This window comes from Amia ocellicauda, chromosome 7 (genome assembly GCF_036373705.1).
Source record: "Amia ocellicauda isolate fAmiCal2 chromosome 7, fAmiCal2.hap1, whole genome shotgun sequence".
NCBI classification, from domain to species: domain Eukaryota; kingdom Metazoa; phylum Chordata; class Actinopteri; order Amiiformes; family Amiidae; genus Amia; species Amia ocellicauda.
This window is the reverse complement of record NC_089856.1, coordinates 47,308,449-47,555,410: the sequence shown is the minus strand read 5'-3', so window position 1 is coordinate 47,555,410 and position 246,962 is coordinate 47,308,449. Positions and strand designations below refer to the sequence as shown.

The window sequence follows — 246,962 nt, the reverse complement described above, 5'->3', positions numbered from 1 at the left end:
GTTCAGCTGAATCACATTCACTGACAGGGACCCCCCCAGCAGCAGCCCCCCAGCTCAGGCAGGAAGCGTGCGATACGCCAAGGCCAGACCTCACTGCCAGACGGCACCGCGAGGGACGGCACCGCACCGCACTGCACCGTGTGGGCTCTGTGTGTTGAGGTGAATTGCAGAGTAAGGTGTTTGTATTGCACTGCGCTGTATTGTCTGGTGTATTGCATTGCACTGAACTGTGATGTGTGCTGCATTTTACTGGACTGCATATCGCATGTGCAATGTATCATATTGTACTGTGCCATGTTGGGTGTGTGTGTGTGTGTGTGTGTGCAATGCAATCTGACTGCAATGATAGCTCAGCCCCACTGCAAAAAAAAAGAGAGAGAGAGAGAGAGAGATGATGGTGGGGGGGTGGGGGGGTGGGGGGGGAGTCTGAATAAAATCTGACCTTGGCATAGACTCGCCAGGGGATTTCAATAAACGGAGAGAAACGTACGAAAGAAAGAAGTAAAAAAAGGAAAAGAATAAAAAAAGCTTTTGAAAATGTCAGCCTGAGGTGCAGAGAGAGAGAGAGAGAGAGAGAGAGAGAGAGAGATGGGGAGGGAGAGAGGAGAGGAGAGGAGGGGGGGCAGGGATAGAGAGAGAGAGAGATGTGAATTAGATCTGTCTTTTCCTATCAAAAAATAATAATTTAAAAAAATATTCATGATGAGGTTGAGAATGTGAGGCGGGGGTGAGGGACACAGACACACACACACACACACTGATGTAGTTAATGGAGCCGCTGTTTTAACAATGTAACCACTGACGCTCATAATTTATTTACAGTTGGATGATGGGTAGGTTGTACCCTGAGCTGGGGGGTGAGGTGCGCTGTGTGGCAGAGACGGACGATACAGTTGACCCAGCCCAGCCCAGGCCAGCCCAGCCCGCTACACTGCAGTACAGCACAGCACCCCACAGCGCGCACACACACACACACACGCGCACACACACACACGAGAAGCCCCCCAACTGCGCTGCCCGGCCCCCGTGTCAGAAACCAGGGTCTCACGTGCTCGGCGATCGATCCTCAGATCTGAAAACGCGCCCCTCCACCGCCGAGACGATCGATGGGGGCAGTAATGACAGCCTAGGGAGAGCCCCCCCACCCCCCACTCACACTCAATACAGCAATCATAGGGAAGTGGACGGACCCCACGGCAACACCTCATTATTGACCGCTGCGGAGCCGGACACGTTGGGAGGCCAATACAGTGCAATCAGCCAATTAGAAGGGGCTGCGATAGAGAGGAGGGAGGGAAGGGTCCGGCTTGGAGGCGGCAGGTCTTGCCCACTCAGTTCAGCGGTATGGCTACACTTAACCCCTTTTGAAAGGCTTCTGGGGTGATTCAGGGCTACGCCACATGTGTGTCCCAGATTAGGGTGGGAGAGGTGGAGGGAGAGGGAGAGGAAGGGAGAGATGTGGAGTGGGAGGGCTCCTGGATGGAGGGATCAGGGATGGGAGAGAGAGTGAAGGGTTGGGTAGCTGATGGAGAAAATCCTCTTAATTCGCTGCCCACTGAGGAAACTGAATCTCATCTGAGGGAGTGAAGGAGAGCAAGAAGAGCAAGAGAGAGAGAAACAGCAGGAGTGGAATGAAGAGAGGGACAGAGAGAGAGAGGGGGAAGACAGGGAGTGGGAGAGAGAGTAAGGGAGAGAGACTTAGGGTATGAGGGAGACCAGAAGAAAGAGAGAGAGAGGGAGACAGATGGAGCTTCCTTCGGGCCCAGCTGACGGGCGCAGCCTGCGGTGATACTATAGCTCCCTACCTCAGCCGCGCTGATGCAGCCACACCAAAGCGCCACAGAGCCGGGAGCAGCCAGCAGCAGGCAGACAGCCACCGATTCGGCACCACGGCCGCCAACACACAGCTGCTGCCTGATTCAGTCCTATCTGTTTCCACTGGAAGCTTAATTAATAATGTTAACGACTGCAGGGTTTTGTTTTTTAATTAGCGGAGGGGAAGTGTAGAACAGGTGACGGCAATTTCCTTTTACAAGCCAATCTGTACAAAGAACACATAGATACACACAGGCAGGGAGAGATACACACACACACACACACACACACACACACACACACACACATGCAAGCAGGGAGATACACACACACACACACACACACATACACACACACACACACACATGCAGGCAGGGAGATACACACACACACACACACACACACAAACACACACACACACTCAGTCACAGTGCTGTGTGTTGGAGGAGGTGAGCCCCCAGGCAGCCTCAGATCAATAGCTCATTAGACAACCCTCACTCTCACACTGGCACCAAGCCCAGACCCACTACTGCTGCCTTCCCTCTCTCTCCTTCTCTCCCTGCCTCTCTCCTTCACTCTCTCCCTCCCTCCTTCTCTCTTCTCTCTCTCCTTTGCCCTTCAGCAGCTCCCTCCTGTCCATATCTCTCTCCATCCCACCTTCCTCTCCGCGTCTCCCCACCTTTTCCGGACGACTCTTTTTGAGCCCTCTCTCCGTGTGGCCCTGCAGCCGCCCCCTCCTGTCAATCTCCTCTCTCTCCCTTGCTTTTCCCCTACCCCTGATATCTGAGATGTGCAGCCTGTCTAATGTTGAATGATCCCAGAGACCAGACAGCTTGGGATGGTGGGGGCTTTGCTCCAGACTCTCGCCACTCTCTGTGCAAAGTAGTGTCTCCTGTTCCCTGTTCTGAATGTGAATGTTTCCCTTAGTGGCTCCCAGGGCCTCATGTCACTGCAGGGTCTGTAGAAAAGCTCCCGGTCCTGGGGGGTCTGGTAGTTTTTGTTCCAACTGGAGATCCCAATTACTTAATTAATGTAATTATTGACTCAGGTAGGCTTATCTAAAACTTTCATATTTTATTTTTATAGCCGATATCTACAATTTGTTGATGACTCAAAACACTGAACTCACAGAACATTTCTGAGTCTGGAAGATAAGAGTTCAATTCATCCAGGTAATTGTTTAATTAGACCAATTAAGGAGACAAGCTGGGCTGGATACCCCTGCTCTATATTGACATGTATTGAGTACCTGAAGCCAGTCTCTCAGGCACAAAACTAACACAATATCAGGAACACTCCTCTCTCTCAAACACACACACAATGTCTGCGTACTGACCATCTGTCTTTTTCTCTCTTCTACCATTTATCCTTCTCTCCATCTTTCTCTCAATCTCTCTCTCTCTCTCTCTCTCTCTCTCTCTCTCTCTCTCTCTCTCACTCAATTCAATTCAAATTTGCTTCATTGGCATGACATGGACTGTTTTGCCAAAGCTTAGACATGTCTCTCTCTCCCTCCCTCTCTCTGTCTGCCCAAGATGGAAGGTTTAAAAAAGATAATAAGTAAATAAGTTAAAATTGAGGCCAAAACAAAAGAAAAGGTAGCATCAAAAGGTGAGAGAGAGAGAGAGAGAGAAGGGAAGGGGGGAGAAAGAGTCAGTACAGAGACAGACATCCAAGGAAAGAGGGAAGAAGGCAGAGAGAAACAAAAAGAGAGGGTTGATACAGAGCGATGGAGATGCAAGAGCAGAGGTAGGTTGAGAGGGAGAGAGAGAGTCATAGCAGAATGAGACAGAGAGAGAGACACACAGAAAGAGAGATGGGGGAGAGAGAGAGAGAGAGAGAGAGAGAGAGAGGGGGATGGGAGATGAGATGAAATTAATTTGTAAGCCTCCTGTAGCTTCCAGAGGCCCAGTGCTGTACAGAGCGCTCTGACTAATGGAGCGTCAAACCCCCCCACCCCCTCTCTCCTCCAGGACCTCCGCAGCCGGAAAAACACACTCGTCACATTCATACACCCCCACTGTGTAGTAACACACCCACTGTGTCGGCACACACCTGACCCTCGGACTACAGTGAGAATCCAACGCCTCCCTGCACACTACACAGCCCATGCTGCCTTGACCCCTGACCCCCGTCGCTGCGGTGCCGTGCCCCTGTGTTGGCGCAGACTAAGCCACAGGTGAACAAACCCACAGGATGGAAACCCCCGGACTTGGCGCTCGAGACAGGAGCGACAGGGGACAGGGACGGGGGGGAAACAATAACACGCAGAGATTGACATGTCAGTATTAATATTTAAGCTGCTGTGAGTGTGCTCTCCACCGGGCAGACACGGGGTCTTTAATTATTCATCGAGCACCGATAAACCCGGCCTGAGCGACTCGCCTCGTCTTATTGCACAATTAATCAGCCTCCGCCGCGGGCGCCGGGACGCTCCGGCTCAGGACCGACCGAGCATCCCCCGGTGCTTTGTGTCCCCTCTGACCCCCCAGCCCCGTTCACCTGCTCGGGGGGCTCCTGATCGGCTGAGGAGGCAGTGAGGGGTCTCTCCTGGGGTCAGCTGGGGACCCAGTTTTTCCCCCATCAACACTGTGTGTTGACTGCCTTCCTGCAGTATCTCTCTGAAAATCGACACAATGAATACTTTGCCTGGAAGTACAGTCAGGAATTCATAGACAATTTTTTTTTAATTGGACCTATAATTGATGTTCTGTACAGCAACCATACATACTGGGTCCCCACAGTCTAGGCTCTATACTATACTGTAAGGTACTACACTACACTACATTATACTCTAGTCACACAGCACTGGCTCCATTCTGATCCCTATACTACACTACACTACAGTCCCACAGCTGTCCGATCAGAAACAGCAGGAGACTGGACGGGCATAAACGCAATGCTGACGTCCTGGCGCTCCACAGCCGGCCGCGCTGCCCGGACTCGACGCGTGAAGAGCTCAGAGCCAGAAAGGCGGGGGGGCGGCCTGTCACGGCTCAGACACGGGGGGCCGCAGCCGGCAGACCCGGCCAGGTGAGCGGCGACGGCACCGACGGGCACAGTGGGCGGGCTGCGGAGGTGACGGTCTCAACCTGACAGCTCTCTCTCTCTCCGTGTCGTTCAATCTCTCTATCTCTCCATCTCTCTCTCTCTCTCTCTCTCTCTATGTTTTTCCTCAGACAGGATCTATTAGTCACAGTGTAGGGGGCAGGGGTGGGGGGGCTCCACAGGTTCTCAAGGCCACCTGTCTCTCACAGAGTGAAGGAAGAAAAGAGATGGTAAGAGAGTGAGGGAAGGAGAGAGATGGTAAGAGAGAGAGAGAGAAAGAGGGAGGGAGGGAGAGATGTTGAGAGAGAGGGAAGGAAGAAGGTAGAGAGGTGTTGAGAGAGAGACGGAGTGAAGGAGGGAGAGAGAGATGGTGAGAGAACGAGATGGAGTGAAGGAGGGAGATGTTTTGTGAGAGAGAGGGAGAGGAGATGAGAGGAAGAGAGAAGGAGAGGAGAAGACAGACTGTCAGGGGAAAAGTACAAAGTCCCTGCAGGCCAGTTTATCAGGGTAAACTTGCACAAGGGACCCTCGGCCCGTCTGTCAGTCAGGCCAAGAGTCGGGCCGATCCGTCCAGCACACGGGTCAGTACCGGGCTCAGACCAGCGTGTCTGACACGGCACCGTGATCACGGACAGCACTCTCCCAGGTCTGGAGCCGGGGGTTGGCAGTAAATACATTATTCAAACAGCTGGCTCTGTTCCAGACGGCAAAATATTCAAAAAAGCGATAAAAAAACAGGCCAGGGGGGCAGTGTGTAGAGTAATATATATATATATATACACAGTATATGAATCTGTGCTATATTTGGAAACAGTCCAGTTTATAAGGGTAAGAACAGACTCTCTCTCTCACTCTCTCTCTCTCTCTCTCTCTCTCTCTCTCTCTCTCTCTCTTCATTCCTCTGAGAGATGTTGGGGAGTGGGTAGAGGAATGGAGTAATTAAAGGAGGGATGCTGTGGAGAGAGAGAGATGCACAGTTTCTCTGCACACCTGTCTCTGACAGAGATGGAAAAACAGAGAGGGAGAGAAAGAACGGCGGGGGGGCAGAGGAGAATTTTATAGCAGGAGAAAGGAAGAGAGGGAGAGGGAGGAGGGTGGGAGAGCAGGAGGAAGGGAAAAGAATGAGAAAGAGAAGGAGAAGAGGCAGTAGTGGGGGGAGTCACCTTGAATGCAAAAACAAAACAAAAAAATGAGATATGAAGACCGAGATACAGAGATAAAGGGAAGAGGAGAGATGGGCAGATCAGAGAAAGAGAGAGAGAAGTGGGAAAGTCAAGAGGCAAAAAAAGGGAAAGAAAGAAAGAAAATGAGTCACCTTGAACTGTGGACAACAGGAAAGAAGAATGGAGGGATTGGGGAAGAGAGAGGGACCCAGATTGAGGCCATATGGAGTGGAGTCACCTTGAGGAGGGAGAGGGGGAGGGAGGAGGGGGGAAGGATGGGGGGACAGAAGGGGAGAGAGAGAGAGAGAGAGAGAGAGAGAGAGAGAGAAAGAAGAGTCACAGGGGAGATGATGGGACGAGAGGGGAAGTGAGCGAGGAAGTAATTGTCACTAACAACAAACACCAAACGCCAGCCCTGCCATCCGGGCTGCCGAGGAAAGCACTGGGCCGCCTCAAGGACACCCCCCCATGCTGTGTGAGAGAGAGAGAGAGAGAGAGAGAGAGAGAGAGAGAGAGAGAGAGAGAGAGAGAGCTGGCGTCTCCACAGTCCTCCACTCCTCACAGCACAGACTCACACACCTGGCAGGACCCAGACAGGAGACGAGACGGCGAGAGGGGGGCGCGCTGTGCACAACACAGCCGTGCCTTCAGTCACGCGTTCGTTACTTATTCATTCGACCGATCGATCCATCATCCTCCCGATCCGTCCATCCTTCGCAGTCTATGTATTATTCACTGACAGGGCGGCACCGAGTCGGGTTTCAGGGCTCCTCTTGCAAACTCATCACATTCCAGTTTTATAATGAGATCACCACACAGAACGATAGTAATAACAACAACAACGGCAACAATAAGAATAAAAGTGACATCAACATTAAGCTCCAACGAACACAGGAGCGCACTGCAGTGTCCTGGTGGATCACCGGGCCGGTGTCAGGGCGGCATGGCACCGCGTGTGAGGTGCCGTGTCCTGGCAGGGGGACCCGGCGTGGGTTTTTTATTTCATGTGTGTTTTAGTTTCCTCTCTCTCTTTCATTCTTCTGCACACCCCCCCACTCAGGATCGTCCGGACGTGCCCTCGGCGGTGACCCCCCGGGTCGGACCGGCACAGGAGAGAGGCAGACAACGCACCCGTCTGTGCCGTTAGGATGTTCCTGCACTTCTGAAGAGCGACGAGAGGAGAGCGAACACCTGACTCCATCCCTCTCTCATCGCACGCAGACGTGAGCTGTAGGGTCAATGATATACAACTGTGCAGCTCTGACCCGCATACTACCCAGATACCCCCCCTCCTTTTCACCTACACCCTCCATCCCTCTCTCCCCTTCCCTCTGTCTCTCACCCTCTAGCCACACTCCATTTCTCTGTAAATCAAAGCAGACGGGTTCAGGAGTCAGCGCGGCTCCTCTCTGGCTTCACGACGTGGCTGAAATCACAAATCAGTCAGAGTGGGGGGTGGTGGGGTAGGGAATCAGAAAGGGTTAAGAAGAAAATGAAGGAACGTGAAGAAGGGGTTATAGTCTGTTGAGTACAGTCACAGGAAGGAAGGGGGGGACAGAGAGAGAGAGAGAGAGAGAGAATGTGACTGTTTTTTTCTGCCCTCATTGACTGTCCTGCGCAGTGTGACATTGCTGTAACGATTGGATTTCTGACATTTCATTAATCCTGCCCCCCGTCGCCAAGGCGTGCGGTCACGTGACGTCAGCCCAGGAACCGTACCATGAAAACACTGTACTTCCTGTCTGAGCGGCGTCTGAACTGGGCCGCCACACACGGACCCTCCCTGGGCAGGGTGCCTGGGCCGGAGCTCTGATGATGACGTCACGGTTAAATGTACTACCCACACACAACCCTAACTGCCAACCCCCACTCCCCCTCCGCGCACGCACGCACGCACGCACGCACGCACACGCACACGCACACACACGCACGCACACACGCGCACGCACACATGCGCACACAGTAGGCTGTCCCTCTTGGTTCTGTAATGATGGCCCGGGGCAGTTCTGTCACCCCGGGATGTGTCTGGGATCAGCGTGACATCGACACACACCAGGCAGGCCTGTACACAGTTGCGCATACACACACGCGCATACACACACGCACACAGTGTCTGGCCTCCACCCCTCCAATGCATACGCGTTAATTATACATTTTTACATGTATGCATTCTATTACATATTCTACGTGTTGTTTTTCCCCGCCTCCGGGCGTCCGCCCAGCGTCTCTGATCTGATCTGCTTTCTGATCTCTTCTTCTCGCAGTGTATGCACCCCCCCACCATTGCCATTTCAGCACCTGGGCTCTTTCCTCCCCGTTTTTCCCAGCTTCACCAACTACTTGTTGATTTATACAAATTCTGAGACAGAACCGCAGGCGTGGGCTCTGGACCCATCTGTACAGGCAGCAGAACCACCCTGTGTGCCACACGTATACTCGACACCCTAACTGTCCTACACCCTATACAGACTCGGTGTCTACATCCCCAGCGCAGTCGCTGTGTCTCTCAAGCATCGGTCCAAATCGGCTCTGTGGCAGCGCCAGGCAGCACAGAGCACCAGGGCCTCGCTATGGCACCACCACCCTCTCTGCAGCGCCAGTGCACAGTGGCACGGCGGGCTGCCTGGTGCGGTGCGGCGCTATTGAGCTGCAGCAGGACTCCCGGCCCACAGTATTGGATTAGGTGTTCGTTTCCCTGTGATTTAATTTGCTCTGTGTTTACAAGCCTCCGCGGTGCGCAGTAATCGGCCATAATCGCATTTCGACAGATCTGCCCGGCTCGATCGGATTCCTCTCCTCCCGTTCATTCATTCAATTTCTTTACTTATTTTTTCTTACTTTCTCTCTTTTCCGTTTCCCCCCCTCTAATTCATGGTGATGTGTCTGAGGCCGTGTATCGGATATTAATAATCCAGCAGGGCAAGGAGGCGCACAGAGAGAGAGAGAGAGAGAGACGGCTTGGCTATTCCCTCAGTGAGCAGAGTAGAGTAGAGTAGAGCAGAGTAGAGGACAGTAGATCACAATTACAAATGTTTGAATTGTTTTGAATGGCCAGTTTTGTTTTCCTTCATGGCACTCCACCTAGTGTTGCTCAACTCACCCAGCTCAGCACCGCGGCCGCCCCCTGCCTGACATGGGTGTCATGCAGACAACACACGCGTGTCCCCAACTAACGGGCCCCGCGAGCTATCTGCAGCCCTTCACACCACGCGTCTCCAACACGGACAGCAGGCAGGGAGACTGAGGCCAGACCTGCACACCGCACACAGACGACACTGCGCTCAGGGGCCGGACCGACACACCGCACATGGACAACACCGCGACACGAACTGGAACTCAGGCCTCGAGAATAGAGGTGCACACAGATAGAGACATGAATAAATAATGAAGAGATCAAATGCTTTTTTTCTCATTCTCTCTCTCTCAATATGTTATAGACACACACACACACACACACACACTTTCAGAAGCAGCACTAACGAGCCCAGCCCTGCAGTGGAATCAGCTGGCCTGTTACACACAGCGCGGGACATTCAGAAGCCGCCCCCCCGCCCCATGCCCTGCCGATCGCTCTGCCCTTTCATAGCCCCTAGGGAGGCCGGCAGCCACCTGCGGTGGGGGGTAATTGTTATGGCTGTGGAGGTGGCCGGCCGGCCTGCCAAGGGCACCGGGGGGATGTTAATTATTAATATGCTGGCCTTTACTGGCCTGTAGAGCGGGGGCCACCAGCCCTGTCCCTGGGGAGCCCCCACTCGCTCTAAACACCTCGACACACAGAGGCTCATTAAGCCCCACAATCGACTCACAAAACAAAACACAAAACCCAGATGGTTCAGACACCTGTGGAAGACGCTGGTAGCTGTGGGTGGTTCAGAGTCTGGACCCCAGGAACGGCTTCTCTGGAAGTCTGAGACAGGAACTGACAGCCAGTCTGTCCCGGCCAAAGATGGTCTCCACCATCTCACCACTGCAGGGGTGAGATGCAGTCTCCCACACCCTGCCCAAATCTGTCCATTCGTTCTAAGAAACTGGACTGTTTCTGATGGAGGACTTTGCTAACTGCCTGGGCAGGAAGGAAACATCCCTCTCGTTGTTGTTAATGTGTCAACCCATGAAGAGAGAGAGAGAGAGAGAGAGAGAGAGAGAGAGAGAGACAAAAGGTGGAAAGAGAAGGACCAGGGTGACAGTGACACCTTGTGGACACACAGTCTCACTGCAGTACCAGGAATACTTTGCACTAGAATTAAATTGACAATACGGTTTGGTGTTGGGGAAGATTTACCCTTAAACCTACCCGGCTCTTGCTGTGGTTCAGACTTATTAATGTATTGTCTATTTGAAACCTTTGAGATGGAAATAATGTATATAATTTATAATCCCAACTTATTCCGTGTCACACTGCGTCTGTTACAGTAGAGGCAACACAGAATACACACTGCGATCAGCTGACAAGACTGACACATTTAAAAAAAGGTTCATAATATTAAACCTAAATGCTCGTAACGCTAATTGCCTCATCCATTAATTAACACAACCAACAAATGGCCATCACTCGATTAGGCCCATGAGAGGCCCGTTAAAGCCACTCAAGGCTGCTAACTGGTGTCCACAGGGCGGTGCAGCGCCAGGCCCCTGGCTTTATGAGCCGGAAGCTCGTTAACAGCCAGTAAACGTGTAGCGATCGGTGGCCTAATTGATCAGGTGATAGTCGGCCCAGGTCATTAACACACAGGTCATTAACACACATGCAGGATGTGAGCGCGTCCCTCTGGTCCAGCACAGGCTGCGTCCACATGCTGGTGCTGGTGCCCAAACTGAACCAACACATATTTTAGTCTTCAATCCATATATTTGTTAAATATATTGCATGAGGTTAATTTCTACAACATATTTACAAATAAAATACAAAAAAGGATTTCAGATCCCAAACATTTTAAGCAAAAGGTGGGACATTTTTGGTCTAGGAACACTATAAGGATCATATATAATCTACCACATATTACTACGTTTATTACAGAAGTGACCACGGGTCAGTGACGTCACATCCTAGTGATGTAATCGGTAGTGATGGCATAAATGGGGCATTTAAGGGATCGAAACAAACGATTGATTCGGAAAACATTCGAAACGTGGAAACATCGACCCACAGTGACATCTGGTGGCCAGATGGTGCACAATACAGTGGCAGGCAGACTAGAGCGGATCGAAACAACTGCATCGATGAAACTGCGGGAGGAATAAGGGGGTCGATACACCAGACAGTGTTACAAACCAGCACGTCAGATACCGAGCAATCACAAATGATTGGCCAAAAAGCATTTTTGCACTTCTGTTTTTTCAATCAAAGCAAATGTGAAATAGCCTATTAGTAATTAATTTCCTGTGAAACTAACTTCATATATATATATGAGAAACATGTGCATCATTGCACAAAGAACAGAATGCCTGTGGATTTGTTTTTAAAAAAATGATTGGACGCCATTGTATTGTGTTGGCTGTTACATCTAATTTTAATCGGTTTGATTTGAAATGTACGCATTTGTCAGTGTGTTGGAAGATGACTTGGTTTTCTTCAACAAGTTCAAAGTGATCCCAAACCACAGACCCAGGTCTTTTTGTGCGCTTCCTCCCCTCTGTGAAACAACCCTCAAATACATTAGCTATGACAAAACATTATTAGACTATCTCCTTTGTAGTGATCATTCGGCTCCACAATGCAGATAATACGCAGATTTGATCAGCCCGGCACTCGGGCGGCGCTGCTGCTCAGCCCGCAGGTTCGCGTCCGATGGGGCGGCAGTAAGAGTCGCACGCATGCGCGGCCGCTGTATTACCGTGAGCCGCTGCCACCCTGCGCCAGCGCCGTCTGCCCGTGTGTCTGTATGTTGCTACCCATCAGGGGCTTTTTCACTCTGTTTGCTCCCTCTGTACATCCACTCCGCCAAAGTCAAACCTCAAACCTATGTCCATGTCTATGGTATGAATAAATGCTCAAACCATCACGGGAGTGTCTTGACTCAAAGCAGGACATTAGAACAAATCACAGTGTTGTCGACACACTATTATCAATCCAATCCAATAATTGAGTGAAGCATGAATGGAGGACCTCATTTCTACTCAGCTGTGTGTAGATGAACTCCATCCTCGCTGCTTCATTGTGGCACATGTCACACACACGTCCGCTGAGCTCCTTCAGTCATTTGGGTTGCATTGATATTCGCTCTTCACTTGCACTGTTTCTTAAGTATGTACAATAATCCACACTAGCGATTACAGCCATGTTTGCTAAAGTGGGGTTTTGCCAGTGTCTCTCCCGGCCAATGTGATAATGAAAGCGAACAGGTTCGGGAATGGCAGATCAATGCTTACTGGTTCAATTTGACTCCCTTCTTGCTTTTCTGAAAGCAATATTTGAACATCCACTCTGATTGGTCAGTATGCGTCCCGCCTCCTCTGGCCTGCGTGCAATACGATCAATGAATGTGGCGGATGATCGCCTGCGTATCTTGGAAAATGAAAATGAAAAAGAAAAAAAAATCTCTATATATTATGCTCATCGTGAACAATTTTGTAAGAAAGTGATTAAAATAAAAGCCAATTTTATGGCTTTACCTACGAGGCTCATTGCCTCCTTTGACCAGCCGCCATTCACTGGATCCCACCGCCATTTGAGCCCAAACATACAGCACTGAAACGTGCACAGTGACATGTTTAATATCATGTGCATATTAATGTCACCTGCAGAGCACTTTCATTCAGCTGCTCAGATAACACAGCGCCAGACTGATGGAGATCACAGCCTTCAGCAAGAGGCAAATGGAGGGGCATCGTATTCAGAGCATGTGATGTGCCAGTTTATGTTTAGGTAAGAAACGCACACACACATACACACATACATACATACATACATGCACACATACACACTATATACATATATATATATATATATATATGCACAGTCACCTACAAAATTACTGGCGCCATTGCTAAAGATGCGAATAAAGGCTGTATGAAATAAACACATGTAATATGTAGAAAGCGATTGTCCACAACTTTTATTAAAAGCACGCTTTGTTTATAATTAAATTCCGAGGCCATGTAGCGGCACCGCTCAGTCTATGGGTCAGTCAGTGTGACGTCAGATGTGTCGCAGTGACTGTCAGACCAGCCCACCTGCTCACTGATTGGGTCAGGAAGAGCCGTCACTCAAACCTGCTGGACCAATGGTGAGCCAGGATTCACGCCTCCCTGTAAATCCCGCCCTCACGACAAAACAGCGCCAAAACTCGTAACGAAAATAAATAAATCGAAAGCAAAGAAACTGGCGGCAAAAGCAAACATTGCAGCATCGCAAGCAAAGACAGGGACTGCAGGCGAGGTTTGCTCTCGATTTAACATTATTTGCTTTCTAGGTTTTTTTTTTTTTTGCTTTAGATATAATCTTTTTTGTTTACAATTCTATACATTTTGCTTTCGATTGTTTTATTTTTGATCTCAACATCAACATTTTTTTTTTGTTTACAATATTTTTTATTTTGAAATCTTTACTTATGGTGCTAATTTGAGCCCATACACCCAGATGTCTCCTACGCCGAAACACAACACATTTGAAACGTTTCGAAACAGTATGACGTAATGAAGCCTCATTCAGCGAAGTCACGTGACTCTCATTGTGATACAGACTCTGGAGTAATGTGTGGAGGGTGAGCAGTGCCAAAATTAAGATGAACATGAAGATTATTATGAAGATGAACAATAACATGATTATTAACATGAAGATCCAGACTGTCCGCTTTTACAATGATGCCATAGAAAGTGTTCGGAGGTCAGACATGTCTACGCAGAGCAATGGTGCCCCCCCCCCCGCTCCACAGGAGAAAATAATTGCCCATTGTAGGCGCTTTCGGCAGTGGACAGGGGTCAGCATGGGCACCCTGACTGGTCTGCGGCTACGCAGCCTCATACGCAGCAAACTGCGATGCACTGTGTGTTCTGACATTTCTCATTATTAGACATTTATAAGTAGCTTTGTGTGAAGAAAAATACTAATATAGTAGAGATTTTCTTTTTCTTTTATTTTACTTTGTTCTCCCTAAGTCCTCTGATTTCCTTTTCATTCTTTACATATTCAGAATTTCTCAGTTAAAAAGGTATACTAGAAAGGCCCCCATCAAGGTAATCTCAAGTTCAAGATCATCTCAAGGTCAATTCCCCCACAGTCCTGTCTTGTCCCATATTACTATGGACAAACATTGGGACATCCTCTTTGTTGTTCAGACACGCTATTCACACAGGGTTCAGTATGCATTGTTGTCTCTCTAGACAGACAATGCCCGTCAGAGAAGTGTTCTTTTCACCTGATGAAGTGGATCTGAAAGAAAGATACATGGAGGAAATTAAATGTAAGAATTAAGCAAAAAGGACTTACAGGCAAAAAACAAACAATAAAATGCTTTGTCTGACAATAACCATAACAGCACAAAAACAACCCTTTTCAGCATTTTGAAAGGGTTCTCTGTCGCTTCATGGTGCCAACTGTGCCAACTCTGAGGAACACTTCTCACTTTGTGTTTGGCAAATTCCTCACAAGGCATTGAGAAATGAAATGATACGTTCCCAGTGCAAATTCCCCTTAAGGCGGTGTTGTACAGGAACACCAGTGCATCTTAGATACTAATCCATGTCAACCTCCTGTCATGCCATCCATAGCCAATTGTGTTCCCCTGTTTAGATATCATTATAATTCAGATGCATTCTGTGATTGTGCTTTTTCCATATATAAACACCAAGGATCACCAAGACAATCAGCAGATTAGTCTCCACGGAAGACACTTTTACAGTTTCTCAATTGTGTACAATCATTTTTCAAAAAGGGTGACATGAGTATCTACAGCATAAAAGCAATGATCAAATCCCTAAATCTTTGATACTTTGATAGCACATCCTTGACATTGTTTTGCAAAACTGTAAATACAAATTTAATCAATGAATACAAAATGCACTCAAAAGTGTTTTGTGGCCAATCAGTGTTGGTCAATCAGCACTATATAATGGGAGTGGGCTATTGGGACCCTCTTTTGAGGCAGACACAATGGAAGCTGGGAGAGGGAGAGGAAGGGTATGCTTGAGAGGAGGAAGAGGTGGACGAGGCCGTCAGAGAGGAACAAGACCAGGAGCCATATGTGATGAGATTTGAGCAACAATATTTGACCATGTCATAAACCATGGACTGACCATGGCTGAAGCTGGTCAACGTGTTCAGCCAAATCTGTCCAGACCGACTGTGAGCTCAATCGTCCGAATCGACAAGAGGGACATACAGTAAATAAACCTCTACATGAAACTATTCTATTGGCTCCAATGTACAAAGCAAATTTCCTTACAGTATGTACAGTACTGTAAATCAAGATGTTTGATTATCTGGTCTTGCTGGACAACAATCTGTTCTAGTGCTGTAAATACCGAGAACGTTTGTCTGCTGGTCTAGAATTCAGAGAAGAGCACGTAGAGGCCGCCGTCAGCAACTCTTCTCAGACGAACAAGAAACTGCAACAGTGGACGTGGTTCGGGAGAACAATGCCATTTGCATTTGGAAGATCAAGCAAAAGATGATCAAAGATTTGCCAACATACCTACAGTCAGCATAGTAATGATGTAAGACACGATACATTTTGAGGGGGTGGAAAGTAGCGGGTGAGACAGGGTAGTCCTGGGATAAGTGGCAGCACTCGTTCTGGATGATTGTGTCAATGAAGCCTTATAAAATGTGCGGCACTTGTAGTGGTAAAGATTGCGGCTCAGAGAGGCAGTCCCTGTTGCAGCCCTCTGTGCAGTTGGTTTTCCTCCTGCGACTGAATTGATTCAATGATGTATGAAAGTGACTGCACCTCTTCACCCAGTGCTATCTTTATGTGATCAATGTTCTACTTTGTGCTTATTGGTGTGAAATGTTGGTTTAGGACAGGCGTGTGCAATCTTTCCCGGTCAACCAGATACTGTTTTTATTATTGGTAGCTTGTTTTTAAATAAACGGTGGCTGGCGTTTGATATCCTTTCTTGTTTTTATTGCAAGAATCGAGGCGTACCAGCCATTGTTACATTTTAATGATCTATTTCAGGATTTCATTTTGCAGTCTCTTTGTGGAGCTGGTGCAACTCAATGCTTAAACCTTTTTTTTTTTACTCTTTAACGCGTTACTTAAGACATGCGGGGTTTAGCGCTTGGATTAAGTTAATTTACACTTATTTGAGATTTATGCACTGGGTGTTGTATTTGCGATTTATCTTGTCACACATTTGTTTGCTTTGTGTATTTTCTTTTCTTTTATACTTAATTGCCTTATCGAGGTGTGCGCAGAGCTCCAGTGATACTGCCTTCAAGACCAGTAACCTCCACTTGAGTATAGATAAACTCTGTTAGGTAGCAAAGAAGATCCTGTCTTTCATTATATTTGATGTGGTAATAAACTGTAATACTGCACTGCTGTCTCTTGTTCCTTCATTAAATTGAAGGGGACCTAAAAGTTGATTCCGTTTTGTCTTTACTACCTTGGGCAGGGGTTACAGTAGGTTAGCTGGCTAAATTTCAGGATAACTTGGCATAAACTCAGGATTTTCCGTTCAACCAGCTATGTTACCAGCGCAGCATCTCAGACCTGCTCCGTGGCAGGTCCACTTGAAGTTAGCTGGACAGGAGTCTGAATGTATTTAATCTGCACAATGACATGACAGCAGACACGCCCCAGCAATGACAGTGCCCTTCCTAGCAGATCCACTAGTGATCCAGAGCTTTTCAGCGAGGAAGAATTCATAGAGATTAAAGATTCTTTAAATCACATGGAAAATAATTTACTTGAGTGTTACGGGCTCGGTCGGCAAGGAATGATTTATCTTGAACATCTTTATCTTTATCTGTGTGGCTGCCCTACACTGCCAGTGGTGTGCGGAAAATTTGAGCAAATCTGCAGTGTGCAACACTGTCCTCAAATGTATATATATTATTGTACACACACACATAACCCTTTATTCACATAATTTACTCGAATTATACCCCTTTTGAGTTTTTGACAATAAGTGTTGATGAATAAACATTGACAGGGGAATATTTTCTGGACCATACCCCTCCCAGTCGACCAAGTACTGCAGGCGTCCTCTGGGGGGGAAGAAGAAGAAGAAGAAGAAATAGAATCGGGGCGTACAGGTTTTAACAAAGAAACATGAAATGATGGCACTATCTTGTAGTGAGAAGGTAACTGGAGACGATAGGTAACTGGATTGATTTGGCGGAGAACAGGAAAGGGACCGATAAAGCGAGGGCTCAATTTCTTGGATGGGAGTTTAAGTTTAATATCTTTAGTAGATAGCCAAACCAACTGTCCTGGGTGGTATTGCGGGGCGGGTTGTCGATGTCGATCTGCCAAGGTCTTTTGATGGCGGATAGCTCTTTGGAGACGGACGTGTGTAGCATTCCATACATCTGCACTGCGACGGAACCAATCATTGACTGCTGGGATGTCGGTAGACTCCTCATTCCAAGGAAACAGAGGCGGTTGGTATCCTAAGACACACTGAAAGGGGGTGAGGCCTGTGGAAGAACTGGTCAGGGAGTTCTGGGCGTACTCAGCCCATGGCAAAAAACGACTCCAATCATCTTGGGAGGTGCTACAGTATGAACGAAGAAAACGTATAACCTCTTGATTAAGACGTTCTGTTTGACCATTAGATTGTGGATGGTAACCGGAGGTGAGACTGACCTTAATATTTAGAGCCTTGAAGAAAGCAGACCAGACGGGGGAGGTGAATTGAGGGCCTCGGTCGGAAACAATGTCTTCAGGAATCACATAAATGCGGAACACGTGATGGAAAAGAAGTTCTGCAGTTTCAAGTGCGGTGGAAAGCTTCTGTAAAGGTATAAGCTGACATGATTTAGAAAAACGATCTATTGCTACAAAAATGGTAGTATAACCCTGAGAGCTGGGAAGATCAATAACAAAATCAATAGAAATATGAGACCAGGGACGTTGTGGAATTGGAAGAGGCTCCAGGAGACCAGAGAGGGGATGTCGTGAAGATTTAGACTGGGCACAGATGGAGCATGCATTAACAAACTGGGTAGTATCTAGGTACATAGATCTTATTGGAAGGACATGTAGAAGGGGCAGGATTAGAGGAAAGTTCCCTTTGAAGTTCATCCAAGAAATTCCATTTGATTGGAGCGACAATACAAGTTGAGGGTAGAATTGGATCATCAGATAGGGGTTCATGAACCGAGTCAAACTGACGAGATAGAGTGTCCAACTTGGTGTTTTTAGATCCTGGGCAATAAGTCATGGTGAATTGAAAATGGGTAAAAAAATAATACCCAGCTCGCTTGACGGGGGTTGAGACGTTTTGCTGCTCGAATGTATTCCAAATTTCTATGATCCGTGAGTACCAGAAATGGATGTTTGGATCCTTCCAGCCAATGCCTCCACTCCTCAAAAGCTAACTTTACTGCCAAGAGTTCCCTGTTACCGATGTCATAATTCCTCTCCGCAGGTGATAATTTCCTTGAGAAGAACGCACAGGGATGGAGCTTTGGTGGTTGATTGTGTCTTTGAGAGAGCACTGCCCTGACGCCGTTTTTAGAAGCATCTACTTCTACCACAAAAGGGAGATTAGGGTCTGGGTGCTTGAGGACTGGAGCAGTGGTAAACAGGGACTTGAGTTTCTTAAAGGCGACTTCAGCAGAATCCGTCCATAATAAACGACGAGCAGAGCCCTTTAATAAAGAAGTTAAAGGAGATGCGACTGAACTGAAGTTTCGGATGAAGCGACGATAAAAGTTAGCGAAGCCCAAGAAATGCTGCAACTCCTTAATTGTTTGAGGCTGAGGCCACTCAGTTACTGCTCTCACTTTCTCAGGATCCATGTGAACTCCACTGGTATCTTTGATGTATCCCAAAAAGGCCACTCGCTGTCGATGAAATTCACATTTCTCAGCTTTGACATAGAGTCCATTTTGCAACAGACATTGCAGCACCTGTCGAACCTGGGAGATATGTTCTGAGAGAGTAGAGGAGTAAACCAGAATGTCATCAATGTAGGCAATCACAAAGCGATGAAGATAAGGACGTAACACCTCATTCACGAAAGCTTGAAAAACTGAAGGTGCATTGACCAGACCAAAGGGCATGAACTAAATATTCATAGTGTCCAGTGTTAGTAATAAATGCCGTCTTCCACTCATCACCTTTTCGTATTCGGATTAGATTGTAAGCACTACGCAGATCAAGTTTAGTGAAGTATCGAGCTCCTCTTACCTGTTCCAAGGCAGCAGGAACTAAAGGTAAAGGATATCTATACTTGACTGTAATTGCATTAAGTCCCCTATAATCAATACAGGGTCTTAAACCACCGTCCTTCTTTGCCACGAAGAAGAAGCTTGCCGCAGCAGGTGAAGTTCATGGCCGGATTATGCCTTGTGCTAAAGCCTCCTTGATGTACTCCTCCATGGCCTGCGACTCTGGAAGAGAGCGAGAGGAAAGATTCAGAAGAGTAGAAGCAGGGAGAAGATCAATAGCGCAATCCCAAGGACGATGTGGAGGCAGAGAGGAGGCTCGGGATTTGCTAAATACAGCAGCCAGATCCTTGTATTCTGATGGAAACTCGGGCGGGGTTGATAGAAACGGACTCTCGATGTGGGTGGCTCTGCAAGGTGTAACAGGGCTAGGCTTGAAAGAAGATCTGGTGGATAACTGGGATGTAGCAGACAAAGACCGTTTGCCTCGGGATCTTATAAGGTTGTCGAGTCTGATGGCAAGTTGTATTAACTGTTCCAGATCAAGCCACGATGAAAAAGAGTAATTAATGAAGGCTCACCCCATCCACTGATCTCAGCCAAGGTCCGGAACTCCAAAGCATATTCAGCGGCAGAAGAGGTACCCTGACGGAGAGAGAACAGTTGTTCACCAGTGTCCTTCCCGGCTGTTGGATGATGTAACACCTGCTTGAAATGTTCAAGAAAAGCTGGGAGAGATCGTGTTACTTTGCCCATACAGCTGATGCCCACCAAAGTGCCTTTCCGGTAAGTAATGTAATGATAAAGGCGATCTTAGCGTCATCAGAAGGGAAGGAAGTTGGTAAATGGGCAAAATAAAGGGAGCACTGTAATACAAAACCCTCGCAGCGGTCTGGTGAGCCGTCATATTTGTCTGGGATGGCCAAATGTACAGGTCTGTCTGGAACTGGAGAAGCTGACGAGCCTGGGGTTGCTTCTGGTGTTGTCTGTCTTGTGGACTCGAGAGATAAAGCAGGTAATTTCCTCATTAGCTGTTCCAGTGTGGAGTTGATCTGACATAGCATTTCGTCGTGTTCTCCCAACAATGCCCCCTGAGCCATCAAAGCTGCAGCAACATCAGGTAAAGCCGCTGGATCCATGTTAATGGTGAAGTCTTCTGTAACGTCCTCAAGGACCAAAGGAAAGGATCCAAGTGCAGGCTTAGAGTTGAAGCAGATAATCCAATAAGGGCAAATGATAGAGAGTAAACAGGGACAGTCCAGGTCAATCGATCAAGCGAACAGGCTAGTGAGGAGATCCAAAAAGGGGTAAACGAGAGAGGGAAGCAAGAGGTCAATATACACGGTAAGGCAATCAAGAAACAATGCTCAGAATTGATCCAGGAGAGAATGCAAGACTTCACAATTATGCTGGGAAACAGAGGGGTTTATATACTATGTAGGGGAGAGGGTTTGAACTAGGTGAAGGAGTGATTAGCCAATGGTAAAAGAGGAAGACAGAACAGGTGCACCTGGAATTAAAGAATGTGGAGAAACTGGTTGTGCTGGATAGAGGAAAGGAGAAGCACTAGATTAGTATTCGGGAGAGGGAGACCTCTGGTGGTGAACTAAGGTAGGAGCAGGGGAGACCGCGACACTATCTACTACTATATGCTTTGAAACCTTGATATTCAAGTGTAGACGTGACAACTAAATATCCAAGTTCACACTCACAGACAGCTTCTTATCAACAAGTCATTTTCTTTTACCTTCCTCATCTTTAAGGAACTATAATTCAAATCTGCTTTAAGCAACATCAAACACAGTACACAACTTCCAACAGCCTAGAAATAATATAGATGGCTAAGTGATTAATTGGTTATTTATTTCAATACAGTATATTGTTGGCCAGCACAGAGCTCTATGTAACATGTGCATAAGTCTGGGATACATTATATTATATTAGGGGTCATTGACATTGATGCAATTAAAAAACAATAAACTTAAGCATTTAACTTATTTCCTATTATTTTTCAGGTTTCGTCTCTGGCTTTTGCAGATGCAGCAGCATTTGATTTATTTATTATACAAGTTATTTACAACCTCATACCCTTCCATACTAAATCCTAGTTTCAGCACCACTGTACGTCCTTTTATATCCAAACTGGAAAACACACTTATCCAGTTATCTGGCTTAAGTTAACGAGCTAATTAAATCCGAGATAAGTGTTGGAAGAACTGCAAATCCTGCATATCAGTTAGTGCTCAATCTGGGATAAGTCAATGTAGCCTAACTTTGTTAAACCATGTATGAAGAACGGACCCCACGGTTGGAGACCACTGCTGTAGAGGGTATCATGGTTTCCTGTAACAAAGTACAAGTGAAGTCCATTAACTGGTCTGGATCTATAATAATGGGAACCTGGCTGTCGGAAAGCCCTGTTTGGCAGACTGTGAGCACATTCACACTGAGATGGTTATCAATTACAACCCCCATTGCGCTTTGTCTCCTTCATCCTTTCATTTCCCCTGATTGGTTTTCAGATCCACAATATCAGGTAAATTAATACGCTGCCTAAAATGAAAGCATTTCTTTTAGGTCTTATTTTTTACACATCAGGGAATTTCTCATTGTATTCTCAGTTGGAAACCACCTGTGCATCACAATCGCCATTTGGGGCCTTTTATTCCCCTTATTCTTAGATCCTTCTGTACTCTTTGAAACTGTGCCCGCTTGTCCTAATTATAAACTATGTGTAACTATTACCACCTAATAATAATAATAATAATAATACTGATAATAAAAGCAGCATCTGCTTTCAGTGAGGAGTCAGAATTTCTTTTTAATTCAAACTTATCTGTCATATTTGCACCTGAGAGTTCAGTTTCCAAGTTTTAATAATAACAGTAAATATTATGATTACTATTTTGCTGCATTTATAACCATTCGATTGGCATTGGGTGACCAGAACACAAACAACGTTTCTGTCGTGGTCATGGCATGCTTATTGAGACAGTTTTGGGAACCACAAAGTTCTTTTCTGATAAATGAGACTGGTCAACTATGCAACTGTTGCTCCCAGACTGGGGTCCCACTCTGGGGGCTCAGAGATAGCTCAGGAGAGTCGACAGAAAAACTTTCCCAAGACGCCACCCAGTGTGTTGATGCTCAACTCACGGTGCCAATTCCCTGCCCCAACTCGGGTTGCCAGCAGTTTGCCTTTCACCATGTGATCGTTGAAATCATCATTATCGTTTCTGCACCGTGGATTGGCTGTTGCATTTTGATGGCAGGATTTTGTGAAGGGTGTGTGTCTTCTTCACCAATACAACTGCAATTAATATAATTGATTTCCTCATTTTACACAGAGGAACGGGCACACAGCTCATAGTTCAGAGTGATTAAGTCACATCTGACTTATTCATACCTCTGAATATTGTTTTCATGGTAAAGGCTAATTGACAGCTGTGAGAAATATATGCAGTTGTGTGATAGTGGGCTCCGTCGTTTTCTTTATAAGATGTTGCCAGAGACCGGCGTCCTGATTCTGCTGTCCCTTGCCAGTAAGTATTTCTATTCAGTTTAATATTTGAAGAAATGTTCTTGACAATGACAACTTATTATTAGAACACAGGTGTCGCTTTTAAAAGCCTTTTCCAGGTTTTCAGTAATTTTGATTAAGATGAGGACAAAGTCTTTAACTGGGATTAGTTCTATGAGTTATGTACTGTCCTGCTGCTGTGTATGACAAAGTCTACAGAAGGCAACAATGGCCAAATGTAAGAAGTCAAAATATAATGTTACATCAGAGAAAATTAATCCTTCATTCACCTGTGTTTAATGCTGAAGATTATTGTTTGTGAATGCTCTCTCTGTAGGAATATCATTGGTTGGTCATATTTGCGAATGCTGTTGAATTTGCAATGTCCAGATGCACATGCATTGAAAAATAAAAATAATCCTCCCATTCTGTTTGCAGGTCTTCTTATGGGCACAGCAGGAAACAGTAAGTAACTCAAACCTTTTCTTGTTGCATTATACAGGTAGTTGGATAATATTGAATATCCTACTGTAACTAGTTGCCAGTTAGTCAACATCATATTAAGAGACTCTCAGTCTGGAAAAACTTTTTAGCTGTGCTCCTAACATGAAAGTTATGAAAATGCATAAATTGAAGATTATTCCAAATTTCAATATTTGTTACAATACCACAGGCTGAAAGCACGGTACAGTACAAACAAGCATTTGACCGGTCTGTCTTATTTTCATTAACAGGAATTAATTTTCTTTATATATTATTTTAATTTGCTACTTGTCCGATTGGCAGTAGGAATGGATTGCAGTATGAGCAGAATATGAATATGTCTAAAATTATAAACAAAAAATAGATGTATAAATGTGAGGCGCAATGGGATGGGGTAGTAGAGCAGTCATCAGGTGTGAGGCCGGGACACATTTTAGGATCTAGGAAAGCAGTGAGCATGAAAACAACTGTGAGGCACCACAATGAGAAAAAGCTGCCCTGTTCTGATCATAAAAAAACATATGGGGCCCGATATTCAAACTTGGCCAAAAAAGGAGAGATTCAAACATGGCGCAGAGCTTTGCACAACTTTGGAATATAGCATTGTTTTCCTGTTTGTGTCTCACAATCCCGCCTGCACCACTCCACAGCGATCCCCACTGTTTGAACACAGTTTTGCGCAGTTATTGGATGAATGCGCTGCACTAATATTGTGCAAAAACTGGTATATTGAGTCTAATTAAGGCTTTCTCGCAATTCAAATTTGATTGCACTATGCGCATGTTTAATGTCAGCCCGGAATACATTTGCATTTCATGTTTCCAATTACAGAGTCATTACCATATTTAATAAGCCACGTCATTAAAGGAACAGGAATCTGCAGGTGGATGAATGAAGGCAGTGCTGGACAGAGGCGAGTGCCATGCTTCACGTTCTCTTATTTGTACAGACACACTCACACACATACACACACGCACAAACACACACACACACACACACACAATCTGACGCACACGCACACACTCACACACACGCACACACACACACACTCACACACACACACACACACACACACTCACACACACACACACACACACACACTCACACACACACACACACACACACTGACACACACACACACACACACACTCACACACACACACACACACACACACACTGACGCACACACACACACACACACACACTGACACACACACACACACACACACTCACACACACACACACACACACACACACTGACGCACACACACACACACACACACACACACACTGACGCACACACACACACACACACACACACACTGACGCACACACACACACACACACACACACACACACACACTGACGCACACACACACACACACACACACACACACACACACACACTGACACACACACACACACACACACTCACACACACACACACACACACACACACTGACACACACACACACACTGACACACACACACACACACACACACACACACTGACGCACACACACACACACACACACACACACACACACACACACTGACGCACACACACACACACACACACACACATATATCATTAGTAATCACATCTGGTATCAGTCCACCCTGCAGTGTACTCGAGTCTGGACACATCCTGAACGCACATCTCTAGGTAATACAGTACTGCACACACTGCCAGTGTCCTGAAAGGGAAAACAATGAGGCTCATACGTGCAGTACTGCAGTTCAAACACAATAATCTTATTATGTACATTACTGCTGCTGTGTGTCCAGAACAGGTGTGTAGCTTCCGTATCCTTTTTGATTCAACATAAGTAAGCTTGTTTTTATCTTTTGAAAATACAGTGCACAAAGGGGGTGGTTTGTTTATTTACTTAACTTAAGTGTTGTTATTAAATTCAGTGCATAGTTGGATATCCTATTATTATTAATATTATTATTATGATTATTAAGTTATTTTACATTTAGTTTGGCTGAATTTGATTAATGATCCACTCAAATTGGATATCAATGAGCTTATTTTCCTTGCATTGACATACATTTGCTAGGAGTTAACGTTCCCTGAACCGTGTTTTCGAAGTGCAATTCTAATGAAGAGAAGCTGTGTAAAAGCCTTATTAATCATCTTATAATTGTTCGTTCTCGTTTAATTTCAGGAAAAAAAAAATATATATATATATATATATACTCCTATATATATATATATATATATATATATACTGTTCCAAAAAATTAAGGGAACACTTAAATCACACATCAGATCTCGATGAACGAAATATATTAAAGATCAAAATCTTTACTGTACATTGTGAAATTTGTTGAGAACAAAATTACGTAACAACGGTCAATGGAAACCCATTTTGAGCCTTGCATAAAATTAAAGGGTGAACGGTGCAGAATGGATTGCACCGCGCAAAACGGTCGTAGGAGTAACCTTACAAATATGTAGCCCATGTTCTTTAATCAGTCTTAGACGGTTAAAGTAACCAATAAAGAGAGACTCCATCCAGACCAATAGCAAGAGAAAAAACAAGCATGTTCCGTCATCTAAAAGCCTGTATTCTCCTTCATCCCCCTGTCAGATGGCACTCTTATCAGACTGGTGAACGGGTACAACAACTGCTCCGGCACGGTGGAGGTCTATTACAACGGACAGTGGGGGACGGTGTGCGACGACGACTGGGAGTTGGATGATGCACAAGTGGTGTGCCGGGAGCTGGGCTGTGGGGTCGCCCTGTCAGCTACGACCCATGCCCAGTTTGGACAGGGCTCGGGCAATATCGCTCTCGATGACGTGGCCTGTGTCGGGACAGAAACGTCTCTCCTGAACTGCCCCGCAAACCTGGGGAGCAACAACTGCGATCACTCGGAAGATGCCGGCGTCGTCTGCTCAGGTACAGCGAGGCTCTTCATTTCGCCCACAGTGTTTTCGTAAGTATAGAGATATCAAGGAAGTTACAAGAACTGCTTGGGAAACACGCTGTCAAATGGAAAGCAGATATTTTGCATTTCCAGAATTAACAACCTAGGCCTAAATGTAACTTGAAGAACCTGAAGACAGGTATTTTAGTTGTTGACTGTATGCAACCCTAATTCCAATATAAGGCCTAAGTTAAAAAACTTGGTGGCTTTTACATGGGTTTAGAAACAAAAATAATAGATTGATGTATTTTTTCAGACATATTGCTCTGTGATGAACCCAGCCAGCAGTCCAGATCATTGTTTTTTTCCCCTTCCCCCAGAGGGACCGAATGTTAGGCTGGTCAGTGGGAACAACAACTGCTCTGGCCGAGTGGAAGTCTCTTACAACGGTCAGTGGGGGACGGTGTGCGACGACGGCTGGGACACAAGGGACGCCCAGGTGGTCTGTAGAGAGCTGGGCTGCGGCGACGCTTTGTCCGCTCCCATGAAAGCCACGTTCGGGGGAGGGACCGGCCCAATTCAGTTAAATGACGTCCACTGCACCGGGAACGAGATGTCCCTACTGAACTGCCTGGCCAGCAGACGGACAGTTCGCAACTGCGGCCACAACGAAGACGCCAGCGCCATCTGTTCAGGTACAGGGCTGCCCGGCTACCCAGGGTTACCCAGCTCCCAACTGTCCAGCTACCCTTGTGTGAGACGTTCCTTATCTGGAAAAGTTATCACTTGTAGTCTTGAAACCTGATGCTTTTCTGAAGTGCCCGAAAGCAGTGTCTGCATGGTCCTAAAGCCTACAAGACAGTTATTCTGCTTATCGATGGATTAAGTTCTATGATGCTGTCAATATTGGGGGAGATGCATCCCCTATATCTATGGAGCTTGTCCCCCCCCCGTCCCTGCCTAAACCTGTGCCTGTGTAGTGTATACAAATAATCGGAAATAGTTGGGCAGATAGAACAGCATAATAACTTGAAGGCACCCTTTCAACCTCCTCCAGGTTTGCAAAAAGGACTAATCATCCCCTTCATCACCCCCAGACATACCCTCTTACTACAGGGAAAGATTCAGATCTATCTGGTCATTTATTTAATAAGAGGTGTGATACTGTCTTAGGCAGAAGCTGGGAACTTATTGAGAAGCCATAGATCATATCTTCAGGCTGTGACTTTATTTGTCCCACCTTTCATCCCAAGTAACCTGTTCTGCAGCAGTCTGATCCAATTCAGAATCGTACACTAGTAATGAGGTAAAACACAGACACGTTCCACGTTTCCCAAACCTTAATTTTGATCTTCCTAAGTTAAACATTCTACATTCACCTTTTAAAGCTGTTACTAAAAAATATTCCATTTTAATGCAGTTGCCCGAGCCACCACTTGCAGAATGCCTCTCTATCTCGTCTTCCTCTGCAGCTGGGGCCACGGTCAGGCTGGTCAATGGGCCGAACAGGTGCGCTGGGAGAGTGGAGGTTCGCTACAATGACGGTTGGGGAACGGTGTGCAATGACTACTGGGACATCATTGACGCCCACGTGGTGTGCAAGGAGCTGGGCTGTGGCTTCGCCCTGTTCGCCCCAGGGTGGGCGGCCTACGGTGAAGGCAGTGGCTCCATTGCCCTGGATGACGTGGCCTGCACTGGCTCAGAGACGTCCCTGCTGAACTGTGGGAACACGGGCCTGGGGCAACACAACTGCGTGCATTTTGAAGACGCCAGCGTGGTGTGTTCAGGTAGGTTTCTGTTTATTGGGGGTAACACGTTAGTAACGTTACGCGCTACTGTAATAATATTACTTGTCTTAATAACGAGTTAATATAATGTGTTAAGAGTTTTAATTATAGTAATAATATTACACTTACTTTACACATTAAAAAAAACGAGAGATTTCTCACTACATTCAACTACATTATGTGATGCTTAAATCGGAAGCAAGTAGCAATACATTCCACCATTCTTATTTAATCATGTGAGCCATATCTAAAACACACAAACCGTCCGCACAGCATAATGTCTGTGCAGCGGCACCACTCGGACTGTTTGCTAATTAAAACAACAGAATCCCATGCCGTGCGCGCATGCGTGCTTGTGTTCGTGCTATTGTCGTCAGACGCACAGAGCTCATCTGTAGGGTGGGCATACTACCACATTACACATACTACATACCAACATTTAAACATTACTGAAGTGCGCTAGAATGCGGGTCCGAATACAGCCGCACTCCTTCTCCGGGGAAGCCACGCCCACACGATTCAAAACACTGGCATTGGTCAGGAGTAACTGTCAATCATTTTGTATGCAGCCAATCATGTTTTTAACAGCCAATCACTTGCAGAAGACACGTGTCAGTCTTTTGATGCGGACAATCGCCTTGCAAGGCGGGATTCAAAAACTTTTCATTCAAGGTTCATGTAGTTTAATACAGAGAACAGTGACCATAAGCCTTTCTACTTTTTTATTTCCTGATATGGGTTAGAGATGTCACTTTTTATTTCTGCGTTGATATATAATGAAAGTTTATCTCTATTAAAGGAAATGATTAAGTGCTGTTAGTTTTGCGAATGGTTATAATGAAGCTAGTACATTTAAATATGTATTTGATTTTACAGTGTTGTCGAGGCACAGCGATCTCTACTGAGCTTCCACTCCATTTGTATTTTCTGTTTTAATTGCTGTGCAGTTTACAGCAGACTACCCGGCATATTACTTTGTTTTCTACTATTGCCGAGCCTTTGTAATGACTTTGCCGATTAATAAAAAGTGTGTGGAAGTAAGATAATACCGTCCAGCCATTCGCAGTTTTCTACACTACAGACCCGAGAACTAAGGTCACCCACGGTTTAAGTTGATTTGTTTAATTGGCACACATTTAAAACACACATTACCAGAATATGGAGATTAGTCACATTGTTTTGCAAAAGGAAGGAATGCAGCGGGTAATATAACAAATAATATAATACGCTACATTATGAATGAACTAATATGTAATACTAATATTACTACTTTTTTCTCAAAAAAACGAATAACCAGTAATATATTACGTTTTCAGTAACGACCCCAACACTGCTTGGTGGTAGATCTGGGCAACTAAGCACACAGAGCACAATGAGAAAAGGATTGTGACGGAATTGAATTGGGGGAAAGAATAGCCACTGCTGATAACTGGGGTGGACTTTACCTTTTTTTTGGTATTGTTTAAAAGTAATAGACAGAAAAAAATAATCAGATTGATGCAAGTGATGGTTAATTGAACACCAAACCTACTGAACGTACACAACTAGTTAAATGATGCTAAACAGCTATCCAATGATCCCATACTGTTGTTTTCATATTATTATAATTTCTGTCTCTTACAGAATCGTCCACCACTACAGAAGTCTACAGTAAGTGCACAATAGTTGGGTGACATAAAAGACAAAATGTTTCTGTTATGCCATTAACATCAGTGTAAGCATAACCCTGTGCAAAGCTGTCAGTGGGATGAATGGCAAACGTCTGCTTAAATATATGATGAGGCATTAGTAGCATTATTCTTGCTAATGTGGAACAGTATTAAAAAAGAGGATATACGATCAATAATTAAAGGCGTAGTACTGTAGTACTATATATTAGATAAGGATAAAGGGAATCGACTATCGCATGTATCTTATGTTTCTGAAGATGTTTCGTACTGTAAAGTTGTGAAAGAGTGAATAATATGGAATAATAACAATACAAATAATCCGTTCTATAGCCCCAATTCAATATAATATAAAATTGAATTAAGTATTATTCGCATATAAAACAGTATGCAACTAATTGAATGTAGTGTAATTATAATTAGTAGTAGAAGTGGAATATGCTTAGTATTTAATACAGTATTATAAGAGGAAAGCATACAGTAAATATTTTAAAGCATGGTAACATCACAGAAAACATGCTATATTATAGGGAATGAACTGAGGTAAGTTATTTTTCTGACCAAGTTGTGAGGAGTGAATAATTTGGAATAATAACAATACAAGTAATCCGTATTAAAGCACAGTATACACATAGTTAATGTAGTATGATTACTTTTAGTAGTAGATATAATTATTAGTATTATACAGTATTATTTGCGGAAATTAAATAATATATGATATTCGCAGCGCAATGCAAAGGCCAGATCAACTCGGCACTGCGAGAGAACAGCGGAGACAGGAGGCGGGGACTGACAATCGCACTCCTCTCATCCCCGCACTCCTCTCATCCCTCTCATCCCCGCACTCCTCTCATCCCTCTCATCCCCGCACTCCTCTCATCCCTCTCATCCCCGCACTCCTCTCATCCCCGCACTCCTCTCATCCCTCACAGCCCCGCACTCCTCTCATCCCTCACAGCCCCGCACTCCTCTCATCCCCGCACTCCTCTCATCCCTCTCATCCCCGCACTCCTTTCATCCCTCACAGCCCCGCACTCCTCTCATCCCTCACAGCCCCGCACTCCTCTCATCCCCGCACTCCTCTCATCCCTCTCATCCCCGCACTCCTCTCATCCCCGCACTCCTCTCATCCCTCACAGCCCCGCACTGCTCTCATCCCTCACAGCCCCGCACTCCTCTCATCCCCGCACTCCTCTCATCCCTCTCATCCCCGCACTCCTCTCATCCCCGCACTCCTCTCATCCCCACACTCCTCTCATCCCCGCACTCCTCTCATCCCTCACAGCCCCGCACCCCTCTCATCCCCGCACTCCTCTCATCCCCGCACTCCTCTCATCCCTCTCATCCCCACACTCCTCTCATCCCTCACAGCCCCGCACTCCTCTCATCCCCGCACTCCTTTCATCCCTCACAGCCCCGCACTCCTCTCATCCCCGCACTCCTCTCATCCCCGCACTCCTCTCATCCCTCTCATCCCCGCACTCCTCTCATCCCCGCACTCCTCTCATCCCTCACAGCCCCGCACCCCTCTCATCCCCGCACTCCTCTCATCCCTCACAGCCCCGCACCCCTCTCATCCCCGCACTCCTCTCATCCCTCTCATCCCCACACTCCTCTCATCCCTCACAGCCCCGCACTCCTCTCATCCCCGCACTCCTCTCATCCCTCTCATCCCCGCACTCCTCTCATCCCCGCACTCCTCTCATCCCCACACTCCTCTCATCCCCGCACTCCTCTCATCCCTCGCAGCCCCGCACCCCTCTCATCCCCGCACTCCTCTCATCCCCGCACTCCTCTCATCCCTCTCATCCCCACACTCCTCTCATCCCTCACAGCCCCGCACTCCTCTCATCCCCACACTCCTCTCATCCCCGCACTCCTCTCATCCCTCACAGCCCCGCACCCCTCTCATCCCCGCACTCCTCTCATCCCCGCACTCCTCTCATCCCTCTCATCCCCACACTCCTCTCATCCCTCACAGCCCCGCACTCCTCTCATCCCCGCACTCCTTTCATCCCTCACAGCCCCGCACTCCTCTCATCCCCGCACTCCTCTCATCCCCGCACTCCTCTCATCCCTCTCATCCCCGCACTCCTCTCATCCCCGCACTCCTCTCATCCCTCACAGCCCCGCACCCCTCTCATCCCCGCACTCCTCTCATCCCTCACAGCCCCGCACCCCTCTCATCCCCGCACTCCTCTCATCCCTCTCATCCCCACACTCCTCTCATCCCTCACAGCCCCGCACTCCTCTCATCCCCGCACTCCTCTCATCCCTCTCATCCCCGCACTCCTCTCATCCCCGCACTCCTCTCATCCCCACACTCCTCTCATCCCCGCACTCCTCTCATCCCTCACAGCCCCGCACCCCTCTCATCCCCGCACTCCTCTCATCCCCGCACTCCTCTCATCCCTCTCATCCCCACACTCCTCTCATCCCTCACAGCCCCGCACTCCTCTCATCCCCGCACTCCTCTCATCCCCACACTCCTCTCATCCCCGCACTCCTCTCATCCCTCACAGCCCCGCACCCCTCTCATCCCCGCACTCCTCTCATCCCCGCACTCCTCTCATCCCTCTCATCCCCACACTCCTCTCATCCCTCACAGCCCCGCACTCCTCTCATCCCCGCACTCCTTTCATCCCTCACAGCCCCGCACTCCTCTCATCCCCGCACTCCTCTCATCCCCGCACTCCTCTCATCCCTCTCATCCCCGCACTCCTCTCATCCCCGCACTCCTCTCATCCCTCACAGCCCCGCACCCCTCTCATCCCCGCACTCCTCTCATCCCTCACAGCCCCGCACCCCTCTCATCCCCGCACTCCTCTCATCCCTCTCATCCCCACACTCCTCTCATCCCTCACAGCCCCGCACTCCTCTCATCCCCGCACTCCTCTCATCCCTCTCATCCCCGCACTCCTCTCATCCCCGCACTCCTCTCATCCCCACACTCCTCTCATCCCCGCACTCCTCTCATCCCTCACAGCCCCGCACCCCTCTCATCCCCGCACTCCTCTCATCCCCGCACTCCTCTCATCCCTCTCATCCCCACACTCCTCTCATCCCTCACAGCCCCGCACTCCTCTCATCCCCACACTCCTCTCATCCCCGCACTCCTCTCATCCCTCACAGCCCCGCACCCCTCTCATCCCCGCACTCCTCTCATCCCCGCACTCCTCTCATCCCTCTCATCCCCACACTCCTCTCATCCCTCACAGCCCCGCACTCCTCTCATCCCCGCACTCCTTTCATCCCTCACAGCCCCGCACTCCTCTCATCCCCGCACTCCTCTCATCCCCGCACTCCTCTCATCCCTCTCATCCCCGCACTCCTCTCATCCCCGCACTCCTCTCATCCCTCACAGCCCCGCACCCCTCTCATCCCCGCACTCCTCTCATCCCTCACAGCCCCGCACCCCTCTCATCCCCGCACTCCTCTCATCCCTCTCATCCCCACACTCCTCTCATCCCTCACAGCCCCGCACTCCTCTCATCCCCGCACTCCTCTCATCCCTCTCATCCCCGCACTCCTCTCATCCCCGCACTCCTCTCATCCCCACACTCCTCTCATCCCTCACAGCCCCGCACCCCTCTCATCCCCGCACTCCTCTCATCCCCGCACTCCTCTCATCCCTCTCATCCCCACACTCCTCTCATCCCTCACAGCCCCGCACTCCTCTCATCCCCGCACTCCTTTCATCCCTCACAGCCCCGCACTCCTCTCATCCCCGCACTCCTCTCATCCCTCTCATCCCCGCACTCCTCTCATCCCCGCACTCCTCTCATCCCTCTCATCCCCGCACTCCTCTCATCCCCGCACTCCTCTCATCCCTCACAGCCCCGCACCCCTCTCATCCCCGCACTCCTCTCATCCCTCTCATCCCCGCACTCCTCTCATCCCTCTCATCCCCGCACTCCTCTCATCCCCGCACTCCTCTCATCCCTCACAGCCCCGCACCCCTCTCATCCCCGCACTCCTCTCATCCCTCTCATCCCCGCACTCCTCTCATCCCTCACAGCCCCGCACTCCTCTCATCCCCGCACTCCTCTCATCCCTCTCATCCCCGCACTCCTCTCATCCCCGCACTCCTCTCATCCCTCACAGCCCCGCACCCCTCTCATCCCCGCACTCCTCTCATCCCTCTCATCCCCACACTCCTCTCATCCCTCACAGCCCCGCACTCCTCTCATCCCCGCACTCCTTTCATCCCTCACAGCCCCGCACTCCTCTCATCCCCGCACTCCTCTCATCCCTCTCATCCCCGCACTCCTCTCATCCCCGCACTCCTCTCATCCCTCACAGCCCCGCACTCCTCTCATCCCCGCACTCCTCTCATCCCTCTCATCCCCGCCCTCCTCTCATCCCTCACAGCCCCGCACTCCTCTCATCCCTCACAGCCCGGCACTCCTCTCATCCCCGCACTCCTCTCATCCCTCTCATCCCCGCACTCCTCTCATCCCTCACAGCCCCGCACTCCTCTCATCCCCGCACTCCTCTCATCCCTCTCATCCCCGCACTCCTCTCATCCCTCACAGCCCCGCACTCCTCTCATCCCTCACAGCCCGGCACTCCTCTCATCCCCACACTCCTCTCATCCCTCTCATCCCCGCACTCCTCTCATCCCTCACAGCCCCGCACTCCTCTCATCCCCGCACTCCTCTCATCCCTCTCATCCCCGCACTCCTCTCATCCCTCACAGCCCCGCACTCCTCTCATCCCCGCACTCCTCTCATCCCTCTCATCCCCGCACTCCTCTCATCCCCGCACTCCTCTCATCCCTCACAGCCCCGCACTCCTCTCATCCCCGCACTCCTCTCATCCCTCTCATCCCCACACTCCTCTCATCCCTCACAGCCCCGCACTCCTCTCATCCCCGCACTCCTTTCATCCCTCACAGCCCCGCACTCCTCTCATCCCCGCACTCCTCTCATCTCTCACAGCCCCGCACTCCTCTCATCCCCGCACTCCTCTCATCCCTCTCATCCCCGCACTCCTCTCATCCCTCACAGCCCCGCACTCCTCTCATCCCACACAGCCCCGTTTGATCCAATTCCAAAAATATAGTTGTTTCGATACTTGCAATCATATGAAAACACCGCCAGCCCCCCAAATTTGGGATCTGTGGATATTCCTAAAACATTCGGAGCTGTAGCCCCCCTGAAACCTGAAGTCAACCGAGACCCCTGTTTATTGATAATTTTATAATATTATATATATGAACTAATAAAAGCTAAATAAATAATCAAGACCTGTACCCTGAATAAACGTAGTCAGCACTTTTCACACAGCTTTTGCTTTGTGTGTGTGACTCCCCCCAGCCGGTCCCAGAGTCCGCCTGGCCGAGGGGAACTCCAGCTGCTCGGGCAGGGTGGAGGTGTACTACGCCGGCCAGTGGGGCACGGTGTGCGACGACAGCTGGAATATCCTCGACGGGGACGTGGTGTGCGGAGAGGTGGGCTGCGGCCGGGCCCTGGCGGCGCCGGGCTGGGCCGAGTTCGGGATGGGTATCGGCCTCATCCTGCTCGACAATGTGCAGTGCCTTGGCACCGAGGCCTCGCTGTTCGACTGCCCGGCCACACAGCTGGGCTGGCACAACTGCCACCACATCGAAGACGCCAGTGTGGTGTGTTCAGGTACACAGGGGCGAACTGGGCACGCCGTGGCCGTGCTACTGTCTCTTGTGTTAAGCATTGTGGGGGAAACTCTGGTAGCATTTGTGCAATGTGAGCACAAAAAGGTATATTGAGGGATTCTGTGGACTGACGGTTGGGCACCTCTGATTTGTACATTGATTTATATAATATCACCCATTTCTCCAAACAGTCTATCCCTCGCCAGTCTCTTCCCAAATGTGTATCTGAATAATTTTCAATTAAATAGAGCAAATTCAAGTCACCATGTGCTCATACAGCCCATTATAAATTCACACAATGTGCATTTGTTTTTAATAGTTTCACTTAATTTAACAAGCATGAAAACACAAGACAGATCAGCTACTATAGGTCAGTTACAGCAGATCCTGGACCAAAGAGAGAAGGGGGTTGATTGTTCAATTTAACTAAATATCTATTGTTTCACTGTAAAGATAATAGCGTCTAATCCTGACGTGTGTGATTTATAGGTGAAAGGTGTCTCTTACCATATAAAAGGTGTCATCCTGTGCAGTTTGGGCAATGGGGTTATGGGATGACATCTCTTATACAATAAGAGACCCACTTCACCAGACCTATTGACTTGGACACATCGCCCCTACGCGCCTCTCTTCTCCACAGGCAGAGCGAATGTCCGGCTGGTGGGCGGCAGCGACAGGTGCAATGGCAGAGTGGAGGTGTTCCACGCCGGGCTGTGGGGCACGGTCTGTGACCACGGCTGGGACCTGAACGCGGTGCGGGTGGTGTGCAGGGAGCTGGGCTGCGGCCGCGCTATCACACAACTCGGAGAGGCCACCTACGGGCAAGGCTCGGGCCGCATCTGGCTGGACGACGTGGCCTGCAGCGGCTCGGAGAGCACCCTGCTGGACTGCAGCCACAGAGCCTTCGGGGAACATAACTGCCAGCACAGTAACGATGCCGCAGCCGTGTGTTCAGGTATGCAGAGGTTTTTGTATTTTCATATTTTTAAAATATGAAAATATAGAGCTGAGTCCTTAAGGGGCGCAACCTAGCAGGGTTATTCCTTTATTTAAATCTTCAGCAGCATTAGACCTCAGGACACACTGTACACTGATTTTAGACCTATTGTGTGGTATTGAGCTAACCCACGAAGCTACAACAGTGTCTTTTGGCGTAGCAGTAGTGCGTGGGGTCTTGTGCTCCCAGGAAGATGAGCGGCACCATATCATTACAGTGTGTATCTTACAACACAACATTGTATAGAAGCGTTTGTATGACTTTGTAGATCACCTTGGATAAAGACTTCAAATACATTTTATAATTACAATGCGATACGTAGCCATATGTCTGGTAATCTCATCATTCTTAGGTCCAGGATGTTGTGACTGTAACACAGTGGTTTCTATTGCTTAACAATAATGAGCTACTTTTCACCAACTAAACTACACCTCTTATGTTTACATTGTAGGTGAACGCCTGGTGCTGTGAGATGATGGATGCCAAATTGCCCATTTCTTTCATCTGTTCATTTACTTTCTGTATGATTGTTTGCTTTTTGTCGCTGATAGAAACTGATTTTCTGTACTGATGGGGTGTCATTTCCAGCCTTAGTTAATGATTTCATTCATTTTACTGGAACTACAAAAAATAACACTTTAGACCAGGGGTCTCCAGCCCTGGACCTGGAGACCCCCAATCCACTTAATCTTATAGGTCACCCTAAATCACCAATTTCTAAGTAAAATGTATATTAAATATTGTTTGAAAGGGTAATTCCTCCTGCCAGCTTCCCACAGTGATGAGACTTATTCACAATTCACGTCATTTTAACAGTTTATACCAGTGAGGAAGTAAATATAGAAATAAATAAGTAAGCAAAGAAGTAGCTAGAGATATAGATTGTAAGATTTATATATAGAGAGATAATCTTAACAAAAATACCCAAAACAACATTTTGTAAGAGGACTGAGATCATTGCTGAAATAGACTGTAAGGTTATTAACTATTATAACTAACTAATCTAAATCTACACTTCTTAACATCAGTCATCTTTCCCAGGTCTCTGCAGAACGCATTTCATGAGTGTCATTTAATCAATGTTAGCAGGTCAATTAGTGCTGAGAGTCCAGACTGGCTCTGTAATCCAGTACACGCTGTAATCCGATGTCCTGGGTCCTCTGAAGGGCATCATGTACAACACTGATGAATAACACTTTACTTCAAAAAGCTGCAATAAAACTACGACTCTGAAGCATTAAGACAGTGTTTTGAAGTTGTTATTTCTGATTAATATACTTTTGCATCTATGAGAACAGGCTCTGTTGATGAATAAGAATAAAAAAGTGGAGAAGTCAGAAGTATAGTGGAAATATTTCATGACGCTACCATTTCACACAGTAGAGGGCGACAGACAAATACAATGAGACACGTTTTTCCTTATTCCGACACAATTAACCAGATAAATGGCAATCTATTTTTAAAATCATTATGTAAATAGTCTAATGAAATGAAAGGATGTTGATCTGATAAGATGCAGCCAAAATGTTGCAATGGACAAATTGTTTTAATTTATTACAGTTATTGTTTTATTTGGAAGTACTTTCAATTGGCTTGGGACTTTAAACTGGAGTTTTAGTTTTTTTCTGGTATCAAATATCATAAGAAATAATAATTGCTGAATAAAGTCCTGTTATCTGGTGACCCCCACACATACAACCCACAGCAGTCAAGTCCTCTGAAAACGAGACCGGGTTGATACGCAAGTTATTACAATACTTTACTAATACGAATTCGGATTAGCGATGAGGTTGATCTGCATGAATTACAGAAATAGGTTTATTAAACATATAAATAGACAACATGTATTTGCAAAAATAGGATAGATACAAGCAAGGGTGGAGAATATTAAAAGTGAGAGTGAGAGGAGAGCTACCCAATACTCGAGTTTTGACTGGAGGCACAAAACATGTAAAATAACAAACAAGTATTATGATTACGGTCCCCGTTCCTACAGTTTAGATCTCATACACAACTAGGGTGTATGTAACTGTGATTTAACTAATTCTTGACTAGTACACAAAACATACTACCTGTGTGGTTTACGGAGAGTCAGTTATGCAGACGTTTGATAGCGGGGAGGGCTGGCAGACTGCTTCGACTGGAGGATGGTTGCAAAGCTCTCAGGTCTTTGGTGGAGAAGTTCTGGTTCTGGTTGAGTTGAGTCTTCCTGGATTTTGTCTCCTTGGTTTCTTCTCCCAGGTTGTGCCACTCCCATTTGCTAGTTTTAACTTTCTGTTTTTATACACTTGAGACAAAGAGATTCTAACCTCTTTCCTTCTGAACTGCTGATTGGTCAGGTTTGAGGTAATAAAATTGAGATTCGAATGGAAGCAGTCTTTCATTCCTCTCCCTTGATCCCTACAGAATGTGTATTGGGGGTGTGATGGCTTTAAGGAATGTGAAAAATTGTTCAAATGTTATCTAGAGTTTCTAACTATATCTTGTCACATTTTAGTTCAATTTTCAAGTCCCTCAAAACATGACCTTGCAGTTGATGCCAAACCAGTGTAGCGTAAGGTACACTTATAAATTTCAATTAAAGAAGTGAATTTATAGTATCACCTTATCACGAATCCTGGAATCTTGTAGAACTCAATTTCTGTAATAATTGGACGCAGACACCAATTCCAAAGATATAAATTGTCAAATTTATTCAAAAACAAAGACTAAATGTAGCACTACACTAATTATACAAAAGGGAAAAACTAATTAAAATTCAACTCTAGATCAACAAATCAAAGACAAATCACTTCCGTGACCAAATCAAAGACCATGGGATCGCATATGATATCAAACAAATCGTTAAACAAAAAAGGTTATAAACACATTGACTACAATACCGGTTAGTAAGACGAAGGTGAGTCTGTCATTAGTATTGTTAGTCAGACATTAAATAACTACGCAGGTTAGTATTTATGTCAGGTAACTTCTCGTTATATATATATATCAGTCTCATTTACGTTTTGGGTGCTGAGAAAGATCCTATCATTACTTGTTACCACAATTTCCCTTAACTGATTATTATTCAATGATTAAGGATAGGCAGGGCCACCTATAATCTAATGTCTATTAACTTGTGTCAATTTCAGACTAAACAGTTAAACAGGAATGAGAAGATATTTCTCGGCGTTGACAGATTTTATTTCTAAAATTATCAACAAAACAGTTTAATGCAACACACATTTATATTTAAGAAAACTAAATGATATTACACATTCTAGAGTTATGAATCACAGATTAACATTTCTAATTGATTTCTCAAATGTCATGAATCACAAACTCCAAACTGTTAAATTTATCTGAACTTCGTCGCAGAGAGGCCTCTCTGGCTTCGGGCTCAGATAACAGCACACGGCACGAGGTCCGTGTGGTTGGGAACAAAGGCAGTCCGGTTCGGCTTTGTCCAAGAACTTCCACTCAGTCGATGCACCTGGAAGTTGGGGTTTCGCGACAGTAGAGTCTTTTCCAAACAGATTTTCCACTGGTTTGAAGACTCCAAGGTTGTGCACAAAATCTTCTTGGCAAGCAGGGTTTCCACTGTAGTTACTTGAAGACAAAGTCTTTGAGGAAAGCAGGCCCTGTTTGTTCCAAGGGTCAAGTTTCTTAAGACTCAAATAGCTATTTAAATGACTGACACTTTCGTATTCAGTCGACTTAGTCAATTGTCCAGCTGTAAAACTCCACTGATCAGGTGGGCACAGGCGGGCAGCGCAGTCTGTAAAGTTCTTTATTTAATAAAGTCCTTTAAAAGAATTCTTTATACGGCTCAATCTCCTTCTCCCAGTTTAACTCTTCTGTTGCCGGCAAAGACTTGGTTGGTTTCTGGTTCCGGTTCTGGCAACAGAGCTACAGGTTGAGCTGTGGCAGCGAGTTACTGGTTCAGGTGAGAGAGAGAGAGAGACTGACTGTCCGCTGTTCCTTATAGTCTGTCAGATCAATAGGTGATTGGTTCCTGAGTTCTTGAGATTGGATTTCGGTTTCAGCCCCCAGTGTCCTATTGGAGGGGGGCTTGATTTATTGCTGATGTCAATCCATGCCATCTTTTGGAAATGCCGGTTGGCCCGGGTTCGTAGCTCTATGTCGGGATTTCGGCTCTCGTCCACTTCAAAGAGTTTTTATCACCTACAGGCCCCTTTCTCCAGACATCTCATAGCAGAATTCCAAACTATTTGGCCTCTTCTTGGTGCCATCCTCCCCAAAACTGTCACTTTGATGCAAACCAGTTCCAAGCTGATGAGCTAAGGGAATCTGATAACCTCTCCCCCCCAAAGTTTTCTTTAGATCAGTGCTTCAGCTCAGAGCCCAAATGCTCTTATCCAAATACACCCAACATAACGCTACATACCCCCTTTCTTGAATGGGACTGAGGTCAACTAGGACGTTATCCCCTTCAAGACAAAATAAGACGTTAAGCATTTATCTCAAAGTTATGTAACAGAATTCAACAGTGGACTTCACCATTCATGACCCCGAGAAATCAAAGAAAACAAACTAATAGTTCATTATTTATGCAGAATGTATTCCAATCAAATTGACAATCCTATACTAGCACATATACAGGTTACATATTATAACACAAGTACATTAAAACAAAAAAACAAAAAACAATTGGTATTAGTATTACTCAGTATATTGAGTGTGGTTACTGACGGTAACCAATAGGGGGAAGTTGATCAACAGAGGGAGGTGACTGGGAATTCAAGGGTTATTCAGGCACCTGACCTCCACTATCACCATCACCAATGCCTATAGTGGGCAGGGACCTAGGGTTGAATGGTTGGCTTACATGGTAAGCCGATACTCCCTTGAGGTTATGCACTCTGTTGTTCGATACACGCAGACGTTTGGCTAGTATCCATATCACACTTCCTGTTATGATCCAGCCACTCAGGAGCAACGTTATGAGTACCATATCCCCAGCCCCCCAGCCGTGAGACAGCCTGTGCTTTCTCTCACGTGACTCTAGGAGGGTGGTCTGCAAACTGGTTTGGTCTATTGCAAACTCTATGATTTTAGTGCCCTCCATTTTTACCTTTTCGCTAAGAACGCTGTCCAATTTACAATTGTGTCCCCGGAAGGTGTCTACAATTTCAAATTCAGTTTCATATCGCTCAGAGTCTAACTGGTACCGAGCTAAATCATCGAAGTGAGTGATGCCCCCTTTAGGGACATGCACAAAAATGGTCTCATTGGGAAGTACCTTGGTGGCTGTATCATGTCTGTCATTCAATTCCACCTGCTTTGGTGGATGCAATTACAATGCTTTAAACACATGCCCAGGGAAAAAGAAAGGTATAAATGGGTCTGTAATTGACACATATGTCATGAGTTAGACACTTAAGATGCATTGGATATTTGGAAGATTAACTTTGTTTCATAATATATAAGTTAGTTATAGTAGTTTAGTAATAGTTCCATAAATGATTGATGAAAAGATTCCAAAGTGCTGATTACATTCTTATTGTACTAATTATACATCTATAGTCAGCTTGATGCATTAAAGTGAAATGTTTTAAAATGATTACATTTATTCATTCTTGAGATTTATGATAGGAGCCAAAAATGTATTTGGTATTAATTTGAACATCTTTCCCTTAGTTGTTTTCCAAGTTCTAGGCATTTGGATGACAAATCATAGAGTTGATAGCACTCACATCTTGGTTTCAATACAGAATAAAGTTATTCTAAGATATGTCCTTAGCATGCCACATTCTGCGTGAAAGTAATGATGCTTCACATAACAATAAACTGAAAAGAGGAATGATGTTCACTCTTTGTGAAGTAATCATTTAGTTTTTGTTGTGACATAAACCTAAGAGTAGCACACATTTTCTATGCCACAGGCGATCGGTCCATCGATCGAGAACCCCAGGTAAAAGGACACTTTTTCCTTGCTGTAGCCACTTCTTATCCCACCGAGGTATGCAGCACGCACAGGGATCTTTAGGTCTTCAAACTGAATGTAAACCTTTCCCTGCTCTGTGGTGCCACTGACACGCACCAAAAGATCTTGGATAGGCTTTTCTTTCCACAACGCGCCGCTCTTCCAGAGCGAGTTTAAGTTTTTAACGGGACCGATGCACTCCTCAATTTTGGCTTTGTGGATGATTCGATTCAATCCTGACCCTTTCCCGAGATAGAAGTGAGCAACCGTGTTCTTTGCAAAAAGCATGTGTGAGAATTGCTTGTTGAAGGATTTTCCTAAAGAGGCCACGTAAGTGCAGATATTTCTCCAGTTGTCGTCCTGCTTGTAGTTTTGGCCTGGCCAAAATAGAAGCAGAGCCAGGTAGTATGGCTCCGGGTGGGGGTACTGTGTCCCAGTTTCCTGCAGTACACTGTGTAGAAGGTCTGACAACTTTTTGTACAGTGTGTCTTTTTCATCCCATTTTGGTATTTTACATCTGAGGATAATGTTTGCCAAGATGTAGTTTGTCTGGTCTCGCACTGTTTTAGAGCTCGATTGCTTGTTGATAAATGCATACGTTTCAGTAATCTTCTGCATCATTTCTTCACTCTTTTCATCGATGCAGTGGAGAAGACTTGAGAATCGGTCTGCTTTCTGCCGCTCTAAAAACATTCTCTTTTCCTCAATGTCCTGTTGCAGACTGAGCTGAGGTTTACTGATCCTCTCGCTTCGTCTCTCAGTGTCAGAGGTGCAGAAAAGATGGCAGTACTTTTTGAAGTGTTCAGAAATTCTATGTTTGCTTCTGCTTTCCATTTCTTTTTCAACATTCCTGTCCTTCAGATACACATAGTAATTTTCAAAGAAATCAAAAACTTGCTTGACTTGAGGTTTTAAATTAACAATGTAGCCTTCAAATCTGCTGAGCACTTCAGCGAACTTGTCATTGGCTCTGTTCCGAGTTGTTCGAATGCTGCTGACTGGCATGTTGCCTTTGAGAAATTTCAACATGTAGATTTGACTCATAGCATCATCGCTGGCACAAAAAAATGGAACTTCAGAGAGAATATCGTAGACTGTCATGGCAACGTCCATTTCACCAACGTACCCTGAAACATTATAAGAAGTAGGTTTCTTCTTATGGAAAAAACGATAGTCTTCAGAGTCTGATACATCACTTTCCTTTGCCAGGTTTTGAGCTTCCTTAAAAACCTTTGTTGCTTTCTGTGCCAACTCAAGGTATGTTTGCAAATCCTCTGGAGTAAGTGTTTTGTTAGTGGTCTGTGCAAGTTCAGTTTTATGCCTCAGTTCACTTTTGAATACTTGCCCTATCGTGTCAAGAGTATAGGAATTCTCTTTCATACTTCTGGCAATGTTTGCCCATTTTAATGCAGACTCAAAATCCTTTTGGTTGAGGTACATGTGTCTAGCTATTGCTTGAGGAATCGTGTAGCTTTTATCAAACCTGTCCACTGCTTTCATCAAAACCTCAGTAACCTGGAGTATTCCCTCATCGTCTTCAGCTTTTATTTCCTCTATTAAAGGAGAAAACAGGGTGTCCTTGCCATCACCCTCTTTCCTGCGCTGTCTTGTGATGAGCATGCTGTGGATATTTTGCATGAGAGTGTCTTTCCCCATGCCAGTTTTGAAAAACAAATCGTAGTGAAGAAAGTTTGTTATGATTTCCCTTTTTTTGACATTGTATTTCTTTGTTAGCTCTTGGAGACAATGAATAGCAAACCTATGATGAATAAACCTCACAGCCTGATACGTGCCACACTCCTCCACTTGAAAACGAATGAACAAAGTGGAATAAGGAGCCATCTCTCCTTCAAGCTTTTCCTCCCTCCGTAATGCACTTTTGATTCCCAAAAATTCTTCACAAAGGGACACAGATATTGAGGAGTTATTCACGTACGAATTGAGCAAAGCTAAGAATGAAACTAGCTGTGCCTGTTTGCTGTCGGTATCCATATCCTTAAGAGTATTGCTGACCACCTTTTCAATGTATTCTTCACTGAAGTTTTCCTTCATAATCATAAAAGCATAGAAAGTATCAGGTTTGTCATGTTTTTTTTGAAGTTCTTTCAGTTTTACCTTGAAGAACTGCTGCTCTTTAGGTGACAGCAAGTTGGTGATGAAAATGCTATCATTTACACTATTTTTGTAGCTTTGCTTGGGATCTTGAGATCTTACACAGTTTAAGAGAATCACCAAAGGGCTTTCTTGTTGAATTGATATCTCATCAATTGCTTTCCTGATGCATTTCTGCAAATCTTGAGCATTCTCTGTTCCTTCCAAGTCATCTACTAAAATGAGCAGAGGTGTATAGCTGGATTGCTCACTCTTTCCGCACATCAACAGGTGTCTGACCTGGCTAGCTACTTCTGTGTATGGGACTGTGTTGTTTTTTAAGACGGCACATCTGAATTGTTTTCTCAGTTTCCACAGTACATGCATTGCTAAAGTGGATCCTCCACATCCTGGGTGATGAAACAGATTCTGTATCACACACATGCTTGTGTGAGATTTGGCCTGAGCCGTTATATTAGATTTCAGAGTGTCAAACTGTTCCCTTTTGATGAAAGGCAAAGATTGTGGTAGCTCCGAAAAATAGAAGTTCCACCACATCACTCTTCCTCCCCTGTAGAAATCCTCCTCAATTTCTATTCGAAACATCTTAAACTCCTCTTCGTTCTTTTCAATGTCTGTGTCTTCGCATTCATTTTCACACAGGACTGTGAATGCGGTCATCAGGTCTTCGTCCTTCTTTTCCAAAATAACTGAGCTTGAGCCGGAGGAAGGCAGGAATCGACTAGACGTTTGGTTTAATGATCGGAGTTTCATTATTGTTCCATTGACTTCACTGAGGCTTAACTCATAGATGCACCATTTAGTGATATCAATTTGGCACCTGGTCAATACAAAGCTTTTCCACTGTGTGAATGTGTTTTCAGACTCACAGATACACACAATATTTTGTGCTCCGCCTAAATTTTTATAGAGTGTAAAGAATGTCTCAAAAACAGGGTCAATCATGGACTCAACGGCAGACAGTAACAGGAACACCACTAGATATGTTCCCTTTTCAATTACTTCTGGGCTACATAAAAACAAAATGGCATTCTGGACTTCTTCAGCTCTTTTTATCAACCAGTCTGCAGGGTTCAGGGGCTTGTCGGCCTCGTTTTCCAGATCCCCTCTCCCATTACAGAATAGCCAGCTTGGCTGTTTGTACAGGTTTAGCTTTGCGATTCTTGCAGACTCCGGCTCATTGCTGAGGAGATCTGCTGGGGAATGGAGGTTTGCAACTCTGGCCTGTCTGTAATGTCTGCAGACCCCATCCACCTCAGAGTCGGGGTCAAATTCCAGGACCGTGAATATTTTCAACTCACTTAAGAATTGCAGGTGCTCTAATTGTTCTGGGTGACTCTTGTTAATTACAAAGATGTACTGGTCGTAGTTGTTTAGTGTGCCTCTGCCATGCGTTATTAACTGCTTAAGTTTCTCTCCCTGATTGCTTGTCATTTTAAATTTTGATCGTATGTTTTCCGCAGATTTCCGTTGCGAGTCTAATTTTTTGATGTTGTCACTAAACTTTTTCAGTTCAATTTTCATTTCCTTGGGATTTTGGTTTCCCATTATATTTTTGCTGCTAGCCCCGTCTCTTACAAATAGATAGGTCTCCTTACTTTTCCTCCATTTGTTGTTTTCACACAGCATCATATTGATATTGTACTCCTTTCCCTCACACACAGCATGACTTGGAACTACATCCACTTCTATGACACATCTGTTGGATAAAGTGGCATTAGATAAAACATCTACAAAGCGGGGCTGTCTGATACACATCTTTGCATCTTCTAGATTCTCTCCAAAGTAGCTCTGTCTACCTTGATTCAAATTATCAATGAATTTGCTTTGGTCCGCTACCTCAATTCCAACTATTTCTCCATGTTGATATTTAGGCTTATCACCAACACCAAAATGAATGGTTCCATTTGTGCGGGAATTCATGCATGCAGCTGCAAACCGGAAGACCTCATTTGTGAACTTCTTGAAAATATCCCCATCATGTGCGTTTTCTGTGTTTCCTAGCAGCTTGTACTCGTGAACTGGGTCAGTGAGATTGCCTGGGCCCGTCTCTGGGGGAAGAACTGCATGTTGTGTGTATCTGTGTGATGCAGATTTGTCAAAGGGATAATATGAACATGTACTACACGGGCGAGAATAATCTGGGCTCGTATTGGTCTGCGCCGGAGTCTGCTTTTGCACATGTGATTTCTCATTTTTAACATGCTGATGTTCATTTTTAGGAACTTTCAGTTTGAGTCTTCCGGCGCTTTCTTTACCTGCATCTTCCTCTGATTTTATTCCTGCATTTGTTCCATCACTTCCTTTTGGTTTCTTGCGTTCTGGACAGTTTTCTTTCACAGTTGCTAAACCAGTTCCAGCTTCTGATGCATCCAGGGTCTCTCTTGAACCAGAAGCAAGTAACGATTGTGGTGGAGCTGGGATCTCCTGCTTCTGAGTTGCTTTAGGTTTAATATTCGTCTGACCCTTTGATGATCTTTCTCCCCTTTTAAGTAGCTCAATTTCTTTTACAATTCTCACAGCTGGTCCATGCTTGACTTTTAAATCCAACAGATCTTGCTTTTGAAAACACACCAGTTCTAACCCGGAGACCTCCTGTTCATAGAGCATGTCTGCATTCTTGCCGTAAATATTGAGGTCACTAATAAGCCACTGACGGACATGTTCTTTGGTCCAGTCCTCAACCCTGTCTGGCAGGTCAGTAGAGCAGCTCATTCTGTTTCATCAAATGTGTCCAACCTAGAGAAACCGTGCATTTACTAGGTTAGAGCAAAAAACATGACAGACTACAAACAGTGTGTCTACTTTTGGTTGTAATTCATGGTCTCTGTAACTAATGCTGTGAATCCATGCCCCGTTTTCAATACAATCACAGATCGTAGGTATTTAGGCTATACTTAGTCTATGAGTATCAAATTCCCTGGAGATACACAGGGAACCTGCTGAAGCCCATCTGACTGCTGGGCTTCAACTGTTCTGCATGCACTGATTAAACAAGATCACAAGATTATTTTAAGATCAATAAACAATTACACACTAAAAATAATGGGGGGGCGGGGGGGTTATAACTATACATTTCTATAAATACATATACACACATAGGCCTACGTTTTATAGACTATTTTGTGGAGTCTTCTTACATAGAACTAATATGCCAAATGTTCTGAAACCATTTTGTTTAGGAATTTAAGCATGTGAATCTGTTAAAGTCCCTTTAATATTCCTCTCAACATTGAATAGCATATATTCCGTATGGGAAGTGATCCCAGAAACTCTGGGGGAAAAAAAATCTATTAACGAACCATTTAAATTGTCCCCGTCCCCCCCCCATGCTGCACGATATACTAACGCATATCATAGACGTGTTATCAGTGTACTGGTTTCAATTAATTTGGGGTTTCTTCCTATATGCCACTGAGCTTCGAACCCCTTAGTGACGTTATAAACCATTGTTTTATAATAATGTTCAAAGGAAGTAATGGCGATGGCGGCAGCAGATGAAACCCGGATTAAACAGCGCTGCAATCATGAATGTGTATTTGATGCAAGTGAACTAATTTACCATTCCTTCACACCCACAAGACTAAAAGCGCATAGAAAAAATCCCTAACTTTATACAAATACACTAATACCCCGTTTTGCGTCTTGAAAGAACTTGACAAAAAAAATCAAAGACGGAAAAAGGGCGTCAGCACAAGACAAATACGAAATAAACGTATCTAGCAAATGCAATAAACAAGCACACAACTAAAGCACGCACAGGCCTGTACATACACATACTAAAGCACGCACATACCTGTACATACACATACTAAAGCACGCACAGGCCTGTACATACACATACTAAAGCACGCACATACCTGTACATACACATACTAAAGCACGCACGGTGTCTTGCTTCCTGCAGGAACGAACAGGGCGGCCAACTTCCTCAGATCGTCCACATCTTTCCTTGTTCGCAGCTCCTGGAAAAGCATCCCTTGCAGAGGGAGAAACCGACATACTTTACTCTTAAGCCCTGAATTGTGCTTTTAGTTTTTCACAAAGAAACCGATATAAAATATAAAACCTGTCTGTTAAAGTGCAGGACTCGCAGCTGCAGCCTGTGTGTCTGTATGTGTAGCTCCAGGCGTGTCTGCTGAATCAACAGGGAGGAGGAGGCCGTCCCGAGCATCAACCGGGTGCGACGCTAATTATTAACATATTGCCATTTGTTTTGCTCTGCCGTCTCAGTTTTAGTGTGAAAGATGTTATTGAAACAGCGAGTATTGATAACACCGTGTAACATTTTTTGTTGTTGTTGTTCCTGGGTAGTGAGTGTTATTTCCTAATTGCTTATGCCTCAGAAGTATAGAAAATGGCTATTAATCCCCTCAAACTTTGCTTTTTTGACCAGGACAGTGATATTGTGAAATGGAACTATTTCCAATGAGAAAACGGGCGAATTTGTCTTTTCGTTCACATCCAGTCAGAATAAAACCCCATATGAATCCAAATTAACATGTATTTATACTAAAGTAATACAAAAATGACTGCAAAAGATTTAGAAGTGAGTCGATTTTCGATTATATAATCTGAATCTTTTTATTTTATTTTACACCCATTGATAGAATTGCACTTCTATCTAATGTAAATGTTATGCCATTATAACATGCAATTAAATGTGCAACCCAGTGAAATTAGTGAAAATTAGAGATTAGTCATGATTTCTGTATTATTATTGGTCATTTGACAGCCCTAGCACATTGACACTACTATACATCAGCCTTTGCCAATCCACGGCTACATGAAGGCCTTACCAATAGGTGTCCACTTGTGTCGGTGTTCAGTCTCTTTTCCAGGTCACTCCAGCAAAAACATTATCTCATCTTCTGTGCTCTTCATCTTGGTCTCTTTTCATCTTTGGATCAATTCACAAAGCTTCTGTAGTCCGTCTCTAACCCGTTGTCACCGGTTCTCTTACCCTGCCTGGAACGGCCATTTTGACACTTTACTAACATCACATCTTTGCTTGTTCTTGGATCCAGTCATTTGCCTCTCTATCAGTTATTCAAAGCAGCCATCTTTCCATGCATTTCTGTGTTTGTGTGGTTTTTATATTTATAATCTAGAAATACAAGTATGTTGAAATACTGATTCAGGTCAGCAAAATGAAAGATTCTACCTAATTGAACCAAGTTAATACTATTTAATTACGCAAATGCCTTTATCGAAGGCAAGTTTCATGGTTTTACAAGCAAAAGCATTAAATGCACATTTAAAAAGTATAAAATACACATTGTGTAGTGTGGTCAGCAGGAGAAACTCAGACGTTCAAATTAAAAACTGCATTAAATGTAGAAATGGTTGTTTATTGTTTGAAAAGTCAGACATCAGGACAAATTAAAAGATAAAATACCAATTATATAGAGGCACCAAATGAATAATTCAAACATTTAAAAATGTCAAAACAGAACTGCTGTTCTCCAATATTACACATGACAACTGTCACACGGCTGTTGAAAATGAGCCTCTCTGTATTTTGCATAGCAATATCAATGAGTTCAAATGTCCCTGATCCTGCCACTGCGCGGTTTGATCATTAGCACACGGGAATGTTTAAGAACAGGACACGTCAATGCAGAACGATAATGAAACTTTAAAAATATTATTCTGCGTCATTAATGAGTCTAATGTATGTATTTTAAAACAGATTTTTGTGTTAAAGACACCAATTTAAACAAGGGGTTTGCAGACCTCTCTCTTCAGACCAGGTAACAGGGATCCTCACAGCAGACATGTCATATATATGTATACATATACACACACTATATACACATGCATGTATTTATCTTCTTGAAAATGTAATCAGTTCAGTTTCAAACCACAGCATTACACACATCTGTAATACAGGAGTATAGGAAATCAAAGCAAAACATTTATATCAGATAGCAAAATCAGTTTTGTTTTTTATTGTATATATATATATATATAAATATATAAAAGCACATCAACCTGCCCCAAACTATTATCAATACCCAATACAATTTGTCCTTTAATCTTATCTATTAGGTCCATAGTTTTGCCACTTTTTAGAGGTCCCAAGGTTCCCAAAGTATTCCCTTTGATTTTTATATGCATTATTTAAAGAAAATGAACAGCTGTGAGTTTATTACAGCGGAAGCACCAGGAAACAGCCCCCCGTCTCGTCAGAAAGGGTCAATGTCATGGGGACCCTATCCTACCTCCCCACCCCTGGGACTGCCCTTTGGATGTGGCTCAAATCTAACGGGGGGACATGACACCAAATCTAGTTCAACGGTAACCGGAGGGCAGAGAGGAAGGTCTCCATCAACAAAAAGGCACTTCTGTTACGCAGAGAGTTGTAGGTTTAGGGAACGGGGAGTAACTTAGTTCTGAAATCTGACCCTATTAGGGCTCAAAAAGAGCAAGAGTGTTCTAGGATGAAGGACACACCTGCAGCCTGGAGGTCAAGTCATGCAGTCTGGTCTCTATTGATGCTGTCTAAAGTGAAGCGCTGGTTTGAATTCCACGGCATGATACCCGTGTCCGTATTTACAAAGTGCAGCAGTACCTCTTGCGCTCAGCGAAAGGGATGTGTCCAGGAAAAGCTTTGTTCAGGACCGAATAAAATACAGGCTGAGGCCACAAGTTTAAAAACAGGCAGGCATGTCGATGCTCAAAGGGACCCCAGGACGACTAGAGCAGCCTCTGCTCAGCTGTGCCTCCGAGACACTATATTGACAGTCACTCTGTGGGCGGGGGTTCTGAATCGGGCGTGATTGAGGATTGGTTTTAATTTAAAAAGGCAGTCGACTGTCCGCCCCATTACACTGCGTTTTATATACCTTGGTATACATCTTGGCAACCTCACGTGTACATTTAAAAAAAGCAGCCGCAGGGACTTGGGTCTTGCGACGGGTCGTCTGGAGTGAAGCGGAGAGTCGGGCGACGGCTGAGGCAGACAGCGGGGGTGTGACCCTGAACAACGGAAAAGGAGGTTTATGATGAATATCCTCTCATATAGGGATACAGAGAAACTGACACAGAGACTGCACAGATATGAGACCCACTGTAGAAGGCGGGTTAAAGTCCGGCGCTGGTCATGCCAGGCTCCCCAAGTGGAAAGCAGGGCAGGGACACTGGGGAGTGGGGCTGGCGGGGAACGGAGGCGAGGAGATGGGGCTCCTCTCTGCCCGGGTTACGAGGGCACTTACCAATCGTATGGACTGCCCTCAGTTGATCTTGTTGAAGGGGTTTTGCTCAGGCGTCTCCATGCTGGTGAACACGTAGTACAGGAAGCTGGCCACCAGCAGGAAGGCCAAGATCTGGAGCCACAGGGGGATGAGTCTCGACTCCTGGGAAGGCTTCTCCTGGGCGGACCTGGTTGTCTGTCCTGCGGAGGACTTTGTTGGGACCGGCCTCGAGTGCAGCCCGTCCCGGGGGGTGGCCTCTGTGGCTTTGAAGTACATCCGCGCCCTGAGACGGACAAAGGGAGGAAGAAACAATTAGTAACAGAAGTGCGGGTGTCTGGGTGGGGGCGCAGTGTGTCCAGTGTCCCGGGGTGGGGCCGCAGTGTGTTTAGTATCTGTTTGAGTGTTCTTCAGTGCTACTGAACCAGAAACAAAGACTAAAAGAACACAAAAGCATCACTTGTTGAAGATTAAAAAGCTCAATAAGAAACTCACGCATTTCCATACAGTTTCCTGGGGTCACTGTACGAGTCCGTGCTGCTGTACTGCCTCCCGCTGCAAGACAGAAGCCCAGCCATCACAAACCTAATCACAGACAGCGGTCTGGAACAGCCCCTCATGAGAGGAGCAACACCCATTCCAACTACAGCTGAAACTAAGTGGAACAAATCAAACATCTCAAACAACTCCTTAGAAACTATTTCCCTAGACTTTTTGTTGGGGCTATAAAACTGTCAATTTAACCAACTGTCAATTGTTAAGGTCACGCCATCATCCTTGGATCAGATTCAGGGTTGTTCTAAGTGAGAGATGACCGTCGCAACGAGATGGGGTCTTTACATTTGGAACCGCAGCGCTCACATCAAGGAGGATGGCTCACCTGTCTTCGTACTCCCTAACCGGTTCCCTGTAGGAATCGGAGGTGGTGTATTGTCTCTCGATGGAAGAGTAGTTTCTGGGAAGGAAATTCAACATTCACCATGATGCGGAAACTGTCCCGTTTGCCCGTAACCTTGGACTGACGGGGTACGCCTGGACTCCTGCGTGACATTTCAGACAGGACTGGTCTGGAGCACTGTTACACGTACTTTACACAGAATATTTAACCATACGAGCTCACGAATACTAGGGTTTCTGCACACTGATTCAGAGACCATAAGACCTAAAGGAGGTCTAATTAACTTGACCAATTAAGGATTCAATATGCCTTTTAAATTAAGTTAAAACTTTGAAAATACCACACTTACCCATCATCTTCAAAATCATCATTTCTGATCTGAAAGACGAAAGAGGAGCGCTTTTGTGACGATATACACACAGAATTTCACTGCACACGACGCCCCCGCGAACTACAAGAGCAGCAGCACAATTAAAATGCCTGTGTTTGCATGAGAGTTCAAATGTGCCGCTGTAAGTGACAATTTTAAAGCGTGATTTACAACAGTGGTATTCCATAGAAGGGTCCTTAGTGTTTTTGTCCAGGTAGGCTTGCCGTACTAAGTCAGGCAGTCAGACGTGTTTTGAGCAATGCCTACTTCCACAATACTTTTTTTTTTTTTTTTTTAGTTAGTTTCCTTTTGTGTCCAAATGCATGAGATTTGTGCAGCTTCCAGCAACGCAGCGACGCACAGGACAACGGCAGAGTGTGGATACCAAGGCCGTCGCAAAATAAATATAGCAAGCCCACCTGGACATAAATGTGAAGGACTTCCACGTAACATCGCTGTTGAAAGTCAGGTCTTGCCCGTTTAAATCTTCAAAGCCCGACTGAACCATTTTATGGACAGATCTGTAAGAACAGAACCCCCCCCCCCCAAACTCCGAAAGCCCGCTTGTGATATCAAACATACATACCGGCTGGCGATAATGCAGGTATGTGACTTCTTCCTCTGAAAACACAAGAAAAACAAATGACTCAGTGCTATAGTTGTGGCAGCTTTTCCAGCACAACCCTCACAGCGCTGAGATCAACGCGATTCATCCTCTCATCGTGGCGGCTCGGCATTTACCGGCTAACACAGGTTAAAGTCACCGGGACAGCTGAAGAAACAAAGGCAATCATGTTTTCACCACAAAAGGACATTGGTGTTCATTTTGTGTCGTCATTTTAAGCTGCACTTCAATCCTTCAGGATTTAAATCGATCGGTCTCAATTCCTAAGATAAGTTTGAAAACCTGAAAGCCAAGGCCAGATGTGCGGCTCACTTACGCTCCTCCCTGTAGTAGGTCTTGTCCGAGGAAGTCTTCACCTTCTTGTCCTTGGCCATCGCCTCCTGCAGCTTCTTCTCGTACAGGCCTTGGGTGGATTCTGGGAACAGGCAGCAGAGGTGGTTAGACCTGGGACAGCACCAGGAGAACGGGGGTCGCGGACGCTGCCCTATCCGCATTATCTCCGTCCATCTCTGAGCACTACTAATCATCTCACCCTAACTGCCCCGGTCGTAGCGGCCCGTCTGCCTGCGCCGCCCCCTCTGCCCACACCGGGGATGGCAATTTGTACTGGTTTAGGTCATATGCACTAGGACTGATGCTTGTTGTCGTGTATTGTTTCGTTTTGCATTTTTGTGACGTGTAAAAGCCCAACAAGCAGTTGAACAGTAAGAGTTGTTCTACAGAGCAGGGACGCCCGTTTATGAGCGCTGGGGAGACGTACCAACAATGGGGCCGTGCTTTATCCCATACTGATCCAGGAGCTGCCTGATCTCCTTGTCGGACTTATTGCTGAGGGCGGCCATGTCTACAGGGAAGAGAGACTCTCGGATGCCTGTGGGGGGGATGGAAAATAGAAATGATCACAAAGAGAGAAACTATACTGAATAGGTGTGAAAACAAGCGTCACGGCTGGAAAAGATACCACAACATTTTATTGTATACAGAAGATGAACACTGGTGTTGAAGCAGCTCTGCTTGGTTTCAACTGGAAACTTGTAGACACTTCATAAAGTAACAATGAAAACCTGATAACTACCTAGGTGTTTCTTTAAATATCATGGTGTCTCTGAACCGAGCGAGGTTTCCTTTTTGACCTTCCGAAAAACACTAACACAAGTCTTACACTTTTAAAGAATAATTCCAGAGGCAGCTCAAATACATTTAAATCTAGATCAGTCAGTTGTAAGTAGATATTTAAAACAAACTCTGATGAATTTTGTTTTCCTTTACATTTGGAATCTGGGTTTTCTAGTAAATTGGCTTCTTAATTGATACAAGACAGAAAACGAAAGTTATCATTATTACGTAAATCACCATCCTCCACTCGAGGTATTAATTTCGAAACTATGGATTATAAAAATTAAAAATAAGACATTTCACTACTCAGCATCTGCCGATTCTCCACGAATTAAATCAAAGACAAAGAACAGCTGCTTATTTCCGCTCGGATGGATACACGGATATCATGTATCCTATTATTAGCACAAACAGCAGGAAACTGAAACCTTTACCAGCGCGCTCAGCAGACCACCGCGTTCAGCCAATGGGATCGCCGGGCCTCCGCAGATCTGCGCAGCTCCACCAATGAGACTGCAGAGCTGCGGACGTTTGCGCCGCAAGTCCTGGCACGTTTAGCCGTGTTTACGAACGGATGCCCTGCGCGAAAGGCTTTGCGGGAACAGCGCACGCACAGCAGCGCCAAACCCTGTCAGCAGCTCGGAAACCAACGCAGGAGAACCGCACGACCTGGCGAAAGTCAGGACTGGTGGGCTGCATGTGGTTACATTTCTAACGCCGTACAACCGACACTCACGGTAAACCGAAGGGCGTTGCTCGTGTGCAGAAATAAAATGCGAGGTCGCTGTGCACCGAGCGGCACTTCCCGTGTTTAAAGCTGCAGCACCGACCCCCGCCCTGAGCAGCACCCCGACAGAGCCCCTCTGCCCCGGACATCGCCGTACCTTCCGCTCAACGCAACCCACGGCCCGTTCGCTCTGCAGATGCAAGTTTCCCACTGCAGTCTCTCTCTCTCTCTCTCTCTCTCTCGGAAGATGCGTTTCTATCGCTGCGCCAATGAGCCGCGTCTGCCGCACCACGTGACGCCGCTGTGCGAGTCCGGCGTGGCGGCGCCCCCTGCCGGCCGGACAGGCGGGGAATACCTGCTTGTTCTCCTAATATGGAAAAATAAATACGTACAGGCTGTTTTCTTCCCAGATGTGGGATCGGGCCGGTCGATGAGCCGCAGCTGAGTAACAGGGCGTTGGCTGGAAACTTGATGTACGGCTCGCATTCCCGCTTTCTTTTTTCAAATCTACCGCCTTCCGCGATGCTTGTGCTTAAACACAATCCGGCACTGCTGCGATACCACTGTGTGCCATTTAATATGAAAATATAGATATATTCAGGCCAGTTATACTCTCACACCACTGACTAATGCATCATTACACTGGAGGCATATCAATAACAATCATCTCATTTGAGTTTTCTCGCTCTGCTGGGTTCAGTTTGAAGTGTTCCTCCCTGGTCCATAACACAGCAGCCATAGCAAATAGCTAAATATATGGAAATATTTGTTCTTATACCTCAGGCAGAGTCAAAGCCACACACCCCCATGACTACTCTTCTCCCGCCCACCCTACAATTGTGTGTGTAGTTCTCTGATCACTGCATGAAGACATGGCACCCAGTTTATTCAAATTTATTTTGGGTATGCCATTGCCACATTTCTGCTGAAATCACACTCAAACCTTTCCTCTTGAGAAACCTGCATTGAAGTCAAATATGGAGGACCTAGAACAGGACTTCCAAGAGTCAATGGTCCCATTGAGATGTTCAAAGGGAAGGGTCAGTTAATTTGTGGTGTTCATGGTCTTTAGTCAATGGACACTGGGGTTTCTGCAGGTCTTGCCTAACCCCATCATCATACAGACTACAAATAAAGACACACTGGTACTAGTAAAGACACACACCTGCTGAAATTAAAAAGACAAAAATAATCTTGACACACAAATTTAGTAAAGCATACAATTTATTAAAGAACACAATTCAATCGATATTTTGGAAGGCTAGATTGGCAGATGTGCAAGTTAGGAATCAATAAAATGAGAATGGATAAGTCTAACTAGGAAAGTCAAAGAAAACCAAAAAAATAAACTAGTCCTCCTTTCAAACACTTAAGACCATCATAGAAGTTCAACAGTACTCAAGTACAGCCGACATATATATATATTTTAAACTTTATTGGAAGATTTTTTGGTTTCGGTTTTCTTCAGAACGGATAGAACAAGGAGGTCATTGCTGACAGGCAGTAGTGATTTCAGGGACATCAGTCTGCGACAAAGTGAGGTACTCTGAAAAATGACATTGCTTGTGCTCCACAGTGAAAAGCGGGACCAGACTGAGGATTGAGCAGCTAGAGATTGGATTTCTGGCGAGGGTTGTGACCACTTTTGATGGGGCAGAATGAACTGTAAAACTGAAAAAAATATAAACAAAATTGAACCAGTGAACTAGGAGGGGAATTAAGATAATTTTCCCCCCCATGGGGGGCAGTAGAGAAATTCCGATTTAGGCTGATCAGATCTCACATTTTTTAAATTATCACTTTAAGAGTTGTAAGCTTCTTGGAATGACCAGTTACCCAATAATCAGGAAAATCTATTCAAATATAGGGTTTAAAGGGGGATAAATTACCCAATTTGACCACTTAAGTCCCCCTAAAGCATTTGTTCACATATTTGTGTAAAAGGTGGCTGTAGAAGTTTACACATTCAAGGAGAAGGTCACCACAATCCAGCCTCCCATTGGTCAACTGCTCAAAATCCAAGCACCGCAATTGGCTGACAACGGCACGCACTGAAATCTTTCAGAATACGATCCTTGGATCAGAGCTCAACCACAAAAATGAAGGTCTTCAGAAAACATCACAGGGAGAAACAAAACAGACGACATTTTCAAGTTTAATTGACAACAGTAAAAATAAGACAACTTTATTGTGTATCAAAATACTGTAACAGTCTAACATTGTTTAAAGGCTTTTTCCTCTGGTACGGACAGTTGACAGTTTTCTTTTATTAATTCACACAGTCATTCTGGACGTAAAAATACAAAAGGGGGGGACAGGGAGGGGTTAGGGGGGCGAAGAGAAAAATCAAAGTGACTCGATGACCTTCAGTTGCATTGCCTGACCAAAGAACTCCCCCCCCCCCCCCCCCCATACACATTAGTTCTTGATTGATTGTGGCAAAGACCAATATAGAAACAGTCACCTCACCCCCCCTATTGCCGCACTACAAACTGTCCTGTTGTGAAAATGGAGGTTATTCCCTTGTCCCTCCCCACTTTGCAGTCTATTTCTACACTACTGCCTAAGTGGATAAGAAACCCACCCCACCCCAGAACACCACATTAAACCACTTTCAATTTCAACAAAGAATCCCAGATAAAGCAATTGATTGCCTAGATCTTTGGCTCCACTGGTGGTTTGGTTGTGCAAAGAAAAATAAAAGGCAGTGGCTAATTAGCATGTGCAGCAGTTAAGCAATCCATTCCACACTAGGGAGTCAAAAGCCTCCTCCGGCAGTCTGCGATAAGCAAATCACTTCTACACTAAGACAGCACCTCTGCTGTCACAAGAGAAAAGGCAAACGCACTCATTCTACCAGGACAAGATTAGCAGCCACTATGGCCCTGGACACACTGTAAATCCCTTTATTTAACTTTTTAAAGTTCAGTCTCGACCATCCATTGAATGCGTCAGAGAACAGACTCTCCAGCAGTAGAGAGTGAACACGCATCTGAGTTGAGGAGCAGGCTGGGACTGCACCCAAAACTGAAGGTCATCGTTTTGCTTAAGAGTGAAGGTGCTTTTGCTTTTGGCGAGGGAGTTGGGAGAGGGGTTCGGGGGGAAGGATTTCTTTATTATTATTATTTCTAAGAGGGAGGGAGGAAGAGGAAAAAGTGTGGGGGTGTGTTGGGCGTTTAGGGGACGGAGATGTGGTACGGGCTCCCTGGAATGTGCTCATCCCCCCATTTGACCACTAGGATGTATTCGCCCTTGTCTTTCAGCTGGTATGTCACGTTGTAGAGCCGGTTGCCCAGATGCTTGACCAGAATCTCTTCACAGGGGACCTTGGGTCCGTCCACTCCCACCAGCAGCATGTTCCTGCCTGTGGAGCCAAAGAAGGAACAGAGTTTACAGGAGAATACATTGAGCCACAGACCTACCAGTTCTAGTGCATACAGTGAAAAGTGTCAATCGGACGTCACGCTGTACCGTACCTGCTTTGCTGCAGTCCACACTGAAGCTGTTCTTCTGGCCCACGAAGGCCTTGTTGAGTCCCAGGCCCTTGGCGACAACGCGGCTGGCGTCTGAGGAAGCCCATGCCGGTGCCCCCTGCTGCATGGTGGCGGTACCGCGGGAGATGGGGTCAACCAGGACAGAGGAGGTCTCGTGCATACTGTGACTGGTCACTAACCGAGGACCTGTGTGGAGGGGAAAGTCAGGTCTTATTCTATCCATTAAATACTTCCCAGGAATTATAATGCAGGAAGTCTTATGCAGTGCTCTACACGGATAAGTCATTGTTGATGTTCACAGTTTGGTTGGTCAAGAGAAAAATCAAGACTGGATTCTTAAGCTACAGAGGAACTGATCGATGCACTACAATGCTGACAATGGGCCCTGTCAAAGCGGTACAATCCATATGCTCCGACTCATGAGAAGGACTAGGGCAATCAGGTCATTCCCAGTTAGGAAAGAAAGCCCAGAAAACAGCTGTGGAAATGGAGTCTGAGTGGAGACCTCTCCTGTAGATGGTACATAGCTGAGCCAGCCTTACCAGTGATCTTGGCTTTGAAGGGACTGCCCACGATGTGGTAGGGGCCTCCATATTTGATGGAGATCAGGTAGCTTCCTGGGGCCATGGGCGTGTAGATGACTTTGTAGCCTTCGGCACACTCCTGGCAGTCCATCTTGACCTTAGACGGCCCATCAATGGTTACGGCCAGGGCACCGGGGCCGGCAGAACTGGTGTTCACGATGAACTCGCAGGGAGAGCCTTTGGAAAGAAAACCCCACACACTGCAGTTAGATTGAGGGCTGCTAGGAGGGGAGACGAGACTTCGCAATCCAGAATCAATACATTAGGGTTAGACCAGGCAGCCAAGACCATTGTATCAGTGAAGATCAAGGGCTAAAAACTCTAAACATACAGGAATAGGAAATCGCAGAACTTGAATGGATTCAGTGGGAGATTTAAGGGTTGCCAACAGTCCACACATCTCCCTTCATCTGGGAGAACCTCTTGAAGACCCATTTCCAATTACATTAAAAAAACAAAACAACAACATGAGCCATCCATGACAGACAGACCAAAATCAACAGGAAACCATCCACAAAACCAGCATCTACAGAGGCATTCCTGAAAGAGAAAACTGAACCGACGGGTACGTACCAGTGGTGCCTCCTTCTAGTCCAGCCCCATAAGCAGATACCATCCCTGGGTCCCCTGCCTGCCCGGTCTCCCCAACTCTGATCTTGAAGGGGCTTCCGGGAATGTGGGAGCCATTGAACTTGACGTCAATCAGGTAGAGTCCGTTCTCTCGTGGGATGAAGCGCACGGCATACTTGTCTGGAATCCAAGCGGAGAAAGGGGGTCAAAATCTCAGGTCTGATGCACTGACCAGAACAGTTTGCTCAGGCTTGGCAGGACATGAATTTCATTAAAATAGACTTGCACATCATTAATAATGCCCGAATGATTTGGGTGATCCAGGTGTTCGGTCTGCAGACGGGAGGCAGAGTTAAGGACAGGCACTCACCTTCATCGATCTCGGTCACACAGCACTCCTCCAGTGCCCCGGATGGGCTGTGCACCTTGGCGTCGATGACTCCCTTGGCGCCGTTCAAGCTCACGGCAAAAGAAGCTGGCTGGTTGACCTTTAACCCTGACTCCTGGGGGGAAACAAGAACTGGGTGCTCAGACCACTACCCGTCTGCATGGAAAGCGAGGCCCTTGAGATAGGCAGAGGGGAAATAGTCCTCCAGGATTTGATTTCGATCGATATTTACCAATATTATCGCATCACAGGACCATTGTAGTAATTTTTGATTAACGGTGTATTTTTCTCCACTTATGGTAAGCAAACTGACCACGATTATTCTTCACTATCCTCATGCCTAACTTGATCACAGTGTGCACACTCATCTCTATCCCTCGCTTATATTGCTTGAATTAGTTAATGACAAGCACTGTAACCCATGCACCATAGGCCTAGCTAGCAGGTGTTGGAGGGTGGCTCCATTGTGTGCTTGGGGTTGTGTCACAGTTGGAAGCGGTCTGAAGGTTCTACGTCCAGAACACTGGAAGCATTTAGTACGTTTCTCTTTAAACATACAAGAAATTGCAACTGCCATGTATGTTGCTTTGACACGTTTAAAAGCCAGTAGGGTCAAGGAGAAAAAAGGGGGATCATTTTGATGCTCGTTAATGGATGAACTATATAACTACATGGATGCAAGTCTTATCAGTCTGTACAGTAACATGAGATGAAGCTTTCAGAAGGGATTTGAAAAACATGAAAATCTGAACACTGTGTACACACGAGCAATAACCTAACAGCACTATGCCAATTCCAGCAATCCAGTTTTGAAGCTAGGCATTTTGAAAGATTAAAAAGGTTATTGGATATTTTCTCCAAGGTTGTGCTTTCCTGTAAAAAGTACCACAGAAAATCAAAATCAGACAAAATTAAAGTTACAGGGAGTAACCACAGGTTAGTCTTTGACAGTAGCACATTACCTGAGGGTAGCTAACTGGGTTAAAGAGGCAGGCTTTGACAGACGAACAAGAGGACAGTTATATTCAAAGCTTCCACCCCAGAAATAACACTGGAGTTAAAAATCGGTACATGTTGCGATGTAGCAAAACCACTTTTACATGGTTAATGCACATTGTTCAGATCAGATCCAGGTTAGGTTTGGGGATGGAAGGGAAAGGTTTTATAGGACGGACAGATTAGGACAGACAAACAGCCTCTCCCTCCTCTTTAACCCTTTAGCTCCCTTTGTCACATTGGTTCTCAAAGGAGAGCCTGTTGAAAGCCTTTAGAAAGAGACACGAGAAACACACACAGTCCCTTTATAGTGCCCAGAGTGGCCAGTCCCACCCAGCGGGAGATCAGCAGCAGATGAACCCTGATTCTCACGACTCCCTCCCTAACAGTGCCAAGGTCTCGCATACAAAGGCCTGGCAGCAGGTCATTCGTTGAGAGCAATCCTAATTCTGAATGCGGAAATGATAGCATGAATTAATCTTATTGCAGTGCATTCACCACACATGCAGTATGATGTTCAGTGAACATTTCATATTGGATATTGGCTGAGGAATACAAAATCTCCAACTATAGACTGTTTCAAGTACTTCTTTAATGAGCTTGTTCTTTGTGAACAGAATGTTATTGGTATGTTGAGCCTTCTGCGTAAAAAGGCAACATTTTCCAGAGATTCCTTCAAAATCCTAGTGACTGCTTTCACGCAAATTCATTCTATGGTCAAGACAAAACATCTAGATTATATGAAGGTAAAGAATAACTTTGAGGAAAGGAATATCCAAAACCAAAAGTCCTACCCTCATATGCAGCAAAAGGTGGAAAATAATTACTGGCAACGGAGACTAACCGTATTCTTTCCTTTGGCTCTAGGTGTCTTACCCCCTACCCCTAACCCCAGGGTGTCTGCTGCTGAGCTGGGCGGCACCAGGGTCCTCGGTGGACTGGTGTCTTTCTCAATGCCTCACCTGAAGACTAGCAACAGTAAGCCGGCGTGCGTCGTCCGAGGGAGAAGCCACAGGAACGATGAACGGGCTGTCGGGGATGTGTTCGTCGTTGAACTTGATGGACACCTCGTAGTCTCCTGCAACAAGAAAGATTGCCAGTGTCGAGTCGAGTGAGCAATTGCCATGACTGGTCACGATTGGAGCAGACAAGACCAGATTCACAAAACGTGCCTGTGGTCAGAATTCACTCAAACTCAAACGCAAGTCCTTGTACTTCACTCCTCCCCACAGGGGTTATTGTGAATTGTACGCTTTGGATTTATGTAAAGCGTATTCCTGCAATGGCGCTCATGATCGTCATTTTCAAAATAGCAAATAAAAGTTTTAGCGAGTAGCAGATGTGGCAATAACTTACAAATTCTACATTATCAGTTTCATAAGACTGGCAAAATTATAAATAAAACTCATTCATACATACATGAGACTGAAAAAATCAGCACTGAAAAATGTGCTTACCAGGTTCCTGGACGATGTAAGAGACACCACTGGAGCCATCTTTGCGGTCTTCAAAGGCGATTTCCGCTTTGCTTGGTCCCTCCACTGCAATCGACAGCCCCCCAGCACCCGCCTCTCGAGTCCAGATGCTGAACTCCGCTGATTGGGTGGAGAAACACAGGCCGACATTAGGGCTTAAGACCGATCGATCAGGCTGGAGTGTCCTGCGTTGGCTTCATTGAGACCAACAGATTCACCCCAGGCAACCTTTGACCCCCCCCCTGCACTATTGACTTACTTTTCAGAGGCTGTAAATGTAACGTCAGTTGCTGTGGAAATGCCCCCAAAAGGAGATCATGCGAGAGACCCAGCCCAGCACACAGTTGTCCTACACACCTTCACTAAGTGGCCACCAATTACACAGTTCACCAATGAGCTGCTGACAATGTGACAGTCACTTTAGAACTGCCCCAGAAGGGCAACTAAGCACAAGATAGATTGTTGCCCTGGTCCCTCCTACACACCCACCCACAATGGCAGCCATTGTAACTTTTTTCAGTCACTTTGAGAACATCCCCCAAGACAACAATACAAGGAACACGAAAGGTCAAGATACCCCAAGAATGCCATTCCTCTACAGTTCATGAGCTTCTGTATACCTGGTATGCCAGCCTCTGCCCTCTCCAACCCTGGTCCTCCAGCCCGTACTTTGTGGGCACCCCCTTCTCCGAGAGGCCCAACGGTGAACTGGAACGGGCTGCCGGGCACGTGCTGGCCCTGGTACTTGACGCTGACGGTGTGGATGCCCATCTCTGTGGGAACGAAGCGAATCGAGTAGGTGTTGTTCTCGCCCTCCGTGATTTCGGCCTTGTGCACCTTCCCGGAGGGGCTAGTCACCTGGGCGGTCATGTCGCCGATGTTGATCTCTGTGGGCACAGAAAACCCAATAAGACCACGTTCCCCAGCCCTAGTATTAGAGACCCCCTGTCCAGTTTTATAGGTGGACAAAAGGCCAAATGGGTTTTGCGAAGTTAGCGCTGTCTGGGATTAAACTCCTCCCCAACTCTTTCATCGCCATCCTCTTCAATGGAGGACAATCCTGAAGCCCAGCACTGGATTAGAGCTACAGGACTTGGGAATGATTCATTCGGTGTTGATGCAGTACCTGGTATCTTCAGACTGAGGTCACACTGGCTGCCCACATTGGCTACAGAAGCTGCCCGTCTGCGCCGCGTGATGCTCTCCTTCATGCGGCCTTCACCGGTCACCTTCACCGTGAATGCGCTGCCTGGATGGGCAAAGGGCATCAGTAGGTTAGCTTCCCCATTTTAAGGCCAAACAGCCTGAACTTAAACTATGTCAAAATGAGAACAATGAGTTGAATACAGAAATTAAGAAAACTAAAATACTGAGAAAGTCCTGCCAAGTCATTAACTTTTATTGGGGGGGGTGTACCTGGCACATGTTGGTCAGCAAACTTGATATTGATGATGTAGTTTCCTGGCTCTGTGGGGCAATAGGTCACTTTGCAGGTTCCATCTTCCTGGTCTTCAGTGTTGATGTCCACTTTACTGGGGCCTTCAATAGACAGGCTCAGGCCACCATATCCTAATAAAAAAAAAAAAAAAAAAAAAAAAAAAAAGAATTGCTCAAATCAGCACAGTTACTGCAGATCACGATTTCTCCAAGAACTATGGTATTCCCAGAACCAAAAATCAGCAATTCTCCATTTGGAGTGACTAGGAATGCTTCGGCTCTCTTGCACCAAGTCTTTACCTGCTTCGCGTGTGTCTATGATGAACTCTGCGGGCTCGAAAGTGCGTGCTTCCGTCAGGCCAGGCCCAGACACACGCACTCGGCTGGCATCCCCGATCTCCGATTGGTTGATCATGACCTTGATGGGGCTACTGGGAATGTGACGCCCGTTCTTCTTGATGTTGACCAGATGTTCCCCAATCTCCTTGGGCACGAAGGAGATACCTAGGTGTGGAGAGGAAGGAGAGCGAGACACGTATTCAGAAAATGTCCTTTACACAGCAGTGTCCAAAAAAAGCCTAGGTTTCATTGCGATATTTGGGCAAAGCGGTGCTTGTGAATGTCCACAGTGAGCCGGGCAGCCACGGTGTGCCACTCACCAACGTGCCCGTTTCTCAGCAACTTCAGCAGGCAGGGCTCCTCACGGCCCGAGGGAGTGGTGAGGCTGGCAGTCAGCTGGCTGAGGTCCAGCTCCCCGATGTCCAGAGGGATATCCGCTGCGGAGCCCACTTTGAGATGGGACATGCGCATGGAGTCGTCTCCTGGGGCGACGTGGTGAGGAAGGAAAATTGGTGATCAGAGAAATATGGTTATATAGATGCCCCTCCCCAATCTGTGGACTTCTAAGTGGTTCATCTGAGCCGCAGTGTGTTCAGTGTGAAATATTACTAGCTGCATGGCCTTACCGGTGATCTTGGCGATGTAGGGACTGCCAGGAATGTGCTTGTCATTGTATTTGACTAGAATATTGTAGTCTCCAGGAAGCACAGGCAGGTAGGACACAGTGCATGTGCCATCCTGGTTATCAGTGCAGCTGATGTCAGCTTTGGAGGGACCCTCGATGGCCAAGGACAGGCCACCTGAACAAAACGCAGATACAATACATTACGATCCTGTCCAAAGCAGGCTCCAACATGTGGCTGTGCCCGTCCATTACAAACTTAACTGTTGAGAGTCAAGGGTTAATTTCAACTTCCCAAAGCAATAAGCAAATCACCAAAAAGCAAGTAGTTTGCAGCGTCTGCCTTAAAACGTATTAGCTACCTTCTCCGGCATCTTTGGTGTTGACTGTGAAAACAGCAGGCTTGTTAACCATTCCGTGGATCAGACCTGGGCCATAAGCGGTCACATGACCACTGTTCACATAGTCCACGTAAAACTGGAGAGGACTTCCTGTGACAGAGAACACAAGTTGCTGAAACCCACAATCCACAAGAAAAACGAGCCTTATGAACTTCCTGTACACAAAAACAAACTAAAGCGCAACCATTAGTCTCATCCAGATCATTTGCTTGCCTGTAGACCTGTTCCCAGAGTCCTTTACATAAGGAAATGAAATTTTTTATGTTGCTCAGGCTGCCTGTTGATCTACAACCAGATCTCAGCCATTGTAAGAGACTGACCGTGGCATTATCTACAAGATATGCGGTTAGTGTGAAGGAGTTACCTGGGATGTGGATGCCATCGTATTTGATGTCCATCTCGTGGAGCCCAGCCTCAGTGGGCGCATACTTGACCGTCACGGTGCCGTCCTTGTTGTCAGTGATGTCTGGCTTGGCAATCTTACCCGAGGGCATTCGGACATCGCCTGGGGAAAAGAGAATTCCAGATCATGGATACTATGACACAAAGTTCTTCCACACATAATTTACACATCAAACCTCGAACTATCCAGATCTCCAATAGCGTCATCTGCATTGGCTCTTACCTGTGATCTCTCCCTTCTTGATGGTGAATGGAATGACCAGATCAAAAGGTCGCAGTCCAGCCACGTCCAGGCCGTTCATCCCCATTTGGCGGTCGGTCGCCTGAAAACAGAGATCAAAGTTCAAAGCTCCACCTGACCAAGCCTGGAACACTCACACCGCACAGTAACCCTCAGTCGGCAGCGCACACGAACACACGAAGGTGGAGTTTTGAAAGCATTCTGAGTAGTATAGTTTTTGATGCTGTCCTGGGGAATTGGGTTCAGTTTCAAAAGGGACCTGGCCACTTAAAATGGTTTCTATGCTATGCTGTACACATTGCAAACAGACACTGGGGCCAGATCAGACCTCACCAATTGAAATTTGCATAACATTACTGAAAGTTTTTTTCTGAGGAAAGGAACGATAAGGGGGCCTCAAAAGTACAATATTTTCGAAACCACCTTTTTGGTACGGTTAGGCGTGTGGGGCCGACTGAGGGACAACACAAAAAGTAGGGGATAACGCCGCCACTGTACATTCAAAAGGCTTTGGAAAGAGGACTACAAAGGAATGGGATATTAAAAACAAAACGCATGAAATGGATTAGGTTGGGAAACAGACCCACAGACAGAAAACAAACAGCAATGGAAGATGACCGATCACCAACACTGAGGCAGGGAGAGAACAAAAAGTCAGGACTGGGTGTAGCCTTAAAGCCAATCAGAATCGGAGACCCCCTGTAGAAGCAGACGCAGGACAAGAGGATTGGTGGAGAGAGAGGTCACAAAAAATAGCCCAATAGCAGCTCTGGACTGGAGAGAGCAGAACCTTCGAAAGGTGAAATGAAGGAGTTGATGAGATGGAGACAAACACAGGATTTAAACATTACAAGACTGGGGAGAAAAACAAAAGGACAAGTTAACGCTTTCCTTCAGAGCACGTTGCCAGTTTCAGGCTGCACCTAGAACTTGTAGGTTCCTACTAGATCCTCTTAAGTCACATTAAAGAAAGGAGTCTTCTAGTTTTTAAATATGTTGTGCGTTTTATAAAGGTTTTCGTAAGGGAGTCTGCCAAGAAATAAACAGATGTTTGACTGTTTAGACCGCTCAAAATGCAAATGGATCATAAAACAAGCCAAACATCTTGCTCGTGAACATCAGTCGGTGGGCCGTATTATCAGGCGAGTTGGCCCATTTCTATGACTATCGTGGAAACCAAATAGTGGAGCAAAGGAAATTTGGCACAAGGCAATTAAGCACCTTGTGTTTCGGACACCCTGTGAACAAACCCTACAGCCTGCTGGGAAAATGGAGATTGTGCTCAGGGAGACAGAAGTAGTCAAACAGGAGACAGGGTATGGCTAGAAAGGAAGACCAAAAGAACATGAAAACACAAAATATAAAAGAAATTAGGGGAGAGAAGCGGGGAATGTTTTTGTACCCAAGGTTGCCCCACTCCGGGGGCATAGGCATACTGCGGCACTTGAGTCTGCTGGAGGAGTTGCTCAGTGGGGGCCCCATCCAGAGCCTAGAAATGGAGAAAGACAGTGGAGGTGGAAGGTGGGGGGAGGTAGGGAGATTTGGAGAGGGGAGGGGGAAAATCATTGAATTGTGAGGGGACAAGAACAAAAATAGGGTCTTTAGCTTAAAAGTCAGTCTGAACTTCTTGGACTGGTGCTGCTGCAAAAGAGGAGACTTTACTTGGAAAAGATTCCATCATGATATAAAAGTACATAAAACAAAATCAACTAAAATGAGATGGAAGCACAGTATTAAATTTCAGATAGGTATCACACGTCATTTGGGAAGGTGTACAAAACGAGAAAAATACCAAATTACTTAACATACATTTACCAGTCTGCAATATGTTATGCTGCTCAATTTTTTTTTAATACAGGAGTTGCATTTTTTAAAATTTGAATACAGAAGGGGTATACCTACACTGCTGTATATAAATATTCAAATATATACAAGCAGATCGGCATAAGGATGGAGAGAAAGGAGGTGAAGAGCAAGGGAATCTCTGGCTCTTCCTCGGAGATCTGTGCATCACCCCAATTCTAGTCTGCAAGCCTAATCTTAACCATTATACATGTGACCCAGCACTTACAGTGACTTGGAAGGGGCTGTTGGGAATGTGTTCCCCTCCGAAGCGCACGCAGATGACGTATTTGCCCGGCTGGGGGGCGGTGTAGAAGATATCGAAGGTACCGTCCTCATTTTCCACCACATCGACGTCCACCTCGGTGCCGTCGGGGGTGCACACAGTACAGGTCACCTTGCCCTTGCCTGCCGCCTTGGCGTCCACCGTGATCACTGTCTGCTCCCCGATCTGGATGGTGGGGCCCACTCCGGCACCTGCAGCCCAACGTCAGTAGATTAAAATCCCCACCAGCCTGGCTTTGATATCCCCCCCATCGCAACATCCACCCCCACCCCAGCTGCCTTCCTCCTTTCCCAGCGATCGCCCTGCCTCGTACCAGTTCATGCTCCCGAACCTAGGCCTGGACTCCCAGGAAAACCAGGATTTCAGTTAACGCTCTGAAAACTGGAGAAACTGCTGACGATCACGAAGGGGTAAGTGGAGAGAGAAAACTATCCCTGCATGCCTGTGGCAGGGCTGCCATTTGAGCTTTACGGGTTTGCTTTGCTGGAATTGTTCCAACACATGCATTTTTGGACCCATGATGCCCCACAGCACCCAGCTATTCCACCAATGGGAAGATTCTATGCAGCTGTAAACTGGTAACAGTCTGAGGCTGCAGGTGCTCCAGTGACCACAGGGAGACGCTGATGTACAATAAGCAAAGTCCCTGGCCAGCTTCTGCCAAAGCTGCACTTGTGTTCGGTTTACTCTAGAGTGGAAAAAGGCTCAGCCCTGTTAATGGAATGGGGGCCACCTAGACAGATCACCGGAGAATTGTTCGCTTCTATGGTGACCTGGCACTTGGTCTACTATACACTGGAAAATCAGAGCATGATCTGAACCTGAATGGTCTTAACCTATTGACTGAACTGAAAAACTGTCAATGCAGCCCTCAGTTCAGTTTCTTTAAATGGGTTCCATTGCAATCAGAGAGATCGGATGCGTTTCAGCTAAAGATGCAATGGGACAAATTGGCCAGATCTACATTCCTCAGTTTCTCCAGATTCCTGAACGCGGACAATAAACACCTCCTCTAGGTCTAAGTGCTATACGCAGGCTTCTTCTGTAACAGCCAACGGGGAAGCACATTCCAGGGCGGAGGGGGGCAGCATGCGACCATTTGAGAGAGTCGATTGATTAGTCACCACAGTTACAGATGAGAGGATGTGGCAAAGCTCTGGTTAAATCAGCCAGCCGAACAGGGAGAAACAAATGGGGGAGTTAAAGAGTTTAGTCCCTGAATTATTGCACCATTCTAGTAAGAGCTACATGGTCTTCTGGTTTTTCATTCCTACTCTGCTTTCAATTATACATCTGATCCACTATTGGCTTAGTCTCAAAGATGAATGTTCTTCAGCCACAGACTGAAGATAGCCACAGAAAAGTAGATTGGACCACTGTCGGACAGTGCCAGACAACCACTCCTAGTTTCTCTAGGCCCTCTTCACTGAAAGGCATTACAAAAAAAAATTGAACACTCAGCTAGGATGCCTAAGACCACTGGGAAGTTAGTTCAGATGCAAAAAACATGCTCATTTGGAGACCGAACAAAAACAGCCTGTTAAGAAAGGGCCCCGAGACAAAGACTCAAACCAGCCAAAACAGGAACCCAGAAACTAGGGTTGATATATACTGTGTTTGGGACCAGTTTAAAAAAGCAACATTCTTGCCATTTGACTAAATCATAACCAAAATCAAGACTTTAGATATTTAGTAACATTTACTCAAAACCAAGTTACACCAAAATCCAAGACACCACCTTTTCAACCCCCCAACATAGAGAAAGCGAAAAAAAAAATGTAAATGAGAAAGAGCTAAGATTTAGAAGACAGCGTTATTAAAGGAGGGTGATTGCCATTCGTCATGCAAAAAAACAAATTTGTAATTTTGTACAAAGCGCTTACCCAACCCCTGACCTCCAATTGAGACTGAAGGTGAGAAGCAAAGAGCAGAGAAGGATACAGTGAGATCAAAATGATTCAAAATAAAAATCACAGCAACACAAAATAAAGCAACCAAATGTGCTCCAAAATAAAAAAAAATGATTGGTCAAAAGTGAAAACAACAAAAAACATTGTGATTTAAAACGTGAGCAGCACAGGAAGTTGTGTCTGTGGTGAAAGCGTGAAAAACTGAGTGAATTTTTGCACAAGGTAAAACCAATTTTACGTTTAAATACAAAAACAAAAATCACTAGATCTTGATTGGCAGTGACTTTCCATAAAGCTCCGCATGATGACCATCAGAAAGGAAAGCTCTTTACTGCTGACCCACAAGTGTCTTCACAATGTGGATTTCCACCCATTTTACAAAAAAAGTAAATCTCTAAAAGGAGGTTTCTGGGATTGTGCACCCCCCAGAGAGATTCGTGTCTGCAAAGAACAACTAAAAGGACACTTGAGTTTCACCTCCATCCATAACCAGAATCTTGCTGCATCTCAAGAATACCTAGATAGCACCATTATTACATTGTGAATGAAGTTCAAGTCAACGCTGACAATTAACAGTAAAAATTTTGGTGTTCCCTGATGGGTAATATTAAATAAATGTCACTTAAAGCATTCTCGTCTAAAACAAGGAGTTCCTCACATCTTCAATGCTAGAGGCTGGGAGAGAGTGGTCAGGGGTACCTGTAACGGTGCATTTGCTGGCGTCTCCAGATGGCAGTGCTCTGATCCTGTACGGGGAGTATGGGATCTCGTCGCCGCCATACTTTATCAGGATGGTGTACCGTCCGGTCATATCGGGGACGTACGACACCAGGTAGGTCCCGTCTTGGTTGTCCCGAATGTTAGCCTTTTTGGGCTTGCCTTCTGGATCCTACGTGCAAACAGACGGGCGATGGGTAAGGAGTAATTCACAGCTTTGAGGAGGGGGGCAGACAGACCAGTCCCCAAAGACCAAAGGGGTGTCTGGTTTCTTTCTACCTCAGATCTGAATTAGAGGATTGATTGGGTGGATTAATCAGGATCAGAAGTCCAGTCAGCTGACAAGTCCTGGTTTTATATAAGTTCAGATGTGCAGGATCCCAACCCCCTCGAGGCCCCCCGAGCCCACCCCTTCTTTAAGGGATGCTATGGTGTAAAGGGTGGGAATTCTTCCACCATCACTCTCAATGCCCCTTACCGTGATCTGGACGGCGAGTAACCCCTCGCCTGCATCCTTGGCATCGATGGTGAACTCCACAGGGAGACTAGCAGGCACCCCAGTTGTGTTCAGGCCTGGCCCACTGGCTTTGACCTTGCTGGCATCATGAGTGGGCAGCACCTTGACCTTGAAGGGACTGATGGGTGACCAGAGAGAGGGGGTTAGTTTACAGGAAGATCTAGTTATGAGGCCTATTGAGAAGAACTGAGGAAAGGCAGCACTTAACTGAACTGGAACTTTACCTGGAGCCAAATCAGACGGATCAAACATTTATATTGGGATGGATTTGATGAGAGATGACATGCACCTTTTAAAATGTGTTTTCTGCAGATTATGATTTGATTCAGGGCATTAACCAGCAAGTGTCCTGCAGCAGATCTTGCTACTAAAAAGTCAATGAGCAAGTCATGTCAAAGGAAAGTCGTCGCCCTTACCTGCGTGGAATCTCCTCATCTGCGTACAGGACATTGACCGAGTAAGGGCCCTCTCTTGTTGGCACGTAATTGACAGTGTGAGTCTGGTCTCCATTGTCCACCACTTCTACTGGTTCAACAACACCTGAAGGACACAGGCAAACATTAAAACCATCGCCACTTTAGTAAATGTATAAATATTTATGGTCGGTCAGGTCCACCTTTCTGAAACCAAATAATCCTAAACTCTGTGCCTCATATGTTCCTTGCCGTGAGATCAACACACACACACACACACAATATTGGGTGGGAAAATACACCACAATTCACCAACAATGGTTACAATGCATCCAGGAGAACGGAAGACTTCTGCCTCTGTGCAATAGCAGAAATGGGTTGTGGAGGTTGGTACCTTTGGGTCCCTGAACTCGGACTTGAAGAGGAGCCACCCCAGCCTTGCTGGTGTCCACGGTGAAGCTCTGGGGGATGTTGGCACGCACGTTGTTTCCCAGGCCCTGCCCCAGGCACTTCACCTTGGAAGCATCAACAACATCGTGAACGGGCACAGAGAATGGGCTACCTGCAGGGGGGAGAGACACCGAGAGAGAAGTTGAGACAGCACACAGGACAAGGCTTTTAGGGGAAAATGCAGGGTAAGCATTTTTGGTGCTTCTGTAGTATAAAGATTGTCAGATATACTACAGCACTGGTGAGCTTTAGTTAGGAAAGACTGACTGCAAACCAAATACTGCCCAATTCAGAGTGGACTAATCTTCCCAGTCGGTCAGCAGTGTATTAGAGTAGTACCATTTCTGGTATTGATACTGGGATGGTACTGCACACAGGCCTAACCTTGCCTCTGCCTGGCTTGCAGGAGTCTTGACATGGATGAATGGAAAAATCTCCCTATTCCAATAGGCATACCCAATGGGGAATCCATGGGAGAGGTGATGGAGACCTTGCTTACCCTGCACAGGCTGCCCACCATAGGTGATGTTGAGGTTGTAGGTGCCAGGCTCGTATGGCACGTATTCCACTGAGCAGCTGCCATCCTTGTTGTCAGTACAGGACATCTTGGCTTCTGATGGACCCTCCACAGCCAGCCCCAGGCCTCCAGTCCCAGCCCCCCTGAGACAAGAGATCAGTAAAACCAACTGCCCACATTTTATACAAGTTATCCTTTGCATCACCACCACCCATGCATCTCAATTCCAGATTAACCACGCTAATGGAGTACTGTTAATATTCAAGGAATACTGCAGAGGAGACCTTAACCAGTTCCCCCCTATACTCAGACCAGGCAAAGTGGAGGTGGCGATTGTTTCTGAATGTTACAGCGGTGCTGTGAAGCAGATTTAAAGTTCAGCCAAGGACATACCGGGTCTCGACAGTGAATTTGTTGGGCTTGTTGGTGATGCCACTCTGAAGGCCAGGCCCATGAACCCGCACCCTGGCTGGGTCACAGCCCTCAGTCACAGGAACTCTGAAGGGGCTCTTGGGTACCGGGACGTCATCGTAGGCAACTTCCACGTTGTGCACACCTAGGAAGAACGACAAACTGTTTTCCAACGAACCTTGAGGAAGTTAGTCCTTTTCATATAAAATCTGATCAATTCAACTCCTTAGAAGCTCAGAAGGAGTTTAGATCCAGGAGCTGTTGTAGCTCACCTTCCTCATAAGGAGTGTATTCCACCTTGTAGGTACCGTCTCCGAGGTCCCGGATCAAGGCATCCGTGCGGTTGCCCGACGGGTTGTTGATACGAGTCTTGATGTGGTTGCCGCCGGATTTCGTCAGGGCTCGGGCATCCACGGTGAAATCAGTAGTGGCTTCACGGAAAACGCCTGGTGGAGTGGGTGGGAGGGAGGGAGGAGAAGTGAGATTGGATGCCTGGGGTTGTTTTACAAGGTGAGACTGTGCAAGGTGGGTTCCAGTGAAGGAAGCGTTTGACGTTTGAGTTGAAAAACCTACCTTTGCCCTCAACCCCAGGGCCAAAGACTTTGACGCCACTGGAGTCCAAAGCTGGCTCCACAGTGAGCCTGGAGGGGAAGTTTGGCACATCCTGGCCACCGTAGCGTATGGTGATGGTGTAGACGCCGGGGTAGAGGGGGATGTAGGTGATTGTGTAGGTTCCGTCTCCGTTGTCCTGGATGTGGACCTCAGCCTCCGTGCCGTTGTCCGAGATGATCTCGATGGTCAGCTCAGCCGGTCCAGCATTGGTGCAGTCCACATTGAACTTCCCCGTTTCCCCCACTTTGCCTCGCTCCAGCCCTGGGCCAGAGCAGCGAACCTGGGGGGAGCGATGGGACGGAATTTGGGTTAATTTGCATCAAGGCTTCAGTATATGGAAACTTAAGAGGTGACCGACAGGATTTACACAACTGGTACGACTATGCAGCTCTTCAAATCAAAGGCTTGAACTGGTTTAAAAGGATGGTGATCTCACCTTGGAAGGATCTGCGGGAGCCACAGCCTTCACTGGGAAGGGGCTGCCGGGGATGGGCATTCCATCATACGTGAGCTCCACCTCATAGGGCCCCTGCTCCCGGGGAATGAAGCGGACCTGGCTAGTCTCTGGGCTCAGGCCTGGCTCCACCTTGCTGGGTACCGGTTTTCCTGAGGGTGCAGTGATCTTGGCTCCCACTTTGCCCTGCCCACCAGCACCCTTGGACTTCACTGTGATGTCCTGATCCTTGCCCACGGCCATCTCTGCAGAGACGAGAAGGAAGAGGAGAGAGTCAAGGATACGAACTGTGACCAGGCAGCAGCACACTGGAAGCCACCAACAAGTAAACCAAGGACGAATATTTTTGCAGTCTGAACAGAGTTTTTTGTAGTACATTGTTCCCACCCACCTCCCTCTCACTTGTTTTGCTCTTATAATGTAAAGTATTGACAAACCACCAGGCACTACAAGGATTCAAAATGGTTTTTAGATTTGGCTTGCACAATGCCAATATGGAGAGTGGCTGGATGAGAGAAATAAAAGTAATTCCATAAAATAAAAATCACACTTACGGTCTCCCAGACCAGACACTTTGACCTTGCTAAGATCCACACTTGGGGCCACCCCAACAGAGAAAGGGCTCTTGGGAATGGAGTCTCCCCCATAGGTGACGTTGACTCCCATGTTACCCTGTGAGGACAGTGAAGGACAAGTTACAGCACTAAACCAAAATCAACATTAGCAGTATTCAAGGAAGAGTCTCGACTAAGGAGTTTCAGGCATATTGTAGTTTGGTATGGTGATCTCGCAACAATGGTCCCAGTCCAAGCATGCAGCCCACCATTACAATAAGTAATAAAGGCTTGGAAACATTGAATTGGGATCCATTAAGAAGGTTCACGTCTGGGTAACAGTCATAAAGAGATCACTCAACGCAAAACACCAGTTCTCTATAACTGGGCAAGAGACTAATCTGACTAGCCTGGGACTTTCCACAATTCAGGGTTGGAAAGCACTGGTATACTAGGACCCTCAAAACTAGTAGAAGCTCTAAAGGAATTAAGCTGTAGGAGGGTCTGTTGGGGCACTAAACAAGTCAGCCTTTATTTCCACCTACAAAGGTTTGGAAATTGGATTGCAAACCTCTCTTCCATCCCCACCCCACCTCCAACCTAGGTTTCCTACCTGCTGCACAGGGGTGTATTTGACAGTGTAGGTGTTGTCGTGGTTGTTGACAATGTCGAAATCCTTGACCGCGTCTGCCTTGGTGGCACCAGTGAACTGCACGTCCAGTTTGGCTTTTCCAGCTGCCTTGGTGTTGACCGTGAAGTGAGTTGGTTTGTTGAGCTCAATGCCTGGCAGAGAACATGCACAGAGAGGTCAGGGCCTGGGCCTTCTATCACTTAAGTTGGTTTTAATGCTTCTCTCCAGACTCATTTAATTAGACCAGTTAAGGAGCCAAAAGCTTGGCTAGAACAAAAATCTGAGGACATCCCAGTCCCTGCATTAGAGCAAGTGTCTTAGACAAACTTTGAGACGTAGATATTTGTTGAAGTGCACTGAGCAGCAACTTTTCAAAGCACTACTGCTTTTGAATTTAGGGAGGGAAAAGAGATTCCAGTTCTTACCACTTCTGCTCAGCCCTGGCCCCTCTGCTTTGACCTTGCTGGCATCATGGGAGGGGTCCACCTTGATTCTGATGGGCGTCATTGGGATTGCCTGAAAGAGTAGATATGCTGCATGTGAGGCCAGAGGGTTAACCATTGCAGTGTGATGGAGACTAGCACAATTTGAGTCCGGGGATCTTCGAGCTTATGAAGGAGGTGGAGAAAGGAGCCCCCGGGTTCTGGATTTCCAGAAGATCTGACCCATTGGGTTGGGACAAGTGGAGAGGAGCTCTATTGATTGTTTCTAAAAAAACAGTAGTTGGTGTAAATGAATAACAGCAAATGGGGGGCCAGTTGCAATTAAATTACCTGATCAGCAAAGAGAACCATGATGGTGTAGCTGCCGGCTCCAGGGGGGGTGTATTTGACCGTGAAGGTGTCGTTGTCATTGCGGATGATGTCAAAGTCAATGTCGGCTTCAGCAGGGCCAACCACCCCAGGGGCACACTTGATGCCAATACTGATGTCCCCTACGGAGAGATCAAGACATGTCAACAGGAGGTCTGAAGGCAGGTGGACAGGGAACAACAGTGTCTTCCTACAGCAGTAAGGTTTGGATCGGATCTCAAATCCGATCCAAATGGAGAATGGGGAATACGACCTCAAAGCGGTGTCCCTTCTTTTAAAAGCAGGGAAGAGCCCAACTAAATTGATAGCTACAGTCTTGTTCTAATGAGTAAGTACTGGAAGCACAGTGTCTATCGTTGGCAGAGATAAACTCCATGCAAGTTGATTCAATGTATTATACTTCTTATTCCTATCAAAGATTTTATTTAACAAGGATCAGAGATTATGCTTCACTAAATACATTCTCTTGCCACAGACTAACCCATAGCTCAGTCCTGCAGGACAATTGTCTTTAAAAACTGGCAAATACCTTGGCCAGCCTCAGCGCAGTCCACAGTGAAGTAGGTTGGCTCGAAAGCTTTCAGGCCAGTCTTGGCCACCCCGGGTCCTGAGACCTTAACTTTGTTTGGGTGACTTCCGGCTCCAATGTTCATCTATAAATTGGATGGAGAAAGACAGAGGTGGGGGAGAAATAGATATTAAGATGGGAGGATGGGAATGTTAGGGTCCAAATGCTTTTTTTTTTTTATGGTCATACTCAAAACATGACTAGATAACTGGGACAACCATCTTAAAATGTCACTGAATTACTCCCCAAAATCATGTGGAGAGCAATAAAGTTGCTGCTACTCTAACTGCTCAATACACACGTACCCGGAAGGGGCTGTCAGGGATGTTGACACCCCCCCAGGACACCATGACTGTGTGTTTGAGGGGCTTGCGGGGGGTGTAGGAGCAGCTGTAGGTGCCGTTTCCATTATCCTTCACCTGGACGTCCACGGGATTTCCTTCACTGTCCTGTTGAAATAGAAGAGAAACAAATGCGCTTTTAACAGAAGTCAAAATTACAGTGTAGTTTGTGTCCCCTAGACTCTTGACTGCGGGGCCCATCCCAGCTCAGTTTACTGCACCTGGGCCTGGATCTTCAGTGGCGCCTTCCCTCCCAGTTTGGCATCGACTGTGAACTCTGCCGGCTTGTTCATCGCCAGCCCGGTGCTCTGCAGGCCTGGCCCATAGGCTTTCACCTGTGCAAAGAATTGGACATCAGGTATTCATTCAACCATCAACTTACTACTTCCTCTCAAGATGGCTACTACACAAACTGAATTAAATTGTCTTTCCATCACCCTTGCCTTCCTTCCTTGTCTTTCATTCTTTTAACCAGTTCCTTTAATTGATAAATGTCTTAACCAGCGTGCTAACAGAACTAGTTTCCAAACCAGTAAACAACTGACTTGGCAAATTCCAAATCAACGAGGAACACAAACAGAATTCCAAAGATGGGGATTCTGGGTTTCATCAGGTTACCTTTTCTGGGTGAAAGTCTTTCCCTGGGGCTGCCTTGATCTCAGCCATGAAGGGGCTGTGCTGGATGTCCTCGTTGTTGCAGAGCACGTGCACGGCGTACTCTCCGGGCTCACCGGGCCAGTAGCGGACATCACAGGAGCCGTCTCCCTTGTCATCGCACTCGATCTTGGCCTGAGAGGGTCCCTCCACAGAGAAGCCTGTGAAGATAGAGGCATGAGACTTGACTTTAGCATTTGGTGGGGAAAATGGATTGAGACTAGATAGTGGGAGAGGGGAATTAAAAAAAACTGCAAACATTTGTCTAAAGGATCAGCAGAAATGCGAGGCTCACCCAGTGTCCCCACATCGTCTCCCACGGCCTCCACCACGAAGTCGGCGGACTTCCCCACCACGCCGCTCTCCAGACCTGGACCCCACGCACGCACCTTCTGGGGGCCCGCCTCACTGCCTACCTTCACCTCGAAGGGGCTGCAAGAGGGAACGGTAGAATCAGGACTTGCTTAACGGTGGTACAACTGGATTACCACTGTTGAATTTGTAACAATTCCCGTTTTGGAGCTTGGTTTTGTTTTGGTTATTTTTGTATTCAAACAAACTGACCATTGGGCATCAGTTTGAAAGAGGCAGGCTGAAGAGAAAAAATGAGTGGGAGAACAAACAAAAAAAAGTCACCTCCGTGGAATATGCTGTCCACCCCAGGTGATTGTGATGATGTAATTTCCAGGGGTGCCTGGGTAATACTCATAACTGTACACTCCATCTCCCAGGTCTTTCTTCTTGCATGGCTCTTCCAGACCCTCTGTACAAATGAGAGTCCAAGAGGGAGATTGTGAAACAATGCCCAATGTGCCCAAAGCTGCAAAACAGACTGGGGCTGGGTCCCAACGTCACACCTCCTTTGCAGCTCCATGAACCGTACACTTGTGACTAGTTCATCGGTCTAACATGTTCATCAACATTGTCATGTCATGTTCTCAATGGTACTGCAGCAAGTCTGTCTCAGTGCATGCCTGTGCTTCTGTGTGTGTATATGCACGTCTCAGTGTGTGGAGGGCAATACTCACTTGGTCCCTTGATGGTCACTTTCAGATCGCCCGTCCCGGCTCCCTTAGTGTAGACTTTGAAGTCGGCAGTCTCCTTGATGCGCAGTCCTTTCGGCTGCAGCCCACGGCCCTTGGCTCGGCACAGAGAAGGATTACAGGCTGTGAGGGGCAGAGATGAGGACTTTAGAGATCTTTGGGAGAGGAGGCCGACGACTACTGCCTTAGCAGTGCTCAACTTTTCAGCAGTTTGATAGTTTTATTGGTCAAGCCAGGAGAAGTGGTTTCCTGAAGGGAGTTGCTATGGAAAGCTTGTGGTTTTGGGAAACCTAACGCAAACAAACCGATACTAGACGCTTTGTTAGTAAATCACAGCACCACCGTTTCAGGTCTGTATTTCACACTTTAGATCAGATGGAACACTTCCAGTTGAATATTTTCAGGATGCATTTAACTCATGTCTGTAGAATTTGATCAATAATGGCACCGATCCGATTTAGGGGGCAGAAAGTAAGTTCCTAGACTCTCCCCTGCCACATAAAGGGTGTTTTGGTACGACCTTCCCCATGCTACCTTCTCTATACACAATGTAACCGCATCCTTTTCCTGGACTGAAGGAAACAGGAGCACTGAAAGGAGAAGATAAAGGTTTTTTGACTGGAAACCATTTAAAAAGGAACATGAAGGGGGGAGGAAAAAAGAACTAATAAAACAAAGAAAGTGACAGCATATCCTGCCCAGAGGTTCTGCCCTCTGTAGATAAAGCACAGGGCCCTATTCTTTCTTCAAAAGCCGCTTGGCACATTTTAATCGAATCATCCTGACCCAGGATGAAAGTGGCAATTATAGAAGTCAAGGAAACTGCCCGATACGGAGAGACGAGGACAGATGACTAAACAGGAATAGGCTTAGGGTCAGATGAAAGGGTGATGGATTCTCAGTTGTGGCCTCTTAGTGCACTCAAGGCAAAACAAGGAGTCTAAAATGTACATACAAAAATTACAATATCAACTTGTACATATTGCATCTTGTACTACACCCAATCGCAAATAAGTGTTCGGATGATAGTAAAAAGGTGGGCGGATTATAATCTCTAGGCCTCTACTCAAAGGACTTCCCTCATGTAAATAAATTATCACATGATCAACAGCTGTCAAAAAAAAATGTATCCAGATTTATCCCATAAATGCACTTTTCTCCAAATAGTATTCCCACATCTTCCAATTGAATGCTTCTGAAGGCATTTAGTCAGTAAATACTTCACTTGTGTGAAATGATCCCAGCTATGTGGCACAAGTCAAGCTTGCTCTTACTTCACATAAAACCTGCCATAGATGAGACTCGTTAAATTAGAATCATGCCAATCTCAGACCATAATATCAGGAGGTATATTTTAGCTTTGGGGTTTCTGAGATGCGTTTGAAACCACAGTTTTATGTGGATTTGAATGGTACAGTGGGCAAATTGCTGAAAGCCACTTGCTTCACTTCTTGGGGTTTTGACTTGCTTGTTGGCAGAGTTAGGGAAGGGGGTGGATGAAAGGAGTTTATTGTGGTCTCCAACCCTGATCCTGCAGAGCCCCATTCCATTTCAATAGCTCAGCCTCCCAAATCATCCTTTCTAAAGACTGAGGAATAAATGATGACTATTGAATAAAAGAAGTACATTCTCTCCATTGAGTTAAAGGACCAGTGCTGGACTGGTTCCCTACTCTAGACTGACAGTAACTCAATGAGTACGTTTGAGCTTACTTCACCTACCGTCAGTTCATCCCCGATTCTGTCAGAGATACCACGGTATTATGTGGAGAAATATGGCGTTTACATGGAAAAGTATTCCTAAACTATTCTCATTTAAGATACCTGTAAATTCAGATTAGATTGGATTGGACAAAGAGCATGCAATACACACATGTGCACACACAGAAGGCAACACTACAGGTACCCTGAGCAAAAGAAGAAATGACATCGGTAGCCAAGAGGGTGGCCATCCAGAGAGAGGAAGTGACATCACAGGAAGTCTAGGCCGCTTGGCAAGCTGGACTGGAGAAGCCGAACAGGAAGTTGAGGGAAAGAGAAGAGAATATGCACAGAGAACAGAAGCTGTAACAGACTACAGTATTCATTTCTGAAATAACCATTGGTGACATTGGGAGAACAATCAATAGGATAAAACAGAAAATCTGCTATTCAGCGATTACCTGAAAGCTCTACCTGCCTATAACTGACATTAACATAAGACCCCAGTAGATCAGGTCTTACATTCAGTTCCTGTTGGGAGCTAAAGTGTTTTTTTGCCTTTAACACAAGCCCACTACTACATAACACCCATCCCCACCCCAGCGCGGAGACCCTACCTTCTCCCACGGTGACCGAGAAGGGGCTCTTGGATATCTGGCCCCCAGCGAATGTGATGTAGATGGTGTAGACTCCCTCCTGCGTGGGCTTGTAGGTGCATCTGTAGCTGTTATTGCCCTTGTCCTCAATAAGACACTCCACGGTATCTTTCTTCCCATTGGGGTCAACGATGACCACTTCCACCTCCCCCACACCTGCGCCTATGGGCAACAAAAGGGCAGAAGCAGTTTAGCGGTCAATCACTTGCAGAATCTGTAGTTACTGCCCATTTTTCTACCCTCCCAAACCAGTCTCCAATTTGCCAACTTTGTGTAATGGAATGAGACCAGAAGCCAGTGTGTTCCCTCAAGGACCAGAGCTGGGAAACACAGTCTAATGTGGAGGTACCTGCAGTGTAGACATCGAAGTAGGTGGTCTTGTTGGCAATGTTTCCACTGGGCTCCAGCCCTGGGCCCTGGGCGGTCACTTTGCTGGAATCTCCCTGTGACATGCCCACATCGACCTCAAAGGGGCTCTTGGAGATATGGAGCCCAGCAAAGAGTACAGTCACCTGGATGAGAGGGATTTGGGGTGGGGGGACAGACCATAGGCATGAGGTCAGGCAGTGAAACCATTTAAAAAATATCATAAAAGGGCTCTTCTAGTTCTCTCAGACGTGTGCAAACTCAGTGTAAAATAAAAATCAAATCACTAGACCAGTTCACCATGATGGAGTTTTGCCAAATACAGATAATCTGGCACATCAGACTGATCTTTGACACAAAATAATGTCAGTGTACCCAAGGGGTGAAGGTGAAAGAAAATCCACCGATTCTTACCGTGTGCTGGCCCGTGACTTTAGGGATGTAGAAGACTGAGTAGGTCCGGTTCTTGTCATTGTTGGCCGTCACTTTAGCCTAGAGGAAGAAATGGGAATTAAATGGGAATGGCAAACTAGACCACATGAACTCTACAGGTGTTCAACTTGAGTACGGAAAAGTTCACCCAGAAAAATATATCCATTGGTTTAGAGTAGCGTTTGAGTTCACTAAATGCTTAAAGTTGTGAATTTTCCATTGCAAGATCCTGAAATCAATTTTAACAAGTAGCACAAGATCAGGTAACAGAACACCTGGACAAAAAAGAAAGAAAAAGATGCAAAAAAGATACCGAACTATAGTAAAACATCCTGTAAATTCTGCTCTCATTCTATACATAAAGAAAGTGTTTGAATGGCTTTAACTCGGCCAAGAGAATAAAAATGAATATATAAAATACACAAATCCTACAGGACAGTTAGAGTCCTGTACCAATTCCTTAGACAAAGGATGTGTTCTTGTGTGGAGAGGACCCTTGCACTGCAACTGCCATCCAACAGGTGGCACTGTGGGCTCACCTCCTCCCTGTGGCCAGCGGGGTCCTCCACATAGACCAGGACCTCCCCCATGCCAGCACTGATGGTCTCCACAGTGAATTCGGCTCTCTTCATCACCACGTTGCCCGTGGGCTCGATCCCTGTAGAGAGGACAGATTAGGCGACGGCGCTGCAACACTTGTTGAAATACAACGGGATTGTAAGGATGGTAGTGCTTGATACAGGGACTGGGCAGCCCCAAGCATCTGGACAGTGCCTCCAACTGTTTTCAGGCCTCCTCCGCTGGGATGATTAGAGTTGGCGGAGGGGAATGAGAGAAGTAGGGGGTTGGATTACCTGGTCCGTAGGCCCGGGCCTTTTTGGGGTTGAGTTTGGGCCGGAGGGGAGCTCCGGGCTTCAGCTTGGCCTTGGGGAACTGGGACAGGTAGGTCATCACAGAGTGCTCGTCCACATTGGGGTCCACAATCTCCTCGGGGGTGATCACCTAACAGATACACAGCAACGCCCATCAAGACAAAGGCATCATCAGGGCCAAACCCACCACATGAATGACCACAGCCACGCCAAAACCTCACATCATTCCAGCGAGGAGACGCACCAAAATCAAGAGGCTTTATAGGAACCATGACAACTGGCTAAACACTACATTTTAAATTTTCATATTCAGATACTTTTGCACGTGCAGAGCAACTAAAAGGACTAGGATGACAAGACTCATGATGTACTTGGTCCTCTTAAATCTTTAACAGATTCAGTGCGAATTCAGATTCTGAAGCAGATGTTGCTTCTCCTAACAATGCACTTTGTGTTGCTCAGCTGCCAAGCAAAGTTACCCGCCCAAACCATACGGCCCAAGTGAACATTTATTTTTGTATTGCTCTGAAATCCACTATACAATTGAATTACAAAAATATATAGATCTAGGAGATATACAGATAGAGAGGAGAGAGATACAAAGTTGTCATTTGGAGGAAGCGCTACAAGAGCAGGAAACCCTAATGCAGACAGATGCCAACAACCATGGTAAACACAGCAGGCTTGGCAACAGCTTAAGTTTAAAAATATATATTTATCTCTATATCTATATACATATATAAAATATCATGCCATGGCATATTTCCTATTTCCTGTCAGTCTCTATAAACCGAATGATCTGAAATAAGCGATCGCCTGCAAGGGCCTCTGCAAACACTATTTTACAACATTAACAGAGAAGAATTTGGCTCCACGACAAGGAGATCACTTTGAAGTGGAAACTCATTTCATTGTTGCTGGAAATGCAATCGTCCCAGAGGACAATGGGAGTTTACACAGTGGAGTCAGAGAGCATGAGATTACAACAGAGCTTCATCTAGGTCAGTTTTGAGCAGTTTGCAGATTACAGCTCTGTTCTGGGGTGCAATTGTGAACAACACAATATGGAGTTTTAACAACTGGCTGGTATGCAAGGAGAAAGTAAGGGATTATCATTAAGTTACAGATATTAGATGCTAATAGATTAGATGGACATCCACCAAGAAATAATGAAGCATTTCTGCGAAACAAACTTTTTTTTTAAATAAAAAAAAGTCACGGTTTAAGAAGCTGACTTGCAAGTGTCAAGAGAAATGTGCAATATGACGGGCAGTTGAAGAAATTGTGTAATTTGCCTAATTTTATTTTTACGTTGCAGAGTTCTGATTGAGGTTTTTGTGAATGGATCTGCGGTCGTGCGTGGACTGGTGGCACTAAAGCCCTTCTTGACCCAGTTTCAAAGTGTATGCTTTGACAGAACAGGGGCGGTTAAGAAGTGGGTCACAGCCTGGGGGGGTGCTTGCGTGACATAGGCTTCAGGGGTTTGGTGACTGCCAGTGGACCCTTTCAGGGCGTGTCGTACCTGCGGGATTCCCAGCCAATCGTCAGCCTGCTGCATGGCCTCGCGGGCATTGTCCACGGGTTTGGTTTGATCCCAGGAGTCCCAGTCCGGACACAGACCTGGAGAGGAAAGGGGGGGAGGTTTACGCACAATATTGTGACACAGGACACAAGTGGGGAAGCAAGAACCACCACCACCACCACCACAGCAGCAGGACCAAACCAAACAAAGTGAAGGGACAGATTTGATCTAAAACTGAGAATGAATCCTTTCCCGATTGGGAATTAAAAGAAAATCATGCACATTGAATTGCAGCAACTCCCATTGGAAATATTACTGCCACCACCAAAGAGCTCAGATCAGATTGGGACCAGTAACCATGTGGATTATAAGACTCAGATTGGAGTGGGGCCAGCAGTGCCTGGACTAAGGGTCCCCAGCAATGACTACTACTGGGCCCAGCATGGTTTAGACCACAGGACCCACCCTGTGCTCCTACACCAGGCTGCTTCAAATCAGATCAAAGCATCAAACTTTAAAAACATGATCCATTTCACAAAGTGAGTAACACAGAAGCAGGGTCAAGACAAGAGACTGGATCACAGGAAGGGTGCCCCCGAACTAGGGCTGGTTGCACTACCAGTGTCGCCAACCCACCTGGGGCACAGCTGTCGACCAGGGCACCGAGTGCCTTGCCGGACTGCCAGTCGCGGCTGAAGTTGGTGATGGGCAGCTGGGGCAGCTTGTTCTGGATCCATCCCAGCAGCCTTTGTTTGGGTGTCTTCTGCTTGACCTCCTCATCCTCTTCTTCATCCCACATGGGCATGGAGATGGAGTAGTGGAGAATGAGAGTCCATATCAAACCCAGGATAAGCTTCAGGTTCCCATCCACAATGGCTTTGGAGTCTGGAGGGGGAGAGGGAGAGCGAGAGAAAAATTGTTAGATTTAAGTGTTGCTCCTTTATGTATTGTTGAGACCCATTATTGCCTGGATTTGACTTTTGGGTTACACACTTAACCTTCAGATCATTCTCTGTTTTGAGTTTCTAAAACGGTCAATTCTAAAATGATCGCTGCCATTAGATATCCTGTTTCATTGAAAACACAAGGGGTTATATTTGACACTTTCCAGATTGTTCCCATCCCTTGGTCCTCTTTGCGGGTCTGTGTTGTAAAGGGGGTTGTGATTTGTAATGGAAATGTTAAATCCAAGATCAAAGTCCCAGACTGAGAACAGGGCCACCAGTTATCAATGGGCTCTAGGGCCTGTCAGAGGACTTCAAAAGGGAGAGAGCGAGCTGGGAAATGTCCTGGTTGATGGCCTAACAATAGGCCTGGCTGTTGCACTGCAACATGCACACATGGCATGGATTGAGTGGCACACAACAAGCATGGTTTAAAAGTGTGCTATTCAACAACACGCAAACCAAAATGTGGCATTTGTGGCCTTCCTTTTGGGAGTTTAGCCCCATGAAGGAACACTGAATTTAAGTTGCCATTTTAAAAATTGTAAATGCACATAAAAACAAATATGAAAGTGGTGTAGGTAACATTTATACAGATTTAAGAAACGAGACCAGACTATTAATGAGCAGATCTAACGCAGAGAAGACGCAAACTGTACAAAGCATGCCGAGCGTATGAAATCTGCAGAACCAACCCCCGCCAATTCACACTTAATTTAATCAGAGCCACAGTCTGAGCATAGCAGAGCTGTTATTCATTAGATGAACGCAGTCATTTTACGATGGCCTTCACAGTCACGCAGCCCTCCCACTGCTGGTGAAGACATGGTGCCCACAACAACTGAAATGCCATGCAAAAACACAGCTCTGCTTTTTTGGCAAATGGCGATGAAAATGAGTGAGAGGGGGTTTCCAGTTGCATCTTCAACCCACAAACTCCTTCTCTATACACCCGTGCCAACTGCAGTTCTGAGAAGTGCCCCATGACACACACACATCTGAAGAGTTTAAAAGATATAGAATACAATGTTGCCCAAGAAGATCGTTGATTTTATTTTAAAAAGTGGCAGGGGTGCAGAACAAAGCCGCCATACTGGAACATTGTGGAAGCGAGTTGACGAGGAGGATTCACATAAAAGGTTTTATTAATTCCAGTGACAACATAAACCGAAAGAACGATGCATGCAAACCGTAAGTCTTGCCATGATGTCCAGGAAAACCAACTCTACAAACTTACTTGAACGTCCCACGGGTAGACAGTCACCATTCTCACAGACCGGCTTGTGATGCCATGTTGGAGCATGTATGGATTCCTCCACTGCCAATAACTTACCCACAATCCCCCCCGGGAACAGGCCACTCTCTCCTGTATCTATACGTGTTGATCTAGTAATCGTTTACATTTTTGTTTTGTTTTATTGTAATCAGGTTTTGCTTTTCAGGCTTTTTCCTCTGTAAAATGAAAGCATTTTTGGGGTTAGGAAACTCAAAACACTATAAATACAACTGCCTACAACAGAGCTGCCCATTGTTTCCCTTAAGATTAATGAAGATTGCATACGAGTTGTTTCTCTCCATTCCTCTCCCCCCCTAAAGAGAGAAAACAGCTGACGAGGTTAATTTTATAAGACTATTGACATTTCTGCCTGGAAGGGCCATTTCTGTACAAGAAGGTACAGGATTAAACCACAAGCTGCATTCCTCGCTTTTGTTGTTGGGAAAATTGCGAAACGCGAGACGGGAGAGCGAGTTTGCACTTTTAACAAACGATTACTAGATCAACATGTATAGATATAGCAGAGAGGCCTGTTCACCAGGAAGGCAATAGGATCTCCATGGGGACATCTTATTTTCTGGGGTGTTTTTTGGTTTTAGAACAGTTTGAGTAGGGAGAGAGACCAAGCCCAAAGAAATACAGGACAGGACCTGCACTATATCCAGTCAGCAATTCCTTTCAGGCTATGACACACTGACTCACTCCCAGCCAGGACGTCTCTTAAATCCTCCCATCAGAAATGTGGGCAGCTCCAAAGAGAAAGATCTTTGGAAAACAAGAAACAAGAGAAAACGCACAAGGGCTGAACACGTGGAAAACAAACAGACACAGGAAAGAGACAATCTTCCAGAGGAAAGGAGCTTGAACAACAAAGAAATGTATGTTTTTACAAAATAGAAACTACCAAACATTAAAAGACAGCAGAGAAACAATATACCACCCCATTGAAAACTAAATTTCCCTCCTGCCTTGTTCTACAATACAAACCTGTGGCCCCATTTCCCCCTCCGAGATTACAAGAAAACACCTTCCCCGCTGACGGACATACTTTCAGGTGTACACCAAAAATAATTGGATCTTGAACAAGTACAACAGAACGTGGATCCAAACAAGCAATTCCAACTCAGTTCTGGACCGACACAAACTCCCAACGGGATGGAAAAACAGGCTTGGAAACTGGGACTACATGAAACAGTGTGGGGACAACATTACAGCAACCCTAACATTCAGAATTTGAATTTACAAAGTGTGTACATCTAACCGAATACTTAAAGATGTTAATTTTTTTTTTTAAAGTGCATTGATCCCATATACAAGCAAAGCACACTACAGACTCCCAGACTGGCGAGTCAGCTTATAGGTGGAGCGCCTTTTTGTATGAGATTAACATGTACACACAGAAAAACATCCAACTGTACGGCTGCCAGGTAAGCAGTAATGATAGCCTAGGGTTCCAACTCTGAAACCTGAATGCGAAAACACCTAGAAGTATAAATATTGAGAAATCGAAGACCTGCCCCAGCTGGCCTGCACTAAAAGATTGTTGCAAACAGTTGTTGCTACAGATTCACCATTTGTTTCCCTCTCCTGGTGCCTTTCTTCGCTTGAATACATGCACACCCGGGCACATTGTATTGGCGTTATGATTGCGTGGCATCTTTTGGGGGCTTGTAGCGGCCCATGCAAGCAGCATGCGTTTAGTCTCCGTAAACCGTTCACACCCCCTAGACTCGCTCTCTGCCCATTGACAGCGACAGACAGACACTAGAAGCTTCTGAATGAGCTCTCCAACCGTCAGATGATTTCCTGACAATGAAACCGGGGCATCGAGTGGCAAGTGTTAATAATGCTTTTAGGAATCACCGATCCATTCCGACGTAGAACTCAGAATGGGTCTCTTTTGGGGAGGATTTGGCAGAAAAATACAGACGAGATTTTAAAGGATTTTTTTAAAATAAATTTCTGAAGTCTCCAAGCATTCCCTGCAGAGTACTACTTGCATCACCCTGCGGGAAGAGGACTGGGCAGTCTCTTTTGGTCTTATATGGTCACGGTTGTTTAGGACCAGTCTTGCATAAATTCCCCCCAAATGATTCCCAGCACAGGAAGAGATCTTGGGGGAGGTAACGGACTGTGTGTGTGTAGGGGGGGGGGGAGGGAGGGAATATTTGAGCTCTGACTCATCCCTGTCCCACAGAAGTAGAATTCGAAAGTCATCCCCAGAAATATGCAACATCCAGAACGAACTGTAGTATTCGTCACAATGGGACTGGGGGCTGAAGGGGAGGTTATAACAATATGACTAGCTAGGCGTACTGCCATTCAGCTACATTTAAATGGGCAGTGTTTTACTACAAGAAAACACCAGCCTTTTTAACCATAAAGGGTTTTCTGTGGAATGCGGTTAACGACTCCGGAAGTCTAGACGCGTGACCCAGGACGGACCTTCTGACCACACTGGAAAGCCAGTCTAGTTCCAATAACATTTACACAAGCCCGAGTGTCTGTGTGTAGCGGGAGGCAGCCATGAAGACTTGGACCCCCCCCCTTACCAGAGGTTAAGCACCTCCCTCAGGAGTACGTTTTTCTTCTTCCTCAACTGTGCCCAATGGTTCACGACGACTGTGGCAATTGCGGGGAGAAGGGACACTTAAATTAAATTGGTTTTGCTCTGTGGTTTCAAGTAGCATGAACTAGAAATCATACATCTGTCAATCCTGTAGGCTACATGCACTAGATCTTCATGCACACGTGAGAGTAGAGGCAGCGCATCTGCAAAGCGAAATCGCGTGCACCGTAGTCTAGCAGGTCTGACCACAAACCGTGGTCTGGACTCCCCCTTGCTTTCCGACAGACCCACGCGCGCCATCTCCATGGCAAAACCAAAACAAAGCAAGTGGGGCATCGGGTGCCAACAACAGCAGGAGTTTGTATTGTCTGAAGAGAAGTGGAAAAATGACAAATGCGAACTTAACTTCAATCTCAAACAAAACTGGTCATTAAGCGCAGCCAGCGATGTGCTCTGCTCGACACCACCTTCATGTTCAAAAGCTGAAGTTGCAGATTTTGGTTGCTGCTGTGAAGCCTTTGTGCTTCTTCAAACACCTTGCTTTGGACAGCCAGGCAGTGAGAGATGGCAGCTACAAACCCCTGTGCTCAGCTCTGAGACCACCAGAAATATTTCACATGAAACCAAAACCTGCTGAACATGAAGGGTTTAACTGCCTGCAGTCAGCGAAGGAAAACGCAAAAATTCAATGCCAGTCAAAGACTTCCGTATTTCACACCCTCTCCCAATCTCCGAGTACTGCAGCTAACCCTCTCTCCACCCCTCTCTTCCTCCCTCCCTTCTTCCTTCTCATTGGCTCAAACTTCCCTGGATTTTTTTAGCCATAAAAGGACAGAAGCAAACTTGGTCCTTGCAGGCAAAAAAAAAAAAAAAAAACTAACATGAAGGTTTCCAATTACAAGGAGAGAGAGAGGGGAGGAGGGAGAGGGAGAGGATGGGCAGAGGAGGCAGAAATTTGGGGTTTGTCCATTTCAGGCACTGATACCGTGACAGCAGAGATTCTCCAGCGATTATCCCGGTTCAGGATCTCATATTTTCAGTCAACGTCGAACACAAAACAATTGTTGCATTCAAACATTTTTTTTAAAAGTTGTAAATCAAGGCTACTGGATTTACAAGACTACATTCCCTTCATACATATACCGTCTTGTTTTAATAACAAAATTGAATGCTTCTTTTTTTAATGCACATGGCATATTAAACAAGCATTTTTTTTTTTTTTTTTAACCCTTACCCTTTTTCAGGTCCCTTCAGTGGTAGAGCCTGCTCCCTTTGGAGACTGGCATTTTATCCCAGCACGAAAGCAATTTTAATACAGTAGGACTCTTTATAGAACATCTTATCTGTGCTTGGCATCACTTTTTCCTTCTCTGCAGACTTGAATAGGGCACAGCACTGTATTTAACAGAGTACTTCATCCAACCTATTGCACAAAATAACCAAACTTTCTGCTATACACAAACACACATACGGACTGTCACATAAAACAGAAGGAGGATAACAAAAACATGTGCCAACGTGCTTTTTAATAGGCCTTACCAGAATGTAGTCACTCGTAATAGACTACCGGTGCTCTGCAACACACAGACAGCCCCACTGGAGCCGCAAGTGCAACCCTGCAGACTGCAGAGCGGGACTCAAATCACAGAGCTCTGGAGATTATAGAAAGAGAGCCTCAAATTGAGGAAAGTGGCAGGGCTGAATCATAAGGTGGCACCCAGGCCGATGCCCAGCGAGCTCCACGTCTGCCTCCTTCTGTAAACAAGCCGTCTGTGTGTTGCAGATCTCTGTCCTGGGGGAGTGGGAAGGCAGAGGGATCGGAGGGCAGAGAAAACACAAACGATTCCCCTAAACGAAAGGATATCACCGAGAATCTCAGAGCGAATGGTTGAAAGTCCAAGACAGTGGCGTCACTGCCCAGCTCCCCATTCCCCCGCAAGCGGATAAGCAGAGAGCAGGGTGCTTTAGAGGGGCACTACTAAACTGGCATTAGCTTTGGCCGAGTTGCCTTAACTGGATAGGTATCCCCACTGCCCAGCTGCCATGACAAAACACTTAAGTATGCCAGACTTCAGGACTAACCTATGGCCAGTTACAACCCAAAGGCCAAGGACTTTGAGAGTCTACATTACAATGACTGTAGGACAAAATGAACGGGGGTGACTAATATTGCAACCATCAAACCTAATGCTTTGAAACTGTCTGACCTTTTGTCAAATTCTAACTTTTAAACCTTTACACTTAAACAATTTCCACTACATCCGTTTCTGACCGTAGATTTCATCACCCTGAAAGTGTCCGAAAATGGCTCAACAAAATTTGCAATTTTTTTTCAAAGTCCAAATCTACAACAACTCATTAGGAAGCAAAAGATGTGGGAAGGATTGAGTTTGTGGGAGGTGGGGGATGGGGTGGAAAGAATTCCCACTACTCCACTTCCTTCTAAACAGGAAGTGGTCACACCAACTTTGAGCCAATGGGATGATCCCACAGGAAGTCCCCTCTTACAACAAGGCAATGCACCCGTCAACACTGGAGAGGACAGTTTACACAGTTCCTGTAATAATTAGCCATCAGGTACCCCCCTTAAAAAAATAATACAAAGCATGTGTTCGGTTATCACAGTTGGTTCCGAGTTTGAAGGTTTTATCTGAAATCCAGCACAATACAGAAACTGGCCTCGTAAGGAAGCACACCCACGGGCCTCCGAGGGCAACTTAGAAGCGGAAATACTCATTATCGAAAACAAATGAGCACTTGGAGAGGTTTTCCAACCCACAATTCTCTAATCCATCTGAGCATTTATTTTCCATCAGAGTTTAACAAATTTCCTAGTCCCAAGAACCACTGTCCTCTGAACCAGGAGAGGTTAAGAAAGTGAAGCGTGTTTAGGTGCAAAGAACAAAAAAAACCCTGGAGAATTAAAAAAAATTAAGCTTAGTTAATCCAATGCTTTAGTATAGCAAGATCTTTATAATATCATGCACAGTTCAGGTCAGCGGCAGCAGTTTACAACACCGATATTGCTGGACTGGAATAATAAGAAGGATCACGAGATTAATCCTAGGCTTTAAGGGAATATCAAACGCACACAGATTAGAGACGTGATCGTTGGAGATTGCTTCAGGTTCAACAGGGGAAACAAGGGCAAGTGGAAAAAGAGGGTGTGCTTTTGGGACCGAACACAGGAAAGTATTTACACAAAGAACTGTGCGAGTCTGGAACAAGTTTGTCAACCACTCTCCTGAGGCAGACTGGGGATAAAGATAGATATACACTCATCTCAGATCCAGTCATAGGTTGACTGACTCCCTGAATCCTTGGGAACACCAGAAGTCCCCGTTTTCAACTTCCACACCATGAAAAAGCACCAGCATAAGGTTTTTGATACAAGTCACATTCAGACTCAAATGGTTTTCAAGAAGTCTTGGGCTATTACTGCCCCCACTGTAGGTATGGACAGTATGGACTTGTATACAGGCAGTGGCCTACTTTTTGGAAGATTTCACCCTAGGGTTTACCTCTACACACTATTCAAACACTCAGCTGTTGTCTGGGAAGCCTTTTCCCCCCAATTTTTGCCACTACTGTAGTCAAAGTCAAATAAAATGCATATATAAAACCTCCTGGATTGAAATGCAAGATAGAAAGGTGGTGGGGGGAAGCATTTCAGTGTCGGCACAGTGTCAACAGTCTTGAGCTGTGTTACGCCAATTTCCTTCCCCCATGCAAGAAACGGACGCCCAGCAAGGCGAGACCCAGAAAAAAACTCTTACACAAAGCAAGGCAACACCAAAAATCAGACAAATTGCAACTGCAGACAGAACAGGATGCTAGACGTTAAATAAATAACAGGAAAGATACCCAGACAGTATCAGTGTGCTGCTTTTGATGCCTGCGGTTTCCACTGTGGTGCCACATTAGTTCCTGCCATTAAAACGTGGTAGCAAGGATCTGTGCAGTAGAGTGAAACTGCACGGTAAATCAGATCGGCTTTACTCTAGAACAGATTTGATCGGGGTATTCCAGATCCTGAGGGGTATCGGACACATGATCGGTGAAGCTCGAAAGCAGCAGGGACAGAGGACTGGAGACCGATTTGCACAGAGAGTGGTAGGAGGCTGGCACAAACTCCTCAGTTTAAGGAGCAGCTTGAGGAGATTAGACTGTTAAGATAACAACAACCAGTGAATGAGATGGCACAAACTGGAATAGATTGGCCTTATTTTGAAGGGCCACTGTTTCAATGTCATCTAAAGTTTCTCGGTTTTGTTTAAGTGCCCCATTTGACTAGCATGTGAAGGTACGTTTCTAATCCCAGTTGCAAACACTTTACAAACATGCAAAGCAGCATCTGCCCCTTTGAATAGCTCTTGCAAAGTATAGAGAATTTGGACAAACAAAATAGTCTCATGGCCCAGACTCTTTAATCCAGGAGTCTTTGTGTTTGGGGGGGGTTCCTATGGTTCAGCCCAATAAACTCCAAGACCAAAGTAAGGAAAAAAAACAAAAAAACAAAAAAACAATTTACCCATTCCCCATTGTCTGTGGAGGTCTGATGTTCCAGTAGGTCCACCCATTTACAGAGCTACAACTCAAATATAGAAAGTTAAAATAAAATTTTGTAATCTTATAAACCTTCCCCTAAGCTGGCAGTTCGCGTGCCTGTGGTAGAAACTGACTCATCGCACATGACTCTTCTGGTCGACTGTGGGTATCGCAGCTGCAGAGTTTTTTTTGTGTTTTTCGTGGTAAAACCAGCGGGGAATGGAGAAACTAGACTGATGAAAACGAGAAACCTTCCAACTAGACAGCCAACCAAACCACACTGCAATGTTTTTTTTTTTTTATATGAAGCAATACCAACCGTCTCTAATCTAATCAGGTGCCACCTTGAAAACAAGCAGTTAGATGTTAACACTGTCACACCGAGCTACCGAACACCCTGCAGCCCAGCGCTGCGACACCAGCTTACTAAAACTGCACCACTTTGTTCAAACCAAACGGCCTTGTGAAAACATTCAACTCCTTGGACATCAACAAACAAGGGGCTGACCAGGCAGGACAGACCAACATACTGCCAGAGGACAACCTTGTGAAATCGATGGCAGAGGTGCAATGCTTTTCCCCTCATCTGACCTTCTCCAAGAAATCCTCTGGAGTCGCCCGAGAGGGCAGACTGAGGCAACTTGCAACAGGGATGAAAAGGCAGCAGGTCACACGGACCAGGAAGAAACGAGTGGAAGGCAAAACGGAAGATGTCCTCTTTCCATCCACGCAGCCCACAGAACTCAGTCCAGCCAAGAAAGCTCTTGCATTTATAGATCTCCCCTCCTCCTCCTCCTGAGTCAAGATTCCCTGCTGAACCCCCCTCAGAGAATTGAGGAACTCTGGTCTTCCCCCGTCCCCCAGATTGTTCCAGTAAGGATATCCTGACTCCTCCCCCCACCAGCCCCCCAAGCAAGGGAAACGATGCAGGATACTCGAACGCCGTAGAAAACCAGAAGAATGTCACACAGCTGTGTAGGCTAGGGAATATTAAGGGACGCCTCTGGGTTGACTTAAGCCCAGTGCATAAGGGACAATAACAACTCAAGATCTTGAGCTATGCAGCATTCATTAGAAGTGCAATTCCACATTTGAAAAACCATCTAGCACAGAATGATTGATAAGATGAAAGTTATTACAATTATTCAAGTCTCCATCAGAGGACTGGGGACAGTCGAGCAGCCAGGACCCACCTTCTGCACCGGCACGCTCACACACGATCCAAAACATTATTAGGACTTCACATATGGATTTGATATAGTTCCAGTAGTTAAGGGGGGGATCTGGGAATACACTGCAATCATGCTGCAGAGCATACACATGCAGGAGGCTTAGTGGCCCTTTTTTGGGAGCTTTCTTCTTAGTTTGTTACGGGGTGTTCAGTGTCTCAGGGCTGGGCTGCAGTGTGTTCAGTCACAGCCATTCCCCCCCTCCCCCACAACAAAATCAAAGCACCTTTCTGACAAACTGGCAGTTTCATCTTCACTAATGGGGATATTTTTTGACTGATAGGGAAGGTTTGGTCATGTGAAATTAGAGAATGATTGTGGGGGACTATTTCAGTGCCACATAGGCCTCACTTCCCAAAATAATGTTTTGGTTCTTTTTGGGGAGGGCATAAATAACTGAAGTTATTTAGAAAAAAAGTAAGGTTGAAGGAGACATCCTAATGGCAATCCGATCATACACACAGCTTAAATGTGGTTTGTTACATTGGCATCTGACAAGACTCATCACATCTCCCCAATGTTTGGAAGGCGACGCAACATTAGTCCTGTTCCTCATTCTCCCCGGATGAGTACAAGTTCAAACACTGCGCGTTGTCTGTTGGCATGCACTTTTGTGCAAATAATCGAAGGCAATGGCGAAGGTAGGGCCAATGAAAACAAGCCACAAGAACTGCAGCACCTTCCCAGAGACCTGGCTGGCAGTCAGCTGCTCGCGTTCCAGTAGAGCTCGGCACAACAAACTCTCTGTCTCGCATTCAGAGCCTCCCCAGACTGGGAAAATATGCAGCGCGCAAAATAAAATACAAAAATGGCGGCAGGATCTAGACTTTTCTTTCAAACAAGCAGCACAGTCAAAGCCACATTATGTTGGCATCAGTGGTCCCAGTCTGAGGAGGGTCTTGGGACATCAATGCCAGGCAGTTCAGTGACCATCCATCACTGGGCCAATGGGAGATATGGTAAACAGATGATAAAAACGTCAACATGGCTGTAAGTCACACGGCTTAACAAAGCCACAGTCACTGTTCTTAGAGGCCAGCAGAAGACCACTTTTCCTTTTGCTCCAAGAGGAATCCACCCATTTGGAAAATTAACGTTTTAACTTTTCTTCTGCCCAGTGACAACCTATTGTCACAGCAACCTGGGGGTCAGAGTTCAGGAAGCATTCTCTCTGTAGTGCGAGAGAAAGTGTGCGTGTGTGAGTGCATGAGAGAGTGAGCGTGCGTGCGTGTGTGTGTGCGTGCGTGTGTGAGAGAGAGAGTTTTGTTACTATGAAGACTGGAGTAGTGAGTGAGCAGAACGTTCGCTTGTAGGAGCCCGACAGAGAGCAGGGAGTGTCCATTCCAAATGTGTAACGACCTAAATGGGATTCTTCAGTGTATGTGAAAAGAAAACCAATGAGGAAAAACTCAATACATACTAAAAGATTCTCTCAATCCATAGTCTAATTTACCCTCCACCTTCAGTCTAAATTATAAAAGATTATGCTTTTCACTTTCTCACTTAATGGACAAAACATGCATTTTGAAGAGGTTGCAGTGCTAGAAGAAAATCCTCAGGACAAACCAAGCAGGCACTCGACCAAGCTTTGCAAACTCAGGCCTGCAGAACCCTTTTTAAAGTTTCGAATTACACAGCCTGTAGCAATTTTTTTTCTCCTTTTCCTGTCCCAGGAAAAAAAAAAAAAAAAAAAAAGCCAGTGGGGTTTTGTGGAGCTGCAGGCCCCTCAAACCCCATTTTAGGTTTTTGGAACAGCCTAAATCCAAGGAAAAAATGCTTAATCATCACACAAAAGACCAGCTAAATTAGAGTGTTGTTTGACTGGCTCCCTCTCTGTGACTGCATTCCTCACTAACATTTCAAATCCGAGGGCTGGAAAAAATAAAAAAAGTAGGCCTTAAAGGCACAGATTTCCTTTATTTGTGCATTCTTTTGTCACTGCCATTTGAAGTTACACTTTTTCGTGTTTGTTTTCTCAACATAGGCCCTTGTAATAAACACATTTTGAAAGAGTTGCAAGCCTAAACATAATGAGGAATTCAGATGGATCATGGCTGGAATATAATTATAAATATATTTAATGTCAGTCATCTTAATACAAGCTGGAGAAAAAAAATCAAATAAGCAAAAGATGAAAGTGTAAGTTTCTTAAAAGCAATTGCATAGAGAAATAATCAAAATGACAGATAAGATGTGTGGAGAATGAACGATGCAGGTCACGCCTAGTATGAGCAGACTGTTGTATTGCACTACATTCACACATGATACACCCTACACCGAGGCAATTCGGCAGCATCTGTGAATCCCACTTCCCACAATGGCGAGCAGGAGAAGCCGAAACCCCAGATCGACCACGAGAAGTAAACCCAGAACTCGTCTGGAACGGTCCAGACAGATGGATCGGTGGGAAATTCAATTCAAAAGATCTCAATAAGCAAATCTGAATTGTGAAAGCATTTGCTTTATTTTAAGAACAAACACTTTCAAATGGTGAAGCAATCCTGGGGTTTTCAGTTCCTCCGGAGAAACGGACTGAGCCAAAAGTTGTACTTTCATGGTTTCCGATAGCTGGCAAATTAGAGGGGTGTGGTCCTCGGCTCCGAGTTGAATCAGATGCCAAAAGGGGAAGCGAGACCCGGCGACGCTCCCTGCAGCACACGGGCACGGCCCCCGCCATCCCAGGACTGTGAACGTGCGGGAATACAAGCAACCGAAAACGCCATTCCCTGCTGCACGGCACGGTGCCCTCGTTGGGATGAGCGGAGCAGGTCGCTCGATCTCCGTTGGGCCATGGCTGGCCAAAGCTAAGGGGGTACGATCCCGTCAACCTTAGCAGGGGTTTGCCGAAGAAATGCAGATTGACACGGGATCACAGCACACAATCCAATTCATTCAGATGCATGATGCATGATGGAACTGGCCTTCAGGTTGCTCTCATTGGGTGTGAGGTTCACATTACATTTGTCCACACATCCTTACAGTGTTGGGCAATGTACACATTTCATAAGCAACGCAGGCACCGTTTTATTTGCGCGTTCTCTCTTTTTTTTTTTTTTTACCCAGCCACACACACCCCCGCCCCTCCCCCTCTGTGCAGAAGCCCCAGATTTGGTTTTATGTAAACACCACCATTTCACAGTTTCAAGCCTTGGCTCCAGCCCGGCCATTCCTCCTGCGTCTCTAGGCCCTGGGGATTGTCAGATCTTGCCTGTGTCCACCATAATTGATATGCATGTGGACTGCCATATGCACAATATTTCCCCTTTGAGAAAGAAACTTATGTTCAGATTAGCAGTGCAGTTAACGGGTCCCCAGGCCTTTCAGGGTCCTGGAAGTGATTTCTAAAGACTATGTGCATGTTAGGAATTTAGATAACAGGACATTTAAGTGTAGTGCAGTAGCAGATTATATATTTGGGTTTGGCTGTGCACCGTGTACCGGTTTTATCTCTGACATGACCTGAAATGGTCTGCATTCTTAAGAGTCCGTGTGTGGCGGGGGGTTATTGAAGCAGTTAAATAATGGACTTTACATAATCCAAAGATGCAACTTCACATTCCTTTAATACTATTTCCCAAATTCGGAGTTAAATCTTCCATCACCAAATGGTACCTCTGCAGTCGTCCCCCCCCTCTCTACAGTTAACTCAACCACTTAAATCTCTGCGGTGTCCGTCGCCCCCCCCCCCCCTCCGGCTTTCTTGAAATTTGGGAACGGTTAGCGAGCTGGGGCTTACCCGCACACATGGAAAATGCATTTGCAAGTTCATTTGCTCCATACTGTTCTGGCGGAGCGCCATGCCTGTTTCAGCCCCCAGTTACCCCCCTGAAACAGTAACTACTGGACACGATGGGGCGCAACATTGTACCCGGGCTGCCGTGCGCCCCGTCCACAGAGCAAATGACCAATCACAATCATCTTCTGCGTCATAATAACACGATTAATAATCCATCTGCGGTCTCACTGCCAGCACGGCAGGCATTCAAACCACAGCCTGAGCAGGAGACTGACAGCGACGAGGCGATTTAAAGAGGCCGGGTGTGTGCGTGTCAATTCAAAGGCACACACAGAGAAGCGGACTCCTGCAATTGCTTTGACTACAAACTTTTAAAAAACAAACTGCGCCGCAAAACAACAGTTGTCATTTGCAGACGAGCGCAAAACAGATCGGAAAACTGAAAAGGGACCCATTCCGTAACCCACACCCCTCCGTCTCCGTCTCCTACTGCACTGCAATGATGGCTCATACACGCAAAACATGCGCTGCATGGCTTCAGTACACAAGGCCAGCCTACTCCTGCGGGCCGCCAGAGACGGGCTGAGCAGCTCCGTTACAGACTAGCGGCCCGCCGTGCCTGCCCGCCGGTGTGAAGTCAAAGGGAAGCGCCGACAGCAGCGGCGCGGAGGACAAAGACGCACCGGACACCTTCACAGCCAAGAGCAGCAATAGATACGCGAGTGAAAACACGCAATTAAAAATGGCTATATTGAGATAACCCCCCCCCTTGCATAGCTCCGCATTCAAACAAACCGAGACATGCCGTTCTGGTTAGCGCATATTTTCGCTCGTTTTTAAATAAATCACAGACTGTACACTCCAGTACAATGCATATGCAAATGAAGAAAAGCATGCACCCGATGCTCGCCTATTCTTTTAACACTTTGCATTAATACCAGCTACGGACACTTCACCCCCCACAGCGGACTCACCGATAGACACCAGCTTGATGTTCTCCTTGTCCAGGAACTCCAGGGCCACCGACACGTTCTCCAGCTGCATCTGCCTGAAGGTGGGCCGCTGGTTGTACTTGCGGAACATCTTCTTCTGGCTCAGGACCTCCAGCAGGCCGATGAGCCGCAGCCCGTCGCTCAGGTCGGTCTGCAGGTTGGCGATGCGCTTGTTGACGCACTTGAGGTGCTCGTTGCACCAGCGGGTGAACGTGTTCTGCTGGATCTTCTTCCACGGCGCATCCTCGGCCAGGTCCTTCTCCGTGGCGGGCATGTCTGCGTCCTTGTCGGCTAGGGCTGCTGCGTTCGAGGCGGCGGAGCTCGGAGCGCTCGACTGGTTCAGGCGGGGGTGTGGGCTGCTCATTTTAATGCCTCTGCTTTTTTTTTTTCTCCGCTTGGGTGTGGTCAGTTACACTTCCTCGGAGCTTCTCTTGGGGTGTTTCTGAATAGCAGAGAGAAGAAAAAAAAACGTGTTAAAGAAATGTGTGGTAGAGAGGTCTTTTATGAGAAACAAAAAGTTTGACGCAAAACTTTTGGCGAAGGGAGACAAAGTTGTTGAGATTGTTGAAGTGTCTTTTGGGAGCGGTTTGCGGTTCATTTGTTAAATAAACAAGCAGGACAGTGTGGTTTATTTTTTTATTACAGAAAAACAAACCTCAACAACACGCACATATCAAGATTATTTCTTCAAAACTCGGATAGCACTTGTGGGGCAAATGTCAGCTTATTGTGCCGATTCAAAGCAGCATAATATCACATAATATCCATAATTATACCCCCGCTCCACTGAAGACACAGAGGTCCTTTTTTAACGAAGTCTTCCCACACAGGGTCCGAGAATAGGACGTTCAATAGAAGCCAAAACCATTATTTCTTACGGTCTACAGATCCTGCCCTGATCGTTTCCTTGCTTGTGTTGTGCATCCATGTAGAGGTCTGTTAGACCGGTGGGTTTGTGGTGTTTGTCACGGTTTTAACCCCACATGAGGACCTCCAGGCAGCGTGTCCGCCTTGTTCCTGTGCAGGACGATTAGCGACACTCCAGCTCTATTTACTGTGTTTATGACGTTTGGGATTCAATATTGAATCTCAGTTTTAATAAGATTATAGAGCACACATCACAAACTGCGGTTTCAAATGGTATGTAGGTAGGATGTTCTAAAAACAAGTACGATTTATCAAGCACATCATTTTAGAGCTAGTCGTTATTTTTATAATGAATATGAAGCATTTGAAGGACATTGTGATTGGGCAGGAGCAGCAGGTTTATGCTGGACAGATAACTGCCCTGGCTTGGGCAACTCTGCCCACAGAGCCCCTTTATCAACAACGTACGTGCGAGAAACCAACACTGTCAGGCAACCTCTCCTCTGTACCAATGGACCCAAAGAAACAACAGCACTGAAGTGTTGCAAATGAACGCAGCTCTTCTATCCCTCCACCGACACATGACAACTATCCCACAGACGAGACACGCCTTTAAAAGAAAGGGGAAGATGCTCTTGAAGTAAGGAGTTTCTCATATGTGGTTTGCAACTTGTGTGTGCAGATCTTTTTCTCTGACGTTATCAGTAACAGTTTATCTTTCTCTTGTTTTGAATGATACGTAGAACTCATTTCTTGCAAATTCCTGTTGTTGTTGTTGCACTTTTACGTATAGGAATGAGAGACTTACCTTTCTGTTGCCCACTTTTACCAGGAATCTAAGGGTTAACCCCACTTTGCTCTACCCTGTCAGACAGCTGGGGCCCATTTCTATAGGGTAAAGTGAGGACATGAATACTTAACCAGGGGTGTCAGACTCCAGTCCTAGGGGACTGCACTGTCTGCTGGTTTTTGTTCCAACAGGAGCCCCCAATTACTTAATTAATGTAATGATTTACTCAGGTGTGCTTATCTAAAACTTTCATTTTTTCATTTGTATAGCTGACAATTTGTTGATGACTCAAAACACTGAACCCTCAGAACATGTCAGTCTGGAAGTGTTCAATTAATCAAATTAATTGATTGTTTAATTAGACCATTTAGGAGTGAAGAGAGGGGCTGGAACAAACCCATCAGACCCCCCAGGACTGGAGTCTGACACCCCTGACTGAAGCCCAATCCAGGCTAAACAATCTGCATTTCTGTGTAGGGGTTCAACTAGCCTTTCCTCTCGTTAGACATCTCTATCGCTCATCACAGTCCATTTAGATATCGGTTTCCCTAAATCACCAGTTTCTACAGACTGGGAACACATGTTGGTTATTAAGACGCATTCATTTTGGGGAACTGTGGTCCAGGAGCGCTAAAGTGAATCCAGCTGCTTTTTCCAAATGACCTCCAAATGGCAGAATTCACTGATCCTCTGGCCACCTCACCAACCTAAATGGATTGTTTCCAGGACTGTATAACCCGGTGGTTTCAGGGAGGCCTTTCAAACTGGTATCGTCTCACACTTTAACTCCTGGGACCTTGAGTCCTTGGTTCCGGAACTGGAGGAGCCTGGTTGTCTCCTGGGTTTTGATCCAGCCGGATTCTTAATTGATTGCCTGATCAGTTGTTCAGGTGGAGATCGTTCAGGTACGTAAGTGACAACACCTGGGGCTGGGATGAAAACCAGCAGATCTGGGGAGTCCTCCAGGGCTAGGGAACCACTGCTACAAGTTTTTAAGTTGCTGAATCATCCCTAATGTCAGTTGTCTGATACCTTACACAAACATTGACCTCATATGTCTGGTACCTGTCAGTAACAGACCTGTTGCATCCGTGTGTTACGCCCTTGAGGACTGTGTCATGCAGTAGCAGGTGAAAGCACAAAAGGAAGCATTAGACCAGTGGGTCCCCACCCTGGTCCTGGGAACACACTGTCCTTTGGGTTTGAGATCCAGCTGCATTCTCAATTCATTAACTGAAACCTTGTTTTGTTTAATTTGACTTTTAAAACAGTTTAACTTAAGGACATTTTGAGAATTCAGCTGCCTTCTATATGTTTATATTTAGCTTGACGTCTCCAAGCTCCGATTAGGCCAATTAGTAGTTCAAATATGACTGAGGTCTCAATTAGAACAACAATTACCAGGACGTTGAGTCTCAGACCAGGGTTGGGAACCACTGTATTTGACTGATGTGTCCTGCAAACCCCGACGTCTACAGTACTGCAGGGTCCATCCAACGAGGGTCTGCTCCGAGTGGTTCCTATACTTCAGGTCTATGGAGAATTTTCATCTAGTGAAATCATATTTCAAAAACCCAGACTTTTTCTTTATTTTTTATATAATCATAAAGAGACAAACAATGCACAGGGGGGAATACCTTTCAGAGCAACAACCAAACACAGTTTTGTTTAACTAGGGACTAACTTGTTTCAAACTTTGCCCGGAAAAATGTAATTGACGGCAGGTAATCTTTTTTGTGAGGAAGAAAAATGCTACCCAACCTAAACTATAACAAGGGGGGAATAGAATATCTGCTCTGTGGCAGTGTCTTCGGAGGGGGAGGGCAGGCTGTTTGGTTAGCAGAGTAGGACAGTGCATCTACAGTGGCTTAGCTCGAACAATACTAATAAAAGCATTATTGAAATTCTTCTCCCGATCTGACTAATAATGTCTGTGAACGCTGCCTGGCTCTGATTCATTTCCTGTGTGTGTGTCTGTGTTTGTGAGTGTGTGACTGAGTGTGTGTGTCTGTCTGTCATTGTTTTGTTGTATCTGCCTGATAAAAATCACCTCCAATCCCTAGGGCTACAAAAGATTTATAGACATTTTGTGTCATGTCTCAGTCAGCCGCCTCCAGGTGCTGGAGTCTTCTGCAGTCTCTTTGGTGTGAACTCGTTCTGGGCAGGGAAACGCCCTCCTCAGCATAGAGATCGAATAATGGACAACAGGCAACAGATCTGATGACACTGCCATCTTCCACACCTCAGTCCCGACCACAGCGCCTTCCTCTTGTCTCTCCCAGTCTCGCCCCTAAATCGCACCAGCTCCCTCCCCTCTGCCAGTCTCTCAACCACTCAGTCACTGGTCACCATTTATTAACACATAAGTACCTAAATGAATACATTCATGACAGTGTTAGGTTCCCGACTGTTGTTACCTCTTACACAACAGATTAGTCGCGATTCACTGGCTGGCTATATAAGGATATCTGGGATCCAGCTTGGCCCCTCCCATCGCAGTGAGCTCATCCAGTTTCCTATTGTCCCTTAGTCAGCCATGACTCGCTGTAGACATCGGCTTAGCAGGCACCACGCCCCTGTTAAGACAACAAAGCCACTACATGTCTGCTAGCAGCCCCCGTCACACTCTTCCAAGAAAACTGTCCTGTCAGTGCCTGTGGCCTGAAGCAGCAGCTACGAACATTTGCATAGATCTACAGCATCATGTTGATAATGGCGTATTAGATGCTTTAGCTGCCTGTCTCTTGGTGTGGCAAGGTTTGAGCACAGCTAGGGCTCTAACAGGCTTCATTGTCATTAGTCATTGTCAGTGGGATTTCCCACTAGGGCATGGAGGGATTGTAGGGGAGGGTTGTCCAAGGGTGCCAGGGTTGGATGGGCCCCAAGTCGGACAGGGTTTCCTCAGCTTGTCACACAACAGTGGCTCTTGTGTCTCAACCGGGGCCCCCTGTGGGCTTCTCAGCCAGAGCTGCGCAGTCAGTCCACCCCACGATGCTCTTGCTCTGCTGTTTGCACTGTGGGACTCGCAGAGTGGGAAGAGGTGTGGGGCGGGACAGTGCCTGTTCTGGAGGACACGTATGTGTGTGTATGTGTTTGTGCGTGGTCTACTTAATTTCTAGCATAAGCACAGGAGTTGTAGCCATCAGCTGAGATGATTAAAAATGGGTTATTCCAAATTTGCAGGGGGCAAAATAAAAATAGTTCTTGATTCAACAGTTTTTTTTACTATAAATAATTCCCAATGGTAATCAAGTATTCCATTAATATTTGCTTCCAGGAAGTATTAGGCTCATAGCATAGAACGACAAGAACGGTTAATGTGAATTTCCCAGCACTTCACAGAGCTGAAAAACAGCTCACAATTCAAGCCACCGATACTGAAACATTGTGTTTGTTCTTATCTTTATATGAATCCTTTTACTTTCTGGAGCTCAAATTTGAATGCATACAAAGACAAAGGAGAAGAGGAATACACAAGTCATAATAATAATAATAATAATAATAATAATAATAATAATAATAACACCTGATAAAAATAAGCCTGAAGCCAATTCCACTCTTAGAAAATTCCAGGAATTCAAAAGGAGACGATAAACAAATGTTTCCTTTGCTAACGCACTTCCTTGCCTTTCTATTTCTCGAATGTCTTTGGCCACACAAGACCTGTCTGTCAAACTCTATACATCGCTTCTGCCCTCTGCTGTTGCGCCCCTTTGCATGCTGGTGATAGTTTGAGTGTGGAAACGATGTGTGTGCAGCACAGCGGGCAGTGCTTGGCTAGGCGTGTTGCGAACACAAATGCACAGTGCGAGGGACACTTTTGCATGCTTACAAATCACTCGGATCCGAACTCTGACAAATGCAAAACAGATTTCTCTGAAAGACGCACTAAACGCAGAAGTATTAACTCTCCCAGGATAAATTGCAGGCACATGCAAATCTCATCATCAGATCACACTGGTGTGGGAGGGAGGTGGTTCACTAAAGAAGAGGGGGCGATTATAATTGGTAAACGAACGATGAGAATGATGTATTTGAGATGGGAAGGTTGTGTGCAGGATGTGGATTGGTTGGTTCTCGAAGCAGCACAGTTTACAGTGAATGTATCATCCATCTTGTCTTCAACTTCACTTGGCACAGGACATGGCCAATTTACCTTGAGAATGCAAGTCCTCTTCACTCGGGTACAGTTATTGATTTTACACTCTGGTCTCTCCAGTTGCATTTCCTTGTTTCTGCCCACAGGTTAGATTGACCACTCAGCCAGCCCACTGCAGTGACTTCTTTGTCAGGTACGAGAATGGAGGGACGGGACAAAGCAGGCGTCCTCCGAAACGCGCACAGGCAAAGTTGGCTTCTATTTGATCATGCCTGAACCTGCATGAGCCTGAGGGAGGCTGCTGTGCGTTGATCCGAGTATTGCCCAGTTGACTTCTACCCACCTCTCTCCCCAGCAATGCCCAGACAATCCCCCACACCAACCCGTGAAACTCCTGTCTAAATCCGCCAATGGGACGGTTAGGATTTGAGAGCTGCTGGGTCCAGGCTATGGGACGCATCCTGCTCTCCAGGGGTGGAAGCTTTTACTGGTTGCTGGGTGAAGCCATAGACCGTATTAGACCCTAGATGTTGTGGCACTAATATACTTCCCCTTTTCTCTTCCTTTCACTTTCATTTTATTGCCCAGCGGTGTAACTACAATGGACTAAGGACCCAGATTCAGACTTGTGTGTGTCACACGCATTCCCCTTCCTTTCCTTGTTTGAGAAAATATCTAACGGTGGAAAGTCTGAGTTCACCGCCCCGTCACAGAGGGGTCTCCAACCCGAGTCCTGGGACAGCGTTGGGGTGATCTGGTTTTCATTCTGAGCCCGCTCTCGATTTCATAATGGTCCCAATTATCTGCCTATTTAGTCTACATTAACATGATCCTTATCCACTGATTGACGATGCATAGAAAACCAGATGTATGGGGGGCCGCACAAAAATAATACGAATAAAAATACACAGTGAAACATGAAACAGAGAGGCGAGGAACAAAAGTATGCCCCCCACGCTCCTCCGAGCTCTGCCGTCACATGTGGGGCAGCTTCAGGGAGCTTCTGGTGGTGCTGGGTTTTACTAAATAAGGAGACATCCAAAATGCACTGCTGCGAATGTGTTGAGACTGTCTTGTTTTCGCTTCCCTGTGAAGAATGTGAAGAATGCCAGGGTCTGATTAGGCCGGCAGCTACTCCTGACCTCGGTGGGGTCTCTGCCATCCACAAATCCAGATAAAACAGACTGGATAGGATTTCGCTGATGAATTGCAGGGTCTGCACTTTGTGGACACACACACACCCCCACATATAGAGACAGATACATTATTTCCCAATTCAGTTTTAAGGTATATGTCCATGTTAGAATATAGATGTGACTTTTGCGTTGCTAACAATGTGTTTTCTCATCTAAAGTTTAGTCTGCAATGTAATTAGATCCTGAGTGTGTTTATACAGTGATTGTCCTTTTAAAGAAAAGCAGTATTGTGAAGACTGAGCACAGAGGATCAGTGAAATTTGATACACATACAAATGGGATGCAAGGGACCATCACGCTGTCCCTCGAACACTGAGGAGTTTACGATGGCTTTGTGCCGTGTTCCTCCACGACTGCACACCATCACGGGCAGCAGTGTGTGCAGTGATCAGGGCTCTGGACTTGTGGGTTGTGGGTTCAATCCCAGGCACTGCTGTTGTACTCCTGGGCAAGGAACTGTACCTAGATTGCTCCAGTAAAAACTCAGCTGTGTAAAATTGGTAATTGCATGTACATCTTAACACAATGTGATCTACTGTAACAACTGTAAGTTGCCCTGGATAAGGGCATCTGCTGAGAAATATAATAATAATAATGGACAAACTTTACAGGGTCCTCCTTAGTCCCATTTGTATAGTTCCTGTCTTCATTATGAAGATATCCACTATGCTGTGCAGTTGTTTGAATAGATGCCACCTGTATATTTAAGAGATATAATAAAACACATACCCCAGGAGGAATATCTCCCACAATCTTGGGTCAAGGAACCTACCTGAAAAAATGTGACCCAGTCATGCTTTAAAAGATATACTTGCATTCCCTGCTACCCTACCCTCGTCACATACTCTGTTCTGTAGTAAACGCAGATTCAGTCTGTTTCAGTTTAATTTACTGTGCTCCTATGCAGTCCCACCTAATCCAAAAATGTCTAACAGTTTATCAGCAAAGAGCACGGGGGTGTGTGGAGGGGAGTCGTGCCGCACCCAGGCTGCCAATGGACTGTGATGCTCGTATACTTTCCTGTGGCCTTTTTCTTTGTGGACTTGTTAGTTCACCTCTCACACAGAGCGCATACTTTGATCTTAGTGTGGATGAAATTAAACAACATTCAAGTGACATGAATTGTTTGATTGATCTCAGTGTGAAAACGTCAAGACTCTGCGCAATAAGATTGTCTGTTACTCGAGTCATTTGAGACACATTCAAGCGCCTCGCCACTGCAACAACGTCCCCTAAAGAAAGGCCTTGTGGAAAATGATTCCCTCATCCCAAATCCCAGTGTTTGGCGCCCTCTAGACAAACTGTCTCCCAGTGCAGCACCGTGCGGATCGAGGGGCCGACCAGCCCGCAGGCATGGAGAACAATGCACATCCCCGCCCCGCAAACCCAGCGACCGGATTAAAGAGACGCAGAAAACCACCGGAGTCACACGTTAAAGGTCAAACTAAAAACAAGTGCATCGGTGACATCTACAGACAACCTCCTGTCTTGGTATTTGTAATCGAGTGTAAAAACAGGATATGCTCTATGAAAATATTTTAAAAAGACAAAAGATACAAGAACCAACATGAAAAAACATTTAGATTTTAATAGCTATACACCAGAAATATTAATTACTATTACTATAACAAATACTACTACTTTGCATTTTTACAGTGTTCTAAAGCAGATCAGTTCAGTTTTGTTGTTGTTGTCGCCCTTTAGTCTTTGGCAATGCTTTGGAGGAGGTCCAGCGCTTGTCCTGATCTCCAGCCCATGGGCCTGCTTTCATTAGGAGTGACCTTCCAGTCTGCACAAACCCAAACAGGCCTCCTATGATCTCATATCTAATCTGACGTCAGCCTGCTGCCCACACATGACTATTTCTGTGAAAGTTTATTTTATTGACTTTGTTATTTTTAATCGCAGGCCAGTACTGTGTAGTAAGCAAGATGTTTGCAATTAAATCCAAACGCAGCTGGTGAACGACATAGTGGTCGAGGCCGTTTAGGTCATACGAGTATACTTTGACTTTACCAGCCCCTCCGCTGCCTCCCTCTCGCTGGGGCTGCCAAATCGGCTGGATGACGTCATGTCTTTCTCTGGAATGCTGCTGTCATCTTCTGTATGCTTTTACTTATGTAGCTAGTTATATATGCGTTTTTCTGAGCTTTCATTAATTATAATATGACCATTTGATTGATTAAAGCTGTGACTAGTATAGCAGCACATAGACTGACACAATACTGGCGTGCGTTGTCTGTTTCAATTCAACTTCCAGTGGGAAAGCGGAGAATTGTGCAACCCTGACGTCATTTATTGGTGTTTCTGTCCTGAGTAAGATATTAAATCTAGGAATATGGAAAGGACGGTTAAGGAAATATATGTTATGTTGTTATTATTATTTAGTACACTGTAATTTATTGTTCAGAAACAACAGCGATATAAAATGAACACCTAATTGCCATTTGGTATTTATGCAATTAGGAGGCTTCAGTCACTGCTGTAGCTCTGCAGTATGAGTTGGGCTCAGGAACCATGTAACTGTGTAACTGTGCAACCATGTAACCATGTAACCATGTAACCGTGTAACTGTGTAACTGTGTAACTGTGCAACCATGTAACCATGTAACTGTGTAACTGTGTAACTGTGTAGGGATACTGTATGCACAAGTGTGGCACAGCCAAGTCAATTTCCAATACATTAAAAAAGCATTGAGAGCTGTTAGTTATAGTTCCCACAGATAGGCCTACTACTACTACTACTACTACTACTACTAACTACTCTTACTCGCATGCTGCTGCCCGGCCCACTGGCGCCACTGTGTGTATCGGCTGGCTTTGTAAACATACGTGTTATTGCCCTGACAACGGCAACACAGCCTCCACTGTGCTGCTTGTTTTGCAGCCTCAGGATATCCTCGGGCCAATGGCATTGTCATCACACATCCACACCGATACAGTACACAGAGGTGGAGCTCTTTAATAACGTGTCCTTCACAACTGTACCCAATACTGCATTCGAGGGTCCTGTCATTGACTTTATATCAAACACTGCCGGTACCTTTCCCTGCGGTTAGTGGTGTTTCTACAGATTGATCGACATATTGTTTATAGAAAACTTATTTCACCAGAATAGTATGCAGAAAACCAGACACTAAGGGCTGATTTCACAGACCCACGTTAGCACCGGTCAAGGACACAAGACAGTGCCTGGTCATATATTGCGTTGTGCACAATCCTCATAGGAGTCAACGCTACACACTAGCTTTAAATGCTTTAAACTTAAGAAATACCAACAGCAGTTTCTCCCTCAGCGAGCCCAATTCTTTAAATGTGTTGAAGTGTCTTTTGCATTTTTAAACTTGAGCAACAGTTAATGAAATGATGTACGCCAGCACAACCCACCTTGACTTTCAGCGTCTATACATTGACAAGTGAGCTGTTGGGTGTTGCATCATATGGGTTTCAGTGTTAACACACCCTGCGCTGCTGCTAGAGGAGCGGAAATGCCAACACATAGCGCGCCTCAGAGACGAACCGAGCACAGCAGACCACACAGCGCATCTCTGTGCAGTGTGTGTGTGTGTGTGTAGTGTGTGTGTTTGTGTGTGTGTGTCTGTGCAGTGTGTGTGTTTGTGTGTGTCTGTGTAGTGTGTGTGTTTGTGTGTATGTGTCTGTGCAGTGTGTGTGTCTGTGTAGTGTGTGTGTGTAGTGTGTGTGTGCAGTTTGTGTAGTGTGTGTGTGTCTGTGTAGTGTGTGTGTTTGTGTGTGTGTGTCTGTGCAGTGTGTGTAGTGTGTTTGTGTGTGTGTCTGTGCAGTTTGTGTAGTGTGTTTGTGTGTGTGTCTGTGCAGTGTGTGTAGTGTGTTTGTGTGTGTGTCTGTGCAGTTTGTGTAGTGTGTGTGTGCAGTTTGTGTAGTGTGTGTGTGCAGTGTGTGTGTAGCGTGTGTGTGTGTGCAGTGTGTGTGTGCAGTGTGTGTGTGTGCAGTGTGTGTGTGTGTGCAGTGTGTGTGTGTAGTGTGTGTGTGCAGTTTATGTAGTGTGTGTGTGTGCAGTGTGTAGTGTGTGTGTGTGTGTGTGCAGTGTGTGTGTGTGTGTGTGTGCAGTGTGTAGTGTGTGTGCAGTGTGTAGTGTGTGTGTGTGTGTGTGTGTGTGTGTGTGTGTGTAAATGTGTGTGTGTGTGTGTGTGTGTGTGTAAATGTGTGTGTGTGTGTGTGTGTGTGTGTGTGTGTGGTGTGTGTGTGTGTGTGTGTGTGTGTGTGTGGTGTGTGTGTGTGTGTGTGTGAGTGTGTGTGTGGTGTGTGTGTGTGTGTGTGTAAATGTGTGTGTGTGTGTGTGTGTGTGTAAATGTGTGTGTGTGTGTGTGTGTGTGTGTAAATGTGTGTGTGTGTGTGTGTGTGTGTGTGTGTGTGGTGTGTGTGTGTGTGAGTGTGTGTGTGGTGTGTGTGTGTGTGTGTGTGAGTGTGTGTGGTGTGTGTGTGTGCTGCTGTTCTCTGGAAATGCGGTGCCAGTCAGGATTGTCACACCCTTTCTTCTAAAACACCTCGCACAAAACGTCAAAAAAAGAAAAGAAAACCTCAATCAGCTTCGGCAGCTTCAACCGCAGCAGCCGATGCGCATCTCGCCCGCGGGAATGAGAGACACTGATTGCCTGCGTGCTCATCGCACCGAGGACGGCAATTTCAGGATGACTTTTTTGGTCACTTTTGGGTTACATTGAGAAAAGAAGAAAAGCGTAACCTTCCCATTGTCTAACGGTATCTGCAACACCGTACACACCACAATCCCGCGTTTTGCTCAGTAAGTATTTTGCTCACAATGCTATTATTAACGTTATTGTTTTTTAATAGGCATAATTAAACATGCTTCCTGCACCACCTCCATTTATATATCCCTTTAAATAAACAGTGCGTATCTGTACCAGTTACTATTAAAATAATACACTATACCTTGAATACATTTCCACGCTTTTTTAAATGTATTTTTAATGCCATATTAATAGGATTGAATATAACCCCGTCCGCAACAGGGGAATGTAATTTGGGAAATTAATCTTAGACACTGCGTGACGCAACACAGAGCTCAGTGGAAAAATAAAAGCCCTGAAACAGCACACAAACCCACTGCCAGACCCCCGATCACACACACGCAAAGCGCACAGCCCGGCTCAGGCATCAGAGGAAGCCTTGCCCGGTGCCCGGGCACTGGCAGGGCGAGCAGGGGCGCCGCCGCTGGGGGGCGCCGCCTGGACCCCCGTCCCGATCCGCGGCGCGCACAACTTTTTCATATTCTTCCTTATTTGGTGAAGGGCACATTAATTAGATTACACGACTGAGCTTTAAAATAACTTTCTGCACATATTTCACCGGTCTGAACCTGTAACTGCGCTCTACCGAGCAACAAAACGCACCATACAATAAAACACATCATGAGACAATATATTGTTAATTAATGCACCACATCAGACAATATGAACTATCTGTCGATCTTGCTAGATATTTTAATATATATATGTACTCGAACATAACAGCGTAATAATACATAAATATATACTATTTATTTTACTATGTATTTTCCCGTCATGAAGGCATATCATTTCCCATAAAACAATAAACTCTGCCGAGACCACAAACCAAAAAGTGAACTTTCCTACCATTTCCAAACTCCAAGAAAACATCAGCAATAACTAGTGCCTGCGCACCCGCTCTGTACACGCCTGCAGTGCAGCGCTTTTTCTGCAAAACGATTCAATTACATTGTGTCAATCAGTCCATCAATAATAAATACAACACACAAATAATAATCCACGCCGTGCTGACGCACCAAGTGCACAATTGCATTCATTCGCATTAGGGAGATCCGCCGTTACTTCCAGCCCCGCTGCCAGTGACAGACCACAGTGCCCCAGCTGTAAAGCAAGAATAAAGTACAAATAATGGATGTAAAAACTACAAAACTTACTTTTCTTAGTGCTTTTGTGTGTAAATGGGACGGATTAGTCAGTGAGGCGCACCGGCTGTGCGCTGGGCTCGCTGTTCCAGATCCTCTGCCGAGTGCGTCGCTTATCCTGCAACCGCGGAGAGCGAAGTGACGCGCTGCTGCCTGCGAGCTCTTCCCTTTCTCTCTCCCCGTATTTAAAAAGCCTTAATTGGTAAGATATCAAATGTGAACGGCACTTTTCTCTCTCTCTCCCCCCGCCTCGCATGTGTGTATGTTTCTGTGTGTTTTGCAGGACAGCCCCGCCTTCGGATTGTCAAGGCATGACGTCACCCCGTGCTATACTGTCCCATACAGAACCGGTCCACTCTGGCTCCCCGGGGTGTCAGTGAGTGTTGTATGTGTGCGATCAATATATATTTATATATTGATCGCACACATACTATATATATATAAATATATACAGTACTGTATTACAGGTCTCAGGTAGTCCCCCCCACCCTCTCATAACCCCACCCCTCGGCTGCTCCGGCTCCGTGCATGTTCTTCTCCCGGGTGAGGAGCTCTGCCAAGGAGGTGTCCTGGAGCGCAAGTGGAGCACGAAACGCGTTTTGCCCGGGGTTTCAGTCGTTTATTTTTGCACGCACTGAGAAAGGCAGGAGACTAAAGGGGAGCCCTCTGAACGGAGGAGAAAGGGAGGGCAGCTGTTGTATAGATTTGTCGCCTGCAACAGCACTCTGAGCCAAGTGGGTGGCAGAGTCCCATCGCAGGGTCTCAGGGGCCCACAATTAGCGCCCTGCCACCCGGGTCAATGATCATACCCACTTCACACCGCTCGTGCGATCTCTCCCCAGATGTGCAAGTTTGCAAGATACCAGCGGTTTGTTGTTTTTCTTGCTTGCGGGCTGAAGATGCCAATCTTTACAGGAAGCGACGCCTGGCACAAGCGAGGGGGGAGGTTTTGGTTACACAAGTTAAAACTCACTTGCTTTAATCACTCCGCCACTCATTTGGTTTGTTTCTGTGTGTAAATCAATGCATGTGTTGTGTAGCAGTTCCCTGTATGTGCAGTGTGAGCATCAGAGGACAGTATACGGTATAGAAACTGAAACATGTTGAATACTATCTCATAATGACCTAAATACAAGGCCACATATGTACCCCTATACCATGCACTCACACATTCACGATTTGGTAGTTTATTGCATCATTTCACGCCATGCACAAAGTGTATTGTGGTAACAAAACATTTATTATTACAAAAAAAGTAAAATATTTAAAAATCCTTCATGGTTACATTTCAAGCTTATACAAGAAATAGCTTTACCAAATGTCAGCTTTAAAGCCAGCCGAGGACAGACATTTCCAGGCTGATACAATATGCAGTCAATTAATTCAGTTAAAAAATACAATTAATCAAATATTATTCATATTAAACAGCTTTTTTTTTACATCTCAGAACCCCCTCTCTGGAGCAGAAACGCTGCTTTACAGGACAGGCTGTGATGTGGCTGCACACGGTCTCTCCTGTTCTCGCCAGCTCACCTTGTCAGGTATTCAGATTGTGCCATGTAAATGCTGTATTTTAGTCTAGAGAAGGAATAACTCTGTATTTGGTCTGGGGAGGGAATAGAAATGTTCCTCTATTGCTTATGCGCTATTGAACGCACCCCCTAAACGCTCACGGTTTCAGGGTCAGTCTGTTTCGCTCTATTTGAATCTAGCAGGTGCAGACTGGGGCCTGTGTGGGGGGTGTTCTGCAAAGGGTCTTTCAGTACGGGTCACCAATCTGTAGGCCCCTGCTTGCATTGTGGTTTCTAGCGCTCCGTTTCTCTTTATCTTTTAGCTGTGAGTTGAGAATTAATCATGCATTTCGAAACAACCCCCCCATTAAACAAAAACATAAAAGAACTCCACCCTTCCTTTGAGGCTTCTGAAATACAGTGTCTAATATTAGACTGATAGATGCCACCCTTCAGCTCAGTCAGAATATAGTAGCAGTACAGCTCAAGGCACTTCCAATGCCCCTCTAACACTGCGCTGATGGACTTACAGGGCTAAAACACACGGTTGCAACCAGGTTCCCAAAAGATCTGATTCACACAAAGAGTGTCAGTTATATATGTGTGTGTGTGTGTGTGTGTGTGTGTGTGAGTGAGGAAGTTACCAATATGCTGGGTACCACCTACATGGTGCCAAAGAACTAGAATCTACCATTCTAATGCATGACAGCTCGGCTACTTAAGTATTATACATAAAAAAATGTTTAAGTAAAAAATTACTCTTATCAGACAGATTAGCCGCAGGGTGAAGACGTTCATCTGTCCCGTGTCTGTGTTTCTCCTGTGTCCCCAAACAAACTAATTTGTGACGCATCTGACACCGGCCTCGTGTCTGCTCATGTCTAGAGGTCGAAGAGGTCTTGAAAGAAGGTTAGGTCCAGTTGGCCAGTGGTCCACCAAAACATCACAATCCCCAGGGCTAACACCAGGCAGATTCTCAGGACTGTCCACAGCACAGAGGGAGCCTGCTGGGGAAAAATCTAAGTGAGATCACATGACCACTGGGGTTCTCCGGGCTAAACATTTTAATATAGCGTCCCGCACTGTCCGGAACATCAGGGAGACTGTCGATAACAATGTGGCTTTGAAAGCTGGTTTCACACCAGTACACACAGGCCATGGAAGGCTGTAGATGCTGCGGTCTTTGTGAAGTAACCTCAAGGCCAGCAGTTTTGTAATGCTAAGGTGGGGTAAAGTATTGAGTTTGAAAGGAAGCTGAGAGACATTGACCCCACAGCAGTGTGTCGAATGCCCTGGGGGCCACATAGGGAGTTAATGTGACTCTTCTCGATTAAAAAGACAGGGCTGGGCTGTGCCTTACAAAACGGGGGGTGGGGGTGGGGGAGGGAAACACACAAAAAGGAAAAGATATAAAAGCAGAAACACAAATCCCGAAAAGATAACGAGGCAAAGCGAGGGAGAGAACGGAAACAGTGTATTATTGCCATTCCTGTATTGCACCAGACAGGAAACAGGCGCTGTGAATCAGCGAGGGAGGGTCCCCACCATCAGCTCCATAACGACAAAATAATAATACAGACAGCAAAGACAGAACCCGTGAAAGTGAGCGCGGCCTTCATGCTATTGGGCCTGGGGGGGGCTTGGACCGTACCTAAAAGCAGTCTCAGTGTGTTTGTGTGTCTGCCCCTGCGTGCACCCGTGGAGGTAAAGGAACAAGGCACGGTTTCGTGATGAGGGACCAGAGCAAAGACAGCAGGGGAGGCCGTTTCAAAAACAGGATGATCCACTGACAGATTTACTTCGTGTTGTCTGTGTAATGCCCACTGCACAGTGTGGTAGCCAAAGAAAACACTAAACTCCAGTTTGAAACATTGCATGGGCAAGCTCTTCAACCTTGTGTGAGTCTGCACTGATGTTGGTGATGGGTGATGTGATGACGGCTGGGGCTTTTCCCCTCGGCCACGTTTGGCATGTGAACCGGTCTCAGCACTCCGCTGGTTTTCACGATCTGCTTGTTTGAACGTGCCGACTAACTTCATTAGCACCCACTGCATTAGTGTTTACTGAACTCCGGCTAGCAAACTGGTGTTCGCCTAAATCACTCCTAGACTCGGGCTCAGGTCCACAGAATCGACAAGTGTACTGCTGCTACCGCTGCTGCAGAGTCACTGACTGGACTGGACTGGACACAAGCTTGTTGACTCAAGTGAGATCAACAGATAATATCCTCCACAAGCAGAAATGGCCCCTAGTTTGCAGTTTTGAATCTCCAGTGATCCCAGTTCAGGTACATTAGTATTAACAGCCTGTGTAACTATGTTAACTGTGACCGGACTGCAGTTTCTGCGACGGGGGAAGAATGCACTGGTTCCCCGCGTCTGTTTTCAGAGCAGTCGGTTTCAGGACGAAACAAGTTACAACAGCCTGCTTTGGGTGAAAGTGCTGAAAAGCTGAGCACTCCCACTGTGGCTGTGGACTGCAGTGCCTGGGGACAGAATTGCTTCATAGGCGGTGCTTCTCCCTGGGAGAGCTCACACCCGGGTCGTGTGCTCGGCCGCTCTGCAGCAGAGTGTCGATAGTGCGTCGATGTGCACACACCTCAGGGTTCACCGCCTGCTCACAGTCTCTCGCACTGCAGTCAGGGCGGGTCTCAGTGTGAAAATAAAGGCCCAGAGGAAGTCCTCGGCATATGCACCCTGCCTCAGTACAGCAGTGTTGTTGTTTCTTGCTTAACGAGGGGAGTGTTTTTTACTCAAATTTGCCCCAGTCTCTCTTCTCCCCCTCCCTGTCTCTCCCTTTCTCTCTCATCTCCTCTCCCTCTATCTCTCTCTCTCTCTCTCTCTCTCTCTCTCTCTCTCTCTCTGTCTTGCACTATCTCTCAGCTGTACCCACTTCCCCACCCTGGCTCCCTCTCACTCACTTTCCCACCCTCTGCCTCTCACCTCCCCCCAAGTACCTCATCTCAACTACCCCACCCTGCCTCCCTGCGTCTCTCCCTGTATCAGTCCTACATACTACCCACCTCTCCCCCATCCCTCCCTCTTGACAGTCACCATGTAGACCCTAGTGGTTCTTGATCTAGAGCTCAAACTCAAACCAATACTCACAGAAATGAGAGAGAGAGAGAGAGAGAGAGAGAGAGAGAGAGAGAGAAGGATCTTCATTGCATAAAATGGAGAGAGGGTGAGAGATTGGGAGCCGGCCAAGGAGCCAGCCTGTTCTCCATCGCCGTGTGGTGTCAAGCCTGACTGTAATGTTGTGCTCTTTCTCTTTCTGACGATACCGGGGCAGAAGATTTCCTAAATTGGTCTGAAGCCTCTCGCTGGGAGAGCTGGGGAGAGAGCGGCGGCGGAGGGAGAGAGGTGGGCCGACAGGAGAGAGAGAGGTGGGCCGAAAGGAGAGACCTGCAGGCTTAAGGGACACATTTGTACTGAATCCCAATGATGGAGGAGTTGATTTGAACATTTATAAGACAAGGGAATGGGCAAGAACATTTAAGGGCATACTAGCAAATGTTTCTGTTACAATAGCTATTTCGTAGTAGTATTAGTATTAGTATTATATTATTACTGTTAATTAACATTTTAAAACAAAACTAAACTTATTAGTCCAAGTGTTTGTGGTTTGTTTGTTTGTTTTTGGGGGTGGGACTTGTTCCCTTCTGTCAGCTGCTTGGTTAATCTCTCTTTAAGATCAAAGCTAGTGATTGGTGCACAGCTGCAAGGTAAACGTTCAATAACACAATGCACAAGATGTCTAGACCTGTTTACCAGCCTGCTGTAAAGCTACCTTGCTTAACTGCTTTCATCTCGATTTCTTAGCCAGATCTAAGCTGGCTGGGGGATGTTTTACAGCCCGGTTGGCCCCGTCTCTCTGATAGGGATAACAGGTCAATATTTTGATAGGCTTCACACAGCAAGTATTGCAGAACAGAGGTACCTGACAATGCTGAGAGATCATGAGTTTGTTTTTGTGCAGCTAATTCAGCTGCCAGAATCTCCTCAAGGCGTTTGCTGAATCCAACCCCAGGGAGTCCACTGGGCAGCTTGCGCCAGACCCCTGCAACTCATTGTGCAAAGGGGCACCTCGCCAGTCCTAAATGCATCTCAGTTTCTGAATCTCATTGCTCCACAGTGTACAGTGGTTCCCTGCATTTTGCACGTGCTTTGGAAAGACCAACAGTAGTGGACTTTGATCAATACAGGTACGTGTGAATGTAATTAAGGAGGAGTTTTTTTTTTTACTGAACTACAGAACTTTAAACTTGATCTGTTTGTTAAACTGTTGTTTTTTAAATCCCTCTGAAGAATAATGTCTTTTTGTTTTGTTATCCCTAATCCATTTACGGTAATCACTTCGGCGAACTGTATTAGGCGCTTATTTAACTCTAAGACTCTAATTATCTTCCAGATAATTATTTATCTCACAAAATTGTGTCAGTCATGCTAAATTACTGTGGCTTCCTTTTTAAAACAGAGGAGATCCTATCGTTACCCCCCCACCTATTAAACTGCATGGATTTCTCAGAAGTCGTTTTACGAGGACCTGAATGTCTCCTTTGTGATGCTGACATGCCACTCGGCTGCTGTTTATTAGATACAAGGGGGACATTGCTAGGGGTTTATACTGCACTCCATATGCTACTGGTGTAGCACTAAAAATGGTCCCCAGGTTGCATTCTCATTTGACATTCCTGTTCCAATGCAAAGCTAAGACTCCCTTTGGACTTCCTGGGTTTGAGACCCCGGTGTAAATGATTGTACATTTTTCTTGTTTTTCCTTGACACTTAATCTGCAGGAGGGTCACAACGCCCCAGTGTCCAACTGCTGGAGAGGCTTCATGGTTGAATCACTATAGTAATGATCTCCCGAGAAACTGAACAAGTTGAAGTGTTTATGTTTCACTCTATGCTGAGTGAGCTAAATGAGTATTGACTGTATTTAAGATTCACATTTGGGTCTCAGACTGTCTGTTCAGTTTGATATCACTTGTTTTCTCTCATCCCAGTCCTAGTCTAGAAGTGGGAATCCCTCCCTCTGCTCTCGCCTGTAGAATACACTCCGCCCCGGTGACACAACGACTAACAGAAAGGTCACCAAAGTGCTATAGACCGAAAACCAACACGCAACACACAATCCCTTGATATTTAAATGTACTGATCTGTAGCACATTTTACAAGAGACCATGGCTTTTTTTTTCTCTGAGGTTAAGTGGCTTCTACAGTTCCCATCCGGCTCCGGCTCTTGTAGCTCTAAGGAGTAATAAAACAGCCCACACTCACTGGGAAGCTCAGGGGACACTGATGCTTCTAAAACTGAAGAGACCACAGTCACTTTAAAGTGCAATTTAGAGTAATTTAGTATCTGCCACTGACTAATTTTATATTAAAAAACTTAATGAGAAAATTCTGGTTTCCATATCAAGCTCTACAGTGATGTATTGGAGTAATTTGTAAACAAATAATAACCATTGTACAGAAAAAGCAGTCTCGAATCCTCATGGAACGGAGAAAGTCAACTACTTCACACCAAACGATGGGGAAATTCAAAAGAGGGCTGAAAATACAAATCCCCACTTTACACAAAGAGTGGCAGGGGCCTGGAACAAGTTGAACTACAGTGGAAGTGAGAAACTGTTAACACCATTTAAAACAAAAGCCTGTTGTTTTATTGTAGAATCAGTAATTTTCCATATTCTTCCTTTTGCCGAATGCCTGTCTTCTGAACAATGCACAGTAACGGAGTTCATGTCATTACCTCATGTATTTTGTTAATTTCCTCCTCACTGCTGGACCTCTATGCTGTCTTGCTGTGAGCCCCAGTCCTCCCCGGCACTCAGAGGAGAGGAATGCAAGACATGCAAGACGTGTTTGTATTAATATATGCTGAATTCGCTCCGAAGGGACATCGTTCATGGAATCGGCTGTTTATACTCCACAGATAACTTCAGCGCACACTGGAATGTGCCAAGGCCAAACTGTTTGTAGTTTTCAGTTGCCATCCCTTGCCGTACTATAATCAACTGTCACTAATGGGATCATATAAACCTAACAGTCTGAAGTTAAATACCTCTGCTTACTCATGAGGAGTTCTGCAGTAAATGTGCATTCTGGTGCGCAGTTCTAAACGTTTGGTACATGTCAACATGCGCCTGTCGTTTCAGGGAGGCTATTGAAATGCGTTCTTCCTGAAAAGTCACAGGAAGTGACCCTGTGTCCTCTAGTGCAGCTGCAACAATAGTTCACATCAGAGTATTTTAGTTCAGAACTTCAACAACAACAACAACAACAACAACAATAATAATATGAATAATACAATGTGCTGGAGGTGACAATGTATATAGTGTATCACAGATATAAATATAAATAATACTCAGTGGTGCAAGCAAAACAAGGGAGTGACCCCTCAGTGACTCATCCACGACCAGTATGCCAAAAACAGGCCCCCGGGTTTGACCTTCGACCTCGCTATCTCAGATGTGATAACCTCACCCTGCAAGCATTCCTCGGCACATCTGCTCCAGCCTGGCGCGGCGCATCACTGGGGGCGAGGGGTGGGTTCGATGAGTCACTCTGCGTGTACAGAGACCCAGAAACAGACGCTCCATGGTTGCCACCGGAGAGAGGACCGGGACTCCCAGCTGTCCCACTGTCCAGCCCTGCAGGATGACCCTGGTCAATTTACCAACGGAGCGCTGCTCCTTTAACATGGTTTTACTGGGGTTTTTCCATCGTTTGACTGTGATTTTACTACACTGGGCCGGGGAAGTACCTTGACAAACATTTCTATCTCTGGTTTATTCACGGTGTAGTTAAGTACTGTGAAGGTGTGTTAAAAACCATAGAAATCTGCTGTAAAACTATGGTATTATCACAGTACAGCCATCTTGCAGAAGTCCATGGAAAAACTGTCCAGGGCAAGCCGGTATATCCTCATGAAAATGTTCCACTACCGAACCAAAAGACCTGCGCTGCTGTATCGCAGTATTGTATTTTGCTCTGTATTTTCCCCTCACGTTCAGCATCATGCAGAGCGCTTTTATTGCCTTCTTAAACCACTGTACTACAACAGCTTTTGTGCTTTTTTCAGTTTTGATTTGTTCCAGGTTGCTTATTATTAGATTCGATTATAGTGCGATTGTGTTGTTAGCAGACAAATGAATAAACTACCAAACGAATGAATGAATGACTAAAATGATTAAATAAATACTTAAAATTATCAAATCACATGCATTGTGACTGTTATTGTAGTAACTGGTCAACTGTAACACATTTAAATACAGGTTTATATATTCACAAAATTAGTTTTTCTATCATATTTACTGTGACCTTAAGCTGGACTGAAATCCTGCTTCCACTGGACTGGACTGGACCAGACTGGACGCTCCTGACCCGTGGGATCCCATGGGTCATGCAGCTGAGGGGTTAAGCTCTCACAGGCACACCTGCCTCCTCGGCCAGTCCCGTCTCCTCTCCTCTCCGCCGAGGCCATTGTGCGCCAGTGCTTTGCTTTAAAAGGTAAAGCTTCCTTCAGTGGCAGTGCAGCGGTGAATCACAGGGGAGGAATTCCTCAGAACCAATCAGCTCTCCATTAAAAGGCAATCAAACAGAAAGCACTTGACTCCCCCCCCCGCTCTCATTTTTGCAGAGCTCCTGGCTTTTACCAGATTGACCATATTTTTTCAGTTTTAAAACCATTATTCACCTTCCGCAGACACGCAGCGTCTCTCTCGACTCCGAACAGAGGGAAGGGGGCTGGCTCGGGATCTTGAGCGGAGAGGGCAGGATTAGGTTGTCGGGGGTCAGCAGACGAGTGGTCTGGGTCATTTATCTTCTCCTATGTCTCCGATTCTGGGTGGAATCACCCCCAGGCGCGCACGAAGATTCAGGGTGTCAGACTGACATCTGTTTCTACTGAAGTGGACACCTTTGTGTAGTATTACTGTTGGAACTGCACAAGATACCAACATGCCAGTTACAACAAAAATAACACTATTTAACAACTCGCTGTAGGCTATGCAAGGATAAGAAAAAGTTCAAACCACACTTTTAACACTTACAAAACTGCTGACAATGTCTCATACGCATTTACCACCCTGAATGGATAGATTGATAGATAGATAAATAGATGCTAAGTTCAAATCGGGAATGTAAAAAATAAAACAGAAAACAGAAAAACAACCGAATAAACCTGTCCCTGCACACGTAATAGTGACCGGTCTTTTTATATGTAGCACACTCTGTTTGTGTGTCTGGTTAGAGACACAATTATAGCATAATTTTCAGCCTGATAAGAGTGATTTCCACAGTCTGATGAATGAAACTGCATCCCTGTGTTTATCCACCTACAACAGCACAAAGTAGATACATGACACACTTTATATAAACCCTCTGAATGTGACTTGAACGAGTCTTGAGAAATAACTCTTATTCTGCCCTTATTCTGCCTGAAGTTCATGCTAATAAAAAAGAGGAACAGTATCGTAGGCAGCTGCCTAATTTAGCTGATCAGTTGGGTGTCTTCTGGGTGTGGGTGTCTGTGGGGGCGGGGGGTGGAGGCTACTGTTCTTTATCTGATTCCTCAGAGGATGGATGTTAAAAGCTCTGAGAGAAGCTCTTGGTGTGTCATCAGCACTTGAGTCAACACAAGACTCCTTTGGACAGAGACGGCCTCTCTCTCTCTCTCTCTCTCTCTCTCTCTCTCTCTCTCTCTCTCTCTCTCTCCATTGACTCTGCAGCCTCTCCTGCCATCTCTGATTAACAACCTGTCAACAGCTGGATAACAGCTGGAAGTGCCACCCCCACACTAACACACACACACTGATCTGACACACGCATACACACTAACACACACTGAAACACACACACACACACACACACACACACACACACACACACACACACATTGACACTGATACACACACACACACTAACACACACACTGATACACACACACTAACACACACACACACACACACACATTGACACTGATACACACACACTAACACACACACACACACACATTGACACTGATACACACACACTAACACACACACACACACACACACACACACACACTAACACACACACTGATACACACACACTAACACACACACACAGACTGACACTGAAATCCAAATAAGTAAATGTAATTAAGAAGATTAATTTCATCCATGGGAACCTTGTTATATGTTTGGAAAGAAATAATCATGTTGTTGTTTCTGCAGGCAGTACAGACTAAGAGCCCATGTGACCAGTTTCAGTGACGTCACTCATAAGAACACAAGACAGTGTCCAATCGAGAGGAGGCCATTCGCCCCATCCTGCTCGTTTGGTGTCCATTAATAACTAAGTGATCCAAGGATCCTATCCAGTCTGTTTTTGAATGTTCCCAAATTGTCTCTTCAGCCACATCGCTGGGGAGTTTGTTCAGATTGTGACGCCTCTCTGTGTGAAGAAGTGTCTCCTGTTTTCTGTCTTGAATGCCTTGAAGCCCAATTTCCATTTGTGTCCCCGGGTGCGTGTGTCCCTGCTGATTGAGGTAAAGAGCGCTTTAACTTCAAAACCAGATATAAAACTGTAAAACCTTGGTTACATCATGTCCTTGAATTAAGTCACACACACTGTCCAACTGGTCCAGCTCGTGCTCTATAGTATAAACACTGTTTAGGAATATCAGTAACTAGTTTTTTTCCTCTGGACTGAATCAGTGTTGCAACGACTCTGAACAGAGACCCCTGACCACTGGGCAATGGGACTGAAGTGTCAGCTGGTGTGTGTTGTCCCTTGAGTCCTGATTTCACCTCGAGGCCGGCGGCTTCTGCCTCGTACCGATCAGAGTGGAAGTCAAGCCACAAATAGATAAATTAAGGGTACCGGAAGTCTAATGTCATCGACACACATGACAGCAGGGCACTGGGCCTCATCCGGGGAGAGAGAGACACACAGGAGGGCTGAGCATCTAAAGAATGTCCACTTTTTTAACCGCAAATTGAGTAGCAGCACAGTCTGCTTGCAAGTGGAACCAAGACAGAGAGGGCTGTCCTGCCCTGGCCTGCTTTCTTTCTTTCATTCCTTCTTTCCTTCCTTCCTATGGCCACCTCCCTTAAAACAAGCAGACACAAATCGATGCACACGCGGCCCCCTCATCATAGAACACTGCCATGTAAGGTAAGCCTGGCTTCCTGGAAAACGCCGTCCGAATTGCCCAAAACCCAAACACAGCGCGGGGAGACGGCTGTGCTCCAGGGCCTGGTGTCTCCGAAGGTCAAACACACAGGAATGGTGATCGTCCATCTGTTACGAAGAAGCACTGGGACACAAATTCCAAGCTTTCATGACTCGTATCAGTGAAGCATTCGCATTTTAGCATTTCAATGTCACGCTTACACGTTGTGGGCCTGGTCTTAAATGTAATCGATACGGACTAAAGGATAGCAGATCTCAAACAAACCAAGACAAGTAAGCGCCACCATGAAAACAAATCTGTCACCCAGATGTTTTCTGTGAGACATTGTGTTGAAATAGCTGGATGTGGGGGTCTTCAATTATTATTATTATTATTATTATTTAGAAGATACTGGTGGGGAGGGAATTCCCTAATAATTTCCTTTATTTTTTCCATTGGAAGAGACCAGGTACACACACTCTCTCTCTCTCTCTCTCTCTCTCTCTCTCTCTCTCTCTCTCTCTTTCTTATGTGTTTTGCTGATTGTTTCCAGAGCGGGCTTGTTTATGGTTGTTTTGTCTGCTGGAGAAGCTTTGAAGTGTAATAAACAGCGCAGGGCTGTTTTCCCTATTTCTGCAAAACGGTTTCAGGTAGTGGGAAGGAGACGGCGATAGCGGTCGACTCAGATGGAGCGCCTCGTTGCTACTCTGTGTGAATGCCCTCCTCTGGCTGCCGCCATCAGTCAAGTGTTTATTACTGTGCACACTTCCCTCTGCATGGCAGCCGTGGGGTGGGATCTGTCCCCCGAAATAAGGTCCGCTCAGCTGCGCATCTCCTGTAAATGACTGGAGGCCCCGTTCCTGTCAGGTGTGTTTAAAGGCGACCTTGTTCCTCCTCAGACATCGAGACTTGAGTGGCAACGGTCTAACTGAGCAGCGATTCATTACCAAATACAAACAACTGCATTTCTGATCATTGAGATACATACACCATTTTTGTATTTTTAATTTATTTATATACCAGAGATATTCACTTCTATACTGTGCAGAGAGAGAGAGAGAGAGAGAGAGAGGGAGAGAGAAATAGAAGGAGAGAGAGAAAGAAATAGAAGGAAAGAGAGAGAAAGTTGTTCCTTTAAGGATTGCCCACAAGTATCAATCAATGAAAAATCAAGACATGGGGCTATAGGGACTGAAAACAGGAGGCACGTCTTTACACAAAGGGTTGCAGGAGCCTGGAACAAACTGCTCGGCATTGTTGTAGTGTAAAAAAACAGCTTAAAAAAACAAACAAACCGTGAGGTCACAGAGACCTTGTGCTGTAGTTTACTAGATGTGTAATGGCATTACAGAGATGTTGTTGCATTGCATTGTAAAAACATGACCAAAGAGAGAGAGAGAGAGAGAGAGAGAGAGAGAGAGAGAGAGAGAGAGAGAGAGAGAGAATCCATCAGGAATCCACAAGCCAAGAATTCTTACAAGATTTCTCACTGGCAACATCTGGGGCGTGAGGGCTGTATTCTAGCTATTCGATTACGAAGGCTCGTCTGACCTTTCTCAAAAGATCCTGCAAGCTTTAAATGGGCTATGGGACATCATTTCTTCAAGGGGGTGGGGGGCTCTTTAAATGTTTTTCAGAGCGCTGCCAGTATTATGCAGTAAAAGGATTAAAATGTCTGGCTTTTGCATTCATTCATTAACCAGCAACTAGCAATTGTTAACCAGCCATTCAGAGCAATGAATATCAGTGTATTGTGTAGCTGTAGGCACTATGTGTAATCGGTTCAGTCTCAAATAAAGCCTGCACGGAATCAGCAATAACTGACTATTTGTTAAAGAGCAGATATATGTACATCTGCACATTTATGGCCTGATTGATAAGTTCCCGAATATAAACAGCCTTAAAAATGCTCTATGGACTGGTTTGTGTGTGTCCTTCACTATCCAGTAATCCAGTGTGATGCGTGTGAGCTTTTATTAGGAATCCAATGCAGAGTAGAAAGAATAGAACTGAATTGCTCTGCCAGGACTGATAGTGAAACCTTGGCCTCTGTTCCACAGTCACAACAGGCTACTTGTAGAAGGCAGTGTTCACTAGCACGTCACAACACACAAAACACAAATCACGCTTCCAACAATGTGAGAATCAACACAGATCCACCCTAAGGCAACACATACTTGAATAATTGATTATTAAGCAGGTATTAAACTGTATTTATGACTGACTGGGAGTTGCAGGAATGCCATTTAAGGTAAGTTAGTAACTTGGCTTTAGGCACAAATTCATGACTAAAGGCAAGGCTTTAAGGCTGATGCCTACACTGAATGTCAGTGTTGATGTTCAGTGTGTCAGGGGCTCCTTCTTATGGACAAAATGCTTCTTTGTCACAAATCAATAAGTAATGATTTTCCAATAAGTGTAAATTCAATTTGATAGGACTTTGTTTTAAAGTGCCAGAAATATACGTCTTAAGGAGACGCGTTTCCCACCAAATGATGAAATGCATAGATTGAATTAATCTCAAAGTCACAATACAGGGTTTGGTGCCTCACTATCTCTAGACTGTTTCGGACACTGCGTTTGGGAGGACTTGGCTGACTCTCACATTCAGAGGTATTAACATCCCAGAATAGATTTCCCAGAAATGCCAGGACTTCACTACTTGGGTCTGCTTCTTGCTTTTCCTTTTACTGCAGATGACAATGCAACAAACATCACAGTAAACAGGACAGGAAGACAGGCGTGTGTGTGTGTGTGTGTGTGTGTGTGTGTGTGTGTGTGCAATCCTCAATTAGTAAAATTTAGGTCTGATCAATTAATACTTATTATTATTAGGCAGGCATTTTAATCCTAGGCAACCTCCGTGGTTTCTCAAATGCCAACACACAATAGACTAGGTAGACACAACTTTACAGGGGTAACAACAGCAACTATAAATCAATTGTCCTCATATAACAATGAGTGAAAACCATTACTGTAGGAAAGGAGACCACCGTGGTCTACAGGTGTGACAACCGCCTGGACACACCGAGAGAACGAGAGAAGCTCAAGCCGGCGCGGGTGGATAATAAAAAGGAGCAGAAAAACAAAAATGGTGCTTTCCAGACAGTGGGGCCTGAGTGTGTGTGTGCTCTCTGGCCAGTGAGGAAACAGTTAAAGCTCTCCAGCGAAGAACAGGGAGGAGGAGGGAGGGAGGGAGAGAAGGAGCCGGGGTGGTTTATGAGCTGTGTGAGGAGGGGAGTGCAGTCAGCCTGCCTCGCTCCTGACCCCTGCGCATTCCACACCCCCTAATATGGGCAAAAAATCCTGGATGTTTGGCCTCTTTCAGGCGGTGACGAGCGGAGGGCTGACGTGATCTCAACATCCACCGCATCCACTGCGGCTCACAGACGGCCCGGGCCCGGCCCTCCCACTGCCATGCCCCGGAGAGACAGAGCCTGGGATAGGAGACGGGGCTGCTTGTTAATAATCATTAGTGTTACTATCGTTGCTGCTGTTGTTTTAATCTGATCCCCGCCTCCTGTGTGTGTCCTCTAGTCTTACTCCGTTACTGTGCACAAAAATGGTTCATGATGCAAATTAGAGGGAGGAAAGGACGAGAGGATGTGCAGCAGGGAAGGGTTTCAGAGTCGAACACGGTCAGAGGAGGGTGGGAAAGTTTGGGAACAAGAGGACAAGAGGCTAACATGAGGAAATACAGTCTGTCAGTTCATTCTGTGTGTATGTGTCTATATGCCCATATAATTTCAATACATAAAATACATTTAGTCTTTATCTTGTGCATAAATACACAAAAAAGCGGGCATATATAGGGATCACATATGATCTAACGTACATTAGAAATATATGTTTCTTCCACAAGGGCTCATACAGAGAGTCTGTTCCACACACAGACATGCCACCAGTCCGTTCTCGTGCCGGCCAATCAGATGCTGGCTGGGCAGCCGCTCTCCAGCCCTCCGTGTTGCGTCGGGGTCAAGGGTCAATGTTTAAATGTCTCCTTGTAAGCCGCATTCCTTCCCTGTCTGCGATCGCTCCCTCTGGCCTCCCGTTGATGCTCTCCGCAGCATAAACAGCGCTGATGACGAGGGCCTCGCCGTGAGGTTTGTGCAGCTGAAGCATGACCTCACTTGCTTTGGATTCAACGCTTAGGAATGCCCCACACAGAAATGCATACAACCGGGGTAATTAAAGCTCAGTTGGGGAATTCAGCTTGTTAGGACAAGAGCGAGACATCACATCATTCCCCATTCTCCCCCCAAAAAAACATTCTAGCTAACAGTTTTTGGGAGCTATTTGGTATTTTGGGTTTTGGTACTGATTAAAATAAATTACTGTTACTGACGTGTAACGTGCTACAACTCTCTCCACTCTCAGCTCGAGTAGTATAGTCCATATCTCCATTAAGAAAAAGCTTTTGACCAGAAAATGTTCCCACAGACAGTAGCACATCGTTCTGAACACAGTCTATAAATGCAAAATACGTTTTAAAAATCAAATAAACTGTAGAGTCGCCTCTGATGTGTAGTCATCATTTCTTATCGGCGGTCGGTTCAGAGCTAGAATGGCCAGACTCAACATCTCTTACTTTTCAATCGATGTATGAAACGGCCTTGAGGAGATGTTAAACCATCACTGCCCTCACTGGCACCTCTGAGCGCATGTGTATGTGCTCTGTAGAGGCCCCAGGTGTCTCAGTGCTGGAGAGCTCTGTCTTTTTTGCCCAGGTTGCGTTGGCTCTCTTAAAGGGCTACCAAACGGCCTTTTCATCCAAAAATATATGACCACCATCCTTTAAAAGTGTTCCTGCACACTGGCTAGGGCAGTGTCCTCAAACCCTGGTCCTGGAGAGCCCCAGTTCACTTCAACCTATACGTCACCAATCACCAATGTCTAATCACTGGGGAGTGATTAAACAATTAAGCAACTCAACCAAAGGATTTGTTGAGTCCAGAGGCGGTGGCCTCCAGAACCTGCTGGATGGGGCTCTGAGGACCAGGGTTGGACACTACTGCTCTAGGGCAAGCATATGGACAGAATCACACCGCATATCCTAGCCACAGTTTACACCTGGTATCTTCTCTGCTTCTGTCACAGAGAGTTTTCCAGGTCTTCAGGGTTGTGCTTTACAATGGTATCTCTACACAAACGCCTTCCGCAATGACAGAGCCGTTCTGGGGGCCACAGTCTGAGTTTCTCTGCCATGGGGTGAAGACATTGACAGGTCTTTCTCTCAGAGTTTGCTGTGTGGATCCTTACCTTCAGACCTCTCTGCTGCGCCTTCAGTTCCTTGCTCAGGCGGTTCAAACCTGCCTGAGTCGTACGGCTCTGGTCCAGGAGAAGGACGCACCTCTCAGACAGGCCCTCGTTGTCGCTGTCATCCTGCAGAGACCCAAGGGACATGTTAGGGGCCCCGGAGAACTCAGAGGCCAACCGACCCGCAACAGCAGACTAGGCAAGCCTACGCAGGTGTGCTAATCGTCCATGAGACATCTTCTTTCAAGGGAACTGACCTTCTCCCGAGTCAAGAGGCAGGGAAAGAGCTGCCTTTCACCTGACTCCACGCAGGATGGAGCAGAAAGCACGGAGTCTGTGTGCAAGTTAGCCCTGCCGTCACTGGAGCCGTGCTGGGAAACAGGGTTCACAGCACACAGAGAACAGGACAAGAGAAAGTATCATCATGACAGCTACGGTGTGTCACGTGACACCTCGTTTGTTTCTCCGCCGTCCTGCAGCTCGCACTGGCACATTCTCACAGTTCTGCTCAGTATATACGAGGAGATCTTTCACTTGTGCACACATTCGAGATGTGGTTGACGTGCGAATAGGTGTGGACTTCCTGTGCTTGTGTGTTTCTCATTCTCATCATTTCCCGTCTCATGTATTCGAGACCAAGTCTGTCCTTCTCTGGGGGGCAGATTATTTGAGCTGTTTATTGGGCTGCAGGGGGTCTCTGAAGGGAGAGCGTCTTACCTCAAGCTGCACTGGGTGTCTGATCTTCTCTGCCGCCCGTTTCCTCTGATGGGTCAGGAGCGAGTGGGAGGAATCTCTCGAGTCCGGAGAGCTGTTCGGGGTGTCCGAGTCGCTGCTGAGAGGCACACAGACACGGGTGACATTAAACTTCTAGCTTATTAATATAGAGTTTAATAGTTTAATATATGACACTAGTTAATTATAATTAGTTATATTATTAGTATAGTAATTGACATCCAGTACTGTATGTATGCTTGACTATGAACACCCTTAATTCATTAACGTAGATATTTCGTGTCCCTGTCTTTCCAGTAATTGTTGAACTAGAGAAAACTGTGGATGTCAATGAAGCTGTTGTCCTTTTACCTCCCCCTCCACACTGGAGTTCAATCCACTGGAGTCGCTACAGTCTCTAGGCTAAAATGTGGTCTGGTGCCCCCAGTCACATGTCCCCAGGGAAACAAAGAGGACCATCGCTACACTTCACTTACTTGGGGACGTTATAGTTTGCAAACAGGTGTCGTGGTTGATTAATTTACTGTTCTGTAGTTCAGCTGCATTACTCTCACTTGATTGGTATCTCAGGCTGTGCAGGTCGCAAGTCAAGCGACCGCCCTAGCTTATGTCCTTCTGGCAGCGTTGTGCGAGGTTGTAGTTTGGTTATATATAGAAATTTTTGGGCACAGATACTGTGGAAAAATGCTGTGGGACCGTACTGCCCCCTGACCACACTGTGTCGTTGATGCTCTCTGATTGTTGCATACTTTCACTGGTCCGTCTGTGGCCAGCCAATAGACATCAGGGCACAATTTTACATGCACACATGCAGTATATTTAACTGACAATAAACTTCCGATTCCCTGTGTTCTGTGGTTGGTGAGTATTTGTCTGGAGGGTGGTTTTTAAAGCTGTAATTTAATACCAGTTATTTCACAATGTGAAGACAAATTCCCCTGGTGAACTGCTGTTGCCACAACAACGTCATATTGTCCCGCAGTCACTTCCCTGGCGATGCTGCCTCGGCGTTTCTGCGCTTCAGTGCTGTTCCCTGTGGATGGCACAGGGGCCCGAATTTCAGCATAAAAGGACAAGATCAGAATCTGTTTGACTCCATCTGGGCTGAATCAGGGAAGGGCTGAGTAAAGCAAGGGGGGGGGGGGGCATGTTTTTAGGCCTCTGGCACCCGGACTTCAAGTTCAGCCCGTGTGTGTTTGTTTATCGGGGGCTTATAGTGACAGGAATTTGTTTCAGAGCCACAGCTGGTTTCGAGTTGCGTCTCCTTATCTGGCCTCGAGAGCTTATCTAAGCAAAGAGCTCAAACCACTCTGAACGAAAAGAAAAACAACACGCAGAACAAAAGGAAAACACAGGACCTCCAGTGGAGCAAAGAGGAGAACAAAGTGCTGGCATTTGTCGAAGAAAAACACACAAGATTAGAGAGAGAGGGTGGGTGAGTAGGGGGGTATAAAAGCTGCATCTGATCTCTTTCTGGGTTGAGAACCACAGAATGTCATCGTGTTCGCTGGGCAATCACAGAGAGTCAGGTGCAGCTACATAGCAGGGTGGCTAGTTCCACACCCCCACCACTCTCTGTGCAAAGAAATGCCTCCTATTTTCAGTACTGAACACAATCATAACATCCCCACTGTGTGTCCTCTCATCCATGCTTTAGTGCTGAGTGTGCAGTACTGCTTGGGGCTTGACTCTTCTCTCCCCATGTCAGGATTTGAATCACATTCACCTCTGTCACTAATTGTCTCACCACCAAAGAGATTAAGTACCTGTAACCCTATTGGTGCAATCCTTCAAGATCCAGGGATTACTCCACCCACCCTTCCCCGAAGTCTCTCCCGGGCCCGGTCTCCTTCCTGCACCACAGTGACTCAAACTGCACCCTCTATCCTGCATGAGGTCACTATATGACTCTAATCCCTTCATCTGAGCTTAAACAGACAGATACAAAGGAGGCTCAACGGCAGACCACAAGTGCAATTTGGAGAGGGTACTCACCTCTCTGTGTCTCTCAGGGGACGGACGGGTCTGTGCTCCCTCTCCAGAGAGAAGCGCACCGTGGTTTTCTTCTCCGCCGGCCCGCCTGCTGGAAAGGCACATAGAGAAGGCCGTTAAAAAAGGACTTTCATTGACAGTGTGTACAGCGCTGCAGATACTCACAGGGGCCTGCAAACAGGCATTGTCTGATAACTGGCGGCTGTCGGCGCCAACAATGGACTCACACAGACCGGTTGGGGTTCTTGCGTTTGGCCAAGGGATCCCAGACAAGGAAGCGACAGCTAGAGTCAGACCATAACCGTAGCCGATCCCAGTTTGGACCCAGCGAACAGTCCGGTGGCTCTCTGGTGTCAATGAATTTGTGTTGCCACTAGGCTGTGTGGTTTTGTGATCGCTTCACGACAACAGTGCCACCGTGATATTCAGTTCGCTGGGTAACGGCTCTAGCAGAGGGAAGATGATGTGGACATGGGCCAGAACTTGGTCATGTACTGGAATAAAGGGCTAATAGGGATCACGTGGATCTTTTTATGGCTTGGGCTGTAGCCTGTTTGCAATGGAGCTAAAATAAAAGCACATGGTCTATTACCACAACACCGATCTTCCACATCAATGGCTAAAGATTACCGTAGTCACCGCAGCTGGGTTTGGACTGACCCTGAGAAACATTCTGTAATAAAACAATCTCTGGATCTTTCTTAAATAAACCAATTGCAAAAGACTGGGAACATGTGCTAGGTATAGATCGGTTTCCTAATGTTTGTCCAGTTTGTTATTTTCCCACTAGTGTCCTATATCTGCTCCGGCCCGCTGCAGTCCAGACGGGAGGAAGTGATGGAGGGAGGGGGTCGGGGAGGGGCTTTTTCTCTTTCTGCTGAACTGGCAGCTTCCTTCTGTTTTTCTCGCTGGACACAAAGGACTGAAGAAGGCTCCCTTTGTGCACCTCAGACACAGAGAGCAAGCACAGCCACGGACGACCCGCCATCACCCAGGGAGGCCCATTTCACCCACAGCTGGGGTGACACTCTCTGGCATTGAACCGCAAGGCCCGGTTGTGTCCAGAGCCGGACCAATGTCACTCAATAGGTTTTCTCTCGGTGTAGAAACGGCAACATGGGCAGAGCCTCTGTCTCAGTTTGTTCTGCTGTTCTTCTAAAGGCGGAAGTAATGTCACAATCTCAAAGAGAAATGGAAAATGTCCTTCCTCGTCTTTGAGGTTAAAGTTAAAATCAGAAAACCGCAATGCTTTAGAAAGTCAGGGTGTGGTTTTCTTATGCGGGGGAAACAAATAAGCTGTTGTGTAACCTGGGCTCTGTGCATTGTGTTTCTTCTTGGTTTATAACTTTGGATTTGCCGTTTGTCTTCTGTAATCGCTAAGTGCCCACGGACTCGGCTCCCTGCTGCGTCTGTATACAGTGTGATTATGATTGAGCGCTTTATGCTGCAAAAGGGGCCGTGCCCGGTTTCTGAGTCTTATTTCATTAATCTAGTCAGGACTCAGAGAACAGACGCCCACTCTGTCGGGACACATGGGCTCACGTTTGTTTTGGGGCGCGTGGTGATTGGCTGGCCCGTCACCCAGGTCTAGAGCATGTCTTCACCTCCAGACGTGTCGGAAGCTGTCCCGTGTTGTCTGATCCCTGCTCTCATCGCAGTGATAGGAGCTGAGAGGAGAGGCCGAGGAGGATCTTGTCAATATACCAGTTTGGCAGCAGAGTTGAAGCATTACCCCACCTCAAAAGCATTTCATACGGGAGGCTGCCAGTTTGAGGGGGGGTGATTTTAGAGCACAGGACAATGCCATCCATCACTCTCACTCCCTGTCACTGTGTGTGTGTGTGTGTGTGCATTTGATATATGACCCACTTCTCATTTAGCCACCCATTTTCATACAAGGCAAGGCTTCTGTAGGGTGTGTTGGTTAATGCTCTGTTTCATGCTTGCTGTTGTGTCACAATGCAAGAACGTTGTGTGTGTGAATGTCTCCATTAGAGGCCCCATTGTTTGCAAGATGTCCTAGACTCTTTACTCATGGAAAGACATGCCTTTTATTCGCGCAGGAATCTCATTAACGTCAATGGCACTGTAGTCCAGACTGAACTGGTCCCAATCTGGACCGTGTCACAGTCGAATGGGAGACACAGTGAAGGATATGTCACTGCCACCTTGCCTCTCTTTCTCCACTCTGTCACAAAGACTGTTTACATTTTTTGTGGCTTTGACTGGTACCATTCCAAGCGGATCTGTTTATAGACTCGTCTGCTCTTTAAACACTGCGTCGCGATGGCAACACACAGACACACACACACACACACACACACACACACACTGTCATGACACCTAACTGGATATTCCTCTATATATTTTTTTCTTATTCTTTGAATCTCCATTTCTTTTTCCTCTCTCACCCGATTTGGCTTTTTCACCCTGGAAGGGGGCAAAATACACAACCTCGGAAATGCACGCTATCAAAGCCAAACACCAGTTATGAGCCCAGCTACACAGCCCAGTAATGCCACCAATGGGAAGATCTGATCGGCCTGAATCTGCAAACAGCCTGAACCTGCAGGCACCCAAGAAGCCACAGGGAGGCGCTAGTGTGCACTAATCTACCCACTTCAATCACCAAGGGTTCTCTCAGCCAGAGCTGCGTCCCCCCCCCCCCGAGGATGCTCTCGCTCTGCTGTTTGCGCTGTGGGACCCGCAGTGCTGGAAGAGGCTGGGGGGGGGGTCTAGACAGGGCACATTTTGGTGGACACGCACATATCGTCCCGAGCTGCAGTAAATTAACAACAGACGACTCCAAATAGGGAGAAAAAGGCAAGAATATGTAATAAAATAGTCAAATGATTGTGTGACATCCATTTTAAATGATTTTGAATGGTTTTCTAAATATGGACTACAGGAGACTAATAAAATATATAATAAATCTTAGTTTAAGTTAGCAAATTATCTGGTTTTCTTTGTCTTAATAGGGGTTATAGGGGTAGGTAGTGTGTTTGGGAGGTGAGCTTTAAACAACCCACTGTACCTTCATTCATACAAAAAAGTGTGTGTGTGTGCCTGTGCGTGTGTGTCTGTGTGTGTGTGTGTGTGTGTGCATGCACGTGAAAGTATGAAATTCCACACTCTCAAGAATTCAACTTTTTCTGAACACGACTTCTGTTTCTCTCACACAGTCACACACACACACAAAAGCACTGAACCAGCGTGTGTCTGAGCGCTACCTGGATGACATCATGCTGATCTCATGAGGAAAGCATCTTATCGCTCCAGACTTGTGAGAACAGGCCGCCTCTCTCAGATCTCTCTCGCTGGCCTCCTGCCACACTGCGCTTCAATGCGAGATGTTGACAAAGTGGAGGTGCTTGAGCTCACCAAGTCAAAGACTCCCAGAAGGGTAGAACTGAATCTGGAATCTGAACAGGCTTTTTTGATCGACTCAAAGCTTGTTTGCTTTGGAATTTGGAAAATATTGGTCAATCTTCATAACTGATTCCTCTGACTTTGAGTGCTATTGCTCAATTTCATTAGTATCTCCCTTTGGGAATAAGAGGAAGCAGTGAAACAGAGAAAGCTAAACATGGCCTTGTAGCATGAGTCTTGTGTAAACCCACTTTTTTTTAAACTGCATTTAGGCTTTTTATGTTTTGTCTGTTATGACACTTTATATACCATCTCTTCTCTGAAACGTGCCGGTCAAGCAGCAGGAACTACTGTAGTTTAAACAATGCTTCCCAGAAAACAACGCCCTGCAACAGCCTATTGAAATGCTACATTCTACACTCAACGTTGATTTGTTTCCTAACCTCCCAGTAACACACTGTGGTTTCCAGTGCCAGGACATTTTTAGAGCGATGCTGCTGGCTGGCCAAGGGTGATTATTACAGGCTGCGGAGCTAAAGAAAGGGCTTAGATACAAGACGTGGCCAGTTTAATTTCACACGGAAATATCTGAATGTGTTGCTCAATATGTTGCTCAGTTGGGATTTTTCAGATTGGTGTGTATTTTTGTTGCTGATGTTGTTTGCTTGTTTGTCAGCAAGTGACACACGGCACATTTGCATTGTCAGTCTAATAAAAAATGCTTCAACACACAATGGGCTCGTGGGGGCTTGGGAAACAGAGACATAGGGAGCTACAGGTTCACAAGTGAGTTGCCTACCTTTGGAGGTCACAGTTTTGCCATTTTCATGGTCATTGTCATAAAAGCGGTTGAAGGCCTCGATTCTTGGTTGGTCCAGATCTTCCTTCTTGGCAGCGGTGGCACTCTGATACTCCCTCAGACGTCCCATCTGCGTCTCCCAGATAGAGCCCTGGGAATCTGCATTAGCAAAGTTCTCTGCCTCTTCAGAATCTGAGTCCTGCCCAATCTCCGGTGATCTGTAGGTGGACAGAGGGTTTCTGGGGCCCAGAATCTCCCTTTCATAATCAGAGGATTCTTCCAAATCCAGATCTTCTTCCTCCTGTTCTTCTTCTTCTTCTTCTTCTTCTTCTTCTTCTTCTTCAGAGTCACCCTCTCTTGTAGACCTGGTCTTGAGATACATGTCCTCGGTATGAAAGTCTCCCATAATGCTCCTCAGCTGGACATCTTGGGTCCCCGGTAAAAGCCTTTGATATTTGTCTGGCACTTCCGTGGGTTCTTCAGGGGTTAGGGTATCTGCTCCCTTTAACGGTCCAATTGGGACGCCCAAAGCCCTGAAATCTTCCATCTCATCTGGTCCCTCAAGACTGCTTTCCGAGCTTCTGTCCGAGCTGTCTTGTGCCCACAAACCAGCTGGATCCACTTTTCCCAAAGATTCTTGATCCTCATCAACTTCAAACTTCCCTTTGCCTTCCAGGTGAAATCCCAGTGTTTCGATACTCATCAAGTCCCCTTGGACTAGGACTTCCTCAGTCTCCTCCTCCCTGGTCATTTGATCCATGACATTCAAGCGTGAATCATCAAACCTGTGACCCTCACCTTCTTCATCTGCAGCGTCTTTGAACTGAGAAGGTCCTCCCACATCTTTGATTGAGGTGCTTTCAGTCTCTCCCACTGAGATTTGGAGAAAATCATCACCTTTCAGGCTGAAATCCATCTCATGATTGTCTGAGTTTGTGAAAAGGTCTGTTTCATCCTCAGAGCCCACCAGAACGTCCAGCACATCTATTCTGTCTTCCTCACAGAGAGCACCTCTGTGATCCTCTGCTGTGGGTTCAGGCTCTTTTTCTTCAGACATGAACTGGAAAGGCTCTTCAGGAACATGAGCAGTGTGGTCTCCTTCACCTCCTCCAGCATCTCCAGAATCTGTACCCTCTACATCACTCAAGTCTATATTGTCCATATCTTCCACATCTTCCCTTTCCAGCTCTCCCTCCTCATCTATTGAATTATCCGAGTCTGATTGCCCTCGCTCTTGTGGGTCCTCTTGGTCCCTGTCCTCGTCCATACAAACCCCTTGATCGTCCTCCAAATCCTTCAGCTCATCTTCCATCTCCTCTCCTGAAGATTCAGATTCTGATTCCGCTTGATCATCTCCTTTTAGGTCGCCTCTCTCCAAGAAGACAGGCAGCCCTTCCACACTCCCTGCGGCTCCTTTTCCGAACCCCTCTAAAGGACCCTCTATGAGAGCAGCCTCGGCATCTGCTCCCTCCTCCAGGTAGTCTGCATACCCTTCTCTCACCGCACCCAAATCTTCCTCTGAGAAATCATGCAGGTCCCCAATGGTCTCCAGGCTTATTTCAGGGATTACACATCCCACCAGGTCCTCTCTGGCCTCTGAAGAACCCTCTCCATCATCGTCCATGTTTCCATCATCCGAGTCAGATTGATCCGAGGCAGACCCTTCCGAGGCAGACCCATCCGAGGCAGACCCATCCTGGCCGTTCCCTTGGGCTACTCTGTCTGTGATTTGCCCTTCTTGGTACTCTTTTTGGCCCACATGGGAGGAAGTGTAATTGTTTTCCAGGGGATCTGACTGATAATGCCCTCCGTCTTCCTCCTCTGCCTCCCCCTCTTCCTCCTCCTCCTCCTCATCCTCCTCCTCTCCTGCCTGTTTCTGGTTGTTATTGGCTACGTCCTCGTCTCCACTCCCCTCCTCCTGGCTCTCTCCCTCCACCAAATTCTGCTCGGTCAGGACTCGGTTCTCGTCTCCGTTATCGTTGGCCAGGCGCTCCCAGCCCATCCCTGGCTCTTCCTCTTGCTCCTCATCCTCCTCCGCCACTGAGGGGAGCTTCTGAAAGGCATCTCCCTCTTCCAGGTATGACGAAGCCTCGAAGTCTAGGTCTTCATCTATGCAGGTAGAGAATTCAGGGTCTGTGAAGAGCAGGGACATTGAAAATGGTTATTAGAGCTGCACAGGTACATGATTAAAAAATAAGTGTTGCCTGATTAAATGTTAGTACTTTTTCTGTTGAATTGTTCACATTTGTTGAATTTGTACCAAACTGGATTTGTATCACTTCAGGAGTGAATTACCAAAGGTGACGTCTAATAAACATTCTGGATTTCTATCCAATGAGCAGATTAACTTTTCCTATAAATATGCAAGCTTTGGTCTGTGGATCGGAGTTTGAAAATCTTTCTGAAACAATATTTAGGAAGTCAGCTTTTGACTACAAATGCAAGAGAAACACGTTCTAAGAAAATGTTCAAAGAAAATGTAAATCTCTTAAAAATCTGGATCAAGGAAAAGTGCAACCGAAAAAACAGCTCTTAAGGATTTTCCCTGCCCAGGGAGACGGTGCCACGGAAGATCAATGTTCTAATTGGGAACAGAGCTGTTGGACAGTTTGAGAGGAAGCAATTAGGTAGCCGATTGGTGGGTCAGCGCTTACTGGCTTTTCTCATTGTGGTTTGACAAAGGAAGTTACGGGCTTGTAGAGCTCAGTTTCTCAATGTGTACATCTGTCACATGTGCTTTCCAGAGTAGAGGAGGAATCAAATACTCAGAAAGATGCAGTTTGCTTTACAGATCACTGAATGTGCAGTCTGCCTTTTCAACACTGAAGACACTGTTGTGCAAACGCAACAGGTCACTAAGACCTCAAGACATCCCTCAAACCAGCATTGCCATGTCTCTCTCTCTCTCTCTGATTTGAAAATATAAAACTGGTTATTAAAGTTGTGCACTATTGTAACTCTTCTTTGGGGTGAGCTCACAATGGGACTGTCAGCAGTGGTCAAGGTCTCTGGATGTCTTCCTCTGTGCCAGCCCTGCTGCACCGCACTGATGCTCAGGAATGCACGAGGCTGCACATTGTTCACACGGCCGCCTGTGATGTAAGGGGGCCGGTCTACATGGCGGTGGAACAGCTGCTCCTACATCCTTATAGGATGAGGTCATGCACATAGGAGTGCTAGCCATGCGCTCTGCTCCAGATCTGCTGGACAGTCGACACAAAGGAGACAATGGCACGCGGCGAGCTGCAGAATAATACTGCTGAACCAGAGCACGCGGTTCACCGGGGCGGATGATGTCAGGGCGAGGGAGAGCCAGGGTTCCTTGCTCCGGATGCAAACAAAAAACATAAGCACTTTTCCACAGTAAAAGAGCTCTCCCCGATTCTGTTTCTGTGCTCGCTATGCACTAACTATCTTGACATCACAAGTTAATGTTTTCACATGTCTGTGTTAACTTGGCCACTGGTGAAAGCCTCTGCTCAGAACAGACTACAGTCCAGACAGGGCTGGCTCCGATCTGGCCCGTGTCAGAGCCAACTATGAGCAGGATTCCCCTCCAGGGGGGTGGGGGATTGTCTATGGATGGCCAGTCGGCTAGTATTGTCTCAGCTTGTCGCACAACAGCGACTCCTGTGTCTTGCCGGGCGCCCATGGGCTCCACAGCGTCTTCACTCAGAGGGAAGAAGCGGTGGCTCAAACACTCACATATTAGAGGATAAGTGTGTTTGTTTGTGTGTGTGGGGGGGGAGATGAAGATTTGTCCTTGGCATCTGCGAGGAAAGACATTCAGTGACCAATTCAGCTGGGGAGAACTGGCCTGAACCAGCCCTCCACGATAAATAAATACAGCGATGTGCTCGTACATCAGCGCTCAGCACTGGGGAGGGGGAGTGCGAATGCTGTGACCCGGCCCTGCTTTGTTCTCAGTCCGTTCCCCCCAGGTTGTGCAAGAAGAAAAACTGACTCTCTGGCCTGCGCTGTGAGTCTCAGAGTGGGGTTATGATTCCTGATTAAGTTAGCTTGTCTGCGCTCCAGCATCACAAAAAAAAAATGTGCATTACAAATTCCTCAAGAATTATATTGCACAACTGAGATCTGTATCGGGGAAGAAGAGAGAGGCAGCGAGAGAGAGAGGAGAGAGAGAGGGAACTGCCCTCCCATACGCTCCATTTTAGCCCCCACACAGATCCCCGCGCACACAGACAGGCAGCAGAAGTTATTCGGCCTCTGTCTGTCGCCACATTTCCCCCTTACATAAGAGCATGAAAGGGAGCAGTTGGCAGGACTGTCCCCCAACTGGACACTGCCTGTCAGCGCTGGTGTCTTTTTAAGAGGTGGGGTGGGGTGGGGTTTTTGTCCTATTCATATTCAAAGCCTGTGATCCTCCGAAAGAGGCACATATTGAGTTCCACTTGGTAGCTACAAGAGAGGGGACTTGAATAAAAGTTGGCGACCCCCTTTCTCTCTGTCTAAAAATATTTCAGTTGAAGAACTCAGTACATATTTTCCCGGCTGCTGTTTTCCGCAGCCGTGTCTGGGGGGATTAGGAGATGACAGAGCTGTTTGAGAGTCTTTTCTCCCCTCAGATGCTGTATTAAGGAGCAGGAATCCACTGTCTCCACCCTGGTTACCTTTTAGATAAACAGTAATTTGCCTCTATAGGGGCAGACGCGCCACTAAACCTCCTTCAAAGCCACTGCGGAGATTTTCTCTGCGCCACTTCCAGACACACCCAGACCTCTTCCTTTACTGCACGTGGACTCGATATATAATGACATTGTGTACGACTACAATTATGGATCAAACACATATTTTTTATATATGCAGTGCTCCCTGTATTTATATATACCAGAATTGGCTCTTTTTTGTATATTTAAAATATATGTGAATTATGAATATGTGAATATGTGACAAATGAAAGGAAAAACCTGAATAAATGAGTGGAGGAACATAATGAATGTCTCCAAACAGGTGTACTACATGACACAATTAAGCAATTAACATCCGATCATGCTCTGTGGCATGTATACAAATGCTGAGCAGGCCCAGTTGACCTCCATTTTGGATCAAGATGGCAAGAGGAAAGGATCTAAGTGACTTTGAAAGAGGGGTCATTATTGGGGCACACAGACGCTCAACTGGCTCGTGTTCTGGACAAGGGGGCGAGTGCATGTGTGGGACACCAAGAGAACAGTACAGGTCTGACTGCTGGACCCCTACAGTGAGGGGGTCCGGAGGCTCTGTTATGCTGTGGGGGGCATTTTCCTGGTGTGGTTTGGGTCCACTTGTTCCCTTAGAGGCAAGGGTCTCTGCAAATCATGACAAAGTCATTACAGAGTGATCACCTTTATCCTGTGGTGACACATTTCTATCCTGGTGGCAGTAGTCTCTTCCAGGATGACAATACCCCATACACAGGGCACGAGGGTCACTGAATGGTGTGATGAGGATGAAAATGATGTGACTCATATGCTCTGGCCTTCACAGTTACCAGATCTCAACCCAACTGAACACCTATGGGAGATTGTGGACCGACGTGTTAGACAGCGCTCACCACCACCATCATCAAAACCCCAAATGAGGGAATATCTTTTGGAAGAATGGTGTTCATCCCTCCAGTAGAGTCCAGAGACTCGTAGAATCTGTGCCAAGAGCATTGAAGCTGTCCTGGGGCTCGTGGTGCCCAACACCTCACTGAGACACTGTATGTTGTTTTTTCCTTTAATTTGTCACCCGTCTGTATTTATTTTATATGTTGAAAATATATTGTAGAGATTACCACACACAAAAGGGGGCGATTTTGCTTTATGAAAAATAAGGATTATACCGCTACATGATATAAAAATAGATATTTATTCCATATGGGTGTGCTGTGTCCCCCATAGTGGCTCCCCAGACAACACACACTCCTGCAGGTGGTTTGCGGTTACTGCTCACTCAGGAGCCGCACATAACGCTGGCTGGCGACGGCAGCTACTTAACTCCCAGATTCCTTGCCCTTATAAGGAAGGCTCTGGGGTGAAAACACACGTTAACCTCCGAGAGCAGCAGCAGCAGCAGCAGCAGCAGCAGCAGCAGCAGCAGCATCGCGCGGCTCCTCCTGGGTCGGTTCCTCAGCGATCGGGCCGTTGGCTCCCTGTACAGGAGCAGCAGTCAAACATGGTGCAGAAACGCCTGATCCTGCAGCCTCTGTATATGGACTCTGAGGAGGAGCGTCTCTCAGGTCCACAGCAGGAGAACTGTGCCACGTTCTCACGGCATTGTGACAAAGCGTGACAAAGCGTGACAAAGCGTGACAAAGCGTGACAAAGATGGCCCCGTGGAGAACCCTCCCCCACAGCTCACACCTGAATCACCTGAAGGTTTGGGAAATTAGAGCATAACTGATGAAGGTAATAGTGCAAATGCTTTTTCATTTATCTCTCTTGAGCCCCTAATATTGCAGCCTGAGGAAAAATCCTCCCAAAACCGATAAATGGGACACGGGATCAATACCAGACATCGACCTGGACTGGGGACTTCACAAACAGAAATGCTCAGGTGGATGCATGCGTCCTTGTCCTGGATGTGAACAGGGCTGATGGGACTGAGGGGGGACAGTGGTTGGGGAACCAGCGGCTGGTTCTGACCCCCCCTCTTAACTAATTTCAGTCACATGAAACATTGTCACTCCTCTCTAGGCTGAAGGGGTGTTTCAGCAAACTCTGGACAGATCATCTTTGCTCAATAATTTCAGTTAATCGTATAGTTTCCTAAGAAACATGAGAATAAATGTCCTCGGCTCACATGGAGGGTGTGTCTAATGCCACTATGGATACGATACTGAAGTTACATGACCTCATTCGCAGGAACGATTATTGGTATTTTAAGAAAAGAGAGGACATACAAAAACATGTAAAAAGCCAGGATGGGATAGTTTCAGGAAACATTTGCTGTGAATTATGCTTGTTCAATGACCTCATGCTCAGAGCAGAGCAGAAGCACTGGGAGTAACTGAGTGACGCTGCGTTTCTCGGCTCTCTCTTGAAAGCACAAGGGCGCCCTCTCCTGGAGAGACTCTGTACTGTCTTAGCCAGCAGAAAACACGTGAAACAAGTCAAGTAGTTATTATTTTGGCAAACCGTCATTCAAATCACAGGACAGGGACAGAAGCAGGAAATAAAATTAATGGAAAAAATGACAGAACTGATGCTCAATAATAAAAAAATAATAATAATAAGAAGAAGGAGAATATAACTTGCATCACCACTCCTACTACTAATATTATTTCTACCTCTACTACTACTAATAATCATAATCATAATAATCATAGTTACCAGAAGTTGAAAATGCTTGGCTGAGGAGATCTTCCAATTCCTGCTCCATTTTATATCTAATGGTGACAAAAAACAACAGAAACAGTTAATGAAATGGGAGAAACACAGGGGGTCAATATATCCTTAATTAAAGATGCACATGTAAGCCACAATCAGGTAAAATGGCTGGGTGTCAATTAATTTACTTATTTACAGTCAATCTACTGTCATTTTTTATAAATAGCGAAGCAACCAGAGATCAAATAAAACACACCCTTTAAAATAATATACAACTAAACATTTTCTCATTAACGCCACTGAGGAAAAAAGCTTATCCAATCCAATAAGGAATGATAAGTAACAACATATAATGAAATGTTAGAAATACAACACAGATAAAGGCAATTATTTTGGATAAACTTTTAATTGGAAACAGATTTATTGAGTGTGTATTCTTTCAGGCAGGTGTTCTTTATGTTGTTTTGAGTTCTGTAATATGAAACAGGCACGTCAGCTTTTCTGTTCCCGGTCACATTATGATTTACTGTCAGCCCTCTATCTGCACTGTATCTTTGTATCACATCAAATGCACAGAAAGACATCTTGAAAGCTGAGTGAGACAGATCTGAGCTGCGGGGATGTTGAACATACAGGGGAAACGACAGGCTGTGGATGTGAACGGCTGTGTGAAAGGACAAATACAAGTGGTGATTCAAAAAGTAAGAAAAGCAGTGGTCGGTTTGCAGGATTGTTTCTTCTTCCCTTCCCTCTCTTCTTGTTTGTAGAAGAAGTTAGTGATCACAGGAAGTGCATCTTCTGAAGTGCAGAGTTGCTGTGTGCATTTCGAGCAGCCTAATCACAGAGCTCGGCTGGCAGTTCATTTCCTGTTCAGATTGATACTGATCTTTACTGTACACTTTTAATAAGAGTCCCATACCATCTTCACTTCTGTTTGGTCAGCTGAAAATTACCCAGACTAAATGGTGTCAGAAGCACTATAGCAATACCACACAGAAGTGTATTATCCTAGCAGAAATAACTAGGTTAAATGACTAAATGACATTTTTATTTTTAATCTATTTCATTCGATTAGACCAGTGGTTCTCAATCCTGGTCCTGGAGGAGCCCCTGCCCTGCTGGTTTTTGTTCTAACGGAGCTCTCAATTACTTAATTGAACCCTAAATTTAAGTAATTGTATTACATTTGAATCTTTAAATTGTGTAACTGTTAAAAAGCTGGTTCCTTAATAAGATAAGGAAATAATTTTATACTGAACTTCCAACCCCTCCTGTTAACAGTTAACAATGAAATGTCTCCGATTTAGGAAATGATTATCTCAATTAAGGGTTCAATTAAGTAACTGAGCGCTCAATTGGAACAAAACCAGCAGGGTCAGTGTTTTGGATTGAGAATGGATTGAGAACCACTGGATCAGACTATGGATTACAGTTATTTCCGCACAGATTTATTGCAACATGACACATAATTCAGTAGCCATTTAAGTACATGTCGGTCATATGTCTCCTTTATAGTTGAACACATTATGTAAAACTTGTTTTCCTTTATAGACACCCTAGTGAGACCCTAGTTTATTTAGCGTATGCCTCAGCCTGGCGCCGCCCCTGGGCTTGTTTGGAACAGAGCACACCGGCCCAGCTAGGCCAGCCCCTGTGCCCGAGCATTGCCAGAACAGGAAGTAGTTTGTGTCCAACCAGGATATGAACGCACAGATAGGTTACAAACACTTACAAAGACAGTGCCATGATTTTATGACAGAACTGTTGAATGCAATATCCCAAATTATGTCTTCCTGGTACTCTGTCATCTTAATTCCCCTGATATCAATTTGACATTTGTACCCTGTGTTTAATATTTAGAAATGTCTGAGACAGGAACCTGCCGGTTTGTGAACCGTCCTCTAGAGGTCGCTGTTTCGCCCGGCGGATGCGCACAATATTGAGGTAAATTGAACTGCAATTACGGAGTTATCCGTGCACAAGGGGAGGGGAAATTTGAAATGGGATGTAACTTGATATTAGGAGTAGCATATGAATATGTATGAATATGATAAACGTGTATTGGTTAGTTTTGTTAAAGCATTTATGTTCTTAACTTGTCCACCATTTGTAAAGTCAATCAGTGAAAATCAATGCACTTTTAAAATGATTTACATTTATGGACATGGCTGAACTGTTTCCCATCATGGGCAATAACACAGAATTGAGCGCCACTATTCATCTGATTCCCCCCAAAATGATCTGGTTTTAGGCTGGGCCTTATTGCAACAGATGTAATGAAAGTGCCAGACTTTATTTCAATGCTAATTATTTGAGCAGTTTGCTGTTCCCTCACAGCAACAGAACTCTTGCCCAAGCAAAAGGGAAAACAATAAGAAAAATAAATTCAATTTAAAAAACACGAAAGAAAGAGAAGGAAAGAGACAGCGACCGTTAACACAGTTAAGCCGAAGGAGGAGGCGGGCTGCTTACCTGTGTTGTTGTGAAGTCTGTGCTGTCAAAGATGGTGGAGCCGCCAGTGCAAGAAAGAAAAACCCCCTCTTGTGTGTTTTCAGTGTCGACACAGGAAGCTGCGAGGGAACACCATTTTCAGTCTGGCAGGTAGGCGGCTCAGGCTTCGAAGTGCGGCCGTGAAGGAGGAAACGTCCCTCGGTGAAAACTGAGAATCCACACTCGAACTGGAGAGGATCTCAGACCAGGCTCTCCCTGTGCCCCCGGGAAGATGGTTATATGTGCAGTCTTCAGGGGGAGGGGGAGAGGAAGAGGGAGCCAAATGTTATAGCCACCTTGCTGCAGCAGCTTTATATCAGTGTGGTTTTGTGGTTTGTGTGCTCATTTCCCCTGTCAGCTGTGCTTTTGCTGCATTGGAGACATGATTGCACACAAAAAAACACATCAGACTCTTTTTGTCAACTAGTTAGCAAGCATTGTGGACTAGATAGGTAACTGAAAAACATTTCTCTAAATTCCCCTTCCTTTCTGGTTTATTTCTGTTTCTCTTCTGTCGTTTGATTTGCTGTAAAACTGCAAAAACGACTTGAGACGGAAGAAAAGGACTCTTTTCAACTTTAAATCAAATCAAACCTGCTCTTGGTGAAAGGCTTCTTCATGGTTGGATGCTGGTTTCTTCATAATCCTAAACGTTACTGACCAATTTCCCTAAATGTGTGGACCCACACCTCTGAGGTTTCCACAGGTCGCTCCTCACTGGAGCCTCTCCTGGGCAGCAGTGTCCTCTTGATAAAACTGTACCTGGTCTAATGCAGAGGGCTGGACTCAATGTACCTTTCAATTCACAACTGATCGATACCCAGAAATGACCAGGGATTGGACTCACTCTACACATATACAGACCTGCAGTGTCCGCGGCCTTCAGTTGACCGTCCCCAGGCCTGACCGATTGCCAAGGATTAGATAGGAGCTTTCATGTCTGATTACTGAGCCAAGGCAATGCCCATGTGATGCCTGTGGTCAACAGCCGTGTTTCTGAGCACCAGCAACAAACTAGCTGAGCCCAGGGGGGGTGGCGAGCTCAGGTCCTTGGTTGGATGGCAGTGTCTTCTGGATGTCATTCCACCTTTATGTCACTAAATGAATGAGGCCAAATTTCAGAATGTGAAGATGCTGCAGTGCCCTCGGGTCTTTTGGCGAGATTTGGGGATGTACGTTATATTCTTCCAGATCATCCTGTGCAGTAGAGAACATTAAGCAGCTGCGGCCATCCCAGGAACCGGTTTCGATTTGTAAACCGCTGCTATAGATTGTTTTACTCTTTCTGGAGCCAGTGTGTCTTTAACATCTCCTGCGCCAAGACGGCTCCCAGCTGGCTTTTGGCAGGAGGTCTGATTTGTTTGGGTAAGGTCCAGTATCCCTCAGTGCCAAACCGGCCTGTAACCCACGCAGAACACCCAATAAAGATCGTTCCCATCTCAGCCTGTTGGAAAATACAGCTCTCGTTCTTATTCTTAGTATGTGACATTCTAGCCCGATCCAAGCTATATATAGGAGGAAATCTTCTCAGCACTTCAGGGCTGGGAATTTTTACGAGACACTTTAATGACAGTAATGGGCTCAGTTTTTGGTCGGTTTTGGTTTTCTTTCCCCCCTCCGGGTTGGGAAGAGTTCAAAAGCCCCTGGGCTCTACCATGCTAGGGGCTTTTGTTTGTTTGCTTGCTTTTAGATATGATAGTGAACTGGCATCAGCCTTTAAAAGTTGGAGGTACCTTAAGGCCAGACCTTAAGGATCTGTCCATTTTCAGATTTCAGGGTATTTTGTAAATATAACTTCCATACTTTCATAAAAATAAATCTAAAATAGTTTATAAAAATATATATTTTATAATATTTTTATACCAACTCCATCAACTACAGCTCGCATAAAGTTAGTCTTTGCTGGCATTTTTCATGTAGAAGTTTGACTGGGATTTTTAAAACTCTCCATATTGAGTCATACATCGTTTGAAAGCTTGTTTTCTGGAGCAAAACATTAGTTAGTCCATACTGTGGTCATTCACTATGTAGTCATAATGATTTGTGCTGAAAGACAAGTAATTTCCTGAAATCCGCAAGTACATTGTGCATTAACAGACATTTTCTCCAAATTACATGTTGATCATGCGCCAAGTCATTTTCCTCAGCCTTCATGCGGGTAGATCCACATCATGTCTCACACTGGTTCTTAGGTCTTATAGCCAGACTTACAGAGGCTTTTTTTAAATATATTTTTGGTCATTCTGACAATGAGGGTCTGCCTCATTTGCATATCAAAATCATATTTTTTTGAAATTGCAATTAAAACAAATCTTGTATTTATGTTTACTTTCAACCTTCAAAGTTTAATTATTATGTGAGTAAAGGGAAAACAAGCCTATTTGACTGTGGTGTCTGGCCTTATACAACATTTAGAATTAAACATATATTTTGTAAGTCTGCTACGAAATAAATAATAATCATATAGATTAACATACTTTACTTGCAGAAAATTGCAAATTATTCCCTTGAATTTAAGTTCAATTATTAAAACCTGTGTGGTTTAATATATACATTTTTATAAAGAGTTGGTGCTACAGGGGTGCTATTTGCGATATAGCGTCGCAACTTATATATGTACTTTCAATGTAACTGCAAAGAGTACTGAGTAAAACACGGTATTTCTGTAATGCAACGTGGTAATCACATTATAAATAATCTGTTCGTGATTAATTCCTCTGCAGTGAACAAACTGACTTGCATCCCTAGTCACCAACTCCCGTCACTTCCAAACGAGGGAGATCCTTCTTACGGACGTCTCTCAGGAACAGGAAACAGAATGCGGTGAGGGGCGGGACTCTGCTTTCGTCATTATAATACAACTTGGGTTTTAGGATTTTGTTTAAATATTCCTTGTCATTAAAATTTGTATTTTACCGATCAACGACGTGTGGGCAGCAAGGAATTGAAAAATACAGAGTGGAAAAATAAAACTATTCTTGGCTTCCCGAGCTAAAATGACGCGGCGGAAGTAGAATTCTCCCTCTTTCCTCCATTAGGTGAGTGCGTGGAGACAGCGCGCCGGCGGCGGCTCTCTCTCGAAAACGGCGCAATCACCGATTAAACCCGCGTAACTTCGCTCCGGGACGCACTTATTGTTATTAATAAAGTCTCCTCTCTGTGTTGCATTGCAGATCGCAGTCATGGGGCGCCGACCTGCCCGTTGGTGAGTGGAAGACAAACTGCTGCTCGGGTTGGGTTTGGGTGGTAAAAAATGGCAGCCGGTGCTCCGAGCGGCCATGTGCGGGACCGCGGTCTGTGCGCCCAGCCGGCCTGTCCTCCTCCCGGCGCTACAGGATGTGTTAATTCAGTGATTAAATGTGTTGATTAAGTACACCCGTGTCTTAAACCCGGGAAAGGGCCATCCGCTTGGGGAGCTGAGGATGTGGCAGCTTTCGGCAGCGCTTCCGTAGATGTGTGTCTTCAACGCGGCCTCTCGAGTGAGCCGAGGCTGCCAGTTCAGCTGAAATGGCCGTGTTTCTCTAGAAGTGCTCAACTTGTTAAGTGACAGTTTGCAGGCCACACTCCTGCCTTGGTGTCATTAATGGACGCCGCCGCACCACGTTAACATCAGAAACGTGTCAAGGGCAGAAAACTTAATTTATATTGTACTAATACTGTTAAGACTACCTGTATGGATGAATGAATGAATCTGTGAAATAGTGGGATGCATGAGGAAACTAAACTAAACGGATGGTGTTTTTTTAAGTGTAATTCCTACTCTCATTTATTACCTATCGCTGATTGGCACCTTTTTTTGAAGGTAATGTTTATTGGTTAATGTCCTTAGTATGTGGATCCCTCATTGGTTGACTAAAAGTATATGTATAATTATGGAAGATTGGGCTTGAATACATCACGGGAAACTCTTGAAAGTAACTAATTTTGTGGAATAATTGAATGGCTGCTTAATTATGCACTTGATGTAATGTCAAATGTTCTAATTTCTCAGCTACAGATACTGTAAGAACAAGCCTTACCCCAAGTCGCGTTTCTGCAGGGGTGTGCCTGGTAAGTACATCCACTTTCTGCTGAATATGCAGGCTGAAAATTCAACAAACACCCATATAGTCTTAAATCTACAGTTACTCAGTTATTGATAGATGGGCAATATGGGAGGATATGAGTGGAGAGGATTCCTTCTCACCAGGTGAATTTCTCTCTCCCCACAGTTAAACCATGCTCCCCTCAGTGTCATTGTATAGATCCCTTCCAGGAGACACTAAACTATGAATACTTCTGTGCAGTACTTGCATAAAGATAGATGGATAGAAGAATCCCAGTTCAGAAGTGTGTGTAAAACTATAACCTTGAATGACTGGAGTATCTTAGCAGTTGGGTCTGACTGGCTTCTGAGATCTCTTGACTGTAGAATTACTGCGTCGTTAGGAGTTGAGATTCCCGTCTTCTGACCTCGTGTGCTCTTTAACTCTAGTGAACGCAGCTTATTAAGCCGACCAGACTGCGTGCCGTGCAGCGCTGGTGTGCAATGACTGCGGACAGTGACACTCTCGGGATGTGTATGTGCCCAGCTGCGCAGTGCTGGGCGCTCTAAGGGACCCTAGAGACACTTCTCAGATGTTCGGTCATTATAATGGCAAACTGTGAATAAGACGAGTCTATGGTGTAGTTGGTCCATCACAAAATAACGTGCTCATAAGTATATTAAAGCAAAAAAGCTGTAATGTAAAGCTAGCAAATATTTAGCCCAACAGATGTCCATAGTGAGTCTTTTAGACCTCCGTGTGGTGAGAAGATTCCAACTGTCTCTCTCTCTCCTGTGTTTTAGACCCCAAGATTCGCATCTTTGACCTGGGCAGGAAGAAGGCTAAGGTTGATGAGTTCCCCCTGTGTGGTCACATGGTTTCTGATGAATATGAGCAGCTGTCCTCTGAAGGTGAGTCTTGAGGTGATGAAACAAACCCCCTCCTGAGTCGGTGGCTGTGGCCATCTTCACTCGCTGTCTTCTGAAATAAAGATCTAAGTGGTCCATTAAAGAGGCTTTAAAATCCATCGCTGAGCAGATCCAGACTTTCCACCGCCTGTATATGGTCCCAGAGCACGGCCACTTGTTGTTCAGAGGTCCACCAAGCAGATCAGAGATTAGGTTTGTTTTTAGGATTTCATCTTTTCTGCACTGACCTGAATCAGGACGTTGTTTAATAGTTGCTTAAAAGTGAATGTGGCTGGCTCAGTGTAGTAAGTGTCTGAGACGGCTGTTTCATAAACTGTCCTTCCTTTCTTCCTCCCCCCAGCGCTGGAGGCCGCTCGTATCTGTGCCAACAAGTACATGGTGAAGACCTGTGGCAAGGACGGCTTCCACATCCGCGTCCGCCTGCACCCCTTCCACGTCATCCGCATCAACAAGATGTTGTCCTGCGCTGGGGCTGACAGGTCAGTGTCCCTCCCTCACCGCACGCCCCTCTGTCCGGAGCCCAGCCCGGCGTCCTGTTTCGGACGCAACGCAGCTTATTAAGCCGACCAGGCCGTGTGCTATACGGCGCTGGTGTGCGATGGCTGCGGACAGTGACCCTCTCTGGTAGTGTACGTGCCCAGCTGGTCAGTGCTGGGTGCTCTAAGGGACCTCTGAGACAAGTCACAACCGTCCACACTGCCTCCTGAACTCCCACGTACGAGAAGGTTTTCATGGGGAAGAGTTCTTACTGCTGATCTTTCCTGAATCCTTCCTCAGACAGTGGGTCAAGGTTCTTGTGTGAAGTGTTTCCAGTGGCTCTGGAGTATCTCAGTGCTGGGCCGTAACGGGTGCTGTAATCCCTCTCTCCTCTCCTCCGTGTCTCAGGCTCCAGACTGGGATGAGAGGCGCCTTCGGGAAGCCCCAGGGGACGGTGGCCCGAGTCCACATTGGCCAGGTCATCATGTCCGTCCGCACCAAGGCCAGTAACAAGGAGCACATCATCGAGGCTCTGCGCCGCGCCAAGTTCAAGTTCCCCGGACGCCAGAAGGTAAGAGCGGTTCGGCCGAATGCTAATACCTTGTGCAAATCACAGTTATGGCTTATAGTTAACAGTAAAAGATGTTTAAATGTTATATAATGTGTAATTGAGCGTTTGGTTGTCCGGTGAGAACGACAATCATCCAGGCTCTCCTGGGACAGGGTTTTAACTGTCCTCCATTCCTCTGGTCAGATCCACATCTCGAAGAAGTACGGCTTCACCAAGTTCAACACCTGCGACTTCGACGACATGATCGCGGAGAAGAGGCTGATCCCGGACGGCTGTGGGGTGAAGTACATCCCCAGCCGCGGGCCCCTGGACCACTGGCGTGCCCTGCACACTCAGTAGACACGGCCCCCCCACCACCACGGAGTGCGAGAGTGTGTTCGCAGACAAATAAAACAGTGAAACTCAATCCCCAGACTCCTGCCTTTCTTTCATCTCATTTCCCCCTCAGTTGGCACTGCGAGATCTGAAGATATATTAATCTAAAACTTTCCATCCGCTTGTTAGGTATTTTTGGGCATCCCTGGGGGGTCAATCCTAATCCTGCCGTCTGGCCTGTAAAGGGTCGATTCCAGTGGAGGTTTGGCGGCGGCCTGGAGGGGCTGATGCTGTGGAAACGCTGTGCAGGTCTGTTACTGGGGTGTGGCCCTTACAGTAATAACACGGCCACGATTTCCTCACAGCTGCATGTAGTGTTTAAATAAATTGAGTCGAAAACAAGTCAATTACAGGTGCTTTATTCAAAATGTTGTAAAACCATAATTTTAAACCCTGAATCACAGGTGGTGGTAGATTTTACTAAGATTGCTTAAAATCCACAAACAATTGGCTAAATTTTTAAATAAAAATTTAAATAAATGGGAACACTTAAGGCCCCATTATGTTCTCTTGGTAGGCTGTGGTTGTAGACAGTTTGGCAATAATCCCTGGACTGGGTTAAAACTGAGGGTCAAAGTTCAGCACAGCAGGAGCGCACGGGTCAAAGTTCATGGTGATGCAGGTATCGGGTGTTCAGTTTCAAGTCTACCTCCACGGGAAAGTGATCACTTACTTCCAGTGCCTAAGACACCCCCCGGGCCCAAGAGGAATGAGAGTTTACAATCCTAGATAGTGGAGGAAACATGTCCAGAACAAACGTACCACTGTAGACATCTGTAACCTTTGCATTGATGTTTTAATCCCTTCTTCCACGCGAGTCACACAAAATGACACCCAGATCTGGCATATTTGTGATGTCAGTGGTGACATCACACACAGGTAAAATCTGAGTGTCACTGACCGGCTCTAACATGGCTGTAAAACAAGTACAGAAATGAACCCGATAATGGTGCCACTCACTCCCGTCCGCCTACCTCTTCCTCTGAGAGCTGGAATTTCTTCTTGAAGTTAAACGGCTGTGCCGAGTTGGGGATGATGCCGTTGAGAAATTCCTTGCCGTGCACCACGATCCTACAGGGAGCAGAGGAGACCGATTAGGAACTGTGTATTAAAAACAACCATTACAAACCCAAACCTTTTGTAAATCTTCCTTTTCAGAATGTGTGTGCTGATATACGACCATGCTGAACGTTGGAAGTTATAATTATAATTCAGCCAGTCAAAGGTGTGTACACCGCGCTATTGTTACCTCCAGGTTCAACTGTTGGAACACATCACTTGAATCACGAGGCAGCAGCCCCAGGGCCAACTAGGACAATATTCTGGGATCAGACACTTTCATAGCAGAAAGGATATGAAATTTAAGAAACTGGTCACCTGTCATAGGCGCAGTGTGTTCTCTCGCTCACGGTCGTGTCCGCTTCGTCTCCGATCAACCAATAGAAATCCGGGTTCTTGCGGAGGCGAACGGAGTCCCAGCCCTTAGCTGTGACGTAGCTGCAGGCTGCGTTGAGGTCCCCCAGGAACATGATGTTCTGCAAAGAGAGGTGAGGAGCTTAGCCACACACAGGTACAGTCTCACTGGGAGATCAGGGCAGCTGTGTTTTTGCATCCCACAACCCCGTGGCCCTTGGACAACTGGAATTGGCTGTCCCTGGACTGACTGAGGGACAGTGTGTCGTGTCTGTGAGATAAAGTTGCTGTGACCTGTAGACAGTAGATGGCGCCATTGCCTTTTCAAACATTGCAGGTCTGTCCCCTGGAGGCAGGGAGTAGAGATGTTGAGGGAGCAATGGAGACGCAGACGAGTTGTGTGAGAGTGCCGGGCTCTTGCTATCTGATTGTACACACATCCTGCTGCCCTGGTTTACACCTAACAGAGTACACCGAGGCGTCTCTGCTTCCAGGGTTGTGTTTGAACATCGGAGATCCCACCTGAGTCCTCCAGCGTTTGCGCACCCCCTGGAACACCTGGAAAAGCCCGTCCATCTCGCGCATGGCCATTCGCGGACATGTGTGCTGCCCCACGAGGATGAAGTCCTTCACCGCTGTGGGGAAGCAAATGTGTGTGTGTTTAACAGTGAGTGAAAATAGCCAGAACTCTGTGTGTCTGATCAGATCTGATGATAACGCCGACCCTCTGCCCCATCATGACCCAAAGCCACCTCCCGGGAGCCGCTGCTGCTGATGGGAAACCGAAACCTGCTAGTGCTACTGCTCCTGCTCTCTGGCCCGGCACACTCACCGGTCTGGGGCGAGTGGAAACGCACGATGAAGGGCTCCCTGGAGAACAGCTCTGGGTCGCCCTCCTCTGGGTCTGGATACTGAAAGTAGTCTCGGACCTGCAACACATCATTCCTGACATAACAGAGAGAGAAAAAGAGACTTAAACATCTACTGGATGGCATCTCAGAAGAGGAAAATAAAAAAAAAGACATGGATGGACCTCCAAAATGTGTAGACTGTTCCTGAGCCGTAGGCGGGGTCTGACAACATTAACAACACTGTGGGCCTCTGCAAAGGTTTTCGCATGTTTTTAAGCTCATGGAAGTCCTTGTATGCAGGACTGCTCAATCTGAACCTCGAAATAGTCCATTAAAACACACAATAGGTGACTGGAAATCACAGCTTTGTCAACAAAGTGAATATGGTGGTTGACATAATTGTTCAGCTCTTTCCCTCGGTTCTTGGCTCAAAAAATCACTCACTTTACTGAAAACGCATGAAATCCTATCCATTTCCTAGAGGTATATCTTCGAGGAACACTACCAGAGGCACACATTTATTTATTTACTCTACAGTTACATTTACGTTTCAGCCGTAATTTAAAAGAACGGTGAAGTCACAAAAGACAAAACCAAAATAATTGCAAATGCCTAAACGATTTAAGCAGACGTGTTTCTACTGAAGAAACTTAATTAAGCATAACAGACATAACATACGTTTGAAATTTGTATCCGAAAAACTTTACTTTCTTATGAAACTGGCTCGCCTGAACAGCCTGCACTCTGAGCACAGTGTAGCTTTTTCCTAATGTGAGGTATAATGAGAAAGCAGAGCTCCTATAAACAGCGGTGGTTACTGTAACATATTCACTGTGCAATAGGATAGAAACCTTAGTCAAGGATGGTGTTTCCCATGTAGAGGAACAGCAATAAAATCCATATTTACCTGAATATATAGACATACTGCTCCTTATAGCTGTTTTTCCCCAGCCTCTTACTCTCCACATAGGAGTACGAATGGGATCCATCGAACCTGGGTTGTGAATGGACACAGTGGTAATTCCAGACACGCTTATTAAACATAGCACTACACACAGAGAGGCCTTTGTTTCGAAGCCACACTTGTCTTCGTCAGATCAATTACAAAACCAACTGCTTTCCAAATTAAATCTGAGTAGTGTCATATAAAAACATGTTTGTTTGATTTATGTTTTAATTCCAAGAAGCAGAGTCCAGTTTAATATGTAGATGGTGGGGTGACACACAATTTCATGGTAAAATAAACAAATGTGTTAATGGAGCTTTAACAGCTTTGCAAATTTGATAAGCCTCTTAATTTAAGTGGTAGTACACAAGTAATACAGTGACTGGCTTTTCACAGCTTCCAACAAATAAATAAATGGTGATTGTGATGTTTCGCTTACTTGTTCAGTTCTTTAACCAGGGTAGGAATGGCCTCGCCCTTTGAGTCTCGCACCTCTTGAATGAGACAAATGTCACAGCGGGCTATGATCTAGTAGGTAAATACATAAATGAAGGGAAAAATCTTAGCCATTCAAATATATAATACCGATTATAATAGATTCAATTTCACAGGTGCGAGCAGAACCAATAGAAACTCCTAGATCGATCAAGTCAGTTACTTTTGCAGCCTACTGTGATTTGAAACACGTATATATATTTAAATCCAGAATCAGATGCCCATTTTCATTGGATTTGTGTCCAGGATCTTCAGCCACAGATTGAAAACCATTACAAAGCCTGCCGAAGTGGGAGCCACAGTCACAAACCCACAAGGACAATCCTGGTCTAGAACACATCCTTAAAATCGGGCCCGTCCTCCTGCCGCTGCAGTACCTTGACCAGAATGTCCATCACTTGCTTGTTGCTGGACTTGGTCTCCCCAAAGCTCCTGATGTTGAAGGCACAGATTTTTAAGCATGGGTTTATCCTCCAGAGGCACAGTAGCACAACCAGGATGGCCAACTTCATTGTGAGGCCTGCGGGACAATCCAGAAAATAAACAACGGGTCATGTGTGTTTTTTGTGCGTTTTTTATTTTAAGACTGTCTTGATTTGTAAATATGGTCCTTCAGGTCTCATCAGAGTTTAAGAGTTCCTCAACACTTGAAGTAAATTAACAAGGAAGTCGTTTCTATCCACTGGTAGTGAGCAGCCGATAAGGTCCACTTATCTGATGACATTTTCTGCAGCATCAACAACAAGCTGCAGAAAAACACTGATGTAGATAATAGAAAACATGCACAACTGAACATATTCTCTCAGTTAAAGCACACTTAGAAAATAGAAGCTAGAAACACTTACTGCGCTCGTTCAGATGTCAGTGGTGCCCGTAGTCCCATATTCCACTCAATCCCAAAGCTCTTCTCCTCTCGGTCGAGTTGTGCGGTTTGACGGTGTCCAGGGGACGCGCGCCTCTTTCACAGATCTGCTGTGTCAATACCAGGTCAGCAGAGCGCTCTCTGGAACGCCATGCATACACTGGCCTGAGACACACAATGGGGCCTCATTCACAAACCCCGTGCCACACAATGTCCGCCCCCCAACAAACACACGGCCCTGTTTGGTCACCGGCTAGGGAAACCGCTTGGCGCTCTCTTCATTGTGATCCAGTATTACTCTCTGAATCCTTACACAAGCACTTGTGTTACATAAGATAGTATTGAGAGTTTAGTATTGGTTCTGGATTATATTGTACTGTGCCTTGGATAAAGGAAAATAAGGATAGGTAACATGTCTGCAAGCTCAAAACAGAGCATTTACCAACACACCCAACAGAAGCCTGGCCTTGTATGTATGCCCCCGAGTGGGTCATTTATCAAATGCACAAACATACACTTAAATATTGTACCACATCTACAGGAATTAGTCACTACTACGGCTTTAAAACTTCCAAAAAGCCCATGACATTTTAACATTGAAGGCTCCGTGTTCCTATTCCCTTATAATTTTATAAAATACTGTGTGTGTGCGTGTGTGTGACATATTGCATCAGTAACATTTGATGAGAATTATCCAAAACTTTCTCTTGAAGGTGTGAAGCTGCATTGTACATGGAGAACAAACCAAACACGAGCACTGGGGGGTGGAAAAGAACACGCCACAATCACATGCACCTTCCTGTTATTTCCTTTTACACAGGTTCGGTAGTCCCATAATGATAAAAGCTCTTCTCTCTGCTTCTCTCTTATTGTTCCTGGTGACATTGTTCCCCACAATAGCTAAGTCGACCATTCAAAATGGGTCCTGGAAAAGACTCCTTAGATTTGGGACACAGGAAGTGAAGGAGAAGGGCATGTTAAAAGTTACATCTGCTGCTGATTTTCCAGTGCCGGTCATTACAACCTTGAGTGCCACGACAATGTGTTTCCTGTTGCACCCTCTTCTCTGTAGCCTGCATAAAGAAATATGCAGGAGGTGCTGGATGGTTATAGCTGTGTGGTGCGGTAAACCACATTTTAAGATACATACACCAGAGGAAGTGCAGTAGGCTTGACATTTGATAGGCTTGGTCTTGGTTTGACATAATGCTTAGAAAGGATGTGTAACAGATACATCCAGACTTAACCTGTTGTTTTAAAAAGCATTGGCAGATACAAAACAGGTTTTTAATAAACATCTTATTATTATCATCTCCACACCTAAAACACAGTCACATACTTCAGCTTTTGTTTCTTAATAAAATAAGGACCCCTGAACACAAATTATCGAAGAACGTTTGATTAATACTGACAAAAATTATGTTTTATATTGGCAACATCTTACAATATACTGGTACCAACCTCTAAACACAATCAGACATGCTAAATAATACACACACTTTATTATATACAGTACAAAGTGTTTTTAGGCAAAATGTGCAATTACAATTATGAGAGGTTTCCAAAATGTTGGCCGGACAGCCTCACTGTTCAGCTTTTGCGTGCAATAATTTAACAGTCAAAAGCTCTGTTGACACACAGAGAGTTTCAATTGTGCCAACATTCAAATAAACAGGAGCCGCTATACCCAGGGGTACAATGTATAGGTGATAATAAGAACACACAATACACGGCTGCTCCTTGGCATTCGAGTATAGAAGGGAGATAACAATATACACTTAACATGCAAGTTCCCCAACGGAAACAAGGGCATTCAGTGACACGCAACAGTACACAAACACCCTGCAGCAGGTTTTAGCAACGTTGCTCGACTGTGGATCAGACATTTTCACAGAAGGCAGAACTATTTAACTGCATATGGTTCCAAGACAAAAAATATACACATTAAATACACTTGAATAAGATTTATCATGGCACCAAAACAACAACAATGAATGGTATACAGTTAGAAGTCTGGGAGTCCAGTTAAACCCCTCCACTGATCTGTGGTAGTGGTGCTTGATTTGTAGTTTGGGGACAGGTGTGGTTTGAAATGTATCTATTGGACAAACGTTTTATAACACAGAACATCAGTGAACGGATGAAAACTGATGAACTGATGAAAAACAGCATGAGATTAATTTAATTAATTTGGGAACACTCTCTAGGCAACGATGCACAAATGGATGACTGGTTTCTGATTCCGATCCGTTCAGCTGGTAGCGTTTTTTGGGTCATTTTGAGATCATTGGGAACAAACACCTGAATTCCCCGCACCCGTCTCCGGCGCAGAAGACACAATAAGTGCGCGGAGCTTTTGCTTAAATGGCCGTTGTGTTGTGTGTGGGAACAACAGCGCGGGCGGTCGGAGCGGGAAGCCCCAGAGCCTGCTTGGCGTAAGAAGACAGCAGTAGCCCCCGACCGCTCGCCCTCACCTCCTTCAGCTCCACTTCCACCGGGTAGTGGTCGCTCACCTCCAGGGCCTAGAGGAACCAAGAAAGACCTGACAGGAATTGAAATGTGACGGCAAACTTCTCTACCGCTATGGCCCAACAGGCTGGTTAAATATATTTAACAAGCAGATGCTGGATAGACAGAGGTCTTCTTCCATCCCCCATGCCCCTTCCAGGAATTCAGGTCATTTTTGAAGACTCCTGCCAGGCACTGGACGGTGGCCGGCCTCCCAGACTGGTCTCATATTGGTCCCAACCCCCCTGGATTAACCCCTGATATTGGCGGATTGTTCATGGAAGTTGCTCAGATCGAGGGGGGTTTGGCAGATGTCTTAATGGGACACAAGCGAAAACAGGACAGGCCTGATTCTGGATGTCCCAAGCCAAGATCCTGGCCCATGGCAGTCTAAAACCTTGGCTGAATGCGGCGTTCCCCTGAGGAAGGCTTGGCGTCCGTGACAGGGTCTTCTCTGGTCCACAGGCAGAGTGGATGGTCTTCAGGGCCTGGGCAAGAATTAGCCACAGAGAAAGACCTGCTTAAGGAGCAAGACGGCAGGACACTTGTGGACACGCCTGATCCACAAGGGTCTTCAGAGCAAAGATGGTGGAGGGAGAGAGAGAGAGGGAAGGAGAGGGCAGGGTTGGTGGTTGGATGGTTAGGAGGATATGATTTGAATCCGGACATCTTCACTGATCCTCAGAAACGTGGGCCGCAAGTGAAGGAGAAGAGGGAGAGGGCTGTGAGGAGACTGAGGGAGCAGTGGATTTGGGACCCTGAAGATCCAAAGCGGCCCCTCTGCTGCACCACCTTCAGCTCCACTTCGACAGGGTAATGGTCGCTCACTTCCAGAGCCTGCAATTACAAGGCAGTCTTTCAGGACCCTGCGTCTCTCTCGCCCTCAGCAGTGCCACCTGCAGCCCTGAAACCCGACAAACCAGCCCGGCTGCAAGCCTTTGAGAGGATCAAGTCATGTCCTGTGGCGTCCTTTTATAGGTGTCCCCTGCTTGTCCGCTCTTATTATTACAACAAGCAAATTTCACACACTAAAATAGCACAAATCAACTGCATCTTAATTACAAGCAGAATTTCAAAATCGCTATAAGACATTATTCAGATTTCATTACAATGGCTTCCCATGTTTTTATGTGGAAACCATATCCTTACCCTTGAGATATATACTATACAAATACACTCTTTAGAAGTAATACCACAATAAATACCTGTAGCTGCCATTTTACATCTTTAGTTTAGTATAGCTCAGTCTGTTTGGTGAAGTGTAGCCTGTCAATAGTCATCCTATAGTTTTCTTTCTCAAATTATGAACATGTATTGAGCAAAAACACTAAACATAAATATTCACTATAGTGTATTTATTTTGGGCACACTGTCTAGGAATCTCTCCATTATTTACACAAAGAGTAGACTGCACCCAATCTTGTCTTTCACATGTGACCAATATCCTTCAAACTTGGTAGTTTATTGGTAGTAAGTTGTCAATCTTAGAATTGACAGTAGCTGATTGTTGGTGTTCGAAGACATTTCTTGTCTGGTGAGATTGGCAAGAAATACAGCTGGGATATAAAGAGGCCTGGGGAGAAAGTAAGAAGCTGGGGGGGATTTACCTCCTCTTCTGTGAGGCCGAACGCAGCGGCAAAGTTGAAAGGCTTGGCTGACTGAGGAACAATACCCCTGAGCAAGGCATCTCCGTGAACCACAATCCTGGAAGGTTAATAACAATGATAATAGAAAATAAAGCGTGTCAGTCAAATGTTTACAATGTCTCGGTCTTACACTAAGTGTCCAACAAACTCTGAACTCATTGATAATTAAGTAAATAAGTGAATTATATTTATTTAATCATTACAGTCACCAACATGTCACGATCTACGTACACATAGTACTGCCAGGGGAACATCACTATAAAACCTCATCTGAGCATTACGGTGACTGCGATGGAGGGATGAAAATCAGATCAGTTGACGGGCAGAATCTTAAGGAAGTGTACAGGGACGGTGCCGGCGGTGCCTTCACACACGCACAGACACCGAAGCCGCTCACCTGTCGTACGCACACTCTGTGGTCTGGCGGACCGTGGTGTCTGTCTTGTGGTCGATCAGCCAGGTGAAGCCCGGCTCAGAGTACAGGCGGATAGTCTTCCAGTTCTTTTTGGCGACGTAGCCGCAGGCCGCGTTGAAATCTCCCAGAAACATGGCATTCTGGGTAGAGAGAGAGAGAGAGAGAGAGAGAGAGAGATCAGGTGTGAATACTGACCAAAGAGAAGAAAAACAAGCCAACCAACCAACAAACAAGCAATTTCTATTTCCTTTTCCTCTTTTATTCGCTAGAGCCATTTGTTACAGTCATGCCTGCCAACTACACATCCCGTAGATCTTACATCGATCCTCCAGAGCCGCTTCACTTCCTGAAAGACATCGTAGAGCTCGTCGATCTCCTTGGTGGCGTTGGAGGGGCTGGTGTGCTGGGGAATGAGGACCAGGTCTTTAATCGCTGCAAGTAGAGAAGGACAAATCAGGAAGTCTGTCTACCGAGAGCGATAAGGACATCTCAAGAATGCAAACCCCCCGGTCAGATAGTATTTAGTATTTAGATAGGGAAATAAACGGGTCACTGTCTCTCACAGTTATTATCCACTTGTTACAGGGAGAGACCCATGGGTGGTGAAAGCTTTTTCTCGTTCGCTTTCTGATCTCCTGGATCTCCCGGATTCCCCGGCTGGAGTGGAAGAAACACAACAGGCAGGCAGCAGGGTGTGCGACAGATCAGACACTGACCGGTGTGTGGAGCCTCGAAACGCACGACAAAGGGCTCCCGGGAAAAAGCATCGATGTCGCCCTTCTGCTGGTCAGGATACTGGTATTTGTCCTTGACTTTCAATCGATCAGACCTGCAGAGACACAGCAGGTCAACCACTTCAAAAAGACATTCAGCTGCCGGGTTTTCATGGCACCGCGGTTAAAGCACCGCATTGCCCGCACGTTTTCTTTCCGCAGCTTGGTTCGTACAATGCCACTCACCTGAACACAAAGACATACTGCTCCTGGTACGAATTCCTGCCCAGGCGTTCGCTCGCCAGGTATTCGTACTTGTCTTTGTTGTTCCTAACAAGGAGAAGAGGAGAGGTAAAGGAGGCTGGTTTGTTTGTTTTTGTTTTATTGGGGTGCCAATGGAGGGTCTCTGCAAATGACAGACATCCTACGAAACATATCCAATACTCCAGCCACGCATAACTGTCACCAGGGGGGCTCACCTGTTCAGGGCATTGATCAGCGCTGTCACGGCCCGGCCCTTTTGGTCGTGCACCTCTTGTATGAGACACACATCACAGCGCGAGATGATCTGGGGGGACAAACACACAGCAGATTGTTATAGGGGTTGTGGAGGAACCCAGCTGAGTGCTTTTTATTTATTCATCCATTTATCTATTCGTGTACATTTTTATTGATTCCAATTCCCATTATTTTGCCAATCTTACTTTCCGCCCCACTTTGGAGGCGTCCAGCTACCGAATCCGACTGACTCCTAAGTGCTGCTTAGGGAGGGACGAGACAGAGACGTCTGTGGACTCGGGACACTACAGCCAGTCCCCCTCTGGTTGTCCAGGTGTGAGATCCTGCACTCGGGAGACTTTCCTCACAGACTGACGTGCCCTTCGCGTCATAATCATGTGATCATTTTCAATCTTTCTTCCAAAGACATTTGCACCCCCTTCTCACATCAAATCTCGCAGCAGACTCACCCTGACAATAGTGGACATCACTTTGGCGTTGGCGGCCTTGGAGTTGCCGAAGTGTTGTGCGTTGAAGGCACAGATCTTAAAGGCCGACGCTGCCTCCAGGAGACAGAGACACAGGAGCAGACCCGAGGACTTCATGGTGAGACTCTGTGGGACACACAACACGGGAGGATTGTCAGTTGTCACTTTCTGATCTGATCCAACCCAACAGAACACAAAACCCACAATGCCCTTCTGCAAAATATATCTTTGAGGTGTTCACTGCAAAATACTTTGTGGAGAAGTGATGCTGTCGTACACATTGCACACTGTCTTCAGCTGTGATGTCTGTGTGCCCCAAGGAGCTCGTTTAGCACACAATACCATGCGTTACTGCGTTGCTGGGTTCCATTCTGGTCACGTAAACTACAAGATGGATACCACTGCTCTAGATTTTTTTAAATAAAAATTAGGAAGCTGCTGCACAGTGATTTATGATGTTAACACAAACGCAATCCTCTCCTTAGAAACGAAAAACGTGATGAGAAAATTTCACAAGATCAGGCCGGGAACTTCCAACTTCCGTCAGCTGTCAATTTCGATGAATCGGATTAATTTCCACCTTGCAGTAATTTTACCTCTCATCTGGGCTGCAGCCAGCAGTTTTGGGGCCCAGGATGAAAAGGGGGCCGCCAATCCTCCTTAACAAACTCAATCTGCCCCCACCCACCCAGAACCCACCCCCCAGACAGCTGTGAACTGGAACTGTCAGGGTTTCTCCCCTGTCAGCAGCCCTGACTTTCACTACCCCAATTTTAGTAGATAAAGTACATTAGGACCCAGTGCTGTGGATTTGATAGTACAGAAATCCTCAAAATGGCTCTGAGCACCAAGCTTCATCAGCCCCTATCCCCTCTCCACAACTCGCCTCTCTGCCTCTCTCTCTTACTCTGGAGTGAGAAACATCAGCGTTCATCGTGCCTGTACCCCACCCGAGCCCTCCAGGCAAAACAGCCCACTACAATCCCATACCTGTCTGGTAAAGAAACTACAACAAAACTGAAAGCAAGGAGAGAAAAATAAAAGCTACTTTGCATTGCAGGCGACCCAGGATTAACTGAAATCCCCCCTCTTGCGCTGGTCCTTCAGCCTAAGCCCAAGTATGCATGGAAGCAGAGCTGAGCCGCACAAATACAAAAGTTTCCCCCCAAAACAGATTCAGATTCCCAGTTATCTGCCTTTATTATAAAAGGAACATCTCCACCAAAACATTCCACCTGGACGTGACAATCCATAAATTGAGCCCTGGGTCCATAAACTCTGTGTACTAATGTAACACTTCTCTGGAGTGATTGTGTGTGTCTGTTAAAATTATGTCACTTTAACCAGAGTGCCCCCCCAGTTGGAACAGAGTTCAGTGGTTTAGTGATTATTTGGGTACTTATTACCCAGGTTAAACAGACAGAAACCCCTTCTGTGTTTGTAGTTCAAGTCGGCACCACTCCCAGACCAACACAGACGAGAAAGAGACAAAAGGAACAAAGAAGAAAAAAGAAAATAGTGATGAACAAGCTTTGAACTTGCAGCATAAAACTGTGACCAAAACAGTGTTCTTTTCTTCTGAGAAAGTTTGAAATTTGACTTACTAAAACATGACAAAATACACATAAAAACAATGATGTCACTGTCATTTATAAAACAAAGAAAAGCAGAGACACTTCCATTTGGCTTGTTTTGTAATATTTCCTGTGAAATATAATGAAACTCCCGTCAGGGTTCCTTGCACCACACAGGTTTATTTAATATACAGAACAAACCTGCCAAAGCAAATAAAGAAGAATCTTAAAAGACAGCTGTCCACTTTATTTCCAGTTTGTTCCAGTTTGAACATGTTCTGGGAAAGCTCCACAGCCCTAGCACAAGTTCTGTCATCAGTGTTGCATTAAGTTCAGTTCTGTTATGAAAACATACCAGGACAGCCTGTTAGATGGTGATTTCAGAGATTAAAATAGACCTGATTGACACTGATAAGTGTTTTCCCTGCCCTTGTGTGCTATAATCTTCCTCTGAAGGAAACCATACACTATACCGTAACGTAACATACACACACACAATCCGATTAAGTACTGATCTTACCTTCCCGCTGTAGAAGGCACTTTTGAACTCCTCCCCAGCTCAGCAGATCAAAAGGGATTCCGGACAGGCGAAGTCCAGCCCGCTCACTTCCTCCAGCGTCATGATGAGAGCAGCTGAGTTTCCTGTGGCTTTTACAGCAAGGGCTCGATGACAGGAGCTGTGCAGGAGTCCTCCGGCACACAGGCTTTTGTCTGTCTTTAACGTTTCCCTTCTCCCTCTTGGAAACTGGGTGTGTTTCCTGTAGTTTTCCACTATCAGTTCTATTTTTTTATCTTCCCCCATGACTTAGCAGGCGTCACTGAAAAGAAGCCGCGAGTTTTAAAAGGGCACACCAGCTTTCAGACGACGCTTTGCTGAGATCAGATTCGTTTGGACTCAATGAGCTGGGTTCTGGGTCAACTGATGCCACTTGGAGCGGGGCTGGGAGGGAATTCAGGAGACCCTATATCCCCCCCAGAGACGCTATATCCTCTGGGATGGAGGCCCTGGCTCTGAGCAAAACCCACACGACAGCTTTGGCCCCTGACCTGGTGGTTTTTGTTCTAGCCAAGCTCTCAATTACTTAATTGAACCCTCAATTGAACTAATTTGCTTGATTTGACTTTTTCAATTGTGTAGCTTATAAAAAGCTGGAGAATTCAAGTTCCATCTACAGTTTCATACTTCACATGAACGGCTTAAAATAATTTAAGATCTCGGATTAGGCAAACGCTGATTTAAATTATGGTTCTTTTAAATACTCTACTAGTAATTAAGTATTTGATAGGTCAGCTAGAACAAAAAGCAGCCGGGCAGGGGGTCCCCAGGTCCAGGGTTGAGAACCACTGGCTCAAAGCCTGGGCACACATTCAGGGGAGGGAAACCCAGGCTTTGGACTGAAAGGTTTTCAGGTGCCAAATGGCCTCTAAATTACTTAAATTTACCCAGACAGCCGCTCCATCGATCAGTGTTACGAGTTTCCCCTCTTTGTAAGCGGACCACAGCCAAAAATTGCACCCTACAAATCCTGCTGGAATGGGGCTCTTCTGCAGGGCCAGGCTGGACTCCTCTCGGCTGGGTCTTGTGGTCACACAGGGTGGGATTTGTGAAGCACTACAGGAAAGGTAAACGCTGAGGGCTTGTCTAAAGATCGACCACACTATGCCGATATGGGTTTGTGTCATTATTGGATGGAGCAATGGCATCCAGAGCCTGCTGTTGGAGTAAGCTGTGGTTTCCCTCCAGCTGAGCTTGGTGGTTCAGTCAGTCCAACCAATGTGCTTCATTGGAACAAGAAGTTCCCCAGGTTGTTGACAAGTTACCCTATGCACTCTGGGGGATTCGGGCTATGCAGGGCTGGAGTGGGAGACCTGGGCTAGTCGGTGACAGGAGTCCTAGGGGGTGTATATTGGAAAGAGACGGCACACAGAGAGAACAGACTCAGGGACTTTGAGTTGACATTTTATTCAATCTCTTTTTTCCCCCCCACATTTATTTTTTTTAAACACACAATTTCAGTGGCAAGGAGCCCCATTAAAACCAGAGCCATTACCAGACTAACAATGTGATGAATGCTTTGCTTGAATAGCCTTTCCTTCTCATTTGCAGGTGACCGCATAATTTAGGGAAGCTCAAGAAATGGTCCCTCCGTACGGCTGAACCAGACTCGGTTCCGTATAGAATTGGCATTAAAAAAAAAAAAAAAAAAACGAAAAATGGAATCCTATCCGTGAAGGAAGACCTGTACCATCTAAAGCAAAGCAGTTGGCAAATTAAGGTTTATTTACTACAGACAAGAGAAAAACATGGAACTACAAATTTGCCATTAAAATGCTTCTCATTGACTGTTAATAATGATTAATTAACCATAAAACATACACATTTAATTTATGGTTTAACCACATAGAATCGGCTCGTTTTAACCGTAGACACACGGACACTACACTAATGATCGGTTTAAAAGGGACACCAGACCATTACTGCAGTCTGTTCTTCTGCATTTTACATTGTACACATTCACTAGGTTGCTGCTGAACATGAACCCAAATCACACATTTTATGTCCCAAAGTCAGCGCTTAAACATCGAGTCATATACATTTTTGATCTCTTTCTGGGTGGCATGTTCCTAATGACTAAGTGACATAACACTAACTAATCCTTCACAGATCAAACGATCCTGGTGAAATAGCAAAGAACATTAACCCACTTGCCTTAATTGTATAAGATCCTAGTGTCAGATAGGTAAATAAGTCAAATAAGTAAGATCTCTTTACAGTAGACCTATGGGGGGAAATAATAATTACTTCTCAGGTATAATTAGTGTTAACCACTATAGAAAATAGTGGAATTTCTGAAACCGGGTAAACAAACAATATCATTAAATCAAAAGGTACGTAGAAGGGGCTCGCATGGTTAACAAGTACGAGACACGGCGGAGGAATGTCAAATGTGAAGGAATACGCAATTTACTGCAGCATGGATTCATTTATCTTTTTAGATCTGGAAAGGCTTTTCTTAAACCTAACACAAAAGTGGAAATTCAATTCACAGGAGAATTCACTGGAGACAAAACACACAAAAAAAACATTCTGCAAGGACACAGGAACCTCACAAATAAATAGAAGATACATCACACACGTCTGTACGTCAAATTTGCATTTCCTCATATATACAGATAAAGTTATTGATTATTTTTAAACCACTACTTAGGATAGCGTCCAGGCTCTCGGCCCAAACATCTGCCCTGTAGAACACCTTAACACACAGCAGTCCTAGAAACTGAGATGAACATGAAAATAATTATTTTTCTCTGTGATTTAATGTTTCCTCACTGCACCACACAGCTGAACTCTCCAGGTTTCAGAGCCAGGCTTGTGGTTTTGCCAGACACTGTATTTGGGTGTACTGGGGACAGAAAGTGGATGTTTATTTCACATTGAGGCTGCTAAGGGGGTCTGCACTGGGGGTCTGTCAGTTCATGCCGATGCAATACATAAAGGCGTTCACATGACACGGCAGATTGAGTCACTGGCCGACACAGGGCGTTGCTCAAAAGCACAGACACTGACATCAAGTTTTTGCAACACTGTGTTCTTATATATCTTTATATACATACATACACACTGGCACAGCTTTTATCTAATCTTTTAATAACCACCCCCCCAAAAAAGAAAAACTAAACAAAAAGTTCTGTTCTGCTTCTTTTCGACTGACACGTTGGCTACTGCGGTCAAGCTACTGCCACTCAACCGAGAGAGGCCAGTGCAACTCCAACGGTCAACCAACGAGGCGCTACGCCAGGTGGGAAGAGCGGGGATCGATCTCACTGGGAATGGTGTGAACATGCCAGGGGAATGGTTCTGAAGCCTTCGTCACATAATACATCTAACGAACAACAAATTGCGTGGAATGACTCGGTACCAGTGGGACACACAAAATGGGCGTTCAGTAGTCGTGAAGCGTGAAAGACTTCAGAAGGGCAAGTAAGTCATCATCTAATTAATTTGTGAGCGACAGCAAGGGGGGATCATTTCAGCCGAAAGTCTTGGGCACCCCCTAGGGATTCACACCGAAATGACACCCCAGGAGAGCAAACCCTAAACTGCTCCATCTAGTGCACAGATTCATGTTGCACGAGATGTCAATATCACCTGAACAAGAACGCACGGCTCAGCGTATTAAGCCAAATGTGCAGGAGGGGGAGATTTATGTATTGTCTTTCAAGTCATTCTGGGATCCAGTGTATATAAAGGGGGGGTGGAGAGAACGTAGGATTGATCACATTAAATAATACCACACCAACGGCAAGAGGGGGCAGATAATGTGTGTGTGTGTGTGTGTGTGTTACTCCTCCTGGAATGAAATCTCCCATATAAAGGAACCCCCCAGGTTGAAGATACAGGGATATTGTTTGACGCAGTTCAAAACCCCCTTGCTGCGACTCCTCCATTATTACGGCCGTGACACGCGAGACAGCGTCTGGGCTGCAGGACCACCTGTATCTGACATCTCCAAGCCCTCCCTTCCCAACTGCCGGGGAAATCATCTCCATTGAGCAGAGGTCTAAAAGACAAGGAGAAGACCCAAGCCAACTGAATAAGTGAAAATCTAGTGGGGAAACGAGAAGAACATCTCCTTCGGCTTGGATCGCCGCCCTCTGGGCAAAAGCAAATGAAGCTCAGTTGGACGAAAAGATTCAGATCTCCCCGGAAGGGAAGGAGGGCTGTTTCAAAGCCTGGCGAGAGGGGAACTGGGAGACGTCACGGACAGGGCAGCCTGGAGGCGTGAGGAAAAGGACTGGGGAGGGGGAGGGAGGGGAGCTGGGGAGGGAGGGGTTACTCGTTCTGGGGGACAGAGATACTGGGGCCCTTGGGGTCATCGAAGCGGTCCATGGTCTTCAGCTGCATGATCATGTGGAGGCCGTAGGTGAGGATTAGGAGCATCAGCAGGCTGGTGACCAGACCCATCCAGATGCCGGGGGAGAAGAAGCCGGCGCAGTCGCTGGCATAGGAGAAGCTGGGCCCCGTCACGTTGAAGCCCTGGATCTGCAGACACACACACACACACACACAACAGGTTCAGCAATACTAACAAACAGTAGGCCTACAGAGACGGCCACACCTGCTGTAGCGCGTCTGTGTGCGTCTGTGTGGGGCGCTGTGCGGGAGCTGGCTGGTACCTGGAACTCGGCGAAGGACACGGCCCACTGGACGGCAAGGTCGTTTGCAGTCTTGGGCACCAGCAGCGGGTAGCTGAAACTGGTGACAGACTGGCAGTGGAAGGAGTAGTTCTGGGGGGCGTAGATGTTCCCACTGGCGTTGAAGGTGGCCACCTGGTTGCCGCTGTACTGGATCTGCATGGTGTCCAGTGTGAACCACTCCCGAGCCGACACCGGGTAGAAATTGTTGCTCATCGAGAAACTGGGGAAGAAACGTTGCAATGAGGATCACGTGATCAGCTGTATATGGACTTAAACTAAACCCGTCCCATTTCATTATTGTCACTTCTTAGTAGATGCCCTTACCCAGTTTCCAAATGTAAATTGTGTTTTTCTTATCATTATCCTAATGAACACGTATGCCCTTCATGGAAGCACTCAAATCAATCACAGGTACACCGTGGTCACGCAAAACAAGGTTTCTAAACATCATCCCAGGTTTCTGGTCTGCAATAATGTTTAACTTCATTATTAAAAAAGAGCATATAAAATAAAGATGATCTTGTTTCTTACATCACTTTGAAGTTCTGGTAACTCTGAATATTTCCATAATTAAGGGTTAACCTAAAAGACAAAGAAAAGGACAATTAACACAAGTACTTATACACAGCTTGCCAAGAGGAGACCACAAGTGACACGCACACATGCTGTCCTTTAACACCAGGGTCACTTTATAAAGTCTTGAACATGAATTTGAGTGAGACAGCGGGGAGGGAGCTGCAGGGGGAGGCAGCCGGCCGGGCCCCCGGGGCTCACCTGGCGTTCGTGCGGTTGCAGAAGGAGTCTGCGAGGGTGACGTTGGCAGAGGAGCCGAAGGTCATGGGTCCGAGGTCCACGCGCACCCACTGGTTGGTGCCAATCAGTTGGCTCATGGTCATGTTCTGGGCCCAGAAGAGGATGCAGGGCCCGGAGGAGGTGTTGTACATCACCGGGGGGTATGTCACCTGGGGACTGGGGGCGGCCTGCAGCAGGGAGCGGCCCAGAGACTCCACGGCCAGGGACACCTCTCGGATCACCTGGAACACAACACACAGAGGAGTGGTCAACAGCCAGGTGGGCGCGACGTCCTCCAGGAAGAGCGTTTGGCAGCCTGGTAGGAGGTCTTACCCGTGAAGCCCTGAGGGCAGTGTAGACGGCAGTGTACTGCACGGCCTGCGTCTTCATGATGTTCAACACCTGACCGATCACTTCGTCTGCGAACAGCGGAGAGGGTAACGTCAGCGGCTTCGTCCCAGACACCCTCTCCCATACTCACCGCTCTCTCTCGACACTACTACTACTGCTACTACTGCTACTACTACCATACAGAAGTAACTGATTACAAACCAGGACCTAGATACGTCGATCTCTCGTTCCAATTCGTGCCGATATCTTAGTGCCACAATGGAATGGAACAAAGTTTTTTTTTTTTTTTTTTTAATCCAGATGACATTTCAATGTCAGCTGCTCCACACTCATACATGACTCAGAAAGCCAGACATTTAACATGAATCAGCGTTATTTCTGTCCCACTGAGGGACCCACATGCTCCGGACTTCTCGGGACTCTTTCCTAATCAACTCACATCCCAACCGATTAACGGGACTCGAGCGCTAACTGGAGTCTGAATCAGAAACTGAGCCGGGGGGGGGGAAATCGGAAGCAATAAAAAAAAATAATAATAATAATAATAATAATTTTTCCACTCACCATTGCCGCTAAGAACTTCCCTCGGTGACATCAGGTGGGTGCTGGAAGGAAGCGAACATTGATCATTGATTATTAATAACAGGCAGGGAGGAGGACACTGTTTTTAGGCTCTGTGGTTTAAACCAGGGCGGTCACAGTATCGTTTCCGCATCGAGAATCGCAATACTAATCCTAGTATCGCTACCGATGTCTCAATTCTGGTATCGCGGCGACACCACATTGCCAGTGTCATATATAAAGACCTCTACAGAAGACAGCACTCACCCCGTGCTGTAGGGCAGGCGGATGACCAGCAGGGAGGTGAGGGAGTCGTTGAGCCGCAGCTGGCTGAGGGTGCCAGGGTCCAGGTACAGGGGGCTGATGCCCAGCTTCTCCTGCAGCAGGGCTGGCACGGCGCTGGAGGCCTGCCAGTCCACAGAGGGCAGCACCAGGGAGGAGGGGGCCGACTGCAGCGCAGACTGGGCCAAGAAAGGAAAGGAACAGAGATCAGAGAGGAGAGAGACGGGGATTGTGCAGAGGGACGAACGCTGCTTTGAGCACACGGGCGGCTCACGCGCCGTGCCTTACCTCCAGGTTGGTGAAAGCGTTGTCCTGCTTGTTCCCGAAGACGCCTCCATACATGGTGAAGTCATCTACGCTGAGCTGAAGAGCAGAGAGGAGAAAGGGTTCAGGAAAAGACAGTTTTCTAAATCCCACAACCCGAGTTAGATTCTCCAGGGTCGCTTTCATAGCAGCTGTTCTGACGAGGTTGGGAACCTTTTTGCATCTTCACTCGAGAGACATACAGGGGGAAACAAATTAGCGTCACACAACCTCATTAGTTAAAAAAAAAAAAAAATTCTCCATGGCAAATGCAATTATAAAATGCCCTCATGCCACTTGTTCCTTCTTTCTGAAGCTGGTACAGTAAGTTAGTCATTTCCAGTCCTTAGTTTGGCAGTAAAAGCTGAAATATATTAAGCAATCATTATGCTGGTTTAACCGAGCTGCTCTGATTTTGGTAGCAGTTGGTACTTTGGCAGTATGGACAGAGATCACAGGATTGTATAAGAGAAAGACAGAGGAAGTGAGGGAAGATTACAGAGGCCTCTCTCTGGAACGAGCCAGTTCCTCCTGGGAGCCCGGTCACACCACAGTGAAGAAACTCCCAACGTCACGTGGACTTCAGTCAGATTCCTCTTTTCGACATCTCTTCAGCTCAGAATACACCGTAGCTGAAGCAACAGCGGTGATTCAGATATTACTACATGAACGCGGCAGGAAAACAGTTCCTTATTCTGAATGAAAGCCAGTGCAGAAGGCCTATGCAAGTGCTGATGCTTTGAAAAGCCCACAAATTGTTATCCGGGTTATCCGAGTCTGCCACCCACCCCTAAACCACAGTGTTGAAGCAGATGGCCTGATCCTTCAAGAAAAAAAAGTGTATATGAGAAAGTCTGCTTTCCATTGTACCTCTCCTTACGTTACTCGGCTTTGAGAAGTGTACTGACCACTGTGTGACCCGGCAGAGCGGGTGGCCACCCATCACCCACAATACGCGTCTCACCTTGTCCTGCAGGAACAGCAGCACATTGTGGGGGCCCGTGCCGAGAGCCGACTGCAGGTAGGAGACGAGCTGGGAGCTGGAAACGATGTGACCCGCTACTGGGGGAGTCTGGGATTGCAATGGTGTCCTGCAAGCGCAAAAACAACGGGCATGAGGAATAGCAACTGCAAATGCAGATCATCTCAATTAGGGTTCCTGCATTGTACTCATCACCCAGCAAACAATAACAACAATCATAAACCAATAAAAAGGCCAGTTCTGATAATGAATTGTCCTTAGGAGATGGAAATGTCTCCTATTTTATATCTCTATACCAGCGATTGGCAGGTCTTATTTTGTGCCTGCGACTTTATTCTGAGAAACTCTTCAACATGAATGTCAGTGCAAGGAAATACTGGTTTACACTTATTGCACAACTGGCCTGTTCGAAGGCTCATAAAACCACAGACAGATCAAACTGCCCTGCTTTAAGGACCTTATTTTAACCCCTGTTGTAGATGAATCCATGCTTTTGTGCTTCACTACATACCACTGCAGATCAGACCACAAGCATACAAGTTGCTGCCCCGGCAGACATACTATAGACACGAATCTCAATGCCTATACAGCTGTATCCTGCAGGATTTTCTTTTTTTAAATACATACTGAATTGAAGATAAATCAGATTGTTGTGTGTATATTTCATAAACTCAGTTAACCTTCCCTCATTCCGTGCTCAATTCGGCAGGTCAATACGATTACACACAACAACAATGCGTTATTACTGTCAATAAGGAAACTGCAGGACAGTAAGCTGTGAATCCATAAACACAGATATAGAAATACACCGTCCCTAATCCACCGACACCAACTGTAATCTGCATCACTGTAATTCTGCAATTATGTCATGTACAGTCATTTATAGTGCACACCCTGCTTTTCAGCTACAGCTTACTTGCTGGGAGATATAATAATTTAATAATATATTTGAGTGCATACGGGCATAGCACTGAATCTCCTGTCAAGGGTCATGCTGCCATTAAACGTATTTTGGCTTTACTAACATTGCCAGTAATTTAACAAGTAACAGCAGACACACATATATTCATGAACTGCAACAATACGGCTTCTCAGTTCATTTTCATGTTGGATTTCAGTGACAATTAACTCAAAATACGCCGAGATGTCCCTGCAGGTTTCCGTGCAGCAGTGGGCAGTTTTTGAAAAATTTCGACCAAAACAAAGTATTTATATTTTGAAATGAGACCCTTACCCTTCGCTGGACCATATGACCACGGGCACCTGCTCGTCGCAGATTCCCACGGCGAGAAGGGCGAATAAAACGCACATTAACACCATCCTGCTGCGCTGCGGGGCCGCCGTGTCCGCCATCTTGCGTCGTTTCTGAAGCCGTGACGTCTGTCTCACCGGCTGACTGTCATGTGAGACAGCCAGGACCCGGGAGCCCGCCCCCCGAGCTCTGTGATTGGTGCTCGGGACTGCGTCTCCACACGGGATTGGCCTGAAAATACGCCTCCTGAACGCTGTGATTGGTGCACGGGACTGCCTCTCGACACGGGATTGGCAAGTCCACTTGTCAATACATCGCCACAGGTTCCATACTAAGAAGGGTGTTTCTCCAGGTGAGGCAAAACGGAGCAATTGCAGTCCTACTGGGTCAAAATAGTCAACATTGTTTTATACTGTTAGTATAGCATAAAACATTAAAAACATATACTATTCTGTTTTGACCCAAGTATACACAAATGAAAAATCATTTGTTCACCTCTTTTTTCAGATTTCACTTAAATCTCGTGATTTTTCTTCTAGATTTAAGAAATAAACCCTTTTTTCCACATTTCTAAACATTTCAATTTGTAAAATAAATACTACAATCAATGCTAAATCTCCATTTTGAAAAATACATATTTGCTGTTTGACCACATATTTCACTAAATCCTAAATCTGAGTTTTGAAAATAAATATTGAACTTAAATCTTAAATCTCTGACTCAGAAAATAAATGTTTATCTTAAATCTAAGTATTTTATGCATATATTCTAAATCTAAATGTTAATTATAAATCTAAATGTTAAATCTGGGGTTTGCCAAATAAATGCAAATGAGTCACGCCCACCTGGTGTACTTGAAAGGCAAATACACTGCAAAACTGTACATTAACATTAAACTTGTAGGTATGGTATCAATCAAGCTGCACAAATGTACACAATTGGGTGAATAGAGAAAACATCCCTTCGGCTAATTACAGTATACTGAAAATGAAGATAATCTTGATGTGCCAGTTCTATTTGCATGGAATGGTCAATCTCAATGAGTTGAGACATTAAATGAAAAAACTGAGGAGGGAGAAATCAAAGAAGTCTAATATAGTTTAATGCTCACATGAGCATTTTCTTTGCTAACAGTCGGTTAGGACTCTGGATTCTGGAGCACAGGGCCATGGGTTCAATCCCAGGTGGGATTGGCTGTTGTACCCCTGAGCAAGGGACTTTACCTAGATTGCTCCAGTAAATGCCCAGCTGTATAAATGGGTAAATATAAAAAAATAATGTGATCTCTTGTAACAATTGTATGTCACCCTGGATAAGGGTATCTGCTAAGAAATCAAGTAATAATAAGAAGAAGAAGAAGAAAAGAAGAACAGAAATCTGTGTAGCAACTGTACATTTACATTGACTTGTTACAAAGAAAGCTGAGATCAATTAACATTTCTCCTTGACTGAAAGAAATGCTAACCAATTGATTGGTTCCCATTTTTGGTTTGACTTCCTGTGTAATTTCTTCTTTACATAAAAATAAATTAGAAATAGAAAAAGGCTTACTTCTTATTTTACACTCTTTCACTTCAATACTAACCCCAGACCAAAAGCTGCTGGAGAAGAGACTGATGCACCTGGAAATGCTGAGATCCCTTTGTGTAGAGTTTCTCAGTTTCACTGTCAAGCTCTTGCATATGAAAATGATGTCGCAAGTTGAAAGGATGGCTTATCTTGAGTGTCTCTGATGCACATGTCAAGAGACCTGTCGATTAGTATCTTTTGCAGGTTTGTGTCACACGTGAATAATTCAGAATTACAGAACTGCGTGAGAATATTAAATGCCAAAATTAATAATAAATGCATAAATAAATGTCCTGAGATGTGTGTATTTATTTCTATATATCTTTATTCATAATTTGATTGTCCTATTTATTCATTTATTTACTTTAATTTGGGCATATCCTCCATAACTCTATGACAAAGCCAGAAAACAATAATTTATTAGTTAGTCAATGCATATCATCAATTCATTCTCAATTGTCTCAAATTATTTATTTAAAGAAATACTCTTTAGATGACCTGTAAACATAGCAAGTATGTATTCTTCATAATTGTTACTCTCTCTAGGTATCAAAATAGTTTCCACTCTGTGTGTTCACACATTTAGAAATAATAAATATTCAAATAAAGATAATTGTTCTGTTTTCCAGCAGTTAACATTTAAGATTGTATCGAATCAGACGGTTTCTCAAAAAAATCCAGAGAAACTAATTTGGTCCCTGGACTCCTCTCTCTTCAGATACATTGTTGTGTAACGAGGCACTGCAGTGGAGAGGAACCCAGGTGTGGAGAGAGGGATAGTCAGAGATGGGCTGGGGTCAATGCTGGCAAACAATAGTTTCCAGGAGAATCCAGAAGACGTGGTTGTTAAAGCAAGCAGGAGGTCAGAGATCAGGCGAACAGAATAGTAGGGAAAATCCAGGAGTCAGTGGTCAAAAGTACAGGCGAGTTCGATGGTAAGGTATCACAATGGTACAGGCGAATGCTTAGAAGTGTAACTGGAAGGTTGACAAGACTTAGCAATGATAGGGAGTCACAGAGGGGTTTATATGTGGAGCAGAGGGGAGCAGAGAGCCGTGATGGGGAGTGCCTGTTGAATGGGAGCAGAGGATGAGCAAGTGCACATGGTGTTGAGGAATGTGAATGAGCCAGGGTTTTATAATGCAGGCGATGATGACCTCAGGTGCTGTACATGGGAATTGTGGGAAGACACTGTGACAATATGGTTAATCTGGCTATAAAAGTGTATAAATAAGTGGAATGAACACACTGAAGAACAGAGCACTCAGAGATCAGAGTGAACCTGCAACTGCAGCTATACATTATACTCAGAAAAGTATTGTTGATATTAATATTAATCATATTTAATGTTGTTACATATCTATCCACTGCAGATTTATACATAGACTGAACATATTACTGCTCTGTTCAGAATCTGGGCTCAACGTGAACCTGATGACTGGAGAGGAGACCAGAAACTGACAAATCCTCCTGGGGAGGACTGTGGAAGTACAGACAATGGTCTGATGCCTCTTGTATGCGACAACTGAACCTAATCTGTGGGACCAGAGCAGTGGGAAACCCTCAATCCTGCGCTCTCCTACACCCAGCACATCACCACGCTGACGCGCACCTGTAGATTCTTCCTGAGCAACATATGCCAAATCCGACCCTTCCTCACCGACTACTCGACTCAGCTACTCGTCCAGTCACTGGTCCTCTCCCGCCTGGACTACTGCAACTCCCTCCTGGCCGGCCTGCCTGCATCCACTACCCGTTGCTCCGGCTCATCCAGAACTCTGTGGCTCGTCTGGTGTCTCTCTGCCCCGATTCGCACACGCTACTCCACTGCTCCGCTCCCTGCACTGGCTCCCGATAGCGGCATGCATTCAGTTCAAGACATTGACCCTCACCTACCGCTGTCTGGACCACACGGCACCGAGATGCACCTTCAGACCCTCATCTCTCCATACATCCCCTCCAGACCACTGCGCTCCTCCAGTGCCAGAAGACTAACTGTGCCTCCTCTCCACTCTCCCTCCTCCAGAGCCGCTCCTTCTCATCCCTGAACCCTAAATGGTGGAACGACCTGCCCACCGAAGTCAAAACCGCAGAGTCCTTGACCTCATTCCGGCGCTTACTCAAGACGCATCTTTTCAGACAGTTCTTGTAATATTAGTCCTTTTAATCCCTGTTAGATAGCACTTATACAACGTTTTATCATACTACTTGCCTAGCATTACTAGTGCTCGTATTATTTTGATTTCCCCTATGCTCCCTTTCCCTTGGCCCCTGGCCCTTGACTGTGACCTAACATCATGTCTGCACTCGGCTTTTACAATCCAGGATGTATGACCTCATATATTGTATACACTTGTGTAAATTGGAATTTGAAAAATGTATTATGGTTTGAATTGCACTGTATTATGTGAATTGGAATTGTAATGTTTAATGCCTTGAACTGCCCTTTATTTTTGCACTTTGTATTGCACTTACATTTTGTAAGTTGCCTTGGACAAGGGCGTCTGCTAATAAATAAATAGAGTCATAAAGTTTTCTATAACTCGAATGATACTAGACACAGGCTCTGTGTTTTATCTGTTTATTTAAACCCTCTCCCATGAAGAGACTGAGAGTGATGGCGCAGTGAATGGAGGATGATCACTGACCTGTCAATCAGCTCCTCTCAGAGGGCCATTCAGTACAGAATACAGCCTGCAGAGACTCTGCCAGCTATGTGTCCTTGTATTATTACCCCAGACTCTGTGTACACCACAAACTACACTCTGAGATCAATTTATTTAGAGTGCTTATGAAATTTCAAATTTGAATATTTTAATGCTATAATATTAAAGATTTACACTGCTCTACATTTCTACCAGGGGTGTGTTTACCACATAGGCTGAGTGGATCGTGAACAGATTATTTTGTAGGCGTTGTTTCACAGATGAGAATTAGCACGTTGAAGGCTGAGAGAATTATAGGGCACCGCACATCATCAGCTTCCTGTGTTGGTTCCTCTTAGTGCCAAATGAGTCCGACTTACGGTGAGGGTCCTGTGAGAGTCTCAGTCTATCTTGGGAGCTCAGCTGCTCTGTTCAGAACTCGATGGAGCTGGAGGAGATGCCACACAAACCGGCAGAGGGGAACAGCCCTGCAGGTGAGGGGCTTTAGGTCACAAGATCAGTGACCAGTGAATGTAGGAGCGCTGACGTGACAGACGTGATTTTTTATAGAGTACGGCAGAAGCAATATATACAGTTATTTGTTAACTGTCAGTGGTGTGAATCTCCATTTATGGGGAAGAAATTTGTGAGCTTTGGCTTTTCACTGCACTATTGATCATTTGTGGACACTGTAGAGAGAGTTTAACTCCTTAAAGAAAACATCACGTGAGGTGGGTCCAACGTGATATTACTGGGGGAGGGACATACCGGTGTATTATAGAGTGAGTTGTGGGTGAACTGCAAACAGGAAAGTGTCTTTTTAAGCAGAATGATACAGTAAGTGACTGCTGCCCCCGAAAGAGGATGTACAGGACATACAGAATGCTATGCATCACTTATTTACGGTATATGTGGACAACTAAAAGAGGAGTAAAAATGCTGGTATGAGCAGTGGCGATTCTAGAGTGTCTGGGGGCCCTAGGCAAAATAATTTCTGACGGTGTTTTCTCCGGTGAGAGCGGGGGAGGGTGGGGGTGCAGATGGAGCAAAACACACATCTCATTCTGTGTGCTCTGTGGATCTTCAGGTTCCTCAGCCCAGACCAGAGAAGGATGCGAGATGTATCTGTACCGGGTGAAGATGATCTCGCTGGCCGTTCTCTGTATCCTACTGGGCACTTATGTGATGTTTCTGAAATACCACAGTGAGTATGTCTTAAAGAGCAAATAGCAGAGTCCCAAAACATGTGCTTCTTAATAACATTTCCAACATTGGAAATAATTAAAACTGGAATTCATTCCAATTCTCTCCCATGTTTTTGCAGACAACTAGTTAACTAACTGCTGGTGATTTTTCTCTTTCATTCACACATCCTGGCAACCTGTTAAACATCTCAATTAAGAATTCATAGCCACAGTCACAGTACTTACAGGCTGACATACAGAAAACATCGCATAAGGACCAACCTGACATTACTGGGGGAACTGCAAACAGGAAAGCGTCTTTTTAAGAAGAATGATACAGTAGCTGACACACACTGTATAAATCTCATTGCAGAGATCATATTCAAAATTGACAAAAGTTTTTGTGTTGTTTCAAAGCTTCAGAGGGAACTGGATTTTAGTGGTGAGAAATAACTGGACTGTTTCCATCTCAGTTTTGGAGACGTGTCTATTTATTTCAACTGTAATCTTTACTAGATCCTCAGGGAGGGGGTGACTGTGAGTTTGGTTGAATGTGAGTTAGAGAAGTTAACAGCTACTCCCTCTCTGCATTCAGAGGAACTCAGTATTTCACTACTTGTACCTTCTTTTTCAACAGAGGACAGATGCAGTGAACTGAGAGATGAGAACAGGAACCTGTCTGAGACACTCGCTGCTCTGAAACAATATCAAGGTGAGTACAATAATTGAAACCCTAGCCCTGCTCTTATAGTACTGACAAAGAAATGTACTGTTATTTCTATATAGTTATTTCTATACAGTTGGCAGCAGTGTGCCCAGACTATTAGCAAGGCACACATTGAGGCGCGTCACACATCACCACTTCAAAGCTAGTATGAACCCACAGATATCAGGCTGCGAGGTGAGCTTGGTTTAATGTCACATGAAGCCCAAACCTTGTGATTTTTAGAGTTCTGATTTAAATCTATATAGACACAAGCTCAGTTAAAGTTCTCTTCTGAAAGACAATAAGGCTTACAGTAAGCACTGCCACTCAAACCCCTTCATTACTATGAATCTCGTTGAACCAAGTTGAACAGCAGACATCAGAACAGCCGTTCGGGGAAAGATGGGCCAGTTGTGTGTCATTGTGAAGGGGTGCAGATGTATTTGACCTGTTTTTTCTGCACGTTCTTAAACAGAGGAGAGAAACAGTGCACTGGAATCTGAGAACAGGAACCTGTCTGAGACCCTCGCTGCTCTGAGAAAAAATGAACCCAAGTACAATAATTGAAAGCCTAGCCCTGCTCTTACTGTACTGTCTTATATCTATATAGACTAATAAATGTAATTAGTTCTATATAGTTATTTCTGTAATTTCATATATCTGGCAAATACACTGTAGTCTTAATCAACATAATTTATCAGAAAAGTGTCTCAACTAAGTGTTAGATGAAAACAAATTGCACAAGATTGGTCATTAGCCCGTTAGTGAACTCAGTGCTTGCATTCAAATAAAAGGGGATGCACTGCATTTGTCAGTGAACACATCATTGACCAGTCTTACCTCCTTTTAAATGATATCTGTTTATTTATTGAGAGGTGATGATCCTCTGAATGCTGCCTTCTTATCTATCAAGGCACGCCACTGATCATTAGTTCTATATAGTGAGTTAAATATCTCCTCTGCAAGATGAAAAGACTTCACCTCACCCCTTTGTCACTGGGCATCTCCTGCCCAGGGTTTACTGTAGAGATCAGAGCAACCATTGAGGGAAAGAAGAACCAGCTGTGTGTCATTCTAGTGCTTTTCAGATGTAATAGACTTGTTCTTGCTTTATTTTCTCAAACAGAGGCACTGGAAGGTAAGTACACAGGACTGGTTGGCACACATGCTGACATCTCTGTCCTAATTAACACAACTGGATTTACTGAATCAGTTCCTTGCTATCTGTACTGTTATTGTAACAACACTCTCGCCCGACTTCTCAGACCTTCATACCAGAGACTGTAAACCCTGTCCTGTGGGCTGGGAGCTCAACGATGGAAAGTGCTACTTCTTCTCCACTGATGGAAAGAACTGGGATGAGAGTCGTGATGACTGTGTCAGAAAGGGGGGACACTTGGTCATTATAGGCACTGAGGAGGAGCAGGTATGGGAATTAAAGCATTCCTTCTCCAGTACTGCAGCTCACATAGTTTAACAGCCACAGTGACATTTGCACACCAGCTTCTCCTGTAAGAGTGTGAGCAAGTTGAGATGGAAGCTGTTTTACTGGGATTATTCAAAACCATCCATAGTATTTCTGAATAATTCAAAGGAAAATTCTGTGGCAGATCTCTTATGTTCTCAAATACGACCAGTGTTGGGGTTGTTACTCAAGTAAAATAATATATTACATTGTGCTCTTTACTCAAATACTTAGTAAGTATTTAGTAACTAAATACTTTACTTATTACTCCCTGGGGAAAGTAGGTAGTTTACTTTTAGATCACTTTGCCTTACACCCCAAACATTGCGTGACCTCAATAAACAATTTCAAAGTTACACCAACACAAGCAGTCGATTAATGACAGAAACATAGTTATCTTTTGTTGCTTTAATAAAGCGCCACAGGAAAACCAAGCAACTGTGAAGTCCATCCCTTTGATGGAGGAGCAGCGACTGTGGGTTTGGTTTGTGTTTCGTTTTAAAAACAGAGACAGAGAACAACACTACGAGCGACACAGCCTGACATGGAGAGGACTTGTGTGTCTATTTTATTCTTTCTGCTTTAAATGATTGTAAACAGCGTAATAAACACGTTTTTGTCAAGAGATATTAGGAAGAGCTAAACGTGTATAGACAACATTATATTCAGACAAGCACGTCCCATAAGAATACGTTTCCATGTGCAACAATAAAATAAATATTTGCTATTTATTATTATTGTTATTATTGTAATCATCATCAAGATATGTGCTACTAGATATATATTTTAAATGGCTCAACTTGTTATTCATAAAATATTAATAATATCGGCTGCTACCGATCTGATTATTATCCTTCAGGTTATATGTCACGGCACTGCACCGGTCCTGTGAAATCCAACACACTCGGATATTAACCGTAAGCAGAGGCGTCGCAAGGGGGTAGGCATCCCAGGCAATTGCCTGGGGCCCCGAGCTGGGGGGGGCCCCAAAGGGAAAACTCCGTCAGCAACCCCCCCCCAGTCTCACCGGAGAAAACACCGCCACTAATTATTTTGCCTAGGGCCCCCACACACTCTAGAATTGCCACTGACTGTAAGCAGTCATTGTTTCTGTATGTGGATTTCACTCCATGCTGCTAATAAAACCAATTTATTCGTGATCCCAAGGCACTTGAGATTATATCTTCCCACACAATGTATCTGATCTTTTCCCTGTCTGTCTGCAAGTCCAGCTCACAGCTTCGCTTTCAGAAGTGGAGGTATTTCCTCAGTGGGCGGGACAGACGGAGAGTGTGGGAGGCAGCGTGCTTGAGGAGTGTCTGTCCAACCTGCAGTAACACTGCACTCAATACAGCTCCGGTTGTCCTCTCCAGTATTCCTGCCGTTAGTGACGAACTCCAATAACGAAGGCAAACGAAAAGGCCATATTGTTACAATATGTAATGCAGTAACGAGAAAAAAAAATCAGTAACTGTAATAGTATTACTCCATACCACGTTACATTACTCATTACTACAAAAAGTAATTCCATTACTGTAATGTGTTACTTAGTAACGCGTTACCCCCAACACTGAATACCACCATGTGGTCATTTAACTGTCCTGTCACATTTATACATTATCTAGATATTTTTCAATTTTCCTGCTTTGGTGTATTTGTCATTGATATTTTATTTATTTATTTATTTATTTAGTATTTATTTTATTTATTTCAGAAACATTTCTGTATAGAAATAAAGTTTGTACACATAACCCATTGCATTTGCTTACATAGTGATTGATTAATCGACTGATTAAATAAATGGTCTTCTGTTCAGAGATTCTTAAAAAGGAAAATTGACAATGTGGCAGGAAACAATTACTGGATTGGACTGACTGATGCAGCTGCTGAAGGAGTCTGGCGCTGGGTGGACAACACACCTCTCGGGGATCTCATGTAATAACTTACATGTATATGTTTGAGTGTGCATGCTTGTATACAGATATATATGAAGAGTCCTCAGGCAGAAGGTCTGTGTCCCAGTCTTCACACTGAGTTAGTGCTGGAACCTGTGTGTCTATCATATGAGCTTTCATTTCTCATATTCATTTAATCCCCAAAATATTCACAGTTCTTTGGGCAGATCTTTCCTTTTGCCCCAAGGACAGAAAGGTCAGTGCTGCAGGTATGGCTCACCTACAGAATCAAACCCAGATGGAATTATTGTATTTCAGTCTGTTTGATGTGCTAATAAAAACATCTATATTTAAAAAATGTAATCAATGTCACATTTTTAACACAAATGTTTAAATACTTGTAACTAGATTCACACAGATATAAAAAAGAAGAACAGCGTAGTTAATACTTCCACACCTCCCTGCTAGTGTCCTATGATATCTCTATCTTAGATCAATAAGGATCCAGATGGTTTCTCAAACAACCAAAACAGATTGTGATCTTTCTGCCCCTGGACTCTTCATATACAGATATGGATAATTTCCCTCCTAAAAAGGTTTTTAAAAATATAATGAACACACTGCTGTACATAATCCGCTGGGATCAGTGTGCACCAGCAAAAGCATGTCAGAAGAGTCAGAAAGTAGTAATTTGTATCCTTCTTTGCCAATCCAACGTTTCCCACAGTGTAACTAATTTGTTTTGAATGTTTTGATGCAAATAGTTTCCACATGAGGGATTTTGATGTATTCATTTATTGTTAATATATTAATAAGCGGAGGTCATGATTGCTGGTTTATTTCATAGCTGGTCTTTCTCTTCTCTGTTCAGATTCTGGGCCACAAAAAAGATAGGTAAAGATGAGCCTGATAACTGGACAGGAGAAAATCCTTTAGGGGAGGACTGTGCATGTTTGAACTCATTAACAGAACCATTACATAACTGGTTTGATGAATCTTGCACCAACGCTTTGAGACGAATCTGTGAAACAAAAACACTGGAAAAACCCAACTAACAAGAAACAATACATGTTTATTTTTTTAATAGGAGTGTCTTAAACTGTCCTAAGCACACAGTCACTCCAGTCAGTAGTAGTATTTTAGAAATCCAGTGTTTCGAGGCGCAGGTTTGCTGTGTTGCCACTAGTTTATTTAGACCCCCATGTGAAGAGACTCAGAGCGACAGGAAGGCAGGGCACTGAGGACGATCAATCAGCCCCCAGATTACTGCTCCTCTTGGCCGACTGTTCAGCTCTCTATACAGCTTTCAGTGAAGCCAACAGCTACTGTGCTGTCTTACTTTACTATCTAAGACAATCCAATCTTTATTGATCTCTGTAAATGATAGTACTATACGTTACACCACAAACTACACTCAAATGATTTAGAATGCTTATGAAACCCAACTTTGAATCTGTTAATGTCTCACTGAAGATTAATTGTTACAAGAGTATAATTTGGATGACTGTATGAAATGATGCCATTAAATGTTTCTGTTGCTTGATTCTGTGGACCTTTCTTGTGCCTCCACTTAGATTATAGATTTCTGTTCTTTGGTCTTGACTTTTTCATCAAATGAATCATAGGAGAGGTGTAATGCTGTTGTAGGTCCACATCACATTCATCATTTAAAACAATAATAAAAGTGTGTCGACGGGACCTAGTCTGAAAGGAAACCATTTGTATCTCAAGAAAGTGAGGTTGTTAGTGGAGTTCCACAGGGATCAGTACTAGGGCCTGTGCTTTTTCTAATCTATATTAATGATCTGGACTCTGGGATAGTTAGCAAACTTGTCAAATTTGCAGATGACACTAAAATAGGTGGCTCAGCAGATACAATCTTGGCAGCACAGGCTATTCAAAGGGATTTCGATAATATTCAGTTGTGGGCCGACACCTGGCAGATGAAATTCAATGTGGACAAGTGCAAGGTAATACATGCAGGTAACAAAAATGTCCACTATAATTACACTATGGGAGGAATAGAACTAGATGAAGTAACACATGAGAAAGTGAGGAGTCCACATAGACTCCTAGGTCTTTCTCCATCCAAACAATGTGGGGAAGCAATAAAAAAAAGCAAACAATTCTAGGGTATATTGTCAGAAGTGTAGAATTGAGAACAAGGGAACTGAACCTTTTCACCCTGGAACAGAGGAGACTACGTGGGGACTTGATCCAAGTCTTCAAAATCATGAAAGGCATCGACCACATCAAACCAGAGGAGCTTTTCCAGATCAGCAGGGACACACGCACCCGGGGACATAAATTTAACTCGACTCAAATGTAAACTACCACATTGTTATGAATTTCAATTTTTGGGAGTGAATACTGTATACATATGGCCCTTTGGGGACTTGCAGAAACTAGGGAAGACCTTGTTCAATACCAAATGACCCCAATAAGTGCATCTGCACAGTGATTAGTAGAAGGTGAATGTAAATAATGTTTCCTAACCTCCATGGGTATTACCCTCTGATATCATTGTTGGATTGAGCCAGATGGTTTCTCCAAAGAGACTTGCTCTGCCCCTGGACTCCTCTCTCTCCATATTCATAAATGGCTCATCTGTGAAAGAGCACTCCGCGTTTTACTGGTTTATTTAAACCCTCCCCCATGAAGAGAGATGGCGTAGTGAACGGAGGATGATCACTGACCTGTCAATCAGCCCCAGATCACAGCTCCTCTCAGAGGGCCATTCAGTACAGAATACAGCCTGCAGAGACCCGGACAACTAGGTGTCCTTGTATTATGGTCACAGCTGAGGGGGGTTCAGTGAGAAACACTTTACCACTACGCAACGTCAATTGATGAGGGAGAGGAACTCTGCACCCCCTTCGAATGCTCTCCCTAGGCAGGCTCGATTGGACCCCACAACACAACAGCAAGTGTAAAGTAATTATTTTAAACAGGTTTGGTCTGACACACAGGCTGACACACAGGCTGTGCCAAACAAATGGTAAATAAGCACAATCAGGGAAGATAAAGGTAATAAATACATAGAGAACCTAAACTAAAATTCCACCTTTAATAATTGGGGCACATACAAAACTAAAATACCCTAACCTGAAGAACAAAGAAATGGATCTAATAAAACACTTTCAATAGAACTTATCGTCCCGTAATGTCAGCATTCACAGTAAGCAGCCACAGATTCAGAGGCGTCTCTCCCAGAGATGCTCAAATATAGGGAGAGATCCTCGCTACCAGGGATACTGTTAATTCACTTCTGTCTTGTCAGGTAGCAGCCACCTCACGAACCACCTACAGGTAAGGGAGATGCCTGCTCTGGGACGCAATTTCACTTCGGTACCTCTAGGGCCGGTAGCGGTTTTGGGCCAGGCAGAAGCTCGGATCAGCTCAGCACCGATTCCCCGGATTCTAGGAGAGATTCAGGTCAGTTGTGTTCATACAAAAACAGTGTGCAAATTTGAATGCCTCTTCCATTTTTTTTTTTTCAGACTGTAAATCCAGGACAGCCACCATAGAGGAGCAAGGGAAGACCGCAGCGGTTGAACAATGCAATTGCAATTCCAGTCCTGGTTCCAGAAGGACTCCGACGGTCCTTTAAGTGGCATTTGAATAAAGTGCGCAAAGTGCTGGGTTTTAAATCTTTTATGGTCTTAATCACTTGTCCATACACAGGGAAACAAGGTACTTATCCATGCAGGGGAGGTCCATCTTTCCTCCACAGCCTCTGAACATCACATCTCGGATTCACTAACACTGAGAGTCGACTAACAAGGCTCTTCCTCCAATCCAGGTCCCCTGCGCCTGTTTACTTCACTGTCAGATTCCCACGGTCCTTCCTCCAGCACATGCTTCTGGTTAAGGTGCTGCGTTATGTCTCTCCTCTCAATGAGACAGAGCTCCCTGCTTTTATAGGTAATTAAGTAGGTGAGGCCAGGAAGTCCATGTGGGAATGCGACCAGGTGGCATATGATTGGCTAATAACTTTTCAAACAATTCAAATCAATCAAATAAATAAGGGACAAAGGAAACCAAAACAAGGTTATTAAGAAATTAAAATAGAAACAGTAAAATAAGATAATTTAGTGCATACAATAATTAATAGTAAAAAAGATAATTAAATAAGTGATTGAGGCCAGTCACGCCCCGCTTGTGACACTATCACCCCAGACTATGTTTTTCTTTAATTTATTTAATGCTTCTGAAATTTCAAATTTGAATCTTTTAATGCTTTACTGAAATATTATATGTATAATGGTGACAACGGTATACATAAATGCCATTAATGTGTTTGATTCTGTGGACCTTTTTTGCTTCCATTTTAGTTGAATGAACTTTCATCTTCACCATTCAAAATCAACAACAAACCGAGAAAGTAGCAATTAAAAAAATACAGACAAGTGGAAATCATGACTTGTACATAAACATATAGAAAATACAAAACACTTTTGCACAGAAAAAGCAGATTCTCTTCTGGAAAAAGCTGAGCACAACCTTCAGCAGCCTTTGAAACATTGTGTTAAATTGAAAAACATTCAAAACTTATGCCCCCCTTCCCTGCAAGAGTCTGGAGCCAGGAAGTGATAGAGAGAGAGATGAGAGAGAGAGGCTCTCACTGCAAGCTAAACATGACCGCATCAGCATCTGCACAACTGTTACAGATAATAGTAAATAGTTATTAAGATGGAGGCAGAAATTAGACTATATACTTATGCAAAACACGCAGCAGAAAGCTTGGATTACACCCAGATGAATGTTTCTAGAAGAACATAAGAACATAAGAAAGTTTACAAACGAGAGGAGGCCATTCACCCCATCGTGCTCGTTTGGTGTCCATTAATAACTAAGTGATCAAGGATCCTATCCAGTCTGTTTCTGAATGTTCCCAAATTGCCTCTTCAGCCACATCGCTGGGGAGTTTGTTCAGATTGTGACGCCTCTCTGTGTGAAGAAGTGTCTCCTGAATGCCTTCAAGACAAGTTTCCATTTGTGTCCCCGGGTGCGTGTTCTATTCCTCCCATAGCAAGCACAGAGTGGCTAATCGGGAGAAACAGGAAGATTCCCGGGGGGCCGGGCTGGTTGTTGGGCCACAAGGGCCAGTGACAGAGTCAGTAAACACAATAATTTAAAAATAAATAATGTACTCATGTAGGCTACACTTGCAGAAGCATGGGCTCTGCATCGCACGCTCGCACACACTGCTACTGATAAACTTTTCCTCGAAAATTAGCTCAGAGGTCAGCTCAACATAAACATCCAAACACTTGGATGCTGATTTGGGGGTGAGAGTGGCCCCTACCAAATCCCAAATTGGTCGATTCCAGCCCAGGTCCCTGGGAGGTTACGATTGGCCACCTGATTGACGTAATTACAAATTGGTAGAAGATGCGAGTAAAACATACCCGAAGACAAGATGGAGAATAGAAAGAGAAAAGGGGAGCTGAAAAAGCCAGTATTAAAAAAAAAGCTTTACAAGATGATGCAGCCAAATGTGCCAAACTCAGCGACTTGTTTAAGAGTAGAGCAAGCTTGCAGCTGGAGACTGAGAGTGAAGGGACAGAACAAGTGCCAGAAGATGGTAATAATAAGACAGGCATGCTAGCCTAGGCTACAGTGCCAAGATGTCAGGCGTGCAAAACAAAATATAACATATAACGTTGCCTACAAACCACAATTCAAGGAATTGTGTGAGGTTATGGCATATAGCATATACGATACGAAAAAGTGCTTTGTTAAATGCAAAATGGTATGTCGCGACGCGTGTGTGAGACACTTGTCTATTGTAGTCTCTAGTAAGCAGCAGCCAGTAGACCAGTTTGCTGCTTGTGGTGAGGAAGAGGCAATACCAAGCGCCAGCCATGAGCCCATAACTTCAGATTGGACAGGTAGGATTGCTAAATGTTAAGACAATCAGAATACTTTTGTTTTGTAGGGAGGGGGCTCGTGCTGAAAATTATAACAATTTAATTTTTTTAATTTGATTTAGTGTCAGAGACAGTGCCAGGACCTAGAAATGTGCCCAGAAGGATCCCTGCTGTGGAAGGCACAGGTAGAGCTGTTGTACCACAGTGTGTGAACATTGTTCACTGAACAATCTAACATGACTAGATATATTAGTTCCAATGTCACCATTATTTATACCCACATATTAGTGACCTATTATGTTTTTGGAAAGAGTCTACATTGTTTCAGTCAAAACATGTTTCCATGTCATAGCCTTACCGATTGCTTTTTATTGTGATTTAATCCAGGTACAGATGACCAGTGCACTGCTCAGGCGTTCATTAATGTTTTAGGGTTGGCCATGTTTCCTTGAAGCTACACTTATGCACATGGAAAAATAGACTATGTCCTTAGAAAGTTATACTGTGAAAAACAAAGTTGCAGAGAACAGTACAATACTTTTATTTTATTTTATTTTTTATTTATTCATGTTTGAGGATTGGATATCTTAAGTTGTGAACACTCATTTGCAATGAATATTGATTTTGATATTGTAGAAAAAGACTGTGATGTTGTAGAGTATAGTGCAATAATTTGTATGTTTGAGGGTTGAACATATTTATGCTAGGTGCACTTTAACTTTAACTAACAGTGTTCTCATATTTGTGAAAATAAACTAATTTAAAGTTTTGAAGCTACACTTATTTGCACTGGATTGGAAATTATGTTCTAGAAAAATACACTGTGAATAACAAGGTTGTAGAGAATAGTGCACTATAGCGGTCTTACATAGTAAAGCTATAATTATATATCTCCAGTATAGGCTAATAGGTTGTGAACTAAAGAGGGCTGGTCTGAGGCATGAAACTCACAGGCTGAAAATGAGTCCCACACCGGTCCTGTCCCATAGTGTAATTGTAGGGACATTTTTGTTACCTGCATGTTTTTTTATTGCTTCCCCACATTGTTTGGATGGAGAAAGACCTAGGAGTCTATGTGGACTCCTCACTTTCTCATGTGTTACTTCATCTAGTTCTATTCCTCCCATAGTGTAATTATAGGGACATTTTTGTTACCTGCATGTATTACCTTGCACTTGTCCACATTGAATTTCATTTGCCAGGTGTCGCCCACAACTGAATATTCCCTCTGAATAGCCTGTGATGCCAAGATTGTATCTGCTGAGCCACCTATTTTAGTGTCATCTGCAAATTTGAGTCCCAGAGTCCAGATCATTAATATAGATTAGAAAAAGCACAGGCCCTAGTACTGATCCCTGTGGAACTCCACTAACAACCTCAGTCCAGTCAGAAGCGACTCCTCTAATCGTCACCCTCTATTTCCTATACATCAGGGTTTCCAAAAGTGCGGCCCCAAGTGGCCAAATGTGGCCCTTGAGGATGTTTGGTGTGGCCCCCCAAAGTCAACCTTGAACCCACCCTTTTTTGAACCTGTACTATACTTTTACACTTTCTGAAATTGTTCTGTTAGAAATTGCACATGTAATTTGAGGGGAAATAATAAAACAACAATTTAAGTTCATAAATGTTCCCTAACAGAAATGTATAGGAAATAAATAGGTCTGATTTGGGACATATTTCATTTTCATCGGTGGTTCATTTTCTACTGCGGCCCCTCCATTCCATGCAACCTCCAGAAATTGGCCCTCCATCACCAGACATTGGGAACCCCTGCTATACATCAACCAGTTCATAATCCATCTACTTACATTACCCTGAATGCCTACAGCTTCCAATTTGAGGATCAGTCTTTCGTGTGGAACCTTATCATAAGCTTTTTGGAAATCTAAGTATGTCATATCATATGCTTTCACATGATCTACAGCTGCAGTTGCATGTTCAAAAAATCCTAATAAATTAGTAAGACATGATCTGCCTCGTCTAAACCCATGTTGACTATCTCCAAGAATATGGTTTTCATTAAGAGGCTCCTCTATTTTCTGTCTAATCATTTTTTCCAACATTTTACAGGTGATACAGGTGAGACTGATTGGTCTGTAATTTCCTGGCTCAGTTTTGTCCCCTTTCTTGTGGATTGGTTTGACATTTGCTGTCTTCCAGTCAGTGGGCACATTCCCTGTTCTAAGTGTCATTTGGAATATGTTGACCCCTTCTTGGAAATAACTGGAAAAGTCGCTGAGATACACTGTGCGTAGGCTGCTCTTCCCGAGGGAGGAGGTCATCATGGGAGCAGATGTCTGGTCCTGTTACAGCAGGGGTTCCCAATGTCTGGTGATGGAGGGCCAATTTCCAGAGGTTGCATGGGATGTGGAGGCTGCAGTAGAAAATTAACCACCAATGAATACAAAATATGTCCCAATTTTATGAACTTTCAATTGTTGTTTTATTATTTTCCCCAAAATTACATGTGCAATTTGAAACAAAAAATGTTCAGAAACTGTAAAAATATAGTAAAGGTTTAGAAAGGCGTGGTTGAAGTTTGGCTTTGGGGGGCCGCACCAAACATCCTTGAGGGCCCCATTTGGCCCCCGGGCCGCACTTTGGGAACCCCTGTGTTACAGCATAAAACTGTAGATCTTGTAGATCTTGTGGTTTCCTTATCAATGAGGTAACATCTTTAGCTCTGCGAGGAGAAACAGGAAATCCACAAACGGACAAACCCATGGGCGATACATTCATGGTCCGTTTCTCTTATCATAGAAAAATAGAAGGGGTGAGAGGAATTAAGAAATGGCGTATCCTGAACAACTGCCTCGTCTGCCTTTTACTAATAAATCCAATTTGCTAAGTCTACACACATTATATTTCCAATTTCAACAACAACATAACACATTATATAAGTATAACAAAACACTTTCTTCAACTTTATAATACAGGATCTTCAGAATAATTGAGTTAGCGGCCTATAAATAATTTCCCTCATTTCTTTAAGTACTGTTGGAAATATCCCATCTGGCCCAGGTGATTGGTTTGTTTTTAATTCTGCTAGTCCCTTTAGTACCTCCTCCTCATTTATCCTGATCTCTCTTAGGGTTTGACAGGACTGATTGTCAACCTGTGGCATGTCATCTGTTTTTTTGTGTGGTAAAACCCACATTTAGAACATTTGCCACATCTTGATTGCTTTCCAAGATATTTCAATTTTTGCCCTTTATCTGTTTCACTTCTTCCTTTATTGACCTCTTGCTGTTGTAATATTGAAAAAAGCTCCTTGCATTAGGTTTGGATCTAAGAGCTATGTTTCTATTTTCCTCTTTGCTTTCCTGATCCCTTTCTTAAGATCTCTTTGCAGCTCAATATATTCTTTGTATTTTGATTTGTCTCCATCCCTTTTGTATGCGCTATACAGCATTTTCTTTTTCTTGATATTTTTTTGCATACCTCTATTAAACCATTTTGGTCAGTGTTTCTTGGTCCTCAATTTGCTAAGTTTTGGTACAAATTTCTCCTGAGCCTCAAGTAATATATTCTTAAAATATACACGGGAGGTGACAGGGCTTTTCTTTTTGTTGTTGTGTTGATTATTTTGATTGCGCGAAAGTGCCTTATTTTGTTCTTTATTATTAATATTCATGTGCGTATTTGATTATTGTTTGACAGGGCTTAGTTAAGTGTGCACACCAGTGTTTGAGGGAGGAGGCGCCTCTTTGCGTGACAACCCCAGGCTTTAAAAGAGAGTTTGAGAGAGATCAGGAGATGAAGTGAGGGGGGTGTGCGGCTGCCTGCCAAGCTTGAAATTGGGGGTCGCTGTCCCCCTTTCGGGTATTACAGAGGCTTGAGCGACCCGAGAGGCCTGAGCGGATTGGCGGATGGCACTGCCATGGCAATGTGGAAAGTGATATTAGGGTATGTAGTAGTATCAGGCTGTTGCAAGATGGGGGTGGGGAAGAAGTGTTGGACTTATTTGTGGCTCTGAGGGCACTGTGCTTAAAGTGCTCTACGTTGATGGAAGGAGATGGATTTCTTATATGAACAGTGGAATCTGAAGGGAGCCGTGGAGGGGGGCAAAGGAAGGACAGTGTAAAGGACTCTTAATGGAGAGAAAGGGGAGGGGTCTGAAGGGAAACGGGATATTTTTAGTTGATGTCTGCCATGAATCTCATTATTGTAAGGAAAAGGGAGGGTTTTAATAAGTATTTTGGTTTTGTATCATTGTATTTTGTGTTTAAGTATTTATTTTTCCTTTTTATTTAAGGGAAATCTGTATATGGTCGTAATGTGGAAGAAGAATAAACATTGTGTATTTTATGTTCGTCCATGGTGGCTCTCTGGGTGACTGCATGGTAGTCAAAACCTGCGTGGGGGATAGTAAGGGGTAAGATGAGGTTTCCTTCTCCTCACCATAAACAACCTGAAGGTGGCATAGTCTCAGGAGTTATATAGAAGGTTGTTTTTGTGCGGGACTAAATAGTGGGCCCTGCTCGTCCCCCGGGGACCCCCGCCCCCCCCGTCACATAACCATCTGTTTTGAACTGAATCTGTGTCCAATGTGCTCCAGACTAACTCTTCTAAGTGCCGCCTCATACCTTCAAGGTTTGCTTTCTAAAATTGTAGACCATTGTTTTAGACTTGGGTCTTGTTTTTTGAAAGAATGCCTCAAAGCTAACCATGTTGTGGTCACAGGTTGCCATTGGTTCCCTCTGACAAGGTCTTGGTCATTTGAAAATGTCACATCAATGCATGCTCTCTCCCTGGTTGGTTCCCTGACAAATTGAGTTAGAAAGCAGTCATTTACCAACCATTTGTATTTCTGCTTCTGTAGTCATAAGAAGTATCACCCACTGCAAAAATACAGAGCATTGCAACACAATTGCACATAGTATATAGTTTTTAGGTGATTGTTATTGCATATTTTTGTGTTTTTTACATATTTCTCTCTTTTTGGTTTTCAAACCTCACCACTTGTAAAAGGTTGTAAATCTTGATTTTTCCTGGCTACCTTTGTTAGATGTATATGATGTGCTGTAAAAAGTTCAAAGTTCAAAAGTTAGTTTATTGCCAGAAAACTTTTTTTGTACGTTTTGCACTTTTTTTATTCATCTGCATCTGGAATAATAGTCAAAAAATTACTAACAGGCTTCTTTTTTTAAATGTTTGCACTATTTTCAAATTTGAGGATGTCCTTTGGAATAATAGTGCTTTGTGTATTGGTTTTTGCAAGGAAAGTTAAGTTATTTCAACTTGAACAACACATGGTCTGAAATGTTATTTTCTTCATAAAATTAACTTAGACATGAGCAACCTGACAGCTGCAAAATAATTGGACTGCAAAGGTTAATACTTTGAAGGCAGAGAGAGTGATAGGGCCCCAACATTATCAGCTTCCTGTGTTGGTTCCTCTTAGTGCCAAATCAGTCCCATTTAAAGGAAGCTCCAGTGAGAGTCACAGTCCATCTTGGGAGCTCAGCTGCTCTGCTCAGAACTCAATGAAGCTGCAGGAGACGCCACACAAACCGGCAGAGGGGAACCGCCCTGTAGGTGAGGGGCTTTAGGTCATGTGATCAGGGATCGTATTTCTTGGAATCCAAACTCTGTGGATTCATTCTTTGCTTTTCAAGGGTTGTGGGTTCAATCCCCAGGTGGGGGCACTGCTGTTGTACCCGTGTGCAAGGTACTTTACCTATATTGCTCCAGTAAATGCCCAGCTGTAAAAATAATATGATATGTTGTAACAATTGTAAGACACCCTGGATAAGGGTGTCTGCTAAGAAATTGGATAATATTGTGATTTTTCCATAAGTCACTGTTTTGTTGCTTTGTTTCCTTGAAGAAGTCTTCCCCCATGAATGTAGGAGCGCTGAAGTGACAGGGGGATCTTCAGGTTCCTCAGCCCAGACCAGAGAAGGAGGCGAGATGTATCTGTACCGGGTGAAGATGATCTCGCTGGCCGTTCTCTGTATCCTACTGGGCACTTATGTGATGTTTCTGAAATACCACAGTGAGTATGTCTTAAAGAGCAAATAGCAGAGTCCCAAAACATGTTCAGTTCAGTTTAGGGTTCAGCTCATCTTCTTCAATTCCACTTCCTAGTGGATTGAATCTGCTTTATTGCAATTCCCAATCTGTTTCGTGTATCTGTTGCTTCTTACTAACAATTCCAACATTGGAAATTAAAACTTCTGTTGATTTTTCTCTTTCATTCAGAAAGAGAATTAAGAATCCAGTACACACACTCTCAGCATTGCATCCTGTGTGGTACAGAGAAAGAGAATTGGGCCAGTTGTGTGTCATTGTGAAGGGGTGCAGATGTATTTTATCTGTTTTTGCTGCACGTTCTTAAATAGAGGAGAAAAACAGTGTACTGGAATCTGAGAACAGGAACCTGTCTGAGACTCTCGCTGCTCTGAGAAAAAATGAAGGCAAGGACAATAATTGAAAGCCTAGCCCTGCTCTTACAACACTGTCTTGTATCTGTATAGACTAATAAATGTACTGTTAGTACTATATGGTTATTTCTATACAGTTGGCAGCAGTGTGCCCAGAACATTAGAAAGGCACACATTGAGGCGCGTCACACATCACCAATTCAAAGCTGGAATCAACCCACAGATATCATTATCTGCTCTTTGTCTATTTTTGTGTGTTGAGTTTCCAGTCCTGACACCTCTGGCCTAATTAACCCTGCTATTTGTACTGTTATTGTAACGACACTCTCGTCTGATTTCTCAGATCTTCATACCAGAGACTGTAAAGTCTGTCCTGTGGACTGGGAGATCAACGGTGGAAAGTGCTACTTCTTCTCCACTGATGAAAAGAACTGGGATGAGAGTCGTGATGACTGTGTCAGAAGGGGTGGACACTTGGCCATTATAGGCACTGAGGAGGAGCAGGTATGGGAATTAAAGCATTCCTTCTCCAGTACTGCAGCTCACAGAGTTTAACAGCCACAGTGACATTTGCACACCAGCTTCTCCTGTAAGAGTGTGAGCAAGTTGAGAGATATGATCCTTGGAATCTAGTACACAGGGATGTCTGAATATCATGGAACTTCTAAACTATTCAAAGGAAAGCAAGCCAGAGAGATGAGCCAGACGGCTTCCTTTTGTGTGAGGGATCTCTTAAGTTCTCAAGTACAGCAGTGTGGTGATTTAACTGACACTGTGGAAATTAAAGCCATGTGTCCATACATTAGGACATAATTATTCAAGACAATTGTTCTGTTTTCCATGTTTGATCTATCCAATTGTAAATTGGAATCTGTAAAATGTATTTTGAATTGCTATGTTTTAGCTAAGTTGAACTTGTAATGATTGATGCCTTGTACTTCTCTGTATTTTTGCACTTATGTTGTAAGTCGCCCTGGGTAAGGGCGTCTGCCAAGAAATACAAATAATAATAATAATAATAATAATAATAATAATAATAATAATAATAATAATAATAATAATATTCAGCAGTTAACATTTAAGTTGTTTGTACTTAGTGGAGAAACTTCAGTGGAGAAAAGATTAACAGACTGTCTTCTGCTCAGATATTCATTACAATCCGAATGAATGGTTGCAAGGATGTGGGGGAAAAGAAATACTGGATTGGACTGACTGATGAGGCTGCTGAAGGAGTCTGGCGCTGGGTGGACAACACACCTCTCAGGGATCTCAAGTAATAACTTACATGTATATGTTTGCGTGTTCGTGTGTGTACAGATATATATGAAGAGCCACGTGCAGAAGGTCTGTGTCCCAGTCTTCACACTGAGTTAGTGCTGGAACCTCTGTGTCTGTCATCTGAGCTTTCATTTCTCGTTTTAATTTAATCAGCAAAATAGTCACAGTTCATTGGGCAGATCTTTCCTTTTTGCCCCCAATGGCATCAGTGTTGCAAGTTTGGCTCAGCTGCAGAATCAAACCCAGATTAAATTATTCTATTTCAATCTGGTTGACATGTTATTCAATGATAGAGCTCTTTTTAATAAAATAAACATTTTAAAATTATTATTATTGTCATCATCATTATTATAACTTTTAGCAGAGGTATAAAGTCATAACTATCTACACGTGTAGGTGTATGTATACATACATATATATGTTACATTTTTAACACAAATGTCAGAATATGAATATGGATTGTTGAGCGGGGGGGCGTCCAGCTCAATCCATGTGAAGCCTGTTACAGACAGTCTGAAAAGTCAGAAAGTAGTATATATCCTTCCTTGCCAATCCTATGTTTCCACAACATAGCTTATTTCATTTTGATGTAAACAGTTGTATCTCATGAGAGCACAGACATTTCCACATGATGGTTTTGGATGTATTCATTTATTGCTAATATATAAATATGCAGAGGTCATGATTGCTGCTTTATTTCATAGCTGGTCTTTCTCTTCTCTGTTCAGATTCTGGGGCACGAAACAGACAGGTAGAGAAGAGCCTGATAACTGGACAGGAGACAATCCTTTAGGGGAGAACTGTGCATGTATGAATACATTCATTTGGTTTGATGACTCTTGCACCAAAGCTTACAAACGAATCTGTGAAACAAGAGCACTGGAAAAACCCAAATAACAGGAAGCAATACATTTTTATTTTTTTAATAGCAGTGTTTTAAACTGTTTTAAGCACACAGTCACTCCAGTCAGAATAAGTATTTTAGAAATCCAGTGTTTCGATGTTTGCTTTGCTTGATTCTGTGGACCTTTCTTGTACCTCCACCACCGGAACCCAAGACTCTCTCTCCACTTATTGTGTCCGGCTTTTACAGAGTGGTGTAATTTGTTGTAGGTCCACATCGCATTCATCATTTAAAACAATAATAAAAGAGTATTGACAGGAACTGGTCTGAAAGAAAACCTTTATTAATTCAGCTATGTGGTTTAGTTGTGCTGCATCTACTGTCTCTGAATGCTAATGGCAGGGTCATCTTTAGAAATGAGAAAAACTGTTTCAGTAGTTTACAACCCCAATTTAGCATTCCTGTGAATGATTGGATATATGAAGCACTTGGCTTTACTCACTTGACTGAGGAGAACGACAGCCTGGCAGAATGGACCAAATCTAAAAACGGCCATGGACTTTAACCCAGACTGGCCCACCACAACCAGCCCGCGGACACTGCAACGCTCCGCCCTGCCCTGCTGATGGTGAAATAATGGCAAAGCACCACATGCGCTAGTCCACGACGAGGGTCAGGGTACCTTCCCCAGATCTTTTTTTTCCCCCAAGTGGAGCCCTGAAATGCACGAGTCCTTTCGAAGTGGAAAGAGAGCTGCTCCCGCATGGGCTTTTTATACAACACACAACAATGTCACAATGTCAAGCACACGGAAGAGAACAATACTCACACAGAAAGGGGAACAAAACACAAAGTGTAGTCTTTATCAGCCTAGGGCTCAACTCGGACAGTCTCTATTGCCAGTTCGTTACAATATCTTTATTTCCCAACCACACATCACTATGGGACACGGTCCAGCATAAAATCACACATCAACCAACATTGCAGGCAAACTAGATGCAGTTTCTGGTGACTGTCAATCAAAGAGATGTATTTTGGTGGAGCTATCTAGGATGCACAACTTTCGATTTGTGCGCCTGCTAGAAATTTGAGTCTGCATTGCAAATCAGCTGTTTCCACCGCTGATGTAGGAGTTTCTAGGTGTGTGTTGGACGCTGATGTCCTGTCGTTTGGTCAAACCAATTCTAAGGGGGAGGCAGGTTGGGGGAATGTGATAGTTTAGAAATGTGAATCTGCACCTGACCAGACTACATTTTGAAATGTTTTATGCATAAGTGAGTGAAAAAAGTTTGCCCCCTTTACATTTAAATGTTGCACCCTTTGCGCTATGGGTCTGGCATCTATATAATGAACCCATTATTCCTTCCGCAGTTTCGTCAACACAGTTGTTTCGATCAGCCCTAGGCTACATCCCAAAACTCCCTACACCCTTTGACAAGTGTACACTTGGCATGACGTTGTGCTGACGTCACAATGGGACAATTTATAAAGTTTTTTTATCATGATTATAGAATAATTGTATTTGTTATATGTTATTTTCCATCTAATAATATTATAATTTCCTTTCCTATAATTACATGGCATTTATATGCACCTCCGCTGCCATATTTTCCCAACTGACTTGTCTCCGCCTTTAACGCACAAAGTTCTGGGATTTCAGTGCTAAAAAAAGCACAAAAAGCTCTGTTAGGCTCCTACACTTGCTCCCTAAAGGATTGGGACACCTCTTAAGATAGCCACCGAGGGGCAGTGCAGTGTGGGAGGACCTGCCCTGTGCACTGCAAAAGGCTGGGCAGCTCACCAAGGCGAGCTAGGAAACCTTCCATTAAAAAAAAAAAAGAAACCCAACATAGTACATCTGTCCCGCACGAGTTAGGAACAAGTGCGCGATTTGGGACGCAGCCCTAGTCTGTCTGCCACACGGGGGTTAATTGTGCACCATCTGGCCACCAGATGTCACTGTTTTGAGCAGAGGCGGGACATAAATCTCACAGGGGATTCTCTGTCGACCAATGGGAGTCAAAGCTCTGACTGCTGGCCAATCATTAGGGAAGAACCAAACAGCCACCATCATTAATATTGCTTGCTAACTGTCAACCATTTTACTTGATATTGAATACAAATACCTTCACAACTTAATTATTTTCAATTTTATTTGACAATGGAGACATCATAGTCAATTTGTTTATGAATCCTTTTTCAAGGAGATGTTTCTAAAAAAGAAATTGGATATTGTTAAAAATGGGAGACACACAGCTGTATATTAATAAGTGGGTCTTGTTTGGGATATGACATTTGTAAAGTATGCTACTCACAGTCACTGTATTTAGTAACTACAAACTGGCTTTTATTTAACCATTGGAACATGCTGTAGTACAAATGCCATCTTGAACTCTTCCCAGTTGTTACTCCCCACCCCCCATTTGAGCCTTCTGTCCTTTGACCTTCTAAGAACTGTGTTAAAGTAGTAAATCCCCAATATTCCACAAAATTAGCCCTCCCAATACTGATAGTATCCCCATCTGCTTGATTTGAATGATGACGAATCCCATCCCTGCCCCCAACTGTTCCCAATACAGCTATCTGTTCAGACTGGCTATTAATTATAACCTGTACTATGATGTCTTCTTTTGCCTTATCAAGCATTTCTGCTGCTGCTAAATAAGCCTTGGTCTGGGCATGTTCAAATACTTTTTTTCTGAGTGCTGTTTTTTAAAATCCGAGGCAGACGAGGTTACTGTCCATGTGACCCATTCCTTTGATAGTTTCATCCACCCTGTCTTTTCTGGTCCAAAAGACCCCATCACTTTGCAGCCCAAACTTATTTTATTTACAATATTCCATTACAAGCCAGGGGTAGGAGGACTGTTTAACGCTGAACTGAGCTGCTGTCCAAATAGTTGTGCATCTCATCCCTGACCCATCCTCTCCTCTGCTGATAGGACTTGGAGGGAGAGGATGGTGCTATCTGCTTTGTACCTCTTCCTGCTGTTGAACCTGGCTAGCTACTGTTGTGGCAGTGGCAGCGGCAGCGGCAGCGGCAGCCTCCTGCTCTGGCTGGTTAACCGTGCTGGCAGCCTCCTGCATCTGCTCGCTACTGCAACGCTTTCGTGTGTCGTTGTCACCATCCTGATTCGTTTATAATCATCATCCAACTCTCCTTTTCTTTTGAAAAATTATAATTTTACGGTCTCTTACTTTACACAGGTATTCTTCTCTGCTTCAGGTTTTAGTGGTTAGGTGGTTACGTGTACTTGAGGACGTTACCTGGCGCTTTTCACTCTTGACTCCCAATTCTAAAACAAATCTCAAACCTAAACCTAAATCTAAACTAATAAATAATGTGAAATTTGATTGAAAAAAATCGGTGCAAATAGGTACCGGAACACAGACATTCAAAACCCAAGAGGTCCCAGATCCTGTTCCGGCAGGATTCGGCACAAATTAACCACTGTGTCTCCTGTTTTCTGTCTTGAATGCCTTGAAGCCCAATTTCCATTTGTGTGCCCGGGTGCGTGTGTTCCTGCTGATCTGGAAAAGCTCCTCTGGTTTGATGTGGTCGATGCCTTTCATGATTTTGAAGACTTGGATCAAGTCCCCACGTAGTCTCCTCTGTTCCAGGGTGAAAAGGTTCAGGTCCTCAGTCTCTCAGTAGGACATTCCCTTCAGACCTGGAATAAGTCTGGTTGCTCTCCTCTGAACTGCCTCTAGAGCAACGATATCTTTCTTGAAGTGTGGAGCCCAGAACTGTCCACAGTATCCAGATGAGCTCTAACTAGTGCATTGTACAGTCTGAACATCACTGCCCTTGTTCTCAATTCTACACTTTTGACAATATACCCTAGCATTGTGTTTGCCTTTTTTATTGCTTCCCCACATTGTTTGCATGGAGAAAGTGAGGAGTCCACATAGACTCCTAGGTCTTTCTCATGCGTTACTTCATCTAGTTCTGTTCCTCCCATAGTGTAATTATAGTGGACATTATTGTTACCTGCATGTGTTACTTTGCACTTGTCCACATTGAATTTCATCTGCCAGGTGTCGGCCCACAACTAAATATAATCTCAATATTTAGTCCCTTTGAATAGCCTGTGCTGCCGAGATTGTATCTGCTGAGCCACCTAGTTTAGTATCATCTGCAAATTTGACAAGTTTGCTAACTATCCCAGAGTCCAGATCATTAATATAGATTAGAAACAGCAAAGGCCAAAATACTGATCTCTGTGGAAGGCAAAACTGAAGGCAAAATGCCCCAAGAACAAGCAGGGACTAAAGACACTGCAGTGCAGGCCTGGCAGAGCATCACCAGGGAAGAAACCCAGCATCTGCTGATGTCTATGGGTTCAGACTTCAGGTAGTCATTGACTGCAAAGGATTTGCAACCAAGTATTGAAACTCACAATTTAATTTATGATTATGTTAGTTTGTCCAAATACTTTTGAGCCACTAAAATTGGGGGGACCACATATAAAAATGGGTGTAATTCCTACAATGTTCACCCAATTTGGATGCAAATTACAGATGAAAGTTTACACTTCAAGCACATCTTGATTGTTTCCTTTCAGATCCATTGTGGTGGTGTACAGAGTCAGGATGATGACAATTGTGTCACTGTCCAAATATGTATGGACCGAACATTAGCAGCTTTCCAGTCAGTTGGCACATCCCCTGTTCTAAGTGTCAATTGGAATATTTTAGTTTGCCGCCGATAAGTAATTTCCCTCATTTCTTTAAGTACTGTTGGAAATATACCATCTGGCCCAGGTGATGTTTGTTTATAATTCTGCTAGTCTGCTTTAGTACCTTTTCCTAATTTATCCTGATTTCTCTTAGGATTTCTCTTGACGGGACTGATTGTAAACCTGTGGCATGTTATCTGTTTTTTATTTTGTAAAAACCTCTGTGAAATACTAATTTAGAACATTTGCCACATGTTTTTAGTTTTCTAACAAACTTCCATTTTAGCTTTTAAGTTTCACTTCCTCCTTTATTGACCTCTTGCTCTTTGCATTAGTTTTAGCTCCAAGAGCTGTCTTTCTATTTCCCTTTTTTTTAATATCTCTTTGTAGTTCTATATATTCTTTGTATTTTGTTTCGTATCTATCTGTATTGTATGTGCCATACAACCTTTTTTCTTTTTTTTTTTGCACACTTCTATTAAACCATTTTAGCCAGTGTTTTCTGGTCCTCAGTTTGCTAAGTTTTGGTACAAATTTCTCCTGAGCCTCAAGTAGTATATTCTTAAAATAAAACCATCCATTTTGGACTGAATCTGTATCCAGTGTGCTCCAGTCTACCTCTTCTAAGTGCCGCCTCTAAAATTGTGGACCATTGTTTTAGACTTGGTCCTTGTTTTTAGAAAGTATGACTCAAAGCTAAACATATTGTGATCACAGTTCACCATTGGTTCTCTAACTAGTGTTCCTGAAAATATCAAATCAATGTATGCACATTCAAGTAATAACTTTCATGTATGTTTGTGTATGCATGTATGTATACAGATATATATGAAGAGTCCACAGGCATAAGGTCTGTGTCCCAGTCTTTACACTGAGTTATTGCTGGAACCTGAGTGTCTGTCGTATGAGCTTTCATTTCTCATTTTAATTTAATCAGCAAAATAGTCACAGTTCTTTGGGAAGATCTGTCCTTTTCCCCCAATGGCAGAAGGGTCAGTGTTGCAGGTTTGGCTCAGCTGCAGAATCAATTATCAATTACCATTTATCAGTACTTATATGATAAAATAATTTTAATAGAATGTCAAATTAATATTATGAATTTCAAATATAATAATGTTAACCTGCTGACATAATAATCAGTGATTGAGTTTTTTTTAATCAAATCATTTTGGGAGTGAATATTGTATACATTTGGTTCTTTGGGGGCTTGCTGAACTCAGTGGAAGAATGATCAATACCCAATGACATACATTATTACATACTTGTACCAAACACCCTGATTTGTAGCAGATGAATGTTACATAGATATATCATTTTTCCTAACCTCCACAAGTATTATCCTATGATATATGCGAGATCTTCTCCCCACACTTCCCCAGGAGCGAAGGCTGGCCCATGTGGTCCGATCCAACAGATGAGCTACTGTAGCTCAAATTGCTGAAAAAGTGAATGCTGGTTCTGATAGAAAGGTGTCAGAACACACAGTGCATTGCAGTTTGTTGCGTATGGGGCTGCGTAGCCGCAGACCAGTCAGGGTGCCCATGCTGACCCCTGTCCACTGCCGAAAGCGCCTACAATGGGCACGTGAGAATCAGAACTGGACCACAGAGCAATGGAAGAAGGTGGCCTGGTCTGATCATGAGTTCAAGGTGTTGACTTGAACCAGTTCCCCAGTTCTCAATCCAATCAAGCATCTGTGGGATGTGCTGGACAAACAAGTCCGATCCATGGAGGCCCCACCTCGCAACTTACAGGACTTAAAGGATCTGCTGCTAAAGTCTTGGTGCCAGATACCACAGCACACCTTCAGAGGTCTAGTGGAGTCCATGCCTCGACGGGTCAGGGCTGGTTTGGCGGCAAAAGGGGGACCTACATAATATTAACCAGGTGGTCATAATGTTATGGCTGATCGGTGTAGATTAACAACAAAATCGAATCTATTCACAATGTAGATGTCGGTTTTAATGCAATGGATCATTTTTTGGTTTAATCATGTTCCACAGCAGCATTGATTTGAAAATATCCCTCTTCCCTCTTTCCCTTCCTATTCTTATCAATTGCATCTATTTCTCCAGACCCGACCTCCCCCCAAATATAAAGAAAATACATTTACTAGGTACAAATATTATGTTCTTCTTGGTGTGCCATTTTTAAAAAATTCTGAAAAACTTTCTAGTTTTTGTGTATTGAGGGAGTCACCCCCCCCTTTCACATCAGGAATCGACGTGTCAAAGAGATAGCACAGGGGTGGGAAGCTACAGTCCTCAAGGGCTGGATGTTCGATGTACCGTTCAAGTTAACTGCACAACAACTGGAATTACAGAGATCTGGGCTTGAACAGAAACCAGAGGACCCAGAGGCCCTGAAGTCCCAGAGCATGCAATTAGACACAAGAAAACTGCAGGTGGTAGAGCATTCAGTTATAGGGCCCCGAAGCTGTGGAACGATCTTCCAGCCAATGTAAGAGATGCCCCCTCTGTCTTACCCTTTAAATCACATCTGAAGACTCATCTGTTTAGTCTATGTTTTTCTAGCCCATAGTGCCGCCGGTGTGCCATGGACATGCAATTGAACAACTGTCTTTGGAAATGTCCTGCACTGCATGACCAGTATCTGAGCACGACTGCCTTCTTGTTTTCCAGCAACAGCCCCCTCCGAGGGTCCAATGAGGCACTTCGTCCCCCACCATGGAAGTCTGATGAGGCACAACCCACCCCAGAGGCACCTCACCACGAAGGGTCAACGGGGCATCCACACCCAAGGTCTGACGAGCCATCGCAACCCAAAGTCTGTTGATGGTCCAACCCCCCCACCCCCAATGGCCGGCGAGAGGCCTCCTCCAGAGGGAAGACCACAGCCAGCAGCACCGATAAAGAACTTTCTGATCTCTTTGCTGCTTTAATAACTATACTGCCTGGAGGGGAGGCAACCATTAGGCCTAGGCCCTAAGCCGTGGACCCCAGAGATTCATTTTCTCCTACATGCCATCCATAGGAGTTTTTTTGTTTTTCTCTCCTCTGTGCCTAAATGGTTTATTTACTTAAATGTTCACTCACTTTATTCTAGATCATGTAACATTTGTACAGGTCTATATTTTATATTATTGTATTTATGTATTTTATTTTGCTGTACATGTTTACCAGTCTGTAAAGCGCTCTGTGGCTACCCTGCGAAGGGCGCTATACAAATAAAAATTGATTGATTGATTGAATTACCAATGACAACAACCATCATCTGAAATCATGACAATACCTGTTACCCCAGTCCCTTCAGACAACATGGCTGAGAGGATTCACGACTTAATCAAACATGGCACCTCTGCACAGACCTGAGTTGCTAAAACGAGTGCAAAACCACTGATAACTATAAAGGATGAACCAGATGAAAACAGCTATAAAGGAATTCGTAAAGTAAACCTCAAGACTGTGTAAATAGACATCCATGGCAACAGGTTTTACTGCCCAAACTGGACTTAGAACACATCTGTGATTTTACAGGCCATTACATGTGTGGTTAAAACGTCTCCTAGGTGTACAGGCGCCTAGAGCTCATGCCCCCCTAGCCGGTTACAGGTTGCTTACCTCAGTTTAAATCCAGAACTCAGTTCAAAACCCTCTTCCGTGATACATTCCCTAGCTTATGTCTGGACACCTGCCCCCCTGAAGGCCATGGTTTAACCTGCAGACATTGAAATCCCGCCTGATCTAGGAGATTAACTATTCTGTGAAGACCAATCAATCTGATTGGTTCCTTCATGCTATTCTGGATCTTTATATCTCCCAAAGGATATCCTATTACCAATCCACAAGCCTATCGTGGCCCACAACAAGAAACTACAAAAATGGCTGACTGAATTTAAAACAAGCACATCAGAATCAAGAGCTTAGATTTCGTGTTGGAGGCTCAGGAGTCTACTAATTTCTTTATGGGGAGTTGGCTCATTCTGCTCAGTCATTCCCCCCAGTCAAGCAAGTAAAGCCAAGTACTTCATATACCCAATAATTTACACTAATGCAAAATTGGGGATGTAAACTACTGGCCATAAAATTTGAATTTTGTCATTTCTAAATTTGACCCTGCCATTATCATTCAGAGCACAACTAAACCACATAGCCGAGTTACTAAAGGTTTCCTGTAAGATCAGTTCCATCAATTTTTTTTCTTATTTTAAATTATGAATGCAATGTGGACCTACAACAACATTACACCACTCCTATGATTCATTTGTTGAAAGTTGGGACCAAAGGTCAAAAATCTATAATCTGAAGTGGAGGCACAAGAAAGGTTCACAGAATCAATCAACATAAACATTTAATGGCATAATGTTATACAGTCATCCAAATGATAGACTTGTAACACTTATTCTTTCAGCAAGACATTAACAGAAGTTGGGTTTCATAAGCACTCAATCATTTGAGCTCATAGTGTAGTTTGTGGTGTACAGTATAGTACTATCATTTACATATATATTTTATATCTGCACTGTTTATATACAAGTAATCATTTCCACTTATCTGTAGTTTTTTTAATTGGTTGTTTGTGTGCATCAGTGATGGATTGGCATCCCATCCTGGGTGTATTCCTGCCTTGCGCTCTATGCCTGCCAGGATCGGCCCCTGGCTTTCCCTGTGACCCCCACTAGGATAAGCGGTTTTGAAAATGGATGGATGTTTTTGTGTGTGAAGTAGATGTGTGAGAGGCCCAGGCAGGATGGCAATGTGACAACTGATGACCATAACAAGACAATTGAACAGAAGGAGCGATTCATTTACAGTGGTGAGACACAGAGATGAGCTTCCAAAATGCTATATTTGCAGTCAGTGTGTCACAGTGGCATGGGTGAATATGCACACTTGTGTCCTGCAGCTCTCATCCTGGTGCAGGTCCCGCACTCTCACCGTGTCCTGTGTGTCTTTTTCCTTCCCTGCCTTAGTCCAGGGGCAGTCTCAAATAGCCGGGAGTGTAATCAGTCATGAGTGGGAGCCGATGGTGGTAGCAGTGCCGTGGGTTGGGGATAGGCTGCCTGCTTAATTAGGCAGGTGTGCCTCATCAGGTGCAAAAGAAAACTGGTCCATAAGTTTAAAAAGAAACGTGAATAATCAATCAATAAAACAATCAGTGAAATTAAAACATGTGAACAAAGTAAAATAAATGAAAACCATGAATACCAAACAAGTGTAAATAATAAGGTGATAAGGCACCTCTCGTGACATATGGATTAGGATAAAGAAAAGGAAAAAGGAAAAAAAATCTTATAATAACAATTAATCCAAAATAAATCAAACATATATTTAAGACAAAAGCAAAAAATAATAAACCAATAAACAGATAAGCTAAGCTCTGTGTAAACACTTTCAGAGACTTTCAGCTGTAATTATATATATATATATATATATATACACTCACCTAAAGGATTATTAGGAACACCATACTAATACTGTGTTTGACCCCCTTTCGCCTTCAGAACTGCCTTAATTCTACGTGGCATTGATTCAACAAGGTGCTGAAAGCATTCTTTAGAAATGTTGGCCCATATTGATAGGATAGCATCTTGCAGTTGATGGAGATTTGTGGGATGCACATCCAGGGCACGAAGCTCCCATTCCACCACATCCCAAAGATGCTCTATTGGGTTGAGATCTGGTGACTGTGGGGGCCAGTTTAGTACAGTGAACTCATTGTCATGTTCAAGAAACCAATTTGAAATGATTCGACCTTTGTGACATGGTGCATTATTCTGCTGGAAGTAGCCATCAGAGGATGGGTACATGGTGGTCATAAAGGGATGGACATGGTCAGAAACAATGCTCAGGTAGGCCGTGGCATTTAAACGATGCCCAATTGGCACTAAGGGGCCTAAAGTGTGCCAAGAAAACATCCCCCACACCATTACACCACCACCACCAGCCTGCACAGTGGTAACAAGGCATGATGGATCCATGTTCTCATTCTGTTTACGCCAAATTCTGACTCTACCATCTGAATGTCTCAACAGAAATCAAGACTCATCAGACCAGGCAACATTTTTCCAGTCTTCAACTGTCCAATTTTGGTGAGCTTGTGCAAATTGTAGCCTCTTTTTCCTATTTGTAGTGGAGATGAGTGGTACCCGGTGGGGTCTTCTGCTGTTGTAGCCCATCCGCCTCAAGGTTGTACGTGTTGTGGCTTCACAAATGCTTTGCTGCATACCTCGGTTGTAACGAGTGGTTATTTCAGTCAAAGTTGCTCTTCTATCAGCTTGAATCAGTCGGCCCATTCTCCTCTGACCTCTAGCATCAACAAGGCATTTTCGCCCACAGGACTGCCGCATACTGGATGTTTTTCCCTTTTCACACCATTCTTTGTAAACCCTAGAAATGGTTGTGCGTGAAAATCCCAGTAACTGAGCAGATTGTGAAATACTCAGACCGGCCCGTCTGGCACCAACAACCATGCCACGCTCAAAATTGCTGAAATCACCTTTCTTTCCCATTCAGACATTCAGTTTGGAGTTCAGGAGATTGTCTTGACCAGGACCACACCCCTAAATGCATTGAAGCAACTGCCATGTGATTGGTTGTTTAGAGAATTGCATTAATGAGAAATTGAACAGGTGTTCCTAATAATCCTTTAGGTGAGTGTATATATACACACACACACGTTATATTATCTGCTCAGATTCAGCCAAATGCTTCAAAACTCATTGTGGCATGTTATCTGTTTTTTATTTTGTAAAAACCTCTGTGAAATACTAATTTAGAACATTTGCCACGTTATTAGTTTTCTAACAAACTTCAATTTGTAGCTTTTGTTTCACTTCCTCCTTTATTGACCTCTTGCTCTTTGCATTAGTTTTAGCTCCAAGAACTGTCTTTCTATTTCCCTGTTTGGTTTTCTGATGCCTCTTTTAAGATCTCTTTGTAGTTCTATATATTCTTTATATTTTGTTTCGTATCTATCTGTATTGTATGTGCCATACAACCTTTTTTCTCTTGATTTGTTTTGCATACTTCTATTAAACCATTTTGGTCAATGTTTTCTGGTCCTCACTTTGCTAGGTTTTGGTACAAATTGCTCCTGAGCCTCAAGTAGTATATTCTTAAAATATTACCATCCATTTTCAACTGACTCTGTGTCCAGTGTGCTCCAGTCTACCTCTTCTAAGTGCCACCTCATACTTTCAAGGTTTGCTTTTCTGAAATTATAGACTATTGTTTTAGACTTGGACCTTGTTTTTTTAAAGAATGCCTCAAAGCTAACCATATTGTGATCACAGTTTGCCATTGGTTCTCTAACTAGTGTCCCTCTGACTCTATCTTGGTCATTTGAAAAGATCAAGTCAATGCATGCTCTCTCCCTGGTTGGTTCCCTGACAAATTGAGTTAGAAAGCAGTCATTTACCATCTCAACCATTTCTATTTCTGCTTCTGTAGTCCCCACTGGGCTTTCCCAGTCTATGTTTGGGAAATTGAAATCCCCCATTATAACAGCACATCCTTGTGACATGCAGTGCTGATTACACTGTACAATGCAACATCTTTCTGAATATCTGACTTGGGTGGTCTGTAACACTCCTATAATCCTCCAGATCTCTTGTTCAAAAGTTTCACCCACAAAGATTCTGTTCCGTTACTGGGATCTAATTTTAGTTCTTCTGCCTCAATGTCATTTTTCACATATAATGCAACCCCACCACCTCTTCCATTTTGCCCATCTCTCCTATACTGTGCGTTTCCTTCCAACTTGTATTCATCCCCATAGTTTTCTGTAAGCCATGTTTCTGTCACTCCTACAACATCATAGTCACATGCCAGAACTGTTGCTTCCAAGTCTAACATCTTGTTCCTCATCCGGTTTGCACAGGTCCCATCTATCCCAGAAGAAAGACCAATGCTCCATAAACCTAAACCCCTCTTCCCTACACCAAGATTTCAACCACGTGTGAAACTTTCTAATCTCTGCCTGTCTCCCTGGCCTGGCACGTGGTACCGGAAGTATTTCAGAGAAAACTACCGTGGAGGTTCTGCTCTTTAGTTTTGTTCCCAACTCTTTAAATGTGTCTTGCAGAACCTCTGTCCTACCTTTTCCTATGTCATTGGTTCTAACATCATTCAGTTTGATGTTTAATTGAATAATTGAATTGAGTATTTAATCCCCCTGCTTTGCCAGTTAAAGGGTGGTGATGTGTAGTCCTTCAATTATTGAAAGGCATAAAACAATTTCTATCTGCCTTAGCCTTGTTGAAAATAAAACAGAATCTGTTGACATAGCACTGCCCCAGTCTCAGCACTGTCTCATGAAAATGACAGCACTTCTGTTTTCTGTGATAGTTAACTGGCGGTAATTTATGTCCTGATCACGAGATCCATGAGCCCAGAGGGGCTTTTATTTTTTTTCATGTCCTCAACAAGCCACCGTACAATAGATTCAAATGAACGACAAAATCGGATCACCAATCCCGTTGCAAGAAAATCCTGGCAAATCCAATCAGGGATTGGATTGGATATTGGATTGGATATTGGATTTACCCAGCGATGGAGTGAGCATGTGTGCGAGAGACTGAGAATGCCCAGTTAATAACTATGTGGCCTTTGCACAATAATAAATCAAACATAGACCTGTGGCACATGCAGGTCCAAACAGACCGGCAAATGTATTCTGTGTATAATGGTGACAATAGTATACACTCACCTAAAGGATTATTAGGAACACCATACTAATACTGTGTTTGACCCCCTTTCGCCTTCAGAACTGCCTTAATTCTACGTGGCATTGATTCAACAAGGTGCTGAAAGCATTCTTTAGAAATGTTGGCCCATATTGATAGGATAGCATCTTGCAGTTGATGGAGATTTGTGGGATTCACATCCAGGGCACGAAGCTCCCGTTCCACCACATCCCAAAGATGCTCTATTGGGTTGAGATCTGGTGACTGTGGGGGCCAGTTTAGTACAGTGAACTCATTGTCATGTTCAAGAAACCAATTTGAAATAATTCGACCTTTGTGACATGGTGCATTATCCTGCTGGAAGTAGCCATCAGAGGATGGGTACATGGTGGTTATAAAGGGATGGACATGGTCAGAAACAATGCTCAGGTAGGCCGTGGCATTTAAACGATGCCCAATTGGCACTAAGGGGCCTAAAGTGTGCCAAGACAACATCCCCCACACCATTACACCACCACCACCAGCCTGCACAGTGGTAACAAGGCATGATGGATCCATGTTCTCATTCTGTTTACGCCAAATTCTGACTCTACCATCTGAATGTCTCAACAGAAATCGAGACTCATCAGACCAGGCAACATTTTTCCAGTCTTCAACTGTCCAATTTTGGTGAGCTTGTGCAAATTGTAGCCTCTTTTTCCTATTTGTAGTGGAGATGAGTGGTACCCGGTGGGGTCTTCTGCTGTTGTAGCCCATCCGCCTCAAGGTTGTACCTGTTGTGGCTTCACAAATGCTTTGCTGCATACCTCGGTTGTAACAAGTGGTTATTTCAGTCAAAGTTGCTCTTCTATCAGCTTGAATCAGTCGGCCCATTCTCCTCTGACCTCTAGCATCAACAAGGCATTTTCGCCCACAGGACTGCCGCATACTGGATGTTTTTCCCTTTTCACACCATTCTTTGTAAACCCTAGAAATGGTTGTGCGTGAAAATCCCAGTAACTGAGCAGATTGTGAAATACTCAGACCGGCCCGTCTGGCACCAACAACCATGCCACGCTCAAAATTGCTTAAATCACCTTTCTTTCCCATTCAGACATTCAGTTTGGAGTTCAGGAGATTGTCTTGACCAGGACCACACCCCTAAATGCATTGAAGCAACTGCCATGTGATTGGTTGGTTAGATAATTGCATTAATGAGAAATTGAAGAGGTGTTCCTAATAATCCTTTAGGTGAGTGTAAATAAGTGCCATGGATGTGCTTGATTCTGTGGACATTTCTGCTTCCAGTTTAATTGAATTCATTTTCATTTTCACCATCCAAAATCAACAACAAACTCAGAAACAAGCAATTAAAAAACTACAGACAAGTGGAAATTATGACTTGTACTTGCAGGGCAGATATTAAATATATACATTTCTCTACATTTCTACCAGGAGTGTATTTACCACATAGGCTGAGTGGATCGTGAACAGATTATTTTGTTAGTGTTGTTCACAGATGAGAATTAGCACTTTGAAGGCTGAGAGAATGATAGGGCACCGCACATCATCAGCTTCCTGTGTTGGTTCCTCTTAGTGCCAAATCAGTCCCATTTAAAGGAAGGTCCTGTGAGAGTCACAGTCCATCTTGGGAGCTCAGCTGCTCTGCTCAGAACTTGATGGAGCTGGAGGAGATGCCACACAAACCGGCAGAGGGGAACAGCCCTGCAGGTGAGGGGCTTTAGGTCACATGATCGGGGATCATATTTTTTGGAATCCAAACTCTGTGGATTCATTCTTTGCTTTTCAAGAAAATACAATTCTGCTCAATATGGGGAATGTGATTTTCCTTTGTAAGTCACTGTTGTGTCGCTTTGTTTCCTTGAAGAAGTCTTCCCCAGTGAATGTAGGAGCGCTGACGTGACAGACGTGATTATTTATAGAGTACGGCAGAAGCAATATATACAGTTATTTGTTAACTGTCAGTGGTGTGAAACTCCATTTATGTGGAAGAAATTAGTGAGCTTTGGCTTTTCACTGCACTATTGATCAGCTGTGGACACTGTAGAGAAAGTTTAACGCCATATAGAAAACACCATATGAGGACCAATGTGATATTACTGGGGGAGAGACATACCGGTGTATTATAGAGTGAGTTGTGGCTGAACTGCAAACAGGAAAGTGTCTTTTTAAGCAGAATGTAAGTGACTGCTGCCCCCCAAAGAGGATGTACAGGACATACAGAATGCTGTGCCCATATCACTTAATTGTGGTATGTGTGGACAACTTAAAGAGGAGTAAAAATGCTGGTATGAGAGACTGCAAAGCTCAGAGCAAAACACATCTCATTCTGTGTGCTCTGTGGATCTTCAGGTTCCTCAGCCCAGACCAGAGAAGGATGCAAGATGTATCTGTACCGGGTGAAGATGATCTCGCTGGCCGTTCTCTGTATCCTACAGGGTGCTTTTGTGATGTTTCTGAAATACCACAGTGAGTATGTCTTAAAGAGCAAATAGCAGAGTCCCAAAACATTTGGGTTCAGTTCATCTTGTTCAATTCCACTTCATAGTGGATTGAATCTGATTTATTCCAATTCCCAATCTTTTGCTTCTTAATAACAATTCCAACATTGAAAATAGTTAAAACAGGAATTCATTCCAATTCCAATTCAAAACTAGTTAAGTAACCTGCTGGTGATTTTTCTGTTTCATTCAGAAGGAGAATTAAGAATCCAGTACACACACTCTCAGCATTGCATCCTGTGTGATAGAGATTACATCTTAAAAATCACACTGGAGTCATTGTGCCAACAGACACAGTCTGCACACACTGTATAAATCTCATTGCAGAGATCTATTAAAAATGGAAACTGTTTTTATGTTTTTGTTTTGTGTTGCTTCAAAGCTTCAGAGGGAACTGGGTGTCTTGTGTTGAGAAATAACTGGACTGTTTCCATCTCAGTTTTGGAGACGTGTCTATTTATTTCAACTGTAATCTTTACTAGATCCTCAGGAAGGGGGTGACTGTGAGATGCTGAAAGCCAAGTTTGACCATCTCTCCTCTCTGATGAACACAACAGGTGAGTTTGGTTGAATGTGAGTTAGAGAAGTTAAAAACTCAGTATTTCACTACTTGTACCTTCTTTTTCAACAGAGGACAGATACAGTGAATTGAGAGATGAGAACAGGAACCTGTCTGAGACACTCGCTGCTCTGAAACAATATCAAGGTGAGTACAATAATTGAAAGCCTAGCCCTGCTCTTATAGTACTGGCTTATATCTGTATAGACAAATAAATGTACTGTTAGTTCTATATAGTTATTTCTATACAGTTGGCAGCAGTGTGCCCAGACTTTTAGCAAGGCACACATTGAGGCGCATCACACATCACCCCTTCAAAGCTAGTATGAACCCACAGATATCACTTTGCCTTTGAAAAAGCACTGAAATTATTTGCTTTTGCTCTGTTTCAGTATGTTGAATTTTCCATTAGAGGCAATTAGCCTGTTAGTGAACTCTGTGATTGCATTGAAATAGAAAGGGATGCACTACATTTGTCAATTAACGGATCATTCACAGAGGTCAGAATAACCATTAGGAGAAAGAAGAACTAGCTGTGTGTCTTGCTGGTGCTTGTCAGATGTATTTGTATTTACTGTATTTTCTCAAACAGAGGTGCTGGAAGGTAAGTACACAGGACTGGTTGGCACACATGCTGCTCTGGAAGGATCTCTTAACGCACTGAAAGAAGAGAACAGACAACTCAGCGATGCTCGCACTGATCTGCAGAGACAGCTCTCAGGTGAGTTTGGTTTAAAGTCATTGAGAACAGCAGTAACCCAGTCCTGACACCTCTGTCCTAATTAACACAGCAGGACCTGGATTTACTGAATCAGTTTCTTGCTATCTGTACTGTTATTGTAACAACACTCTCGCCCGACTTCTCAGACCTTCGTACCAGAGACTGTAAACCCTGTCCTGAGGGCTGGGAGACAAGTGATGGAAAGTGCTACTTCTTCTCCACTGATGAAAAGAACTGGGATGAGAGTCGTGATGACTGTGTCAGAAGGGGGGGACACTTGGCCATTATACGCACTAGACAGGAGCAGGTATGGGAATTAATGCATTCCTTCTCCAATACTGCAGCTCACATAGTTTAATATCCTCAGTGAATAATTGGGGGATCTGTACAACAGTGTGGTGATTTAACTGCCACTGTGGAATTGAAAGCTGTGTGTCCATACATTAAGAAATAATTATTCAAGATAAATTGTTTGTTTTCCATATTTGATGTATTCAACAGTTAAGATTTAAGTTGTTTGTATTTAGTTCAAATACTGTAGATTTCTGTGGAGAAAAGATTAACGGACTGTGTTCTGTTCAGACATTCATAAAAACACAAATCAATGGTTTTATGAATGTGGGGAAAAATAAATACTGGATTGGACTGACTGATGCGGCTGCTGAAGGAGTCTGGCGTTGGGTGGACAACACACCTCTCGGGAAATTCAGGTAATAGCTTGCATGTATATGTTTGTGTGTGCATGTATGTATACAGATATATATGAAGAGTCCACGTGCAGAAGGTCTGTGTCCCAGTCTTCACACTGAGTTAGTGCTGGAACCTCTGTGTCTGTCGTATGAGCTTTCATTTCGCATTTTAATTAAACTAGCAAAATAATCACAGTTCTTTGGGCAGATCTTTCCTTTTTGCCCCCAATTGCAGAAGGCTCAGTGTTGCTGGTGCAGCTACAGAATCAATGTTTATATTACTTATATGATTAAATAATTCTAAAGGAATGTCAAATTAATATTATGAATTCCAAATATATGTTAACCTTTGGGGACTTGCTGAAACTAGGGAAGAATTGTCAATGCCCAATGACACAAATGTGTACATACTTGTACTAAACACACTGATTTGTAGAAGATTAATGTTCGATAGACAGATGTTTCCTAACCTCCATGGGCATTATCCTATGATATCATCATTGTATCGAGCCAAACAACCAAGAGAGACTCGTTCTGCCCCTGCAGTCCTCTCTCTTCATACACATATGTACGGCTCATCTGGGAACTATAAGAGTGTGTAAATGAGTGGAATGAACACACTGCAGCACAGAGCACTCGGAGATCAGTGTGAACCTGCAACTGCAGCTATGAATTATACTCATAAAAGTATTATTATTATTATTAATATTGTTATTATTAAAATTATATCCAAATTCAGAAGTTCCCACAGAGTAGCTAATTTATTTTGAATGTCTGAAGCCAGTAGTTTAATCTCTGTCCTGAGGAATGTTTGCAGATGATGATTTAGGATGCAGTTACATATCTGTCTACTGCAGATCTATACATAGGCTGAACATATTACTGCTGCCTGATTTCAATCCTGGTCTTTCTCATCTCTGATCAGAATCTGGGCTCAAAATGAGCCTGATGACTGGAGAGGCGAAAACACTTCAGGGGAGGACTGTGTAACTATAGAACATGAACAATGGTATGATGCCTCTTGTGAGCATCTACTGAAACGAGTCTGTGAGACCAGAGCAGTGGGAAACCCTTCATCCTGAGAGAACAATACAATTTCCTTAACAGACGTGTCTTAAAGTGTCCTCAGCACATTCCCTCTTCACTTATAACATTTTCTATAACTCCAGTGTTACTAGACACAGGCTCTGTGTTTTATCTGTTTATTTAACCCCCCCACCTCCGAGAAGAGACGGAGAGTGATGTCGCAGTGAACGGAGGATGATCACTGACCTCTCAATCAGCCCCAGATCACAGCTCCTCTCAGAGGGCCGTTCAGTACAGAATACCGCCTGCAGAGACTCTGCCAGCTATGTGTCCTTGTATTATTATTTAAGGCTGCACAACTCATTTAGTTTTTCTATTTAAAAGATAGTACTATACTGTACACCTCAAACTGCACTTTGATTGCTTATAAATGCAACTTTGAATTTTGTCATGTTACTGAAATATAAAATGTTATATAAGTGTATAAATAAATGCCATGAATGTGCTTGATTCTGTGCACCTTTTCTGCTTCCATTTTAGTTTTATTAATTTTCATCTTCACCATCCTTAAACAACAACAAACAAACAAAAGATGAAACATTTAAAAACTATAGACAAGTGAAGATTATTACTTGTATAAGCAGTGCAGATATACAATATATACAGTTAGGTCCATAAATATTTGGACAGTGACACAATTCTCATCATTTTGGCTCTGTACGCCACCACAATGGATTTGAAAGGAAGCAATCAAGATGTGCTTTAAGTGTAGACTTTCACCTTTAATTTAAGTGTAGTTACATCCAAATTAGGTGAACAGTGTAGGAATTACACCCATTTTTGTATGCTGCTGAAATCAATTTTTATTTGTATAGCGCCCTTAGCATGGTAGCTATAGAGCGCCTTACAGACTGGTAAACATACAACAAATGTACAGCAAAATAAAGTACATAAATACAATAAAGTAAAATAAATATAGACCTGTAAACAGTTTACATGATCTAAAATAAAGTAAGTGAATATTTAAATTAAGCATTTAGGCACAGAGGAGAGAAAAACAAAAAAACGGCATAAGATGGCATGTTGGAGAAAATGAATCTCTGGGGGTCCACGGCTTAGGGCCTAGGCCTAATGGTTGCCTCCCCTCCAGGCAGTATAGTTATTACAGTAGCAAGGAGATCTGAAAGTTCTTGATCGGTGCTGCTGGCTGTGGTCTTCCCTCTGGAGGAGGCCTCTCGCCGGCCATCGGGGGTGGGGGGGTTGGACCATCAACAGCCTTTGGGTGGCGATGGCTCATCAGACCTTGGGTGTGGATGCCCACTTCACCTATAGCTGGCATTCCTCACAGCTTTCAGTGCAGTATCTGTGTGCACCACCAGGCTCTCTCTCTCTAGCTGTTTATCTTCTGCATCTCTGTATCTCTTCTCAATCGGGGCCAGTCTCTCCTCAAAAATAAACCAAGCCCCAGGTACAGCCCAGAACCCAATACTTAGCTTAGGTATTAACCAAAGGCAGTCCTGTCCTCTGCCAGTGGTGCTGCAGGGCATCGATACAGCAGCCCCTCACACTCCAGTCCATCCTTCCCCTGGTCAAGCAGCACCAACCCTCTTTGGCTCCTCACTCTGTTCTCCCTGATCTCAGGATTTAGCTCCTTCCAAGCCTGCATTCTGATTCCCTTTCAACCAGACACAGGTGTGGGGTTAAAAATAAATAACTAATCAACCAATTAACCCAAATTAAGCCCTTCCTCACCCCTGGTTACATAAAGGCGAATTTAGCATTTTGTATTTTAGTTTCCCCCATTACTGTAGTTAGTGTATTTCATGTGTAGACTTTATGCCCCATAAATAAAAGGGGTGGCGTAGTCATTCCATTCAAGAGTTTGGGGTGTTAGCTCTGTGACACTCGCAGAGTTTGCATGTGTGTTTTAACCTTGACTCTAGACAATATACTCAAGTCACAGATTAAATGACACGCTCCCTCTCGGGGATTTTATGTTTTTAGTTTATTGCACTTGAGAGGAGCTGTTGGTTACTCAACAGCATACAAATTAAGGACAAAGGAGTTAATTAATATGTAAATTATCTCTACATACAGCTATTGTGCAATTTTTGCAGGAAAATCCCTGAAGGCACGGTTTACATGCGCAAGAACAATACTCGAGACACTTACATCATGGCATCCATGGATGCGACAATAGTTTGATTTACTGATTTTACAAGAGTTGTTTTTCATGTCACTGATGGAGCTGCAAACCGTGAATATAAGTGTTTTAAGAAGTTAGGTTTACAACACGCTGCTCTGTACTGATAATGATAATATAATAGGATATAGTTGTTCAAAAATAAAGCTTAAAGGAACTGCCTGTTATGTGTAGTAACTGAGTGGAGCCACGGGACAGTTGCTTTAGTAAATTTAGCATTTAACATTTTTTAAGAAGCAATGGAAGTTAGCTGTAGGTCAGGATAGTTTGATAGGACAAACAAACCAATGTCACATTTAACATCCCATGTGAAAAAGTAGTATACTAAAAGCATATATATACACAATTGTATACTGTACATTTATATATTTTCTTGTTATTGCTGACAGAAATCAAGTATATAGACTTAATTATTGTAACTTTTTTTTTTTTAGATGTTCTCAGAAATCTCTCAACATTATTAATATTATTATTTGAAATTCTGATAGACACTACCTCCAGAGAAATAAAATTGGTATATACGGGACGTGTAGAAATACTAAAACATAGCAACGAGATACTAAATCATTCATTTATATTAAAATAATGAAAAAACAGTGATATGATTGTCGCTTTCACAAATTCCAAAGGCAGAGCATTTATTGCCTGTTCCTAATTCACAACTTCCAAATCTCCCTACCAAAATAAAATCTTTCCAGCAAAAAAGGGGCAGAAGCCTGCAAAAAAATGAAGGATATGCACAAAAGAGATATGAAACCTCACCCACCCCTTGTACACAGAAGCCCAAAGCTTGACTCACAGATACACTGCTTTTATAATCATAAATGTCCATCTTTTATTGATACAGTAGGAACAATGTAGGTTCAATTCAATTCAGCAGGATTGACTCCATTAAGGCAGTTCATGTCTTCATTCAGTTACATAATACATCTATCTATAGACCATGGCCTACGTGATCAAGGTAAATACATCCATGTTATAAAATCTTTCATATAGAAAATGAAAAAGTAAAATAGTCAGAATCCCCAGTAACATTCTTCCTGTGGCAGACACTGTTGAGCTCCCCCTCATTCTCCACTATTAATTAGGATCAGATTGCTGTGGTTTACATTTTGGGTCTCTGTATTCAATTACCAAGTCCTGAATCACAGGTTTATACATGGAAAAAATAACCAGCCTTTCCACACAGGAAAAAAAAAGTGGTGGGATTTTTCTTTGCTTATGAGAAAACACTGAGGAGTCACGTGACTTTGTTAGTATGTTAACAGTCTCTGTAGGTTGGCTGGTTACATTTTGACACCTTGACCCACACCCTTCCACCCCAGATTTAAAGATAATGACTTTGTTATTCAAGGAGAATAATATTTTTATTTATTTAGACTGAATCCATTCTTTAAACACAAAGAAGCTGCTTTCACACTAGACAGTTGAACCAGGGACGACCCCCGGAGCGAAAATCAAGTGCTTTCACATTGTCATGTTCAACCCAAGATGAAACTCTGAAGCCAGGGTGAACTCAACCTGATAGAGACCAGGGTCGAGCTTTCCCACCCGGGACAAAACCTCACCTCAGGGTTAAACACGTTCATATTAATTGTACAGGGTTACGCAACATAAACAACAAGTGGCAAGGGTCATGAGTCTGCGTGTGTCTGTAAATAAAAACTGGAAGAGTGCTGTGGTGTGAGAGTGAAGTCCAGGAGTTGGTCATGTTGTGGGCAACTTAAAATATCCAGCGACAGATGGATGGAACAAAACAATTTAAAAGTGTTCACACAACACTTGTGGAGCGCCGGGTCCGACAGAAGAGAGTCTCAGTGCCACAAGAAAATTAAAACAAAGAAAAAAAATTAAGTTAAACATTACAATGTTAATCGATCGAGCAGTGAGCAAAAAACCTGTCATTTTATAAAGAGCTTGAGGAGATACTTGGTGGTCGACCTGGGTTAATGATATATTGTGTGAATACGGTCGAATCCAACCCTGGGACAAATCTCAACCCGTGTATTGTAGCACAAGGTCAACGTGAACAACACGGCACACGATCCACTCAACCCGGGATTAGATGGTGTCGTGTGAAAACCGCTACATTACAAAACTTGCCCATGTCAACATTGCAGTTGGGTGAATGCCTCTATAAAACTCGTCCAGTCACTCAGAGTGTCAAGTAGGCTTTTGATTGTCGGTGTGGTGCAGAGTAGAAAAAGCCACTCAGACAGACCAACTGCTCCTGCAGGATATACTAGGCAAGCCAAAGACAAGGACTCATTCTCCAGCTATTATAGTGTGAGGTTCTGCATAGGAGCACACATGCCCATGCGTGGCTGTTCATACTGCAGTTTCATGGTTTGTGCTTTTTGTCCCTGCTAAATCCACATTGCATACTTCAATATTACATTTCAAACAGGGAAACAACGTGAGGGAAAACAAAGCAAAAAACATTAAGTTATTGGTTAGCCATGATCAATCTTTGCAACAGTTCTAGATAGGCTCGGCTGTCTCTGTGATTTAATTGAGAAACGGACCGGGGTCAACGCAGCTCTCGTTGCAGTTTTAATGGCAGGTGGCGATGGCAGACAGACTCTTAAGTCAACCTGTTCCAGATCAGTTTTCACAGAAGGAATCTGTGAGCATGCCGCTAAAAACCTGAAAGACTCGACTGACTGGAGATGAGCTCCACACATTCCTTCTTCATTATTATATCATTACATACACATTAAGAAAATTACACATTGGTTGGGTTAGGTTAAAAACGGTAGACTTTGGCTTGAAGGTCAAGAGCCCGCAGAGTCCTTTCCCTTCATTTCTTTGATTGCTCTCTCAAATCAGCCAGGCTTCTGGACCAAAGGCTTGGCTAAACTTCTGTGTTTTGTTTTTTACTAAACAAATACCTGATGTACTGAATAAAAGGTTATAATACACCTTTTCCCTTAACAAGCATTATCACTTCAATGTGTCGCAACACCATTGAAATCAACCAAGACTTAAATTGCACAGCCAGGGGGAATCTTCACTAGAGTCCTTTTGTGGCCATAGATTTTGAATGCTGAGCTACGGACCGTTGTGCGTCGGATTCAGTAAAGGAACCGGTACAAACGCCGGCTGGTTTGTGAATACACGCTTCGCGTGGCCTCCTTTCACCTCTTCCCGCCCCGACATGCACGCATGCAGCGAGGGACAGGAGCCTCGTCCGAAGCCCGGCTATTGCCTGGTGGTCTGTAGCCGCTGGTGGAGAGACTCGGCCTGGGTCTTCAGGGTGCGGAACTCATCCTGGATGAAGTCGGTCAGGGCTTTCCTCATCTCAACCTGAAGAGCCGAGGAAAAAGATGTCCATAAAGGCACATGAATGGGGGATATAGACAGTAATTTGTGCCCCCATGTCTAATGTGTACCCCTTTTAAGAAACAAACTCATTGCATCCCCAGTTTGTTGCAATGTTAGGTCACTTAGCAGTGAGATTTTATCGTGGAGGGGAATTCTGTGCGGGAATGAAGGGGAGCGATCGTTAACCGCGCTTACCGGATTCTTGTTTTCGGATTTCAGAGACTCCACCAGGTGTTTCAAGGTGAATGGCTTCCCAACCAGAATTGTTATTTTCTGCAACAAGGATACAAAATATATGTGTGTGTGAAACAAAAAATAAATATAAGGAGAAGAATAACAATGCAATACATCAAATGTGCATCTTTAGAACACCGTTAAGAGAAGAACTACAGATTTCAATCTAATACACGCAATAACGCCTTCTAGTAACACCCAGGTCTGTGCACAGGAGATGAGGCCTACCTGACCAACACGAGGAATGTAGGGAGGATTGTTTGGAAGAATGTCACTCATTCCTAGTGAAGAAAGAAAAAAAAAAAAAACACAAAAGATCACAAGATTATTAGTACCAAGACAGAGCCATTCGATGCATTAGTGCCTCCAAGACGCGATTTCCAGACTGCCTTTCATTGCATTACGGATTCATCTTTCAACTGAGATCAGTAGGAAGTATTCATACTAGTGTTCAGCTTAAGTGTGCAGTATAAATGTGGCAGTTAGTCATGCTTTATAAATCTCACCTCGCCAGATTTTACAAAAGTTCTAGTGTAAGAAATTTACTACAGAGATTCGGTGAGGGTCTTTTTTTAATTGGTCTTGGTGAAAGTTTCTCCTTCGAGACAATTTAGGGAGTCTTGATTCCCACCTCTTTCAATTGCCTCATCATACTGGATTTTATACTTTTACATACAACATGAAACCACAGTACTATGCATCTTGCCCAGTGACTTGACGAAGGCAGGGCTAATACACAGACCCTCTCTACTCACCCACGTGCCACAGAGGAAGAATCACCGGGTTCAGAGTGCACTCTGCTATCAAGCGACCCACCCCTGAAAGAAAGCCAATCCCACAGTGATGTTCAGCTCGCAGTGCAATCCCAAACACTGGTCTTTAACTTCTGTCCATGGCAGGGTCACCCTTCCCCCCAGAAAACCCCATCCAAACATGCTATACCCATGGGACCCATGCTATAATCCCATGACTTCCCTTACAATATAAGGAGATCCTACAACCCACAGACACCTAAAAAAATGAAACTACCGTAGCAAGATTTGTATAAGTTGCGTAATGTGGACTTCAGCAACATGCGCTTTTCAAATGCCTAATATAGAAACACGATAACTGCTCTACATAACCTGTCTAACATATTAGATTTTTGGGGGATTACCAGTAAAATACTTTACTCAATACTCTTGCTTAATCAAATTTAAATTCAGGGTGACGTCACCAGCACATCCGCTCTATCTAACCTTTACACCAGCTGCTGGAAAGCGATCCTAATTTCTAGCAAGGAACTCGTACTTACCCCATTTCAACCTGATCAAATCTTGTGTCATGTTTATTTTTCCTGTAGGGGGGGCAAAAACACAAAATACACACTTATTAAAGCAACTGTGCTTTTACTTACGGCATGCGACAAGTTAAGCAAAATAATTAAAGCCAGATTTGCATCACTGCTCTTTGATACACTGCAATATAGGGGGTGAGTCAAGGCTTCACAGCCACCCCACTGATTTCTATGCAGCCACAGGTTGCAATGTGACCCTAAATTGATCAATAAACTTCAAGGCTGTGTCACAAACACAATGTAATGTTAAGTAGGTGTGACTTAGGCTTGGGAAGGTTGGGAAACGCAGATGTAACTGACACATACGCAAGATCCAGTGGGGAGACAGGAAGTGACACAAAGTACCTGTATGTCAGGCCCATGAGAATAGCTTGGGAATAATGTAAGTATCGCATTACCCTCTGGGAAGATGTGAATCCATTCCCCACTGTTGAGTTTCTCCAGAATGAAGTCCATTCCCTTCTGGTAGACCCCATCCCCTGGAAGACAGATAAGCCCATTTATACAGAGAAGGAACAGCAGAGTTAGATCTTTCTGAGGCGGACTGACGCAGCAGGGAGAAGAGACGGCTGGATGAAACCATCGGATCAAACAGCAACTACCTCCCGAAGGAATAAGATTGGTCCAAAGATCTTACTTTTGTTAGTAATCCATCCTACATTAATAAATAGTAAGGAGAAGACTCTAATGGCACTTATGTTCTCAGCAGTTTCAGTTGAAAAAATTAATGCTGTGTTTATATGTGCTCACCTCGACACACTGGGACACACTTCCCTCGGCTGAAGAAGCGAGAGTGCAGCTCTTTAGTGAAGCAGATGTCCGAGGCTGCGGGAGTCCTGGGGGAAAACATACAAATGAATGCGTAGAAGCCACTGAATAACAAACCTGTCTGCGTGAAGACAATACCACTGTCAGGACACACTGCCCTCTGAACTTCAACGAAAACCACTTACCACCTCATCTTGTTCAGATTCCAGAGGTGACGCAGCTTCAGAATACCTGCAAGAGAAAGAGACATTCACAATGCAACATGTATCCACTTTAGAAATGGATATTAAACTGGCCTAAGACAAGGAAACCGTAGTGCTCGAAGTTTGCCGTTTTAATATCCGATTGTGGGATGGGCCTTCAACCATATTTTGACACTTTTTGCTTTTCAATCATTTAATAAAACCGAGAGAAGTTAGGTAGCCCCAATCAAAGTAATTTGTATCTGCTAACTCTATTTTGTATTCTTTGTCAATCGAATACAAGAGTCGGACATCTAATTAATTAATTAATTAATTAATTAATTAATTAATTAATTAATTAATTAAAGATAGAAAAGCTGCTGGCCAGTGGACCTACAGGACCGTATTTGAAGAACGCATATTTTTCGCAAGACCGAAACATTACCCCACAGGTGAGGGTCGTCCATGCAAGACTCGTGATTGGCGAGGGTGATGAGGGGGGTGCTGGGGGGGCGGTTGTCAATCAGATCAAAGAGGACATCCTGATTGTGGACGGTCACACAGTTGAAGTACTCTGAAGAGAGAGAGAGAGAGAGAGAGAGAGAGAGAGAAGCATTAGACACAAAAAATGAAGTCCCAAGCAACACGCCAGACACCCACACGTCAGGTACAGTAAAACCCCTTAGAAGTTGCCATTACACATGGCTTCAGCCAGATTCCCACTTATCAGTAAATGCAAACGGATCAATTGACAGCAATTCTTAACCCTGCCCACGAAAGAGATTCAGTCCCCCTGTGCTGTACCTCTGGTTAAAAATGTGCTTCTCAATTCCTACACTGCTCTGCCCGGCACCGTGTTGTATTTTTTGTGTATATTAATAACGGCTGCTTTAACTGCACTGAGTTCTTGAGTTAATTTGTACGGATTAACAATTAAAACAGGACTTTCAATCAAATCTCAACAGTTACAGCGAGGTCACCAATTATTTATACAGTGGAAGGTTCAAACCTTCTTCCATGATGTGTTCCGATACTTTCCAAGGTTGGGAACGGACCCTTCAGTACAGCCCTGCCTTTAGTAATAAGAAAGTACATTCTGTTGACTCACTGGTCCAGAGGTAACTGTAGGAGCCCACTAACCCCATGACCACAGTGCTGGAGATCTTCCAGGGCAGACGGGGACACTGCGGGAAGGGCCATTTCACCTCCAGGGGCATTGCCGCTCTCCTGCTCTCCTGCAGGCTGCAAAACAAGGCGGCCATGTTACCAAGGGGAGCTCAAGGCATGCTTCTCCCAAGTCCTGCAAAAAGACCTAGCCGTACTTACTTTGGCTGGTCTCTTCTGGGGTGCATGTCATGTATAGTTCCTAGGCAAGCGGTTTCACACAACACAAGAAAGAAAGAAATAGATAGGGATTGAGCTGAAACACAGAGGGGAAAAACAGCCATCTCTAGTAGTATAGTAGATAGTAGATAGACAGTAGCAGACATAATTAATATACAGTATACAGAGAGTCCAGCTTCAACTCTGGAGTATAAGGTAATGAACTTGATGTAACCTCCTGTATATAGGCATGCAGGACCTTTAACAAAAAACAGATGCAGATGCCATGCAATACAATGCAAGCCTTACAAATAAATGTTACTGCCCTGGGTCTTCACTTCACTGTCCAGCTCCTGCTCTTGTTTCTGGACTAGACACGGGCATAAACACTTCACGCATTACATGCAGCGAGGCCATGCCACAGAGACATCACAGTGGATAATCCCTTGAAGTCTCCCTCAGAGTCTACACCCCCGTTTCCCCACTTTCTTACGCAGCTAAAATCTTCCTGATCTCATCACAATCCGTGTTTTTATTCGCACTGTGCTGCAGCATGTAACACGTGTGGTTTTTTTTAATATATCAATCGATTTTTTGTCGTCGTTGTTGCCAAGAATAACCACTGGTCAGTCCAGAGAGACTGCATTCAGTGCCAAGATCCAAAACGCACAATTTAACTAATTTCAGTGACTGGCTTGTATGCTGCTTAATCAAAGTATTTTAGCGGAAGGCGACACACCATGGCAGCAATAGTGTCAATAAGACCGACTGTGTAACTCTATGAAGTCCAATAATACTAATTAAATGCATTTCACATAATTTTCACATTATGAATGACAGCTACCATGTACACATATACATTGCAATGGCAACTGTATCATTGATCAAGCGCAGTAACACAGTTACGCGGAATCTGAAACTAGACGGAAGATCAAAGTGACCGCCTCGCCCTCTGATCTGCCGCGGGACTGGACTGCAAACTTCAATCAGACAGGACAGAAAGCGCACACACGACCACAGCCAGCAGCCAAAGCAAGACACACAGTGGATTTACGCACAGAAGTCATTTAAAACAACTGCAAGTCTCATTAAAGGCATTCATTACAATTAGACGTTAATTTAAGCAATAGTTAAACAGGAACTCACCCTAACCAATGCAAAACACCAGTTTTGTATTGTCTTAATACCGCATCCCTCTCTTTTTCAATGCATCCTGATTAAAGTAGTCTTAAATGTAACCAACTGAAATTTGAATCTCCTAGATGACACTAAAGATGAGAAAACATAAATCTCACCTTCCGATTACAGCTAAAGCAGAGTCGAACAACAGCGCTCTGGCACAGGCAGGAAATGACGTGCGCGGGAATGGGGCATGGTGGGGAATGTAGTCCAGTGTAGCTACAGACATGACATTGGCTATACGGGTTCAAGTGTGCGGGGTGGGGGGAGAAAGAGAGAGAGAGAGAGAGAGAGAGAGATTGACTTTTAATTTTCATTCCATTCTCTCACCACAATATATAAAGAATGATGGAACGATGTCGGACATAGGATTTATCTACGCATAGCTCGAATTGTGGGTAATGTAGTTTGAATTCACACTGCTGCACCATGTAAACCCTCATACTGTACATGCGAGTCATCAGTGGTAACATAACAAATGGTGTTGAATAAATCCATTGCGAAATGTTGCAGCTGGACTGTGTGTCTGCATGCTTGTTAACGGTCTTGTTTAATGGAGTATGCTTGTGTATGTATATGTATAGTCAGAGGCGATTCTAGGGAATGTGGAGGCCCAGGCAAAATAAATCCTGATGGTGAAGCCGTGGGGGGGGTGCGGTGGAGTTTTCTCCCATGAGAGCGGTGGGGGGGGCTTCCCATTTGGGGGCCCCCCCTCAGCCCGGGGCCCCAGGCAATTGCCTTGGATGCCTACCCCCTTGTGACGCCCCTGTGTTAAGTGACCTAGGCTAAAGGAGGTTTCCAGTCATGACCTTGTTACTGTTTTGAAAACGTCACTGATCAGGTGTATACCGTACATGGGCAGAGCATTTACACACAATCATTTCCACAGCAGTACAACATCCACAAAGGATTGTGATGTCATAAACAATTCATATTTTCAATTGAATATTTTCAGGAACGAGTCCACAAGCCAAGAAGTCTTTACAAGCAATAGTTTATTGCCAAGGAAGGGTCTTTTTTATTTGTTTAAGCATTCCAAAACAAAGCAGTTTAAAACAGTTCACACTGTTGACCATGTTATAAACAACTTCTGAAGTACAGCCTTTGCTGTTGCACACACCTATCAGACTCAGACAATTAAATAACACATTCGTGGTCATATCTGCACATTTTCAAATACATTAACATACTTTAAAAATAGAAGTACCATAAAACATGTAAAAACAACAATTAAGACACATGAATCTATCCAGTGCACATACAAATTAACAAACATTTGCAATTCAATCTGTATGCAATTGTTGATGATTATTTTCTATAATTAATAAACCATTGTTTTGAAACATCCACAGGCCAAGTTTTTTTTATAGACTTTGACTTTATGGATTAATTGGTTAAGGGGCACCTTGGTTAAAATAATAATCCTGTTCTACTATGAACAGGATTTGATTTTAAGGATCTCCAGTAAAAGTTCATTGGGCTGAACACGAGGACTGGCAGGTGTCAAGGAGGTCATGACCTTTGCCTTCAGTAATCTGGAGCCAGCCAGTTCAGGAACTTCAGAGAGACTTCAAACCCCAAGAAGCAAGCCTGGAGGAAAAAAAAGTTATTTGCATAGGTTTGATTTAATGGTGTCATTCTCTTATGTACATAAAAAGCACAGTGAACCAATGGTAACAGCTGTATCCTGACACCTATATTTAAGTGACCTGAATTATCCCTAGGGAAAATTGCTCATAACAGCAGTAATATACCTGGTGCATGAACATGAACAGTTCTTTAGTTTTGAAGTGCAAAATTGATAAAAATGCTAATAATCAAATGCAGATAAATACTGCTTCATACATAGAAGTGTATAAGGATATACAGGTGGCTAGATAGTAAATATACACACTTAGGCACTTCTATAGTATGCATAGGCAGAAAGACACTGCTGTTTCAGAAGGACAGGGTTAAAATGCTCTGCTCCACGAGTGTGACGAAAGTGGGGCAGGGTTCAGGCAGCATGAGAGGCAAGTGTCAGGTGCCACTTCTTAATACATTATTCATTAAAAGTAGAAACAAGCGGTCCATACTCTGAATACTCTGAATAATGGGTCTGGGAATTGGCGTGGATGTTTACCGCGTTGGCAGGAAAGGCTCGCAGCATCACGGCACTGAAGCCCTTGTACAGGGAGCGCAGGCCTTCCTCTCTCACCAGCTCGCGGAGTACATCCCGGAATCCAGAGTACTTCCCTTCCGGGGCTGGGGAGGCAAGCAGGGGCCAGTTAGCACAACCTCAGGCACCAGATCTCACAGGCGGCGTATGTTCAGGGCGTTCGGTAGCGCCATATGTCCCACTGTAACTGCAATGTAATTTGAAGAGGCTGAATGGCAACAGCAGTGTTACACAGATGATGTCCTGGCCTTTTTTGCCAGATGGGCTTGCAGTGTATTTATTTAAGCGGTGCATTGCTGACCGAACTCTACTGTTGGCATGCGGGTTGCTCTTAGAACACGTTTCCAGTAACGGGATTAAAAACAAAGCACGGAAAAAAGGCAGCTCTACACATGGACATGAAAGGCAAGAAACAAATGTTTATATATTAGGAGCTATATGTTTTTCTTCCATGTCCATGAGGTTGGCATTGATCTAAGCACATCAGAATTCATCTTCCCCTCGGACCCGAGCCTTACTCAGAGCAGTACAGCACACCCATCTTGTCGACACAATTAAGCACTTGCTGGAGGGGGACTCCTAGACCAGGGTTAGACACAGCTTTGTACTGGAGGAGTTGGTGGGGGGTTAACAATTGTGAACAGCGCCTTGCGTATCCTACCTGTCTGGGTGATGGACTTGAGGACGTCAGCGGGTATCGCCACGGCCCAGTTACAGATGCCCGCCATGCCCCCAGCAAAGAGGATTCTGGGAATGCTCAGCTCGTCAACGCTGAAATCCAAAGAGGGGGAAAGGTCATCATTCCTCTTCAACTCAACTGTGTTCACTCAAGTCGGTTACTCAAATAATGGAGGCTTAACCAGAACAAAGACATGCAATATAATACAGAGGGCCAGGTGTGTAATGTAGAGGGACCAACTGGAGATCCTTACATTGATCCCCACACTGTCCACTGTCCAGTATAAGGATGTGCTGAAGACAAGCCGCTCACCTCTGACCTGTGGGAGTCAGCGTGTTCTTCAACAGCTCATAACTCATGAAGTAGACACCGGTAGAGGGCACGTCTGTGTGTATAAAGAGAAGCATTGGTTTGAGCTGGGGGGTACAGCCCTCGTGCTAGGGGTGGGGGAGATAATTCAGCAGGTTTTATGGGAAAATTTTAACCATGCCAGTCTTCTAACTGATGTACTTGTATCTGTACAAAGGATCTAATAAGTACAGCAGAAAACACTGGGTTGTGGATGAATCCTTGGTTATCTGAAGTGAAGAAACTAGTTCCTCAGAGGGGGTTTGGTAATGACCTTTTACCTCCGTTAAACAAACAAATTTATCTAAAATTAAAAACAGAACACATCCATTCTTGATTATTATTATTTTGTATTTGTATAGTATTATTTGTGTTTGGAGAACGTACCTCTCATGAGCGTGAGGACGGTGCCCTTGTAAACACTTCGAATCCCCTGCTGTTTGTACAGCTGGACAGCACAGTCCACTGGACCAGAATACTTCCTCAGGCCGGAGGTAGACTGCACCTGAAACAGTGCAGGACGGCTCTTACGGTCACAATACTGTGAACGCACTGGGCTGGAGGTGGCCTCCAGCTGGTCTGAATTCAACAGGCTGAGCAGAAGGGGTCTGAGTGTGTGAATGGCAGAGATGACTGATCGCCTCTAGGTGGCACTGCAGCCATGGTTGTGCCAGGTGGGTGTGCGCACTATCCTGTCCCTGGTGTTGGTTTAGCATGATGGTAAACTTCTCTTGCCAGTTTGGGAAGGGCAGGATTGCCACCGGACTGCAGTTCGTTATGGTCAGGTCACACGGGCTGAGAGTGGGAAGTGAAGCTGGGTTTCAGGTAGTTTAATTGGCTCAAAGCTGATCAGCTCCCCCCCTTACCTGCAGAAGACACTTAATCCTCTCCCCCGGTGCCACGATGACCGTAGTGCAAATGCCCGACAGCATCCCAGCTGCGTAGATCTGTGGGTATCTGAGTGGAGACAGAGGGTCATGTTCAGCTCATGCCGATGAAAATGGTGTTACTCCACACATGCTGTAGGTTCTCATGTGTAGTGGAATAACAAAAAACACAAATGAGGAATACCAAACAGTACTCCAACAGTCATACAGAGACACTCGGAGGCGCTGGGGTCTGATCTTGTGTAGCGGTCATGACTAACGGGTTCCATTGCAAAGCACACGATTGACTCTCAGCCTGGGTAAAGCATTGAAAGCCAAGCCCTTCTCTCCTCTCTGGCAGTGATGTGAAATCCGTCCCACCCATGCCTACTGGAGACTCACGTGAGGGGGCTGTCCGGGTCTCGCTGCTGCAGTCGCTTCCCCAGACCGAACCCAAAGAAACCGATGGCCATCATGGGGGACACCCCAGCCAGTGGGGCTGCCATGCCTTTATAGAGCCCCCGCATGCCCTGACACAGAGAGAGTTAAGAGGGGGTCATTGATGCATCTACAGCTGGTTCACAGACTTGTCTACCTACAATAACACCGGGTAGGAGGTGCATGTGAGTCTATATTCAGCCACTCTTGTGTGCTGGCAAATGCAGAGGAGGACACACTGACACTGGCATTCATGGCCATGTATAGGACAGTGGAGGACAGTTGTTAATGAAATGTTAGTAAAGGACAGTATTTGAGCTCCACAATGGAAGACATAGCTAAACTATATCTACTGTACAATGGTTCGAATGGCCTCCTCTCGTTTGTAAACTGGTGAAAATTGGCTATGGTTTCAGTTCACAGACATTTTACCATTCCAGAGCTCTGATGATGGAAAGAAATTTCCAACATTATTTTACTCTAAAAAATGTAAACATATTTTACTACCTTCCTTGATTTGAATATTTGTTTTGCCTAGCAATCAATACTGCTGTCTGCTCTCTGAACCAGTTATCACTTTCCCAGAAAAATTAAAACACCTACCTCTTTTAACATATATATCCAAGACTTCTTCCTTAATTAATATTACAAACAAATTTTACACACAATATGTACACCTCCTTATTCTATTAACACTAAATTGGAAGCATTTGTTGTTTCTCCTCCCACACCTTTGATGTTTATAAAATATTCATAGTTGGTAAGGGACAGTTTGTAACAGAGACACTGAACCATCATTGTTGTCGATTAGCATACTGCACTGCAAGTGTCGCTACACAGGTACATCCACCTCCAGTGGCATTTCCAGAACATTTTCACTGGGGTGGCCGAGTGGAGATTGTTCACACTGGGGGGGAGGATGGGGTGCTGATGGTGTTTTGTCCACAGTAACAGGGGGAGGCTGGCGCTAATGGGGGTGCAGGGGGGTGTTTCATTTGTGGCGCCCTTGTCCTTCGGTCGTAATTAGTAGGGGGGGCATTATTATTTTCTACCCCCTCTCTATTACAGTTCTGGCATACAGGTGTGTTGGTCTTTTCTGTGCACTATTCTGTCGTGTCCTATTTTCCACACACTTACCAGTGAACCCCTTGCCTTTGTCTTGCATTACTGCTGCAATTTGACCCACTTTCTGCTCACTCTGCATTGATTCTACTGATCCTGCCCATGTTACGATAGTATCAAAGGTATCTCCCGGATTAACACCTAACAATAATTCCTTTTGTATATGTGGACTGAATCCCCGTTTTAGCAATTTTAGCAAGCAGCCATGATCTTTATGTGTTGCGTTTGGTATTCTACTGTAATCATGATACACACTCCACTTTCTCTCAGCATATTCAAAAGCGGTTTCACCGTCTGTTTTTAACCTGTATTAAGGACCAATCTGTTCACACATTTCGTGTCCCAGCAGTAACTCCGGTTTTCAATGTAATCGCTGTGCATCTGTTTGCCCAGCCACCGTCAAATAACTGGTCTTACGCACATTTTCTGACATATTATTTCATAATTCAGGGTCTGTTTTGGTTAGGACTACTGCCCATTGATCTAGTTGTTAGTGCATTCAGCTTAACCCAAAAATCAGTTTATTTATTTATTTATTGGTGGGAGCTTCTCCCCTATAGCTTAATTTTCCAAGAGGTAAAGGGGAACTTCAATATCTTCCTGCTCTCCATTTAACCCCCTCCGGGGCACCCCACCACGGAGGGCCAATGGGGCATCCATACACAAGGTCTGACGAACCATCGCCTCCCAAATGCTGTTGATGGTCCAACCCCCCCCACCCCCGATGGCCGGCGAGAGGCCTCCTCCAGAGGGAAGACCACAGCCAGCAGCACCGATCAAGAGCTTTCAGATCTCCTTGCTACTGTAATAACTATACTGCCTGGAGGGAAGCAACCATTAGGCCTAGGCCCTAAGCCGTGGACCCCCAGAGTTTCAGTTTCTCCTACATGCCATCCATAGGAGTTTTTTTGTTTTTCTCTCCCCCGTGTCTAAATGATTTATTATTTAAATGTTGTACGTTTACCAGTCTGTAAAGCACTCTGTGGCTACCCCGCGAAATGCGCTATACAAATAAAAATTGATTGATTGATTGATTTAGTTTTCTTCCAATCCCTCCTGGGCCATAGCCTGCTGTCCTGCCCTTTTCTGTCGCTGTTGCTGCCTGCGCTCCTTCACCAGCTCTGCCAGGCCTCTGTGATAATTTACACCCCTACAGCCTGCGCTGGCTCTTCCTCTTCTGACCCAGAACTTTCAATTAAAGGTTCTTCATCTGAATCCCAAATCAATATCATCATCATCATCATCATCATATAAACCCGCACACTTCAGGTCTTTTCATCTAAGTTTATCTCAATTTACTCTATTACTGCCTTTTACTTAACACTTATTTATACCAGCAATTCCAGTTGTCTTTCTAGCCTGCCTTAACTCCTTTTTCAACTTAATATTTTCCACTTTTAATTCCTTAACCTCCATCTGACTTACTAATATCCCTTCTCTCTCTGTCCATACTTTCTTATTCATTTGTTGTATTAGTTTCCTTTTGTGATGCATTACACATAATCACTACACCCATATTTTTCTTGTCTTTCTTCTGCTCTTTCCACCACTGGATGTGTTGCTCTGGCAGCCACTCCGGATCCCAGCCCTCCTTCTTCATCCGTTTCATTGTCTTTTCATTTTTCTCTAACAGGTACTCTGTTATGTCACCCATGAAAATTTAGTGGTGTTCTAAACTATGACTTATTTTTCTCTCTTCCAGCCGCTACTTGTAAAGAGAGTTTTTGCACCGCATCATGTGACTCGTAAACTCTGAGTTACATACTCACCCAATCCACCTCTAGTGATCAGGTTTTTATACTCTTTCCCACGCTACAGTAAAAGAAACAGTTTTGCACACCTCACCATGTGACCCATAGGATTTGACTCTCTTTCACCTGCTACAGTAAAGAGACTGTACAAACACAACCAGTTCACAAAACAGAGAAACAACAAACTTGTTACAAATGCACAGTGTCTCTCCTCTGGTCTACTACAATTAGTTTATATTGACAAAAAGTGCCTAAGACTGAATACAAACAGCCCTCCAATCCTCTGTCTTCTATCCTATGGAAGGTGATAATTTCATTATAAATAATAAATAAAGTTAACTCACAGCTCTCCTCCACATGAAGTAAAGAGAAAGAACTAGAGATGTGAGCTGTAAGAAACCCCCTTGTATATTTCGATAGACAATAGGTTACAGCCTTCTCAATCAAATTCACCACATCCCATGAAAATACATTTGTGTGACTTCAGGTTACCCCATGCATACTAATACAGTTGTTGTTTAAGTTCTCAAAAGACAATAGCTGTATACAATTCAAGAAACAATGAACCATAAGGCAGAGGCAGGGTAACATGACTTTCTGTAGCATCCCTAGTAAGAAGCTACAGACCAAAATGTTTTAGCTAATAATTAAAGTAGCTCCCATATAGGGGTAAATACAAACTAACAATTTGCTTTATAGACAGAACTGAATTAACAAAATTAAACAATTAATATTATAACAACATGAAACAATATTTAAAGCATATAAAGAAAATGATAAAAGTAAATGTTCCCTCTACAACAGGGAGAACATACATCCTCCACACAGACAGCCACCCAAGGCTGGAATCAAACCTGGGGGGCAGGAGCTGTGAGGCACTAGTGCCAACCCCTCTGCTGCCATTCAATGAGAGGGTCTGAATACTTTTGCAAGACAGTGTGTGGTGTGTGTGTGTGTATACATGTGTATATATATGTGTGTAAACACTGCAATAAGAAAACACTGTTGGTTGATTTGGCACCATAGTTAAACAACGAGTATACTTCACTGATAACAATGCCATCTGCTGTTCACGGTGTGGGAACGCACCTCTCGAGCCACCGTACTCCTGAGACAGTCCATGGTCCCTGTGTAGACAACATGCTGTCCATAGGCAGCTTTGGGTTGAGTCTGTAGTCGAACCTGTCAGTCAAAGAGACAGAGACACCATGTCACTCTCTCTCTCTCTCTCTCTCTCTCTCTCTCTATCTCTCTCTCCCTCACACACCATTATGCCTGACTGCTCCAGACCCTGGTTACATGTCTTTATCAGGGGGTCCCAGTGCAGTGCTGGTGCTGCAGTCCAACAGGTTTTACAGATCACTCTTGAAATCGCCCCCTTCGTAAAGGCTGGACAAGCATCTAATACCGATCGATTAACAAGCAGTATACGGCAGCCATTTATTTACAAATCATTTGGAACAAACACCTGAATACCCTCCAGCCCCTTAGGGACCACAGTTTTCTTCACTGGACATATGACTGCACTCAATCAGCCAGTCATTAACATGTGATCCCAGGCTTTACAAACTGGTGATTTTGGGGTGATCTAAACCAACTAACTAGACTCAGGGCTCTCTGGGTGCATATTGTAGTGATATGGGACTGCACTGTGTCTGTGTTGGGGGTGGGACAGTTTGTGTGCTTAGTTTGGTAGCAGGAAATGTTAGTTCCAGGGTCGGGTTATCCTCGCACGTAAACAAGGGGTGCGCCATAATCGGGGGATCCAGTCACAGGGCACAAGGACATCAATAGGGGTGCTACAGTTACCGCTGGGGGACATCAGACATTAAAAGAGAGTTGCAAAGAGAGTTTGAGAGTTTGTAGCAGTTAGGGGTTGCTCCAGTCAAACTATCAGTTATATAAAGTTTGTTGCATTAAACCCTGCATTCCCTCCTAATAGGCCTATTGCTGCTACAGTGGCAAACCCAAAACAGCACAGAATGCTACAATATACACCGATCAGCCATAACATTATGACCACCTGCCTAATATTGTGTAGGTCCCCCTTTTGCCGCCAAACCAGCCCTGACCCGTCGAGGCATGGACTCCACTAGACCTCTGAAGGTGTGCTGTGGTATCTGGCACCAAGACGTTAGCAGCAGATCCTTTAAGTCCTGTAAGTTGCGAGGTGGGGCCTCCATGGATCGGACTTGTTTGTCCAGCACATCCCACAGATGCCCAATTGGATTGAGATCTGAGGAATTTGGAGGCAAAGTCAACACCCTGAACTCGTGATTCATCAGACCAGGCCACCTTCTTCCATTGCTCCGTGGTCCAGTTCTGATGCTCACGTGCCCATTGTAGGTGCTTTCGGCAGTGGACAGGGGTCAGCATGGGCACCCTGACTGGTCTGCGGCTACGCAGCCCCATACGCAACAAACTGCGACGCACTGTGTGTTCTGACACCTTTCTATCAGAACCAGCATTCACTTTTTCAGCAATTTGAGTTCTGGAGATGCTCTGACCCAGTCATCTAGCCATCACAAAGCCCTTGTCAAAGTCGCTCAGATCCTTACACTGCCCATTTTTCCTGCATCTAACACATCAACTTTGAGGACAAAATGTTCACTTGCTGCCTAATATATCCCACCCACTGACAGGTGCCATGATAACGAGATTATCAGTGTTATTCACCTGTCAGTGGTCATAATGTTATGGCTGATTCAACCTTTTCGCCACAATATTGCCACTTGCTACGTGGGCACCTTAAGCGTGTACAGAGCTGTAACTGCGCAGGAGCTTTAGGTCTGAATGACACCTACAGTTTTCTTATGTCCTTGAGCAGAAGAGCAAGGAAAGGCGGGTGATTGAACTCAATCCCCAGATACTGTGGACAAGACCTGGCAGAGCTGTGACCATGCATTTCTCTAGATAAGGAAAGAGCAAAGTATGTGAGATAAGCAATAATGGGCTGTGTCCTATAGCAATAAGACAGCTGCTTATTGCGATAATAAAACAGCGTTATGTCTCCATAGTTGGGAGAGTTAGTTCTCAATACTGAAAGGAAGGACATGAAAGATTCCCCATCATAAAATGGGAAAAGGTGTCGTCGCTTTTCTCTACAGCTGTTTTTTTCGCCTTTCCCAATACGTGTGCAGAATGAGCAGTGTTGCATTTCTGTAATCCTTCAGAATATTTATAATACACATTGGTGGTTTCCGACGGTTGTATTGGGATCGTCCTATCGCCTTGTTGAAAGACGAACTTGCAGGGTTATTTAAAATGCTCATGTCTGGGTTTGTTGTGAGACGATGTGGTGTGAACTTTTTCCAGCTTGCTTGGCATTTCGCTCACATGCAGCCCAGCCGCCGCTGTGCGGGACGGAGGGATGAAGAGCATAAAGACGCGCTTGTTCATCCGGCCGCTGTTTTCGGGGGACAAAGCTTCTCAAGACTCTGCAGCCAGACAGAGGAAGAAGAAAACCCTTTGAAACGAAATACACGCTCTTCCTCCCCTTGCGGAGTTGTTGACTGGATCCTTTCTCAAGGCGACAGAGAGCAAATTACATTGCATAACACCATGCAATTTTTAAAAGTATTTTCTGGAACTTGGAAGCATTTCTGGGTTTATAATTGCTTTAAAAATACAGGGCGAATAATCCGTTTGCTGCGATCAGCGTTCAATACATTGCAAACTCCTTTGAAGACTACAATTATTTTAATTGGCGATTATGAATAGACAACACTTATTTGAACGCATCTGTCGCGGATATCATTTGAGAAAGTATCCCAATTACCACAAGTAGAAGTTCCTCGGTGGTTCGTGGGCTTATAACCCCTACAGCCCAGAACTTCACACTTCATACATCCCTTCACCGCAATGAAGTGTGAACTTGTGCCGCTTTGTCACTCGTCTACTGCAATGCAGTTGGAGACCTAGAGACCTATAAAGCCTGCAAACCTGCCCAATGCAACCGTGCACGGAAAAAATGGTTTGCAATGGTTGTCTAAAATGAAAGGAGCCGAAAGTGAAGGCAATATATCCGAATATCGACGGTCCACCACCATTGCCTCTCCTGTCCTATCCGCCGCCCGTCCAGGCTAGAATGAAGTGTCCGGCGTGTTTCCCCAGCACAGATGTCCAATACACAGAACAGCGTCGTTTACACCTTTTATTTTATTATTCTGACATTTAGCACACACCTGAAAGAAACATTGCAAGACAAAAATATTGATTTCCACAATTTAAATTAACCAACAAACCGATTTATTCATACATTAAACCATTAACATACGCGTCTGTTTTCAGTGGTTTACATCACAGATTAACAGTATACCTTAATGGTGTCCAGCGGGTGTCCGGCCAGCAGTAAGCACGCTCCTCCGACACCCCCAGCAAAAAAGTTCCTCACTGGAGACACTGGCTGATGGACTTTAACATCTCCCATTATCTCGCCAACTGTCCCTCGAGTTTCTCCCTTTAACTCCAAACAGCTCTGAATCCCTCCGGTGAACCTAATTAATGAAAAATGATGAGCAAGTGAAACGTGTCCAACGCGACCCCGCACCACCCCTCCCACTCGAATTATGTCCCCAAAACGGGTCATGGTTGAAAACTAACCTCCTCTTTCTGTCTATCTGTCCATCTCTCTCTACCCTCCCTCCCTGTGACCTACGGTATCGAAGTAGGCGTTCTCTGGTCTTTCGGTTTTAAATTCACTGCCGCGTTTACAAAAGCAACATTTAACTGTAGGCTCTCTCTCTCTCTCACACACACACACACACACACACACACACACATACATACATACATACATACATACATACATACAGTGGGGGGAAAAAAGTATTTGATCCCCTGCTGATTTTGTACGTTTGCCCACTGACAAAGAAATGATCAGTCTATAATTTTAATGGTAGGTGTATTTTAACAGTGAGAGACAGAATAACAACAACAAAATCCAGAAAAACGCATTTCAAAAAAGTTATACATTGATTTGCATGTTAATGAGGGAAATAAGTATTTGACCCCTTCGACTTAGTACTTGGTGGCAAAACCCTTGTTGGCAATCACAGAGGTCAGACGTTTCTTGTAGTTGGCCACCAGGTTTGCACACATCTCAGGAGGGATTTTGTCCCACTCCTCTTTGCAGATACTCTCCAAGTCATTAAGGTTTCGAGGCTGACGTTTGGCAACTCGAACCTTCAGCTCCTCCACAGATTTTCTATGGGATTAAGGTCTGGAGACTGGCTAGGCCACTCCAGGACCTTAATGTGCTTCTTCTTGAGCCACTCCTTTGTTGCCTTGGCTGTGTGTTTTGGGTCATTGTCATGCTGGAATACCCATCCACGACCCATTTTCAATGCCCTGGCTGAGGGAAGGAGGTTCTCACCCAAGATTTGACGGTACATGGCCCCGTCCATCGTCCCTTTGATGCGGTGCAGTTGTCCTGTCCCCTTAGCAGAAAAACACCCCCAAAGCATAATGTTTCCACCTCCATGTTTGACGGTGGGGATGGTGTTCTTGGGGTCATTCCTCCTCCTCCAAACACGGCGAGTTGAGTTGATGCCAAAGAGCTCGATTTTGGTCTCATCTGACCACAACACTTTCACCCAGTTCTCCTCTGAATCATTCAGATGTTCATTGGCAACTTCAGACGGGCCTGTACATGTGCTTTCTTGAGCAGGGGGACCTTGCGGGCGCTGCAGGTTTTCAGTCCTTCACGGCGTAGTGTGTTACCAATTGTTTTCTTGGTGACTATGGTCCCAGCTGCCTTGAGATCATTAACAAGATCCTCCCGTGTAGTTCTGGGCTGATTCCTCACTGTTCTCATGATCATTGAAACTCCACGAGGTGAGATCTTGCATGGAGCCCCAGACTGAGGGAGACTGACAGTTATTTTGCGTTTCTTCCATTTGCGAATAATCGCACCGTTGTCACCTTCTCACCAAGCTGCTTGGCGATGGTCTTGTAGCCCATTCCAGCCTTGTGTAGGTCTACAGTCTTGTCCCTGACATCCTTGGACAGCTCTTTGGTCTTGGCCATGGTGGAGAGTTTGGAATCTGATTGATTGATTGCTTCTGTGGACAGGTGTCTTTTATACAGGTAACGAGCTGAGATTAGGAGCACTCCCTTTAAGAGAGTTACATGTATAAAATACACCTGGGAACCAGAAATCTTGCTGATTGGTAGGGGTTCAAATACTTATTTCCCTCATTAACATGCAAATCAATGTATAACTTTTTTGAAATGCGTTTTTCTGGATTTGTTTGTTGTTATTCTGTCTCTCACTGTTAAAATACACCTACCATTAAAATTATAGACTGATCATTTCTTTGTCAGTGGGCAAACGTACAAAATCAGCAGGGGATCAAATACTTTTTTCCCTCACTGTACATACATACATACATACACATATATACATACAAACATATATATATATATATATATATATATATATATATACACACCTGGAAGCATTCATTTGAATTTGAATTTGAATTGAGACTGTCCGGATTATGCGCGCATTTTCTACCTCCACGTGCAAAATCAGCATTTGCCCAAATACTTGAAGTCTTCATGAATGCCGATGCCGTCTAGTGGCAATAAGCCGGAATTACACCAACCTGCACTCAATTCAATTTCAATCCCATGTGCTTTATAGATATGACAACAGTGTACTGGTATTGCCAAAGCTTTACAGACACGATACAAGACACAATATTTCAAATATAAACAGAACATGTCCCCTCCAATCCCATCCCTCTGGTGTCCACACACTGTCCCTCAGGCTGTGAAACAGACCAAAGGACACAAGTAAAAACAAAAACAATGCAGTACACATCACAGCTGCCAGTAAACCTTTAAAACTGACGCTTCTGCACCATCTAGCGGGTATTATGTGAACTGCAATGCTATGTTTCTGGTTTTGAATTCTTAGGAAGGCGTCCAACGGTGCTGTACAGCAAATGGAAAATAAAAGCAATCGGATCTTTATATATCATTATGGCCGTGTTCTTTATGATTCACACTACTACTTAATTTGTACCACCACCCTCAGCTGCTGCCCGGCCTCTGAGATCTATCTTACGTCTGTCCTTTATAAGATTGTAGACATGGAAGATGTTGACAGGTATGGCTTGATTTTGGGTCTATTGAGGCAGAGGAAAGATAAATAAACCTAGTCATGTTCTCAATATTACACACTAGAGAGAGACAGACAGTCATAGACAGAGACATCAGAACAACATCAATAGGGAAGAACATCAGCTCTCCCTCTCCCCTCCCCTCCCCTCCCTCTCCCACTCTCTTCCTCCCTCTCCACACACACACATACAAACACACAGAGAATAGTTCCTGCACTGACTGAAATGCAGATGGACAGGCGTGTGTTCGTCTGGAATACAAGAAGTGAAGACAGGACTCAGGAAGTGAATGGAGAGACTGAGAGGAACCTGCAGCCGTTTTCCTGGACCCGACCGCAGAACACGAACATGTGAAGAACCCACCCCGCCTCACCCCCAGGCAGACTGGCTCACGTCTGATAATCGAAGTGATGAGAGGGCCCCCCCCGGTCCCACCCTTGGTGACAGGCAGACACATTGGACAGCCAGTGTCCCTGTGTGTCCCTCTCCAGCATGGGACCACTCTGTCAACTCTGGGAATTGTGGGATGGAGATAACGTTGTTCCTTGTTTGAGAATTCTTTTCGCAATTTGGAAGAAAGTTTCTGTCTCGACCTCCCCAGGCTCACAGCACTCTCTCTCTCCCCTCTTACTTTCGCTCGTAATTAATCCATCAGTATCCATGTAAATGAGTCATGTAATAAAATTGTCCCATTAAAGAGTGAATACTCTCATCTGTAACAGTGTGCAGAGAAGCGCTCCGTCTGGGGCATGAATGCGGCCTCTGTAAGCACTTAACAGTACTTAAGGCCTTGTGTATGTATTGTTACGATTGTACTGTCCCCACCTGGCTCTAGTCAATATGAATCCACTAATTGAAGTAAACTAATTACTTATATAGATATCCATGTGGCTAACCCCCCCTGTGTCAATTAACGGTATCCTTGTGTGGATGATCAAAATGTGGAGCTCAGAAAAACCTCAGAAGTGATAGTTCATTTACAGCCAGTCGCCTGCATAAGTGCAAGTGATGTTTTGAAAGTTTAGTGAAATTCTAAGGCTTAGATACATTTTCATTTTTATTTTATTTTTAATTTCTTAGCAGACACTATATTTCAGGGTGAAGTGGACTTATACCCTATACCCTACCCATCCCTAGAATGGCTTTTATTTGGTTTTAGATATGGAGTTTATTCGAACAAAGGAAAAGGTATAGTTTTCTTTAGTTTAGACCTCTCGTTAACCTATAAGACTCCTCTAGTCAATTTATTCTCCTCTACTCCCCTCATTTCATAATTATAGTTAACCTTTCCAAACAACACACAAAGATGGCTCTAAGTCAACTCAAAAGTGGCCTCTATGGTCTCTTAATATGTCCTTTCTTACAAACACCCCCAATCATATTTTAAACTCATAATATACTTTTAATACTTTCTGATTAACAAAACCCCATAAATCTTGGATGATGCATTAGTTAGACTTTCTGTCTTCCTGAATGATGTCCTGGGAGGTCTTATTAATGCATCATCCTCAAATAGTTGGTTTTTAACTATATATTGAACCTGGTCAAGTGTTTATCCTTTGTATGTATAGAGCGCTTTAATATAATATTCATTACAAATGCAAAAAAAATGAATACATTGAGAAACTTCGACTACAACTGATGTTTGCGAAACACTGTAACTTTTAATCGTGTCTTTATTTTTAAAATAAACAGACTTGACTGAAGCGTCTGACCTTTCTGCTTCTCTATTCATCTACATGCTTTTCATCTCCAATGAAAGGAGCTCGTCAGTGTGTCAAGGCACTGGATTGGCATAGACAGACTATTTATAGATATTCTGGTGGTGCTGCCATCTGTGTTGCCATATTCAAATTCCCTGGTGGCTCCGGGGCGTTGCATCTCTTCTTTGATCAAAGTAGTGTCTATGACAACACGTTTTGATGGTATTTAGATAATGTAAGTGATACTCTGTCTATAAATATGTACACAAATCTTTGTTCACTTTGTTTAAACAGCTTTAATTAATTGTTACTGAGTGAATAGGGGGTGCAGATACATTGACACGTAACAGAAAACGCGTTAATGATAAAAAACAATGCACTTGCATGAATGAAATTTGAAATGTACTAAACAGAGAACAGGAAAATCAATCAATTGTCAAATTGAAACAGGAAGTATATAGACAATTGTTTAATAATGATTAGTAAGGAATCATGTGTATAAGGCCAAGGCATCATGAAAAACAAAACAGGTTAATGTTAATAGGAAATTGTTGTGCTTTCAAAGTCAGGCTAATGTGTATACAAATGGTACATTAAATTAGTTCAATGTCAAGAGAGTTTGTCTCACACCTGAACATTACAAACTAAACAGAGATACTTAATATGGGGATACAATAAATATCCATAAATCAACACAGTGTTTTTAACTCACTACACAGTAATACATAACACTACAGCACAACCTAGACCAAAAAATTTATTTTCTCTACAGACGAACTGATCTTGAAATAGCACCCAAGACTATTCAACTGTTTTACATCATTATCCCTTTAATATGCAAATACGAGCCCAATAGGGACAATGAAAAACAGATAGAAGAGCCATCAGTGACAAGAAGTCTTGTATATCAGACAATGCGACGGGACCAACACGGGCACCCGGAGCTGGGAGGAGGCCATAGCGAAGGTCCAAAGGAAGATCCACGGCTGGAGCACAAGGACCTTGACGATGGCTGGTAAGGTGCTGGTCGTAAAGGCCATCCTCTTCCCGATACTCCTCTACGTAGGAATGATCTTCCCCCCAGACAAGGTCATCGCAAAATTAGTGACCCGAATTATATTTCGTTTTGTCTGGGGGAGCAAAATGGAGAGGCTGAAAAGAGTGCAGATGGTGAAGGGTACCCTGGATGGAGGCAGGGGGGTCCCGGACGTTGTGCGGCTGATAAAGGCGCAGGGGCTGGCCTATGTGGTCAAGAACATCCAGGCTGCTGGCAAGAAAGTGAGTTTCATGAACCGCTTTTATTTTGCCAGCAGCCTGAGATAACACCAGGCCGCACTCGTGGGATCCCCCGCCGTTCTACAGGGCGCTCCGAGCCTTTGCGCTCGAAGTAGGCCTCCATAAAGTCGTGCTGGCCTCCTGGGATTATAAGACCATCTGTAGCCAGATGAGATCTACCCAGGAGACCAGCCGGATAGAAGATTTCCCTCCCGAAACCTGCCGGTTTATCTGGGCTAACGCTACGCACGTTTGCCTCACGAATACGCAGAAAGATGTCTCCTGGATGGCTGTGAGTCGGTGTCTCCCCACCCGAGTGTTCATGCACAGAAGGGGCATAGCTCCTTATGACACCTGCCCCTATAAGGGTTGCCTGGGGAAGGAGACGGAGGCTCACATCTTTAGAGAGTGCCCCTCCGCCTACAGGGTCTGGCTCCTGTTTTCTCCGTTCCTCCACAGGTTTGCCGTTCCTGCGCGGGCGACCGCCCAGCAGATCCTGTACGGTCCTGCCAGGGGACTAACATCTTCCACCCTGAGGTACTGGTGGCGTGTCGTCTGCGCAGTGAAGCAGGCCCTGTGGGAGGGACGGAACATCTGTTTGTTCAATAAGCAGGAGCTGGACCCGATTGTCATCGCGCGGAGGAGCATGGTGCTTGTGAGGGACTACGTCAATCTGGAGGTCCATCAGAGGGGCAAGGAGGAAGCCTATAAGAACTGGCAGATACAAGATCTGGGGGAGCTCAGGATCCCATGATGGGACCCACCTCCAGGGACGGTCAGTTCCCCCTGCTGGAGCCCGAGTCCAAGATCTTTTAACCATTTTATGGATGATTGTTTTTAAAATGACTTTTAAAATGAATCTTAATTGTTTTTAAAGATTTAGTTATTTTTAAATCACTAATTGTTTAGGGGTTTTTTGGTTTAGTTTTGTTATATTTTTTTGTAAAATACATTGTCTGTTTTGGATTTAATTTTAAATGCATTGGACCTTTTTTGTTTGTTTTTTATTTTTACCTTTTTAATTGTTTCTTTATTTTGTCCAATGCATTTTCAGTTATTTCAATGTATTTGACTTTTATGTTGGTGAGCAGTTTTGCTTTAATCACGTTTGTTTTGTTGTTTTGTGCACATGTTTATTTAAAATTAAGTTTTTTTTGTTCTTAATTTTGTTAAATCACAAAGATTTTAAAAATTTTAAGTGATTTTAAGAATTGATTTTAAAAGTTTTTAATCATAAGTATTAAAAATTTGAATCGTTTTTTTTATGTAATGTAAAATACTATACACAATAAAACAGTATCAGACAAGCAATGTGTCCCACAGGTGACAGAAAAGTGGACAATTGTCGCAGACATCTCTTTGGTTTGCTGATTAGCACCCAGAAAACAGGGATAGAAAGTGAGCTACCCCAATTACCCCAACGCATCAACTGTCCAACTGTTAGATGTTTGTGCTGCGTCTGTTTGCTGCTGCTGTTTTTGTGATGTTGTCTATAAGTTTTTT

At 44.8% G+C, this 246,962-nt stretch overlaps 15 protein-coding genes and 2 non-coding genes across 29 annotated transcripts; 8 read left to right on the top strand and 9 right to left on the bottom strand.

Moving 5' to 3' along the window:
* Positions 1 to 22,804: 22,804 nt before the first annotated feature.
* LOC136753981 (deleted in malignant brain tumors 1 protein-like) lies at positions 22,805 to 34,684 on the top strand. Its single transcript, XM_066710360.1, has 5 exons — positions 22,805 to 22,847; positions 25,906 to 26,226; positions 26,557 to 26,895; positions 27,658 to 27,972; positions 34,494 to 34,684. Exons 1-5 carry the CDS (start codon positions 22,805 to 22,807, stop codon positions 34,682 to 34,684), a joined length of 1,209 nt encoding a protein of 402 aa, XP_066566457.1.
* Positions 34,685 to 34,932: 248 nt separating this feature from the next.
* LOC136753711 (CD5 antigen-like) lies at positions 34,933 to 36,761 on the top strand. The gene is made up of 3 exons (XM_066710044.1): positions 34,933 to 35,272; positions 35,912 to 36,226; positions 36,720 to 36,761. Exons 1-3 carry the CDS (start codon positions 35,140 to 35,142, stop codon positions 36,737 to 36,739), a joined length of 468 nt encoding a protein of 155 aa, XP_066566141.1. The 5' UTR covers positions 34,933 to 35,139; the 3' UTR covers positions 36,740 to 36,761.
* A 4,047-nt stretch (positions 36,762 to 40,808) lies between these two features.
* Positions 40,809 to 48,478, bottom strand: LOC136753691 (sterile alpha motif domain-containing protein 9). 4 transcript variants are annotated; one of them, XM_066710000.1, is made up of 3 exons: positions 48,376 to 48,478; positions 48,167 to 48,285; positions 40,809 to 47,045 (listed from the first exon to the last, which is right to left on the bottom strand). In XM_066710000.1, the coding sequence occupies exon 3, from the start codon at positions 47,019 to 47,021 to the stop codon at positions 42,123 to 42,125; it is 4,899 nt and encodes a 1,632-aa protein (XP_066566097.1). In that variant the 5' UTR covers positions 47,022 to 47,045; positions 48,167 to 48,285; positions 48,376 to 48,478; the 3' UTR covers positions 40,809 to 42,122. The 4 variants fall into 4 exon arrangements, with proteins under 4 accessions (XP_066566097.1, XP_066566100.1, XP_066566102.1 ...); XM_066710003.1 differs by having other exon boundaries at positions 48,177 to 48,478; XM_066710005.1 differs by lacking the exons at positions 48,167 to 48,285; positions 48,376 to 48,478 and adding an exon at positions 48,103 to 48,154.
* Positions 48,479 to 49,632: 1,154 nt separating this feature from the next.
* emd (emerin) lies at positions 49,633 to 55,516 on the bottom strand. 2 transcript variants are annotated; one of them, XM_066710042.1, is made up of 9 exons: positions 55,393 to 55,516; positions 54,153 to 54,263; positions 53,709 to 53,807; positions 53,354 to 53,388; positions 52,747 to 52,775; positions 52,380 to 52,454; positions 51,995 to 52,054; positions 51,524 to 51,785; positions 49,633 to 51,287 (listed from the first exon to the last, which is right to left on the bottom strand). In XM_066710042.1, exons 2-8 carry the CDS (start codon positions 54,232 to 54,234, stop codon positions 51,542 to 51,544), a joined length of 624 nt encoding a protein of 207 aa, XP_066566139.1. In that variant the 5' UTR covers positions 54,235 to 54,263; positions 55,393 to 55,516; the 3' UTR covers positions 49,633 to 51,287; positions 51,524 to 51,541. The 2 variants fall into 2 exon arrangements, with proteins under 2 accessions (XP_066566139.1, XP_066566140.1); XM_066710043.1 differs by lacking the exon at positions 55,393 to 55,516 and adding an exon at positions 54,943 to 55,307.
* Positions 55,517 to 56,441: 925 nt separating this feature from the next.
* flna (filamin A, alpha (actin binding protein 280)) lies at positions 56,442 to 112,890 on the bottom strand. The gene is made up of 48 exons (XM_066709999.1): positions 112,652 to 112,890; positions 99,741 to 100,200; positions 85,101 to 85,349; positions 84,465 to 84,562; positions 82,925 to 83,072; positions 82,610 to 82,728; positions 82,053 to 82,130; positions 81,622 to 81,784; positions 81,234 to 81,434; positions 78,902 to 79,039; positions 78,510 to 78,636; positions 78,169 to 78,305; positions 77,838 to 78,034; positions 77,441 to 77,554; positions 77,184 to 77,327; positions 76,840 to 76,963; positions 76,272 to 76,432; positions 75,924 to 76,014; positions 75,481 to 75,650; positions 74,868 to 74,985; positions 74,296 to 74,558; positions 73,821 to 74,139; positions 73,520 to 73,693; positions 73,230 to 73,392; positions 72,819 to 72,979; positions 72,264 to 72,431; positions 71,873 to 71,996; positions 71,418 to 71,574; positions 70,922 to 71,111; positions 70,196 to 70,219; positions 68,256 to 68,503; positions 67,587 to 67,673; positions 66,167 to 66,266; positions 65,906 to 66,046; positions 65,503 to 65,631; positions 65,145 to 65,318; positions 64,839 to 65,000; positions 64,480 to 64,683; positions 64,159 to 64,311; positions 63,869 to 63,991; positions 63,363 to 63,629; positions 62,725 to 62,862; positions 62,230 to 62,345; positions 60,254 to 60,386; positions 59,887 to 60,063; positions 59,272 to 59,490; positions 58,712 to 58,915; positions 56,442 to 58,599 (listed from the first exon to the last, which is right to left on the bottom strand). Exons 2-48 carry the CDS (start codon positions 100,120 to 100,122, stop codon positions 58,412 to 58,414), a joined length of 7,665 nt encoding a protein of 2,554 aa, XP_066566096.1. The 5' UTR covers positions 100,123 to 100,200; positions 112,652 to 112,890; the 3' UTR covers positions 56,442 to 58,411.
* Positions 112,891 to 113,858: 968 nt separating this feature from the next.
* LOC136753694 (otolith matrix protein OMM-64) lies at positions 113,859 to 147,433 on the bottom strand. Of its 3 annotated transcripts, none has more exons than XM_066710011.1 (7): positions 146,251 to 147,433; positions 143,782 to 143,837; positions 136,466 to 138,598; positions 132,301 to 132,385; positions 130,291 to 130,405; positions 129,577 to 129,699; positions 113,859 to 115,157 (listed from the first exon to the last, which is right to left on the bottom strand). In XM_066710011.1, the coding sequence occupies exons 2-7, from the start codon at positions 143,828 to 143,830 to the stop codon at positions 115,032 to 115,034; spliced, it is 2,631 nt and encodes an 876-aa protein (XP_066566108.1). In that variant the 5' UTR covers positions 143,831 to 143,837; positions 146,251 to 147,433; the 3' UTR covers positions 113,859 to 115,031. The 3 variants fall into 3 exon arrangements, with proteins under 3 accessions (XP_066566108.1, XP_066566107.1, XP_066566106.1); XM_066710010.1 differs by having other exon boundaries at positions 113,859 to 115,154; positions 132,301 to 132,388; positions 146,251 to 147,432; XM_066710009.1 differs by having other exon boundaries at positions 132,301 to 132,388; positions 146,251 to 147,431.
* A 2,008-nt stretch (positions 147,434 to 149,441) lies between these two features.
* On the top strand, positions 149,442 to 152,676 carry rpl10 (ribosomal protein L10). The gene is made up of 6 exons (XM_066710041.1): positions 149,442 to 149,473; positions 150,260 to 150,318; positions 151,097 to 151,204; positions 151,563 to 151,701; positions 152,108 to 152,270; positions 152,454 to 152,676. The coding sequence occupies exons 1-6, from the start codon at positions 149,451 to 149,453 to the stop codon at positions 152,607 to 152,609; spliced, it is 648 nt and encodes a 215-aa protein (XP_066566138.1). The 5' UTR covers positions 149,442 to 149,450; the 3' UTR covers positions 152,610 to 152,676.
* On the top strand, positions 150,746 to 150,880 carry LOC136754220 (small nucleolar RNA SNORA70). The gene has a single exon (XR_010817567.1). It is a non-coding gene; the product is annotated as a small nucleolar RNA SNORA70 (small nucleolar RNA).
* Positions 151,770 to 151,904, top strand: LOC136754219 (small nucleolar RNA SNORA70). Its single transcript, XR_010817566.1, has one exon. It is a non-coding gene; the product is annotated as a small nucleolar RNA SNORA70 (small nucleolar RNA).
* Positions 152,677 to 152,988: 312 nt separating the features above from the next.
* Positions 152,989 to 157,303, bottom strand: dnase1l1l (deoxyribonuclease I-like 1-like). The gene is made up of 9 exons (XM_066710046.1): positions 157,196 to 157,303; positions 156,728 to 156,870; positions 156,295 to 156,383; positions 155,817 to 155,903; positions 154,891 to 155,003; positions 154,581 to 154,693; positions 154,023 to 154,180; positions 153,620 to 153,716; positions 152,989 to 153,327 (listed from the first exon to the last, which is right to left on the bottom strand). The coding sequence occupies exons 2-9, from the start codon at positions 156,860 to 156,862 to the stop codon at positions 153,247 to 153,249; spliced, it is 873 nt and encodes a 290-aa protein (XP_066566143.1). The 5' UTR covers positions 156,863 to 156,870; positions 157,196 to 157,303; the 3' UTR covers positions 152,989 to 153,246.
* Positions 157,304 to 158,477: 1,174 nt separating this feature from the next.
* On the bottom strand, positions 158,478 to 165,777 carry dnase1l1 (deoxyribonuclease I-like 1). 3 transcript variants are annotated; one of them, XM_066710021.1, is made up of 9 exons: positions 165,575 to 165,777; positions 163,463 to 163,606; positions 162,974 to 163,062; positions 162,741 to 162,824; positions 162,498 to 162,610; positions 162,101 to 162,213; positions 161,764 to 161,921; positions 161,328 to 161,424; positions 158,478 to 159,734 (listed from the first exon to the last, which is right to left on the bottom strand). In XM_066710021.1, exons 2-9 carry the CDS (start codon positions 163,595 to 163,597, stop codon positions 159,573 to 159,575), a joined length of 951 nt encoding a protein of 316 aa, XP_066566118.1. In that variant the 5' UTR covers positions 163,598 to 163,606; positions 165,575 to 165,777; the 3' UTR covers positions 158,478 to 159,572. The 3 variants fall into 3 exon arrangements, with proteins under 3 accessions (XP_066566118.1, XP_066566119.1, XP_066566121.1); XM_066710022.1 differs by lacking the exon at positions 165,575 to 165,777 and adding an exon at positions 165,256 to 165,375; XM_066710024.1 differs by having other exon boundaries at positions 159,596 to 160,557.
* Positions 165,778 to 167,001: 1,224 nt separating this feature from the next.
* Positions 167,002 to 174,904, bottom strand: atp6ap1a (ATPase H+ transporting accessory protein 1a). The gene is made up of 10 exons (XM_066710017.1): positions 174,759 to 174,904; positions 173,507 to 173,633; positions 172,528 to 172,602; positions 172,225 to 172,418; positions 171,961 to 172,001; positions 171,379 to 171,464; positions 171,028 to 171,287; positions 170,785 to 170,835; positions 170,233 to 170,473; positions 167,002 to 170,098 (listed from the first exon to the last, which is right to left on the bottom strand). Exons 1-10 carry the CDS (start codon positions 174,875 to 174,877, stop codon positions 169,889 to 169,891), a joined length of 1,404 nt encoding a protein of 467 aa, XP_066566114.1. The 5' UTR covers positions 174,878 to 174,904; the 3' UTR covers positions 167,002 to 169,888.
* Positions 174,905 to 179,365: 4,461 nt separating this feature from the next.
* On the top strand, positions 179,366 to 185,783 carry LOC136753707 (C-type lectin domain family 4 member E). 2 transcript variants are annotated; one of them, XM_066710039.1, is made up of 6 exons: positions 179,366 to 179,484; positions 180,078 to 180,194; positions 180,812 to 180,886; positions 182,146 to 182,306; positions 184,162 to 184,280; positions 185,112 to 185,783. In XM_066710039.1, exons 1-6 carry the CDS (start codon positions 179,433 to 179,435, stop codon positions 185,293 to 185,295), a joined length of 708 nt encoding a protein of 235 aa, XP_066566136.1. In that variant the 5' UTR covers positions 179,366 to 179,432; the 3' UTR covers positions 185,296 to 185,783. The 2 variants fall into 2 exon arrangements, with proteins under 2 accessions (XP_066566136.1, XP_066566137.1); XM_066710040.1 differs by lacking the exon at positions 185,112 to 185,783 and having other exon boundaries at positions 184,162 to 185,069.
* A 9,771-nt stretch (positions 185,784 to 195,554) lies between these two features.
* On the top strand, positions 195,555 to 198,889 carry LOC136753714 (CD209 antigen-like protein C). The gene is made up of 5 exons (XM_066710047.1): positions 195,555 to 195,651; positions 195,944 to 196,111; positions 196,843 to 197,003; positions 197,645 to 197,772; positions 198,506 to 198,889. Exons 1-5 carry the CDS (start codon positions 195,600 to 195,602, stop codon positions 198,672 to 198,674), a joined length of 678 nt encoding a protein of 225 aa, XP_066566144.1. The 5' UTR covers positions 195,555 to 195,599; the 3' UTR covers positions 198,675 to 198,889.
* Positions 198,890 to 213,567: 14,678 nt separating this feature from the next.
* LOC136753703 (C-type lectin domain family 4 member F) lies at positions 213,568 to 217,948 on the top strand. The gene is made up of 8 exons (XM_066710031.1): positions 213,568 to 213,657; positions 214,300 to 214,416; positions 214,931 to 215,005; positions 215,080 to 215,154; positions 215,600 to 215,728; positions 215,875 to 216,035; positions 216,311 to 216,438; positions 217,343 to 217,948. The coding sequence occupies exons 1-8, from the start codon at positions 213,606 to 213,608 to the stop codon at positions 217,497 to 217,499; spliced, it is 894 nt and encodes a 297-aa protein (XP_066566128.1). The 5' UTR covers positions 213,568 to 213,605; the 3' UTR covers positions 217,500 to 217,948.
* A 2,508-nt stretch (positions 217,949 to 220,456) lies between these two features.
* On the bottom strand, positions 220,457 to 228,179 carry tafazzin (tafazzin, phospholipid-lysophospholipid transacylase). 4 transcript variants are annotated; one of them, XM_066710033.1, is made up of 12 exons: positions 227,960 to 228,158; positions 226,817 to 226,856; positions 226,599 to 226,732; positions 225,936 to 226,064; positions 225,494 to 225,539; positions 225,291 to 225,376; positions 224,939 to 225,019; positions 224,499 to 224,540; positions 223,960 to 224,022; positions 223,433 to 223,485; positions 223,166 to 223,243; positions 220,457 to 222,952 (listed from the first exon to the last, which is right to left on the bottom strand). In XM_066710033.1, exons 2-12 carry the CDS (start codon positions 226,840 to 226,842, stop codon positions 222,848 to 222,850), a joined length of 843 nt encoding a protein of 280 aa, XP_066566130.1. In that variant the 5' UTR covers positions 226,843 to 226,856; positions 227,960 to 228,158; the 3' UTR covers positions 220,457 to 222,847. The 4 variants fall into 4 exon arrangements, with proteins under 4 accessions (XP_066566130.1, XP_066566131.1, XP_066566133.1 ...); XM_066710034.1 differs by having other exon boundaries at positions 228,109 to 228,146; XM_066710036.1 differs by lacking the exon at positions 226,817 to 226,856 and having other exon boundaries at positions 228,109 to 228,179.
* A 790-nt stretch (positions 228,180 to 228,969) lies between these two features.
* On the bottom strand, positions 228,970 to 239,897 carry LOC136753702 (mitochondrial carnitine/acylcarnitine carrier protein). The gene is made up of 9 exons (XM_066710030.1): positions 239,673 to 239,897; positions 236,444 to 236,536; positions 232,446 to 232,573; positions 232,044 to 232,134; positions 231,565 to 231,682; positions 231,142 to 231,214; positions 230,812 to 230,921; positions 230,115 to 230,236; positions 228,970 to 229,582 (listed from the first exon to the last, which is right to left on the bottom strand). Exons 1-9 carry the CDS (start codon positions 239,781 to 239,783, stop codon positions 229,520 to 229,522), a joined length of 909 nt encoding a protein of 302 aa, XP_066566127.1. The 5' UTR covers positions 239,784 to 239,897; the 3' UTR covers positions 228,970 to 229,519.
* Between the last annotated feature and the right edge of the window lie 7,065 nt (positions 239,898 to 246,962).

Bases quoted from the DNA above. Each gene is read 5' to 3' on its own strand.
- LOC136753981 (XM_066710360.1), top strand. From the start codon at position 22,805: ATGTTGCCAGAGACCGGCGTCCTGATTCTGCTGTCCCTTGCCA. The intron at 26,227-26,556 runs GGCTCTTCATTT...GTTTTTTTCCCC, and splicing joins CGTCTGCTCAGGTACAGCGA to TTCCCCCAGAGGGACCGAAT. The intron at 27,973-34,493 runs GTAGGTTTCTGT...CATCCCTCACAG, and splicing joins CGCCAGCGTGGTGTGTTCAG to CCCCGCACTCCTCTCATCCC.
- LOC136753711 (XM_066710044.1), top strand. From the start codon at position 35,140: ATGGGTATCGGCCTCATCCTGCTCGACAATGTGCAGTGCCTTGGCACC. The intron at 35,273-35,911 runs GTACACAGGGGC...TCTTCTCCACAG, and splicing joins CGCCAGTGTGGTGTGTTCAG to GCAGAGCGAATGTCCGGCTG. The intron at 36,227-36,719 runs GTATGCAGAGGT...TTTACATTGTAG, and splicing joins TGCCGCAGCCGTGTGTTCAG to GTGAACGCCTGGTGCTGTGA.
- LOC136753691 (XM_066710003.1), bottom strand. From the start codon at position 47,021: ATGAGCTGCTCTACTGACCTGCCAGACAGGGTTGAGGACTGGACCAAA.
- emd (XM_066710042.1), bottom strand. From the start codon at position 54,234: ATGGCCGCCCTCAGCAATAAGTCCGACAAGGAGATCAGGCAGCTCCTG. The intron at 53,808-54,152 runs GTACGTCTCCCC...GCCTGTTCCCAG, and splicing joins AAAGCACGGCCCCATTGTTG to AATCCACCCAAGGCCTGTAC. The intron at 52,055-52,379 runs GTGAGCCATCCT...TCTGTCTTGCAG, and splicing joins GTTAGGGAGTACGAAGACAG to CGGGAGGCAGTACAGCAGCA.
- flna (XM_066709999.1), bottom strand. From the start codon at position 100,122: ATGAGCAGCCCACACCCCCGCCTGAACCAGTCGAGCGCTCCGAGCTCC. The intron at 76,015-76,271 runs GTAATTTAATTG...CTACTCTTTCAG, and splicing joins TGGTTCTCTTTGCTGATCAG to GCAATCCCAATGACGCCCAT. The intron at 65,001-65,144 runs GTAAGGCCATGC...ACGTCGCCCCAG, and splicing joins CTACATCGCCAAGATCACCG to GAGACGACTCCATGCGCATG.
- LOC136753694 (XM_066710009.1), bottom strand. From the start codon at position 143,830: ATGGAGCAGGAATTGGAAGATCTCCTCAGCCAAGCATTTTCAACTTCT. The intron at 138,599-143,781 runs GTAACTATGATT...TGCTCTTCACAG, and splicing joins CCAAGCATTTTCAACTTCTG to ACCCTGAATTCTCTACCTGC. The intron at 115,158-129,576 runs GTAAGGATCCAC...ATTTTTCCCCAG, and splicing joins CGCAGCAGAGAGGTCTGAAG to CAGGCTCCCTCTGTGCTGTG.
- rpl10 (XM_066710041.1), top strand. From the start codon at position 149,451: ATGGGGCGCCGACCTGCCCGTTG. The intron at 149,474-150,259 runs GTGAGTGGAAGA...CTAATTTCTCAG, and splicing joins GGGCGCCGACCTGCCCGTTG to CTACAGATACTGTAAGAACA. The intron at 151,205-151,562 runs GTGAGTCTTGAG...TCCTCCCCCCAG, and splicing joins TGAGCAGCTGTCCTCTGAAG to CGCTGGAGGCCGCTCGTATC.
- dnase1l1l (XM_066710046.1), bottom strand. From the start codon at position 156,862: ATGAAGTTGGCCATCCTGGTTGTGCTACTGTGCCTCTGGAGGATAAAC. The intron at 155,904-156,294 runs GTAAGCGAAACA...TTCACAACCCAG, and splicing joins CTGGTTAAAGAACTGAACAA to GTTCGATGGATCCCATTCGT. The intron at 154,694-154,890 runs GTGAGTGTGCCG...GCTTCCCCACAG, and splicing joins TTTCCACTCGCCCCAGACCG to CGGTGAAGGACTTCATCCTC.
- dnase1l1 (XM_066710021.1), bottom strand. From the start codon at position 163,597: ATGAAGTCCTCGGGTCTGCTCCTGTGTCTCTGTCTCCTGGAGGCAGCG. The intron at 161,922-162,100 runs GTAAGATCTACG...CTCTCTACCCAG, and splicing joins AGCGGCTCTGGAGGATCGAT to AATGCCATGTTTCTGGGAGA. The intron at 159,735-161,327 runs GTAAATCCCCCC...TGGTTCCTCTAG, and splicing joins TCGGCCTCACAGAAGAGGAG to GCCCTGGAGGTGAGCGACCA.
- atp6ap1a (XM_066710017.1), bottom strand. From the start codon at position 174,877: ATGGCGGACACGGCGGCCCCGCAGCGCAGCAGGATGGTGTTAATGTGC. The intron at 172,419-172,527 runs GTAAGGCACGGC...TTCTTGGCCCAG, and splicing joins ACGCTTTCACCAACCTGGAG to TCTGCGCTGCAGTCGGCCCC. The intron at 171,288-171,378 runs GTAAGACCTCCT...GTTGTGTTCCAG, and splicing joins CTGCCCTCAGGGCTTCACGG to GTGATCCGAGAGGTGTCCCT.
- LOC136753707 (XM_066710039.1), top strand. From the start codon at position 179,433: ATGGAGCTGGAGGAGATGCCACACAAACCGGCAGAGGGGAACAGCCCT. The intron at 180,195-180,811 runs GTGAGTATGTCT...CTTTTTCAACAG, and splicing joins GATGTTTCTGAAATACCACA to AGGACAGATGCAGTGAACTG. The intron at 180,887-182,145 runs GTGAGTACAATA...CCGACTTCTCAG, and splicing joins TGCTCTGAAACAATATCAAG to ACCTTCATACCAGAGACTGT.
- LOC136753714 (XM_066710047.1), top strand. From the start codon at position 195,600: ATGAAGCTGCAGGAGACGCCACACAAACCGGCAGAGGGGAACCGCCCT. The intron at 196,112-196,842 runs GTGAGTATGTCT...CTGATTTCTCAG, and splicing joins GATGTTTCTGAAATACCACA to ATCTTCATACCAGAGACTGT. The intron at 197,773-198,505 runs GTAATAACTTAC...TTCTCTGTTCAG, and splicing joins ACACCTCTCAGGGATCTCAA to ATTCTGGGGCACGAAACAGA.
- LOC136753703 (XM_066710031.1), top strand. From the start codon at position 213,606: ATGGAGCTGGAGGAGATGCCACACAAACCGGCAGAGGGGAACAGCCCT. The intron at 213,658-214,299 runs GTGAGGGGCTTT...GTGGATCTTCAG, and splicing joins AGAGGGGAACAGCCCTGCAG to GTTCCTCAGCCCAGACCAGA. The intron at 215,729-215,874 runs GTGAGTTTGGTT...CCGACTTCTCAG, and splicing joins TCTGCAGAGACAGCTCTCAG to ACCTTCGTACCAGAGACTGT.
- tafazzin (XM_066710033.1), bottom strand. From the start codon at position 226,842: ATGCACCCCAGAAGAGACCAGCCAAA. The intron at 225,540-225,935 runs GTAATGTTTCGG...TTTCTCTTGCAG, and splicing joins GGACGACCCTCACCTGTGGG to GTATTCTGAAGCTGCGTCAC. The intron at 223,244-223,432 runs GTAGGCCTCATC...TCCTTGTTGCAG, and splicing joins ACATTCCTCGTGTTGGTCAG to AAAATAACAATTCTGGTTGG.
- LOC136753702 (XM_066710030.1), bottom strand. From the start codon at position 239,783: ATGGGAGATGTTAAAGTCCATCAGCCAGTGTCTCCAGTGAGGAACTTT. The intron at 231,683-232,043 runs GTAAGGGGGGGA...GCACTGTTTCAG, and splicing joins GGATTAAGTGTCTTCTGCAG to GTGCAGTCTACCTCCGGCCT. The intron at 230,922-231,141 runs GTGAGCGGCTTG...TTTGGATTTCAG, and splicing joins CTGACTCCCACAGGTCAGAG to CGTTGACGAGCTGAGCATTC.